This window comes from Jaculus jaculus, chromosome 1 (genome assembly GCF_020740685.1).
Source record: "Jaculus jaculus isolate mJacJac1 chromosome 1, mJacJac1.mat.Y.cur, whole genome shotgun sequence".
In the NCBI taxonomy this organism is placed as follows: domain Eukaryota; kingdom Metazoa; phylum Chordata; class Mammalia; order Rodentia; family Dipodidae; genus Jaculus; species Jaculus jaculus.
In genome coordinates, this window is record NC_059102.1 from 96,158,551 (window position 1) to 96,394,509 (window position 235,959).

General features: G+C 42.1%; 3 protein-coding genes across 3 annotated transcripts in view; 1 reads left to right on the forward strand and 2 right to left on the reverse strand.

Moving 5' to 3' along the window:
- The window catches only part of Eqtn (equatorin), a 13,202-nt gene extending 1,171 nt beyond the window's left edge, over positions 1 to 12,031 (reverse strand). Inside the window, 7 exon segments of the mRNA XM_004673167.2 lie at positions 1,539 to 1,692; positions 5,294 to 5,353; positions 6,743 to 6,787; positions 9,265 to 9,351; positions 11,230 to 11,337; positions 11,686 to 11,730; positions 11,956 to 12,031. Of these exon segments, the coding sequence (XP_004673224.2) occupies positions 1,539 to 1,692; positions 5,294 to 5,353; positions 6,743 to 6,787; positions 9,265 to 9,351; positions 11,230 to 11,337; positions 11,686 to 11,730; positions 11,956 to 12,031 (575 nt within the window).
- Positions 12,032 to 29,385: 17,354 nt separating this feature from the next.
- Positions 29,386 to 230,626, reverse strand: Mob3b (MOB kinase activator 3B). The gene is made up of 4 exons (XM_045141532.1): positions 230,510 to 230,626; positions 149,846 to 150,461; positions 61,306 to 61,508; positions 29,386 to 32,323 (listed from the first exon to the last, which is right to left on the reverse strand). The coding sequence occupies exons 2-4, from the start codon at positions 150,261 to 150,263 to the stop codon at positions 32,294 to 32,296; spliced, it is 651 nt and encodes a 216-aa protein (XP_044997467.1). The 5' UTR covers positions 150,264 to 150,461; positions 230,510 to 230,626; the 3' UTR covers positions 29,386 to 32,293.
- Positions 225,188 to 225,646, forward strand: Ifnk (interferon kappa). The gene has a single exon (XM_004658494.2). The coding sequence runs from the start codon at positions 225,188 to 225,190 to the stop codon at positions 225,644 to 225,646; it is 459 nt and encodes a 152-aa protein (XP_004658551.2).
- Positions 230,627 to 235,959: the final 5,333 nt, after the last annotated feature.

The following is a 235,959-nucleotide window of genomic DNA, read 5'->3' on the forward strand; positions in this document are numbered from 1 at the left end:
TCACTATCTAGTCTTAGGGTGGCCTAGAACTCATGGTGATCCTCCTACCTCTGCCTTCTGAGTGCTGGGATTAAAAGTGTGTGCCACCATGCCCAGTTCTGTTGGACTTTTTGAAAGTATTCTACTGTGAAAAAAAAAGAATTCTTTTTTTTTTTTTTTTTTAAGGTAAAGTCTCACTCTAGCTCAGGCTGACCTGGAATTTACTAGTCTCAGGGTGGCCTCGAACTCATGGTGATCCCCTTACCTCTGCCTCCTGAGTGCTGGGATTAAAGGCGTGTGCCACCACACCTGGCTCTTCTGTTGTGCAAATATTTTATAGAAACCAGCCCCTTGGGTTGAATTGAATTTAATATTTTAAGGAACAGCATCAATGTGGCATATTTGCTGGTTTTAAAAGTTTTTAGGAAGCCGGGCGTGGTGGCACATGCCTTTAATCCCAGCACTGGGAGGCAGAGGTAGGAGGATCGCCGTGAGTTTGAGGCCACCCTGAGACTCCATAGTGAATTCCAGGTCAGCCTGGGCTAGAGTGAGACCCTACCTAGAAAAAAAAACAACAACAAAAAAGTTTTTAGGGTGCTGGGTGTAGTGATGCACACCTTTAATCCTAGCATTCGGGAGGCAGAGGTAAGAGGATCGCCATGATTTCAAGTCCACCCTGAGACTACAGAGTGAATTTCAGGACAGCCTGGGCTAAAGTGAGGCCCTACCTCAAAAGAAAAAAAACAAGCCAGGCATGTTGGCACATGCCTTTAATCCTAACACTTGGGAAGCAGAGGTAGGAGGATCATCGTGATTTCGAGGCCACCCTGAGACTACATAGTGAATTCCAGGTCAGCCTGGGCCAGAGTGAGGACCTACCTTGAAAAACAAAACAAAAAAAACAAAAAAAACAACAAAAAAAAAAGCCTTTAGGTAAGATGCATGAATGAAAAGTGTTAGAGCCCAAGGAGATGTGTTAAAAGTAGAAAAAGAATTTATAGTCTTTTCATTTCAAGGCAATGTTTTATAAACATGTAAAGCCCCCATATACATCCTGATAATTTAAAATATTGGGGTAAAGGTCAAGTGAGATATTCTCTGAGAGATGGCCCAATGCTTCTAATGAATAGGGGAAATATAAAAGGGAATCATAAATTACTTAGGAGGGATTCCCATTTTCCTGACAATCTATTAAAGATAGGAGAGAGAGAGAAAGGGGGGGAGAGAAAGGGGGAGAGAGAGGGCGAGCTTGACATTACAAATTAGTTATAAAGACTGTGGAGGGGCTGGAAAGATGGCCTAGCTGTTCAGGTTGTTGCCTGCAAAGCCCAAGGACCCCTGTTCCACTCTCCAGATCCCACATAAATCAGATGCACAAAGGTAAGGCAAGGATGCACATGCCCACTAGGTGGCACAAGTGTCTGTACTTCAATTTCAGTGGCTGAGGCCTTGGCATGCCAATTCTCTATGTCTCTGTCTCTGTCTCTCTCTCTCTCTCTCTCTAAAGTAATAATAAGAATAATGATAATGATAAAGACTGTGGAGATCAGCAGGCTTACCTTAGGTGTCTCAGTTTGCACAGTGTGGCCAAACAGAATATCAGGAGGGGGATTAAAATGAGGAGGGTCATCAACGTGATGCCCAGCATTAGTTTGAGCTTGATTTCCTCTAGCTCTGACAGTTTGTCTCCACTTGTAGAATTCAAATCAGAGCCTGAGAGGAAAGAAAGAAAATGCAACCAAATAGGGTGCTCATGTTTCCTTAGAGGAGTCAGGATGCAGAAGAAACCCTTCTCCATCTTCAGTATCTGTGGCTCACTTGCCCACACTCATTGCACAGACAGTGCAAAAGAGAAGGCTCTCTCTACTCTTCTCAGCAGTCCTGGAGTAGCTGTCCTTCACTCCATTTTACATAGTCGCAGAAGTCTGTGAATATCCTGAAGCATATAGATACTAAAGGAAATCTGGTTTTAAGTCCATACTACCTGATGACAAAAATTTTGTGCAGGGCTGGAGAGATGACTTAGAGGTTAAGCGCTTGCCTGTGAAGCCTGAGGAACCTGGTTTGAGGCTCTGCTCCCCAGGACCACGTTAGCCAGATGCACAAGGGGGCGCATGCATCTGGAGTTCATTTGCAGTGGCTGGAAGCCCTGGCGTGCCCATTCTCTCTCTCTTTCCCTCTTTCTCTGTCTGTCACTCTCAAATAAATAAATAAAAATAAAATATTTAAAAAAATTTGTGCAGCAGTCTTTTTTTCCTGACTTCTCTAGAAACCAGCTCTACTGTCCTCTCAGAAGAAGTTTCTACTTAAAGTCATTAATTTGCAAGGAACTAATCCTTGCAAATTAAGAAGAGAAAGGTCTATGTTCTGTTGCTGTGGCATGCAACTGAGTTTTAAGAACATCTTATTGTAGTTTTTCCACCTGAGGCTTAACAGAAAGTTTGCCATTTTAATTTCCCCAGATACTAAGATTACAAAAAGAAATGGAAATGACATTTTTAACTTTCTAAAATGAGTTAATTCATAAACTATCTAGATCTAAAGACACTGCCAACTTTTACATTTTCCTGAAGGTGTGTCTGACTTTGATTTTATTTAACTATGAATTTGGATGAGTGTTGTCATTTCTTCTTTTCTCATACTTCCTTTACTATACTCAAAATGTTCCAAAGGTCTTCACTATTTTCCAGATAATACTTAGGGAATAAGCAATGTCAGATTCTCATGTTTTTGTTCTCTGGTTCTTTTTTTTTAATTTTTTTTAAATTTATGTATTTGAGAGCGACAGACACAGAGAGAAAGACAGAGGGAGAGAGAGAGAATGGGCATGCCAGGGCTTCCAGCCTCTGCAAACGAACTCCAGACGCGTGTGCCCCCTTGTGCATCTGGCTAACGTGGGACCTGGGGAACCGAGCCTCGAACAGGGGTCCTTAGGCTTCACAGGCCAAGCGCTTAACCGCTAAGCCATCTCTCCAGCCCTGTTCTCTGGTTCTTAACTATTATAATTGTTGTGCTGCACCTATAGCTAATTGGTAAAGCACTTGCCTTGCATGTGCAAAGACAGTTCCTAGTGTGAACACACACCCACACCCACACACATGTATTCTCAAAGGATGATCTTATCTTAGATCAAATGTTGTCAATGACTATTATCTATCTTTGAGATAATCATGCACATTATGTACAAATGGACTATCCTCCTAAATTGCTTTTGTACTTCTTTTTTTTTGTTTTTTTTGAAAGGTTTTTTTTTCTTAAAATGTAACTTTATTTTTTTAATTAATTATTTATTTATTTGAGAGCGACAGACACAGAGAGAAAGACAGATAGAGGGAGAGAGAGAGAATGGGCGCGCCAGGGCTTCCAGCCTCTGCAAACAAACTCCAGACGCGTGCGCCCCCTTGTGCATCTGGCTAACATGGGACCTGGGGAAACGAGCCTCGAACCGGAGTCCTTAGGCTTCACAGGCAAGCGCTTAACCGCTAAGCCATCTCTCCAGCCCACTTTTGTACTTCTAAATAGGATATTTTATAAATAGGTATGCTCCTATCATACTTAATAAAAGCCATGGCCAGAACCAGAGAAGGGTTTGGAATTCCTACTCACTAGATGTTATATGAAGACTAATTGCTGATTTGGGAAGTTTATTGCTTTATGCCTCAATTTCTTTATCTATAAAATGAAGTATTCCTGGCTTCATGGGCTTTCTGTGAAGGACTATCACACAAAGGCACTAGCATACCTGGAATGTAGTATTATGTAATAAATGATAGGAATCAGTCGCCCTAGATCTAATCCTTCACTACCAAATAGAGAGATGACAAAGGATTTCTAAAATGACTCGTCATTTGTCATTCCTGTGTATGCCTTTTCTAAACAAAAAGACTCATTTTCTTAAAGCATATCAAGGCAAATGGCTACATTTGTCAAATAATTCAGTACAGACTTGAGGTAACTGGTTTCAGTTATTTCACCAAATATACCTATTCCTTTTTCAATAGTTTACTTCTAGGAGGGGCTTTGGGAAAAAAATGAGCACATTGCCTTTTCTTGCTACTTTCTGGTTAAATGAGTTCTTTTACAAATGGAATTAATTTATTAATGAAACTATTCAGTGGTAGAAATTCACATTCATTATGGTGAAAATGGGGAGTAGCATAGTGACTTTGGAAAAGTTTGGCAGTTTCTTACAACACTCAACGTAGTATTATCATAATTCAGGAATAATTATGCTTCTTAATATTTATCCAAAGGATATGAAAACTTTTGCCCACATGAAAGCCTACACACAAATGTTTATTTCAGCTTTATTCATAATTGCCAAATATTGGAAGCAACCAAGATGTACTTTCATAGGTCACACATATATAGTGCAATATTAGTAATAGCACAGTAGCTATCAAGTTACAAAAAGATTTGCATGCATATTGATAAGGAAAAGAAAAGGCATTAAAAAGCCACATATTGTGATCACAGGTACATGACATTCTGAGAAGGACAAAGCTACAAACAAACAGTAAACTTATAAGTGGTTGCTATTGTTTCAGGGGGACAGAGGAGTGAAGGAATAAGTTGGTGGAAGCAGATGAGATGGATGTTAGAGCAGTGAAACTTTATATGACACTTTAATGAGCATTTACATTATGCATAGGTCAAAACCCAACGAACTTCACAGTGCCCAGAATGAGTCATAACATCAACTGTAGACTATACCCTATAATAATGTATCAATATTGGTTCATAAATTTTACTGTTACACCAGCAAAATTATTAATAATGGGAACCCATGGATGAGTGGAATGTATTTTCTACTAAGTTTTTCTCTATACCTAAAACTCTTCTAAAAATAAGTTTGATTTTTTATTTTTTTATCAAAAACAAAAAATTGTGGCCAGGCATGGTGGCACATGCCTTTAATCCCAGGACTCAGGAGGCTGAGTAGGAGGGATGCTGTGAGCTCAAAGCCAGCCTTGGCTAGTGAGTTCCAGGTCACCCTTTGCTTGAATGAAACCCTACCTGAAAGCAAACAAGCAAATAAAAAAGACTGCCTTATATATTACTTACTTACACATTTCTCTTAATATGTTTCAGGAAAGAATCTATCAGATAGGAAAATGGTCTCAGTCATTGGCAAAAGGGTAATAAGAATATTTAGCAAGTGTAACTCCCTAGTGCAATAAATGTCTTCTCTGATGTACTGGCCACCGTGATACTCTACTACATATACTTTACTGTGGGGAAACTACTGTGCTATGCAGACCCAAAAATGTATGTGATATTTATGTGTCTATTAATCGAAGGACTTTTGTCTTACTTGGAATTGGTTGAAATAATTGATCTTTATCATCCATGCTCACCGCTGTTCCATTTATAGCTGTTAAAACAATAAATTGGTGTTATGGTAAACAACAGTCACTTGGTAAAATCATTGCATGTGCATAAATGTGTGTGATATATGTACTCTGTTCACATTCATACTAGTTTTATATAGTAAACACCACTATAATTCATGTTTAAAGTTTACCTAAGGTTTCTCGCTGCTCTTTTGCACTCAGGATCATTAATGAGCCATTTAACACTATGCTTGGGGTCCGGCTCAAGAGATGATAGATTGTACATGTCAGACAATTCAAAATATTTGAAGTTCTGACAATGTTGGCAAATTATCTTGAAGGTACAGCACATATTCAGTGGGACAAAGAGATCTTAGTAAGTAGGTGATACTGAATACATGTATAGATTATGCAAATGAGGATGACTGAATATGATATGCTTCACATTTATAATACATGTACACATGTGATACATGTTACATATGTGTCTGTATTGAGCTGTGCATTGTACTGTGCATGTGTTCTCAGATATTCATGAGAATCACATTGCTCTTTGCATGCTTATATTTTGATACTTTGCATTTATATGTGCATCTCTGTGTTTGTGCACCTGCTGCTTGAAATGCATGATAAGAGCCTTGCTTGAAAAATGTAACCATAAACTAAATTGAATTTTTTTTAATTTATGTGTTTCTAGAATGGAAGCTATAAAGCAGGAAGATGGTGATAGTCATCTGTAAATAACAACTTCAGAACACTCAGGAACTGAGACCCCTGGAGCAACAAGTACCCACTCTGCTATTAACTTCCTCTCTAGACTTTAACATTTGTAGGAGAACAGAACCAACTGAGAGCTGGAAGAATCAGAAACTGTAATTTTGTCATTTCTCTGGATTTGTGTTGCATTTGCTATCATACTTGGCAGCAAAAATGGACCTATTAATTGTTTTAAATGTTGGTTTTAGCTGGGCTTGCTGGTGCACACCTTTAATCCCAGCACTTGGGAGGCAGAGGTAAGAGAACCACTGTGAGTTCGAGGCCACCCTGAGACTACATAGTCAATTCCAGGTCAGCCTGGGCTAGAGTGAGAACATACCTCAAAAACCCAAATATACATTATACTATACACACACACACACACACGTTTATAAGAGATAGATGGAGAAAAAATGGTCATGCCAAGGCCTCCTACTGCTGCAAATGAAGTCCAGACACATGGACCACTTTGTGCATCTGACTTTACATGTGTACGGGAGAGTCAGAGCCAGCTTCACAGGTTTTGCCAGCAAGTAGCTCTAAATGCTGGGACATCTTCCTAGCCCCAGGACCTGTTAATTCTTAATATTACAAGTATTTAGCAATCTTGGCTTTCTTACATACAATGTTAGAAAACCAAAACATTTCCCCAGGTACCTAACTGTATGATTTACCTTTAGCCAACATTGTCCAAAATGCAGGCACATTTGGGGTTGTTTCTGTTTAAAAAGATAACAGGAATAACAGGTAAGAATCCATTGACTTCAATCAGACCACTCATTAAAAACTTTAGAGTGGATGGTCTCACAAGTATTTCATAAGGCACAATAATCTTGACAGGGAGTAAAATGCTGACTTTTGAGTTTATAGCCCAAACCTCCTCCCTTGAATAATTTTAGGAAACATTAATTATGTCCAGATACATTTATTCCTCAAACAGGGAGAAAATTTTAAATTATCATCAAAATATATTAAAGTATGTCACAATATTTATATTTGTATAAATATATGATATTTATAAATGCATTTAATATAGCTATACATATATGTTCATTTATAAATAGATATTTTGTATATAAGATACATTTTATTAACATCTCTCAAAAGTCCATTTCCCATCCCTTGTCAGGTACATCTGAAAATTGACCTAGACATTTGCCACTTAAAAGATTTTAGAGTTAATTTAAAATGTAGCAGCAGAAATTCTTTAAGCATGCTAGTCTTGAATGTAATGCTCAGAGTAGTACAATTTAAATTTATAAGTCACAATGATGTACTCCAGATATCAATACAATGTAGTAATTTTAATACTTGGTGCACTTTTATGAGGGTGTTCATAAGATTTTTCTTCACTGGCAGGTTTTTCTGTTGTGTTGATGATTTTATCTAGGAAAAGGAATAAAGGATTATCAGCACATGAAAATATTGACTAAATATCTGTGGCTGGGTATATTTTTAGACAGCAGATGGAACATATGCAAGAGAACAAATAAATGAATGACAATAACATTTTCCAGAAATGAAGACCAGGAAACAAGCCATGAAGAATGAAGTTTTTGTGACTATGGGTTGCCTGTGTGGGGTTAATATATCTGTAATTTGTGAATGGGAGGAAAAGCAGGGACCTCAGGCCAGGTTGCAATATCTGGCTTCCTTTTTGAAATGAGCAGTCATCATCAGTCAGGAGGAGAGGTATGTCACTATCCTTGTAAATTGGGCACAGAATTTTGGATGCAGAGCTTTTGGAGTGTATACATCACAGATCTTTAGGCCTGACGTAGTACATTTATCAGTTTACAATGTGGCCATTAGGAGATATGTTACTGGGAGCAATTGTGTTGTACTCCTGAACTTTGCTGAGTAGGTAGTGTAAGTTCCATGTGGAGTACCATGTTCTGCAGAGGAAGTTCTACAGAGAGGCAAAATAAAGTCACATGGAGCCATAATAAGTGTGCTGCTGATGAGAAAGAAAAGGGAATCAATTGCTGATGTTGATACTGAGTCACTGGGGTAAAATAAAACAACAAAACAGTCCTTAAACTGTAATGCAACCATTTTGCTGTACTTAGGAGAAGAGCATCTGGCGGCCTCTTTGTCCCCACTGCTCTCATAGGGTTAGGGGTTAGCCTCCAGCGAACTATCTCTAGTGTGGTCATTCTGGTGTTCTCTTTTGTGTGCCCACTGCTCTCATAGGCTTAGGGGTTATCCTCAAGTGAACATCTCTAGTGGAGTCATCCTCTCTGTTTCTTTGAGAAGCTTGATCCTTTAGGATGCTCTGACAAGACCAACATGTCTCTTCTGTCAGAGCCCCATTAAAGGTGGCAGGAATGTTTTATTCCAGTCCCATTTGCTTTGACAATTTTCTGGGTCCTGAGTTATGGGGATAAAATGTAGAATATTAAAAATCTCTTCCTTATTGGGTGTGGTGGCGCACACCTTTAATCCCAGCACTTGGGAGGCAGAGGTAGGAGGATTGCTGAGAGTTCGAGGCCACCCTGAGACTACATAGTTAATTTCAGGTCAGCCTGGACCAGAGTGAGACCCTACCTTGAAAAACAAAACAAACAAACAAACAAAAATCTTCCTTAGGTACTGTAGCTCTCAGTCCAAATCCTAGTAGACTCTGAGGTACCTGTGTTTGGGAGCTGACTATCTGTACTTTGTCCTGTAAAGCTGAAAATGTTTGCTTTACACAGCCAAGATTTATGTGATGGATTATGCAATTAATATTTTTCCTGGAAATGTAACCCTGAAAGTTTGACAGTGCTTAAAACATTTTATTATTGTCAAATAATTTATCCATAGTTATTAATCACTATGGCTTGCTCCAACATTGAAATTGCTATAGCTAGAAAATCTCTTCTTGCTACTTAAAGCTATTTGAGGTAGAAATGTAGTGTTTAAGGAAGAAGATTAATTTCCTATAATCATAAATGCAGTTATTTAATTTTTATTTCCATGCAAAATGGAAACCAGGTGGTTGAGAAAGGTCAGAACCTTCTTGCTTTCTGAAGTGATCAGTGAAGTGGACATGGGGCTTCCTACTGCGTGGGGGAGCTGTAGGGAAAAACCTAGGAGGCAATCTGGGTCCTGGAATCATGGACTTTCCTTCAGAGTGAAGCTTAAGCATGTTTAGAGATGGAGACTCCTTTCCTACACAACACTCCAGTATACGTGCCTTTCAGTCAGTACTCACAGTTTTTTAGCGCAAACCTCAGATCTGTTGTGGCTCTCACAGATATTTCAGACTCAGTGCCATTTGAATTTGTTGTGGTGAACACATCTACAAACATAGATCAGAAGTCTTTAGCAAACCAGCAAATCACTTCTTGTCCATTACATTTTCTTTATAGGATTGGGAAAAAAGTGTCCACTCACTTAAAAGCCAATGAATTATTTAAAAGATTTTGAATTATTTTGTAATCTTCAAAATAAGTAGGAGCAAGGCTAGAGTTGAAAATTCATGAGGAAAAAATGTCAAACAAATTTTCTTATGGGGGCTGGAGAGATTTCTCATGGGTTAAAGACAGTTTTTAGCAGGGCTTGGTTCCTTAAGTACCAATATAAAGCCAGATGCACAAGTGGCACATGCATCTGGAGTTGGTTTGCAGTGGCAAGAGGCCCTGGTACATCTCTCTGTCTCTCTCCCTCCCTTCTCACCTCTCGCTCTCCTTGCAAATATATATTTAAATTTTTTGTTATGGTAAATGAGAAGCAGTTGTTTGAGGAAATTAATAGAAGGTGTATAGGTATGTAAGATGTCAAAGTGAATTTGTAGATGGGCAATGATGTCCCAGTTCTGAGTCCTAATCTCCAGTACCTCAGAATGTGAAAAAGGGTTGGAGATACTGTTGCTAAAGGTTCAACTAAAAGGAAACTATAATCCTGGTGTGGTGGCGCACACCTTTAACCCCAGCACTCAGGAGGCAGAGGTGGGAGGATCATCATGAGTTCAAGGCTACCCTAAGACTACATAGTGAATTCCATGTCAGCCTGGACTACAGTGAAATCCTACCTCAAAAAAACTAACAATAAATAAAAGGAAACTGTATCTGGAGGAAGGTATGCCCTTATCTAGGTAGACTGATACACAAGAGGGAAATATCTATGTACAGAAAAACAGGAAAGTATCATATGAAGAGGGTGGGGTAAAGAAATTCAAGCGATGCTACTGCAGCCAAGGACACCTGGGGTCAGAAGATGCTGGAAGAGGTAAGGAAAGGTTCTCCCCTGTGGCTTTGGAGAGAGTGTTTACTTGATCGGCTTGACTTTGATTTTAGACGTCCAGCCTCTAGAACTTTGGGAGAACACATTTCTATTGTCTTGAGCCATTTCAGCAGTCTTGCCAAACAGATTCATTTCTCTGAATTTTGACATCAAATGAAATCAATTTTTTCCAATGTGAATAACACAATGCCATGATGAACCATGACAGAAATATGGACCAAGAAAACCTTGTTATAAATGAGCATCATAGCATCTCGTTTATGAGATGGGCTGATAAAGAGTTTGCTACACAAACATGACGATCTGAGTTCAGGTCCCCAGCACTTATGTCAAATAATGTGGTGGTGGTGGTGGTGTGTGTAATCCCAGTGCTGGCGAGGTGGAGACAGGAGGCTGGGGCTTGCTGGCCAGCTAGCCTAGCCAAGTTGCCAAGCTCTGACTTCAGTTCCAGACTGTGCCTCAAAAACTAAGGTGGAGGCCTGGGAAATACTGCAGAAGACAGGGTAGAAAAATTTTTAAGTGCTACAAAGTGGAAGGGACTGTCCACTACCCCCCACTCTCCAAGTACTGATGATCTCACATCTGATAACCCACAACCCAGGGAGAATACCAGCAATCCCACTGAGGAGGCCCCCCAGCAGAATGAGAGCAGAAGGAAGGGAAATGATGGTACTAACACATGATGTGTCCATACAAAATTTCTACTTAATAAAAAATAGTAAATTAAGGTGGAGAGTACTGAGGAAGACTTCCAATATTAACCTCAGGCCTCCATGTGCTACACACACACGATTACATAAAGTTATACAAAATAAGGATTTTATACACTAAAATGACTAGGGAAATTAAAATTTCAAAAGTGGAAAACAAATGATTATAAAAGAGAATTTAGATAAACCATACTGACATTTTATGTATTAATTTTAAAACTTACATTGTTTTATATCTTTATAATAGTTTCCAGTTTTCTCATTAGCAGGGGTGTTGTCTTCATTTTCTTCTTTATGTACAGCAGAGTTACTGTGTGTATTCTCATCTTCATGTACGGCAGAGTTACTGTGTGTATTCTCATCTTCATGTACGGCAGAGTTACTGTGTGTATTCTCATCTCCTTCATGTACGGCAGAGTTACTGTGTGTATTCTCATCTCCTTCATGTACGGCAGAGTTACTGTGTGTATTCTCATCTCCTTCATGTACGGCAGAGTTACTGTGTGTATTCTCATCTTCATGTACGGCAGAGTTACTGTGTGTATTCCCATCTCCTTCATGTATGGCAGAGTTACTGTGTGTATTCCCATCTCCTTCATGTATGGCAGAGTTACTGTGTATATTCTCATCTTTATGTACAGCAGAGTTAATGTGTGTATTCTTATTATCAGCTGCGTCATCTCCATAGTACTGATCTTCATATGAAGACGCCTTACCAGGTAACTCTTAGAAAAAGCAAAATACACTGTGGATTAGAACGTGTTGATTTTCTTCACTCCCTTTTCTCACAACATTTCTTTCTCACAATTTGAGATAAAGGATTAAAGGCTAAATCATACCACAGTTCCAGCACTCAACTATCATCCAGTAGAGAAGTGCCACATTCCAGTTATCTATGATTGAGGGTAATCTTTCCTAACAACTAATTCATTGACATTTTAATTGCTTACCTTCCATGTTAGGCTTTAAATTCCTCATCCCTGGGATGAAACCCCCAGATATAAAAACAAACAATATAAAATTCATTGAGAAATTGATGTGATTTCTCCAGGAATCTACTGTATCTCCTCAGGGCTTCCTTTGGTGGCCCACAGGTCCTGAGATGAAGTAGGATATTGTGACATCACTGTACATGGGAAGAAGAATGCTAGGAGATCCCTCAGAGCTTTGTGACTCCATCTCAGGCTAGTTCATAGCTGATACTATGATAGCTTTTAGCTTTTTATTTAAAACATAAAATGTAAAAAGATTTTCTTTGAAATTTAAGAAATACGCTTTTGTGAAAGGATACTAAATGTTTGTTACTGGATTTTAAAGAATCAGTATTGTTGATAGCAAAATGAAACCAGACCTCTGGTATTCTTTAAATGGCAATAGTATACACTCATTTGGATAACTATAAAATATCTATTAAAGATTATTAGAAAATGCAAGATTCAATCAAAATGCCCTGTAGGTTCTGGCCCACAGACTACTTGTAATTCTTTAGGGATAGTTTTCTGAAATATCTATATTTTAAGACCTATAGTCATCATGAATTATAAAAATATTTATTTTGCTTAGTAAGTTTTTTTTTTTAATTTCTTTTTGTTCATTTTTTATTTATTTGAGAGCAACAGACATAGAGAGAAAGACAGGTAGAGGGAGAGAGAGAGAATGGGCGCGCCAGGGCTTCCAGCCTCTGCAAACGAACTCCAGACGCGTGCACCCCCTTGTGCATCTGGCTAACGTGGGACCTGGGGAACTGAGCCTCGAACCGGGATCCTTAGGCTTCACAGGCAAGCGCTTAACCACTAAGCCATCTCTCCAGCCCAAGCTTAGTAAGTTTTTATCAATTGAGCAAAATTTTTATTTCCTATGCAGAATAAGAAAATGACCTTATATGTATCTAGTTAGAAGACTTCAGTATTGATAACATCATTCCTGGATTATTTATACCACAAATCAAGTAATAGATAGTAAATACAAGGAACCAATGGACATTACTACTCTTCTTCATAATAAAGGATCAGCAACACCCTCTGTCAGCTTTAACTAACATTGATGCTGGCTTCTTGACATTAGAGGATATTCATAATAAAAAATGACCCACATATCAGAAAAAAAGCAACATGACATTCAAAGGACTTAAATTTCTTCCAGTGAAGGTCACAAATGAAGTCTAACCTTTGGTCGTTTGCTGAGAATGCCTTGTGACACAGAGTGTGGGGCCTCAGCAAAGTCTAACTAAGGAAACAGGCCTTGTTTGAAGAAGAGATGGCCAGGAAAGTAAGCTCAGTATCAAAGCCTTGGTCAACCAAAGGGAAGTAGTCCTGTGTCTAGCACAGTTTTTCTTTTTAAAGTGTTCAGTTCATTGTCATGTGTGACTGGAAGGTGGAAAGGAACATTGGGACTTCTCTCACAGGGTCAACATAGAAAATGAAAGAAGCCTGAAGCAATCATGCCCCATGTTACTAAAACCACAACAGCTTTGGGTTATATAGCTCAGCCATGGTGAAATTTCACAGGCATTCTTGGGCAGTGTGGTGCCTGATGGAATTGCCTATTGTAGCTGGTGGTTCATAGGAGAGTGTCAACTTGAGAAACATGCTTACTACCCAAGTTTGCATGATGCACGACACATAGTAAGCTATGAGTGAATGCAACATTTTATTTAGCTTACGAAGCACTGAAATAAATACAAAATGTTAGTGTTGCATTTTCTGATCCCCCCATATTTGTTTCATCATATATCCCTACCTCTGAGTCCTACTAGAGTCCTAGGACAGCCACTTTTATTTTCTGATGTTCTTCATAGCTTATTGAATTGGTATGTGCAACTATGACAGTTTTAAAACTAGAGCTGGGTGTGGTGGTATACACCTTTAATCCCAGCATTCTGGAGGTTGAGACAGGATCACTGTGATTCGAGGCTACCCTGAGACTACAAAGTGAATTCCAGGTCAGCCTGGGCTAGAGTGAGACCCTGCATTGAAAAAAAAAAAAAAAAAAAGGCAAACATAAGAATAGATTTAATACAACTTAAGTGTGTTAAAAAATTCATCCTATTTTTCTTTGTGTTATGATTAGTCATCAGAATGTATTAATACATGTTAAAGATTGGATTTCATACCCTAAATTCACATATTGACGTTTAACTTCCCTCCCATACTTTAGATATAGTTACTTAAGGTGAGGTCATATTGCAATAGGATGGACCCTTGATCTAGTGTTGTTATAAAAAGGGTGTTCTCTGAATACATGCAAATACAGACAATAAGAATTACACATGATCAGGGTACACATGAGATAATGTAGAAGAAGCCAGTGATTGTTCTAGAACAGATATTTTCTCAGCTTTGAGAAGGATAAGTCATGGAGACCATTGACCTAGAACTTGACTCCTCCAAAACTGTAATATAATAAATTTCTGCTATCTGGTCTACTAAATTGATGGTACATTGTTACTGAAGCCCTAGGGATAAACTCATTGGGTTTTCAGGAAATATTATGGAAACTTGAACTGGATTTGTTCTCCACAGGCTCAAATTTTGGTCTGTAATTATCCCTTTGATAAATTTATATATTTGCTACTCAAGATAGTAGAAATCTTTCTTCAAAGAAATAGTTGTGTTAAATATATATAAAACATACCTTAAATATTTGAAGAAAACTTTTAGAAGAATCTATCATTAATATAAAAAATGTCAGCTTATATTTTATAATCTATCTTGGTTTGCATTTGCATAATTTCATATTTTTTGACTGCATCTAGATTATAAACCCCATATCCAGTCATTTTTGTATCTTCCCATAAGATTATTGGCCCTATAAAAAGAGGATGTATAGTTAGGTCTTAGCTCCACTACTTCCTATCTATGTGATTGTGGGTTAGTCCTCTATTCTCACACTGAATTGCTCATCCAGAAAATGGGAAAATTAAGTTTCATAACAAGTAGATGTTTAAGAGTCACTTACTGGGTTGAATTTTCATAATCTTTTTTTAAATCTAGATTCCATATATGAGAGAAACATGATAGTTGTATTTTGGAATCTGGCTTATTTGGCTCAACATGATAATTTTGTTTCATCCATCTTCTTGCAAACAATATATTTTTTTCCATCATTGTGGCCAACTAAAATTTTATTCTACATACATGGCACATTTTCCTTATCCATTCATTTATTAATTGATTCCTAAGCTGATTCTATACTTTGAACATTATGAACAGTGCTATGATAAATATGGGTATGCAAATATTGTATGCTGACTGTCTTTCAGGTGTGTACCCAGGAGCGGTACATCTGAAGAATATGATAGTTCTGTTTTTAATTTTTATTTATTTATTACTATTAGATATGGACATATTTTGTATGTAAACAACACATGTTGGCACCATATTTTCCTTCCTCCATGCCCCTTTTCTGAAGGGACTTTCCTCACTGGGGATGCAGGTCAACCCTGTGGAGATTGTGGGTCATGCATTATGGGTTGGGGAAAGGCAATATCTCTGTGCAAATGTCTCAACTTGTGGCTGTACCAATCTTTCCAACCCCTCTCCATCAAAAATTCCCTGAGCCATGTTGGGAGCATTTTAATTCTACTTCAGTGATGGACACTTAGGAGCCTCTAGATCTCTGGCTTGGTAGGTGTTGAGTGTCCTCAGTATCTTTCTCCATCACCCATGTGCTGATATCAGATTCACTAAGAAAGCAGCATGCTTGCTCTTTTCTCCAATTCCTCTGTGGTTTCATCTGGGGCTGGGGTGGAGTGCACTGGGTCATTTATCTCCTCAGGTCCAGTTCCCATCTGAAAAAGAGAAGCATATTCTGGGATAACCATTATTAATTTCGAGAGAATTAAAAGGGTATATAGACCCTCTTATAGTCTAAGGTTAGTGGGACCTTGGAAATGGAAAGCAGAACCATTTTCTGGATATGATTATGACTTGTTTTCCCAGTTCCAGATATGGTTTCCTTTCCACTGAGGGATCTGTTAGCCAACCCAAGAGCATTTGGCTATCCACCATGGCTGTGTGCCACTACTGCACTTAGGTGAGCATCACACCAAGTTGTTTGCTTCTGAGTCACTTAGACTTTGAGTTGCTTGGACAGATATGGGCCACTTTCCCCTGGTAGCTCATTTAGTACCTTTCAGCACTAGATGAGCTAATTGTCTGGGGACTGGCTCTCCTCTAGATTCCAACCAGGTTTCTCTATGGTCTGTGCCATTTTTTTTAAAGGAACTATGTATGATCCTAGTTTCTCTAGTGGATGGACTAATTTAATTTATATTCCCACCAATAATGTATTAGGGTTTCATTCCCACCTACCCTCCTTCTTGCCAATGTTTGTTGTTGCTTGGATTTTTAATTTTATTTTAATTTTTTTTTTATTAGAGAGAGAGAGAATGGATGGACATGCTAGGTCCTCTAGCCAATGCAAATAAACTACAGATGAATGCACCACAATATGCATGCGGTTTACGTGAGTTCTGAGGAATCAAACCTGGATTTTTAGGCTCACAGGCAAGTACCTTCACCACTAAGCCATCTCTCCAGCCTTATTGCTTAACTTTTTCATGATATCCATTATGACGGGTTACATGGAATCATGGTGTGGTTTTGATTTGAATTTCCCTGGCAGCTAAAGATACTGAACATTTGTTCATGAATTTGTTGGATATTTTCATTTCTTTTGAGAGCTGTCTGTTTAGTTCATTTGCTCATTTGTTGACTGGGTGATTTTGTGCTTAATCCTGGATGTTGATCTTCTATCAGATATATAGCTGACAAGGATTTTCTCCCATTCTGAATACTGTCTCTTCACTGTGTTCATTGTCTTCTTTGCTATGCCAAAGCTTTTAACTTGATGTAATCCCACCTATCAGTTCTCATTATTATTTCTTGAGCTATTGGAGTCCTATGTAGAAAGTCACGTCTGTACTTATAAAGCTTCCCTATGTTTTATTCTAGTAGTTAGAAATTTTCAGGGTGTCTATTAAGGTTTTTGTACAGGATGAGAGATTGTGATTTAGGTTAAATCTTCTGCATGTGGATATTAAGTTTTCCTAGCACCATTTGTTGGAAAGGTTATCTTTTCTCAACGTATGCCTTTTTCTTTTAAAAAGAATATTTTGGGATGGAGAGATGGCTTAGACATGAAGGTACTTGCCTACAAAGCCAAGGACCCAGGTTTGCTTCCCCAGGACCCATGCAAGTGAGACAGACAAGGTGGCACATGCATCTGGAGCTCATTTGCAGTGGCTGGAGGCCTTGGTGCATCCATTCTCTCTCTTTGCCTCTTTCTCTCCCCTTCTCTCTCCCCCAAATAAAAAGAAAAAATTAAATTAAAAAAATTTCCACTTTTTTGACATGTTCATATATGTGTAAATAATGTATTTTGATCTTATTCTTCCCCAGTTACCCTCTTTATCCCCCCTCTTCTCCCTCCAACATTCTTCTTCTTCCCCATTAATCTCCATCTTGCTTTCATGCCTTGTTTTAGCCCACTAATGTAAATTAAGGTTACTTGTATGATCATGGGAGAAAGGCTATTTATTGTGTATTTTGGTGTGTTTTTCAATTTCTGCTTTCAGTTTTTTATAGCTTTCAATATAGAAGTCTCTCACATTCTGTGTTAGGTTGACTCTTAGAGGCTTTTTGTTCTTCAGACTACTGTTAACTGTGGTTGTCTTCCTGATTTCTTTCTCAGCATGTTTGTTATTGGTATATAGAAAGGCTGAGTAAGTTTGTATATTGGCTTCATATCCTGCTTCTTTGCTGAATTTGTTAATCAGATCTAAGAGTTTTCTGGTTGAATACTTGTGGTCTTTTAAGTATAGGATCATATTTGTTGGCCAGTTGGCTGGGATTGATTCCCCAGTGCCCATTTAAAGCAAGATACACAAAGTAATGCATGCGTTTGGATCTTGTTTGCAGGACAACAGGCCTTGGCACACCCATTCTCCACCCTCTCTTCCCTCCAAAATAAATAAAAACACTACGTTATTTATCATCCATCCATCCATCCATCCATCTATCTATCTATCTATCTATCTATCTGGTAGGCTTTTTTCCAGTGATGGTGAAATATTGAGAGGTTTAATATTCTGCAAGAAACCACAGAAGCTGTGAACAGACACACAAACACACACAGAATGAAGGTCCCTTATGTGCATGGATAAAGCTCCTATAAGAAGCCATAGATTAATTGAAAATCACAGTGCCAGGCATGGGACTCCTCCCAATGAGTTGCTCAAGAAGACCACAAAGGCCCCTAAAACAATGTAGGCTATTTCCATTGCTCTTGGCTGCCCTTCAAAACTAGATGGTAAGTTCCTATTGCTGAAGACACCACATGTTTTGGTTGCAGGACATAGAGATAACAAGGTGGAACAGAGCTGGAAACTTAGTCCCTGTTGCCTAGCTTTCATAATGCCAGAATAGGGAAAAAGTCATCCACATTTTTACCCAGTATACTTAAAAACTCACCTGTCAGGAAAGATGTGTCTATTGGTGCAGGGTAATTAACTACTTTCTATTTGGCTTTGGGAGGAGGGAATATGTGCCTCAAACTGTAAACCTTGTTAGAAGCCATGGCTCATAGGTCATAGGCCCTAGCAGGAGAATCATATATGTTGGTATGCTGAATGGATAAGTTGTCACACTGTTTTCTCAGTATTTATGTTTATACTTATAGGATAGTACTAGTCAATCACAGAAGTTTCTTTTTGCAGTGGGCAGAGGTTAATGAAGACATACATAATATGAAATTTCTGAGAATAAGTGACTATTGTGTGCTCATCACTAATCAGGACATCGTTACCACTTCCTCTAAAGCTCAGGGAACCTTGCTGAAGAGGGGCCAGAAAGAATGTTAAGAGCTGAAGGATGGGGAGGACTGCTCTGGAATGCAGTCTTCTGGATATGATGTGGCTGTTTCACTAATGAACTCACAACAGGTATGTTTTTCTGAACAAGAATGAGCCCATGAACATTCAGTCATGGATGAGGGAACAGCTCACAAGATCTACTCCTTACTTATAGACTATCTGTTGTAAGTCAATGGTTACTGGGGGAGGGAGACATGTTCTTCAGCGGTATGGCCACTGGTAAGTTATTCCAGTAAATAATGCCCTGGAACATGCAAGCAACCCTAATTTCACTCAGTGGCTCACCAAGAAAAAGACCTGAAAGTAGAAAGGGAATTATTTGGGAAAAAGAAAGGGTAAGTGGGAATGGAAAGGAGATAAAAGATGGTAATCAGTAGTCAATATGGTCACATTATATACATCATGAAATTCCTGGGGTGATGATATAGATCATAGCTGAAGCCAGTTGCACTCATCTCTGTAGAAGTAATTGGTGTTGTGTGAGGCCATGTGTATGTTGTCAGCATCAGGGCTACATTTGTGTTCAAGGTTATCTCTTTGTGTACCTGGAGCCTGCTGAGCCAGTGAGCTTTTGTACCCTGTTAACTGGGAAGGTTCCCACTCATTGCATATGTGCTCTAGTCTGTGCACCCAGGGATGTCCTTTTAAGTCAGAAATTTTAGGAACTGCATTGAGACCCAAGAGAAATCGGGAACTTTGCCTGCCAGAGTCAGTACTTTCAGACATCACCCAGAAGCCAACCACCCTGTGGGAGGAAGGAAGCTTGGAAAATCCAGGGATGTGCTGGTGCGTGCTTAAAGCTTTCAGTCTCACTTGACAGGGTACCATACACAGCAGGTAGCTGGCTTGAGACTGGAGATCACAGTCTCATTAGGGATCCTCACCACTGAGGGTGGGGTACCAACAACCAATCTCTCCCCAGCCTGAGCGTGCTGCTGTTTGATCTTCTCACCTCTCCACTACTTGGTTTTGTGGCCATCTCCTACCTGGACAGTGTCTCAGAGTGCACCCAGGGTCCTTAATTGCTGGTTGTGCCTCCAGTTTAGGTCCTAAGAGTAATTCTCTCTTGAGCAACAGAACCCTCTCTCAGCATGGTTCCTGGTTATAATTCTGTGAGAGATTGTGTGCTAGTCAGTCTACAAGGCCCAATCTGGTGCTGAAGGGTTGGAGGCTTTCTGCGGATCTGCTGGTCTTCTGTCCACATTGGAGGGCTGAAGAAGCTAGGCTGCACAGCAGCCAAGGATGGCAGCAACTGGGCACATGCAAAGAGAAAGGGCAATCTGACAAAAATCACTGCTTTTTCCTGGAACTTCTTCATATATAGTCTGCCACCAGAAAGGCTGGCCACTCTGGGGTGGGTCTTCCCTCACTTAACCCTTCCTGGAAATGTCTATTCCATGATTCCTGATCCAATCAAGTTGACAGTAGAGGTGAACTGTCACATATGGGGAGTGGTATATTTAGATTTCTTCTCCAGTGTTAGCCTGCTGCACAGGGTAAGTGTCTGTTGTACCAAATCCCTATGGTGGATTTACAGCTGTGGGAACTGTGGGTTGCACCTGATGGCTGGGGCTCCATTCTGTTGTCACAGGGCTGCTTGGCTTACCTCATGGCTCCAGCTCCAGCTTTCCCTATCCTGCCTGGGTTTGGAGCTTCAGATACTTTTCTGCTTTTCTCTGCATTGCTGTTCAGTTTCTCTTGGCCCTCAGCTGTCCTATCACCCCTGCCTTCATTCCTTCTTCTCTTCCTTTCCTCCGAGTATACTCTCCTCTGCAACCTTGACTCTGCTTATTCATGCAGCAATGTGGAGGAGCTCTAGCAAGAAACTTTGTTTAAATTTTTTGCATGTGTATTATGTGTGATGTGTGTTTGGTGTATATACATGTATGTGCAGATGTGTGTGCTTACATGTATAAGCATGCACATGGAGGCCAGAGAAAGCCAGGTGACCTTCCTCTGTCATTCATCTGTGTGTTTCCTTGAGACAGGGTACAATAGCTGCAATGTTCAGCTTTCACATGGGTGCAGAGGATCCAATTCAAATTCAGGTCTTCATGCTTGCATGGCAAGCACTGAACCATTTTCCCAGCCCTTTCTTAACAATCTTCAGTTGACCTCCTGCTCACATTCTCTGCACTGGAAAGGAAGAGCTGAGGTTTGTGTGGGCCAGTGATTCTCCTGTCTCCATGCTGGTGTGTTTGGCCATGCCCAGCTGTTTATGTGAGTCCTGAGAAACCAAGGGTCTCAGGCCCTCATGCTTGCAGCAAGTGCTCTTATCCACTGATCCATCTCCCGAGGCCGGCCTTAAACTATTTTGATTTTAAATGTTATGAACTTAGTTGATGATAAAGATAGTGAAATCTGTGCAATAATCATCCTTACATGTAGATTACACTGTGGACTGAGAGCCCACCAAGAGTGCTCAGCAACACTAGAGGTGGAAATGTTTACTACATCAGGTTGAATTTCCAGTGTTAATCCATTTTGCATATTTCTGTGACCAGTTTTGGGGACCAAATACTCACTTCCTCTTCTAAATATATCTTTCTTCCCTGGGAAACAATGGTCTGGTCAAGAACAGATTGTTTTGTGGGACCACAGGGTAACATGAACCCATCTGACTGGGACTAGGGCCAGAGCTTCTCTGGACTGTGGGTGCTGAAGCTTCAGAGGTTGTGTTCCCCTTAGTCTTAGTCCCCAGATGGAGGCTTGGTCAGCAACATCTGCAGCAGAAGCAAGGAGTACACATGATCCACACCCTGGAGATCTTTTGTGTGTGTATGCATACATGTGTGTGAATGTATGTTTGTATGGGTGTGGGCCCATGTGTGTTTGTGTGGGTGCATGCATGCATGTGTGCACACACTTGTGGAGGACAGAGGTTACCATTAAATATATGTCTCTTGCTCTCCATGTTTTATTGTAATTTTTGGAGACAGGATCTCTCATTGAAACTGCTTTGGCTAGACTTAGTCGGTGAGCCCTAGGAATCCACCAATTTCTGCCTTTTAAGAGCTGGGATTGCAGATACATGCCACAATGTCCAGCTTTCACATGGGTGCAGAGGATCCAATTCAAATTGAGGTCTTCATGCTTGCATGGCAAGCACTGAACCATTTTCCCAGCTCTCCCTTAACAATCTTAAGTTGACTTCCTCCTCACACTTCCTGCACTGGGAAGGGAGTGCTCATTTCCAGGGGTGTAACTCCCATGGCTCCTTTGGGTTGTTAAGGGATAACTAATTTTCTGATCTTCATAATGAAAACAAGTTTGTCACCAGGTTAACAAGTGAAAGTTTGATCATACAAATGCATATGTGTGGATATAACAGTGGTTGAAAACAGGGATTCTGGAGACATACAGGTTGGTCTGTTCCACAGCTCCACCAGGAACCAGCTGTCGAACCTTCAGTAAGAAACTCTTGCTTCCATACCTCAATGTCTTCCCCTGTGAAGTGGGAAGAGTAGCCATAGTAGCTGCCTTGTGGGATTGTGGTAATGTTCACTTCAGGCAATCCAAATAAAATGCCTCATACGATGCAGGGCTATATGCCAGGGAAGGATTTCTGTGGACACTCCCCCCTACTGCCAGCATGCAGTGTGCATGGGTGCTACGTATGCTGCAGACACTGGGCTGGTGTGATGAGGGCTGAGAGACCTATAGCCAGTATCAAGCGCAAGGTCTGGCATTTCACTGGCCCTCAGTAAATAATATCTGAGCTTTTCTGCTTATATACATAACTTTTTATTTTATTTTTTTAAATTATTTTTGTTTATTTATTTGAGAGCGACAGAGAGAAAGAAGCAGATAGAGAGAGAATGGGCACACCAGGGCCTCCAGCCACTGCAAAAGAACTCCAGATGCATGTGCCCCCTCGTGCATCTGGCTAATGAGGATCCTGGGGAACTGAGCCTTGAACTGGGGTCCTTGAGCTTCACAGGCAAGCACTTAACCGCTAAGCCATCTCTCCAGCCCTGAGTTATTCTTTTCTCTAATATGCCTTTCTAATGCCCTGTGAAGCACTTGTCACACCCATTTGCTCTGCTCTCAGTCCTTGCTAACAGGGTGACTTAGCAATCTGTAAGCAGCAGAGGATGTTCATTAAAAAACACCTCACTCGTCTTTTCTTCTATTCGGTAATAGGTGAGGGATATGAGTACTTTCCTGTCACATTTCTCTAGTCAAGTCACAAAGAAGTCTCTGCAGTCACTTAAGAGAGAATAAAAATTACAATAAGACATCCTGAGGCCCAGGGCAGCTCATGCTTCCCTTAGAATGTGAATGGATCATGGCAATAATCGGCTTAGGGTTTAAGAGACTTTCTGGACTAGGAATCTTTTGTTATTTCTCAAACTATAATAAGATCACAGGGTTTTGCTGAATTCATGGTCCAGATAATGCCCATGTTACAGCGAGTGCTATGCCTTATGTCATCTGCGGTCTCAGGAAGCTGGGGCTACAGTGGGAATGGCGTGACTGATTATTTCTGGAAGTGTGAGATGAACCTTGCTTTTTCAAATACATTTTCCTTCTCTGGCTACTGAATCTAATGCTTTAATATATATTATTTATATGACTTTTATATCTACCTAAACAGTTACCTTCTACAAGCTCATCTCAATAAATGATGCCTCTTTCTATGTTCTGAATTTGTTTGTGAACAATATCCATGGGGCATGGGGAATGGAAAGGTAGAAGTCAGTCATTGTATTACACGTTACCCCATCCAGCCTTAAAGAAGAGGCCTGTATTACATCCTGACATATTATAGGTCTCCCAGAGGATTAAGAAATCAGACCTTTCATGGTTGGCATAACTTCCAACAATCTCAAAGGAAACTCCCCAAGGCAGGTGAAATTTAAATATGTAACATGATTCTTACTTTTAAATTTAGCTAATGGAATATATGCACTAAAATCTTTTTAAATTATTTTTTTATTAACAACTTCCATGATTGTAAGCAATATCCCATGGTAATGCCCTCCCTCCCCCTACTTTCCCCTTTGAAACTCCACTCTCCATAATATCCCCTCCCCTTCTCAATCAGTCTCTCTTTTATTTTGATGTCAGGATCTTTTATCTCCTATTATGATGGTCTTGTGTAGGTAGAGTCAGGTACTGTGGGGTCATGGATATCCAGGCCTTGCCTGCAGCCTTAGTTGTGTATTTCTAATTGTTCATGCACCCACATATTTCATATTATGGCTAAACAATGAATGCCTGTTAATTTATTTAGTGGAGATGAAAAATTAATCATGATACTGATTTTCAGATATTTTCTCTTTGGAAATCTCTGTTAATTTTTTTTGTTATATTGTGTGTGGTCTTAATAGCTGCATGTGTGTGTAGGTGTGCAGGTATGTGCACATACAGAGGCCAGAAGGCAAACTCGTGTATTATCCTCAGGTATGGTAGGCACCTTTTTTAAAAAAGAGAACTGTTTATTTGAACATGTACATGTGTGTGTGTGTGGGGGGGGGGCTGCTGGCTTTACATGAGTAGCTGGGGAACTGAATCTGGGCTGGCAGGCTTTTGCAATCACCTTTGACTGCTGAGCCATCTCCCCAGTCTCTGTCCACCACTTTTTTGAGAGGTGTAGAACATGCTAATTTGGCTAGTGAGCTCCTGGGACCCATCTGTCTCTACCTCCCCAGCAGAGACATGTGCCCAACATTTACAAGGTACTAAGTTCAAACTTGGGTCCTCCTGTTTGTGATGCAAGTACTTTCCTGACTGGGCCGTCTCCCCAGCCACTCTGCTTATTAAGTTTTAAAACCCTGCTTGAATTCCTATGCTTCATTTTCATTTCACTGTAAGAAACAGACAGACATTTATGTACCCGTTCAAATTGTCATAGCTTCATTCTCACTCCAAAAATTCTTTCTGGGCTTTTAGGCTTCTGTCTCTTGGCCCCCTCAGGGAAATCCCTTGGCTGTCATCCTTAGTCTCAAGGCACTCCACATTGTGAGGTGGCCATTCTGACATGGTCTCCACTAGATTCACTATCCCACCCAAATCTCTGACTCCTGAGTTGAATTGACTTCCCTTTATATTCTGACGTGTTCATCAGCTAAAATCTAATAAAGAAAAAGGAGTAAAATTTGATAAAGTCACTTAATTGTCTTAAGTAACACTACCATGCTTTTCAATATCATTTATCATTCTAGGCAATGTAGTGCATAAGGTTACTCAAAAGTAAAGTTGATGTCTAAGAATTTAGGGTAACTAAAAGATTGGACAGACTTAATAATTCCAATTTCTAGAAAAGTTTCTTATCAGAGTATCAGTTTTCTGTTTCTTATATTTTGGGGAAGGGATAGGGTTTTCTTCTGTAGTCCAGGCTGTCATGGAGCTCACTATATAGTAGTAATTTCCTTGCCTCAGCCTCTCAAGGACTGGGATTGCAGGCATGAGCAACCATACCATCTGAGAGTAGCCATTTTTGTTATTAGCTATGGTGACTCAAGACATCTGGTTTGAACTTACTGTCTTCTAAGACTGTTTTTCATTTTTCATCATCAATAAAATTCTGGTTACTAGGTAATATTACGCATATAGCAGATATCTGGGAAGATAATTCCGAAAATCAGTATAGCATTTCTAGACATAGTAGAACAGGAGCTGTAACCTGAAGTGCCTTGGAGGGGGGGAGAAATGTGCAAGACACAGTTAACTGACAAACAGCTTCATAGCAGGGAAGCAACAGGGAGTAGTGGGGACAGTGACAAAGGAGAGGGGTTGAATACTCTCTGTGGCTTAGCCACTTAGCAACCGATTCTTGCTTGAGAAGAAAATCCTGGCGTTTGTTAGTGGTTGGTTCTGTAAGAGAAGATCAAATTCCTAATTTCTGCACATTAAATTTCCAAATTTTAGATGGCAACTAGTTAAAAAAAAACTATCTGGAAAAAAAATACTATGGAGGTCCAACAAAACATGCCTATAGGCCAAATTTAGGCTTCAGTAGGCCTATATACAAAGAGGAGTTCCTTCTTTTTTGATAGGGTTCTGGAAGTCTCTCCCTGCTGCCCTATATGTAATCACTTCATCATTTCATTTCATCTCATCAGATAAAGTATCTTTTATTAAAGTATTATATTATTGCTATTAATAATTATTAGATCATAAAATTAGTACAACACAATTATGAGTATACTATTAATATAACAGTATATGACATTTATATAAACTTGTTTTTTCAATATTTTATCTTATTATTTTAAAATAATAAGCTATATAGAATAAAACCATACTCTCAATTTGCAATTTAAACATCTTAAGTTAAACATCTTAAGTATGGAGCAAATAAGTACATGAGATAACTGGTAAACCTAGGGATGAAAACTCAGGTGCATTCACTTTGATCATTAGCTGTATCTGTGAACAAGCTTATTACTGAATACTAACGTGTTGGAAAATGAAAGTGTATGAGTGATGCCCTGCTGAGAAATTCTGTAATAGAATAATGGAATTTTGCTTAAATGCAAATAGGAACATATCCCTAAATAATTTTACTTATTTACTTGAGAGGGAGAGACAGAGAGAAATAAACAAACAGAATGAGAGTATGGCGTGCCAGGGCCTCCTGCCACTGCAGATGAACCACTTTGTGCACCTGGCTTTACATGGGCATTGGGGAATTTAACCTGGGTTATTAGGCTTTGCAAGCAAGTGCCTTTAATTGCTGAGCCATCTCTCTGGCCCCAAATGTGTTTGTTTTCCACCAAATTTTGAATTATCTTTTTTTTTTTTTTTTTTTTGAGGTAGGGTCTCACTCTGGCTCAGGCTGACCTGGAATTCACTATGTAGTCTCAGGATGGCCTTGAACTCTTGGCGATCCTCCTACCTCTGCCTCCCGAGTGCTGGGATTAAAGGCGTGCGCCACCACGCCCGGCTGAATTATCTTTTGTAATATTAACAATTTTCCTTTTATTAACCCTTTCTGGGACCTATAAGCTGATGAACCTATTAAAGAAACAAATCAATCATTAAAAACAGACCGACTAGAAAATGGTAACATGTTTATTTTTATTTGTGACATTTAATTTCCTGAACTCACATAGGAACAATTTCATAAATAACTTTAGATTTATCTTACTTTTCTAATTGATTTAATTATGTTAGTTTGCTTTTCTTATCCTCAAACCCTTAATTGAATCACAAATAGAACTAAAATATAGTCAACATTTTTCAGATATATATAAAAAAGATGCAGGAAGACTTTGAAATCAGAACTCCAGAAACTAGCAAAACAGCTTGATTACAAATGGACTTCTCTCTATGTAATACAAATCCTTACACATCACTGAAAAAATTTAATCCATATTTAGTACCTTCCCAGAGGGAAATAGTCTGTTATAAAAAATTTTTTGTTGTTGACAATGATTTTTAAGCAAGGAAAAGAATCATTATTTTCAAAACACATGTTGACTAATTTTAGAAACAAGTCACCAGTTTCTTCAAAGACCAAAATAACCACAGCAAGATTGAGAACATTATTATCCAAGTAATGCCTTTGTGCCTGTTCCTGAAGACATGGCTGCATTTCTTTGTTCACAGTGTGGTATTTATGGGCATGGAAAGAACACCTGGTTAGGGGCTATAGGAAAGGATGTGTTTCCATCAATGACCAAAATCAATGAAAGACTAGCATAAATCATCACAAAAGATGAGAGGGACTGTATTCAAGTTCCTGAATGTTCTCCCAGTTAAAGGAAGGTGACTTTCACATATTTATACACAAAACAACCAAATCCAACCAGCATGACCTAATGAGGAATGGCAAAGGTAGGAAGAAGAATCAAGAAGGTTTGTGAATGAAGGTAATCTAGTTAAGCATTTTGTAAGATCCAAAGATTTATTATTATTACTATATTTCTGCACGTAAGGACTATCAAAACCACCAGGGTTTGGAGAAGGCACGAGATAATGGCCATGATGAAAACATGACATGAAAATTAACAACCTAGGCTGCATAACAGGAAGCTACAGCAGTATTTATCAACCTGCCACTTAAAGTATTCTTCCAATGAAGTGCTTTAGACATTTTGTTCCTAATAACCTCCCCCACCCACTATTGTAATACCCCTTGGACATTTGAGGCTACATAAATACTTTCTATCTGATTGTGTGCTGCTGTCTTCTGGAGAGGCATAACCTATTGTAGTATCTAAGATTTCCCCTCCAAAAAGTAATCAGCAATCATTCTCAACAAGGTTGCATGAGCTTGATGGATAAAACCATGGGTCCAAAAGAGAAGTCACTAAGGATGGGAGGAAAAAGTGGTCATACAGACTTCACTTCTAGCTACAGATCATACAAATTCTCATGAACCAGTTACCCCTGTATTATCGACACATGAACCTTTTCTGCTATCCCCTTCCTTTTGCTAAATGGAAAGGTGTGAATCCTTTTCTCAACTTATCAATCCTTTTCATCCAACTGCAAAGGTGCTAACATTGGAGGGAGGGAGTTTGTAGACCCCTGATAATATTGTGAAGTGTGTACATGTATAGACTCCTATTCTATAAAATGTATGTGTGATGAATTTCAAAGTTTAATGATGAATTATGGACCTTGATAGTAACTGAATCAGTCAGATAACTACTGAACCTACTGGTCCATCTTAACATCATGGAAAGAGGCAATGAGACATGTTATCTGATTTGGTACAATAAGCAAACAACATTACTTGAGCAGTGTTCTTGCTTCCCTAAAAGTTTACCCCCCTCAAATCCCATATGAGGAAACAGACCCTATTGCTGAAGACACCACATGCTGACATAGAACATTGAGAGATACAGCTGGAATCTGGGGAAGAAGCCATTTCCCAGATGGTCTGCCCATATACTGCTGGAAAATGCTACATGAGCTGCTGGGGGAAAATGATCCACAATGTCATGAGCAAGCAGGAGACAGTGCTATACAAAAGCAACCAGCCTGACAAGATGTACACACCTGTGCAATGGTGGCACCCAGCCTAGGTGGGTAACCAGTGGCCCTCTGCTTGGCTAAGCAATCTGCTCAGTGGAAAGGAACCCATAGCTGGAACTGGGAATCGAGTCAGAATTCTATGAAGACCAAGATTATGAATTCAGATGAGAAGCTCCCACTAGTTTTTGGCTAAATGAGAGGCTACCCACCCCCATCAAAAATCTCTCTAACAATGCTTATCCTTTTTAATCTATGCTGATCTGACTCTCCAAAGGATAATTTATTTTTCTTCTTCAGAAGGCAGAAAGAACTGAGAACAACCAAATTCTACCAACAAGACAAGAAAAGATAGCTGACTCCCTGGCAGGAGATGAACCATCCCTTGCACATCAGCTAGGGCCCAGGTGAAACCACAGAGGAATTGGGAGAATGAGCAAGAGTGCTGCTTCCATGGTGAGCCTGACAGTCTGTGCCAGGGTGATGGACACAGACACTGAGGACACTCAACACATACCAAAGCTGAGATCCAGAAGCTGCTGAGAATACAACACTAAAGTACACTTAAAACACACTCACCCAGGCTCAGGGAATTTTGCAGAAGAGGAGGCAGAAAGACTGTAAGAGCCACAGGGTGGGAAGGAATATACAGAGGCATTGCCCCTCCCTGTCCCAATGACTGCTGCTCTCACAACTCATAAACCACAATCCCACCGGGAATATCAGCAATCTCACTGAGAAGGGCCCTCATTGAAATGCGGGCAGGGAGGAGGAAAATGATGGTACCAACACATGATGTGTCCATATAAAGACTCTACGTAATAAAAACAAAAAAGAAAAAAATAACCTTTCAAGTGGTGGGGATATTCCATAAACAAAAAAGTTTGAGTTCTTCAAAAATGTTGGTCATGAAAGACCCAACACACACACGCATGCACGCACGCACGCACAAATACTAATCCACTAATGGAAACTAAAGAGAATGATGGACAAGTAAACATAAACTGTGCTTCTTGATTCATTCCTTTTAAAGAAATCAAGTGTGAAGAATATTTTGAGACAGTTGGAGACTTCTGAACTGTGTACCAGATCTGCACTGTTAACCTTCCATTTCTTAGAGGTGCTGACATTAAAGATGGATAGGATAATGTTCTCACTAACAGGAGAATAATGAATGCTTAAAATTTTAAGCTGACTGCATTTTTATAATGATCCACAACAAGAATGTGAATTTATAATAATGAAGAAAACGGGAAGCATATTAACAGTCAATGTGCTTAAGGACATAGGGTGCTCACTATAATCATTCAACTTTGAAAGCCTTCCCCCACTAAAACAGTGGCAAAAGAGCAACAAGAACCAAGGCCAGATTAGGAGAAAGAAATGGGGTTGACAGCCTCTGGTCCAGAGAGCTGCAGATGTTTATGGGGCTGCGAGGAGCTTAGATTCTCCATTTGCTGAAGACAAGTTAGGCCAAAGATTTAAGAACTGCCTATAAGGATGTTCTTTAGAATTGGCCGAAGTTGTATGGAAAGAGAAACATTATGTAATCAAAAAAGTAAGAGTAGTTTGCCAGAGTTTGTTCAAAAGAGTTAATTAGTGCAATTAACTATACAACCAGGAGAAAAATCTGTTCCAAGTTAAATCCGTATTTCTAAACCAAGTGGCAACTTCATATACATGGGTAATAGAAAATGACAAATGTTAATGACACATGTCTGCCTTCCCCCTTTATGGAGCATAGCTGAAATGCAGGAGGACACTGAACATTTTAATGTGAAGATCCTGCGGTTGTCCATGAGAGCTACAGAGAGTCTTTGAGGGCACAGGTGTCAGACTTCATTTCCCAGTCCCACCATCCTGCACTCCCATGTGGTACTGCAATGGTCCAGGCCAGGGATAGAAGTTCTTCTGATTCCTTAGCACAGTCAGAAGTGAGGCTGGAAAAAATTCTGCCTGTCTTGGCCTTTCAAAGTTAACTTAGGGAAAATCTCACTGTGAACTAGAGTAAGCACAGAAGAGAAGTAGTACCGTTGGTCTGTAGGGTCAACATAAAATGCCACTGTGTCAGTGCTGACTTAGTCTGACAAAGATTTCATACTTTCTAGGATTCTGTGGCAGCCAAAAATGGTTTCCACACATGGATGTATACTAAGACAACTCCTTTATCTTTTGTTATGACATTAAATGTATGAATACATTCATATCTACTTCCTTTCACCAACTGACAGCTTATTAAAATCAAATATATTGGGAAATATTATTATGCCCTAGTCACAGGCTGTCAGGCTGTCACATTTTGTGAATAAATCAGTGAAGTCAACACACACCAGGGTTCAAAAGGCAGGAGGTAGTGCAGAATGGTTATTCTGATTGCTGGATGAGGAAAACTGGAATGAATGGGAGGAAGTCAACTACAGCTCCTCTGTGATTTTAGCAACTGTAGCACAATTACTGGGGCAGAAATTAATTTTGTGTCATAACACAGGAGGGGTGGGGAGAGTGGTAGAAGAGGAAACATTGCCTGGGTACAGAAACTCTGGGCAGCTACAAATTAATAGTCAGGATGTATAATCTACAGGCACCAAATGCCAACTATATTTTAAAACTGACTTCTCACTGAAGTTATATAGAGACATCCAGGACTCTATGCTTTAACAATGAACAAACACTGCACTAATCTGGCTCAGGGTTCCTACTGATCACTCCTAACTTTATTTCTTTCTTCTGGGAAATTGAAAAGAATGTCTTCAATGGAAAAGTCAAGGAATGACTGTGGCTATAAAGAATGCATTCTGACCAGGGCTGGTCACTAGTAACTTGTCAGCTCTATCAGTGACCAGCTCTTCCCAGTGGTTAGAATGTGAGAGCCTGCTTGGGACACAGACAAGCCAGCTCATGGAGTGGTCCCTGACAAATCTGCTTATGAGGGAAGTGGCATGGGCACTGCCCGATGGGCTTCAGGTCTCTCCCAGCTCCAAGCCCCACACAACAAAAAGCCACAGGAGCCTGCAGAGACTCAAAGGAAGACTGGGGACAGAAGAACTTGCTGCCTACCTGAAATCCCCATATTCACTCAGTACTTAGAAAACACATGACAGAAAAGTCAGCCTAGTTGTCTGACAAGACAAAATCAACATCTCGGTCTCAAAACCTGAATTCCAGTAAAGCTTATGCGGCAGGTCACAGGCAGAAGTGTAACGTGCACAGAAGCGCGAGGCCCTCCTGCAAGTGGCTGCAGCCATAGGGGTCAAGGCTGGGTTTTCTTCATACATCAGTCTGCCTGGCCCGCGGGTCTTGGCTAGCAGCACTCAGAGGGTTAAGAGCACATGGAGTGAGTAGGAAGCGTCTTTCAGGAGTCCCCGTGGTGTGGCATCAGCTTTCCTGCTCCTGGAAGTAGGGGTCACTTCATCCAGGGAGGGCCCTCATGCCCCATGGGGATGCCCCAAGGAAACAGCTTTCCTTTCTTCTGGAGGATGAGGTGGGCATTAGTGACACATCCTGGCTGTCATCTCTTTCTGAAAAGCAAAGAGAAGAACCATTAGGGGAGATAATCATTAGAGAGGGGGCCTTTGGGGACAGCTGGATGGGGCTGGGTAGAGAGGAAGGTGGTGCTGAATGTCCAGGGTGCTGAGGACTAAGGGAGCTGGAAAGGAAGCTGTTTTGTTTTTAACTGAGAACTTTAACAAATAATCATACTATCGTTTGATCATTAAAAAGAAAAAGAATGGTTGAAATTGCAGATCATAAACTTGAGGACATTTCACTTGGGTCTACCCTTCAAAAACTTACAAGTCTGTTAGTGGGAATATAAGATGGTACAATCACTATGGAAAGCAATATGGAGACTCCTATAAAGGTTGACTATAGAGTTACCAACAGACCCAGTTATTCCCTTACTGGGCATTCACCCTAAAAGCTCATGCCTCAGTTCAGAGACTTGCTCAACCATGTTTACAGCTGCTCAATTCATAATAGCTAAGAGCTGGAGTCAACCCAGATGTCTATCATTAGATGAATGGATAACAAAATTGTGGTATATGATGGAATTCTACACAGCAGCAAGGAAAAATGACACAATGAAATTTGAAAAAAAATGGTCGAACCTGGAACAGATCATTCTCAGGAAACTCACCCAGTGACAGAAAAGATAACTCACATGGTCTCATTCATTTGTGGCTCCTAACCTGAACATGCCTGAGATGCTGACACACCTAATAAGTATCTCAGGGACTGGACAATAGGGAGGGTGGAGAGGGCAAGGGTGGGGATGAGGGACACAAAACTGGACCCAAATGGCAATGTTACCACAAAATCCTATGTCCTGAAAGACAGACTAAAAGGCTGAACCTTTATCAGATCCTTAGAGGGAACACTTGAATCACAGGGTCCTAGAGAGGATATGATGAAGACTAACCTTAATCTTCTCCTGTTTCTCTCTCTTTCTCTCCCTTTTCTCTCTTCTCTCTTTCTCTTTTATGTTACCTATCTTTTTCTTCCTTCTTTACCCTTGGCTCTGGCCTGTAACTCCCAGTACCAGCATGGGTTAACATCCACAATGAGCTGTTGATCAGAGAGACCTACAAGGTTTCCCAAAAGAAGACAGATTTCTGTCAGAGTACTCGATGACCCAACAAAGGTGAATGGTAAGACCCTACTGCAGAAGACACCATATGCTGTTGGTATAGAACATGGAGTGACCTGGTTGGAATCTGGAAGCGAGTCAGTCCCCAGACGGGTAGCTTTTCTAGTGCCAGAAGGTGCAATATGAGCAACTGGGGGAAAATGACCAACATATGTCCAAGAAACCTGTGGTCTAAGTTACCCAGCAGCAAACAACCTGACATGAAGCTCATACAAGTGCAATAGTGGCACACAGCCATGGTGGAAAACCAACTGCTCTTGATTTGGCTAACAGATCTGCTCAGTGGAATGGAACCCATAGCTGGACCTGGGAAACAAGTCAGAACCATATGCAAAAAAAAAAAAAATGCACCTGCTCTCCAATATCAAGCTCCCACCAATTGTGGGCTACAAGAGGTTCTACACCTATAAATTCTTTCCAAAATAATAATGGTTATCCCATTTATCTGGTGCTTCCTTCACTTTCTGTTGGAGAATTTGCTTCTCTTTTTCAGATGGACGCAGGACCTGAGGGGAGAATCAGCTCATTGCACCTCACCAGGGCCCCAAGTGAAACCATAGAGTAATTGGGGAAATGAGCATGAGTGCTGCTTTCTTGGTGAACCTGGTACCAGCACAGGGGTGAAGGAGATAGACACAGAGAACACTCAACTCCTACCAAACCAGATATCCAGAGACACAGAGGTTCCCAAGACCTCATCACTGAAGTAGACCAAAAACGAACCCAACATGGCTCAGGGAAATTTGTGGAAGGGGGGCAGAAAGGTTGTTAGAGCCACATGCTGGGTCATTATGTACAAAGACATTGTCTCTTACCCGTAACTGATGGCTACCCCACAATGAATGACCCACATTTCCCAACGAAGAGGATTACTTCGCCGGAGGACAGGGAGGAGGCTAATGATGGCACCAACATGGCTGTATACTCTGCTAATTAAAAAAAGAAAAAAAGAAACGCCTGTATTCTACCATGTTTACACTGGGTGGCGCCAACGAGCTGCCAACGAGGTCCCAGAGAATAAACAAATGACTCTTCTTCAGAGTTCTCCAGGGACTAATCTAGCAGGGCTCAATGCATTCCTGCCTCAGGGGGGCAGCGGGCTCAACATCTTTTCCTCGGGGAACTCTAAAAGAACTTGCCATTGCTGAACTTACTAGATGCCATATTCATTAAGGCATGCCACTAAAGAAAGCAAAGGGTGCTTTTTGTAGGTGAGAATTCTGTAAGTGTTCATAGGACTGTATTTGGCTTGCACTAAACAACTGTTTCCTCTTTTTTTAAATGTACTTTTACATTAGGAATAAGTAAAAGTAGGAATAAAAGTAGGATTTGGCTGTGGCACCCTTCCCCCTACCCCCATCATTTAGGGTCCACTTTCCACAGCCAAACACCAATTCCACACTGCAGTTTAGCAAACAAAGCAGCTCAGTACCTCTGATAGCCTGCGGAATCCTACAATAAACCAGTCTGGCCCAGACCTTACTCTTCGAACTCCCCCAGGCTAGTGACTGGGAGCTTTTCTCACAGCATGTTTTTTCTACTCAGCAAACACTATCCTGGCAAATTCACATGACCTACAAGATGATCTGTCAGCTCCCAGAAAGCAGTATTCGCTTCCTTCTTGGGGTCCCCATTGCCTGGCACACATTTTTGTGTCCTCTTTTTTCATTTCATACTCTCCTTAATCTGAGAAGACCCTTGCAGTTTGGCTATATGGTGAGAGTCACATGCAGTATGTGATTTGAAGTAGTTATCTGGGGGAAAATATGAACAAAATGTGGGTCCAACATGAGTTTATAGCAGGGTAAAGGAACTTATGTCCATTGCCAGTTCTGACTTTCTTTGTCCTTGCCATAGTCACTAAACTTTTAGATATTTTTAATACGCAAGTATTTTTTTTGCAAAAGAAAAATAAGCTCTATGAATGAAAAAATGCAATAAAATGGAAGTAGAGATCTGGAGAGATGGCTTAGTGGTTAAGGCACTTGCCTGTAAAGCCAAAGGACTCAGGTTCAATTCCTCAGGACCCATGTAAGCCAGATGTACAAGGTGGTACATGCATCTGGAGTTTGTTTGCAGCGGCTGAATGCTCTGGCACACACATTCTCCCTCTGTCTCTCTTTCTCTTTATCTGCTTCTTTCTCTTTCTCTCTCTCGAAAATAAATAAAATTTTAAAAAAATCTTAAAAAGGGAAGTAGATCAAGGTTCCAAATAAAAGTACTACTTAATTTTAGAAATAAAGTTACAATGACTTTTGTTTAATTTTTATAGGGATGGTGGGGATAAATGAAATTAGCCTCTACTAATGAAGTATGCAAATCATGTCTGATCCCAATTTGCAAATTCTTAAATGAAAAATGTTCTGTTTGATAACTGTTATAAGGAACATTTTGATATTCATAGATCAAACTTCTGTGAATTCTATGATTCAACTTTTTATTTATTTATTTAAGATAGGGGTCTGCTTTGTAGCCCAGACTGCTATGGAATTTGCAATTCTTCTGCCTCAGCCCCTCCACTGCTAGAATTTATAGGAATTACACTACCACACCCAGCCAGATTTTACTCCAATCTCCCAGTTTAGCCACTTTATAACTCAGAGTTAATGGAAAACAGGGAATAGTTGAAGGATAGTAATTCATACCAGTAGTTTCTTTTTTTTTTTTTTTTTTTACAATGCTCTTTTTTTTAAAGGTGTGTGTCACCACACCCGGCTATTTTTATTTTTTATTTGAGAGAGAGAGAGATATACAGAAATGGGCAGGTAAAGAGAGAGAGAGAATGGGCATGTCAGGGCCTCCAGCCACTGCAAACAAACTCCAGATGCATGTGCCCCCTGGCGCATCTGGCTTACATGGGTCCTGGGGAGTAGAACCTAGGTCCTTTGGCTTTCCTGGCAAGCGCCTTAACCGCTAAGCCATCTCTCCAACCCTACACTGCTCTTTTTTAATATGCCCATTCTTGACTTCAGTATAATGGCATCTACAAACAAAGCATTTTTCTATTGTTTTAACAATTTCATACATGAATGTATTTTGATCATATTTGATACTGCCAGCTACCCTCTCTTATCTCCTTTGCACTCCCACTAAACCCCTTCTTCATATGACTCTTTTTTAATGACCCATTGATTTAGAGTAGAGTTGCTTGCATGAGCATTGGTGGTGGTGGTGGCTGTGGTGGGGGCGGGGCGGGATAGTTACTGCAGTATGGGCAACTTAGCAGTGGCCACACCACTGAAGAACATGACTTCTCCTCTAAAAACCATTACCTACCAACAGCTACTATGGAAAGAAAGAGGTCTCATCTACCCGGTTCGTGATGGAATGCTGACAGGCTCATTCTTGTGCAGGAAACCACAGTTGTGAGTTCGTGTCACATGAAGAAACCAACCTAGACTCTTAATTTACAGCACTATACCATCATGCTTTTTTAGTGATCAAATGTGTCCATGCAACATGTAGGGAAATAAGTTGATATTTACTAGGCATTAGCCATCATACTAGTGTAGCAATTTTAATAAAGAGGCTTTAAAATCTGACAGGGCCCCAGACTCCTAGGGGGCCATGGAAGCAGGGGAGAATGGAAAGGAAACACTATAGGAGCTGGCCAGTTTCCTTGGCTAGGCAGAAAGACAGGGACAAGGGAGCCCTTGGTAACCCAAGACAGCGGGGGCGGGGGGAGGGGTGACTCCACCTCCTCCTCCTTCCTGACCAGCAGCATTTTTCCCTCTGGCGGCTGGCTTGGCAAACTTCCTGGGACCTGCACAGCCCTGGATGCACCATGAACAAATGAACACCTTTCGCCTTCACTCAAGCCCACTAATCAAGCACTTGGAAGGGTAGGCTTTCCCATTCAATAAAAGTTCAGTTCCCACAAAAACTGGATTTTTGCACTCTCAAAGCCCCCTCCTCACAGAGGAGTCTGCTTTCTCTCTGTTTTCTTTCACCCTTATTCAGAAATAAGTTTTATTATTTTAAATACTTTCCTGCCTCTTAATTCCTTAAATCGGCAGCGAAAATGAGCCCAAGACCCCTAGATAGCACCAGAAGTTTAGAGGGTTGGAGAGTAGGTGTCTCCTCAGAAGTGGCCCAGCTCACTGTGACAGCAGGGGGATTGCCTGTGGACTCACACGCATGTGAGCATGGAAGACACAACTGCCCTCAAGGACCTCAGACTTGCCTTAGTGTCATGTGATGTGCTCCTTAGCCTAAAGACTCTCCATAGCTCAAGGTCAGTTGCAGCCTCAGCCTGCAATGCCCTCCTGGATCTGGACTCTCCAACTTCACACCTGTACATACTGTCAGTCCCCAGTGCTCCTTGACCATGCTTCCTTTTCAACTCGACCACCCTTCAGTGCCCTTGGTCATTTGTCATCTCCTCAAGGACATTTCCTGTTCTTCCCATCCTGTCTTCATGAGGACTCAGGTTCTCCTTTTTCTCCTTGAGCCTGCGGAACCTTCCAAGGTGTTCTAATATAGCTTATTACTTCCCTGCTTCTATTATAAGACTGCTTTGTTAAGGTGTTGGGAGATGGCTCAGCAGTTAAAGGCACTTGCCTGCAAAGCCTGTCAGGTTCAATGCCCTAGCACAGGAATCTAAACCCACATTTGGTTGACTCAAAAACAAGCAGGTAAGCTGGTGAGATGACTCAGTCATGAAATGGCTTGATCACCTGAGTTTGGATCCCAGGAACCCATGCAAATATTGGGCAGTATGTGCCTGTAATACCAACACTGGGGAGAGAGAGTGAGAAAACCCCCGGGATCACTGGCTAGCTCGTCTAGCCAAACAGATGAATTTGAGGTTGAATAAGAAACCCTGTGTCAAAGAATAGGGTTGAGAGATAGATATACAGGAAAAACTGGCGTGGACCTTTGGCCTTCCTATACATGCACACATATGCATATACACTTGCACACAAGCACACATGCAAAAGAACCCACAAGAAGACAGGCAAACAAATAAAACCTATGCTTTTCCCATTATACTACTTGTGGGGGGCAAAAGAATAAAAGGAGTGCAACTTTTGACTTCAGTAACTAGAAATACATTAGGGATAGAAGAGTAACAATGGCATCCTGAAACTAAGGTTTTTAAAATTCACTAGCTTTGGTAATTGTAAGGAACACGGATAACGGGGGGGGGGGGGGTATTATCATAAAGAAGGGACTAAGGAAGAAAGAGCATGTAGTGAGATGAAATGGTGGTGAGAACAGATGGCTCAGCAGTATGATAAGAATGAGAAGGTAATGAAAACTTTGTGAAAACAACCTTTTTATAAATGACTCCCCCAGCTTGTAGTCATTAAGAATGGCTTGAAACAAGGTGTGAGAATCTGAAATACAATATTAGGTGTGGGCCCAAGAAGTTGCCTGCCAGCAAACATGCACATGTGGACACTCTGTCTCCTTCACATGTTTTCATGAGGCCATGGGAATGACACAGAAGGCAGCAAGCACACCTTCTCCAATGACAGCATCAGCACACTATGAAGCTGGCAGATGAAGACGATGCTGGAGACACAGAGAGAACACAATGAGTCCACCACCAAAGGCAATGTGTGCTTGTGTTGTGTGTGCATGTGTAAATGTGTGTGTGTATGTGCACGTATGTGTGTGTGTTGCTTCTTTACTAAATGCTCCCATGCCCACTAGGACCAGTTCCTGGACTCCCTATAGAGCATGGCCCCCTCTCCTCTCCTCAGTCCCCATGCTGTGAAGTCAAGGCTGCAAATCATGACCCACTAGGGAAAAGTATCATGTCATTCCCTACCCTGGGGCCAGAGACTTTTTTTTCTTTTTTGGTTTTGCAAGGTAGGGTCTTGCTCTAGCCCAGGCTGACCTGGAATTCACTATGTAGTCTCAAGCTGGCCTCGAACTCATAGCGATCCTCTTACCTCAGCCTCCCAAATGTTAGGATTAAAGGTGTGTGTTATCATACCCAGCTGGGCAGCATTCTTGACTGGAAACTTCTGTTCAAAGATGGTTAAAATGACCATCAAGCAATGAGCAGATTATGACACCTAATATTTTTGTATACCAATTATTAACAAAATTGTTCCCATTTAACAAGAACTAAGAAAAAAAACTTTAACAGGAGACTAACTGCACTATTATCGGGACAAGTTCTTACACACACACACACACACACACACACACACACACACACGACTTGATGGCTGGAAGGCTGAATGACGATTAAAGTAGACCAGGTCACAAGAGCTAAAGTGAGCAGCATGGGACACTGATGCCAGAGCCACAGTCAGTGAACATGAGCCTTGTGTTCTTCATCGAGCTTATTGATCTTTCCCTGCACTAGTCCCAGCCATCCAGCAGTGCCCGTAGCAGTGCACGCTCAGAATTTCATTCAGCCCTTACAGCAGCCCTGTGTGGTGTGTGGTGTCCCATCCTCTCCGCAGAGACTGAAGGTCAGCATGTTGGCCGTCATCATGCGTGCAGTCATCAGGGCAGCACATCTGAAGCTTGCCAGTCCGTCCTCCTAGTCCGTGACGTCTCGCGGCGTCATGCTACCTGTCTCACCATTCACACCAGCATGTGCGTGCAGCGGGGTTTGAGTCAGCAGCCATGCCACACCTGCACTGACCATGGGAACAGTGTGGTGTGAACAGAGGCCGGGACTTGGCTGTTGGACCACTTCCAGGAGGCCCAAGGCCAGAACTGCTCTTTTCCTCTCTTGCATCCCAAAGTCTGAATCTGTTGGATAAAATAAGCAGGAGAGCCAGACTACAAAAATTAGAAAAATAAAAATTCTCTCCAGGATAGATAAGATCCGACCAGCACACAGGAATTAGACATGCTCTTTCTGCTGTCTTTTAGGAATGTGGCAAATGAGCCAAACAAAGTAAAAATAGAAATGTGGCAGGCCAGACTCCTAACCGGAAACAGCAATATTTATTTGATTAATTCTCTTCCTAAACAGAAGCCCACATTACTGACAGAGAGCGTTTCCATGCTGCAAGGGTGGGTGTGAACATGTCCACATCTATGCAGGCTCTCAAGTCCATGATCCAGATGTGTGGACAGATAAACACATACCCCTGCCACCCACCAAGAGTATTTATTCATACTGATACATGACTCAAACTGTTCTTCTTTTCCCAAGCTCTACAAACATTAGACATTACTCACTTTGTGTAAATGCATTCAGCCTCTTGATTTACAAAAAGGCAGAGCTACATAGTTTTGAAGTCCTCTCACTGAACCACAGGGGCATGGGTCACAGCCACATGGCTGGCTGCCTCACAATGAGTCAGGAAAGCAAGAGCATGGATCCTGTGGTCATCATCACTGTGTCCTCAAGATGTCCCACAAGATATAGAACCGTGTCTGTAACCTGATGCCTTTTAGCATCCAGACCTGCTCTGCAGGCCCACCCCTCCCCTCCCTCCCCATACCTCCGCAGCACTGCTGTTCTAGGACCAAGGAGGTACAACGGTCCCAACATGATCTCTGCTCTGAGTGGTGTGACCCGTGGCCTGGCGTGGCCTTGAGGCTGCCAGCCATGGCTTTCAGCTGCTGCTCTTTGCCTTCCCACGTCATTTGCCTAGTTGCTCCACTGAACCCTAGGGACCTAGGGGGTCTCATGTCTGTCAAAGATGTAACTCCCTCACTCCCACGCCCTGCACTCATCAGTAGGCAGGACTCATTCCTGCACATGTCCCCTTTTGCCCTTCGTGAGGGAGCAAAGGATAGGCAGATGCACCACTAGAGGGATGAAGCAGATTTCAGCATGGCTCAGTGTCTGCCTGTGGGGCTGCCTGGCTGTCTGAGATTGGATGTGGGAAGCATCTGCCATTGGCCTTTCCATCAGCAATGGAAAACGCACTGGCCGGAAGGGCAGAGTGCTAACTTTGTGGGGCTGGCACAGGCACCAAGGTTTTACTGACTCTCAGAGACATTGACTGGGTCCAACTTCGTGACATTCAAAAGACCCTGATTTGTCATTTAAGGAGTTTTCTGAACTTTTAGGACCTTGGTTCCTGAAAGAAGATTTTCCTCCCCGTTCAATACAAACTGGTAGACTCCATCACAGTGAGATCTCCATTGTGCGTCTACTGAAACACGCGAGTTTTCTTCCTCAGGGATCTTGTGATTTGAAAGTTTGTAGTTTCCTAGTAGGCTCATTCCTTTGCAAAGAACAGTGTGAGCCAGGTTTTCAAACTATATCGCTGAGGCCAGAATGGGAATAATGAAGTACAGAAACAGAAGGTCCCTTCTTGCTTCTGCTTGGACTAAGACATTGCTGGTGCCAACTCAGCACACTGGGTAGTCTTCCTCCTACGTGGAGGCAAGACACATAGAGACCATGATAGCATGCACCATCCTTTATTATTAACATGTTGAAGTTTTCTGGCTTCATAATATCAAAAGAATAAGAAAAGCAGGAATCCTCACAAATAAGTGTTTAAGACACATTTCCTTCATGTAAAATTCATATCATTTTCATGATTCATTAATTGTGAGCGTGAGAAGAATTGATAAAAGGACTTGCCTCTCTCACACTCGGAGAGTCATCGAGGTCTAGGTCTAAGACTGCCAACACACCTTTCTTGATTCAGATGTGTTTTCCTAGATAGGTGTAACATCACTGTTCTCCATGTAGGAGAACTATTTGACTACTGTCAGGTGAATTTTAGAAAGACAGAAGCTGGGAAGGTAGCTCAGTTGGTTAAGTGCTTGCCATGCAAGAATGAAGACCTAAGTTCAGTCCTCAGAACCCACATCAAAACATGTTGGCCGTGGTGGTGTGCTTGTAACCCCAGCACTGGGGAAGAGGAGACAGGTGGATTCCTGGGACTCACTGGTCGGTCAGTCTAGCCTATGAGAGAACCTACCTCAAAAAAAGAAGTGTGGGCTGGAAAGATGGCTTAGCGGTTAAGCACTTGCCTGTGAAACCTAAGGACCCCGGTTCGAGGCTCGGTTCCCCAGGTCCCACGTTAGCCAGATGCACAAGGGGGCGCACGCGTCTGGAGTTCGTTTGCAGAGGCTGGAAGCCCTGGCGCGCCCATTCTCTCTCTCTCCCTCTGTCTTTCTCTCTGTGTCTGTCCCTCTCAAATAAATAAATTAAAAAAAAAAAAGAAAAGAAAAGAAAAGAAAAAAAAGAAGTGTGCAGTGTTTGACGAATGATACTCAAGGTTGTCTTCTGCCCAACACACACACACACAAATAAACTTTTAATTTAATTTTATTTCTTTGTGAATTATTTATTAGGTTAAAATATGTATTCTTATGTTTTATTGTCCCATTTTCTTTTTAAAATTTATTTATTTAAGAGAGAGGGGGGGGGAGAGAGAGAGATAGAAAAAGAGAGAATGGGCATGCCAGGGCCTCCAGCTACTGCAAAAGAACTTCACATGCATGTATCACATTGTGCATCTGGCTTATATGAGTCCTGGGAAATTGAACCTGGGTCCTTATGCTTCGCAGGCAAGTGCCTTAACTGCTAAGCCATCTCTCCAGACCTCTTTCTTTTTATGTATTTATTTCAGAGAGACAGAGAGAAAGAGAGATATGATGAGTGCACCAGGGCCTCTTGCTGCTGCAAAACAAACTCAGATGCATGTGTCATACTGTGCATCTAGCTTTACATAGGTACTGGAGAATTGAATGAAGGCTGGCAGCTTTTACAAGCAAGCTCCTTTAACTGCTGAGCCAGTTCCCCAGCCAGACACAATGTCTTTCTATGTAGCCAGGCTAGCCTACAATTCTCAATCCTCCTGCCTTGATCTCCTGAGTGCTAAGATTCCAGGCATCGACCATCACACCCAGCAAAACCGTTGGTCCTGAAAAAAGAAGGGGTAGCGATGGGTATAGAGATGGTTGCATAGCCTTGTGGGTATAATTAATGCCACTGAATGGTATACTCTAAAATAGTTAAGATGCTAAATTTCATATAACCTATATTTTACTACAAAATAAATTTTAAGGAAAAAACTCATAGCTAATATTTTTTGGGGAAAAACCAAATCTAAAGCTTTCAAGAGATTTTTACATATAATTTCTTCAGCAAAATGAAAAAAAAAAATCCCAAGGAAGTTTTCAAAGATTTGGAGCTTTGTTGGTGAAAAGTGAGCATTACTATGTGTGTATGTGTGTGCACATCCACATGTGCTTATGTGAATGCCTGCTTTCTTTTTTTCCAAGAGAACATCCATGCTCAACTAATTCTGCTGTTATTGCTATCTATCTTGGAAATACAAATGTTCACAACTCTTCCATTTAAAATGCAAAATGTTAATCATTCTTTCAGTGCAACAAAAACCAAGATAGACTATGTCCAAGAACCTGACTTTTAAAAATCTTTTATTTATTTATTTGAGAGGGTGAGAAAAAGGGAGAGAGAAACAGAGAGAGAGAGAGGGAGGGAGGGAGGGAGGGAGGGAGGGAGGGAAGAAGGGAGGGAGAGGGAGAGAATGGGTGCACTAGGGCCTTCAGCCTCTGCAAATGAACACCAGATGCATTAATCACCTTGTGCATCTGGCTTATGTAGGTACTGGAGAATCGAACCTGGGTCCTTTGGCTTTGCAGGCAACTGCCTTAACCCCTGGCCAACTTTCCAGCCCCTAGTTTTTATTTTGTCTTATTTTTATTTATTTATTTATTTTTTTTGAGAGAGAGGCAGTGAGAGGAGAGAGAGAGGGAGAGAGAGAATGGGCGCACCAGGGCCTCTAGCCCCTGCAAACAAACTCCCGATGCGTGCGCCACCTTGTGCATCTGGCTTATGTGGGTCCTGGGAAATTGAACTTGGGTCCTTTGGCTCTGCAAGCAAGAGCTTTGACCACTGAGCAAACTCTTTAGCCCTTAGAACCTGTTTTAATCTAACATCTCACACCAATAGCACCAGATGACAATATCTGCAGCTCCTGGACACCTATCATATTACCCTGTAGTTCACAAAGGCTGTTGGAACCTGCAGGAAAAGAGTGAGCTCCAAAACAACTCAAAGCCATAACATAAACCTTATTTTGAAAAGGAACTTAGAGATTGAAAGTCTTCCTCTTCCATCACTGGACTGGAAAACTAAATCTGAATATGCATGTGGCCAAACATTTCACTCTATCTATTTGCCCATGTTTTCCAAAGATTAATGAGCTAAAATCCTTCCACATGTGTCTGGTACTTTTCTACAGCTCCTCAGGACAGAGGTGGTGCATGGAGCTCCTGTAGGCTCTACTGTGTGGAGTATATACAGTAACAGCAGCTGCTTAGTGCCTGGGCCTGGTAGTGACAGGTTAAAGGCTCTTCATGCCAACCAGTGACAATACTAGGCTTGTCAAAAGAAGCTGAAGACAAAGGAATAGCCTTGCTCTGTGTCCCTTGTTGGCTATACAGTCACTGCAGATCAACAATGGTGCAGCATGGTGTGAAATGGATGCCAACTCAATCACAATGCCATTGTCTTGGCTGCTTCTTCCAAACCTGTATACCTAGTCATCATTCATCTCCAACCATATATACACAAGCACTTCACTTCATCTGCATGGAAGTCCTGGATTTTCAAGATAAGAGGGAACTCTAAAAGTAACACTGTAAGTGTAGACATGGTGCATGTAAGAAGTTCTAGAACCTCTTTTGTACACACTATGGCTCTACGTAGACTATGAATGCATGGGAAGGCTCCTATGCAAATTTACACTCCTAGAAGGGGTTTGTTAGGTCTGATGTTAGAAAATAGGAAAACTACCTTAATTAGTTGCTACCTTTTAAGCTTCAGGAGAGTTCACCTAAAATGTTGTAGTTCCAGTTTCCTTTGATTTAGAAACACTGGGCCTTACTGCCCACAACGAAGTCAATAGTGGAAGTTACACAGTGGCTGTTCCCACAGGGTCCTATTGCTCACTACCTGCCTGCTAACTCTTGTTTGTTACCTGTATGGTTTCTGTGGACTTTGGGTTTGGGGCTTATGATCTACAGGCATGAGGCTTCTCATGGACAGGGATCACGTCTTGGGCTCTGCTTCAGCACTTGGCACCACTTTATGCCCTGCTATCTCATTTGGCTCACTCAATGATGCACATTGCATTGGCTCAGAAAGCTGTAGTGTCCTGCCCATGGTGTTGTAGTTACTCTGTGTTGCTACCACCTGACCAAAAGCAGCTTGTGGGAGGAAAGAGATTATTTTGGCTTATCTTAAAGGGAAGCTCCATCCATGATGGCAGGGGAAAACATGGCATTAGCAGAGGCTGGAAATCACCTCCTGGCTGACATCAAGTGGACAACAGCAGCAGAAGAATGTGCCAACTAAACACAAACTAGGGATTAATAAAACTCAAGGTCCACCCCCAGTAACACACCTTCTCCAGCAAGGCTCTACTTCCCAAATTGCAATCAGTTGGGGATCAAGCAGTCAGAACACATGAGTTTATGGGGGACATATGAATCAAACCACCACATTATTTCACATAGCCAGACAATGCTGAGAGTACAGAACTGGACTCCTGAAGCTGGAGGTTTTTGGAAGTTATCTAGCTGCTTCAGCTAGCTCATCAACACTCATTTGGGGAAGTATGTCCCTCAGCAAACATCCCCCTGGAAAGAATTTCAGCCATAGATGGTAAACTTCTCTGTCAGAAACCTTCAAAATTCATAGGTAGGACCCTAATACCTAAGGTTGTAGTGTTAAGAAGTTGGGCCTTGGGGCAAGAGATGAAGTTATGAGGGCTCTGCCCTCACAGATGGGATTTGTGCCCTTACAAAAGATGTTCTGGTGAGCTACTTGGACCCTCTATCATTTGGGGATGAATTGCATGTGTCTAAGAGGCAGAGATCAAGCCCTTATGAGACACTGATGGGCCCTGGATATCAGACTTGTGAGCTTCTACAACTGTAAACAATACATTTCTTTTATCCATAGTTGAGGGTATTTTGTTGTAGCAGCATGAATGCATTAAGACAGACTATCTGTCTAGGTTTTGGAGTTGATCTGTGCATGGCCACCTCCTGGTTGGATAAAGCTGTGTAACATTGGATAAACTACCTTATCATTTGGTTTTCTTTTTCTCTAAAATTGAAATCAAACAGTATTTATCTCATGTAATTATGCATATATTAATCATTAAATAAAAGTAAACAAATACTTTAGATGAGCTAATAAATAAATACATTTGTTGTAGTACTTGCCTGTTCTATTATATCATTAAGCTATGTAGTCAGTGGAAAAATAACTAATTTTCACAACATATTTACAGTTATTTCATGCTAAGATATCTTAATAAAACATATACATCTCTATCACAAATGTGTTTTAAAATAACTATATTAGTAGGACTAGCAAGAAAGAAAGGCAATAGTCATCTGTGTCATTATGGATTGACAATGTGCTAGAACCACAGGGAATCTAGCACTTCCTTAATCCATGGGATTTAAGATTTAGTTTTAGCATCAAGAACCATTTCTTCTAATGTAATTCTACACAGGAATCAATAAGAAAATGTGGCCCTTCTAAGGGAAGAGGAGGTGGGACCCCAGAGCTGGGTTTAGCCTTTACCCAGTACACACACAGCACTTGTAAAAAGAGGCTGTGCCCTCTCATCTTACTAGAAAGAAAGGTGAGGCTATTCTCATGTCCACAGGTAGGAAGGTTCATTCAGACCACAAATTTCCCTGAAAGTGTCCCAACCCCCAAATGTGGCTGGGTCACAGTGCCCTAGGAGTATTCAGGGTTGTGTGAGGGGGATCTAGCATAGGTGAAGTCCCAGGCTGAAGCTGTGAGGCCTGGGGGCATGGGTCTCTAGGGTATGATGACAACGGCTGCCAGTGAGGGCGACAGAAACACCATTATGGTAAAGACATGGTACTGTCTCTACCATATAGTAAGGTTGATTCTGAGAGAAGGAATAGGGTGAGGGGAAGTAAAGATGAAGTTGAAAACAAAAGAATCAGGGTAGATGTCATCTTTCTAAAAAAAGAGGCAGGGGTGGGGTGGGCAAGAGGCCATCCTCAAGTTAAGATATCCTGTCACCTCCAGTCCTGCTGAGGAAGTTGGGAATGTATTAGCTTCAAACTGTTAATTCTTTGGTCACCTACATCCCAAGAACCTAGGAGCTTGTTAAAATGAATAGTCATTGCACTCCAGGCCTATTCAACTTGAAGTTTCAATAGTACAGCCTGGTCTCCCTCATTCTTTACAAGTTCCCCAGATTCTCTTGTGCAGAAAATAGTTTGAGAAGTGCCATATTGAGTGTTACTGAGGCCCACCAGGGAGGCCCCACAGGACGGAGAATGTTCCTTAGCTTAGGCCCTGGGCTTGAGAATGGACATACTTTGAGAGTTCCCCCACCCCCAGGTCATTTACAGCAGAATGGGTGACGGCCACTCATAGCTATTGCTAGGAGATGGGGGAGCACGCCTGCATACACTTCCCTGCATACCTGGAGCAGCTATGGTGGATGAGGAATTTGGATGCTGGCCTGTGAAATATGATTGCATGTCTTTGGTCAGAGAGCTGAGATGATCTGTGTCTGCCAACCACTTTAAACGGTTCAGCACCCTTTGAAGACCCCCATGGTGACCCTTTCATCCAGCTGCCACAGGTCTACCCTCAGTGTCTGCTGTTAGCTCTAAAAAATATAGATGCATGAGATTGAAGCTAGCAACAGGCAACTTCCCTGCCTGAGGGTTCCTCATGTGACTGTGACAAGAACCATTTTTGCTATTATAACCAACTGAAAATGCATATACTCTAATTGGCCCTTAGAGATAAGCTGCTACTCTTCTGTTAGCCTTGTGAATTGCCAGGAGACATGAAAGTCAAAGTTTTAAGCAAAGACCTGTCAAAACATAGCTCTTGTGCAGACTTTAGTTGTTTTCTTTTTTTAATATGATAGATAAATTTACCAAGTACATTTTAAAAATAAAGTGTATCAAGGCATATTTTATCTACATAAATGCTTCTATTTAAATGTACAGTTTGATGAGTTTTGACAGATGTCTGCTCCCATGTAACCACCACCACAATTAAGATATGGACTATTTCTATCACTCTTAAAAACAATCTTACATCTCTGCAGTCAATCCTCTTTCCCCAGCTGTGGGCCCAGCCAACTGCTGATGTGCATTAGGTATTATACTGTGCTGAAATTTGATGTAAATAGAAGCAAACTGTTTGTACCTTTTGTGACTGTGTTCTTTTGTTGAGTATAGTGTTTTAAAATTCCACTTGTACTCATGCATAATACTCATTGCCTCTTCTTTATATGAGAATAAGTATATAAGGTTGTAGGCTCCTACTTCCATAGAAAGAGCAGGACAGTAGGGCAAGGCAGGTTACTGTGAAACGAAAGGTAAGTGAGAAAGTGGAGGCAATTGGCTAGGTCAATGTCTTTACAAAAGGGCAGAGCAGCAGAGCATAGTGAAGCAATGGGAGTTTTCACTGAGACGGGATTTTTGGAGCAGTGAGCACTCTGAGGAGGCAGCCCACCTGAGCTGTGGGAAGTAGGAGGAGAAAGGAAAATACAGGGGTCAAAGGCAGTTAAATTTTTTTTAGTATCTGTGGTAGTTTAAAAATATATCCAAAACTTCTTTGCCATGTCCGTCTTTCGTTGAGGAGCTTATGAGTGAGCTGGACTCAGCTCACTGCAGAGGAGTTGAAACAGGTGCAAAGGACGTGTCATCATCTCTAACACTGTTGTCCACGAAGACATGGTGACTACTGCCTGGGATGGTCACCAGCTTTGAGATTAGGGTACTAATGAGAACAACCAATAAGAACCTAATACATAGGGGAAGAGTAGTAGTTGTCTCTAGGAAAGTAACAATTAAGACTTACAGAATGGGCTGGACAGATGGCTTAGCGGTTAAGTGCTTGCCTGTGAGGCCTAAGGACCTTGGTTCGAGGCTCAACTCCCCAGGACCCGCGTTAGCCAGATGCACAAGGGGGCGCATGCATCTGGAGTTTGTTTGCAGTGGCTGGAGGTCCTGGCGCACCCATTCTCTCTATCTGCCTCTTTCTCTGTCACTCTCAAATAAATAAAATAAACCAAAAAATATTTTAAAATAAAGACTTACAGAATGATCAGGATTTAGTAAGATGTGGTAGTTTGAATGTCCTCCAATAAACTGAGGTGTTTTTATTGTAAAGCTTGTCTCCAGCTGCCTGGCTGGAGGAGGTGTCACTGGGGCAGATGTGATTTCTAGCCCAAACTTATGCAAAGCACTTGAGCTCTGCCTGGGTTCCCTGTTGTTTGGTTGCTGGTTCATGTTCTTGTACATGGTGCTGGCTGTGTGGTTGTGTCTCTCTGCTTGGATCAGTAAAAGGGGGCCCGCTTCTGCCATCAGTGGAACTTCCCCTGGATGTATAAGCTTCAAATAAGTTCCTCCCTCCCATAAACTGTGTCTGATTTGGAAGTTCATCCCAGCAGCGTGGAGCTGACTACAACAGAGCATATGGAGGCCAAGGGCCTTGAATATACAATGGTACTGTGGCAAAGGCACATGGCCAATTCAAAGGATTCTGGGAAGTTTCCTTTGGAGTAATCATTACATCTCTTTTCACCCAGATTCACCTGCATCCATTTATTTTTATTTATTTTTCCAGCTGCACTCAGAATCATAATGTAATAGGAACCTATGAGCACTAATGTGGTGGGGCTAATATTATTAGTTAGTACTATGTTTCAGTACTGAGTAATGGTTTAATTGTATATCTGACCTTTATGTGTACGATTACTTCATGGGAAGAAATTCTAAGATCACAAAAGTGGTCCGTGAGTCCCCAAGGTCCGGGACTATCTGTAATCTCATCCTTATGGTTTTATTATGGTGGGATGCAATGTTCTATTTCCAGAAGTAAAGCCCTTCACTAAAATCCCAGTTTGATACTCATTTGACACTTTATGGAGCCAAAGAATCTAGTCTTATCTGGTCAAGAAATTTAAACTAGCCTAGACCACACATATCAGCCAAGATTTGGCAGGCTTGTATATGGGCATCAAGCCACATTGGCCATTCCCATTTTCATATAAATACTCAAGAACAATAATTAATCCCTGCTTTAACTGACATCTGTAGCAATTTCCAACACTGTAAAACCAAGTTTAAAGAAAAAGTATAATAACTATTTGATGCTCTAGAGACCAACATCAGTCCTAATGTTTTGAGCACTTTGCTGACATGAAGGCTGATGGGAGACAGAGGGGTCGAATGGGAGAAATGCTGAGCACATGATTTGGAAATGTTATCTGTTCCTTATCTGTGAACTAGAACACAGTGGCTTAGTAAAAAGATGTGAACCACAATAGAGGATTATAGAATGAAATGGAAATGCCTCATCAAGGTAGCATGGGAACATTTTGAACATATCTGGCAGCCATTCTGGAGGGACAGAGTATTATTAACAGTGTGTTGGTAGGAAATTACTTTTGAGGACAGAACTTCTAATTCAGTGGTACCTGAAAGAATGTTCCACGGTAAGGGATAAGTCCAGCACATGGACAGACACTGCAATAGCCACTAAACACATGTGGCTTTTGAGCACTTGAAAATATAGATGGCAGGTTACAAAGTTATTAATTTTCACTTAATTTTAGTTAAATAACAAATGGCTAGTGGCTACTGAATTGGGTGTTGCTTTAAGCAATAGATTGCAGGTTATCATTATTTAAAACTGTGAACTTCTAGCCAGGTGTATAATCTGAATACTATGGAGGCAGAGGCAGAAAGATCATGAGTTCCAGTCCCGCCTGAGCTAGAGTGAGACTGTCTCAAACACACAAAGCAACCAAACTCTATGATCTTCTTAAAGAATGTAGATGTTCCTTACTTGAAACACAAACCAACCAACCTTAAAGCTTCTTAAATAATGGTGGTGGCATGCACCTTTAATCCCAGCACTTGGAAGGCAGAGGTAAGAGGCTTGCAGAGAGTTTGAGGCCACCCTGAGACTACAGAGTGAATTCCAGGTCAGCCTGAGCTACAATGAGACCCTACCTCGAAAAACAACAACAACAACAACAAAGAGAATGGTGTTTACTTGATTATTACTCTTTGTTCAGAATGATGTCTGACATATAGCTGGTTTTCAAGAAATACTTATTAACAGACACTCAGCAGCCTGAAGAGGACTAGCTCACAGTACAGAAGTTGATCGTATAGAACTGTGTATTTACCAAAGGGTATTTCAAAAAGTGTAACACCACAAATTGCTCTGTAAGAATTTCCTTCCTTCGTCAAAGAAATGCTATATATTCTGTCTTAGTTTGATAAATAAATGCATGTTAGTGCATGAAAGAAACCTGACTAGCTCTATGAACACTGTTTGCCACCATTATTTCACCATGGAAGCTTCTGTTGACCTAACACCTTTTGACATTCCTTAGATCTAGCAGCTTCTGGAAAAAATATTTTGGGATATTCTATAGAAATTCACAATGGAGCTAGGAAGACACCTTCCAGTTAATTCCTGGAAGCCAGGGACCTTGATATTCAGCACAGTGAGCTGGTAAACACACGTTTACTGAATGCTAAAGACATTCTCTTCCAGTCAAAATCATTTCTACCCAGCCTAGATCTAGACAGAAGCAAGAGTACATTATGTATCCCTGCAGGATGGAAGATCAGCCAACATCTGAGAAGATGAAGAAGTAGCATGCAATACAAAAATTATTTGCTGATCTTTTAAAAAGATATTTATGTGTGTGTGTGTGTGTGTGTGTGTGTGTGTGTGTGGTATGTACATGTATGTGCCCTTGTGGCACCACATAAGCTTACCTGTGATGGGGATCTCTTGCCTGCTGTGGCAGGAGAGGAATGTCAGGTGCCTTGCTCCACTACATAGTTCTTCCTTCTACTTGGTCTTGTTTTGAGCCAGAGTCTCCTTCTACAGATTCCTTTCACTGATTTCCAGAGCTTGCAGAGATCTGAAATTTCTTAGGTCTTTGTTCTCCTGCAAGACCCGGGTTACAGGCACATGTGGCCATGCACAGCTGTTTTATGTGGAATCTGGAGATTTGAACTCAGTTTCAGACCTCATCCATGTGCAGAAAGCGCACCTAACCACTGAGCAATCTCTAACTCATGTTTTATATTTTAAACCAGTGGTTAATCATTGAGAGTTAGCTGTGATTAGAATATTACCCTCCATGCAAAAGACAGACCAACAGAGGAATGGAGTGATGTGAAGCAGGCTGGGCATGGTCTCTGTGCACAGGAAGGGAAGAAGCCTGAAGTGTGATCCAACTGAGACCAGGGCAGAGGAAGCATTCTTGGTACCTTCTGTTTCCAAGTTTTATTAATATCTTAATAAGTAGGGAGTAGAGGTCACTGTAATAGAGTATGATTTCCCTAAATTACCTGCAGTTATTGTATATTTATACTTATATTTAATAAGCTATGTAGAGGCCATTCCATGATATAAACTCCTTTCAATCAATCCTTTTTGTTCTCTTTGTAAAGCTTGGAGTTGAAGGGACAAACAAAAAACAAAAAAAACAAAGGCATTCTAAAACCAAGTAGAGGCATCTGAACCTTTTACTTTCATTTAATTTTAATTGATTTTTTGTGGCCAGCTACTCAGTCCTTAGTCCTGGCACATAGGATGTTTGGCCTATGATACTTTGGCCTTTGCTAAAAAGGTCTTTAAGCATAAAGCTTGACTTTTTTTGATTTTATAAGTAACTCATGTTTGTGGTAGAAAACCAAAAAGTATCCAAAAAGATATGTAAAAAAAATTATTTTCTATAATTCCATTGAGAGAAAACCACGATTTCTGGGAAAGGTGACCGATGCCTATCACCACACCACACAGGAGGCTGAGGCAGGAAGATAGCCATGAGCTTGAAATCAGCCTAGGGTACAGAGTAGACTAGAGTAAGCCCTTACTTTAAAAACAAAAACAAAAAAATGGATAAGGAGGGCGTGGTGGTGCATGCCTTTAATCCCAGCACTCAGGAGACAGAGGTAGGAGGATAGCTGTGGGATTGAGGCCACCCTGAGACTTCATAGTGAATTCCAGGTCATCCTGAACTAGAGTGAGAACTTACCCCCAAAAAACAAAAACAAAACCCTCTCAATAATAATGATGATGATGGTAATAATAAAAGTAATAATAAATATGTCAAAAAACCAAAACCCCCCAAAAGTTACAACAATAATAACCACTGTTGACACTTTTTGCTAAAGTTTTACTGTCTTTCATTTCTCCTTCATGGACATATGATGAGTAACTCTCCAGCACAGTTCAGACCTAGCTTTTATTATTTAAATTAATTTTCCGATTTGTATCATTTTAAATTCTAACCAAACAGAATTTAGAGCCTGAAGCAATTCAGGCTATATCTTACCCCTGACCCAATTAAAAACCAAACAATGCAACATTCTTCCCTCTGAACAGAACACCCACCATCCCACAAACCAGAAGCAAAAATGCCCTGGACATCAATAGGAGTGAATAAATAGGTCTGGCAAAGATATAGCTGATTTTGCACAATGTAATTAATTGTAAATAGCCACTCAACTCTTTGCCATTCTTCAAAATGACACTTGAATAAGCCTGCCAAAGCTCCTAAAATGGTCTCTGGCAGGTATTCCCACTCATCTCTGGGCATTTGGGTTGCTGTGAACAACCCCCAACTGATGCATCCTGGACGGATGTACACACGCATTCACACAGCATCTAAATCAGCAATGTAAGCCCCATGAGCTGCAGGCTCCAGCTTCTCCTGCTGCTGCCCTGGTGAGCTTCAATCCATGAAGACCACCTCTCTAAGCAAAGAGAAAAGACCATTTTGGAGAGACAATGACAAGCGCAGTGACACACAGTGTCAGCCAATTAAGTCTGAAGGTCTCTAGGGTTGATGTCCTTTGAAGACGGGCAAACTGAGGCTCGGGCACATTACTAGTTCAGAGTCAATCAAGTAATGTGGTAATGTGATAGTGAAAATATTATTGTAAAAGCCAAATTGTGGGCTGAAGCTTTCTTCTCAGACGTCTGTGTCCAAGTACGAGTCATTTGGCTGCAAATCAAGGAACCCGCCTGACAAGCAGTTGTCTGAGGCCTTTGTACAAACAGTGCTTGAAAAGAGAAGGCTTAAAGGACACACAATGACTCTTCATTGCCTGCTCTCCAGGGAGCAGTTTGGCTCAGGCAAGAGGCTCTGCTTCTCCTCACAGTCCTGACCTGATCTTGCCATCTTAGGCCAACCTTGGCTACTGTACTCACCCAACCTTCTCTAAGGGAAGGGCAGGCCTGGCTGGCCACCTCTTAGAGGGAAGCAGGTAACATATGCTTGGACTCACTCAGACAGGTTGTGTCTAGGCCTTCAGGAGACAAAGTTTTCTGTGACTTTAGTCATCAAACTTTTTCAAAGTTCTCATGGTAGTTTTGGTACTGAAGTCTATGAGTGTCAGTCATTAGCGTCAGGCACATTCCTGTTGTGGGCATAACAAATATCAGGAATGAAGGACAGAAAGGAATGCGGCTCACATGTTCATCCATGTGGTCATGTTAATAAGTGTGAGCAGATGAAATAAAACATGCAAAGAGTTTAGTGGAATATCTGAGGTCAAGAGGTAGAACTATGCTTATTTCTTGAAAACGCTTTAGTGCCTTGCACGTGGTAAGAACTCAACTATGGGATATTATACAGCAATGAATGAGGAGTGAGGTAAAGACAAATGTGACTGGACTTCATTTTTTCTATAAAGGTCTCCCATATGGGGCTTCACTTCCCTCCTACCTTCCTTCTTTCACCATGCAGCAGCAGTGGCATGTGGTTAGCACCAGGGTGGAGGCAAGAAAAATGTAAAATCTTAAGATACACCACAAAGGTAGGTAATGTTGCCCGAGATATATTCTATGGACCAGGATCTCTCTAGAAGTTAATGAGTGGTAACAAAAGAAGAAAGGCTCAGTTATCAAACGCAGTTAAATTGGGGAGGCCACACAAATGCACCAGTTTCTTTACTAGATATTGTCTTGAGGACTCATCTGGCTAATGTATCACACTGCTGAGTCTTCAAAAGTGGTGAGTATGTAGTATTTTATAAATGCATTTTGCTGAGCACTGCTCAGGGCACTCTTTGTATGTGGACATGTATGGTGTTGTGTGTGTGATGTGTGGTATATGCACGAGTGAATGCAGATGTGATGTGCCCCATGCTTGTGAATGGAGAGCCCAGAGGAGAACGCTGGGTGACCTTCTGTACTATTCATCCATAGATTTCTTTTCCTTGAGAAAGGATCTCTCCTTCAATCTGGAGCTGCTGTCCATCAGTGAGCCCTAGCGATCCTCCAGTCTCTCCCCACCCCCCATTGTGGAATGGGGCTATAGGTGTGTGGCCAGGCCCAGTTTTTTACATGGGCTCTGGGGAGTCAAACTTCGCCATCCCTGACCTAAGAGGTCCTCATGCTTAAGTGGCAGTTGCTTTTAACCACAGAATAATCTCCCCAGCTTTAACTGGGATGTTCTTTTGAGTATTTTTCTCCTTTCTTACTTTCCCACTTTACTGAGCTAACTTTTAATCTAAAAGGAGAAAAGATATACCAAAAATAGTCATTTTAATTGTCTAGGGTCTTTCCGCTTGAAGTGTAGTAGTGAAGTCCAGTGGCATCAATGTCATCTGGAGACAAAAAGAACATTCTGGAGTCCTATCCCATCAGACATGCAGAATCAAAATTTGCATTTTAGTAAGATGCAGACTGACTGGTATTAAGCACTAAACTCAAGGATGTGAGTCATGGAGCCAGGATGAGGGTCTTGTACACGCATTTCAAAATAGCACTTCCATGAGATTCTGATGCAGGTGGGGTGTGGAGCCTACTGAGAAATGTCTTAACTGAAGATCTTATGACCCAGGTATCCTGCTATGAGGCGCACAACAGTCCAGAGGCAAGTCTTGGTTTCACAGCAAGACCTGCAGGAGGTGGAAGATGGTATCACCTTCACTGTTAGAGATAAGGAGCCCTGAAGAGACAACAGGAAGGCCCTGGGCCCAGGTCAGGTCACCTAGGGGTCGCAGGCATATTAGGATAAACTAGAACCCGCTTGTCTGTTGCCAGTCACTCTCTTGCCACCCTGATGAGCACTTCATTCACAGCTACTGCAGTGCTAACAGCCCTCTTTCAGTTTGCTTTTGTCTGTATTGAAAGGCCAACAAAGCACTGCTGGTTATTTGTGCTCGCTAATGATAATTCTGTCAGCTGACTCTGAGGCAGCCAAGGGCCCACAGCAGCCTGCTTATTCAATCAGGACCTGGCCCATTTTCCAATTACCAGCATCATTTGGGTTCCTTTCCTCCAACTGTGAATTTGCTTGAGTTTGGACCATCTTCAGCTGTTGCATTTACATGAGAAATGGATGATGTGCCACGTCTGTCTGTCATCATGCCAGCCTCCCCCCCCCCCCCCACTGTTGGAGAGGCAGTGACACAAGGCATGTTTCTCTGGCTTCCCAGGCTGCAGGCTGCCGAGGCTGAGCAGCAGGTCCTGAGGGCAGCCCTAAGGCATGCTCTGGAGGCCGACAGTTGTGCTGGCCTTCACTGGACTGGCTAGGGCGACCTCTTCCCAGCTTCTGAATTCCAAGTTGATTTTCAGCTCAGTGGCTTGACGGGATAACTAGTCATCCCAATTCACTCCAGATCAAGGGTTTCCCAGAACTGGACGTTTTAGTACTAAAATGTGAGGGTTGGTTACTTTATGTCTGGCACTCCAGGACACAGAGGCAGTATGAGAGCATTCAACATTTCCTGGATGACCTGTCTGGTACAAAGAATGACCCCATCTTTCACTGTCAGGTCTAAAGTTTGTGACATTTCCCTTCACTGCTGTGTGTCTTAATTTGCTTTTAATCTCTACTGTGAATCGTATGAAATCAACCATGATTCCCAATAAGAAAATGGCTAAATTATGGTCTGCAGGCATATCCTGAGATAAGGGTGGTTCTAAGGAGGACTTGCTGGTGTGGAATCCCTTTCAATAGATGTACATCATCTTTATAGTCTCTTCCAAGTCAAAAATAAGTAAAAAGTGTTTATTATGTACTAGGCACCATGGACACCACACACACGTATCCTGTTTATTCCCTGCCCTTAAAGAGCTCGCAGCCCATCGGAGAGACCTATACAAATGTTTGCAACCGGATGGAAGAAAAGCCATGAGAGCTAGAAGCAGGGTAGTTTCATTTACTATAGGAAAACTACTATGTGTATATATTGTCACCTAATAGCTACCATTTCTCAAGTACTTGGAATGTGGAAAATCCAATGTATATGAGTTCGTCATATTTATTCTATGAATGAGGAGGTTTGAAAAGCCAAATATCTTTCTCAAGGTTGCCAATAAGTAAGTGGGGCTTGAAATGAGAGTCTGAGTTTTATGCTTTACAGATCACGGAATCACCTACCCTTATGCTGTGTTGGGTCCTCAAAACAACCTGTGTGTCAGATGCTCAGGCAGCACTTCTCAAGAGCAACCTGGTGGGCTCTCAGACAGAGGAATGCTATACATGTAGAAGCATGGAGGGAAGCAGAACATGGATCTCTGAGTTCTGCACTGGGGAATCCCATGGCATGACTCCATGAGTGTCCCACAGATAGTGTGGGACCTCTGGGAATGCTGGATTAATGCTGCCCTTCTGGCCCCTAGCTGCACTAGTTTCTGAAGAATGTAAGGAAAATGGCTTCTTTTTCATCCTTTGGGGATGAAGAAGACTTTCATTATAGCCTCTTTTCTAGACTGCACTGGAGTTTTTCCCAGGCAGTATCTTTTAAACAGCATGCAGAATATCTGAACAACTTGCTTTGAACACATGGAGTACTTGGTGCACACAAGATAAGAATGTATTGATCTGGTATGCAATACCTGCTTGTAATATGTGCACTGGAACAGTAGACTGCACATAGACATCAGGTATTCTGGCAACATCCTCCAGTGAAAAGTCAGCACTAACAATTAACAATTATAACACTCTTAGTAGATACTGGATATGCTAGGTATCTGAGCTTGATATGTATGTATGTGTGTTTGATGCACATGTGTGCAGATGCGCATGCCCCTTGAGTGTGTACCCAGAGGTCAGAGGAGAACCTCAGGTACTCTCGTCAGTCACTCATGTGCATGTTTCCTTGAGACAGGAGTTTATCACTGAATCTGGAGCTACCGATTTTGGTCAGATTGGCTGACCAGCAAGCCCTGATCTACACTTCCCACAGGACTGAAGTTATGGGCTTGTATGACCACACCTAGCTGTCTAGGTAGGTGCTGGGAAATCCAACTCAGGTAGTCTCAGGACTTGTGCTTGCACACTAAGCACTCCAGCCTGCTAAGCCATTTCCTCAGCACCCACCCCTCATTTTTGAGATAAGGTCTTATGTGGCCCTGACTGGCCTATGCACAATACAACTGCAGCTGTACGACTGGCTTGGGCCGGCCTTGAACTTGCAATTCCTGAGTGCTAACATTACAGGTGTTCATCTCAGAAACATCCACAGTACCTATTCCCATAATTTATATGTTTATATTTGCATAAAGCAAATACATAATTTCATATAATTACTTTTTAAAACTACAATTAATTTCCTTGTCACTATAATTAACACAAATGCAGAAGAAATACTGTTTTAACCAAGATTTAAAGAAATATAAGCTTAGGAAGGAAAAAAGCTGATACTTATGTTGCTCACTTGTATTACTAATAATTTCTGGTTAGGCTAATCATGGGTTTTCTCCCAGGCCCCCTAAGGAGCTCTTTGGTAGAATACTGGCTTGTTCAGGGACTGGCTAGGACTCAGACTGCAAGGCAGCTCCTGGTACTGCCAGGTGCTAGAATCCCTGGAGCCTGTCTTCAGCTATAGAAAATGACAGAGGTTTTTTTTTTTTTTTTTTTTTTTAATGGCAAAGAAAGGCTTTATCTACTTGTTCATTTGCATTCAGCTTTACCCTACAATGGCCTTTATACTTTGGTGCATAGAGGAAAACTGATGTCCAGATCCCTCCATGTGATGTTTCTGTTCATTTAGCTCAGCAAAGCTGAAAGCCTAAGCGCCTAGCAGGGCCTCTTCTTGGGGTGAAAGGGTGGGAGGCGATGGGAGCTGTTTGCCTTCTGTCTTCTACTTGAGCATGGTTGGTGGGAACTGACCGTGTTTACCTCCACCTCTTCCTTACATGACTCCTCTCCACACTTCCCTCTCCACATTTTCTGAAATCAACTTTATCAAGTGCTTCCTGTATTTTAACTCCCTTGAGTTGTTTATACAACCTTTTCTTCTGATATTGACTATTTACCCTCAGTAGTCTTCATAAAGTAAATTCTCTCCACTGATGTATTTTGTTTTTTCTCTATATGTATGAATTATTCAACAATGTTCAGAGATAACTTAGTCCATGACCCCAAGTGCTTTCTAGAACCTCACTAAGAAAATAAAGAAAACTAGCCACTAAAATAGTCAGTGATATAAAATAATATAAAAGTTACCTCAAGTGCATGCAAATAGTTTTGCTCCATTCCAGACTGATGGAACGATGCAGAGAAAACTGTGTTTGGCTCTGTATTCACAGTGCAATCATAGGCTGTATCTGAGGGATTCTAATGTAGCTATGTGTCACCAACACTTCTGCTAGACAGACACTGTACTGTTTTGAACATGTCTTTTATGTTTTGCATTTTGGTTCTTTAATAGCCGAGACCTTGCTGGCTAGCAGGGACTGTCCCTCCCAGAGCTTGCTAATAAAGGAGATGTAAACAATTCGCCTGTGAGCTGTTCTCACACTAGTCAATACAAAGCAGCCAATCAGAGCTCACACCCAACCACCTCCTAAATAAGCCTCACACCAATCCCTACAGGACAAGGCAACAGACAACTAGGGACAGGCCCTGTAACCCAAAACCTACTCAGACATTTCATGTGACTCATACCTGTTTGTCTGCTCCCTCTGTCTTCTGACTGACCTTGTGCTGCCTCATGAGGATGCTTGGTCAAAGCATGGCATTTAGTTTGGGATGTGTGACTATAACAAAGTATCTTTTCAGTGGTAGGCATGGGAGTTCTTGGCCTTAAGTTCTTAAGTAATAATAACACCCGTAATTTCACATGCAGATGAAGAAAGAGACAGTTGGTAGCAACAGCACTCACCCTGGCCCAGAATTCTGGTGACTATTCAAAAAGACTTGGTTGAATCTTATTTTGTCAACTATATCTGGCAAAACTGCCACTTTGCCTGACTCAGAAAAAAAGCACAATTTTTAACATAAAGCAATGTATCCTACCGGGTAGAGAAGTACTAGAAATAGCCAAATAAATGCAAACATTCAGATGAAAGTCATAGCTGTCACAAAGGCAATGGAGGCCTGAGTTTCTGAAGCCCACAGCAAGAGTAGTGGTGAAAGTAGCTTACAAAGAAAACAAATGCACACCCCACTCACCTGCATAAACACTAGAGTTTTATCTCAAATGTTCTGGATTGCTTCACCCCAGGAGATTCAGCATGAACAGCAAAGACCCCATGACACCACGTTCTTGTATAGGGCTCTCTCCTCTGAAGTGTGCTTAGCAGCTGGCAAGCAGTAGGTGCTAAATCGCACTTTGCTGACTAAGGAAATGTTTCTGACTGGCACTGATTAATGGTGTAAGGGATGACGTATGGATCAAAGCAACCTTTAAGAGGTTATGTTTCTAAGTCAATAATTTCAGAGCTGGCAATTACAGCTACTTCTTTGGTCAATGTCACCACCATATTATGGCACCTCCTAGAAGTAACCTAAGACACTCAACTGGCTGCAATGGACACTTGACATCTCCTGACCCTTTGCTGTTCACTGGATTCTAGTTCTGTAATCCTCCAAGTGACAGCTACAGGTCCCTCAACTCTGCCTCCATGCCTTTATTGCAGATGATACTCACCAAGGGCTCCAGCTCCTTGCGGTCTATGAGGTTCATCTCTGTGACAAAGTAATAGAAGTGTTTGTAGCAGGTGTTGACATGAGCCTCTGCTCCCATCACGATGACCCGGTCAAAGTGGTGGATGTAGACGTGGACAAAGACCCGGAAGAGGCGGCACAGAATCTTCTTGCAGATCTGGAGGAAGTTCTTTGGGAAGGGAACACCTAGAGAAGCAAAGGCAGAGAGGCATGAATGAAGCCATAATGATGGGCAGGCTTTTTTCCTTTTGTCTGTGAGACAAAACTGGCGGAAAGAGAGAGAAGCTACAAGAGTGGGGTGCTGGCATTCCTTGCCACATGGGCAACAACAAGAAGGGAGACTGTAGAAGACTGGAAGGCACTGTCCCACCTCCACATCCTATCTGCTGCACTCTAGCCAACAGTGGCCAGAGGAGGACAGAGGTCCAGAGTTTTCAGTATGGGATTTCTCAAGATAATTGAGAAATTTTGAGTTTTATGTAAACCTGCTGCCCTTAAATATGTCAGCAATTAATCTGAAGTTTAAAAAAACATACTGCTGGGCTGGGTGTGGTGGTGCACGCCTTTAATCCCAGCACTTGGAGGCAGAGGTAGGAGGATCACCAGGAGTTCAAGGACACCCGGAGGCTACATAGTGAATTCCAGGTCAACTTGAGCTAGAATGTGACCCTACCTTGAAAAAACAAAAAAACAAAAACAAAAACAAAACAATCTGCTAGGCTGGAGATAGCATTTAAGGCGCTTGCCTGCAAAGCCTAAGGACCCATGTTAGACTTTCCAGATTCTACATAAGCCAGACGTACAAAGGTGAGGCAAGTGCAAGGTCACACATCAGACTAGGTGGCACAAGCATCTGGAGTTCAATTACCGTGGCTGAGGCCAATTGTCTCTTTAAAACAATAAATAAATAAAAAACATACTGCTGTATTAAGCAAAACATCTCTGTACATTAGACTCAGCCTGAAAGCTACCTGTTTACAAGTTAAAAGCTTTACCCAAGGTGCATTGTTTCCATGGTGGGCAAGTCCAACAAACTCCATGAATACTTTGCATTACTCATTCCCCTTCCTCTCTAAGAATGGTAACTGTTGAAGGGCTGCTTTCATGACGTGACAGGTTAGGGGCTGAGGAGTCACTCAGATTCCATGTCTGATGACCACGTCTTCCAGCTTGGTGAAAGCAAGAGAGCAGAATGGCAGGCCAGGTTTCCTCTCTCAAATGCAGCTTAAACTCTGGCCCTTTCCACTATCCTCTGTGGAAGCCCATTGTAATGGATTGTGAAGCTCAACAGACTTTGTCTGAAATCTTACTCTGCTCCTTTCCCAGCTGGGTGACTGCAGCAAGTTAAGTAACCTCAGGTTTCTTGCCTATTAAGAGGCATCAGTCACAAGGGGGTACACGCGTCTGGAGTGTGTTTGCAGTGGCTGGAGGCCCTGGCGCGTCCATTCTCTCTCTATCTATATCTGCCTGCCTCTTTCTCTCTCTGTCACTCTCAAATAAATAAATAAAAATGAACAAAAAAAATTTTAAGAGGCATCAGTGAGGCATTCCTTGCGTGATTAGGAGGGGGTGAAAATGAGTAAGATATTCCTATACTACTTAGAACTTAGAACCTCATAAATAGGTCCAATTCCCTTCTCATTGCAAGGCAAGGTCAGGTGCATCTACCTGCTATGAAGAAAATTCTCTTTTCAAGAAAAGATAGGTGAGAGAAGAACCGAGATTAATGGCAAAAGCTAGCATCTACTGTGCACGTACTATGTTGTAGAGGCATTGGGCGTATGTGTGTGTTGTACATGTGAGTGCATGTTTGTGTGCACATGTGTGTATGGAGGCCAAAGGTCGATGTCAAGTGTCTTTCTCAGTCGCTCTTGCCTTACTGTTTGAGACAGGGTCTTCCACTGAACCCCGAGCTTACTGATTCATCAACACTGGCCAGACACAGCCCTAGGGCTTCCCTGTCTCTGCCTCCCCAGCACTAGGATGACATGCACACACCACTATACTCAGGTTGTAGTGGGTCCTGGGAGTCTCAACTCAACTTTTCATGCCTTCATGGTAAACAATTTTCTCCCTAGCCCCCTTGTTAGTATTAACTGGGTAAGTTCTTAAATTATTCTTTCTATCTCAAATATAAATAAGCTCACTTTGAAAAATTAATTGGCTACCCAAGGTTACCTAGCTGGCAAATAGAGGAGTGATCTGGACCCAGGCAATCTGACTCTAAGGCCATGAGCACCTGGCACCCTGAACTCGGCCCCTGGTAAGCTGGGGTTGTGTACACTCCTTCCACATCAAGGCTCTTCCGTGCTGGGCCTCTTGTTCCCTTGGGTGTGATCCTTTCACTTCCTTCTCTAGTCCCGTGGATGCTCATGATCTGTTGGGACATGGGGGTTCCAGCTGTGCCAGGCCAGCTTTCTGGACCTTCAACCAGTCCCTACAACTCACATGCTGACTGTAACTGCTCTCAGCAACTGCTAGGACCCTCTAGATTATCCCCAGGCTGCTCTCCATAACCCATCCCTGCTTCTGCTCAGTTCTGAATCCTTGGTGCTGCCCTTATATCATTCCCTGGTGACTGGCCCTGTCTGTGGGCTGGAAGGTGGTTGCCTCTTGACTCTTCTTCCCTTTGGGTTATGGCTTTTAAGAATGATTGAGGGCTGGAGAGATGGCTTAGTGGTTAAGTGCTTGCCTGTGAAGACCCTGGTTCGAGGCTCAATTCCCCAGGACCCACGTTAGCCAGATGCACAAGGAGGCGCATGAGTCTGGAGTTCGTTTGCAGTGGCTGGAGGCCCTGGCACACCCATTCTCTCTCTTGCTCTCTGCCTTTCTCTTTCTGTCGCTCTCAACTAAATAAAAATAAACAAACAAAAAAATTAAAAAAAAAAAAGAATGATTGAGAGTAGCTGACTCTGGAAGCTGGAAGACTGAGCTTAAAATTCTAGTCCCTCTACTCACAGGCTGTATAGACAAGTTACATCATCACTGAGTCTTATTACAAAATTGATAAACATATTTACTTTCTAGTGTCCTTATAATTTTATCTGTATTGTTCGTGGCTTGTCATGGGAACACTGGGACTAAGTTCTGCTTTTGTTATTTGTTCCACGTGGGGCCCTAGGCTCAGGATCTCTTGGTTCTGGCTGTAAAGCCTGGCCTGCCTTCTGCCATTTCTTCCCTTAGACACACTTCATTCTTCAGAGCTGAAGCTGATAATGGTTCAAGTCAAGATGTGATCAGCGTACAACACTGTGGTTACCCCAGACCACTTCTGAGAGTGGAGAATGTGGGAGTTCTCAGGAGACTAGAGCTCCAAGGGGGTCATCAGCTAGGCCAAATATAATGTCCTGGTTCACAGTGTGGAACTGAGAGTACAAAGGTCATAAACATTTGAAAAATTTATTCAATTACAGTGGTTCAAGGACCAATTATGTAGCTTGTATACTATTTTAGCCCCCTTTTAAATTCTGCTTCCCAGATAATCAGATTTGGTTGTGTTTAAAATAAGACTTCTTCAGAAGGATGGAAATGAAATGGAAGAAATGACCCTTCTAGGTGTTAAGGACCTGTATGCCCACCCCTTTGATAGACTAAAATTATATATCCTATGTAACTTGGCCTTATAGCAGGCACTTTACTGACTGAACTATCATCCTAGCCTTTATTATTTCAGGTTTTTTTTTTTTTTTTTTTAAGTAGGGTCTTATTCTAGCCCAGGATGACCTGGAATTTACTATGTAGTCTCAGAGTGGCCTCAAACTTGCAGTTATCCCCCTACCTCTGACTCCCTAGTGCTGGAATTGAAGGCATGCATCACCACACCAAGCTGATGTTTTTTATTTTATTTTATTTTATTTTTTGTGAGGTTAAGTCTCACTCTAGCCAAGGCTGTCCTGGAATTCATTCTATAGCCCACGCTGGCCTCAAAATCATGATAATACTTCTATCTCAGCCTCCCACGTATTAGAATTAAAGGTGTGAACCACTATGCCTGGTTTATTATTAAAGTTTTTTAAAAACAAGTATTTGCTCTGAAGTCCAGGCTCATTTCACCCTGGTATTGCATGCTGCTTGGTGGCTGTGAACAGATGATAGTGACCATTTCCCAGACTTCTCTTGGCTCACTCACAGGAGGTCCAAGATGTTGAAATCCTCAGCCTAACAGTCGGAAGGATGAAAGCCTAAGGGATTATCTCAAATGAATTCCTAGCTAGCAACAATGGTGGCCTGTACATGGAAGAACTGCGTGTGGCTGGGTGTGGGCAAAGGGGAGTCCATATAGCCTGCAGGGTACCACTTATTCTGCACAGGACAAGAATCAGGCTGTGTCTTTCTTGTATATATAACAACCCTCCACTTCAGAATTTCCCAGTATGTATTTTAAAAATCACTAATCCTTTCTTGGTACAAAAGAGAGGGCTGTGAGGTCAGTTATTGTGGTGGCTTGCACATACATTTCCCCCATGAGCAGTATTTGTATTTAAGCTTCCTACTCAATCCCCAGCAGGTAGAGTCCTGCTGGAGCAGGTATGTTACTGGGGGCAAATCTTGAGTCTAACCTATAGTGTGTTCACAGCCAGCTCCTGCCTGCAGTTCTTTCTCTGGTGAGGATATGTGAAATGAGCCAGCTTCCTCCACCATGGTGAAGCTTCCCTTTGAAACTGTAAGCCTGAAATAAACCCTTTCCTCCCATAAGCTGCTTTTGATCAGATGTTTTTTCCTGGCACTGAGAAGGTAACTGCTACAATTATATTTGCAAAAACAAATATTTCATAAAGATTTACAATATGTCTAAGCACAGCAAAGATCTGAGGATTCCTGTGGCAAAAAGTCTGCTAAACTCTGGATTCTCTTTTCTTCATAATACTTATGGGCTTAAACATTGGAATGAGATTTCTCTTTCTCAAGTTTCATTTCTGGCTTTCCCACTAAATAACAAAGAATCAATACACAAATAAATGGCTCTAAACCTCAGTTTCCCCATCCTGAAACATACAGAGATGTATTAATAGCATCTTCAGCTCAAGAAATGTTTGGGAAGGATTTAGTATATATTCCCATAAAAGGTTTTGCTGAATGCCTTGCAGATAGTAAGCACTTAGCAGATAGTGAGCTGTTACATTACCTACTGACCAAATGCTCTTTATAATTAAAATGCTCAATCAGATTAAATTCGTCCTGCATGTTTACTTTCCAGATGGCAGTAATGATTTTAATATAGCAGTTGTGAACTTGCAAGAACTGAGGGTGACAGGTCCTCAATTAAGCACTGGGTTCTATTCTACCTTGCATTATTCTCTGTAAGGTTCTTAAACTTCTGCCTGTATTGCCATTAATTCTCTGAACAAAGGAGTTGCTTTATACTTTGGTTCTACCTTTTCAACTTCCTGGGACAAACAAGAGGGATAAGGTATCATTAATCAAAACTGAGTCAGAAAAGACAAGTTGTCTTAAAAGAAGGAACCATGGGAGGGATTATGGTCAGAATATATTATGTACATATATGGAAATTGTCAATGACAAAGAAAGTTTTAATAGAACAATAAGGCTCAGGAGATGGCTCAGCAATTAAAGGTGCTTGTTGCTTAAAATTCTCAGGCTAGATACTGCCAAGTTTGACTCCCAAGAACCCACATAAAAAGCTGGGCATGGCCAAGTGTGGTTATTACCCCAGTGTGGAGAGGGAGCAGAGAGAAGAGACACTCAGGCTTGTTGACAGACAGCAGAGGTGGGCTGAAGGAGAGATCCTGTCTTGAAATACACAGATGAGCGGTAAGAGGAAACCCTGGTGAGAATCTCCTTTGGCCTCTGCATGCTCTCACATAAAGCACACACGTGTACATACACTACTCACACATGTACCAGGGCACACAAAAAAGTAAAGAATGAAAAAGAACAGTGGTCTTATTTGGTTAAAATGTGAATACATCATCCCCTACATGGGAGGGGGGAAAGCCAACTGCAGAATGACAGCTTTTTGCCAGAATCTTGTTATAGTCCTGACAAACACTGATAAGGGAGAACTTTGCGCTGAAGAACATTTGATCTAGCCTGTGGAATAGGAAGAAAGATTTTGAAACTCTTTTTTTCTTAATCATTAACCATCCCTCCCCTTATTCTCCTTCAATCTAGTTTTCAAGGTGGTGATAGCTAAGTCTCAGTCATTGGACTCAATCAGAAAGTTAATGGCAGACAATATTAACCAACAGTCTAAACTGAAACAGACCATGTGTCTTAAGTGCCTGTGGAGTTCAACTCTGACTAGTTTTATAGTAATACAGACAAACCCATGGTTTTCATTCTGGATAGGAAGATAAGAATTGGTTTAGAGAATCACCTTTGACCAGCAGGTCTGTCATCATCAATAACTGAGTCTCAGAGTGTGATCTTTCCATGTCCTACCCTGAGGCACATGACATCCAATTAAAGTTGGGAAATTCAAGACTCCAAGAAGACATGTTCAGTGTGCTCCAGAAGTGACAGACAGAAGAGCCAAGGTCTGAATGTCCTTGGGCCATAAGGAGTGGTGTAGTCTTTGCCATAGGGTTAGTACTGAAAAAGAGTTAGTGAACCCAAAACAGGGCCAGGCTGGGCCCAGACACCAGAATGAGATGAGGGAATCAACATGCCTGGGCAGGGATCAGAATCCACACCAATCACTCATATGTGGTTTCAGCAGGAATTTACCCAACAATTAGACTCAAAGCAAGACTAGACTTTGCTGGGTAATCAGACTCAGAAGGGAAGCAGGCCAGGGAACTGGGGTAAAGGTGGAGAGTCAGGTGAGTCTGCAGGCTGGATGCCTCTCTGGGAGGCCTGAGGAGATAGCCCACAGATCTGGTTGCTGCTCTGGAGGGCTTGGTACTCAGTCAGGAGCCCGTATCTGACAGAGTCCTGCTGAGTTTATGAATTGTCTAACCACAACTTTCTGATCTCCAAGCCACATTCAGCAAGAATGCTAAATGGAGCATGGCCTGTAATAACTTCTCTGGGGCTCCATGTGGATTCGCCTTTCATCTCTGGCTTAGTAAATCTCCCTTCTCTCAAACAAAACTAAATAAAAATTCCAGTGATTTCTGAGCTTCAATCCATTTTCCTTTCTTCCTCTATCTCTCATTTCTTCTCCCTTCCCTTGAGCCCTCAAATGCCCCATGGACTGCTTCCAGTTCTATATCTCTGAAGGAAAACAGTTGTCTACATATCTTGTGTGATTCCTCTCATCTTGTAATATAGGCCAAAAGGGGAGTATCCCTCAAAGAAGGCAGATGGGTGACAATGGCACTAAAATTGGCAAAACCCAGAAAAGAGTTTCTCAGCTGAAGGCTGCTCATTTCTGTTTTCATCTTTCCTTCTGAACAGAAAGACTGACACCTGGCAATGAGACTCTGGCCTATGATCAGTGCTGGGCCGAACCTGGGCTTAGGAGGTCTGGGGCATGTACTTATCTCTATGGACTCTAGAGAACTGCCTCAAATATCCCAATTTCCACAAGCAGCTGACAGATCTTCCACCCACCAGTCACTATTCAGCACCTCTGTTTTGGGAAAGCTCAGCTCAAAGCCTTTCTTCATCCCCAGACTAGGTTTCTGGCTTCTTCTGCCTGAAGTCTTCCTCAGCACAGATCACAGGTGTCACCTGTGGGTGAGAAGTCTGCCTCAGGGCTGTGCCCTCCATCAGGACAGGCCAGTGTCAGTCTCTCTCACATAGGTCTCCTTGTTGCCCAGCCTGGAGTCTGGAGCAAGAAAGTTGTAAAATAAAATACCATTAAAACACTACTGGGATGAGAGTGGAGCTCCTCTGCCATGGCTTATTCTGACATCAAAGCTCAGAAAGGGGAAGCTACTGACTCAGGGCTTACAGTGCTATTGTGACGAAGGGGGGTCTGAATTCAAGTCTGTCTGGTTCTGGAGCTTGTGCTCTTTCCACTCTGCCAGAAAGCTCAGAGCTCATTTTATTTCATGCCAATCCAAGTGACAGAATTGGAGAAACAAGACTTGTTGAAAGATGAAGGTGGAAAAAAAAAGTAATCTGTTTTTTACATCTCCACACCTAAGTGCCAGGTCTAAGGACACTTGATTAAGCAGCTGGCTTTAGCATCAAAATTATATTTGGGTCAGATTCCAACTATGGAACCACCATCCTGTCGCCCTTGACCAGGCTCTTCTGCCTTCCAAGAGGCTCAGTTTCCTTCTTTGAGGGATGGCGACAGTAACACCGGCCTCTGAAGCTCAGAGCCTGCAGGCTCACTAAAGGCAGCAGGACAGGCTGTGGCTCTTACTACCATTATAGATTTTTTTCCTTATGTCCCCTGCAAGGGACATAAATGAAACAGGAGAGGTGAAGCTACATTTTCCCAAAGGACAAACGCTTCCCTGAAAAGTAGATGTAGAAGAGTGATATATGTGAGCTGTGCCCAAGGACCCTAACGCAACACATGAGCCCCAATGCCACTGTCTGTCACAACTGAAAATGACCCCGTTTCTCCTTTAAACTGGTATGCACAGCTAAGGGCATTTGTATTGCTTTTTTGTTTTTGAGTCCAGTAATGACTGTACGTGTGAAAATTCCTCTACAAGTAATAAAAATCACTCATTCTCAATAGCTCATGAATAAAAACAACATCCCACACACGTGGGAAAAGAAAACAGCCCTCCTCTGGCAGTGTGGCTGAGAACATAGCATTTCCAGAATCCTTGCAAACAAAATGCGATTGGATCACAAGGAGGAAAAAAAAAATGAACGCAGATGTTTCTTAAAAGTATACATCCCCCTCGTAGTGTACTTTCTTGCTCCTTCATACCCATCCACATTCTCCTCTTGCAAAATATAATCATATATATATATATATATATGTACACACACACACACACACACACACACACACACACACACATAATCTAAAGCCTCAGGCTCTTACGAATGCTGATGAAAATTCAGCTGCAGAAAGGAGACTGATTCCTTTCAGCAGATGTTTTGTGTTATCTTGATGTGTGTGCCTCAAGAAAGTGTCTGTTCACCATGCCAAAGAAAACAATCCTGTGTAGCAGGACTTTGTTCCTTTGCCTAAAAAAAAAAAAAAGAAAGAAAGAAAGAAAGAAAAAGAAAAAAGAAAGAAAGTCCTCAAACAAGCTAACAGCTGCAGGTGGTTAGAAATGAACGGGCTACCATTCTGCTCTCCACCTCCCTTCCCCAGCCCCTTTGTGTTGCCCTCCAGTTGCTCACAGTGGCTGGAGCAAAAGAAAGGAAAAGACGAACGTGTGATTATATGTTCAAAACAGATGGTTAGTTCTTTCAGACATGCCATTTTCCAGGCATAGGAAGTAACTGTAAATACACCATGCCTGCTCATCACACTTCTCTTTACTTTCCCAGTGCCACTGTTCAGCTACCAGTGACTGCTCCCATCCCCATCTCGGGGATGGTGGCCTTTGTTCTCTGAGATCATCGAACAGATGCAAAGGTAGCTGCAGACTAAAATGGACCCCAAACAACCAAAGTAAGCTTTTCACTATTGATGGCCAATAAAAGCAATTTTAAAATATCTCACTAGCTTGAGCCTAGCATGATGATGCAAAACTGTAATCTCAGTACTTGGGAGGTGGGAGCAAGAGGATTCTGAGTTTGAGGGTAGCCTGGATTACATAGTGAGATTCTGTCTCTATAGATACCAACTAAGGGGCTGGGAAAATGGCTCAGGGGCTGCAAGCCTGCCAACCTGAGTTTGATCTTCTCCAGCATGCACTTAAAGCCGGCTGCAAAGTGCCACATGTGTCTGTAATCCCATATGCCTATGTCAATGGGAAGAGGAAACAGGAGAATCTGGAAGCTCATGGGCCAGTAAGTCTTGCACATACAGTGGCAGAAACAATGAGATAAATCCTGTCTCAGAGAAGGTGAAATGAGAAGGCAGACATCTTGAGGTTGTCCTCTCATCTCACGTGTGGTATGGAGTACACACACACCCACCCACACACACACACACACACACTCAATAATAAATTTTTAAAAAACTAAGTAGGGCTAGGGAGATGGCTCAGCAGTTAAAGGCACTTGCTTGCAAAGCCCAGAAGCCAAGGTTCAATTTCCCAGTTACTCACATAAAGTCAGATGCACAAAGTGGCACATGTGCCTGGAGTTCATGTACAGTGGATGGCCCTGCCACACCCATGCCAAATCTCTCCCAAACATATAAATAATTTATGCAAAAAAACACCAACAACTGGGCTGGAGAGATGGCTTAATGGTTAAGGCACTTGCCTGCAAAGAGTAAAGACCACAACTGAAGACTAAAGACCACAGCTCCCCAGATCCCATGTAACAGACATCTACGGTGATGCGTGTGCAAGGTTGCACATGTGCACAAGGTGGCAAAGGCATCTGGAGTTAGATTACAGTGGGTGGAGGCCCTGGCATGCCAATTCTCTCTCTCTCTCACTCTTGCTCTTGCTCACTCTCATGAGAAATGCCAGTCTGTTGGGCTTGTCTTTAAAAAAAATCTAACAACTACGGAACAAATAAATGAGTCCTTACTTGGTCAAACATTCCCAGTTGGCTGAAAATCAAATGTTACGAACTGAGAGACTGAACATCCAGTAATCTATAATAAGGCCCAGTTCAAATTTGAAAATGACTGATTCTTTATCATATGTGTGTGTGTGTTTGAGAGACAGAGGGAGAGAGAGAGATTATATCTTCACAATAAAACTATTCTTTTTAAAAATAATTTGTGTGTGTGTGTGTGTGTGTGTGTGTTGGTGTACATGCATGTGTACTTGCTTGTGTATAGAAGCCATGGAACAACCTCAGGTGTTATCTTCAGGAATCTGCCCATGTCTCTGAGACAGGGTCTCTTAATGGCTGGGAGCTCACTGATGAGACTGGATGGCTGGTCAGCAAAGCCCAGAAATCCTACTGTCTCTGCATCCTCAGCCCTGGAATTTCAGGTGCACACCATCCAGCCCAGCATTTTCACATGGGGACTGGGGATCAAATTCAGATCCTCATGCTTATGAGGCAAACACTTTACCAACTGAGCTATCTCTCTAGGCCCACAAACAAAACCATTCTTTATTTACCAGCAGGATCTTTCTTCAATTTTATGGAGAACAACTAGTACCAAACCTTGTCTGAATAGCTTCTCATCTATAAACTCTTCAACCACAGGGCTTCTTGCCTAGCTCAAGACCTCAGCACCCCAGCCTGGTACAATCTCAACCATGGGAAACATTCCTAATATGCAGAACTAACCAGTGAACCAATCTTCATAAAACTCCAAGTAGGCTTTCTAGTGCCTCCAAGGTGAACTCAAAGTTGGTGCCTGTGATCTCCCACAAATGCATCTCTCCTCTGGATCTTTCCTCGACTGTCTGAAGCAAGGACCTGTTGGCAAACTTCTGGTCTTAGCTGGAGTCTTTGACTTCACATTGACTGACATAGTGGAGAGCTGACAGCTAGAAACATCATCTCCAACTTCTCTTTTTGTTTAGCTAATTCCTACTTGTTACTCAAATTTCAATTAAACTATCTCTTCCTCTAGAATATCCTCCTGTCCACCTCACCCTTATTAGGCCTAATTAGGAATAACACCCTATGCTTCCCCCATGATAATACTTAACATATTAACTTACATTGCCCTTTTCTGTTGTCATTTTTTCCAAGCAGACTAAAAATTTTGTAATGTCAGGAATGCTATCAGATGTCAGGGAGTGTATCTATTCACAACTGTATTCATGGCTTCTAATGCACACAAAATATGGTAGTTGTCAATAAGTATTTGTTGAATAAATACAATGGACGGGATGTTTAAAATCCTCCTCAAATTCATAACTGCCAAACTGATGGTATTAGGAGATGAAACCTCTGGGAGATGATTAAGTCATATGAGCAGAAATTTCATAAATGGTATTAATACATACCTGTATTAAAGAGGCTCCCTTTCCCTTCTGCTATGTCATTATAAACTGCTGTCTATGAACTAGGAAGCAGGCCCTCCACCAGATACTGCTTCTTGGTCTTCCCCACTTCCAGAACTATGAAAATGAACCACCTAGTTCGAGGAAGTTCTGTTACAGTAGCCTGAGTGGTCTAAGGCAGTAAATAATGGGCAAATAACCATATAAACCAGTGTAGTTACATGGAGGTGGTGAGGCACTTTGTCTTGCTTGGGTTCTGCTTACTACTTTTAACTTCAATGTCTGAGTCAGTCTGAGAATCATTGCTGTAAGGAAAGATCCCTAGGAAACTGCTAGAGACCCATGCTTAATCCTGTCACAAAGGCTGCAGTGACAACAGATGCACATTTATCTCTCACTGTCTCAGAGGGAAGTGCATCTTTCTATCAGGATTTTGCTGATAGTGAAAAAGAAGCATTTCCTTTTGCAAACTATACTGCACATTTATATTCAACTGCCTATTTTTAGCTAATGAGAAAAGAACCAAACTACAGACTTTAGCACTTCTAAAGTTTGCAATGAGACTGAATTGATTGACAGAAAATCCTAAAAATACATGTGAGGAGGGGAGGGAGAAGCTCAAGAAAAGATGCTCACACTAGCGATAGGGATTAAACCCAGGGCCCCACACATGCTAGGCAAGTGCTATGGCTGGAGTACACCTCTGCCCACTTTCTTCTTTGCAAAGTGTAACAATGATGGCTGGAACCCAACTTCTTTACAAAGCCAGCAGGGACCAGGAAGAAGTTAATGAAGCTGGAATGTAACCATTAGGTCTCTTCAGATGGAACAGGTTGAAGAAAGGAAAACCTGTCACAGAAGTTCAAGTCAGACTGTAAGCAAAGACCCACCAGTTGCACAGGGCTGAGGTGCCAACTCTAGGTGGCTGCCAGTGGATCTTCCCATCTGTAATAATGGTGTCAGGGCAGGTAATGGGCAAGCAATGGTGTCACTACTGATGCATGTGAGAGCCAACAAATCTACGTTGGTAGGATCCAGGTGAAACCAGAAATGCTGCTGTCAAATCTGATCACTGAGTCAAAATTGACCTCAATTCATGGACTCACTGTAATTTAAGTAAATGATTTACTTGAATATGTGTGAACTGGGACCTACCTATTCAAACACCTTCAGGGATGGCAAAGGAACATACATGAGTAAAGAAGGCTGGCTGTAATTTGACCAGAGTGTGTGGACTTTGACAAGCTGGAAGGTACATCATATAGGACTGGAAAGAGGCTTCTCAGCCTTAGCCAAGTGTTACACAGCAGGAAAAATGGGTCTAAATCTGCTTGGCCTGCTTGTCTTTCAAGAAGATCCAAGAAGTTTAGACTATTATATGAAGTCTTCTCATAGTTAAATATGGACCAATTCAAAAAAAAAAATAAAATTTCTTTTTTTATTTGACTTAGCCTAGAAGTTGAGTATACAATACCATCTTAATTTTCAAAAACTAAATTACCTAGGCCAGGCATAGTGGCACATGCTTTTAATCCCAGCTCCTGGGAGGCAGAGGTAGGAGGATCACCATGAGTTTGAGGCCATCCTGAGACTACATAGTGAATTCCAGGTCAGTCTGGGCTAGAGTGAGAACCTACCTTGAAAAAAAAAAAACACCTAAATTACCAAATTTAAAAGGTAAAGCTTGGTAGTACATACTTGTAATCTCAACACAAGATTTTATACACCCCCAAACACACCACAAAACAAAATGAACTGCACTCTATTAGCAACAAACACATGCAAAACCCCGATCTTTGTCTCCAATATTGCCCTTTAGTGAAAGGAATCAGTGGCTCGGTGAAGAAATAGAATAGAGTGAAAAATGGAAAGATGACCTGAACCTCTTTGTAGCACCAGAAAGAAAGGACATGCTCAACAAATACAGAAGGAAGTGGGCCTTTATCAAAGCTGCTTAGGAGCTGTGTTGGATAATTTCGGGTTGCTAATTTTACAGGACAATGAATCACCACAGAAACAAATCTCTTGGCCTATTTGTTAGGGATTTTCTAGATTAGGTAAATGAAGGTAGAAAGATCAGCCCTAGCTGTGGGTAGTACCATTCCATGGGCTTCACATCCTGGACTGTATTAAGAGGAGAAAGTCAAGCATTCATGGCTCTCTGCTTCCTCCCTGCTGATGTGATGATGTGCCATCAGCCACTGGCTCCTGCCATGCTTTCCCTGCCATGATGGAATCTACCCTTTGGAACTGTGTTGCAGTCGGGTTTACATTGCTGGTAGAAATCACCCAACCAAGAGAAGCTTCGGGGAAAAAGAGGTTTCTTTTGGCTTACAGCCTCAAGGGGAAGCTCCATGATGGCAAGGGAAAATGATGGCATGAGCAGAGGGTAGACATCACTTTCTGGCCCACAAAGGGTGGACAACAGGAACAGGAGAGTGTGCCAAACACTGTCATGGGGAATCTGGCTATAACTGGCCATAAGCCCACCCCCAATAATACACTGACTCCAGGAAGTGTTAATTCCCAAACCTCCACCAGCTGGGAACCTAGCACTCAGAACACCTGTTTATGGGGAACACCTGACTCAAACCACCACAAACTGTAAGCCAAAATAAACCCTTTCCATAAGCTGTTTGTGGTTGGGTGTTGTATTCCAGCAATGAGAAAGTAACTGGTATAAGGGCCAAGTTGAAAAGGCTCTAATATGGCCAAAGCTAGAACAATCCAAGTAACAAAATAAATGGAGTAGCACTGGATTTTAACCCATGGTATAAATGAATATCCATGAAACTATAATGATGTAAAAATGATTGAATATTAAATTGGGAGTTGAAAAATCACTGTACAGCAGGATTTCAAATATATTATGCAGATCCTGCCCCTTTAGGCCACAGAGTCTTAACTGTAAACTCAATGAACTTGTTTTTGAAGAGTGAAGTGTGGAAGAGGATGTCACTTCATACTAGATAGACCTGGCAAACACAACTACATCCCAGTGATTGAGGTCAACATTGCCAGGGATCCAGGTTCAAGCTCACAGCATATATCTTTGGGAGAATATGATGAAAAGTCATGTGACTTACATATGTGGTGGTAGGGGGCAGGGATGGGAAGAGACGTGAGAGTAGGCAGGTGATGAAAGCATCTGCCTCTTGGGACCTGAGATAACACCAAAGACTTATGGCCAAGGTCAGCCAGTAGAACTGTGTACTTTGGACCACATGCTTTTGAAATGCTGCCAACATTAAACTAAATGAAAACTATAACACAGAGGTCAAGAATTCTGGCTTCTGTTGAAAGACTGGGCACTACTGAGTGAAATAACTGCATGGCCATGGCTCAGCAACGCCTGCGCTCTGTGCGGGAGATGCTGCTCCCACCTGCACTTTCATCTCATCCACTTGTGCTGCCGGCCTGACCTTTCTTTCTGGTGGTACTACGGTTGAGCCCTGGCCTTGCACATGCTAGGCAAATATTCTGCCACTGAGCTATAACTATGGTCTAGCCTGAACTCTTAAAAGGAAACAATGCCTGTGGTTGCAAAACTGAAAATTGACTATAACAAATGGAAGGGTTTCTTGCCCTCTAGGGAGAAGGGACTCTGTACACCAAGGGGCCATCTCAGAACAGTGCCCAGTGGTCTGCATCTGCTCCTTTATGCTGGACCATCAGTCTCAGCTGTCATGGAAGTTCCAGCCTAAACCATTTTCATTTTGTTTTACAGAACTAAGTGGGATTTGGTTGTGTGGAAAGCATCATGTTGGAAAACCATTACTTAGTAACAGTGTCTTTAGTACCTAGTTCTTTCTGAATAAGTATTGAACACTGTAGGAGACAGTCCCTCTTCCTCATGATGCCTGTGACAGATGTGCAGAAGCCACTGTTGCTTGTTTTCTGAAGGCAATGCCGCGGAGAGTGGACAGAGGCTTCTACAGGCAATGAAGGCAAACAGGCTTGCTACCATCAACATCTATTTTCCCTTTAACATTTTCAGGTCATCCTCAAGTTGCACATGCTTTGTTCTCATACCACCTGCATGTTTGTACCGTGCACCTGGACAAGGCTGAATCTCCTTCGTTATCACACATTTGATCTATGATTCATTAACAACACTGATGTCTCACAGAAGCAGTGTTGTCAGCTGTTACTGGAGAGAGAACAAGTGCCCTACCCCGGCCCTCGTCACAAGAGACCCCAGGAAACCCTGCTGCCTTCCCCAACCAGCCAGAACGCCCCCGCTCCATGCCATTTCCTTAGTTCCTATGAAGGTTCTTTCTCACTTCCATGACCAAAGGCATAGCAGAATCCTTTGGAATTATAATTAGTAATTTTAAAATGTTTCTTAGTTCTCTGGTAAAATTTCCAACTTATAAATCCATAATTTGTTTTTCAGACAAGTTTTACAGAACATATATTTATGAAAGTAGGTGACTGTCAATTCTTTTTTTAAATTCTAAACATGTAAGTAATACTGTCAAAAAATGATGCCAGGTGTAAATTCTATTATTATCCATAACCATATAGGAAGATGGCTACTGGTAATATTTTTACCTTCTTGTCTTTCTGCAGTGTGAATGCATATGGGCGCACCAGGACTTCCAGCCACTGCAAACGAGCTCCAGATGTGTGGTCCCCCTTGTGCATCTGGGTAACATGGGTCCTGGGGAATCGAGCCTCGAACTGGGGTCCTTAGGCTTCACAGGCAAGCGCTTAACTGCTAAGCCATCTCTCCAGCCCTATTTATTTATTTTTGATTACAACTTCCCTAATTATAGGCAACAACCCATGGTAATTCCCTCCGTCCCCCCTCCCACTTTCCCCTTTGCAACTCTAGTCTCCATCATACCCCTTCCCCTCTCAATCAGTCACTCTTTTGTTTTGATGTCATCATCTTTTCCTCCTATTATGATGGTCTTGAGTAGGTAGTGTCAAGCAGTACAAGGTGTCACTGAGAAACATGTGTTTTAAGATGTTTTCTAGTAATACTGATCCAATGCTAAAATTTAAAACTCTCAAGTTTATAATATTCCTTAGAGGATATTTCAGACCCAAGGAGACAGCTTGCTCAATCAAGCTGGGAGACTGGCTGGAAATTCATAGAATCTGATGTCAAACAGACATGAGTTCAAGTCCCTCATCTACTTTAGTAGCTATAAAACCTTGGGCAAATGACCCAGTCTCCCTAAGGCTCAGTTTTCTCATGTAGGACATGGAGATATTAGTGGTATTTTCAGTGGTATTAATGGTAACTATAATGGGTTGTTGGGAGAAATGAATGGAAACAAATGGAATAAAATAGTGAAATGTATTTTCTAACACAGGTAGGGCTTGGTAGGAACATTCTATTATCATTGCCCATCGAAGACTTGGTCAGGGGACTAGGAAGAAGCTTCAGAGATGGAAGAATCATCTGAGCTGGCAGTGTGAACATTCAAAACAGAGGTTGGTTTCCTGATTCCTCTCTGGGCCCAAACTTAGATTTAGGTTATTCCCATAGGCATGCATGTCCAGGATCAGACAGCAAACTCATCTCTTAGGAGCATCTTCAAGCTGCGGAAGTGCCAACAACACACGGCCAGCGGGTTGAGTGTGGTTATCTAGATCTGAACACAGCCAGGGTTGGAAAAGGGGACATCATGCTTACTAGTATTCTCATATGGGAGTCATGAAGGCTTATAAAAACACAAGACTACTGTGGGGCTGGGGAGATGGCTCGGTGGCCAAAGGTGCTTGTCTGCGAAGCTGCCAGCCTGGGTTTGATTCCCTGTTACTCACACAAAGCTAGATGCACAAAGTGGTGCAGATGCATCTTGCAGCTTGTTTTCAGCAGCAAGAGGCCCTGGCATTCCCATATTCTCTCTTTGCAAATAAATAAAAATATTTTTTTCAAAAACACTAGATAATTAGACTGAGCCACCAGAGTTTAAGCAAGCTCAATTTCTAATAATTTGCACTTCTAGCAAGTTCCCAAGTGATGATCATACAGACTGACCACACTTTCAACTAATAATAATGGAAGTCTGTGAAATGGAAAGACAACTGGGTTGTGCCCTTTCTCCTTAAAATTCAAATCCTTTTTGCTATTCTATTCAGCTTTTTCCCAGAACAAGACTGGCCAACTTCACAAACATGTGAATGGCGGGGTTTTCATGAGAACTGTAGGTCCCCATGCAGAGATTGGTGAGGCAGAACAGATGTGAGCTGACTGCTCTGCTCTCACAGTTGGTGGGGTAAAAAAAAATTAATCATTCACAGGCAAGCCATCAGACCTACCCCAAGAAGCTGACACATGCCAATAACTTTCAATTAAGAGTCAATCCTATTAGTTGGTGATTATTTATGTCTCCACTTTACAGATGTAGGAACTGATGCTCAGAGAAGTGAAATGAATTCTCTAAAGATATGTGCCCAGTAATAAAGATCTTCAGGTCAGAAATCAGACTACACAATTTGCATTTCTCTTTCTGTCTCATACAATGGATTCACGAGCCCTTGTGTCTAGACTGAAAAACAATAGTACCTGAGAACGAGCCAGGCCCTGCTAGTACCAGGACACCCTGGATCTGGGCTGGGGTAGGGCAACAAGAATGAATTCTGCATCTAAACCTATGATGTGTAGCCTCATCCTCAGCCCTCATTCCTGATCACACAGCCCCCATCAAACTGTGGCCTCAGCATCTGCACAAAATCACCACGAGGAATATTTGGCTTGGGCAAAATCCAGTGCCCTCAAGGATGTGGCTAGAATGGCTACGTCCATTCTCAAAGTCCCAGCCCCAGAGAGACATAACCAAGAAAAGCACAGGTTGGCTTAGCTGAGCGATCATGTTAGAGGCTACTGTTGTGGTATGCCAAGTTAATTTTCCTCTACTACCCTGCTTATTCCTTCCTTGGCTTTCTGGTTTTGTCTTCCAGTTCTGGCCAGCCACAATGCACACTATACTACAGATCCAAACTTGGAAATTATGTGCCTTTCCGAATACCATGGAACTGGGTAGGAGCAGAGGCTGGGCATGAATAAATTGAGTTTTTTTCCACATATGGATGCAAGGAGAACCACTGGAAGGACTGTATTCAAATACCTGAGAGATGGTCATTTGTAAGATAAAAAGAGAAGAACATGCAAGCAATGTGTTCAGAATCACAAAACTAACAGGCACAGAGTGGGCTTCAAAGGTTGTTGTTCCCTCTCCAGTACCTTATCCTGCCTTCTTGTGTCCAAAGACAGTCCCTTCCTACTTTGGTCAATATGAAGACAATTCATATTGCTGGAGATGCATTACATCAGTGGACAGTGAGCTCCTCATGACAGAAGGTGCTCAAGAGGAGGCCTGAGGACAGGAAGGTGGAAGAGAAGAACTACACATCATGATAATCTGTGTTGCTTGTAACATGAAAGGTTGCCAGATCCATCCTGAGTCACTGGGTCTTGAGTATAGCTCAGGAATCAAAAATTAAGTGCACCTTTGGAGAGTCCAAGCACCCTTAGAAATTTTCAAGAGTCTCTTCCAACTCCACAGTATCCACTGTCATTGGTATCAATGACAACATTACTAATTGCCAAGCACTGACTATGAACCAGGACTGACAAATCACCTATTAAGTCTTCACAAGGATTCTGCTCTAGGGAGTGACTACTTGGTCCCATTTCACAGAGGAGGAAAATGACAATGATGGTTGTTTCCTGTCTAAGATCATGCCACAGGGTATTATAGAGGCTAGGCTGTGATCACAACAGCACGGCTGCTAACTACAGTAGGAGAGAGCTCCAAATACAAAGAGATCCAAAGCCATTAAGTCCTAGGCACATTCTGAACCAAAGCCATCAACAGTTAATCTTGAAATAACAGAATTGCCCAGTACAGGAAGCAGCAAGGAGTGAAGCCGACACAGACCTTGAAGGGACTATAAGAACGGAAAGAGCTGCAAGCTCTCAAGGCACAACGTCTAGACATGTTTTGGGTCAAGTGTGTGTACATGTGTGTGTCTAATTTAAACCTTTCAGTAGAATCCAAAGTACACCTGGACAATTCCTACTACCATTCCCTCATTGAGAAACAAAATTTGCTCATTAAGAATACTTTTATTCCATCATGGAATGTTCAAACAAGATGTCATTAAGTATATTGACACAAGAGTTAAAATATTAACCTCAGTGAAACTCACAATGTGTTAATTCAACAGAACCTACCCAGACCTTTCTGGGAAAAACAGGGCTAATTCCTGTACCTTACAAGTCATATCTAAGTCCTCACCTACCATGTGGTTTCAAGGCACCACCAGGAGTAACACTTTAACAAAGCCTAGCCTTCTGTAACCAAGGATGTCTTTGCTTCCTCTCCTGGGGCCATCCTCTGTGTTCTAGAGGGCCAAACACAGAAAAAAGAGAGGGGATTTCTATACTATCAACACTAGAGCCAATGGGGACTTTCAGGTCGGATGCTGTAACACTATCTTCTCAGTAGAGGTGATTCTGGGAGCAGGGCTGATATTCCACCTTCTGACCCCATCCTAGCATTTTTCTTCATCTCTCTCAGGAGGGAATGGCAAAGCCCAAATGGAACCAACCATTCACAGATTACTGTAGAGCTTTTCATGTAGCCCAAGAGAGTTCTATTTAACCTGAGAGTGTTGGAGCGGAGCCAACGTCACCCACCTATTGAGACTCAGAAGTCATGCAAGCCCCAGTTCTTTACCTCTCATGGGCTAATGGTCTGGTGAGCTTTGGAAAAAATCTGGTTTATCTCTCTATGTGTCAGCCTCTTCAGCTGATAAATCAGAACTGTGGCTGAGATCAGTGTGTCTCAAACCCTTCACTGCAGCATAAAGATGAGGTTGTACTGGTGGGAGGCTTGAGTCCTGTTTCCTTCTCCTGCTCAATACTCAATACTCAATGTTCAAGTTAACAAAGTTAAAGTTGGAACCTCTTGGCATAAAGTGTTTTTAAGGGTCATTTAACCTAACATTTTATGACTCTAGAAGTACATTTCCCAAGAAGTTGATGGCTATGGCCATGTGGTGGTGTCACCCAGGCCATGCCCATCTGCGGATTGTTGGCAGCTGAAGATATCCTCCCTGGAACTGGAGTTCTCTGTCAAATCTCTAGCTCTGCTGACAGACTGAGAACCTGCCTCTACTTCCCATTCATCCTGAGATCTAACAAGGCCTCACCAGGAACCTGGAATTCTACCAATTGCCTTTGTGAACCACAAGCAATATCAGATGTGGGATAGCAGAGGTCTAGGTGGAACAGTGACCAGACCTTGTTACCAAGTTCCTAATATGCAATGAGAATTAGATATTTGTCTTTAAACATTGCTCCCAAATTTCCAAGACTGTAAAGCTAATTTTAAATTGATTGGTGGTGCCATTACACAGGTGTGAGTGAGTGTCTCTCAGCGGAATTCTCAGGGTCAAAAGGTCCTGGGCTCATCATTATGACACCCTCATTCTATCTACATGTTTTGGGCACATGACCTCAGCTTTCTGAGTCCCAGCCTTTTCAGATGGGTGATAAAGTGACAGTGTGTGTTGACAGTTTGGCCAAGTGTCTGGCACGGTGATGTTAGTATTTGTTATTATTCTGCTGCCTAGGACCAGGTCAACTCCTGGACTACTTTACAAAGCAAAGAGTAAGAACAGAAGTCCAGGGGCTCATTCACACATGCAGCTGTATGGGCTTTCACAGACATCAGTTCCTACACTCCTCTGCCTGAAGCCCAGGCACCCATTAACACAGAGGCTCACGTCAGTTATTCCCAGTGCCCTGACTCACTGTTTCACCCAGAAGCTAGAAAGGAAGTGTAGTTTTAGGGAGATCTGGGCTAAACCCTCACTCATCTCCCCTCCACTCCCATAGCTTAAGGCAGAAAAAAAAGCACCTAATAAACCCAGGCACATTTTGAGTTCCTATATGCTGACTCAGTGACAGCACCTTGGCTCTATCTGAGCTGCCAAAAGCCAAGACCAGAATGCCTTGGATCTTGTCTTCCCAGAACATGAATAAAAACCTTGTTACTGAACCTGTAGTGAGAGATGATTCTCGTCAGTGTGCCATGAGAGATGGAGGGACACACTCAGGGCCATGAAGATATTACTCCTGAGCAGAGCTGACAGAAACAGGGTGCTTCCTGCAGCCACCACCTTGGGGGCTGAAATCAGCTCCCTCACCTGTCCTATTCCAAGCCCATCAGCAATATCTCAAACTTCCAAGACAGGTGTTATGTGCTCTTTATGTGTGAAACACACATACGATTAAGCAGATAGAGAGATCCGGAGGGTCCTAAGAGCTCATCACTGAAGTGGATTTAAAATACACCCATCACGGCTCAGGAAATTTTGCAGAAGAATGGGGTGGAAAGATTGTAAGAGCCCCAGATTGGGACATCATGCCTGGAGGCACGTTAACTGCTGCTCCCACAGCCCATAACCCACAACTCCATGGGAAATACCTGCAACTCCACTGAGGAGAGTCCCCAGTGGAATGGAGGCAGAAAGAGGGAAAAGATACCAACACAGGTGTATCCATACTAAGTGTGTCTGTAAAAACATTTTTTTAAAAAAACTTGATTAAAGCAGAAAGCATTGGGCTTGGGGAGAATAAAATACAAAGAGAAAACTAGAGTAAGGAGAACAATGTGCAAACAAGAAAATCTGCACCAACAAATGTCTGCTGTGTGCATACTCCAGGTTTAAAAAAATACTTATTTGAGACAGAGGGGCGGGGGTGGGAGGGAGGGAGAATGGACACACCGGGGCCTCTAGCCACTGCAAATGAACTCCAGATGGATGTGCCACTTTGTGCATCTGGCTTTATGTACGTACTGGGGAATAGAACCTGGGACCTTTGGCTTTGCAGACAAGTGCCTAAACTGCTAAGCCATCTCTCTAGTTCGACCCAGTTTTTGATATAAAAAGTGAAGCAATTAAAAACATCAATCTGGGCCCCCAGATTCTGACACAATGGGTGCATGAACAAGTCTATGTCACCTTGCCGGCCTTGGAGGACACAACCAAATTCACCCACAAGGACGGTCCTGTAGACGCAGTGAATTCATGGATGTTGGAGTCTTGTACATGGGGGAGTGCTACTGAAGAAGTAGCTAATGTACATAGGGATCCTCATTTCTCCCATCTCGTCTTGCTTTTATGTGGAAGGCAAAGTCTGGGCTCTCGAGTTGGAGAATCTGAGGCATAAATTATTTATTTATGGTCTAGTGGGTTTAAGTGGAGGACTGGGAATTCAAACTCAGGCTCAAATGATCAAGTTGACAAATAGATGACTCATGAGGCTGAAAGATAACACAAAGGAGTTGACAGAAAAGGGCTACTTCTTGTCAAGTTTAGAACGGTGGGTGGATTGTCCATACGTGGGTGTGGTTTAAAGGGACATCTTTCCTGGAACCCGATTATTATCTATTTAAATCAGTATAGCACTACTCTGGGAACCTAGTAAGTCAGTGTCTTTGAAGAATGTTGTATATGTAGACAGTTCTTGCAGTGCTTGTAGACTTCATTCTTTATTTATTTATACTGCATTCTACTAAAAAAATACTGGCCCTTGGTAATGGTAAGACTATTATCTAGCATCCTCAAAGGTTGTTCTGACACAGCAGGACATTCCTTAAATAAAGGAATTAAGGGCTGGAAGATGGCTCAGTGGGGAAGACCACCTGTTGTGTAAGCATGAGGACCTGGGCCTGATTCTTCAGCACTCATGTAGAAGGCTAGGCATGGCTGCACACACCAGTTAACACCAGAACTGAGGGATGAGCAGGAGAAGACAGGCTAGGGCTCACTGGTCAGCCAGTCTAGCAGAAAAACTATAAGCTCCAGGCTCAGTGAGAGACCTGGGAGCTTGGGACACCTGGGCGGCTGCACCCATCAACAATCCATCCTGCTGCTACCTGTCCTCCAGCACAAGGCATGTGTCATGCTGGGTGCCCAAGAAGGAGTGCAAGGTTTGGCCCACCTCGCTGTAGCAGTGGGCAGTGACTCCTCTCTGTGAGCCTGTACACTTTTACTTGTAAAACAGGAACTGCTGTTCTTATCCCCTAGAGAACAGGGTGAAAGCATCCACATAAAATGACAGGCACCTGGCAAGGGCCTGATACATGTCAGACATTTTTAGAAGCATTTTCATTGTTTTAGACACATTTGGAAGAATAATTCAACCAGGGCAAAATAAGGTAGAAGAGAAGTAGAGGAGGATATCCAAAGTCCTTTGACCTCTGCACATGCATGCACAGGGCACACACACTTGCATACATTACATGCACACACCACAATACTATACTACAAAGGTTGTACATGCACATCACATGTATGCGTGCACATGCACACAGCCAAGAATCAGAATGTTTTAAAATTATTTTTTTGACATTTTTATTACAGAGAGAAAGAGGCAGATAGAGCGAGTAAGAGAATGGGCACGCTAGAGCCTCCAGATGCTGCAAACCAACCCTAGATGCATGTACCACCTTGTGCATCTGGCTTACATGGGTCCTGGGGAATTGAACCTGGGTCCTTTGGCTTTGCAGGCAAGTGCATTAACTGCTAAGCCATTTCTCCAGCCCAATACTCAGAATTTTAAAAATGTATACTCAGGACTGGAGAGATGGATCAGCTGTTAATGCACTTTCCTGCAAAGCTTAAGAACCTGGGTTTGATTCCTGAGTACCCATGTAAAGCTAGATGCACAAAGTGGTGTATGCATCTGAGTTCATTTGCAGTGGTTGGAGGCACATTCATCCCCCAATAATTCCAGTTGCAGTGGCTGGAGGCACATTTATGCCCTCCCCCCATAATCCCAGTGCTCTGGAGACCGAGGCAGGTTCATCACCACGAATTCTGACCAGCCTGGTCTACATAGTGAGTTCAGGATAGCCTGGGCTACAGAGTAAGATGCTATCTCATAAAACCAAAAAATAAATAAAAAATAAATGAAACATATTAGACAGTTCAGAGGGTCAGGCCTAGTGCTTGGCATGCTTCACAAAGGTGCCTGAGGAGTTTTGATGGGGCTGAAAGCCCTTTCCCTGTCCACCTGTGCGCATGCTCTCTCTCCCCCTGTCCCCAGCTTAAGCAGCTATTTTTGTCTGTTCTCTGTGTTACTTTGCAGGGAGTGCTGCCCCAGGACACTTTAATTTGCTGCTGTGTGCAGAGCCTTTGGATATTTCTGAAGGTACTTTCTGCAGAACTGGCTCAGGAACAGGGCTCTCATTAAGCCTGCAAAGACAGATGCCAGTATTGATTGTCTTAATGGGTTTTGGCACAGGAAACACACTTAGAGTTAATTGCTGGCTGAGTCCTCTAGCATGAGCACAAGCACTGGCCAGGACGGGCACTTCCTCAAGTAGCTACTTGCTCCCTTTGACAGTTTGCTGTGGCAGCTGCTGGGATAAAACCCCAGCACCCCGAGGGGTGGATGTTTCTCAGACAGACATTTTGAAGCAGAGTGCACTGGAGCCTCTGCCTGGGGAATGAAGAAGGTTCTCAGACACTTTCCTCTCAGACATGTCTAGGAAGGTTTGCAACCTGGGAGCTTGGGACACCTGGGCGGCTGCACCCATCAACAATCCATCCTGCTGCTACCTGTCCTCCAGCACAGGGCATGTGTCATGCTGGGTGCCCAAGAAGGAGTGCAAGGTTTGGCCCACCTCGCTGTAGCAGTGGGCAGTGACTCCTCTCTGTGAGCCTGTACACTTTTACTTGTAAAACAGGAACTGCTGTTCTTATCCCCTAGAGAACAGGGTGAAAGCATCCACATAAAATGACAGGCACCTGGCAAGGGCCTGATACATGTCAGACATTTTTAGAAGCATTTTCATTGTTTTAGACACATTTGGAAGAATAATTCAACCAGGGCAAAGGAATTGTCCTGTAACAGCAGTAACCCGTTTGGTGGTGCTGGTCTGGAAGTAAGGCTTGTCAAACGGAAACTAAAACAGACTGAAGGAGCGGCTTTGGGTTCTTCCTTCTCGAGAGCAGCATGAATTTCTTTGTTTTCAGATGCTAGACTGCAAATCCCCAAAATTTCTGTCCTTAGAGACCAGATGGAAGCTCTTTTTAAAGGAATTTCAAATCTATACCTGTAGCACGAAAGGGTCATGTGCAACCCTACACTGGTTGTCATCACGTTCTTGATGGCCCTGAGACTTGGCTCACCTGAGTTCCACTGGCATTTATGAGTTATAGGGACTGCAGTTCAGAACACATTTTGAAGAAAGACATCACAAGCTTATCTTTTTCAGGGCAGCAAGAAAAATATTTAGCTCACAACTTGTGTTCTATCCCTCATCTATAATCTAACTGCTCGTAAGGACAGTCAAAAAAGCGTGAGTGCTTAGCCCCAGCAGGCCTGGTAAACTCAGCACACCTGTAATTTCAAAGCTGCCTGTAGCCACACAGTGACACAGATGTTTATGTTGGCTTCTGCATACAATCTGCAAATAGCAGCAAAATATGGCACAGTCGCTTCTGGGTCCCAAAAATAAAATTACAAGCCTTTCAAAAAGAATCACTATGATTTAATTGAAATCTCTGGATTAAATGTGACTTGGTAACACAAACTGAACTTGGATGATATCTTTAAGCAGAATGAAAGGGAGAGACAGATGAGTAAATGAATAACTTCTTTTAAAATATTCATGATTTCTAAAATTCTATGGGAATCTTATTTTCTTTCTAATTTTATCATTTGTGTACCGTTTGTTTTTGAGACAGCATCTTATGCGACCTAGGCTGATTTTGTACTATGGAGCTGAGGATGGCTTTGAGTTCTTGATCCTTCCGCCTTCACCTCCCAAGTACTGGGGTTACAGGTGTGTGCCACCACACCCAGCTCTCTATGGGGATTTTCTACTGAAAGCACTCTAAATTTTGAAGCATGATTAAGCATTTAAGATGATCTATCTTATCAGGTAGACCATGTTATGCCCACCTATTCCCCCACATTCTCTTGTCAAATGCCTGTCCCTTCTTTGGTGACTCAGTTGGGGGGCTTAGATCTAGACACAGCTACATTTTTTCTTTTCTTTTCTTTACTCTTCTCTTTTCTTTTCTGTGGATGCATAGGATCAAGAGTCATGAAAATTCTGGAGTCCATATACAGGCTTAAGGGAGAAAGCCTGTAGAGATCTAGTAACGTCTGCCTCGGTCACAGTTGGGCACCAGAGCACAGTGCCATATATTTTCTCATTCTGCTCTTAACGAGAGGGGTGCTAGGGAGGCCCCAAGCCTTCAGAGATGGTTCTTTAAATATGAACTGCCTATGTCTTATCTAGTTTCTTTCCTCTACCTCCTAAATTTTATGCTTCTGTCTCAATCCTCCTCATCTCAAGCTAGAAACCCAGGAAACATTCTCCAGTCCTTTTATTTGTGATGAGTTCTCACTTTGTGGCCTGGGCTTGAACTCACTATGTAGGCCAGGTTGACCTTGAACTCACAGTAATCCACCTGCCTCAGCCTCCTGAGTACATAAATCACAGTTGTGATCCACCACAGCTGATTCATTTCTTTTTTTAAAGAATATTTTACTTATTTATTTGCCAGCAGGGGAGAGAGAGAGAGGGTGGCCTCTAGCCACAGTAAACGGACTGTAGATGTTATGTACCACTTTGTGTATCTGGCTTTACACGGGTACGGGAGAATCTAAGTATAGTCATTAGGCTTTGCAGGCAAGCATCTTAACTGTTGAGACATCTCTGCAGCCCTTCATTTCATTTTTTACCCATCACATCCATTCACAGGCAGACCATCATAATGTGGAATACTTCCTCTTCTCTGTTCTGCCACTGCTCTCATAGACCACTGAGAATAGCTTCCTAAATCACCTTCTTGCTTTCATTCTTTACAATTTTTCTTTTTTGTTTTTTTGAGGAGCGTCTCCCTGTAGCCCAGGCTGACTTGGAATTCACTCCATAGCCTCAAGGGAGGCCTTGGACTCATGGTGATCCTATCTCAGTCTCTCAAGGGCTGAGATTAAAGGCACGTGATACCACACCAGTCTCATTCTTTACAATTTCTAATTAGTCTCTACACAATGATCTCAGTCAACATTTAAAAAATATTATTAAAATATTAATTAAAGTTTATCATCCTTAACAGCATCACACTAATGCTTCACAATGAACTTTAAGTCCCTTGTGCTTGCCTAAAAAGACTTGTATTACAGTTCTTTTTTTTTTTTAATATTTTTTGTTCATGCTTCATTTATTTATTTGAGAGCGACGGACACAGGAAGAAAGACAGATAGAGGGAGAGAGAGAGAATGGGCGCGCCAGGGCTTCCAGCCTCTGCAAACGAACTCCAGACACGTGCGCCCCCTTGTGCATCTGGCTAACGTGGGACCTGGGGAACTGAGCCTTGAACCGGGGTCCTTAGGCTTCACAGGCAAGCGCTTAACCGCTAAGCCATCTCTCCAGCCCCTGTATTACAGTTCTTAAAGATGGTCCTTAGACCAGCAGCATTAATTGGAACTGATTAGAAATGCAACCCACCCCCAACTCCCATTGCTTAGAGACTTTGGGGAGGAATGGGATCAGTTTTAAGAAGGCTGGAATTCAAAGTCCTCTGCTTGATGACTGTGGGTTCCTGCCTACCTGTCACTTCTCCTTTTCTTCCATGCTTTGTCTTACCCATTCACGCCACAGCCAAATGGTCTCCTTTGCAATTCTTTGACCATGCCAAGCAAGGTCTCTTCTACTTCAAGTCCTTTGGGGGCTGCTCATGATGGGAACACATTTCCTATCTCCTCATACTTTTGGTCCTGGCTTGAGACATCCCTTATGACCACTCTTACTAGTGTATTTTCCACCTTCACTTCTCTGTGAGTTTCTTCCCTCTTTGTCACTACTTATGTGATACCCTTATTTTCTAGCTTGTTATTCTCAGAATCCTTCACCCATAGGGGTGAGCCGAAACACAGAGCTCATTTGTTCATAAGTGTATATCCAATGGCCACTACTGTGCTTACAATATATTAATGGATCAATAAAACTAAAGGCAATAATAAATTAACAACCTTAAGGCACCTCTCGTTAAGAGCAGAATAGAAAATATATGGCACTGTGCTCTGGTGCCCAACTGTGACCGAGGCAGACGTTACCACTTGATCTCTACAGGTTTTCTCCCTTAAGCCTGCATATGGCCTCCAGAATTTTCATGACTCTTGACCCTATGTATCCACAGAAAAAAAGAAAGAAAAAGAAAAGAAAAGAAAAAAGTAAAAAAAAAATTATTTGGAATGGAAGTGGAAGAGACAAGTACATCAGTTTCCTAAATGTGTTTTCAAATTTCAATTGTTAATATTACTTATTTGACAGACACAGCTAACATGTCACAACCATTTCTTCCAACACCAGGTCACTCAGATCACCCCTGGACCCTGTCACTGCAGTGAGAACATAGGACAAAGGTCAGCAGAGACCTGCATTCAGCTAAGGTGTCAGAGGATGCTACAGTATGAATGTTTGCATCCCTCCAAATTCTTGTGATGAAATCTTTATCCCCAAATTTATGGGATGAAGGAGCCTCTGTGATTAGGTCACAGGAGTGGAGCCTTTATGTGAGAGACCCTAAAGAGGACAGCCTCACTGTGCTTCCGGCAAATGAAGGCACATGTAGAAGTGGGCAGTCTGCAACCCGGACGAGAGGTCTCAGCAGAACCCACTCCAAGGCTCTGCTCCTTGTTTCCTGAATAATTAGCACATGACATTGCTAATGTAACTGATTTGTCTTGGTTTCCTTCTCTATAAAATAAGAACAGTTGTCACCATCCTCACTATTCATGACTCTACAAAGACTGACCAATGGGTGTATAGAAGGGATTAACAATATGTCATCGATGGTGGTTTGTTTCAGGTGTCCCTGTAAACTTAGGTGTTCTGAATGCTAGGTTCCCAGCTGATGGAGATTTGGGAATTAACGCCTCCTGGAGGCAGTGTATTGTTGGGGGTGGGCTTATGGGCTTTATAGCCAGTTTCCCATAGCCAGTGTTTGACACACTCTCCTGTTGCTATGGTCCACCTTATGTTGGCCATGGGGTGATGTCCACCCTCTGCTCATGCCATCGTTTTCCCTGCCATCGTAGAGCTTCCCCTGGAGCCTGTAAGCCAAAATAAACCTCTTTTTCCCACAAGCTGCTCTTGGTCAGATGATTTCTACCAGCAACAAGAACCTGACTGCAACAGTAAAGTGGTACCAAGGAATGGGATTGCTGCTAGACACCTGACTGTGTGGCTTTGGCTTTTTGGAGCTGATTTTCAAGAGGAATGTGGAAGGATTTGAAACCTTGGCCTAAGAGACGCCTTGCAGTGCTGTAAGTACAGCTTGATGGACTATTCTGTTCAGAGTTGAAAGGCCTGAATGCAATAAGAACCATAGCCAGTGAGGTTTGGCTTAAGAGGGTGAGAAAGAGCTTTGCTTGGACAGGGCTAGCAGTTTGTGTGAGAAGCTTGCTGTTATGCCGTGTCTGTGCAGGGTTACTTTGCATAGAAATGAACTGGTGTGAGCAGAGGGATATGGTACAGAAAGAAATGTTTAGGCTGAAACTGCTGCCTGTTCAGGTGCAATTGAGAGACTACAATCTTTGAGATTGGTCCAGTTGACCTGTACTAGGGCAGCAAATGAATGTAGAGCCTTTTGAAGGGGCCTAAACGCTCAAGAAGTGTCCTGTTCTTCAAAGTCTGCTTTATTCCCCCCCCCCCCCTGGATTAACAAACTGGCACCCTACCTGGTTTTGTGGAGTATAAGAAATGTTGGAAAGAGGGTCATTGAGTTTGCAACATGGTCTTGTGTTTTGGAAATGGCCATGTGTGGTGTGAAGCAGGTTTGCTGGATTGCCTGCATGGAGACTCCATGGGACCATGAGGATGAACCGTGGGTTGCAGAGGAGACGCAGTGGAGATGCCAGGACCACGAGATGGCTGCTCAGGAAAGCTGCTGGCCCCGATGAAGTTTTCCGGGACTGTGAGTAGCCTAGCTGGAGGAGTGAAATTGGAATGCCAGAGACTTGTTGCTGGTTAGAATTATCAGACTTTGAGATTTGTCACTGGCTGGAGTTGTTGGACTTGAAGCTTCAGAGTTTGATGTTTGCCCTGGTTGTTTCAAATCTTGTATTGGCTGAATATTTCTTTGCTATGCCTAATGCCATCTTTTGCAGTGTGAATGTTTATTCTGTGCCATTATGGGTTTTGGGGGGGGGGGATTTTTGGTATTATGGCTCAGTTAAAAGATCTTAGACTAGGGGGATGTTTGAACATCGTTGGAATTGGTAAAAAGTATGGGGACTTTTAAAGTTGGACTGAATGCATTGTAATTTACATCATGTATTGATATCAGTTTATGGGGGCTGGGGCAGAATGTGGTGGTTTAATTCATGTGTCTCCCATAAACTTAGGTGTTGTGAATGCTAGGTTCCCAGCTGATGGAGATTTGGGGAATAACGCCTCCTGGAGGCAGTGTATTGTTGGGGGTGGGCTTATGGGTGTTATAGCCAGTTTCCCCTTGCTAGTGTTTGACACACTCTCCTGTTGCTATGGTCCACCTTATGTTGGCCATGGGGTGATGTCCACCCTCTGCTCATGCCATTGTTTTCCCCTGCCATCGTGGAGCTTCCCCTCAAGCCTGTAAGCCAAAATAAACCTCCTTTTCTCAGAAGCTTCTCTTGTTTGGGTGATTACTACCAGCAATGCAAACCCGACTGCAACATCCTCTTACCCTGGACTCCTTTGGTACAGATTTTTAGTCTACTAAGAAGTTTGTTGGACTGGGGACGAAAGTCTTCAGATAGAGTTGCTTAAGATAAAACGGAAAGCAAAAAGCTACCTAACTGATTGCCTCCAGCATTTTATTTTAGCTTCTCTCTCGTTTTAGATGCTCACTGGAGAGATATGAAGTATCTGTTAATCAATGTCTGAAATACCAATTCTCTGTTCAGCTTGTCACAAAACACATGTGGTTCAAGCAAATAATTGCTACATGTGCTGTCTAGGTTCCTTCTGCTTTTTTGGTTATGTCTTGTTACTTTACCAAGTTAATACAAGCTAGGTAATCATTTGTACAGAGTGAGGGCTTGTGGAGCATGAGGAACATGTGGACCACACCATTCAAACTCTATTCCACAGGAGCGATGCTGTAGTGCCAGTCATGCTCTGAACAGTTGTGCAAAATGGTAAAAACAATGGAAGCAGGCAGAGGGAGGCATACAGGTAAATATTATTCTACAACAGTGCTCAACATGATCCTCCAAGGAATGGGATGACATATTTGAGTGCTTCTTATCAAGCATTTTTCTAAGGACTCTACATACATCGTCACATTTCATATCTCACAACAGCCCAAGAATTATTATCCCCACTTTCCACATGAGGAAACCAAGGCCTAATGGTCATTTGCTCAAGATCACCCAGCCTGTAAATGCACAGGCAGCTTCTGGCCTGTGGAAATCCAGAGTCCAAACTCAACACTACCTTGCTATACACACACACACACACACACACACCCCTCACAGAGATCTTGACTGACACTCATAAGCTGTCAGGGAGGGGTGAGTTTAATACTATTTTTCCTCATTAAAAAAAAAACCACAAAATTTATCTTACTGACAACTTCTATAAATATGGACAATATAACAAGATCATAATCCCCTCTGACCATATTCTTTTCCCCCTCTCCCAAATCCCCCCTCTACTGAATCTATCCTTCCTCTTAAAGGGGGGAGGGTCAGAAAATTCAGGCTCATTGTTTTTCTCTCTGAGGGTAGGAAATAAAAGCTTTTGTGGAATAACCAGTTCATTGATCCCCCTAACAATGATGACTCTGCTTTGCTGTGTCAGGGAGCTCTCTCTCATTATTTGAGCTTCTCTCTGAACAAGTTGGCCATCTATTTCCTAAAGGGTTATCCTCCTTCTCCAGCCTTCCCTGCTGGACTGAGAGTACCAGCCAAGTGTCTTGTCATCAGCCTCCTCCATGATAACTCTGGTAAGTGTTTGTCCTGGACGTGGCTCTAGTCTGTCTTGGTAAGCAGCTCTGCTAAGACTCACTTTATTAGCTACCACCAAGAGCTAATAAAATATGTCAGGAAGTCTCTGTGAGCTGTAAAAACATTTCCAAAGGTCACTGCCAACACTCTGGACTTCAATGACTGGTTAAAGGAAAAGAAAACAAAAGCAGAGGCCTGGAGTTCTAAAACATGGAACTACAAAAAAAAAAAAAAAAAAAAAAAAAAGTGATCCTAAACAGGCTGAAGAGACTGACAAATCCACCATATACTGTCCATTGACAAAACCATGCCCAGAAAGAAACCATCCAAAAACCTCCAAGTAGCAGTGGGGATGGTGGCAAGGAAAGAGAGCGGCCTGATCTCACCTGAACCCTCAGTATCAAAGGGACTGGTTTCAGAAATCTTGCAGATAGGGCTGGAGAGATGGCTTAGCGGTTAAGAGCTTGCCTGTGAAGCCTAAGGACCCTGGTTCAAGGCTTAATTCCCCAGGACCCATGTTAGCCAGGTGCATAAAGGGGCATATGTGTCTGGAGTTCATTTGCAGTGGCTGGAAGCCCTGGTGCGCCCATTCTCTCTCTCTGCTTGCCCCTCCCCCCTCGAATAAATAAATAAAAAACTTTAAAGAAAAAAGAAATCTTGCAGATACCAAGACCTGCTGATGCTCAAGTGCAGTCTAGAGAGAGACACCACATTTACCCATCATCTGTGCACAACCTCTGGTAAACTTTAAGCCATCTCCATATTACTCAAAGTACCTAATATAATATAAATGCTGTGTAAATGGTTTTAATTGTTCAAAGAATAATACCAAGGAAAAATGTCTGGGCATGTTCAGTATAGATGTAGCCATCACAGGACTACATTTCCCATCCATAGCTGGATGGATCTACAGCATATAAGGCATCAAACAGCCAGACCTAGTTATACTTTCAGTACATACAACAGATTCCTTTGTAAGCAATGGTATATGTGGGACAGAAGTGATTGATTTTAGATTAACCACAGTATATCAGGCATTCTTCAAAATTACCTTTTATATTCTAAAATGCATAAAGGATAAAAAATGTCATCTTAAAAGCTGAGTATATAGTTTGATGACCACTGTGTATTTCAGGAGTCATACTTTGACACTGGGATGTCTCAAGACAAATGACTGTGAGCCAGTGGCTCTATTAGGCTGAAGATGTTAATAATGCTAAAAATGAGTTGTGATGGTTTGAATGAGGTGTCCCCATAAGCTCATGTGTTTTGAATACTTGGTTCTCAACTGATGGCAATCTGGGGGGTGAAACCTTACTGGAGTTGTACTGATGGGACAGGGAAGCAAGAGGGGGCTGATAGGTGTTATAACCAGCTTCCCCTTGCCAGGACTTAACCCACTTTCCTGCTGCTGTTTGCCATCTGCTGTGGCAAAGAAGTGATGTCCAGCCTCTGCTCATGCCATCCTTTCCCTTGCCATCATGGAGCTTTCCTTGGAGACTGTAAGTCAGAATAAAAAGCTTTCCTTCCATTAGCTGCTTTTGGTCAGGTTCTTTGTCCCAGCAATAAGAATGTAACTACGATGAGAGTCTAGGGTTTGCAAATGACCACACAATAGGAAATATCCTGGCAAGGCAATGTTTACTTCTGTAGAAGTATACATAGCTTTTTAAAGAGTTCTGGCAAGCAAGCACAAAAGCAGGGGGTCCACTGGCATTTTTATATTCCCTAACACAAGTAGGGTCCTGGGCATTACTCTGAGGCAGAGTTTGGCCAAATAACCTCACACACTTCGCTAAAATATAAAAACGAGGCAGAAATGAAAGATTTAGGGACCTTTTACAGATGCAGAAACACAAACTTTGCTTTCAACGACTGCTTTGGTCCCAAAGATGACTGACTCTGTTGGCCTCAAGGACTGTTAATTCTTTGGGTTTCATGACTCAGGAAGAGGGGCTTCCCACAGAATAGTGTCCTTCTAGAATGGAGTTTCACTATTAACCCCTTGATAGAAAAGATAACACATCTCTCTGTTTCTCACAATAATCAATGTGATTTCCATTCTCTGCTTCTCAGAGAACATGGAACAGAAGATATAATAACATGTTTATCCTTGGGTTAGGAGAAAATATTGAGACTTGAAATTTGTGCTTTGTTTGGGGGTAGTGGAAAGGTCACCTATGAAGCCTAATGTTGAGCTGTCATGCTGTCGTGTTGTAGAAGTGTCAAGAGTCTTGAATGGGAAGATGATGGCCAAGGGATGCACGGTTTCAGACAGACCTATTGTACAGCATGGTAGCTATAGTAACCAAAAATGTACTGTACACCTAAAAATTCTCAAGAGCACTTAAATGTTCTCACTACAAAAACAGTACACATGGACTTAACTGGCAATGCCACAGGGATGAGCTGCTCTTTCCTTTCTGAATTCCTTGTTTCTTTCTCTTCTCCTACCTATGAATGAGGTGACTGTAGAGTGGTAAAGGAGCCTGGCACTAGGGACAGAGCTTGGTGGGAGAGCTGGGCCCAGTATACCCAGGCCCTGGGTTCACTCACTAGCACTGGGAAGAAGAGGAGAAAAGCCCGCTCAGTGCTCCTGCTGCCCAACTGTGGCCCCTTCTGTTGTTTCTACAGCTGAGTCTCACAATGATGACAGGAATAGCAGCACTCTCAAAGAACACCTGGAGGGCTAAAAGGAGACACTTAAAGCAAGAAGCCTGGCAGCTAGTAAGCTTTCAAGAGGGAATTCACAGTCCTTGCATAGCTTTTGAGAGCTCTGAGGACAGGCATGGCGTTTCCTCTTTTGGATCCTGAGCACAGGGTGCTTGGGGCATCCATGAGACAAGGAGTACCTAACAGTATGAAATTGGTTGAATTTATTTCCCTTTCTTTGTATATGCTCCCCATATTTATTTCTTCCTTCTCCACATGGTGAGTTGTACTTCTTCCTGCGTCAGTTTTGTCATGGACAGTAAGCTGCAGAGAGCCAGTCTGTCCTAGGAATATTGAAGTTTCTTGTGTTATTTGCAGCCTAGCGCACTCAGTTTCCCTCTTCCTCTCTTCACAGCTTCCTCCCTGGGGGAAGGTGCTCTTCCCTGTGATTGTCACTTCAGCAAGTGTACCCTCTTGTTATCCCCTCTCCAGCCCTACCTACCCGACTTCCTATCCATCCACGATCATCCTTTGGCTCTGATAGACCCCTTCCCTGTTCAGGAGGTCAGTTGCTGTGGCTTGCTACAGCACAGCCCTACCTGACATGTATCTTCTTTCTCCTTCCTTTCCAGTCTCCTTTTCTTTCTGACTTCATGGATGTTTGCCATAGGACTCCTTGATCATCTCCCACCAGACTGAATCTCCCTCCCCACTGGGCCTGGCACACTTGACCCCATTGTGAATGAGAAGGGTATTACTTCTTTTATTAAGTTAAGCAGCCCTTCTAACTAATGCGGTGGCACCATAAAATTTCTTTACTTTCAAGGCAACCTGATATTTTTCTGAACAAAATTTAATGTGGTCACCATAAGGGCCTAAGGACTGGGCTATTAGGATTGTGGAGTCATAATGCCTGAACAACAGCTTCAACTCTCTTCATCTTACAGTGAGGAAAAAGGAGGAAAGACTTAATGGCCCGAGGTAAGGCCAAACTGCCAGATAAACAACAGATTAGCAGAGTCTCCTGATGCTTGATAAGGTGCTGCTCCCATCCTATTAAGCAACGCATAAGGAAGTAATATTTGAGATCTATCCAAGCAAATTTCTTTTGTGAAGCAGGAAAAGATTGTCACTATTCCTATAAAACAGTCTCTTAAAACCTGTATCTAAGGATTGTCAAAAATAACAAGAAGGCCAGGAAAAATATTTGGTACTATTTCTTCTGCGGTGAAGAGAGTTGTTAGAATGGAATCACTCCAAGTCACATGGCAGGTAACAATGAGACACTGTGACTATGGGTCTCACAGAAGTGCCCCCCCAAAAGAAAAAAGGGCAAGACTGCCATATTAACATCCTTCCTAATTTAAGGCTTTAAAAAATTAACCACAGTAAATGCAAATTAATAGCTCAATAGTATCTACACTGATCATTATGCAAATCAAACAATATAGTCATAAAACAATGATGCCTTGGCTTGGTTTTTTGAACTTTTCATTAGTTCTGAGTGGTTATCTCCTCCCTTTACTCCCATCAATGCAATCTGTGAGAACAGACAAATCCTCTTCCTCATTAACACATGCTTCTTTTGTATTTCATGTAGCCCTTACAAAGACCTCATGGTTATGACAGATGTGCCTTCTTGACTTCATGATTAGGTATTTAATATGTAATGATCACTTATGTGGAAATAAGTGTATACAATGCTTGTATGCTTCCAAATACTTTCAAGATATTTGAAAGCTTATGAAATCAGCTGTTCTCTGAGGCAAGGTGAACTGCTTTGCAGGCAAGTGCCCTACCAGGGCCTGTTTGCCCACTCAATCTACTTTTTGGGTAGGGATCACCATGTAAGAGGTTATCCCGACATTGCAAGGTCTACCCACTACATGCCAGAGTACCCTCTAAAAGCTGACAACAAAAAGTATCTCTAGACATCCCCAAGTTCCCCTAATGGGGAAAGTCACTCCCAACTAAAACCTGTGCTCTAGACCACTCATTAACCATTTATTCGTGTCTCCTTTCTTCTTGACAGGTAATCTGAAGATAAATTCTTTGGCATACCCCTCTCTATACAAAAGATTACCCTCTGGGGTAGCCAACAGAAATTATAATTATTTAGCTGGGTGTGATGGTACACACCTTTAATCCCAGCACTCGGGAGGCAGAGGTAGGATTGTTATGAGTTCAAGGCCATCCTGAGACTACATTGTGAATTCCAGGTCAACCTGAGCTAGAGTGAGATCCTACCTCACAAAAACAAAAAAACAAAACATAACAAAAGAAAAAGAAATAAATTACAATTATTTAACCTTTCACACTAAGGAATCCCTGGGAGGTGCTCAGCTGTTATCTTTGTTCCACTGTTGAGAAACAGAAACCAGTACCACCTAGCAAGACTGAGATAATGTGTCTCCTGACATGTGCTCTTACCGCCATCTGGGCAGGGGCTCACCACTTCACCTCCTGTCTTCTTTCTTTGCAGATGCCCAGTTAGCCCTGGAGGATTTCATTGCCCAAAGAACTCACCTACGGCCTCCTAGGTTAGGTGCAGAAAGTTATAACATCTCTTAGACCCTCAGGTATCCTGGTCATAAAAATGAAGACAGTAACTCTTATCTCTTAAGGTTAATGCTCATATTAGAAAGACACGGCAAACATAAAGCATTTAACAGTCTAGCACAGCATAGATGTGCACAGTCAGTGTGAGATCCTTTATTCCCTCTTCATAAGGAAGCCCAACCCCGGGCCACCATATGACCCTAGTAGAAAGTTATAATAAAGACGAAAAGTGAAAACTGAAAGAACAGCTCATCAGCAGAAGGAAGCATCTGAGGCGGGGATCCTTAATAATAAGCACGACTTTTCTACAAATAAAAAATGTCAACTAATTAAAAACTGTGGTGACTTCTTTTTCATTTATGTATCAATGACCTGAATTGAGAAATACACTTGGATTGTTGGGGTGAGTTACTCAAAGGGAGTGTAAAATTTCTCTCCCTTTCACCTATCACTTCCATCCGTGGCTGTTTGTAAGTTAAACATGTGAAGTTACTAAGGGTTCATTAGAAATTCTGGAGGGAAAACAGACTCAAATATTTACAGTTAGGCTTGGGAGATGGTTCACTGTTTAAGGGCACTTGCTTGCAAAACCTGCTAGTCTAGGATCAATTCTCCAGTACCCGAGAAAAGCCAGATGTGCAAAGTAGTACATGTGTCTGGAGTTCTTTGCAACAGCAGGAGGGCCTGGTACACCCATATTCACACTCTCACTCTCTCTCATATAAATAAAAAAAAACATTTAAAGACATAAATATATAAAATACCTCAATAGAGGTCAAGTAATTTAATCTTAATTATGAAAGGAAAAATATAAGGAAACCAAATTCACCATTATTACAATGTGTGCAAGTTTCATTTTCTCACCTATCTTTCATAAACCTAAGATGCAAACTTATAGAGCTTCCAAAACATGCTTCAGCCAAAAAGGCATATGTCTGATCTCAATTCCCAGCAGGATCCTGAGGGGGAGGTTTATTTAAGCTGCTAATAAGCTATTAAATAAAAGAAGGCATATGTATGTCACACCTGACTGGGCAAAACAAGGCAGAAGGCCATGCAGGACAAAACAGTAAGTGGAAAGGCAGGTCAAGCCCATACAGATCTGGGGCCTTGAACATCCCATCCCCCAACTTGCTCCTACTATCATCCTGTTGGGGAACAGAAATTATCATCCTGTTGGGGAACAGAAATTTGGTTGATAAACACTATGGGGACTTTTAAAGTTGGACTGACTGCATTGTATTTTACAACATAGATGGTTATCAGTTTATGGTGGCCAGGGGTGGAAAGTTGTGGTTTGATTCAGATGTTCCCCATAAACTTATGTGTTCTGAATGCTAGGTTCCCAGCTGATACAGATTTGGGAATTAACGACTCCTGAAGGCAGTGTATTTTGGGGGGCAGGTTTATGGGTGTTATAGCCAGCTCCCTCTTGGTAGTGTTGGGTACACTCTCCTCTTCCTGCTGTCCACCTTATGTGGGTCAGGGGGTGATGTACACCCTCTGCTCATGTCGTTGTTTTCCCTGCAATCGTGGAGCTTCCCCCTTGAGCCTTTAAGCCAAAATAAACCTCCTTTTTCCCACAAGCTGCTCTTGGTTGGGTGATTTCTACCAGCAATGCAAACCTGAATGGAACATGGCTTAACCCTCTAAGCCATTTCTCCAGCCCTTTCTTCTTTTTTTATTTTTAATACTATGTGGTTTTACTTCTCAGCCTTGCTCCCATCCCTGGGGTACTTCTTTTCATTCTCATTTCATGAGACTATACTCATATGATGTGAAGTCAAGCCCCAAATGGCATCCTTAGTCCAGTCCCCACTTTCCTTCTGGGCCTGAGCTTCCTGAGGGAAGACTCAACTTTCTTTTTGGATAGTACATAACACACAGCACAAGTCAACCTACTGGTAGACCTACTTAGGGCAAGTGTCCATCCTGGTTCAGTCACCCGTTGTAAGGAGGAATGAGATCATATGGACAAATCTCTGTCATCTAGGCTCTAAGAAAAGACAGATGACGTGACAGGGGTCACAGATTGCCTGTGTACACTTTAACTTTATCCTGGCAGCTCTCCCAGCCTCCTCTGCTAGCATCTAAGAGCCAAACACAGCAGATCCAGATGCCAAAAATTAAATCCTCTTAGAAAGTAATGAGGAATTAAAGCCATTAAAGGGACTTCAAAGCAAGAGAAGCAAGACAAATATACAGGTAAGCCACAAGTTAAAAACACATGGTAAATGTAGCAGTCTATCTCCTGCCTGATAAGAAGCTCTGAAACATGAACAGCCACAACACTCCTGGGAGTTGAACTCCATTTCACCAATGACTTCACATGATAGATGAGCATTATGCTCTGTCCAATGGCCTGACCCACACATGCAAGTATTTCTGTACTCTGAAATGGTCTGAGTTCTGCCACCTTGTACTCACAACCAAAGGAAATTCAACCAACCTCTCTGTGCTAGTTTCCTTATTACCAAATAGAAAAGATAAAATCAACATAAAGGGTTCTTTTGAATGTTATACATGAATTTATAAAGCATTTGTCCCTGTGAATGGCATACGGAAGCTGTCAATGGACAGAAAGTATTAGGTTAAACCATATGAGGTTACTTTTGGTAAGTAATACTAACATTACCTGTTTCCCCTATCAAAGGACTTAACAGCTTTATTATTATTGTGTATTTGTATGTTTCTACCAATAAACTATGAACTCCATGGTAACACAGGCTTGCTCTTTCTCACTTCCCACAAAGTGTCTGGTGTTGTCTTGGCAGACAGTAGGTGTTTTATCTGTATTTATTGAATGAATGTGCATTGATACTATGGATAGTAGTGAAGGTTGTCCTTTATCCCACTATCTGGTATATGTTAGGGCATAATAAATGTCTTATGGGGATGAATGAATAAATGAGCAAGTAAATCAATGAATACATTCATATCAACATACAGAACCTCCAAAGATACTATCAAGTCGATAAAAATTGCTCCATCTGGTTTTTGGTCTTTGCTACCAATGACCTGCCTTTATTTTCATGTTTCCAGCAGGCTCTTAGCCCCAGGGACCTCCTACCTACAAATGATTGGACTTCTATGAACTGGAATAAAACTCACTAGCAGAGTCCAGTAAGCTAGAAAGAGGATATAAAGGAAATAGAAAGAGAGGAAGGGGGAACTTAGGAGATGCTATTGTATATATGTAAGTAGAAGAACAGATTAATGGAGGTGGAAAGGCCTAAGTGAGGTCAGGGGAAGAGATTAGAGGAAAAATGGGGGGAGGGCTAATCAAAATCTGAGGGTATGAATAAGTCATATGGAAACCTACTGTTTTGAACAATGGCACACCCAGAAGCCATAGATTATTACTAGAAAATTCTTAGTGCCAGGGATAGGATACATTCCAGTGAGTTTTTGGCCAGGGAGGGCCCTGATGCCCCCAAAACATTGCAGGTCATTGTCGAGGCTCTTGATTTCCCACCAGGAATAGATGGTAAGACCCTACTGCTGAAGAATCCACATATGAGTGCTACAAAGTGCTACACTGAGAAATCCTTTCAAAGCTGAGCTGAAACGCTCCTCTGTGTAAACCAGCTGGCAGAAAGCTTGAAAATCCTATGCTGTGTGCAGTTCCGTGGGACAGAGAGAACTCACCAGTGGAGATAAACAACAGTGGACATTGCAAGCCTTAAATTTGGCCAGGCAGGCCAAATGAGGTGCAATAGTGGCATGTCAGCTATGGAGGAAAACCACCACTCCCTAATTGGATTGGAGGCCTGCTCCACAGGAAGGAATATATGCCTGATAATGAAAACCTATGATGAGGGAGGCCATGAGCCCAAGGGGTATAACGTCTGCTCATGTCTGGCTAAATGTATATACTATGTTCACCAAACTATCCGTTAAGCACTACTCTTAATGTTCGTACCCATATTATTGCTACTCTCACTTTTGGTTGGAGAAGCTTCTCTTTTCAGATGGCAGTGACCTTGGGATGACTCAGAAAGCACCATAATGCTGAGATCAAGTGACAGAGGAGTGCTCAGCACTGAAATATCTATAGCACACCTTCCAAAGCTCAGGGTCCATTGCAGAAGAGGTGGCAGAAAGAATGTAAGAGCCAAAGGAAGGGTATGACTGCTTACAATGCATTCTTCCAGAAACAAAATGGCATGGATATCCATGACCTCACAGTGTCTGACACTACCTACATAAGATCATCATTATAGGAGGAAAAGATGATGACATCAAAATAAAAGAGAGACTGATTGAGAGGGAGAGGAGATATGATGGAGAGTGGAGTTGCAAAGGGAAAGTGGGGGGAGAATTACCATGGTTTATTGTCTATAGTTATGGAAGCTGTCAATAAAATAATAATAATAAAATTTTTAAAAAGAAAGGAAAGGCAGAGTGACAATCAGGACAAAGCAGGGTTGTTGTGTGAAGGTCCAGAAGCCCATTGGCTTTAGTCTGTCTGGAACATCCAACAGCTGGTAGCTGTGCAAGAGCCTGTGGATGACAGACAACTCCCACAGTGCTATTTGTGGCTTACGCCACTCTTACAGCTTTGTCTTAAGGGCTGGCTAGAAGGAAACAGATTTGAAGGGAGAATAGTCCTAAAAATAAAAACAAATAACTAAGTAAATAAAGGATACTGTGTTTGACCCTGCTGACAACCAGGGAAACAGGAGAGGCCATGAGCCTAGATTAATCAAAAGGATATGAAAAGTAGTATGAATTATGCTACAAAAGGAAGAAATAACCCATCCATATAAGGTTTACCATTTTAAGTGACAGCTAGTTCACATCTCTGTATTTCAGAATCAAGTCAGATTTACAGCATGGGAATGTTCTCTCCAGTTTCAATGATATATAAAGAAGGAACAAAGTATGAAAGGTTGACCATGCATCAAAACTCATTTACTTTAGTTAAACTTCAGGAATGGTAAATATATACACACAGGGAGGTAGGAAGTGCTGAGGCCTGAAGTTAAATTCAAGTACCTCCAACAGTGTTTAATGCTTGGCTCCTGTGTTATCTTTCAGGTCACAGAATGAAATAACCTGTATTTTACTATCTTAGTTTAGAAAAAGCTCAGAGCAGAACATCAGAAAAGCATCTCCAGATGAGGCAAAGGTTGCTGTAATTTCTCAGCCCTGAAGCTTAGCTTTTCTACTTTTTACAGAAGCATTAAGCACAGGATTATAATTAGAGGTTTTGCTTAGTTATGAAGGGTCCGAGTCCTCCATCAAACAAAGAGGAAACAATTCACTTAGAGGTATAGAGTGAATCTTCCATTTACTCAATAGAATTCCAGTGGTCTCTAGTGGCCTGGATAACCAAAGCATGAGTTCTTGTGGCATGTAGAGCTTAAGAGACCAGAGGTATGGTCTTTGGAAGCCAAGGGGCTTAGGGAGACAAGAAAGTTCTGGAATCCCACTGGACTAGCTCTCCTGTGTCCTATCTATGCAGACTTCCCTATGCATGGCCACTGTCATCTCTCCTCAGATGAAGAAAACAGAAGTTCCTAGACACCTCCATGGGACGCCATCTGTGTGTTAGGAAGGCTATAGTTGGCAAGAGAGACAGGGACCCTCTGAATGTCTATGCTCAATATTGCTTCCTCTTAACCTTTTCCTTGTTTCTTTTCCCTCGTATCATTTTTGGGCCTGATCTTGAAACCTGTATACTACATTGGTGGCTATCCCATCATACCACTGGCACCTAGGAGCAATCCAGGTCCTGCCCTGTCTTCTTTGGTATCCTCATTGAATACTCACAGGCCTGCCATCTCTAGTGGTTGCTGCTGGTCACTGATCCAGGTGTCCAACCCCTGTAATGCCACATCTCATGGATACTCCAGGGCCTCCTGCTGATCTCTGGTTAAGGATTATGTAATGAGATCACAATGGACACCGTGCCTCAGAAATAATATGGTGAGCATGGAGGAGACTTTCAGCCTTCTACCCCAAGAAAGCTACACAGATTAATATAATACAGGTGAGCCAGCTGCTGAAATAATGCATGTCTAGGGCTGGAGAGATGGCTGAGCGGTTAAGTGCTTGCCTGTGAAGCCTAAGGACCCTGGTTCGAGGCTTGATTCCCCAGGACCCACGTCAGCCAGATGCACAAGGGGGTGCACGCATGAGGAGATTTTTTGCAGTGGCTAGAAGCCCTGGAGTGCCCATTCTCTCTCCCTCTCTCTCCTCCTCCTCTCTGTCTGTCACTCTCAAATAAATAAATAAGAAAATTTTAAAAAACTGCATGTCTCACTTCTGAAACAACACTGCATGTTATATCAAGTTGATGACAGGGAACCCAGAGGTGAAAGTAAGAGTTCTCCTCCTCGTCCTCCTCATAGATATCTGCTGGACACCACCTACAGCCATTCATACTAAGATCTAAGGCTAGAACTAAGGCTTAGTCTGAGACCTGAGTTCCCAAGAACCTTCTATACCTGGACATATGCATTTTGTGTCTGAGCACAAGAGAAACACAGAGCTAGGAATTTTTAAATTACTGCCTGAGACATCAGCATTCTACCAACATTTGGTTATAGGAGGCTAGATATCCCAGTGCATTGTTACACATCTTGAAAGAATGTGATAGCTGTACTCAATGGGCCCATCATCAATCAACAGTCACTAAACCTCACTGAATGCCCACCATGAAGCAACCTATTCTGGTAGAAGGTCCTGCTGGCTGAGTCACTGAGAGGCTGAACACATGCTTCTTGCAGCTCGACCCTCTGTACCACCTGTAGCACCACTGGCAGGGAGGGCAGTGGCTCCAGGGAGCTCTTGGCTTAATGGATTTTGCAGCATTTCCCCTTCCTTCCTGCTGCAAAGCCCTAGCTTAGCATGAAAGCCACCCAGACGCCTAAATTGGAGTGCTGCCTGTCTTGAGGAACTCACCACCATGCTGCAGACCAAGGCTCGGCATTGACTTGCTTAGTTATGATAAGTGTAGCAACCACCACATACGGCCTATGCAAGCAACTCTGGGTGGTATTGCAAATATAATCTGTACACAACCCTTGCAGAAGGTGCTACCTGAGACCTAGGTTAAGTCAGGTCACACAGGGAGTGAGTGATGGGCTAGAATTCATCCATTCAACCGATATTAAATTCTTACTATGGTCAGTCACTTTTCCAGGGACTAGAGATACACTGGTGAAAAAAACAGCCCCCAAATCCCTACCCACATGGAGCTAACTTACTACTAGTGATTAAACTCAAAGCTGCTTGATCTGAGCTGGAATTCACAGCCATCACACTCCACTCTTTTAGTCCAGTATGAGCATAATTACACAGGAAGACTTAATTTAAAATGTCTTGATCATAACTGCAATGACATACCAGGTCTCTTTTATTAGGATAGCAAGAAAGGACAGGAGAAAGGACAGGAGGGAGGAAGGATAGACAGGCCAATGGAGGGTGGAAGGAAACAAGTTTTGGCAAAAATATAGGAACCCAGAACCCTATGCATTGCCAATGAGAACTACACAGACAATTGGAGTGGACAATAGCTTGGCAGTGCTCAAACCCTTAAACACAAAATGGCCATATGCTCTTGCAATCCTGCTACTATGTATAAATATGAAAACTGCAAGCAGGAACTTGGGCACATTCTTGCTCTCCAATATTCACAGCAACATTATTGACAATTGCCTAAAGGTGGAGATCTCCCAAATGTCCATCAACAGGTGAGTGGATAAACACAGAGCTGTACATACCACCATGAAATATTATTTGATCTCTTCAACATTTGCTCTAATCTGGATGGCCCCTGAAAACATGAAAAGTGAAAGAAGCCAAACCCAAAGGGACAAAAACTCTATGATTCAATTTAGATAAGGTATCTGGAGCATGTAAGTCAATGGAAAGAAAGTAAAAGAGATTCTTGAGCACCGAGGGGAAGGGGAATAGGTAGTCATAGTTTAACAGATATTGATTTTCAGGGTGATAAAAAAATTGTGGAAATGGACAGTGATAGTGGTTGAACAGCATTGTAAATGTGCTACTGTGACTGAATTACATGTTCAAAATGGTGAAAGTAGTAAATTTCATGGTATATATGTTTTAAAATTAAGTAAATGAGAATTGCATCATATAGGAAATCATCCCAAGAATAAGAAGCCAGCACCTGAGAAGGCCTCTTCGTTGTCATTTGACTTCAAAATGAACCAACATTTCTTCCTTGAGTGCTTAGAGAAGGAAGCAAAGATGTTAGCTTTTCTCAAGGTCTCAACCCACTCTTTACCCAGTGTGCCCTTCACTCCTGATGCATTTGGTGTCATGAATACAGCCTGATGAAGATGTGTGGCAATATTGGAGCTGGAAAACTTGAGACACCCAATGGAAATAGCTTTAGAGTATTGGATGATTTTGCCTTGAGTGTCTGGAAAGTTGCTTTGGTAATGGATGGGTAATTTCCATCTGTCAGCAGTTAAGCATAGGTAAGCCAATGACTCCGTGGTCAACACTTTGACCAGGGCTTTACATCTCTCTGACTTGCACCTAGAATTGGTAGAGAAAAGAATGCTTGCTGGTCTTCAGACTGGAGACATCTCTAAGAAACAGTCACCACACAGAATGGTATTGCTTTCTTTTAAAAAAAGAAGGAAAATATATGTATATTTCTTTTTCTGATTATAAAAGTAATGTTCACAGAACAAGTTTGGAGAATGTGGAAACAGAAAGAAAATTTGCTCATAATGAGATTAAACATTATTCTGTGTCTGAAAACAGTCTTCAAAAATATGATTTTAGTGATGAAGATTGTATCAGCCAGATGTCTGATTCAGTATTACGAGTGAGAAAGGAGAGCTTGGCAGAAACATGGTACTGTTTTAAGTCTGAGATGAAATGATCCCCTTGTTCCTAGATCCATGGGATTCTTGTTATATCATTATTATGTTTATAACAAGGTTGGCTATTGGTGCCATCTAAGGCACGCATCCAGAATGGGGCCTTGAACTGGCAGAAGGGGTTTTCTTCAACTGGCTTCTTTCATCCCCTGGGAAAACACAATTGTTCTCTCAGTCTGAAATCTACAGCTCGGGAAGAAAACCCTGAGATAGGGTGGGAGGATGGGCACTATTGTGATGGACCCTCTAGCTCTTGGTCCCATACAAAGTTCAAAGTCCCTAAAAGGGAGCATTTCATGGTGAGTCAGTGTCCTCCAGGTCAGTATGAACAGGACAGTGCCATCAGTGCATGTGTGGTGCCTAGTTTGGGACTTTTAAATCATCCAAATTTTCTCGTTGATCTGTCTTAGGATTGACAGATCCTTCAGAAAAGATATGTGACAAAAACAAAACAACAAAACTGACAAAAGCAAAAGGCTGGTGGTTACAGGGATGACCTCAAGTCATGGGGCTAAAGTAGGCTACATGGCCAGGTTTCTTGCCTTGCTTGGAGAAAACCACAGCAGCATCTTACAAGTAAGTCCCTTAGGCCATTGACCATCGGTCCAGGCCAAAGAACAACAGTTTAAAGATGCCTACCTGACCTTGAGTAAAGGGCAAAGGGACTCCATGATTACAAAACAAAAACAACCCCCCCCCCAAAATGAACTTGCCTTTCCAGATTAAAACAATGATTGTCTTTTTATAAGCTTCACATCAGGAAATACTACATACCAAAAGTGTCATTTTTTTTGGCTTCTATAGTTATTAGACTTTGTCTTGATCCTTCCTTCCTTTCTTCTTTCCTCCCTTCCTCCCTCCCTTCCTTCCTCTTCTCTTCCCTTCCTTCCTTCTTTCCTTTTTCCTTCCCACCTTCCCCTTTGAAATTAAAGCTCTGAGTTCATTTTCTCCAAAGCAGGACTGATGGATTTACAGCCCCCATTCAAAAACAAAGCATACATCATTTTCATCTCAAGAAGGCAAAATGCTGAAGGGTGATACAGCATCATCTCTGATGAAGATGAAGGCCACCCATACTGCTTTAAACAGAAACTGTGGCTCTGCCAGCCACACCCAGTCAGTAACCATCTATAGCTAGTTCTCTATGTCTTAGGTAAATTTTGGTGACTTACACTCCATCATGAATATTCTCACACTGACTGCTACCTGTGATATACACCCCTCCAAGGAGACAGCTAACTGGAACATGACACAAGCCGATGAACCAAGGAAGACCACCCAGTCAAAGGAAATTTCCCATGAAAAAAAAAATCCCTTTCAAAAGGTAGCTTTTGGGATAAAGAGATTGTTTAGCAGTTGAGAAACTTGCTGCAAAGCCAAAGGACACAAGCTCAATTTCCCAGGTCCTACGTAAGCCAGATGCACAAGGTGGAGCATGAGTCTGAAGTTCATTTGCAGTGCCTAGAGGCTCTGGTTCACCCATTCTCTCCCTCCCTCCCTCTCTCTCTCTCTCTCAAATAAATTTTTTTTTTGTTTTGTTTTTTTAAGCTAGGGTCTCACTCTAGCTCAGGCTGACCTGGAATTCACTATGTAGTCTCAGTGTGGCCTCAAACTCACAACAATCCTCCTACCTCTGCCTCCCAAGTGCTGGGATTAAAGGTGTGTGCCACCACACCCGGCAACAAATAATTCTTTAAAGGTAGCTTTTAATTGTCTTAGGGCCAGGCACCACAAAGTCATCCAACCAAGTAATAACATTTCTAGCCCCTATCTCTGGCTCCATCCATGCTGTTGCAGTCAGGTTCACATTGCTGACAGAACTCACCCAACCAAGGGTAGCTTTTGCAGAAAAAGGATTTATTTTGGCTCACAGACTCAAGGGGAAGCTCAATGATGGCAGGGGGAAATGATGGCATATGAGCAAAGGGTGGTCATCACTTCCTGGCTGGTATAAGGTGGCTAATAGCAACAGGATTGTGTGCCAAACACTGGCAAGGGGAAACTGGCTATAACACCCATAAACCTGCCCCAATAATACACTCCCTCCAGGAGGCATTGATGCCCAAGGAACCTAGCATTCAGAACACATGTTTATGGGGACAACCTGAATCAAACCACCTCACAGGCTATGGCCTAAGCGGGGTCCAAAGCTGCAGTCAGAGGTAGAAAAATAAGGAAGTCATGGAAGAAGACTGAAATCTAGCCATATTTCCCTAGCTCTCTCAAAAAGAGAGGAAGGATTCTTATCTCTGGAGCTTTATCATTATTTTGGGTTGGACTCATTCTCTGCTCAATTGAGACCGCGTGTGTGGTCTCAATTGAGACAGGTAGTAGTAGTTTAGTAGTTATAAGTTATACCCACTAATGAGTTAGTTTACATGCATGGCTAGGTTTGTTTGTAAAACTTACGCTTTGTTGTTCTAAAGAAAATCTATTATAGAAGAACAAAAATGAACTCAGAAATCTTAAAATTGGAAACCGTTACAGTACTCCAATTGAGAGGGTTTGTAATGGCAATGAAGAGAGAATATTCCAACATATATTAAAAAATACAAACAGGGGGAGGGAGGGTATTACCATGGGATATTTTTTTATAATCATGGAAAATGTTTTAAAAAATTAAGTTAAATTAAATTAAAAAAGAAAGAAAGAAAGAAATCAAGGCTAAGCCAGGCAAAATTGTCATTTAAAAAAGAATACAAACAGGGCTGGAGAGATAGTTTAATGGTTAAGGCGCATGCCTGTGAAGCCTAAGGACCCAAGTTCAATTCTCCAGGTCCCATATAAGTCAGATGCACATAGTGGTGCATGCATATGGAATTTGTTTGCAGTGGCTAGAGGCCCTGGTGTGCCCATTCTCCCTCTATCTCTCACTCCCCTTCTCTCTATCTCTAATACATACATATATAAAAATAAATCTTTTTTTAAAAAGATACAAACAACAGGATTTGAAGATGGTGAGGGATGGAGAGAATAATCAAGAGCTTTTCTAGGTTTCTGGCTTGAGTAACCAAGCAGAAGATATGAGAAAGCCCTGTTGGAGAAGTCAGTATAGGGAGGAAATGGGACCCCTAATAAATCCAGGCTCTAGCAAGTACTAAGGCTATTTTAAAAGTCTTCCAAACAGCTTTGGTTTCTTTGAGGTGCCTCAACAAACTGAAGGCAAATGCTGGAATCTGAGTAAAGACTGACATGTGTGTTGGCTAGAGTTAAGCTTTCATTTAGCTTAGGATCTCCACACCATGCCTAGCTCTACAATCTGGGTTAGGTTCTATACACATGATCTTTTCCACGCTGTTTCCCAAGGGAGGGCTTTAGCTTTCAAAGCAAAGGTTTGTCTACCCTTGACAACAGATGCCAGCTTCCACAATATTACTAAATGGCTTCAGAAGACCTTGGAACATGACCGTGAATAACTCCTTTCCTTGGCAACAAGCAGAGAAACTATACCTTCATCCCCAGTGTTCATAGTAGAAACATCTGTTTAAAGCCACAAGGCCTTGGTGGATGCAGGCAGCTGAGAACCCTGGGGGCTCATTCATCTGAACACCAGATTGTTTCAGATGTCTGCAGCTGCAGAGAGCCCATTCTGAAACTTGTGGTCTCCATTCAACTAGGGCTGGCCAGTGGGATGACCTGAGGATTCCCTACGTGAGGCAAGACTCACTTCTCACTTCAGCAGAGCTAGTAAGAGGATTAGGTTAGAAATGTCAGTCTTGCACAAAAGCCTGTTTTTCTTGGCTCCCATGACTGAGGTTATACTCCCCATGGCCAGGGATTTGGTGATAAAGAACCGGTTCCTCATGGTGTGATTTTCAAAGCACCACCTCACTACTTAAGCTGGCAACATAAACATGAGGAGAGGTGGTTACAATTTTCTTTCTCCCCAATAAGTCAAATGCCTGTGGGCCTTCCAAGCAGCTGTTCATAGAAATTGCCACTAAGATCTCCAGAATTCTTATCCAAAATAAGGACCAAAAACAACAACAACAACAAAAACTGTGAAAGAGCTTGGCTGAGCTATTGTAACTATGGTTTTAAAGTACCCTGGAATAAAGAAAAGTTGAAAAGGTGGCTTTATGTGTTCACATTTGCTGAGACACATGACACTTTTCCTTCAAACATCAAACATAAGCTCACAATGAAATTTTAGTATTTTATCCTACAGAAATAATTTAAAATTATGATTTAATCAGTGTGACTTTCTTGGGTTTGAAAACAGTTCTAAGTATCACCAATACAGTGACACAGGAGAAGTGCAAGTAGCATATGAAACTCTTTGTGATGTTTCTATAACTTATCTGTAAGTCTGAACTTATTTCAAATTATAAAATATAATTTTAAAAATTAGGAATGGGTTCTGTAGTCTCTTATTTGCTTGCTTGCTCCTGTTATTCCTCTCTGAAATTGTTTCTTTTTATGGCAGGAAAAACTAATTTGGTTAATTCTGGGTGGATTCATTACAAAACAAATGAGGGAGCATGGACACTTTATTATCAGTCCAAACTTTACAGTAATTGTCTTCAACATGCCAGCAGAGCACCATGAGCTAACTGTGTGAGAAAAAGCCTCGTCTGACACTCCCAGATGGAAAAGGTCTTGGCTCAGTCAGAGGGAGTTGGCTTTAGATCTAAAAACAACTGCATGTTTTGGGAATAAGCAAACAGATGTGTGTCTACTTGACTGAAGAGCTGTCTTGCTGAGGAAAATACAAGTTGATCACATCTGGTTCCTAACTGCAATGAGTGGATTTAAATATATATGTGTATGTATGTGTCTACACACACATGCACTCATATACATATATACACACATATGGAATTTGGTAAACTTATTTAGCTAATTCATGAAGATAGGATCCTATTTGTTTTATTTCATGCTGCCACCCCTGGATTATCTGTAGATGATCCTAAAGGGAAAGTTGATATTTGACCCTGAGTATGTTTTTGTCCTGTCGTTATGCCCCAAAATGAATTCTGGGTTAACACAACATTCTGATTAATAAAACTGTATAGAGGAAGACTAGGAATGGTAGTACATGCATGTAATTGCATCACTTAAGGGGCAGAGGCAAGAGGATCAGGAGTTCAAGGCCAGCTTGGGCTATATAGGAAAACCTTAGCTCAAAAACAAACAAATAAGCAAAATACATATAGGTATGTATTATATATAAGAAATAATAAAAATTCAATAAACTGTACTTGTGGAGATCAATGAACTACTTTAATTAAGGTTGAGATTTTCCTTCAGTTTCTTTAAGATCATAAGACATTATAGGCATGCTTAGGGGTCAGTTAGCAATAGTAATATAATAAGTGGCATGTCAGAAGAAAAAGCTTTTTTAGATGTGAATATGGGCAAGTCTGGTAAAGTGACAACAGTAGGGTGACCTCACGGGACATCTTGTCTAGTCCCCATGTTTGAGACTTAGTAAGTTTAAAATGACAGGTGCTTAATTTCAGGGTGGGGTGGGATGGGATGCTAGACTCCTGACAACCTGATAAAACTACAGATATCCCACCTATAACATATATTATCAAGCATCCTGAATATAATTCGGAGGGGTGTGTGGACTCTTTGAAATTGTTTCTCTTTTTCTTTCTTTTCTTCTTTCTTTTGTTAAAAAATACAATCACCACCACAGGCCTTGTGTTTATGACTATTAGACTAAACAAGGAAAACCCACAGGAAAATGCACACTAAGTTGTTACCTTTAGTTACAGGTGCGGCTGATGGAAAGAGAGAATGTTATTGGTATTGCTTCAGTTATAACTGTGAGGATATAAGATAAATTACTTTTTAAATAAAAATGCCTGACATGAATATGAAAGGAAGGATGAAAGGAGAAGGAGGGAAAGAGAGAGAGAGAGAAGAAAGTACAAGAGACACAGTCTCTATTTCCTTGAAATAATAGTTTTTTTTAATAATCTGACTGAAAAATTTCTTGTACCCACATGCAGAAATCAATAATTCTCTCCCCCTGAATGCTACCAAACCCTCTCTATTCTCTTCTTCTAAGTCCCCGAGGAGGAAGGCCAGAGATGGCAAAGGAGCTGAGGTGAGTGCCTGCCTGACACTTCTACACAACCTCAGACTCCTTACACTAACCTTTGAGGTGAGAAAATGAGAAAGTTCACCAACATAATCACTGACCCAGAGATTGGTATAAGTATTGCTCTCTCTGCACCATGCAGCCTTGATCATAGGTGAGTAACTTGCACCCACCAACTCTCATAGGAAACAGAGGCACTTCAGCTTGTTTTCACTGAGGTACCAACACACTCCATGATAGGGCAACTTAAGTGACAGCAATGACATAGGTGTGATCTCTTTGTCCATCCCTGTCCACCTCTTGAGCCATGCTTCTTCTAAAGCTCATAGGAATGACTTCATCTTCCCACTCAAAATCTACCACTGGCTTCCTAACAACCTTCAGAATAAAACCCAAAATCATTACTATGGCCTTTTATGACTTCATTTCCTCTAGCTTTCCTACTCCTGCCCAGCAGCCATGGGGCCATCCTTGCTGTTCCTTGAACGTTCCATTCCAAACACTGCCCCACTTCAGGGTCATGGTATTCATGTTTGCCTCCACCTGTAGCTGACTTCCTCAGATGTCCCTGGACTCTTTCTCTTATGACAGTCAGATGCTGCTGGGACATCACTAACTTCTCTTTCTGTCACTTATTCCCACCTCACATCTACATGTGACTGTGGTTTGCCTCTATTCCAAGCCCCAGCCCAGATATGAATGCAATGACAGTGAGGCCTTAGTGAGGCTTTTATTATTTTCTGCTATGCTCCTAGAAAGTGTTGAAAGTGCCTGAAACCTGGTTAGGGGCCCCATTGATATTTGCTGAGAGAATTAATGAATAAATACATGAATGACAGAGAATGAATACTACCTGTTCTAAGGGCAATAACTTACAAATGAAAAACAGTGAAGGTCAGGTTAGCTTGCTTTCCCAGTATTTGTTGGGTTGATTTATTTAATCTTTAGCTTTCTTACCAGTATTTCTTGAGTTGATTCATTTAATCTTCCCTACATTCAAATAAACCAAATGACAACCATTTTCTACATACATGGCATCCAGTCCAACTTTATGTCTTACTTTCAGAGGAGACTTTTATAAAACAGGCAATTTGGGAAGATAAAAATATGCCTAATACCACCTTAGTGGCCATTCTCAAATTCTACTCATGTAGCCTGACCTAGGTTACAAGAGGCACACTGGAGGAGTTCAAGTTACTGATGAAACATAACCAAGGCGCAGTATAGAATTATGATAGCTGAAAGCAAATTTTATCTTTCTATTTTCAAACATATGCAGTATATACTTTTGTATCTTGCCAACAATTTCAGGGAACTTGTGTATTTCTTCAGCTTTTTATATGACCGACTTTGTGATAACAGTCTCTGATGAATATTAATGGCTTCTAAAAGATCACACATGGAAGATAACCCTAGAACTAGCTGAAACACGTATATCATGAATTCCCCTTTGCCTGTAAATTCCTGTTACAGAATTTTTTTTTTAGATGTGCAAGTGAAATCTTAAAACAATGAACCTTTAATATTAGTTTTATTTGTCCTGGATTTTAAAAAAAGTTGACAATTGTGGCACTTTGAATAGATGGCCCCCAATATATTCAATGTTTTATTAGTTTGTAGTTTAGATCTGCAGCCACCTCGCTGAAGAAGGTGTCACTGGGCAGATGTTAAGGTGTCGTGATGGGTTTGAAATTCCAATCTAAAGATATACAAAGTGCCTAGTTCCACCTGGAATTCTGAAGTGTGCCATGTGGTTTGTGGCTTTTGGGGTTTGTGGCTTCGCTTTCTCTTTGCTTGGACCTGTAAAAGCAGGCCAGCTTCTTTTGCCATTATGAAACGTCCTCTGGATCTGTAAGTTTCAATAAATATCCCTTCCTCCATAACTGTGCCTGGTGTGAAAGTTTATCTCAGAGAACCTAAAGCTGTCTGCCACACAATGTATATCTGTTATGCCTTGATGGGGTCAGGAAATAAGTGCTGCTCAACTGTTATCTGGAGAGACATTGAATGTTAGATGAATCATCCCCAGAACATACAGCATGAAATCTGAAAATACTACAGAGCCGAGGTTTGCCTTGTGTTTCACATGGTGACAGAAAAAATGCTCTGTAAGTCAGGATAGCCACATGCTGTGGAAGCCAACAAGAATTTCTGGTGTTGATGGTGTGTCTGGCACTCGTCCTGCTTGCGTCTCGGGGTCAGACTTTTACTACTTAGTAAACTTTGGTTTCCTCATCTATAAATTAAAGATAAAATCCTATCCTGTTGACTTTATATCATAGTTACAACAGTCAAGGGGAAAGAATAAAGCCACCAAGCATTACAAGACTCCTGGCTGTGATTAATATAATTATTGCAAGTAAGGATAACGATCTTACCTGTTCTGTAAACACCTTTGTCCCTCCACACACAAATACATCTTTTAAAGGGCATTAACTTTCTTTCCTTCTTTTTTTTTTTTTAATTTCCCAAGAAGGCAGGTATTAGTAGAACTGCTATTTTAAGTTATACTGACCTTTTCTTCTAACCTGATCCTTGGACAATGTGTGAGGAATTTAATGTGGAGTACTTAAAGAGAAAGGCCAATAAAACTGGATTTATGATTATCTAACTTCTGCCAATCTCTCTCTGGAAAGCATAAGGCTTGGGTCATAGCATTCATTGCATGTGTAATAACTTGTTTAATATTTGCCTTCACCACAAGATTAGAAGCTACATGACTTGTTCACCTTTTCAAACACAGTGCCTTCACACACAAAAAAAATGTTCAATGACTAGCTAAGACTGACATAGGCTCCATGTTCATCAGAATAAAGTATCAAATATTGAGCTGGAAGTCACTATAAGCCATGTGCTTCCATGGGCATTAACTCAGTCCTCAGAACAATTAATGCAGGAGATGGTAATATGCCCACTCTAAGGTGAACTGAGGACACAGGGAGGTTAACTTATTTCCTCAAGGAGACATAGATCAGACACAGATCTAGGCAAGGTGGCTGGAGTCTGTACCCTTAAGCACTATGCTAATATAGCACGAATGTCTGTGTACTTGTCTCAAATCTCCAACCTCCAGACAGTTAATCATTGGGTTAGTCTCCTGACATTCCCTGAGAATATAAATGAAGCCATTAGATAAGAGAGGAAAATGTGAATAGGACATTTAGAAATAATTCAGTAGCTTCTTAAACACACTAAGGCTGAAGACAACACATGTAGAAGACAAATGATTAGATTAATTTAGAGGCTCTCCCCAAACATCCCAGTAGCTAGGAATGTGTGAAGCCAGATCTTAAGGACTGCTGGCCAGGGACAGAGTACTGAGGTAGGTGGATCTCGCAAAGAAAGAGGAACAGAGCAGGTCGCAAGTAAGGGCCTCAGTTTAAATCAATTGTTCTTCCCATTTTTCATTTCTCACATTTTCTTATTAAACCCTCAAACTGTGAAGATTTACTTGTAGTGATTTCTGAAGTAGCCATGGGGGGCTAGATACAAGTCTCATGAGGACCTATGATACTCAATCTAATGGGAGCTCAGTGAGGCTCTGAAGGCCACCATAAAGAGACTCTGAAAAAGGCAAACTCTGATGGTGCAATTAATAGGAAAGTGCAATTTTTTATCGGCCACAGAGCAAAGAATATGCCAAATCAAAAAAGCCAACCTGGAAATCAACATGTTCCTCTTAAATTCCTACCATGAGAGTTATAACTGATGCATCATTGGGAGCCCTCCAGGTTCATGTTCATGATCTAAGACCTGAGCTAGTTTGGCTCTCCATGATTCCTCAAAAAGCCCATATGTTAAAAGTTTAATCTCTGGGTAGTGCTACTGGGAAATGGTAGACCCATTAGGAGGTGGAGCCTAGTGAAAGGTCACTTACGGGCATGCCCCTGAAAAGTACTGTGGGATCCAAGATCCTTCCCCGTCCTCTTTTTATGCTCTTTGGCACATGATGTAAACAGCTCCTATCATGATATTCTGCCAAGCATATGAGAACATGGTGGGAAATAACTTGGGACAGGTAAGACTGAAATTCCAAAGGCATTTATTTCCCAGTATTTTCCCAATATGGAAATTTAAGTGTTCTCAGCCCCACAGAGGCTACCTACCCACTCCCTTGCTCCCCTGGGCACCAGGTCATGTTCTCCAACATATTCTGCCAACTCGGTCTACCTAACCAAATGTTGCCTATATGGCTAAATGTTACATCCATAGGATGGCCCAAGCCTCACCCAACACATCTGGCTTTTCAAAATGGGTTCTCAGCCCATTCCCATCCCCAGGTTGGTTCAATTTCATACTATCTGGGTCACACTTTAGACATAATCTTTCCTCTATCAGCAGCCAAGGGCTATCCATGCATTCAGTAGCTACTTACTGAGGGGCTACCCAAGACAGGCACCATGTCAAAGGGGACGTGATGGTGAAAACTCAATGTCCTTATCCTCAAGGAGCTCATTATCTAATAGGTGTTTATCATACTTTAATGTACTTTAATATGGGTCACCCAAGGATAATATTAAAATTCTTTCCCAGTAATATGATCTGAGATGGGGCTTGAGATTCCTTTTCCTTTTTTCCCAGTTGATCACAATCGAAAACAAACCTGAAGTAGAAGGTAGTAGGAAATTAGGGGAGGGGAAGTGGACAGATAGAGCTGAGGGTGGCCACCCAGTCTCCTCTAACATGGGCTGGTAAACTGTCACTAAGGTCCAAAGGGCAAGCAGGAGTTGGTGAAAACTGGGTAGCTGGGTCTGTTTGGAAAAGTGTTGAATTCCCATTTACTGGAGTCCCAAAGTCCGAACAGAAGGAAGTGTTTCAAGGTAATTTGTTGGTGTGATTGATTGTCAGGGCAGGTGATGACTCATCAGAGTTGATGGCTGCAGGGTAGATCTGAAAGAATTAGATGTCAAGCACAAGGTCCCCCAGTCCTGCCAAAGGTTCCTGTGCCCCTGATTAGCTCACTCAAGGGGCTGGGACAATGGAATTGCTATAGATAAATGACTGAATGAGCTGCCTTGTACTCTGGCACTGAATCAAGCCCTGGGAGCTTTGCTAAACAGAGGAATAGTAAAAAGTCTAAGTGTTAGCCAGGCATGGTGGTGCACACCTTTAATTCCAGCACTTGGAAGGCAGAGGTAGGTGGATCACCATGAGTTAAAGGCCACCCTGAGACTACATAGTAAATTCCAGGTCAGCCTGAGCTAGAGTGAAACCCTAACTCGAAAAACCAAAAAAAAAAAAAAAAAAAAAAGTCTAAGTGTTATCTGAGGCTGGGTCCCTTACCTCTTGGTAAAATGGGGCAGTATAAATTAAACTCAGGTATAAGTTAAATGAAGAAAAAGAAACATGACACTGTTCACTCTCGAGTTTTTGTGCATGATTCATATTTACATCAGGAATTCAAATGGTTCAATCTGTATGTGATACTCATCATCTTCAGGAGACAATGTTTTTGAATCAGTACTATGGATGTCATAACATAGGGAGAGCCCAGAATAAAACTTCAGTGCTAGCCAAGCTTGGTGGTACTTGACAGCAATCCTGTGCTGGGGAAGCTAAAGTAGGAGGATTCCAAGTCCCTAGTCAGACCAAGAGACCCTGTCTCAAACAACAACTACTAAAGTAAACAAAATAGGAACCCCAACAACTTCAGTGTTTCTTCCCTACCCCAGAAATACCCTTTTCACACTCATTTCAACCAACACATTTTGATTGGGTTTATACCTTCAGAATAACAGTCTTAAAATGAATTGCTTGGAAGCTCGGTTAGATAGGACAGTCAACAACCTAGTCATTGAACGGCCCACACATCAAAGTGTAATTTTAGAAATAAGTACTTGGAGGAAGATGCAGACATCAGCTGTATCTGAAGCTAAAGGAAAGCTTCCAAATGAGGGCAAAAATGCTCTAAAATGTCTAATCACAGAGCAATTTAGACTGAGAAATAGGAAAAAAAAATACATCCTAGAACTATTTAAGTGAACAGAGTAAATATTATTGGAAATTAACAGATAATTCATTTTGGTTAGTAGCAAGAGGAGGAAGCTGGGCATTGCACTGGAGAGCCAAGGATCCCCAAAGTGGAGCATAGGACACTGTGGTTGATGCATGGATGGGACCAGCTAGTCCTCTAAAGGTGCTGGTGCAGTTTCTTAGTGTCAAGGTTATCATTCAAAGTCATAAACTTGAAGTTGCATAATACTCTTTAAAGGTGACCACTTGAGGAAGAAGTCCTCTTGCCACTAGAGATGGCGTCTAGAACGATTACTATGAAGCAGATGTCAAAGAGGAGTAAATATGTGTTAAGGCGTAGAAGATCTAAGACAGTGTTTATCTGATGCAGTAAGATGAGGGCTTGCTGTTCAGGAGTGATCCCAACAAAGTTCTCTGGCATTCTCATCCGTTTCTTGATGCACCCCTGAGGATAGCAGTTGCCTGGTCATAGCTTCCCAGAGCTGATGCTTAAACTTATCAGCCTGATCAGCCTTTCTGATTAAGGAGACAGCACTACTCCCTGAATTGGTGAGAATATTTGTACACCCATGTCCTGTTAAGCACACCTTCTCATGGTGGAATGGTGAACCCTGCAGGGGTTGGCACCTGAGCTCCCAGCCTTTTTCTGCCTGTGCTACATGACGGCCTCTCACCCTTGGTGACCCCACCCAGACTCACAAGGAAAGCAAGCCCCCAGGGAAGCCATATGTGTGATCCTTTGGAGGAAAATTTTCAAACCATCTTCCTTCAAGCTATATGTATGTACCTCCTGAGTGCAAGAGGCCACTTCACCCTGAGGACTTGTGGTGGGTGAATGGAGCACTGAGTCCCCCACGGTAGCTAATGCTAATCTAAGCTGACTTATTCTATTTGAGGTTCTATGTCATTCTGTTGCTGTCTGACAAATGTAAAAAACTTAAAACTATGGGAAAAAGAGGTCTGTATCAGTAATATCACACAATTGAGGAGCGGAAATGGAAAATTCTAAAAGAGGTCATTATTAAACACCAAAGCACATGGGGCCACTTGCTTTCTGAGATTGTTTGTGATTGTTGTTAAATATTTTCTGTGAATGTAGGCACAGTTCCTGGCTCTTGCCACTATGAAGTTAACCTTCTGAACTTTCCCCTCTAGACCATTAACCGCGTGGGGTGCTGTTGCTATTTGTGAAGCTTCTCTCCAGACTGCCTGTGGGAGGAGGGGGAGTTCCCAGTCAATGGTCAGATTTCACCTGACTTAAACCCCAACAATTTGGTTACGGTTAATTTAACTACTCATTATAAAGGTTCTCCCACTTGAGAACAACTTAGATTTTATAAATAGCTAGAAAAATGGGCTTCTGGGATTGGGAAAGATTCAACTTTTTTTAAGAGAGAAAATTTTAAATCTTTAAAATGCTTTTCTGTGCTATCCTTGAAAGGCCATTCCTTATATTCTCTAGGGAGGTGATACTAGCTCACCCTAAAATTTAAAAATATACAAACAAGGGCTGGAGAGATGGCTTAGCAGTTAAGCGCTTGCCTGTGAAGCCTAAGGACCCTGGTTCGAGGCTTGCTTCCCCAGGACCCACATTAGCCAGATGCACAAGGGGGCGCATGCAGCTGGAGTTCGTTTGCAGTGGCTGGAAGCCCTGGCGCACCCATTCTCTCTCTGTCTTTCTCTGCCTCTTTCTCTCTCTGTATGTTGCTCTCAAATAAATAAATAAATTTTAAAAAAGATAGTCACTTAAAAAATTATATATATATATATATATATATATATATATATATATATATAAACAAATCCTATGAATTACACCCAAAGAATCAAAAAATCAAATACCCAACATTGTTTCACCTGTAACATGCAATTTTATTTCAGTTGTTAAATTACACTCTCACCCTCTTCCCAAGCATCTTTCAGGCATAAACAGCATATTTGAAAGGACAGCTGAGAGAGAAAATGTGGGCAGGAACTTGGACAGATGAATCTCCTTGGATGTTCCTTCTTCAGCCTTCACAAGTACCAAAGAGTCCAGCCTCATCAAGAGAAGAGTCCTAGGGCTGGAGAGATGGCTCAGCAGTTAAAGGCACTTGTTTGCAAAACCAGCCCAAGGTCCAATTCCCTAGTACCCACATAAAGCCTGTTGTAAAGTGGCACATGCATCTATGATCCCAACATGCCTAGGACAACTGGAGGTGGAGGTGAAGCACAGATAAATCGAAGCCTCAGACTCCCACACATACTCGTGGCATTAACACCCATACAAAAATGTATGTACACATGCAAATTAAAAGAGAAGGGGGGAGCTGGAGAGATTGCTCAGTGGTTAAGACACTCGCCTGCAAAGCTTAATGACCTGGGTTCAGTTCCCAAATGCCCACATAAAGACATATGCACTGAATGGCACATGCATCTGGAGTTTGTTTGCAATGAATAGAGATCCTGGAGTGCCCATTCTGTCTGTCTGTCTCTCTCTCTCTCCCCCTCCTTGCAAATAAATAAAAATGAAAAAAAAAAAAAAAAAAGGAGAGCCTTAAGTACCTTCTAGAAAGACAAGGCCTCCTTGGTAAGGTCAGCATGACCTCAGTGGGAACAGGAGCTAACTACCACAAACAGAACACCAGTCATCAATAAACCTTCCTGGAAAAGCAAATCATTGTACAGGAGGTGACCACTCACAGATGCCTGCAGCTTCTCCCCACCTGCCCCCTCTTCTATCAGGTCCCTTCCTAGTCTACTTATAAAGTGGCTGGGTCTGGTGGCTGGGGAGCTGTGCTGCTGGGAAAGTAGGGATTCTGAAAAGCAAAACTCTAAGAGGTAGGCCCAGAAGAACATTCTTTTCCAAATGACAGCAAGCCAACTTAACTAAAATTATTTTTTCAAAAAAGGTCAGTAAAGTCGTGCTTTTCCCATTAAAGGCTGTATACAACCAATCAACATGAGGAGTAAACATAATTTCATGTAACACAAGATCCAAGGCATGCTAAAAATTCTCCCAGGCTTTTACTGGCACATCAGGCTGAAGCAGCAAACATGGGTGAGCTATGTGGGTGTCACAGTGCAATGTGGGTCAGACTCACACCAAATGCACTACTGAGGTTTGCAAAAAAAAAGGTAATAGTCAAATATCCATAGGCACTGTGCTTCAGAAAAGCAAAAGACATCAGACAATCAAACACTGCTTTCAGAAAATAAAGAATAGAGGCTGCAGATATTCTCAGTGGTTAAATGCCTTGCTTGCAAAGCCAGATAGCCTGGGTTCAAGTATTCAGTAAATAAAAATCTATTTTTAAAATTATTTATTTATTTGAGAGAGATGGAGAGAGAGCATGGGCATGCCAGGGCCTCTTGCCATCGCAAATGAATTTCAGACACATGTGCCACTTTGTGCATGTGGCTTTACATGGGTACTAGGGAACCCAATGTCTGCCATCAGGCTTTGTCTTTAACCACTTAGCCATCTTTCTAGCCCAAATAAAAATATTTTAAAAGAACATAAAAAAGAAATGCACAGCTAAGAGAAATTAATGAAAGGACAGAAGGAAGTCTATTATAAACATAGTCAAAGAAAAATGCAGGGGATCCAAGGTTTCACTTCCACTCAAGTCCATAATCTTTTTCTCTCAGACAAGGCCTCATGTAGCCCAGGCTGGCCTCAAACTCACTATGTAGCCAAGGATAACCTTGAAGTTCTTATTCTCCTGCCTACACCTCCCGAGTGCTGGGGTTATAGGCATGTGTGCCAGCCTGGTTTACCAGTGCTACGGATTGAATTGAGGGCTTTGCACATGTTAGGCAAGCACACTACCAACTGAGCTACATTCTCAGCTCCATAAAGTCCATTTTGCTCCCCCAGCCAGACAGCAGTGTTCCTCTTTGATAATTCTATAAGATCCTCCCCCCCACCCCCATTGAGTTTCTTACCTCTGTGGTAGAAGCAGTAGTAAATCCGTCCTGGGATTACTGTCACATACTGTCCCTCTCAGTGAGGAGGACTCTTGCTATTCTTTCTGCACCCAGCAGCATCTCACCTGTGTTTAGCTTATGGCAACTATCTATTAGCCAGGCCAGGTTGCACACCCTAATGCATATCTTACTATCCATACAGTCACTGCCACTAACAATCCTCTCCCATGATGGAATGGCAAAGGACTCTAGAAGTCTTCTAGTCTCATTGTCTCCTATCCTATGAAAATGTAGGATTCCCACCTTTTAAACAGAGATTCATGTCTATGCTCTGCACTAACTAGTGTGTCTAGAGAATACTCCTTTGCTCTCTTGATTCTACACACAGGGTGTAGAAAGGGGAAAAAAATTAAGATTGCAAGGATAGGTAAATAAGAGAAAAAAAATTAAGCCTTTCCCCTTCTTTGCTAAAACTAAAACTACTTCCTAATTACATTAAATTCTCAATTTGCCTTAAAGACAGAGAATGATGGTAGAGAACAGACTGAGAGAAATGCTTTATTTTTCTCCTCTCTAGAAGTATTATCTTTCCTTAAGAAAAATCAACATTTTCCTTTTAGCAACTTTTTCTTCCTAATCAGATTTGCTGATTTTCAACGAAGATTCCCAAAGTTTTCAATCAGAAAAGGGTTTCAGTCTCCCCTCATTTTCAACCTAGGTCTGCCCCACTCTACAGCAATTACCTTCACTTATCTTAAGAGGCAGCAAGATGGTTTGGAAACAAGATGCAGACATGAGTTAAGCGCACAGGTAATCACTGCCAGGCGTTCAGGGGAATGGGGTGGGGGAGATGCAAAAATATCCCATCAATCAGAGGTGTGGAAAGAAGGTTTCTGAGAAGAGACAATCTCACAGCTTCTTTTTATTTTTTTTTGTTTTATTTTATTTATTTGAGAATGACAGACAGAGAGAGAAAGAGGCAGATAGAGAGAGAGAGAATGGGCATGCCGGGGCCTCCAGCCACTGCAAATGAACTCCAGATGCATGTGCCCCCTTGTGCATCTGGCTTACGTGGGTCCTAGGGAAGCAAGCCTTGAACCGGAGTCCCTAGGCTTCACACGCATGCGCTTAATTGCTAAGCCATTTCTCCAGCCCCCTCACAGCTTCTTCCTCTACCTTTAAAGAGAATTATTTCTCTCCATACTTTTTAATTCTTTTAATATATTTTATTTATTTATTTGAGAGAGAATGAGGGGGAGAGAAAGAGAATGGGTGCACCAGGGTCTCCAGGCACTGCAAATGAACTCCAGACACATGTCCCCTTGTGCATCTGGCTTACGTGGGTACTGGGGAATCAAACTGGGGCCCTTTGGCTTTGCAGACAAATACCTTAACTGCTACGCCTTCTTCTTCAGCCCTATTTCTCTTCATTCTTCACAGAGCCAAGGATACTAAAAGACCTTACCAAAGTGTATCGCCACCCTTCCAGCTAATCAAGTCCCCCCCCCCAAAAAAAAAAATAAAGTTCCTGGAGCCCTAACTAAGGGAGGCCCCACTGTGAATTGTCAAGACCTTTAGGATTGCTGGGGCTGATTGAGGAAAATGAGGCCTTTCTGTGCATGCAGAGGATCACAGGAGTCATAATTTATGGTTTGGGAGTTGCACGCTTTCTCAGTAAGGCTGCCTAGCTACTGAGTTGCTGCCAAAGCTGACCTTTACACAGCCTGAAGAGGTCAAGTTAAAGAGTTCTTGGCTAACTCAAGGCTCTTTGGGTGGAAGAACAGAGAGTGTCACCTGAGCCAGCAGGAACTAATGCAGACAACTGGCTGGAAGGACACACAAGAGGAAACAGAGCCCAACACGAATGAATGGAAACAGTACTGAGAAGTCAAGGTGCAGGGTCGGGGTCACCTTCTCTGAAGATGCTTGACAGGGTCACATCCTTGTGCTCTGTCTACAGACTGACTTCTGTGCTTTGTTACTGGGAATGGAAGGTCTTGGATGGACACTCATTCTAGTAAGTGGACCAGAATATTCTTAATAGGACAAACGCTGCCTTGTAAAGTGTTTGGCACACTCCTCCCCCTAAATAGTTTCTTGCCCCTCAATGTATCGACCTTTGTGTGCTAGTCCTTTCTGTCTTTGTCTGACTGACCCTGTCACCACCTTCCTCTGCAGCATGGACTTGCTCATGTGACATGACTCTTGCCTGGTTTCTTGCTAAGTCTTCAACTTTGCCTCTAGCACACTTACCAATGACTCTCCCCACTTCTGTACCTGATCGTTAACCATGCTTTTCCTCAGAATTGCATCCTAGACCCTCTTTTTTTTAAATTTTGTTTATTTATTTATTTGAGAGCAACAGACAGAGGGAGAAAGAGGCAGAGAGAGACAGAGAAAGAATGGGCACGCCAGAGCCTCCAGCCACTGCAAACAAACTCCAGAAGCATGCACCCCTTGTACATCTGGCTAACGTGGGTCCTGGGGAATTGAGCCTTGAACCAGGGTCCTTAGGCTTCACAGGCAAGTGCTTAACTGCTAAGCCATCTCTCCAGCCCCTAGGCCCTCTTTTGATGCATTAATAATGATAGGGCACCCATGATTCTTAAGTCCTTTTTTAGTTTTAGTAAATGATAGCATTTAAACTGGGGTTAAACTCGTTCTTTAGGGGGAGTACATGGTAATAAACTTTTTGGTTTGCTCTTGTTAATCTAGTTTTTGTTACAGAAGTTCCTGCTAAGAACTATAAAAAGGCATTTTGTCTCCTTTCACTGGTCTCCACACCCCAATCTATGGCCAGAGCAATCTTTTCAACAGTCAAGTGTGACTATGACCTTCACCTGCCTTCAAAGGCTTTCTATGACTGCACAATAAGGTTCATATTTCTTCTCAGGAACCCCTCCCCTCCCACGCTTCTGCACCATCACCAGGGCCCTGCCGTGTCCGTGGATCCTCACGTGTCCCCCAGCCTCACTCAATGGGCACTGCTGACAGCTGCCTCGTTAGTTTGTTCAGGCAGGCCGCACCTTTCCCACCTGAGGCCTTTGCACATGTGGCTCTTTCCTTCTGTACAGACTCATCCCTCCCATCCTGCTGAATCCTACCTGCCCTTCCATTTTACCTTTAATATCATTTTGTGTGTGCTTATAAGTATTATAAGTATTTGTGGGTGTGTCTATGCTTACATTTGGCACATTGCATTTTCCTCTGCAAATGTTTCACACTTACAGTTATTTACTGCACTGTCTCTCATCACTTTTGCAAAGCACTGGCGTGTGTCCAATACTACCACTAAGAGAGATTTCCACTTTTTTGGAATGTCTATTCTTTGGGTTTCTCACTCCATGACTTGAGGAGACCATGCTAGCTCTGCTCACGGCTGCATCCCATGCTCAGCACACTCGCTCACTGTCTGGCATGTGTTGAAGCATCTGGTAAGTAAGCATCTGCTGGCACATTCATTGGCCCCTGAAGTTACTGCTGCACTGGACATAGCAAGTAAACACTCTGAAGCAGACAACTTCTTCCAGTCTACTGAATTCACAGAACAAGGCAACATTTTCTGATGATTTTCTTACTTGATTTTTTATAAGGGATTGTTAGTTATCTTATTTGTTGCAATTAATAAAAATGAATAAATATATAAGACAAATGAAAAATAATACTAAGAAAATTAGAGGCTGGGAGTCACCTCAGCAGTCCAGTGCTTGCCTGTATGTTCAAGGACGCGGGTTCATTGTCCATAACCAGAAAAGGAGACAGAAAAGAAGCTGGGCATGATGGCACATGTCATTCCAGGAAGAATTACTCAGGAGGGTGAAGTAGGAGGACTGCTATGAATTCAAGACCAGTTTGGATGATACAGTGAGTTGCAGGCTACAATGGACTACATAGCAAGATACTGTAGAAAGAAAGAAAGAAAAAGAAAAGAAAGAAAGAAAGAAAAAGGGGGAGGGAAGGAGGAAGGACAGAAGGAAGGAAGGAAGGAAGGAAGGAAGGAAGGAAGGAAGGAAGGAAGGAAGGAAAGAAGGGAGGGAGGAGAGAGGGAGGAAGGGAGGGAAGGAGAGGGAAGGAAGGAGGGAAGACAGGGAGGGAAGGAGGAAGGAGATGAAGGGAGAAGGAAGGAAAGAATAGAAAATGAAAGAAGAAGGGGGAAGAGGGAAGGAAGGGAGGCAGGGAGGGAAGGAGGGAGAAATTCGGCTTCCCAGAAGAGATAAGCAGAAAGGATCTATGTCACATTATACTGAATGGTTAAAGAAGTACTCTCCAAGGAAGAGCAAGTTAGCTGAGACCTAAATTAACAAGGAGCCAGCTATGCAAAGACACAGAGCCATGCATTCTAGGCATAAGGAATCCAATGTGAAAAAGCTCTGAAGTGGGAAGATGCAGGAAGAACTAATCGGATGTGTTTGAGAAGCAAGAGGAAGGCTGGGGGGTTAGACTCTGGTGGACAGAGGAGATGCTACAAAGAAGAAGTCAAGGGCTGGAGAGATGGCTTAGCGGCTAAGCGCTTGCCTGTGAAGCCTAAGGACCCCGGTTCAAGGCTCGGTTCCCCAGGTCCCACGTTAGCCAGATGCACAAGGGGGCGCACGCGTCTGGAGTTCGTTTGCAGAGGCTGGAAGCCCTGGCGCGCCCATTCTCTCTCTCTCCCTCTATCTGTCTTTCTCTCTGTGTCTGTCGCTTAAATTAAAAAAAAAAAAAAAAAGAAGAAGAAGAAGTCAAAGGCCTGCTCCAAAGGGTTTGGCAGGCTAATAAGAGAGGTTACAGGCCTTATGATTTTTATTGTGGTTTCAATGGGAACCTATTTAATTTTTTTTGTAAGCAGAAAATTAACAGGATCTGACTTGTGTTTTCAAATATAATACTTACTGGCTGTATGCCCCTCTTGACACTAAGACCTCTTAGAACAGTAAAGATATCTAAAAGAGAAGAGTAAAATAGATGTGACATTAAAACCTTTGCCTGTACTTGTGGTTATTATATAACCTTAAGGGGCTGGGGAAATGGCTCCGTGGTTAAAAGTGCTTGTGTGGAAAGCCTGATGACCCAGGTTCAATTCTCCAGCAGCCATATAAAGCCAGACAGGTATATAACTCGAAGGTATTCATTTACTTTAGTTTCTTTTGGTATTTTCAAGGGTCCCATGATAGCAATGGGACAATCTTTTACTGAATAAAAGACCACAATTGTTTAAAAATTTGCTTATTTATTTATATGTAATCTATTTATTAAGCTATGATAAATTTGATCCATATAAGTACTTTTTTAAAGAAAGAAATAAGGAAGCCGGACGTGGTGGCACATGCCTTTAATACCAGCATTTGGGAGGCAAAGGTAGGAGGATCGCCATGAGTTCAAGGCCACCCTGAGATTACCTAGTGAATTCCAGGTCAGTCTGGGCTAGAGTGAGACCCTACCTTGAAAAAAAAAAGAAGAAGAAGAAGAAGAAGAAGAAATAAGGTATTTTATTTTTATTTATTTGAGATAGAAAGGCAGATGTATAGAGAGAATGGGTGCTCCATGGCCTCCAGCCACTGCAAAGAAACTCCAGATGCCTGTGCCGCCTTGTTCATTTGACTTACTAGGGTCCTAGGGAATCAAACCTGGGTCTTTTGGCTTTGTAGGCAAGCACCTAAACCGTTAAGCCATCTTGCCAGCCCAAAACAAGGTAAATTTTGATAAACTCCTTTCAATTGCTGCAGAGTGCATACATGGTCATCAGAACTCTGCCCTTTGAACTCACTGATGCATCTTGCATGTGTTAGACTCATTATTCATGAGCAGTGAGCTACACTGTGAAGGGAGAGCTACCCTTAGGGACACATCTGCCTGTCTTACATTTGACATGCTTATCTCCAAGGAAAGAAGGGGACTTTTCTTTTTCTTTCCTTCTTTCTTTTTTTAATCATGTCATTAAAAAATGTACTGTGGGCCAGGCATGGTGGTGCATGCCTTTAATCCCAGCACTAGGGAGGCAGAGGTAGGAGGATCACCATGAGTTCGAGACCACCCTGAGACTATATAGTGAATTTCAGATCAGTCTGAGCTAGAGTGAGACCCTAACTAAAAAAAAAAAAAAAAAAAGTACTGTGGTGTTTTCAGTCTAGATTCATTTTAAGGCATACCATAATAACTTTGCTAACTCCTTTTGAAAATAAAAGCACACACAGAAGCTATGAAAATAGAGATGTCACATTTCTTCTCAAATTCAGGAAAAGGAGTGTGGGCCAGATGAAACCAAGTCTTCTTAATTTTTTTCTCTTATTTAGTTGGAAAACCATTAAGACATTGCGATTCAAGCCAGGAATCATAGTAATAGTTCAAATAGCCAAGAGCCCTGAGGATTCTTTTAAGGACAGTGCAATACCATGCTGTTAGTTGCTTATAGTCATGCACCAGTGAATCAGCTTAAGTCAGAGAGTTAACCTCAGGAAAGACAGAGCAGTAAATTCAGGGCACTAGCAACTAGAAGGAAACTTGGTGCAAAGCTATGCTCCCTTCCAAGTCTGGGCCCTGGACTGTTTGCTGTTCCTAGGTGACAGCATAGTGCCCAGCTGAGGCTGTGGCCTGGCTCCAGAACTGCTTCAGAGGAAGGGGCTCAGGACCCCTGACATCCAAGAGGATGATGCAGGGGTTTCCAGCCACCACAGCACAAAGTGACTGAGGGAGCCCTAGGAGGTACTGGGCAAAGAGGAGAGACACTGGCCAGGGGCCAGCATGGAGGGGATGGCAGTAAGAAGGAGGACCCTGACAATGATCTAGATACCAGCAGTAGGACCCAAAACTGGGAAAAATCTTCAGTAAACCCAATAGGTCCATTTACTGGGTGTTGTAGCTTGTAGCACTGTTGGGAAAGGCAGTGTAAGGTAGAGACCTGCTGTAGGAAGTAAGTCACTGGGGGCCGACCTGGAGCCTATTTCTTGTTCACTGTCTCTGATTCCTGACTATGGATGTAGGATGACCAGCAGCCTCCTGTTCCTGTACTCCTCGCCCCATGATGGACTTATCCCCTGGAGCAGTATGCCAAAATAAACCTTTTCTCCATTGGGCTGCTGCTCAAATATTTGGTCATAGCATCTAGGAAAGTAACAAATACAGTGGGCAATTTACAAAGTTCATTCTGATAGCATCTCCTTGTAATGTGGTTTGAAAAAGACTACAGTACTTTATCTGAAAGACATTAGTTCTAGTTTGGATCACATTTCTTATGAGCCAGCAGGGTGTCACAGGCCAGCTGAGGGATAGCACCTGGGAGAAGACAAGGAGCCACAGAAGATGAAACGTAACCCTATGCCCGGGGGCACCTGAAGCAACATCAAGCTCCATCCTCATGAGGCAATATGGGCTGATAAGGCACCAAGATTCCACAGCTACCTAAGTAGTCAATGTGGTATAGGGCTAACAATTACTTCATGGGCCTTGAAGTGACTGGGAAGCTACCTTATCAGGAAGGACAGAAACTCACCACTGACCCTGCCCATCATCAGGGGCTTAGGACCTCTAAGATCTTTATTTCTGGAAACCTCAAGAATTGATTGGTATATACAGCTTCTAATATAGGAGTATAACACAACAGTTGCTTTGCAGAGATACAGGACTATTGATGCTATTACTAATAATATTAGCTGATATGCATCAAGCATTTTCCACACTCAAAGCATTGTTATTAAAACCTTGCAGCTAGCCACCTTAAGCCCTAGGTCTTCTGATGTTACAGAGGAAATGAGATTGGAAAACTGAAGAGTAAAAGGAAAGGCATACACTGGAATGGGCAAAAGACACTGAATTACATGGGTTTGCTTTTATGATTTCTTCCTGGTCAGTGAGCTCTTTATCTTTTTTTAAAAAAATGTTTATTTATTTGCATGTGTGTGATGGGGTGGAGTGCCAGGGTCTCTTGCCACTGAAAATGCAATGCCAGATCTTTGTGACATTTTATGCTTCAGGCTTTATTTGAGTGCCTGGGGAATTGAATCCAGATGTGAGGATTTGCAAGCAAGCACCTTTAACTACTGAGCCATCTCCCAAGCCCCTTAAGATTGTTATTTTTAAAAGACACACCCACACAATTAATCAACCCTCAGCACATGTGAAACAACAAATGAGTAGTCTATCTTATCTGATTCATGGGTATATCTTCCTGACTATAACAGTCCGTGATAGAAAGTTCACATTTTCAATGAGAAAGCAGTAAAGCTATGACATAGAATCTCTTTTCACCCTTTAAGATGTCTTCTCTAAGAACGTCATGCTTTAGTGTTGAGAAACTAATAATTCTATTTCTAAAATTTTCCTTTCATTTTTTTTTTTTTACTCTGCAGCCCCCAAAATGTTCATACACACATGTTCCTGGGAGAGCTAAAAATATATGAAAAATTGTACTATGTGGGAGACTGGCATGATAATATCACAAGTTCAAGGCCATGGTGGACCACATAGCAACTTCAGAGCCAGCCTGTCAGTAAGTAAGGTAAAGCACATACTAACCTAGAGCACATACTCAGTGGATGGTGGACATCATTATTATAGCAACAGCACAAAATGAAAGTTAGACATGCCATCATATACTTAGCAAAACAAGTGTGAGAAAGGCCTCTGAAACTAGCAATAACAGCATATTTAATATAGCATATAGTGTTTTATAAAGCTCATTCAGAAAGGTCTGTGCACAGAGGAAACTCATATCCGCCCATCTGCAAGTTGAAGCAATGACACTCTGACTATCTAAAGCTGATCCAAGGTCATCTCCCTAACCCTGGGGGGAAGGGTAGTTAATGTTGAATTCTAGTGCTGATGAAAGGAGCAAGTCACAGATAGTCCAAAAGAGAGATGCTCTACTTTCTAAATAGTCCTTTCTATTGCTTTTTCCTAATAACTATCTTATAATACTACTTTGGTCTTGGCTGGTGTTTGGTGTTCAATAATAGTATGCATACTTTATGAGAAGGTATTCAGATCTCTAACTCAGACAGAAAGCTATCCTGGACATAAATGCTTGCTACATAAAATTTGCAAGGCAAATAACAGTGGTGGACTGTGATGTATTCCTGAATGGATAATACAAAAACTTCATCACAGTAATGCCACTTAAATTTAAATATACTTCCTATGTGGACATCAAGTACCCACAATTAAGGTAAGCATCAGGTCTGGACTTGGGTCATTGGATTAGTGTGAACATGGTGTGAAGGAAACAGGAGGGCTCATTTTCTCAGAGGCCAAGTAGCATCTTTCTTTTCAGAGTCCCAAAAACGTCTGTTAGGGAGGCCTCGCAGTTATGAACAGTGAAATGAAAAGCTGCCACAAGGTGCACATCCTTCTGATCAGCAGTGTCCTAAGTCTATGCTTTTTTTTTTGAAATGGATTTTTAAAATTTGTTTTGTTTACTTTTATTTATTTGAGAGCAACAGACAGAGAGAGAAAGAGGCAGAGAGAGAGAGAGAGAGAGAGAGAGAGAGAGAGAGAATGGGCACTCCAGGACCTCCAGCCACTGCAAACAAACTCCAGATGCGTGCGCCCCCTTGTGCATCTGGCTTTACGTGGGTCCTGGGGAATTGAGCCTCGAACCAGGGTCCTTAGGTTTCACAGGCAAGTGCTTAACCACTAAACCATCTCTCCAGCCCAAGTCTATGCTTTTTGTTGTTGTTGTTGTTTGTTTTTATTTGTTTATTTGAGAGTGACTGAGAGAGTGAGAGAGTGAGAGCGAGAGAGAGAGTGCACGAATGGGCGCGCCAGGGCCTCCAGCCACTGCAAACGAACTCCAGACGCATGCGCCCCCTTGTGCATCTGGCTAATGAAGTCTACACTTTTTAAGTGACTTATCATGACACACCAATGGCACTGTGGAGCCCAAGACATACTGTGAGATTCTTGATGCAATCTTAATTTATCTTCATTTAATAAACATCGTCAAGTGTATGGTAGTTGTAAAGGACTGCTCCCTTGTCTGATGTGCAATAGGACCTATCAAAGTAGTGACCCTTGGAGATCCTTTATGAATTTTATGCAATAAGTTTTTAACTTCAGATAGGTTTATTTCTTTTTGTTTCTGTATTCCTGATATGAAGCCTCATATAGCCCAAGCTGGCCTCCAATCACTATGTAGCCAAGGATGACCTTGAACTCTTGCCGCCACCTCCTAAATGCTGGGATAAAGGCATGGACCATATGCTCCATGAAGAATAGCTTTCTACTGGGCCATACTTTTTCCCGTCACCAATTGAGACATATTGTGTGGGTCATGGAGGCCCTTTCAGGTAAACAAAATTTTCCTCTTCCTAACTACATTTGTCTGTGTGAGCCCTGCCTGGAAGCAAAACAACACATCAAACAGACAGAAATGCAGAAGCAGAAATGAGGCTGATTGTCTGCTGGAAACAAGGCATTAAAGAAACCTACAAAAAGTACAATGCTGACTCTTCTTATTAGAGCTTTGGAGAGGCTGTGGAGATAGCTCTGGATAAAGAGCTTGTCAGGCAAGCATGGGTACTACAGTATGGACCCATAGCACCCACATAAATGCCAGATGGGTATGACAGCCCACCTGTAACCCCAGCACTCAGGAGGTAGAGGTGGGAGATCTCTGGGACAAGGTGACTTGCTAGACTAGTGGACTTAATGAGCTCCAAGTTCAGCAAGAGATCCTGCCCTAGTAAATAATCTGGAAAAAGATCAAGGAAGGCACTGACATCAAACTCTAGCCTCTATGGGCACATGCATATGCATGCATGCACACATACACACCTCATGGATACTCATGCACATGTAAAAACATATACATGCACACATGTCAACACAAAATCCAAAATGAAATAAAGCAAAAATATAAGTTTTGGGGAATAGGTTTTATAATTATTTTTCAGCAAAAACTGTTACTTGTTACAATGGATTTACTATTTTTAAATGATGTTATATTTCTACACTTTCCTACTTTCAGTTTCTAATATTATAATTATTTCTTTTTACTATTTTATTTTATTTTATTTACTAACTAGAGAGAGGGAGAGAGAAACAGGCAGATAGAGAGAGAGAGAGAGAGAGAGAGAATGGTGTACCAGGGCTTCCAGCCACTGCAAACAAACTCCAGATGTATCCACCCCCTTGTGCATCTGGCTTACATGGGTACTGGTGAATTGAACTTGGGTCCTTAGGCTTCACAGGCAAGTGCTTAACTGTTAAGCCATCTCTCCAGCCCTAATATGATAATTATTAGTAGATTAATCCAAATACAATGAAATTCTGAAATAGGAAAAAAACTTGAGAATTATTCTTCTATATCTATGTCATTTAATTTTTGTTTATTTTAGCACATGGTTTGTAGCTCAGGTTGACCTCAAACGTGCGAGCTTCTCCTCAGCTGCTGGAGTGCTGGGGTTTCAGACATGCATGACCATGCCCAGCTCTCACTTAACTTGTGTGAAGTTCCCTTTCTCTGCTTTGTCTTCAGAAGGTCCTGCTACGTAAGATAATAGCATAGATTTACTTTTTATTTATCTGTCTTCTCCATATACCAATCGTTTGTCTATTGGGCCCATATCCACATCGTTTCCCTGTAAAATGTTTCCCAGGCTCTTTTATCCAGGGCAATGGAAGATTCTGAGCAAAAGACAGGACAACACTCGGTATTCCCACCCTCCTCCCTTGGGCTCTGACAGTACTCCACATGTTCCTTGGCTCCACTTCCTACTAAATGGACTTCTGTGCTTCTGGCTCCTCTTGAGACAACCTGACTTCCAGTTTAGTAACACTCTCCCTGCCTATCCTGAGTACAACCTACCCTAAGTGACTAGTAGCTTAAAGCTCCTCTTTCCTGGATGCTTTCGCGCCCACCATAATTCTCCATGTTCCCCTTGTTAATTCTTTTATCACATTAGCTGGTATAGGGTCTATAAGCTCCATAGGGTTGGAGGCTTTGCCTATCTTACTTGTCATAATGTTCCCAGAGCTTCAAATTAATACATTAAAAAAAACCCTGTGGAATATTTGTGCCATAATTTTGTTTATCTGAAAAACAAGGCTCAAGGACAGTTAACTTGCCCCACAAAAGCCCCTCCAGCTCTTCCTTATCTCAGAATTACCTGAAGAATTTTAAAACACAAATTTCTGAGCCAGTCCCCAAAATTTCTGATTCAGAAAACCCAGGATAGGGCCTAAAAATTGCATTTTTAACATGCTTTCAGGGGCGGTTCATACTGCAGTCTAGAGATTACGCTGAGAACCACAGCCTAGACAATCCTGGAAAGCGGCAGGGTCTGCCCTATGTTTATTCCTTCCACTTCTCCTGGTGGTATAGGAATATTTGATACCAAGCTTAACAGTCAAATCCCATCACTAAAAACCGCCACTCTGAGACTAGAGTGCATATACACACCCATCATTCATTCAGTTCTCTTACAGTTTATGCATTCTTCAATCCAAATATGCACAAATCATTTTTCCTCTCTTTTATGGATCTGACACTGTTCCTGCTCAAGCTTTAAAGGTATATCACTAGGTGGTATAGCTGGATTTATTAGAGTGGGGTGGCGACTCCATCTGCCCCTTATTACAAGACAGATGTTCACCTCTTCTTTGTCTTACTATGGTTTAAATCAATCTCACCAGACACTCCCATCCTTCAGTGCTCTTATCACTATAGGAACCATGCTTGGCACCATCAACTCTGATATACTCCTCCTCAGTTGCCTCAAGGGCTAGGGATTCTGCTTTTAAGACTGACCATCAGAGTTTCTGCTAAGCAAGCACCGTTTTAGTTGAGTTTTAGCTCATGTCCTGATTACACCAAGAATTATGTTGGTTTTGTTCCGCCTGGTAGCATGTTGGACTTCATGTATGCATGGTCTTTTTCTTGACCTGTCAGTAAGTAAACTCAATATACCTGGAACATATTCCTTCTTCTTGTGCTTATACAGACATCACTAATCCATTACAGCATCTTCTCCCACTAAGTTCCATGGCAGAAGGGCATAGCCACAATATTCTAACAGAACAGAGCCCATGGAGAAGCCCCCCCAACCCTGTGACATTAGCTGTAATATTTAGGAAATGAGAACCCCTGATTTTGTTTTGTTTTTCTTTTACTGTTCCTATCTTCCAGGGGTGGGAAGGAGAAGAAAAAAAAAGCATAACCTACGCCCAATCAACTGAATTCCTTCTATGCTTTCAGATGTCTTTGGCAATGGGGCTTGGGTATTTGGAGGGAAGGTGTTGAAGTCATGCAGGTATTTTCACAGGCACACTGTACATTAAATAGGGATATATATATATATATATATATATATATATATATATATATATATATATACACACACACACACATACATACATACATACATATATATATACACATACATATATATGTGTGTGTGTGTATGTGTGTGCATATATATATATATATATATGTATATATATATGAAAAAGTGGGCCTAAATTTTTCAACTTGAAAAGCATGCTTTATTCCTACTTAATCTTTGTTGTGTTCAGAAAGCAGGAAGTTATAAACACTACATTCATCCTATTTATTTTTACATTATTATGTTTATAGAGAGAGGGAACATTATAATTTCACTCAGTGCTGCTTTACCAGAGCACTTTTCAGCTTTGTGGTTAGGCAAATCTGGATTCTAAGCCTGGATGAACCATTTACTACAAAGGCAATTTAGGAAGAAGAAATTTGCCTGTGTCTCTGCATCTAAAATAGTAACAATAAAAATGGCTCAGTAGGGCTTCCATGAGGATTAGAAAAATTAGATACAATAAAAGATTCAACACATGGGTGGTACAGACTAAGCAATGGATGCTATTCAATATAATCACTACTTTATTTTAAACTTTGAAATTATTGCTTCATATAAGCAATGTATTCTATTACTTTCTGCTGATATTTAAATTTTGATTAATTTCTTTCTTCATAGATGTAAAATATTTTTTTTCTGAGATTACTATAAACTATGAAACAATCAATAGCTTTTGACATTATTTTAGTTGAAAAATACATGTGGTCTTCCTTTTTTTTGTTAATTTTGTTTATTTATTTGAGAGAGACAAAGAGGAACAGAAAGAGGCAGATAGGGAGAGGGAGAGAGAATGGGCACGCCAGGGCCTCCAGCCACTGCAAACGAACTCCAGATGCATGCGTCCCCTTGTGCATCTGGCTAACGTGGGTCCTGGGGAGTTGAGCCTCGAACCGGGGTCCTTAGGCTTCACAGGCAAGCGCTTAACCACTAAGCCATCTCTCCAGCCCAGGTCTTCCTTTTTTATGTTAACTTTGAAAAAGAAATTAAGCAAAATTTAACCAGCACTTAACTCTCTTACCAGGAGTATGCTAAGTGCTACATGTGCACGATGTCACTTAATTCTCATAACAGTAAAAAGAATGTGTCATTCTTAGTGCCCTGCAGCCCAAACGAGGAAACAGGCTCAGGAGCTTCAGCGCAAGCCAAGGTCTCATAGCACATAAGGAAAGAAGATATGAATTCAAACTACAAACAAGTCCTTAACTTTTACACTACTTCTGGAAAACAGACACAAAGCCAACAGTCTTATTACATTTGACATTTACTGCCCACAGCTAGTTTCCTAGGGGTTGAGTGCCTGTTGGACATATTTGCTCACATTTCTCTCCAGTGACATGGAAGGGCAGATGCCCTAGGTGACAGGCCTTTTCTTTTCCACTTTGAGACAGCAGTTATGAATGGCTTCTGTGAGGCTCTAATAAGCAAACAACTAACAGTAAGCAATGTTCCTCCCTCTGCTCCTGGTGGCTAGGGCAGACTTGGCCATCGAGGTCATGTTGAAGGAAGTCATTTACTAGTAATTGTCGTCATCCCTAGATGCTTGGAGCTGTTGGTGCTGTTACATTAGGCATTAGTGTTCTATCCTTTCAGCTGAACCAGAAGCCAGGCAGCAACCTGCTGCTGCCAGAAAATCTGCAGAGGACATGGCACAGGAAGTAGGCAACAAAATGAAACTCTTGCCAGGCGTGGTGGCGCACACCTTTAATCCCAGCACTCGGGAGGCAGAGGTAGGAGGATCTCCATGAGTTTGAGGCCACCCTGAGACTACATAGTGAACTGCAGGTCAGCCTGAGCTAGAGTGAGATTCAACCTTGGGGAAAAAACAAACAAATAAAAAAAGCCTCTGACTATTGGCTAGAGCTTCTCTCATAAATCATCACTGCTCTCCACTATGGTCACCTGGGCTGGATGGTGAGAAACATCTGGAGCCTGTGCCTCTTCATAGAAAAATTGTGAAAGAACAAATAGCCAAGGCTTGTCTCTCCTTGAAGACACTCATTCCAGCTTTCCAAGGCATGAACTAAGGTTCAGTTAGATGTTATCATGAAAAGAGGTGTTTGCATTGAAAGGATTCTTTACCAACCTTCCTCTAAATATTAAACTTGGAAATGAAAATCCCAGGCCAGTAAATGCCACTGTCTCATGAGTTTTAGGAATGCACAGGTTCTTTAACGTGGTCTGTGTCAGTGAATCTGCACTTGCACAGGAGAAATTCACTCAGCAGATGACGACTGCGCAGTGCACTACGCTGGGAGCCGCCACTCGCAGCAGGAACAGGAATGCAGAATTGGCTTAGTGAAGGCCACACATGCCGTGCATGTGGAATGTCTCCTTAAGTTCCAGCATGGACCTTCTTGCTGTGAGGACCAAGCAAAGCCATCTCATCCAAACATTTACCTCTGCTGCACTGGTTTCACAAGGTGTAGCAAAAGGTGATGAGAACATGGGTGACCAACTGTGCAGCCAAATGCTTGATACAATTATAGACTTTCCTCTAAGACCTTTCACCTCAACTCACCTGATCAGGCTGTGTTAACATACTGAGACTGTGTGGTATTGAGGTTGGTTTTAAATATTTACTTTTATTTGCAAGTACATGTGCTCTGAGTCCTAACATTGTCAGCTCTTTAGCACATAGTAATCTTTAAAGCATCTGGTTTCATGTGTGCGCGTGTGCACGCACATACCTGTGGAAGCCATAGGACAATCTTGGGTATAATTCTTCAGTTACTGTTCATTTTTTTTTTTTTTTGAAACAAAGTTTCCCACTGGCCTGAAGCTTAGCTGAACAGGCTAGACTGGCTATCCAGTGAGCCATACCTCCCCAGCACTGGAACTATAATCATGTGTCACCATGCCTGGCTTTGTTTGTTTGGTTTTAACTATTTATTTTTATTTGTAAGGAGAGAGAGAGATACACATGGAAAGAGAAAGAGGCAGAGAGAATGAGTATGGGTGTGCCAGGGCCTCCTGATAACTGCAAATGATCTCCAGATGCATGCACAACTTTGTGCATCTTGCTTTATGTGAGTACTGGGGAATCGAACGTGGGCCACCAGGGCTTGTAAGCAAGTGCCCTTAGCTCCTGAGCCATTGCCCCAGTCCTGTTTGTTGGTTTTTAAGCAGGGTCTCACTCACTCTAGCCCAGGCTGACCTGGAACTCATGGAGATCCTTCTACCTCAGCCTCCAGAGTGCTTGAGCCACCATGCCCAGAGAGCTTTTTCTTTTCTTTTTGCTGTAGGGATTGAACTCAGGTCCTCATGCTTTCAAGGCAAGCACTTAACCAGCTGAGCTCTTTCTCCAGTTCTAATGCAGGTTATTTAATACTATTAACAATCACACAGAATAGGTACTTTTACACGCCGTTTGTAGATGAGGAAACCACTTATGAAGGAGATAACCAGGATTCCAACTCAGGTCCCACCGAGACTAATGTGTCTATTTCTTTTTACCACCCTGCCCCCTCTCCCAAGCAGGCTCATCTTTCCAGAGCATCCACTTTACTGGAAGACTTAAGAAGAAAACCTGATTGTGTAAAAGATGGATAGAATTATCAATTAGAATTTGAAATTAGCTTGAGTGCTTAAGCTGAAACACCAGAAAGGTCCTGCTTGTACAGGCCTTTACAGAGAACACATCTATACTGGTACTTTGTAGGAAAAGCTTTGGGAATCACTTGTCACACACAGAGGTCTAAGACAGGCTAATAATTTGGCCTTTTGTCAAAACAGGAGTATCATTTAAGCATCTATAGGTTAGAAGAGAGGCAAAGCATTAACAGTAAACAGTGAGGACTCTTGGGTCAGGGCGCTGCTGGTATGCCCCTTCAGACTTGACATTGAGCTGACCTGCCTTTCTATGCACCACTGACCCCACAATACAGCCTTTGTCCATGCTTTGGCTACAACTAACCAACGACCAATGGGGTAGAAGCAGCAGATGCCTCCACCCCATTCAGTTACGGCCTTTGTTTTAAGGCCCCTGGCCTCCTCTGAATATCACATATCTTATTTCCCTTCCCAGCTGGTGCTGATATAACAGCTTATCACCTGAGATATAGTCCATTAAAGTTACATAGCACAGGTAATGGAGAACTCAGAGCAGGTCAGGACAGCAGGTAATTAGCCCCAACTTCCAGAGGAGTCTTCAGGCTCTCTGGTCTCCTTGTCTCCACAGCCCTTCTCCTCTCCTCACAGCACACTGGAGGCCCTTTTCAGAACTATTGCTTGGGATTTGTTGAACAGGGTTGGTTATTTAACACTGCCCTCATTAACACGGCCACCAAGTCAAAGCAGTATCAGGTTCACCATGACAAGGAGGACACTGTGGCACTCCACAATAGATCATCAATTCTTAGTGGCCTCTGGCAGTTTTGGGAGAGTGGATTCAGCTGTCTTTGCATGTTTTAATGAACAGACAACTGAATAAACTTGGGTAGCATCAGAAGGCAAGGTTTTCAAAAGAAAAGAATCTTAAAAGTTCACAGTAGAAAGGACCTAGTACAAATGTACCAGATGCAGGGCCCAGGCTGCTTTCAAGTTCTTCTCATGACTGGTGGTTGTGTCTTAGGGAATCCCTTAGGGCAACTGATGCAACAGTCAGGAATAAACTAAGGATGTTGTTGATTCTTGGCTAAGGATTCACAGTCACAGAATGTTGGAACAACTGAAAGCATGAGCTTTGGAGTTGGGTACTTTAGGCCTGAACCCCAAGGTGACCCAGCTGTGTTCTGTCTCTGTCTGTGTGGTCCTGGGCAAATAATGCCTTTGAGTCAGTTTTCTCATTTGTAAGATGAAAGTCATACTTTCTGCCTTACATGATCATTTTACAGGTTACTGACGGTGCATATGAAGTGTGTTCAGAAAATGGAAGGTTAAAAAATGATGACATCAAAATAGAAGAGAGTAGTTAGGAAAAAGAAGGGATTCAGTAAAAGGGGGTAGGGGAAAGGAAGGATGGTGGGAGGGCATTATGATCATGGTATATTGTCTATATATATGGAGGTTGTCAATAAAAAGTAAAAAAGAAAAAGGAGGAAGGAAGGAAGGAACAAAGGAAGGAAGGAAAGAAAGAGAGTGAGGAAGAAAAAAGAAGTTTTACTGTCAGGCCCTCCCAAATAGTAAACTCTAGGGAACCAAATAGTTTATAAAATCCCAAAGGTAAATCCTCTTTCCAGAGCCCAGTTCACAAGGCTGCTTGGGGGAGGAGGCTAAGGGGGACCCTACTGTTGGCAGCAATTAGTCTGAGAGCATATATCCCATCTTTCAGAGATACAACCCAAGTGACCTTGTACAATGTTGGTTTTAATGAATGTGTTGTGCTTGGTGTGACTACTGGGTTCTCTCCCCACTTCTCCAGTTGACCTGTACCCATTTTCTGTTGAGCTTAAGTGATTTTACACCAAACACGGGGAAATTTAATACTTGGTTTTCTGAAAACAAGTGGAAGCATCCTGACTAGTGGCTGTCTCTCTAGAGATTTAGATACTTGTCCCTAAAGCCTGGAGTTGGTATATCTCCTAAAGAAACAAAGGAATTTTCCAAAGCCTTGAGATATGACAATGGGAAGTATTTATGTTCCTTATCACAGAGCCATTCAGCAATGAAGACCAATAATGGCAGTAAATCTTGTGGTATTTATGAAGTACATTTTATTATCATGCAGATATTCAAAAATTGTCTAGTAGTTTCCATAAATTTTGGTTGATAGTTATATAGACAGAGAGAGAGAGAGAGAGAGAGAGAGAAAGAAATTAATGCACATATCTTCAATATCTCTTATGTCCCAAGTTCTAGACTGGATATTCCCCTCTCATATTGTATCAATGAACTTTTACAACAGCCCCATGAGTTCAAAATTACAATCCTTGGTTTACAAACAGAGAAATGGAAACTTAGAAGTAACACTACACAGCTGTCTCCAAGTGACAGAGCTATTTGATTAAACCCATTTTTATGCAGTGACAGGTTGATCACATTGTAAATATATTGTCTAATAAAGATTCCATCTTGTCAGTATTATGCAGATTTATATACAAATTGAAAAATATACGGGACACATAAAATAGAAAATAAAAGGTCAAATGTAAATGTTAATTATGGATTCAGTCCTTTAATATTCTGAGTCCAAAAAGCTCTTCCTAGTGAGTATTTTTATGCTCTCACATTCCTGGCCATAGGAACTGGCCAGGTGGGACATGCCTGTAACCCTAGCATTCAGAGGCTGAGGCAGAAGGACTGTGAGTTCCAGGTCAGCCAGACTACACAGTAAGTTGGATGTTAGCCTGGCCCACATAGAGAGATCTTATTTGAAAAAAACTAAGGGCTGGGGATGGAGTTCAGTGGTGGAGTGCTTGCCTAGCACGTGTAGGAGCCTAAACTTGATCGCTAGCACTAAAAAAGAGGAGAGGGGAAAGAGGAGAAGGGATAAGAGGGGAGAGGAGATAAAAAGGATGCAGCCTCATAAGAAAGGTTGTCAAAGGGATGCAACTATTTTATTCATTTTAGAAAAATGTGCAGAATGATTTAGAGCAACTAGACATCTGGACATTATGTAAACTGTTCAAGGACAGTGACTGCTTTGATCTCTGAGTAACTAAAATAAGACTTGGTCTTAGCAAGGAACACCAGATATGCACTGAATGTATGAGTGAATGAATGGGGAAAAGGGCAGTCATAGGTCACTGTGGGCCAGTAAAGCGTTTTCATGAGGCTATGTTATCTTCTGCCCAATTTTAGAATACAGCATGAGACAGCTACAAACCTGAGCACAATCCCCAGGCATTTCAGTGATGATTTATTTTTTCAAAAGGAGCATAAATCAAAAACAACCATTTATTTAAAAATTTTAGAAAAAAAGACAGTGAAAATTTTCCCCATCCTAACATCCTTCTAAAACTATTTATTAAAAGCCTTCCATCTAGGCTAGAGAGATGTCTCAGCAGTTAAAGGCACCTTCAAGGCCTAAAGGCCTGAGTTTGATTCCCCAGTACCCACATAAAGCCAGATGTGCAAAGTGGTGCATGCATCTCTTTCTCATTCATATTTTCTCTCTCCTCTTGTAAATAAATAAATAAATAAAGATGTTTTAGAGCCAGAGAGATGGTTTAGAGGTTAAGGAGTTTTTCTGCGAAGACTAGGGACCCAGGTTCAACTCAAAGAACGCAGGTAAGCCAGATGCTTATGGTGGCACATGTGTCTGGAGTTCCTTTGCAGTGGGTAGGCCTTGCTACACCCATTCTCTCTCTCCCTCCCATTCTCTCCCAAGTAAATAAATAAAAATAAAAATATACTGTGTATTCTCCATCCATGCAAAGAAGAATCTGAGAAATGAATACCTGCTCTGAATGACAATGAGCGGTAGTGATGTCAATTGTTGGCCACTAAAGCTCAAACACTGACTCCTAAATTATGTGCCAACTGTGCAATTTTAATGAACGCCCTTGGATTTTTTTTCCTAGTGAAATGGAATATTAACTTCACTTTTACTTCATTGAGCTGCTGCAAGAATTAAGAGATTAAGTACCCGGCATTTAGCAGGCACACCAGACATGAATCTGCTTCTTCTCTTCCTTTCTCTCATCTTTTCTGCCCAACTCCCACTTATTCTCAAACCACAGACGTAGGTGAGATGATGTCATTGTGTCTTACATGTTTTTATTCCCCCCTTTCAAAGGCTTTTTCAAAACATATGAGTCAGAAAGGTTCTAAGTTTTCTCTTCATTTTTTTTTCCTGAGTATCAGATCTAAAATATTAAATCCTGTTACATAACAGAAAAATAGTAAAGTTGGAACTAGAACTTTTGCTTATCTAATTCCAATAAATAGAAATTATTGGAATTATATAAGCAATAGAATTCTTTAAAAGTCTGTGGCTTTCTGCTTTCTTGTCTTGGTTGTTATCTCTAAGAGAAGTACAATCAAAGAGGAGGTGGCCTTTGCTTCTTGAGTTAACTGCAGGCCTAAGGGCTTCAACAGAGGCATCTGTCAGATCTCTAACAAAGGAAGCAAGGAGGGCTCCAGGGAGAGTCAAAGACTATGGTTTACAAGGGAGCCACATATGTTTGGTATTCTCCCATCTGAGAAAGCTTGACTTCTGGACTAGCATGGGTCCCTATTTAAACTTGAATGTAGCAACAGATGAAAGGCTGTCTTTGCTCAGTGTTTGAATGTTAGCAATCAACAGCTGTTTATATCCTTTAATATCTAACTAAGGGTGAAGACTGCACATCTGTCAGTATTTCCGGTTCTCTTTCCTTGCATCACAGTGGGGAGGAGGTAAAGTTTGAACTCTTCTCATTTCCCAGGCAGGAACACAGAAATATGCCCAGGATTCCAAATGTAATTCTAAGCAGATCTCTTATTTCTCATCCACCCAGGATTTGCTGCTGGCCAAGAGCTCTTTTATTTTGACAGACATCTTGATCATTTCCACGATAATGACTCCTGACAGCACAAAGGCACAAAGGGAGAAAGTAGGCTGGAGTCAGGGGCAGGAAGAGGAGGAGGAAATGAAGCACAGTGGAGAAAGTGGCTCCTAAAAATAGGTTCTTCTAAAAGAAAGACCATAACATCTGGGAGCAAATCACTGGGTTGGGAGTGAGCAGGGTGCAGCTGACTTTCCTGGGGATGGTAAATGGCCTGGTGTTTTTGCAACTCCTAACATGGCACCTCCACCTCACAAAAGTGAGAGAAGATAAAGCTCTGTAGAAACAAGGTGCTGGAACTGTCCTGAAATGGTGGCAACTGTGCTTAGATCTCCAGCACCATGAAATGTTGTGGTCAAAGACAGGTTATTTTTCTACTAATCATCCCATCCAGCATTGTATGAGGCATCAAAATGGACTCTTTCCTGAGAGATTCAAACGAATGTGATCTCTTCCAGAGCTTTATGGAAGCTGAAGTCTTATTGGAAGTCTTCATAGAAGACATGGTATATGAGTTCCCCTCAAAGGATATATGGGAATCATTGTTAGCAAAGTGGGTGATGACAGGAAAGAATGTGTATAAACACAGGGTTGAGAAGGAGACTGTTTCTGGGGGAAAGAAAAGTATTCTGGGTGGTTACAAAAAAATGGAAGTGTTGTTGGTGCTTATTAACTAAGGTTCATAAGGAGCATAAACAATTCAATAGTAAGAAAATAACTGAGGGCTGGAGAGATGGCTTAGCAGTTAAGGTGCTTGCCTGCAAAGCCCAAGACTCAGGTTTGATTCCTCAGTACCCACGTAAGCCAGATGCACAAGGTGGCACATGCATCTGGAATTCGTTTATAGGGGCTAGAGGCCTGGCCATGCCAATTCTCCATCTTTCTATCAACCTCTTTCTTTCTTTCAAATAAATAAATAAAAATAAAATATTTTTAAAGAACATTTTTATAAAAACAAACACTTGCAACATGTATTAACCATGTATGGATTGAGCTTGGCAAATAAACTCAAATACCATATGACCTCACATAATGTAAAAGCTAAAACAGCTGAATTCATATGAATAGAGTAGAACAGGAGTCACCAGGGTCTGGGGAGAGGTTGCTTAAAGGGTACAAAATTCCAGCTAAAAAGGAGGACTAAGTTCTAGAGAAGAATTATGCAGCACAGGAACAACAGTTTGTTCTCAGTAGGCTCTCATCTAAGAGACTGACTGAGTTGGTAAGGGAAAGGATCCAAGGAATGTGCACTTTGAACCAAAGGCCCAAGTAATTCTGACACTGAAGTCTGGCAACTATAATTTATATAGGTTAACATTTGCTCAAGACACTAATGGTGTTCCATTCATAAAGAAAAGAAAATGCCAGGTCAAACTAGGAAATACCACATACTAAATCACTCTCTTCTTGGAAATTCATAAAATTAAAAGTACTGTGGTAAAAAAAAAAAAAAAAAATCAACTTTACTCAGCACTTCCCAAACTTATTTTTCCAGATTTTTCCCATTAAGGTTCCTCAGAACACCAGTGTGCTATGGAGCACAGACTGGGTAGAGCTAAAACAGAAGATTCAGCGGTCCCCAGAGCATGTGGAATGACTAAGGAAACATCTAGAAAAAGATAGCAAAGCAAAGTCATGTTCTCTGGAGAAAATGGGAGTAGCCACTATTTCCTCCCAGAAACCATCAAGCAGATGGCCAGAAGCTGCATTGCTCTGCTGTATGGCTCTCGGGTAGCATGCGGCTCTGTGCTAAGATGTCTGGTCAGCAACTCTATATGGCAACCACAGCTGCTAGAGAGCAGCAGTGCTGGAGTTCAAAGCCTCCAGGATCTGAATGTGAGGAGGCATCCTTGCCCACTTACATACCTTTATTGTGGTCGTGTGTTCAGCACAAGGCACTGAATGTTGCTTTTGAGTCTTTTGGAAGATTCTCCCTAGCCCTCCAAGCAGTCTCTGTTAGTAAAAGTGCAAAGACAAGATCTGGAGGAATCCCTATGCCTTGGAGGTACTGAACATATGCCCAGGGGAGTTTCTGAGCAACTTCTTCTGATTAGGCAACTACAACATACTCCACCTCCTTCTTGTTAATAAGACAGGATACAGGAGCGGGGTGGGGAGCGGGCGGTACTGGACAAGCTAAAGCAACACCAGGATTCTGACAAATTGGTTTTGCATGTGTTGAATATTTCAAAATGTACCATGCTACACTAATCAATTTATATACCTTTTTTTTCCTGTTATAAACTTAATTACTTCCATACATTCCTTCTCAACTCTCCAACCACCTAGAGGTGATTGCAACTGTGGGCTTCACATACTTGTTTTGTGCCATGGCTACTCCAGAGCTTTTAAGACTATTTTCCATAGCACAGCATTTATTCAGTCATTCCAGAAGTGGTTCTGAATGCTCACACAGGTTCCAGGGCACTGTGCTAGGTACTCGGGAGATAGCAGTAGAAATGGGATATGACTTATTCCTATGGAGAATTGGACAGAAGGCACTGAACTCCAAATTTAGGCCATCAGTGTGTGAGAAATCCAATGGCCAACAATGTAAAGAACTAGTAAGAGGTAGAAAAAAATCTGGTCTGTCCCCTTGAGCTTTATGGCCCATAGCACAAAGCAAAACAAAGCATTCACATTTCAAGTATATCCAGCAGCCATGCAAGTCAAAGTTGACAGTACAGCCTGTGACTAGCAACTTATGATTAGGAAAGGAACAATGCTGAGATCTTTACTCCCCCAGAATGTGAATTCCTGTTTGCTTGCTTCCTATAAAAAAATCTATAAATACCATCACTGCAACTTCTTAATCTTGAAAAACAAATACTATCAGTAGTTACTTAAGAGTAATTAGTAAAAGAAATATTGAAATGTTACCAAGATACAGAATTTGGAGTCTACTTCTAAGGCAGCCAACAAAATCAGCCTTAAAAAGCAAAACAAAACAAAAAATCAAATCTGGTATTTCTCCAGTGTGCCCCAGCATGGGGTACATGTATCACTGGTGGCCACAAAGTAATTGCAAGTGGACCGTAAATGACTTCTTCCCCCATCTCAGTGACATTCTCAGATAGAAAGAAATTACAGAATTGGACTGGAGGCCCACTCCATGGGAAGAAATACATGCCTGATACTGAAAAGCCTACGACAGGGGAAGTCACGAGCCCTAGGGGTGTAACACCTTCTGGTGTCTGTCTAAATGCTTAGATTATGCTCACCAAACCGCCCGATAAGCACTTCCCTTAATGTTTGTACCCATATATTAATGCTACTGTCACTTTTGATTAGAGAAGCTTCTCTTTTTAGATGGCAGTGACCTCTGGGATGACTCAAAAGGCACCATTGTGCTGAGATGAAGTGACAGAGGAATGATCAGCACTGAAACATCTCTATCACACCTTCTAAGACTCAGGGTCCATTGCAGAAGAGGTGGAAGAAAGAATCTAAGAGTCAAAGGAAGGGTAGGACTGCTTACTATGCACTCTTCCACACTCAAAACAGCCTTGATATCCATGACCTCGCAGTGCCTGGCACTACCTACACAAGGCTATCATAATAGGAGGAAAATACACAAGACCATCATAATAGGAAGAAAAGATGATGACATCAAAATAAAGACAGACTGATGGAGAGGGGGAAGGGATAAGATGGACGGTAGGGTTGTGAAGGGGAAAGTGAAGGAGGAGGGAATTATGGTTTATGGTCTATAATTATGGAAGTTGTCAATAATTAAAAAAAGAAATTATAGGTATATGATAGAACTTAGGGAAACATGACCTGAGTGCTATCAAGTACTCAAAGGTAATCTAAGACTCACTGTCTAAGCTTGGGGGGGCCTCTCACCCCTCAAAAAAATACACCAAACAAATTGAGAAGCTGGTCAAGGACTTACCCACACATGTCGGAAATATGTCCTCATTATTGATCTGCACCTCGATCCAATCCATAAGCAGGTTCATGTACTGGGGAGCTGGCAGTGCAGTGGGTTTCTTATATTTGAGGTCATCCTGCCAGCGATACTCATACTTGGGGCCCCCTGACATTACAGGGCAGGTCCGCTCGGTGCAGAACTCACAGATGGTGCCATAGATGAGGTTGATGCGATTGAAGAAGTCCACTACGTGCACTGCCACCCAGTCGTTCTGGTCCTCCCCACTGGGCAGCTGCACGGCTGCCTTCAGGTCCACGCCTGAGTTAAGGGACGCCTGGGCCCGTTTGTGTAGCTCAAACCTCTGTGTGCCAGGTTCAAATTTCCTCTTGGGACGAAAAGTCTTGTCCTTGTTGAACACCTGCTTCAGGGCTATAGACATGGTCTTCTCCTTGTCTTCCTTTCTCTTACAGGAAGCAAAAAGGCACTTGGAACTTTTCAGTGAGAGATCACAGCCCAACAGGGTTTTCCACTGCCAACCCTCGGACCCCAGCCTTGCAGCCTGCACTTTGTACTATATTTTAAATGGCTCCTTCCACCGTCCTCTTGAATGATCTCCAAAGGATCCTCATGTTCCTTCCTAAAGGGAGGAAAAAAGAGAGAGAGAGAGAGAGAGAGAGAGAGAGAGAGAGAGAGAGAGAGAGACTTGTGAGGGCTCAGTTTGTATTTAAGGAATGACAAAAACTTAGACTTGATTTCCACCTTTTATGGCCATGTCACTTCCCTACTGGGATAAGTACATAATGTGAAGGTTAAGCCACTACCTTGGGGTCTGCACCTGTACTGGGATGATGAAAGAAAATGAGGTACCACACTCTCCTGTTGTGGCCCCTGTCAAATCTTTACTGGTGTGATCCTAAGCTCAACAGACCTCTCCAAGGGCTAAGGAGTGTAGGTCAATTACCTCCTCCTATCTCCATGTTTTTTGTGTTTTGTTTTGTTTTTTTAAAGAGAGGAGATCTCCCAACTGTCCCTGATGAGTCAACACAGGACATGGCCTCTGTTTTCCCAAATAGTGATGACAGGAGCTGGTGAAAAAGAACCAGAAGCCTGCTTTTAGCTGGACATATTTGCAAAAAGGTGCTGAAAACCATTTTGTTGAGTTCTGTAGGGACCATGGATATGGCCCCTTAGAAAGCTGGTCTGCAGAGCTGAGAGGCTAGAGAAGGAAGACAGAAAGAAATGAATTAAGGAAAAGAGGAAGGAGAGAAATGGGAGATAGTAAGGGTAGCCATGGCTACTGACACAGAGAAACACAGACAAAATCCCAGTGGCCATAGGGAGAGGAGCACAAGTAAGAAGGGGCGGGAGGAAGAGATAGTGAAAGGGAGAAATGGTTTCTTTTTTAAAAAATGTATTTATCTATTTTTGAGGAAGAGGAGAGGGACAACCAGGACCTCTTGCCACTGAAAAGGAACTCCAGATGTATGTGTTCACCACTTTGTGCATCTGGCTTTATTTGGGTACTGGGGAATCAAACTTGGGCCAATCAAATTTTCCAAGCAAGTACCTTTAACTGCTGAACCATCTCCTCAACCAAAGAAATGGATTCTTTAGTTCCAGATAATCTAAGAAATGTTTCCAATTCTTCTTGAAGGTTCACTGTACTTCTTGTCTTTGGAAATCCCTTCAAGTTTTCCTAGATTAGTCAAGCAAATCCTACATTTTAATTCATCTGATTTCAGTTGATTCTGCTCCTTGGCAAGGATCCCTAACTATGATAGCATCTGTCACCCCTATAATGCTCCATTCTTTATACCATCAATATCACATACTCCATTGTCCTCTGCAGGCTTGCCCAGTACAATTTGCTCTGAAGATAATGCACTCACTGTGTGTTTGCATGCACTGAGCACTTGACCTTGACTAGGGAACTGAATTTTACATTTCACTTAATTTTATTTACTTTGAACTGAAATTGCTATATATGGTTAGTGACTACACTGAACAACAGTGCAGCTATGAAGTCTTTAATGTTCTTTTCTCCATTATTTCATCTGATCACAAAAATCAGTGGAATTTATAGATTTATAGTAAGTATAGTAGACTTACAAGGATTATTCTTCCTGGACCTTCTAATAGAGAAAATTACTTGCCTAGGGGCTGGGAATATGACTCATTGGTTACAGATGCTTGCTCCCAAAACCTATCATCCAGAGTTCAATTCTCCAACATCCAAGCAAAGGCAGAAACATGCATTTGTGATCTCACAGAGTCCAGGACAATGGGGGAGGGGGGTGGATCCAGGAGAGTCCTAAGCTTGGGTCCGGCAGTCTGACAGCTGACAGTTTGGCAGTCATTTGTTGAGGAAAGAAACACTATCTCAAAGAAGGTAGAGAATAAACACTTCAAAAGTTCTCTTCTAACCTGCACACACATGCCATGGCACATGCATCCGTTCATACACACACACAGAAATAAATATAAAATGAATAAATAACCTGCCAAATATTGCATCCTGTAGCTCACAGGAGGCACAGTTGGCCCTGGCATCCAGTTTGTTGACCCATATCAAGTGTTCCTTCCATATGAGTTTATATTCTAAAAGCATGGTGCCTCTCAATTTTTTTTTTTCAAGGTAGGGTCTTACTCTGGCTCAGGCTGACCTGGAATTCACTATGTAGTCTCAGGTGGCCTTGAACTCTTGGCGATCTTTTTTTTTTTTTTTTTTTGCGCTGGTTCATGAAGCTCCTTTTACCTGGAGCTTTATCCCATTCATATTTTATACACATACTCCCTAAAGACTGCTAATATAAAATGGCTAGAGGTGAGGGCCATGTCCTTTGGCTTTGACACAGAGAGGAAATGACTGCCCATTCAGGCCAAATCCTAACAAAATGGGTCTACACCTGAGGCTAGATTCAGAACAAGTAATATAGGATCAGTTAGAAAGGAATTGGAGTGTTAAGCCTCTGAACTACCCTATTCCTACCAGGAAGGACTTCTATGACTCTACACAAGAATATGGCGGCACATTTGCTCTTAAGTTTTATTAACACCATAGGATATTCCTCAGTTATCCTTATTCCCTCCCACAGTACTGCCTGCCTTTTCCCTGTAGCTCTGCTGTTGCCCTCCGATCTCTTTTCTACCCCCTCCCTTCCTAGTAGCTTTTCACTGAAATTCTGCATCCTGAAAATGGTTCTCTTTCCTCATTCTCACATGGTATTGAGAATACACTTCCTACTCCCACAAAGAGATCCGTGTGAAAAACGTCATATGATAGTTGGCCCAAGACTGTCTGTGAGGACACATTTAATTTGGTGGACACCTGCCCAGACATCAACACACAAACTCTGACAACTTCAGGGCAAAAAAAAATGAAAGCAATCACTTAAGAAAAGAAGAGAGAAAGGAGAGGAGGAGAGGAGAGGAAGAAAGGAAAGAAAAAAAAATCCCTTCTAAGACTTGGCTGCCTACCAGAAACAAGATGTAGGAAAATCAAAGCCTTAATGGGGCAATTCCAAAATAAAAGTGTGAGCTAGAGGGCGGGGAGATACAGAATGGTGAGAACAATACTCCCTCTATGCCCCCAATGCTTAATTGATGACTGTAAAACAGTAACAGCCCAGCAGCTGCCTCCTATGTCTAGTGTAAGGAAGACTTGCTGTTCAGTTCTGCTAATGAGGGAACCATCAGTTCCAACAGTCCTTAGTGCAAGCTTTTTTCATCACTTACATGACCCTTGGTACTTCTGATTCTGCTGCTCCCCTATGGCCTGGTATGTGCTCTCACATGGACACCAAGCCTATGCAAGGCTTTTATGGACACCAATGACAGATCTGCTGGGTACTACTGATGGCAGCATATGACAGACATAGTAATCAGAGAAAATCCTTAGTCCTCAGTGACTGGCACTCACACATATGTCAGGCAATAGAAAAACCTTACTGGAAGTTCAGGGTTCTTTCAGAGAAACTTAAATAAAAGATTTCAAGATACTAACATCGTGAGCTAATGGTCATTCACCCCAAACTTTACCCAGTTTTAATGCCACCCTCTCAATTTGCTTTCATTTAATAGGCCTTATGAGAAGGCCTCTTTGGAAGCTTATTTCTCAACCAAGTCCCTGAATCTGCTGCCCTTGGCAATCATTGATCTAGGACTTATCTAGACCACACTGGACGAAGAACAATTATCTGGAATAAACACTAAATATGCCATGGTGTACAAACCTTGTGCTAGATCCATTACATACATTGCAAACATTTCTAGTCCTCACTGCATCTGCTCTAACAGAAGTTATGACCATTTTCTTATTTATTTGAGAGAGAGAGAGAGAGAGAGAAAGGATGGAAGGAAGGAAGGAAGGAAGGAAGGAAGGAAGGAAGGAAGGAAGGAAGGAAGGAAGGAAGGAAGGGCGTGCGTGCCAGGGCCTCCAACCACTGCAAACAAACTACAGACATGTGTGCCCCCTTGTGCATCTGGCTAACATGGGTCCTAGAGAATCGAGCCTGGGTCTTTGGGCTTGCAGGCAAACACCTTAATCGCTAAGCCATTCCTTTAGCCCTATGACCATTTTCTATACTCAGAAACTGATGTTCAGCTAGATAAAATAATTTTCCAGAAGTCCCAAGTTAGAAGATCTGCTCTGACATAGGATGTTTTCTCACTGAAGTGTTTAAAATCCCATGAACATCTTCAGGTTTTCAAAGCTACTACACATGCATATTTCAAGTGCCTCACAACAAGGATCTATGGGAAGCCACAGCATGTAGGAGTAGTAACTCTATTTTATGGATGAGCAAAGAGAAGCTCTGATCTCCTGGTGTCTGAGCCAAAATGTTAAATATACTGACATAGTTGGACATAAGAATGTCTCTTCAATGATTGTGATGGGGAGGTAATATGATGGAGAATGGAATTTCAAAGGGGAAAGTGTGGAGGGTGGGGAGGGAGGGAATTACCATGGGATTTTTTTTATAATCATGGAAAATGCAAATAAAAATTAAAAATTTTTTTAAAAAAGAATGTCTCTTCTGGGAATGGAGAGATGGCTTAGCAGTTAAGGTATTTGCTTGCAAAGCCAAAGGACCTCAGTTCAATTCCCCAGGGCCCATGTAAGCCAGATGCACAAGGGGGCACATGTGTCTGGAGTTTGCAGTGGCTGCAGGCCCTGGCGTGCCCATTCTCTCTCCCTCTCTCTGCCTCTTTCTCTCTCTCAAGTAAATAAATAAAAAATAAAGTTTTTTTCCAAAAAGAATCTCTCCTGATAAAACTTTTAAAATGTGTGTATGTGTGACACACACACAGGAGAGATGGCTTGGCAATAAAGGTATTTGCTTGCAAAGTCTGACAGCCTGGGTTTGATTCTCCAATACCCACATAAAGCCCAATGTACAAAGTGGCATAGGCATCTAGAGTTCATTTGCAGTAGCAGGAGGCCCTGGCATGCCCATACTGTGTCTGTCTGTCTGTCTGTCTGTCTGTCTCTCTTTCTCTCTCTCTCTCTCTCTCTCTCTCAAATCACACATACACACATATGTATGGGTTGGAGCTTCCAGGATCTGTTGTCACTGCAGAAGAATGCAGTGATGAATGCAGATGAATGCACTGCAGGTGTTTTCACCACTTTTGGCATTGGGCTTTATGTGAGAGCAAGGGAATTGAACTCAGGTAGGCAGACTTTTCAAGCAAGCACCTGTACCCACTAAGCCATCTCCTCAGCCCCATGGTAAAACTTTCTATCTACACTTAAGGTCTCTTGAGAAGAGGGTTGGTTGACCCCCATGTTTAAAAACAATGGCAATCATAAAAGATAGTAATATATTAATCATGTCATGGAATGAACAAAGGGGCATCTGTTTCTTTGGCCAAGTGTCAGAAGCTGTACTGACATAGAAACCTAGAGTTTTACACTGGAAAAGGACATTGTAAGTCCATCTGGCCTTACTTTCTACCTGGTCTTACTTTTCAACACCCTGTCCATAGTGTATTCTCTCACCTAATTAGATTGCTTCTAATCGTGGTTAATTGGGCAGCTGAGGTAGGACAAATGAAAGTGCAAGACTTGCCTGGGCTACAAAAATGAGTTCAAGTACAGCCAAGGCAATTTAGCAAGACTGTCTGAAAGTAAAAAGAAAGAATAAAGACTAAAGAGCTAGAGATATAGCTGTATACGGCTCAGTGACAGTGATTGCCTAGCATGTGCAAGGCTCCAAGTTTTTAGTGGAGGGAAAGATTAGAGTAGCCTGCTACTTATTGCATGCTAATATGGTTCCTTGTTTAAACACACATTGTGGTGTGCCAGCTTAAAAGTCTACATTTCTAAGGAGCTCCATGTAATGCCAAGTCCATGGGTCCATGGGTCACACTGAGTATCAAGCCCTGATCTATGTTAGGAGCATGTTAAAAATGCTGCACAGTATCAGACTGCACCCCAGAGCTAGCCGATCTAAACCCACACTTTACAAAACCTCAGAAGTCAATGCTATGAGAAGCCCTGGTTGGAGGGGTGCCTGGCTGGCTGAATAAAGGAATGAATAAATAAGCTTCCACTTGTTATTTTGTTGACAGTTTGTTTCATAAACAGTCTTCAGCTGAATGTGCGTGTGGAAAAGAATGAGAATAGTCTCACAGTTTTCAACACACATGCTTTGAGAAATGGTGATAATGACTTGAGTTTTTTAATCTGTATCAATTGGGATATCCCAGCACCCAGCACCTATGAGGCCTCCAGTGAACACCTTTCCATAACGCCTGATGGAGAGCAGCTGCTGCCATTGTAGCCACATGTTGAAACTTTCTTGGACTGAATAAAATGTGGCACTAATTATGAGACCATGGTTATTCTCCATTTTGACTGGTATCCGAAAAGAAATGACAAGTCATAAGCTTTGGGCCCTGGATAGAAATGGTAATAAAATTCTGTTATGTATAGCACCCAGGAAAATGCTAGTTTTCAATAAATACTTGAAGCTGATTGCATTGCTTATCAATAAAAAAAAAAAATACACTTACTAAAGGCCCTTTATTTAGCAGACATGGGGTTAAGCACTTAAGACACTGAGTTAATTAAAATTTGGCTTTCATCTGTGAGGTTACCTTTAGTTTGAAGTTCTGCTTATTATGCTACAAAGCTCAATGTACCAACTGATGAGGTTCCTCCAGTGTCACTTGGATTAGAAATGAAAATGACAATAAGGAATAAGGTCTTAAGAAAGAGAAAACGGAAATCCAAATAAACAGTAGAAAATTGACAGGAGCACCATGTGTTCTCCATCTTTTCTGCTTAACAGATCAGTTTTAGCAATAAAACAAATGTGCTATGAAAATATGCAGAGAGAATTCTGCAGGGCTACAAGGCAATGTTGAGGAGGTAACTAAGAAACGCTGGCAAGGAAAGTTCTTATTTTTCTTTTCCTATTGATGTCTTCTGCCTCATTAGTTGAAAAATCAGAATACTTGCCAGGGATAAGTAAGAAATGAATAGCTCTCCCCCTGATGCCTGAAAAGTACATCTTCTCTAGCTGAGACCACCACTAAGAAGCCACGGTGGGGCAGAGGAACAGGAAGGAAAGGAACCAAAGTTGGTACCGCTGTGTATGGGGGGGGGGTGAGCTAAGAAGTTCAAACTCTCAGCTATGGGCTGGAGGATGTCTCTGGGCAAGGCCAGCTGGCAAAACAATTCATACAGGAAAGCCAAAAGAGAAATGGTCCAAACACACCACAGAAAGAGGTACAGTGCCATCACTGTCATAGCTGAGGCCCTAAGAATCTGGAACAGTGGCACACACAGAGCAGACTGCTTGCTAGATATGTGCATAAATGACTGAATGAATTTTTTGCACCACACTGGAACCACAAATGTGAAAGCAAATTGAGTCTCCTAATTTTAGTTATTTGGGGATTGAGTGTACCTCAGCCTGTGAGCCCTCAGCTCACTCACCCTGGGTATACCAGCAACTGAGATGCTCTGCAGCTACAAGTCCACCTCACAAGAGGACAATACCCATACCCATGTCTGCTTCCGTTTCAAATGGCTCCTCCCTTTCTCTGTGCTATCTAAAACTCCAGTCTCAGAACTAAAGAATGACAAGTTGGATTTTTTGTCCTACCACTGTATTTTCCTCTCTATGTGTGGAATAGTCCATGCAACTTTCCTCTTATTCCCTAAAAACTGAGTGAAAATAAATTAGGTGTTTAAAGGCATGTGAGTATGTATTTATGAGTAAAATGAGCATCGCCTGACCTTCCTATGGCCTCTAAAGGATGGACTGAAAGACATCCCACCAACTATCTGTGTTCACTACTTGTTAGGTGTTACCCTTGCTTACAAGACCACTCCAAGCTGAAGGTCCCAGCCTGAGAAGCAGCACTGCATCAGGTGAGGTGAGAAGCACTGCTGCTTCACTTGAACCTTCAAAGCCATGCACGAGTTTAGCATTTCAAAATGCCCATATTAGTTCATACAAATGAAGTCACCAGGAGCAGGTGCAGTGCTATACAGGTGTGTCTCCCGAGCCTCCCTGCCCACCATCAGCTAGCTCATCAATGGCCACTTGCATTACATTCTCACTATTTCATCTCCTGATTTATTTAACCATTGGTACAGATATTCTAGCATATAAGTATGAGTTAAATACTCCAAAAATGTAAACTTCACATTCCCCTTCTAAGGGGCATCATGTTTTGGCAAAGATACAAAAGGATTCACCGTTTCCCAGACTCTGAACAGCACCATTCTGAAAAGGATGCTCAGTGGTGAGAGAGGAGAAAGGGTGCAGTGTAAGACCGGAATGGGATGTGTCTGGCATGGCCTAGTACACCATCATGTGCTTCCATTCCATAGAAGGAGAACAGAACTTTTAGAAAGAGCATGTCTTGGGTTGGAGAGAGAGCTTAGTGGTTAAAAGTGCTTGCCTGTAAAGCCTAATGGCCAGGGATCAATTCTCCAATACCCAAGTAAAGCTAGATGCACAGAGTGGAACATGTGTCTGGAGTTCATTTGTAGCAGCAGGAGGCCCTGATACAACCATATTCTCCCTGCCCACCTCATAAATAAATAAAGAAGCTAATTAATTAAAGTTAAAAGAACAAAAAATTCTTAAATAAAGAGCTTGTTGGTCCCAATGTGGACTGGCTTGGATTCTTAGCAACAAGGAAGACAGGGTTGATCCAATCTTAAGCAACTTTTAGCCAAGCATGGTGGGCTAGCAAGCCTCTAACCCCAGCACTGGAGAGACTAAGATTGAAAGATCATTGTGAGTTCAAAAAAAGCCTTGACTACAAAGTAAGTTCCAGGTCACCATGGACTACTGTGAGATCCTGCTTCAAAAAAGCCCAAAATTAAATAAATAAATAATTTTTTCAGTCTTCATCAACTCTAAAACAATGAATAGTAGCCTCAGATGAATGAGACCCTGCAACAATTTATCTTTCTGTGATTGGGTAAGTTCACTGAGAAAGATCTGTTCCAGGTTTGAACATTTTTCTTCAAATTTCATTGTATCATTTTTCCTTACTTCCGTGTAGAATTCCATTGTGTAGATATACCACATCTTAGTTATCCATTCGTCTAATTATGGACATCTGGGTTGATTCCAGATCTTACCTTTTATGAATTGAGCAGCTATAGACATGGTTGAACAAATCTCTGAACTGAGTTGTACAGCTTTTAAGATAAATGCCCAGAAAGGGAATAACTGGGTCTGTTGGTAAATAGTCAACCTTTGCAGGAGTCTCCATATTAGTTTCCATAGTGGTTGTACCATCTTACATTCCCATCAACAGTGAATGAGAGTTCTTATTTCTCTACATCCTTGCCAGCATTGGTTTTCATTTGATTTTTTCAACGTTTGCTATCCTTACTGGGCAAGATGGGGTCTCATAGTTGTTTTAATTTGCATTTGATTAGGGATGCTGAACATTTTCTCAAGTGTGTGTTTGTCATTTGTATTTCTTCCTCTGAGAACTTCCTGCCCAGTTCTTTGCCCCATTACATGAGTGGGTTGTTTGACTTTTTATTGTTTAGGTTTTTGAGTTCTTGAGAAATTAGGCCTCTGTCAGTTGTATAGCCAACGAAAATTTCCTCCCATTCTGTGGGTAATCTATTGGGGCTGCTTAATGTATGTTTGCTAGTGAAGAACTTTTCAGCTTCATGAGATTCCCAATGGTTGAGTTATTGTTTAAGTTCCTGAGATACTGGAGTTTTGCTCAGGAAGTCTTTTCCCATTCCTATATCATGGAAAGTCCCTCCTGTTTTTTCTTCCAGTAGCAGCAGAGTTTCTGGTGTTATATTGAGGTCTTTGATCCCTTTGGATTTGATTTTTGTGCATGATGAGATGCACGGATCAAGTTTCATTTTCCTGCATATGGTTACCCAGTTTGTCCAACACCATTTTTTGAACATGCTATCTTTTTTCCAGCCTACATTGTTAGGGCTTTTGTCAAATATCAAGTAGTTATAGTTACTTGACCTAAAGTCTGGGTCCTCAATACTGTTCCATTGGTCTATAATCCTGTTTTTATGCTATTACCATGCTGTTTTTATTACTATGACTTTGTAATGTAGCTTTAGATCAGATATGGGTATGTCTCCAGAGCTGTTTTCTTTCAGAAAGATAATCGTTGCATGTTCTCACTCATCTGTGTCTCTTAACCTGAATCTGCCTGAGATGCTGACATTCCTAATAAGCATCTCGAGGACCAGACAATAGTGAGGGTAGGGTGGGAGGGGAGGGCAAGGGTGGAGGTGGGGACACAAAACTGGACCCAAATTGCAATGGTACCATAAAATTCTATATACTAAAAGACAGACTAAATGGTTGAACCTTCATCAGGTCCTTAGAGGGAACACCTGAATCATAGGGCCCTGGAGAAGGTATGATGAAGACTAACCTTAATCTTCTCCTTTCTCTCTGTCTCTCCCTCCCTCCCTCTTCTCTCTCTATCTTTTTTATATTACCTATTTTTCCTTCCTTCTTTTCCTTTGTGCTGGCCTGGAAGTATGTGGTTAACATCCACAATAAGCTGTTGCTTAGAGAGACCTACAAGGTTTTCCAAAAGAAGATAGATTTCTGTCAGAGTACTTGATGACTCACTAAACATTAGTGATAAGACCCTACTGCTGCAGACACCATATGCTATTGATACGGAACATGGAGTGACCTGGCTGGAATCTGGAAGAGAGTCAGTCCCCAGACAGTTAGTTCATGTAGTGCCAGAAGGTGCTACATGAGAGACTGGAAGAAAATGACCAACATCTGTCCAAGCAACTCATGGTCTAAGTTACTCAAAAACAACCTGTTGTGATGCTCACACAAGTGCAATAGTGCACACAGCCATGGTTGGTAGCCAACTGCTCTTGATTTGGCTAACTGATCCACTCAGTAGAACAGAACCCATAGGTAGATCTGGGAAACAAGTCAAAACCACATCCAAAAATAAGCCCGCTCTCCATCATCAAGCTCCCACCAATAGTGGGCTACAAGAGGGGCTACACCTATTAAATTCTCTCTAAAATAATAGTGGTTATCCAATTTATCTGGTGCTCACTTCACTCTCTGTTGGAGAATTTACTTCTCTTTTACAGATGGACACAGATCCTGAGGAGAGAATTAGCCCATCACACCTCAACAGGGCCCCAGCTGAAACCAAGAGTATTTGGGGAAATGAGCAAGAGTGCTACTCATACAGCACAAAGGTGAAGGAGATAGACACAGAGAACACTTAAATGCTACTAAACCATATATCCAGCAGTTCAGAGGCACCCAAGACCTCATCATTGAAGTAGACCCAAAACAAACCCAACATGGTCAGGGAACTTTGCAGAAGAGGGGGCAGAAATATTGTTAGAGCCACATGTTGGGACATTATGCACAGAGACACTGCCTCTTACCCATAACTGATGGTTAATCCCACAATGCATGACCCACATTCCCCAATGAAGAGGGTCCCTTCAGAGGGGGGAGGACAGGGAGGAGGCTAACGATGGTACCAACATGGTTTTATACACACTGTGTACATAAATAATTTTTTAAAAAAGGAAAAAAATGAATAGTGAAAGGAAATTATTTTTTTAAAAAACTCAGCTGAGTTATTCAATCTTTATAAAAATATGCTAATGAATTTTATTGACATTTCAAAAGGAAAAAAGACAAAAAGTTTTCCAGTAGATAAAAGTTTGCTAGATTATTTCCAGATCTTTTAACCACCTGGAAAATACTCACTTTTGTGGTTTAAAACAAAAAAGAAAAGTGATTTGAAAATACAATGCCTATCTATCAGGTGAGGTAGGAGAAAGGCAGATGGGCATAAAATGATAAATAAGCTAATATAGCAGCTGAAATTTAAAAAACAATAGAGTAGGTCAAAAATATAAGTACTTTTAAAATTTAAATTACAGGTATAAATCTGACAATAGGACATGACTCAGCACCTCCTACAATAATGGGACAAAACGCACTGTCAATTACCATTTCTTTCTTTTTCTTGGAAATGGGGTATGACAGCCATGTCTTGGAAAAGTCTTACTTTAAAGAAAAAAATGTTCAAATTTAAGGAAGTTGGTTCCTATAACTGTCAACAGACTTATTTACCCTTAGCCATTCTAAGTGGATTTGAATCTCAAAGCCTGGAAAGTTTTTATTCCTGGCTCGAGGGGAACTGATGCATGACATCTGGAACCACTGCAGATCTTTTGAAGGGGACAGAGAAGCCAGAATGGGCTGGAAGACTGGAAATCAGAAAATGCAGGTCTAATTTTCAAGAGTACAATTTTCAGTGTGGAAGGAAAGAGGCTGGTTAAAATTCACACCATGGGCTGGGGAGATGGCTTAGCAGTTAAGGTGCTTGCCTGCTAAGTCTGAATGACCCAGGTTCTATTCCCCAGAACCCACATTAAGCCAGACATACAAGGTGGCATGTGTGACTGGAGTTTGAGTGCAGTGGCTAGAGGCCATGGTGTGCCAATCTTCCCTCTACCTCATTCTCTCTCACTGAAAAAATAAATAAATAAATAAAAATTTAAAGACTCACACCACTCAAAAGCAAAATTTGGAAGCAATTAAGCTCAGTAACCAACAGCACAACTTTGAAGACTTCTGTGAGAATTCACAGGGTATATGAAGAGTTTTGAGCATGTAGTAGGTACTGAATGAGGCTATAATACTCATCATTTGAACCAAATTAATGTCTGGCTCATAGTAGGTACAAAAAATGACTGCTGCTATCTTGTCTTCACCATTTGAATTACACCACGATGCAAGTTTTTTTTAAATATTTTATTTATTTTATTTGAAAGCAGAGAGAGACAGAGAATGGGCATGGGGCCATTAGCCACTATAAACGAATAGCAGAGTCATGTGCCACTTTGTGTGTTTGGCTTTACATGTGTACTGGGGAAGTGAACCTAGGTTGTTAGGCTTTGCAGGCAAGTGTCTTAAGTACTAAGCCATCTCTCCAGCCTGCAAGTTTTTATGTGTGTGTGTGAACGAGGAAGAAAGAAAGAGAGAGAGAGAGAGAGAGAGAGAGAGAGAACATGCATGCTAACTGGAGTCTCTTGCTGCTGCAAATGAACTCTAGATGCATTGTTTTGTCTGGCTTTATGTGGGGCCTATGGAATCAAAATGAGGCCTACAGGCTTTGCAAGCAAGCACTTTTAGCCACTGAGTCATATCCCCAGTCTCATATGCAAGTTGTACTAGAAGTCAGACTCTGGAATAATCAAGTCCCAGAATCTATCAGGACACTGAAGTCTATTCAACCTACTTATGTAACAGTGACAGTAATAATCAACATTTACTGAGGACTTACCACTTATTTTAATTGTCACAGTGCTTTGCATAAGTATTATTATCATCTCTATTTTATACTTAAGGTAACTGAGAGATAGTAAAATTAAAACATTCCAGGACACAAAACCAGAAAGTAGCCAGGCTGATTTCAAATCTCTTAACACTTCCTTTTTGACGAGTTGCATGATTCAAAGATAAATGAGCCCAAAGGAAATTCATAGGGAATGGGAGGCTCAGGGAAGGAGATAGGAGGAACACAGACAGAGCCCTATGCATACTGTCACATATTGTTTGTTAGAAATGTATTCAGAGGGCTGGAGAGATGGCTTAGTGGTTAACAGCTTTCCTGTGAAGCCTAATGACCCCAGTTCAGGGCTTGATTCCCCAGGACCCACATTACTCAGATGCACAAGGGGGTGCACACGTCTGGAGTTCGTTTACAATGGCTGGAGACCCTGTTGCACCCATTCTCTCTGTCTCTGTCTCTGTCTCTCTCTGTCACTCTTAAATTAATAAATAAATAAAAATAAAAATTTAACAAAAAAAAGTTTTCCAAAGAAAATAAAAACAAAATTTTCAAAACAAAGAAATGTATTCAGAATGTGGGCCTGAGCCAAAGACATGGATATGAGTCCTGATAATGACTTTAGCTGACTATCTTTGGACAAGACCATTTTTCTGGCATCTTTAGTCTTTTATAAAGATAGAGGTGTTTATCTTTCAAGATTACTGTAAAAAATTAGGAGATTCTGTCCACAAAAGATCATAAATAAGTGAAAAACAGTGGCAGGCGATCACAGTGATGGGTAATGAAGGGACATACAACTTAATACCCAGAAATGGTATGAGAAGATGATTCAGTATGATGTATATGTACTATATATTCATGATAGAGAAGGTAGAGAGGAGCTAGCAATAGGACCCTAGAAAGCAGCAAAAAAAAAAAAAAAAAAGAGAGAGAGAGAGAGAGAGAGAAAGAAAGAAAGAAAGAAAGAAAGAAAGAAAGAAAGAAAGAAAGAAAGAAATCAAAAGCTTTGTTCTTGCTTAATTTGGGTGGACTTTCAATTCTGAGGCCAAAAGGAATAATATCTACCTTACTATTTAATAAGGAGTCAGTATTGCCCAACAGTTATAAAGCATTTAAGCCACCACTGCAAGGGAGTTTCAGCACTTTTTCATGTAATAAAATCTGGTACACATGGCTTCTTTCACTAATGTGGACATACGAGCACAAATTACATCTTCTCACTAATTCTTCAAACACTTATCCGAACAGACCATCAAATCTTTCCACACAAAACTTTAAAGTGATCTACACTCCACACAACACATTAGGTTACAACCCAGCTATAATCTCTTTCTGATAGCAACTTACTACACACTGTTTACAATGTTTCCCTGTTATCAGAACAGAGACCCTGCTGGAGGATTAAGGCTTCATTCAGAGACAGTAGACAGGGACAAGCAGTGCAATCCCTCTAGATGCAAAGAGGTAGGGAGCATGTAAGTCTGAACTAAAATGGAGAAAATTAATTAATGATGTTACCCACTGTACTCTGTAGAATATGCCCATATCTAGTAAAACCAGAAATCATAAATTAAATCCAGCATGCAACTGTAAACCCCATGTCCATCACAAAGAAAAAAGCCCTACCTTCAGAGTCACAAAGATAAGGGTTTAAGTCTACACTTTGCCCCATTTGATTAGTTCCCTTCATGGGCTAAGTAGTTAAACGAGGTATTAATGCTAATATGACAGTGTGTTTGGGGGATACGTGAGGTAAAGTAAGTAAAGACAGGCAAACAATTGTTAAATGTATCAGCCCAGGTTTCTTTCATTACTACGGTTTAGGTTTCAGGGCCACTGGGAGACAGAAGCTAGCCCTATTCTTTGACTTGCTCCCTGCAGGACTGACACACTTGAGGCTCAAATGTACAAAACCTTGGAATGTTTGGTGTTTGGAAGGGAAGCAATATTTATCCACTTCTGGATCTTATGAAGAAAAATTTTGCCTAAGCCCATCACTGGCTTTTCTCTGTCCTTTTACTAGCATTGCTTTATGAAAATAAAAATTAATTTAATTGCTAAATATGACAGAAGACTTGGCATGCTCAGCTTCCTCCTGAGAAGTGTGTGCATTCAAGGAGAATGCTATTTGCTGCTTTCTCGACTTCCTACTCCTATCCTTGAATAGAGGAGGCCTGTTTTGTCTAGTACTGTGTAGGAAAATGTGGGTAAAATTGAAGCTTGAGTTCACAGGTCTGTTGCATACACACCTGCAGCTAAGCCTCCAGTTTGACTTCTATAAGCAGCAAAGTTGAAGCCAAGCATGATGCTGCGTGTCTATGATCCTAGCACTTGGGAGTCTGAGGCAGGAGCATTGAGAGTTCAATGTCAACTTGGGTTACACAGTGAACCTATCTCAAAACAAGAAGAGAAGCTGGGTGCCGTGGTGCATGCCTTTAATCCCAGCACTCGAGAGGCTGAGATAGGTGGATCACTGTGGGTTCAAAGCCAGCCTGAGACTACATAGTGAATTCCCCAAGTCAGCCTGGGCTAGAGTAAGACTGTACCTCAAAAAACAACAACAACAAAAAAAAGTGAGGGAGAGAAGATTAAAAAAGAAATCATTGATATCTGTTGTTGCTTTTGTTTTGTTTGTTTTGCTTTCATCAAACAAGGAGGGTTTAGCTGTGAGGCCCATGCTGGGCTCAAACTCAAGTTGGTGTCTCCTCCTCCTGAGTGCTGGGATTCTAGGCATGTGCCACCAGTGATACTTGCTTTTATTGTTTTGTAATTTAATCAACTTTCTCAAAGCCATGTAGAGAAATGTGGCATTATTTGTTTATTAAGGGCTCTCTTGGAGACCAAGTATACAGTCAGGCCAACTGGCTTGCCCATGCAAAGATAGCAATCATTTAGCGGAGACCAACTCAGAAAAACAGTGTATACGACATACCTTGCTCATCTGCAGGACTGTGCCTATGCAATTTTCTTAGATGACAGATGGCCACAGGGCACATTTATCCCAGATATTATGCAGCAGCCAACAGCAAGGGCAAGAATGCTTAAGAACAGATTACTCCTTTGTAAGCCAACTCCAGGCCTAACAGATCCATGCTCCCCTAAGTAGCTACTACCTAGGAACATGGTATCTGAAGTGCTCTTACAGGGACTCTAAAATGTGCCAATAACCTGCTAAGGCTTGCCCTTTTAGCCCTGCCTCAATTTCCCTAAACTTCTCTCTGGCTCAACTCCAACAGCTGGTAAAGTAGGACAGAAGAGAAAAACTGGGAGTCAGGCATGGCCTACCATGTAGTCCTGGGCCTTCTGCATGCTGCATGCTTCTCTGGCACATACACCATGACCTTACACTGTCATCAGTCTGTGGGACAATCGCTCCCTGACCTCACTGTCACAAGCACCCAGCACAAACAGAGCCCAACCATCTTTCCTCGTTGGACGTTTATCTACAGGATCATCAATCAAACACTAGGCAGATAAGCCGCCTCTCTTTCTCCCACAAACAGGATCATGCTCCTGTGGTTATGCGGAGGCATAATCTACAAAAGGAACCTTTTCAGAAAACAGATACGTCACACACACACACACACATCAACCGGGATGCTGAACATGCTGTTTCCTGGGCTGATGTAAACAGCTGACACACTTTCATGTTGCAAAGGTCACTAGACAGCTCTCTGGAAGCATGCATAGCATTAAAAGAATTGAAGGGGCTAAGCAATGGTTAAAGAGGCTTGCTTGAAAAACTGCAGGGCTGGATTCTACTCCAAGACACCCATGGAAGTCAGACAAAAAAAAAAGTAGCACAGGAGTCTGGTGTTCGTTTGCAGCTGCAAGAGACCCTGGAATGCACACACCCCCATCCCCACCCCTCGCTCTCCCACACCCCCACGTGCAAATAAATGAAGAGTTTCAAAACAGAGTAGATCTTTGCATAGATCTGAGACTTCTGCTCTGCTTAAATCAAGACAAGGGAAAAAATAGTGGGGAAGTGGGGAATTTAAACAGCTTGGAGAGTATAAGAAAAAAAAGTAGCATAATCACTTCTTAAAACTCTACCTCTGTGATTTGCTGTCCTTTTCCTAGTTCAATGTCTGCTGCATCCACCCTTCCTCCTCCTGTACCCTCCCCCTCATCGGCACCTCTATACAGTATCATGACACCACACTAGTCTCCCCCAGCTCTGCGCAGGACCCCACCCTACCTCCAATCCCATCATCTTCTGCGAGGGAAACTTGATAGCAAGATCAGTGCTGACAAGATTTACAACAGGAATAGCATTTGAAAAAAAATCACTTATTTCAATTAAACCTCTAAACTTGTTTCAAATGAAAAAAGCCACACCTAATGCCCAGAAAAGTTGAACTGCTAAAGGCCCACAGCTAGGACAGGCTTGGAGCTGACAGTAAAATGGAAACTTCTACTTCAGTGTTTTCACTAAGCAGATGGGTCATTTAAATAGTTATGCAAAGTGATGCATGACTGGCCTAACTTAAGTCTCTTTAGGTAAGAAGATAGGTAGGTAGGTAGGTAGATGATAGATACATAGCTAGATTTATAGATTCTTATTTTAATTAATTGGTTTATTTATTTGCAAGCACAAAGGGGGGAAAACAGAGGGGTGGGAGGAATGGGCACACCAAAGCGTCTTGTCACTGTAAACGAACTCTAGACTTTATGCATCTGGCTTTATGTGGGTACTAGGGAATTCCACCTGAACCTCCAACCCAATTTATAGATTATTTAAAGCTTCTGGCAGGTTTTTAAGGCTTTAAAAGAGTAACTCCATTTTCCCCAAAATGAAATCTTATGCAGGGCACTGGTGATATAAAAACAGAGAACCTGGGCTGGAGAGATGGCTTTGCGGTTAAGGCGCTTGCCTGCAAAGGCTAAGGACCTAGGTTCAACTCCCTAGAATCCATGTAAGACAGATGCACATGGTGGCTCATGTGTCTGGAGTTTGTTTGCAGTGGTTTGAGGCCCAGGCGCACCCTCCTCCCCCCTCAAATAAATAAATAAGACTACTTAAAAGAATAGAGAACCTCTCTCTTCTGTAGTGGATGCAGGGAGAGTCTAGCCCCTCCCAATAGCATTCATATTTCCAAGAACTTGAAGATCTGGTTTTGTCATTCAGACAACCCACCAGACCCCTGGAGCCCACCGCACTCACCAGTGAGTAAATCTTTGCTTCTGCCCTTTCTTCTATCCATCGCTCACCATGTTCCCCAACTTTTAGGGCCTGGACAGTAGCCACCTCCTACACCTACACACTGTGAAGGAAGCAGCTCTTGGTTCACCTTTTGCCCAGAGCTCTGAATCTGTTTTCCTTCCTTTGCACCAAACAGTTCAACCCATTCTCCTTTCTTATGCCTTACCCCCGAAAACCTGGCCCAAATACAAGCAGAGCCCAATCATCCATCAGCCCCTGCAAGTCCATCAAAGTACATTCAAACATAAGCTGCCCCTTGGTGGAAGTTACGCCTACTCTTGCCTCTTTCCTTTTCTCATAAAACATGTTGTATTGATCAAACAAGACTCTTTCCAGTCTCATGTTATCACTCCCTAATCTAGCTTTATTTCTGCTCATTTTTTTTCTTTTCCTGCACTAATTTTGAACCCTTGCTCCTCAGCAAAGTATGTATGTGTTGACTCTATTCTTGAATTGTACTGTTCACACAGCACCACCCCCCAGTGGTTCTTTTCCTCTTTCACTTTGCTCCTCTCAATCTCTTAGGGCTGTGATAGAAGTCTTACCCTCAACCATCTGTCTATTCACTAATAGTTATGTTCTCCTGGATCTCCCCCGGATCCTCAACAAGTCAGGAGCACCAAGATTACCTGAGGTGCATGTTGAAAATGTAGGCTTCTTGGGTCCTTCCCTCTCATCTCCGAAGGTATTGACTGGGGTACATTCTAATGTTTAAGAACTCTTTAAGGCAAGGAGTCTGACATTTTTGGCCTGGGCCAATGCTCACTCATGAAGGAGAATAGGCAGGACAGAAATGTTATCATATGAGGACCTGAATTTCCAGCAGTAAGAACTGATAGCAAAAGTCCTTTGGGAGAAGGAGGGCTAATGTGAACCACAGTAGGGACAAGAGTATGGCCCTTCCTCTCCTTGGTATAGCAGCTACACCACCTATGCAGAGACCACCTCAATCCTCCCCGGGGCTCTATCTCTGCTGATCCCTGAACCACAGAGACTGGATGTTAAGTATAAGTGAATCTGGCGACCATTTTCCTGGCTGCTGGCTCTTAAACTTAACACATCACATCACTATACCTTCCTCTTCTGCAAAATGGAGATAGTATTATCTATCTTGGTGTATTGTTATGCGAGCTAAATAAAGCCTTTGACACAGCACCAGGCACAAGGTTAAGTACATAATAATAAGCATTAAGTTTAATGCCTATCATTAACATAATGTTTACTTGGATTTCCTCAAATATATATCTATCCCTCCTTCTAGATGAAGGATCCCTTAGAAGCCAATGCCAGAGTTGTCTTCTTTCCTTTTCTCATAAAACATCATCTTGCATGCAGTATTGATCAAACAAGATGGTAGGTAAATAAGGTTCCAAGCTTGTCTGGCACACTTCAGATACTCAACAACCTTCAGTGATTATAGAAGAGGGTGAGCCACCTTGACCCACAGCTGGGAGGAGAAATAGCAGCTTTCCAGTTAGGCCTATCATGTGGAAACCTCCCTTTACCACACAGCCGACCAGCTGTCCCTCCAGGGCAAGAGCAAAGGTTCAGAGGCTGCTGTGTAGACCACAGGGAAATTGCCAAAAAACCTGTGTTGACTGGCTATTTAAGTTTACTGTTTACTGTCGGGAATTCAATCTCTCATGATAGTGCCAGAAAAACTCATCCTAAGTCAAGGCGTGCTTTTTAAATACCAAACAGTTTTATTCTGATTTTCTTATGTAACCACAATGTGTAGACTTGCCAAAGAATGTTAAAAATAGAAGGAACCAAAAAACAAGAGGAAAGTTCCTCATACTTTCTACACTGATTTGCATGGAAACAGTTGTCTCACAGAAGCGTGATGGGGCTGAGTGTTTTCATTCAACTAGGGGAGTTGTTTATGCTTGTCTGCTTTATTCTTTGGGTAGTTTTATTTGTTTTTCCCACACTTTAATTTTTTTATTAGTTATGAACATAATCAGTATGTAAATAGCACTTGTTGGTAACATCCTTTCCCTCATCCCTGTCACCCCTCCAAAAAGACCCTCCTCTTTGGGGATGCTTATCATCCCCATAGGGATTGTCCCGAACTTTTTTTAAATGACTAGTCAGGGTACCACCACTCTTTTTAAAAACAATAAAAGCTTTAGGAAGGGGAAGAACAGTCTCAGAGGCTTTGAGAGCATTGCCAGGGGGAGTGTCTATGCCAAAGCAAAGGCCTGAAGAGCAAAGCAGCTGCAGGCAGGTGGCAGAGTCCAGAAAGCCACACGCAAAGGTTTCTTTTCCAGTTAATAGTCTGCCTTCACCAGTATGTTGTGATGAATATGCCTTCATCACAGTGTTCCTCTATTTGTTCTACAAAAGATGAGGAAATATCAGAAACCCACAGTCACAATTTCCTAAACACTGCATCTGCTCAGTAAGGGACCAAAACAGATGTTACATCATAGCTCTAATTACTCTCTTTAAACTGCACTTTGGGGCTGCAGAGGTAGCTCAGCGGTTAAGGCACTTGCCTGCAAAGCCTAAGGACCCAGGTTCCACTCCCCATAACTCAGGTAAGCCACATGCACAAGGTGGCGCATGTGCACAAGGTGGTGTATACCTCTGAGTTTGACTGCAATGGTTCGAGGCCCTGGCATGCCAGTTCTCTCTCTCATTCTCTCATAAATAAAATAAAAAGTAAGCTGCACTTTTGGGGTTTTTTTTTTTGTTTGTTTTTAATTCTCTGAATCTAAAAAGCATTTGATGTAACCAACAGATGACTAAAATTTCTTTTTTAAGAAGGTCGTGTCATGGGCTGGAGAGATGGCTTAGCAGTTAAGCGCTTGCCTGTGAAGCCTAAGGACCCTGGTTTGAGCCTTGATTCTCCAGGTCCCACGTTAGCCAGATGCATAAGGGGCGCATGCATCTGGATTTCGTTTACAGTGGCTGGAGGCCCTGGCGCGCCCATTCTCTCTCTCCCTCTCTCTATCTGCCTCTTTCTCTATCACTCTCAAATAAATAAATAAAAATGAACAAAAAATTTTTTTAAAAAGGTCGCGTCAGTTTCTAAAAAAACTTTTGTAACCAGAAATAATTTAAACCTTTAGTCAATAAAACTATTCTAAGACCTAATTTAGGTGAAAACTGAAGAAGACAGAGTCTCACACAAAGACAAAGGACTGTTAAACTCCTATTAGAAAAAGAAGGTCTGGCCGGGCATGGTGGAGCGCGCCTTTAATCCCACCACTGGGGAGGCAGAGGTAGGAGAATCGCCGTGAGTTCGAGGCTACCCTGAGACTACCTAGGTCATCCTGAGCTAGAGTGAAACCCTACCTCGAAAAACCCTTCAGGAGATGGACCTGAGCTGTCTGGACAGCTAAGGACCTCTGGGCTACAGGAGGCCACTCCCTCTCCAAGCCCTGCACACCTGAACTTGGGCTTTGCCCAAAGCCCTGTGACCTTTGGCCTGTTGCCTAGGAAACTCCTTATCAGCCAGCAGCCTGCACACAGCCCATCCCCCTGCGACCCTCTTCCTGCCACCATGTAGATCACCTGACTCTCTACCTATGTGCTGGAATGAACGTCCCTAGGCATAGGCTAGCAACCTTTGCACCCACCAACCCCCTTAGGACCCTCTTTCCAGTCTCAACTGCTTATAAACCCATTTCCCTGTAAGCTGTTCTCACAGACTGTCTCGCATAACTGGTTTTTAGTTATCACGCTCACCACGGTTGCCTGGACACCTTCGGGGAACCGTGGCCCTGAGGATCCAGGAACCAACACACCTGGAATTCATTTGCAGAAAGAGGCCTTAGCACACTAATACTTAATGTCTCTATCACTCTCGCAAATAAATAAAAATATTTTTAAAAAATTAAAAGAAGCACCTAAAAGCTCCACTAGCACACCTCTAGTGCAGACCTCTATGTAACCAAGCAAGATACAAACCGTGGACATTGATATTTTAAATCAGTCAGCCATTCCAGTTACTAGAGACATAAGTGATAACACAAAGAATTTCTCTTCATTTGGTCTCTCTCTTTTAATTCACCATTTTCTGTGCAGCTTTTAAAAATAGAAAAAGAAAAAAAAAGCTAACAGACTAGGCAGCCTGGCCAAAAGATCTCTGATTTATTGCAGTTTTAAAAAACTCTTACAGTGGGTTCTCATTTCTGCAGAAGTGCAATCCACACAACTGAGCTTGCAGTCCCCCCCAAAAAAAAAGTACCCGTTTTTCTCATCTAGCAGAGTAATCTAGTGAAATGTGAGGGCAGCCTGCCCAGGAGTCAGAGTGAGTCAAAAGTGGGAGAAGGCAGGGTCATGCTGGGACATGGAGTTTGGACAGCTTTGCTTCCTGGGCACCTGGATTGCAGCAGGGCATGGATGTGAAAGAGACGGGTGCCTGGCTATCAAAGTATCCAAAACGGAGTGGCTTTCTAAGAAGAATAACAAGCAGAGAGGGAGCTGCTATCTTAAGGACTACATCCCTAAACTCAACCACCTCAAAAAGAGCCACATAGTATTTGGTGGTTGCATTACAGGGTCCTAGAAGTGGAAAGTAGAGGCAGAATGTGGAGCAAATTCCCATTCTTTCTCTAGTCACACACAGACAGTTGAAGAGGGTCTGTGTCAAGATAGCTCCCCCAACTTGATCAGAGATCATGCACTCTCCCCAATTACACACTTGACTCACAATAGGATGGGAGAAGACAGCTTAGAAGTCATTGAAGCTGCCATGGTAGGGCCACCCTACTACCAACCTCAGCACTATAAACTGAGTAACATTTCCCCTTGAAATTTGTATAGAAATCCTAACCCTCAGTGTGGTACTATGTGGAGATAGGATTAGTTCCATTATTTTAAAAGAGGACCCCAGAGAGCTCTCTTGCCCTGAAGAATGCTCACATCAAAGTCAACCATGGTGGCACTCAAATCTTGGATTTCCAGCCTCCAGAACTGTGAGATTTAAATTTCTGTCTTATAAATCAGTCATTTTATGGTATTTGGTTATAGCAGACTGAACTGATCCATAGATATTGGGACACCAATTGTTTTCATTTTTATAATAATCTAAATTGAGGATGTATTTAATTTTATAAAGCTACCCAAAATTATGTAGGGAGGGGTAAAAAAATTTATACTTCCTCCAACCATATCCTAGTAAACTAAGAGGTTCTTTTTATATAAAGGACTTTAGTGACTCATGAGGAAATAAATGTGTACTTACCTCACTACTCCATGTACTCAAGAAGTTCCTGAGCTCTGAGAGTTCAGGAGAGATGATTCAGTAGTGTTTCCTCAGGCATCATGGGCCCAGGCTGACTACTTGTGCTGGTAGGATTTTCTCAACCCTCTCATCAAGGCTAGCTGAAAAAACCTTACCCGAAGCTAGCAAACAAGTGAAGGCAAGACACTGTTTAGTTGTACAACCAGGTCATCATACCCTAGACCAGTTATCAGGATTCTGGAGATGCCATGTACCTGCCAGTTAGAACCTTTGTATCATATGACACACTGCAATTTCCTGTTCTGGAAGTTTTGGAGAGGTGAAAAAAGATTTTAAAAAGGAAATCAGGAAGGAGATACTGAAGGTAAAACAAGTAAAGACTTCTTGAATATCTCTTCCTCATAAAAAAGCAAATAGAAATAAGCAGTAATCCTACCAAAATCTTTGAACTTTGGAGTGGAGCTTTGGGAAAGAAATTGTATTACATATAAAATCTTTTGTTTTCTGAGACAAGATCTCATATAGCCCAGGCTGGGACTAGAACTCATTATGTAGCTGAGGAATGACCTTTAACTTTTGATCCTCCTGCATCTACCTCCCAATTTCTGGGATTAGAGCCAAGTGAAATGTTAAAATGCATCTTATATCTGCAAGCTACCTTTAACCATCTATCCAAAGACAACGTCATTGTATTATTGTGGCAGCAGATTGCTAGGATGGTCTCCAATCACTTCTACCAGCTGGTATCCATACTCCTGTTTAGTGAGGGCGAGGGACTTACCTCGAGTAAATGACAAAGGTTCCAATAACATAGTATGGTGAAAAAACAGCATCTTCAACAAATGGTGTTGAACAAATTCCATGACCATAAGTAGAAAAATGAAACTAGACCTACTCATTTCACCATACACAAAAATCAAGTCCAAATGGAATAAAGACCTTATTATAAGACGTGAAACTCTTCTTCTACTGCAAGAAAAATAGGAGGCACTCTCCATGATATTGGAGTACAGAAAGGCTTCCTGAACAAAAAGACAGTAGCCCAGGAAATTCAACAAACACTCAACCAATGGGATCTCATAAAACTAAAAAGCTCTTGCACAAACTTACCACAAACAGAACCAATAGGTTACCCAATGAATGGGAAAAAAATCTTTACCAGCTGTAACACTGACAAAAGCCTAATATCTAGAATCTACAAAGAACTCAAAAAACTAAACAATAAAAATGTCACTCCAAAAACGGGGCAGAGAACTAAACAGGGAGTTCTCAGAGGAAGAATTACAAATGGCTAATACACATTTAAGAAAATGTTCAACATCCCTAACCATTAGGGAAATGCTAATCAAAACAACCAGGAGATTCCACCTTACTCCAGTAAGGATAGCAATCATTAAAAAAAAATCTAATGACAAATATTGGTGAGGATGCGGGGAAAGAGGAACCCTCATCCACTATTGGTGGGAATGTGAGCTTGTACAGCCACTATGGAACTCAACGTGGAGATAACTGAAAAGAATGAACATAAGCTACCAACAGACCCAGTTATTCCCTTACTGGGCATTTATCCTAAATGCTCCATGCATCAATACAGAGACATTTGCTCAACCATGCTTATAGCTTCTCAATTTATTATAGCTGAGAACAGGAATCAAACCAGATGCCCATCAATGGATGAATGGATAACAAGATCGTGGTACATTTACACAGTGGAATTCTACTCTGCAGTAAGAAAAAATGATATAATGAAATTTGTTAAAAAAAAAATGGGCGGGGGGACAGACTTGGTACAAATCATATACACAGCGAACTCACACAATCACAGAAAGACAAATGCAGCATGGTGTCATTTATGGGCAGTTCTTAACCTGGACCTGCTCAAGTTGCTGACCTACCTGATAGGCAACTCAAGGCTCAGTCAATACAGATGGAAGAGCTTGGGGGGAAAGGAAGGAAAAGTGGAGCTAAACAAACACAAAATTAAATCCAAAATGAGTTGATACCATAGATACCTTTATCCTTGGAGATAGCCTAAAAGATACAATCCTCAACTCTCCTCTTTCTTTACTGTTACCATGGGCATGAGAAGCTTCTGTGCTTCTACTTTTCCTGTACAATCTCTTTTGAGACAGTGGCACTTTAAAAATATAAGTAAGGGGGCTGGAGAGATGGCTTCGCGGTTAAGTTATATGCCTGCGAAGCCTAAGGACCCAGGTGGGATTCTCCACGTCCCATGTAAGCCAAATGGAGAGGTGGCACATGCATCTGGAGTTTGTTTGCAGTGGCTGGAGATCCTGGTATGCCCATTCTCTCTCTATCTCTCTCTCTCTCTCTCTCTCTCTCTCTCTCTCTCTCTCTCTCTCTGCCTCAAATAAATAAATAAATATCTGGTTAAAAATATACATAAGGGCTGTAGGGATGGTTTAGAAGTTAAGGCATTTATTTGCCTGCAAAGCCAAAGGACCCTGCTTTAATTCCCCAGGACCCACGTAAGCAAGATGCATTGGGGGGGGGGGTGCATGCACCTGGAGTTTGTTTGCAGTGGCTGGAGACCCTGGCATGCCCATTCTCTCTCTCTCCTCTTTCTCTGTCAAGTAAATAAATAATTAATTAAAATTATATAAGTAAAAATATGCCACACCCTCTTTAAACCCTATAAAAGTTTCCTATTATATTCAGATTAAAAACCAAAGTAATGGGCTGGGGAGATGACTCAGAAGCTAGACTGAAAGATGGAACCCTCAAGAGGACCTTAGAAGCAGCACCTGAATCAAAGGGTCCTGGAGAGGGTGAGACAAAACCTAACCTTAAATTTCTCCTATTTCTCTTTTTTCTGTCTTTTTCTTTTTTTCTTTCCTCTTGGCGCTGGCCTGTAATTCCCTGTACCAGGATGTGGTTTCCATCCACAATGAACTGTTGATCAGAGAAACCTACTAGATCTCCCAAAATAAACAAGATAGACTTCTGTCAGAGCACTTGGTTAAGAAGTTAATGGTAAGACCCTACTGCTGAAGACACCGTAGGGATGTCAGCACCGACCATGGAGAGACCTGGCTGGAATCCAGAGGAGAGCCAGTCCCCAGACAATTAGTGCTAGAAGGTGCTATATGAGCTGCCAGGGGAAGTGGCCAACATCTGTCCAAGCAACTCAAAGTCTAAGCGACTCAGAAGCAAATAACTTGACATGATGCTCACATTATTTAAAAAATAGTGACACACAGTCATGGTGGGAAACCAAGTGCTCTTGGATTGGCTAACAGATCCACTCACTGGAAAGGAAACCATATCTGGAACTGAGAAAAAAAGTCAGAATTATATCCAGATAATGATTTTGCTTTCCATTGTCAAGCTCCCACTAATCTTGGGCTATAATGCTCTCTAAATTAATAATAATAATTAATAATAAATTAATAATGGTTATCCCATTTAACCAGTGCTGATCTCACTGTCTGTTAGAGAATCTGCTTCTTTTTTTCAGATAAGAGCTGGACCTGAGGAGATAAACTACCGAGTGTACTCCACCCTGACTGTAGCTGACACCACAGAGGAATTGGAGAAATAAGCAAGAGTGCTGCTTTCTTAGTAAATCTGATATTAGCACAAGGGTTAAGGAGATAGACACTGAGGACACTCAACACCTACCAAACCAGAGATCCAGAGGCTCTAAAATGCCCATCAGTGAAGTGGACTTGAAATGCTCTCAGCATGGCTCAGGGAATTTTGAGGAAGAGGGAACAGAAAGATTGTTAGAGCCACAAATTGGGACATTCTGCACAGAGACATTCCCTCTCCTCCCCCTCCACACACTTAATTCATGAGCCACAATCCCCATGGGGTTGACCTGCATCCTCAATGATGAAGGCCTCTTCAGAAAAGGGGCAAGGAGGAGGGAAAGGATGGTAACAACATGTGTTGTTTACATACTAAATATATCCATAGCTAATAAAAAAAAGATCATGGTCTCAACTAATGAAGATGTTTGGACTCATAACAGGATTTTAATTTGTCATAAGTGATGTCAGAATCTATATAAAGTTAGCGAATTAATCAACTATTTTTTTGTTCCATGCATATTATATTTCACAATAAGATATGTAGGATTTTCATGTTCAATGTTTTTTTGTTCCTAGGTTATTCCATGGTGAAATCTCTTGTATTGTTTTAAAGAAAAAATGGAGTGAGATAAAGCCAAGCAATTCAAACAAAGCAATGGGAGCCAGCAGATGTGAATTAACATATATCAGTACTATAACAAATATAAACTAAAACTAATTCAACGTTCCAACTAAATGAAAGGTCTCCTGGGGCAGAAAAAGTAACACACATGAGTTATCAGCCAGGAAGAAGGAGACAACAGCTCCGGGAAATGAACTTGCTGTCTTCACAGGGAATGAGTCTGAAAGGTGGCGAGGCAGGGTGAGCCATGAGTATGCGCATCCACAGAGACCGGCCTCACAGCCTGCTGCCACACTGAACACCAGACAATGTTTCACCTGCCAACTTTCAGATAAATGGGAATTTCAGTTTTATGGGAAATCTGATTTTTTATATTGATGACTATGTTTTTTTTAAAAAAGTACATATACATTCACAAAAGGAGAAGAAAAAAGTTTTGTGCTATCAATCTAGTGAATAGGAGATAGAATGGAACAAACAATAAAAATGTGGTAAATGAAATGTAAAGATGAAAACAGAAGATATAAAATAAAAAGAGCAGCCTTGCAAACCTCGGCAACATGAATGGAAGTGGCGACTTACACTAAAGCACCCTGTAATCCCCACCCTGTAATCCACCATGCTCAGCCTTATCATTGGGCTGAGGAGACCTAACATTAGAGGACTGGGTAATCAAACGTAAAGCACAGAGAGCCCCAGTGGTCACTGCAAACTTAAAAGAACATCTGGAAGTTTGCTCTACCAGTGCCGCTTGTACAAAATCTCCTCAGGGGCTTACTAAATACCTGGATTTGGGGCTGGAGAGATGGCTCAGCAGTTAATGTACTTGCCTAAACACCCGGATTTGCCGCTACTAAGAAAAATCCCAATGTTAAAGAAACTTTCCAAGCCTGGAAGGATGGGGAAGAGGAAGAAGACAAAGGAAAATCGAATGGCATTCTCCCTAGATTAGTTTTTGAGTCTGTTATCTGAGGCAGTCTCTGGGAGGTCAGTTCTTGTCTGTGGTCGAAGCAGGAAGGTCTGATGTGTCCATAGTGGCTTTGGAAAGCTTTTGGATCTGGGCTGGCCATATCTTAGCCCCTGCCTCCACACAGTTGTCCATGCTGGGTCCCTGCCAAGACCTTGTCTCCTCCCCTTTATTTCAAATCCCTTCCTAAGCAGTCTCTCAAGGTTGCTTGAGGTTCCTGAAGAAATGCTTCTATGTGAAAATGCATGTGACTGTTTTGAAACTTGGGTATGCTCTGAAAAAGAAATATATGCAGGACTGGAGAGATTGCTCAGTGGTTAAAGATGATTGCTTGCAAAGCCTAATGGCCTGGACTTAATTCCCCAATGCCCACGTAAAGCCAGATGCACAAAGTGGTACATGTGCTTGGAGTTTGTTTATAGTGGCAGAAGGCCCTGGCACATTCGTACTCTCTCTCTCGCTCTCTCTCTCTCTCTCTCTCTCTCTGTGCCTGCCTCTTTCTGTCTGTCTCTCTCAAATCAATACAATTTTTTAAAGGTGTAATGAGACAAAGTTGTATTCTTTTAAAAATATGTTTATATATTTGTAAGCAGAGAGAAAAAGACAGAGTATGAATGGGTACACCAGCACCTCTAGCCACTGCAAACAAACTCCAGACACATGTGCCACCTTGTGCATCTGGCTTTACGTGGGTACTAGAGAATCAAACCCCAGTCATTAGGCTTTGCAGGCAAGTGCCTGAACCACTGAGCCATCTCTCCAGCCCAAAAGTTGCATTCTTTTAATACCAGAAGGTGTAAGGAAAAGATGGGTTGGCTTGATCCTGGCTGATCCTGGCAAGTAATACATTCAAGGTGAGTACTAGACTCTTTTCTGGGATGGGGTGACAGTCTTGCCTGTAGACCTTCATAAAACATTGAACAGGATAGCTGCAGCACCTCTGGTGAACCACTTCTCAGTGTACATGAAGACTTGATGGCTTAGAAGAGATTACGGTCTCCAGAGTGCAAAGAAAAAGAAAGCAGAACATTTTTGAGACTGAAGTAAATGTCGACAATTATACAATGCTTCCCTTCAATTGTTAAATATGTTATTCAAAAATATTTTATTAGGGCTAGAGAGATGGCTCAACAGTGAAGGTACTTGCCTGCAATGGCTCACGACCTGGGTTTGATTCCCCAGTACCCACGTTAAAATGTGATGTACAGAGTGGTGCATGTGTGTAGAGTTGGTTTACAATGGCTGGAGGCCCTGGCATGCTCATCCTCTTTCCTTCCTTCCTTCCTTCCTTTCTTCCTTCCTTCCTTCCTTCCTTCTTTCTTTTTTTCTTTCTTTCTTTCTTTCTTTCTTTCTTTCTTTCTTTCTTTCTTTCTTTCTCCATCGTTGTTCATCTAAATGGTTCTGCCATTTTATCTTTTTTATATCAAATATCAAGCATTTGTGTGACTACGGGATTTAATACATACAAAAAAAGCAAAAAATACTATATAGAAACAACTGGTAAGACAAAGTTCTTATAGTTTAAAAACAATCCACTGTAAAGCTCCTGAAAAACCTGAGCCAAGTCAGATGTAGTGGCACATGCCTTGAATCCTAGCACTTGAGAGGCTGAAATAGGAGGATTATAATGAGTTCGAGGCCAGAGTGGAGCTACAAAGTGAGTTCCAGGTCAGGCTGGGTTACCATGAGACCCTCTCTAAAAAAAAAAAAAAAAAATTGAAGGAGTAACTCTCAGTCAAATGATTTCAAAAAGCAAATTATAAGCATGTTTTTATTTCCTGCAGCAAAAAAAAAATACACTTAATGTGGAGTGGAGGGTAGGTACACGTTGGTGTTTGGAATGTGTGGGCAGAAGAGGACCTGTGGCCTGAGAAAGTCTCAAAGTCCAGGTCCCCGTGTGGCTTGAAGGTGTACTGCAGATAGGGTAGGGCCGCGGGGGGGGGGGGGGGGGGGGGTGGCCAAGGTCTGATCCTGGGGTGCTCCCCAAAAGATGGTGACTTCATCACATTTCTCCTCGAACTGGAAAAAGGTTCTGAGTCCAAGTGAGGTTCTGAGTAGGAGGGAGGGAGTTGCATGATTCAGGAGCAAAGACAGACAACAAAGACGGCCAGGGCAGGCTGAGGTGCCATGCTCATCTCAGGACTGAGCACCAAGATGCCAGCCACATTCGACCTGAGCTACTTATGGAAAGGACGAGATGCTCAGGTAAGAAATGCTATGTGCACTTTCAAAAAGAATGTTCTGAAAATTCAGGTCCCATCAAGATTGCCAAGAGGATGGATTCAAAGTAGAGATTATCAGGATTCTTGCATGCTCATAATCAGAGGCTCACATAATTTGGGAAGGGCTAAGAAAGGTTGTCGTAGAACACTGATCCAACAAGGTCTCTCAGAGTTCTCATAGCAGACTCCTATCCACCACTTCCTTCCAGTTATGGCAGACTCATGGCAAAAACCAAAATCCCACGTGGGAGAGGAAGCCATGGGAAGTGAACATTTCTGCTTGCATGAACTGATGGGGGAGGTCGTAAGCAGGGAGCACATTAAATTCTCTTAAGCAGGGTTGGGGAGATGGATCAGCAGTTGAACACACTTGCTTGTAAAGCCTGTTAGTTCAGATTTGATTCCCCAGTACCCATATAAAGCCAGATGCCCAAATGGCATATATATTTGGAGTTCATTTGCAATGGCAAGAGGCCCTGGCACACCCATTCTCATTCTCATTCGTTCATTCTTTCTTTCCCTGTCTCTCTGCTTGCAAATAATCTTCAAAAAATTTTTTAAAAATAAACCCCATTAAGTCTTCTTTCACTTGTAACAAAAAGCATAAAAAACCTGACAAGTAATTGGCTATCAGCCTCCAACCTTGGGGGTCACCCTCACCTTTGCACATGAGGAAAGCCACTACGAAGCCTCCATGGGCAGTAATCCCAGTAACATTCCCTGGTGGTTGCTCCAGACCTTACTCTGGCTGCATTTCAGGACAGCTCAGCTCCCAACCTGCCTTGGGGTCCTCATGCCTGCACAGATTAACAACTCTGCCCTCCCACTTGGCTGCTTAACCATCTCTCTCCCTCTCTCTCTCTCTCCTCTCCCTCCCTTCCCCCCCCCTCTCTCTCTCTCCCCGCTCCCTCTTCCCCGGGTTCCTCAGGCAAAATTTTTCCATAGACAGGGACCCATTTCCAAGCATGGGCTCACTAATGAATTACATCCACACTGCCAAGTTGAGATACCAGTTTTGGAAAGTGACTCTGGGACATACAAGTGACAGGGATCTTCAAATCTTAAAACAATGGAAATGTGATTCTTAGCCTGTAACTTGACAACACACACACCACCCTGGAAAATTAGCCTTGTCAGTATTTTTAGAGTCTCAACCTTTCCGACAGTATTTTCTATGTCAGATGGACAGTTTCAGTTGGATGTCTCATATACAGCCAGTCAACATACTAATAAATATAAACAACAATAAGGATCATAGCAAGTTACTTGTGCATATCACTTACTGCACAATGGTAACTCACTTAATCTTCAAAATAACTTATGAAGTAAATATTGTTACTATTCACATGTTAAGGATAAAGAAACTGAAAGAGATTAGCTAACTTAGCTAATATTGTATAGTTAGGAAGTTATACAGCTAGGATTCAAACCCAATCCATCTGGTTCCATAGTACCTTCTTCACTTCTGTCCTGTGCTGGACAAAACCAAGGACTACCTCTTACGACAAAATCTGTCATCATGGTAGTTATCCTCCTTCTCCTTGAATAGTAACAATTTCTATTTCTGAAAATCTGCTGTGCTTAAACTGGTTAGCACTCATCTTCTGCACACCTCACAACAACTTGGCAGGTAGGGATCATCCAGCTCGTCTTACAGAGGAAGGAAATGGCTCACTGAGGCTAGGCAATTCCCTTACAGAACTAGAAGTGAGACCTCTTTGCTGCCTGCAAAGCCCATTTCCTTCCTAGGTATCAAGGTCCTCCAACACCACTACTCCAACTCCCAGTCAGACATCCCCAAACCTCAGCATTGCCTTGGGCAATTCCTTGTTCTTACTTCCTATCTGGGGCCATGTCTCATTGACTGAGTGTATATCTGAGATCCCTCCAATGTAGTCCTTTTCTCTGCACTCACCTCAGTGTCAGCCTGGCCTTTCATATCTACTCTTGTGAGGACCTTCTCGAACCTTCTTTTCTCTCTCGAACCTTCTTTCCTCTCTATCTTATGACAAATGACATATAATTTTACAAAATGTTAGTAACAGAGCTGCTATAATAGTGTCTTCTTCCCCTTTCTTCTCAGTGTTTACTGAGTTGGAAGCATTGAGAATATATTGCTTTTCTATTAGGAAAAACTGGCAAAAAGGAGACATACATAGTCTGATGATGTAACCCCTCTAGGGGTAAAGGAAGAAACACCACTGGAAACCACGAAGTGCAAATTCACACTGGGCTAACAGTCTAGACTCTTATAATAAGTCAAAATTCTACATGTAATTAATTCATCTGATCAATATTTCTTGAGTTCCTGTTGTATCAGAGTGGGTTTGCAGTGATGAACACAACAGGTAGAACTTTTTTCAAACATATTTATTTATTTATGAAAGAGCGAGAAAGAGAGAGACACAGAGAGAGAGATAGAGAGAAAATGGAGATACCAGGGCCTTTAGCCACTGTAAATGAACTCCAGACACGTGTGCCACCTTGTGCATCTGGCTTTTATGTAGGTACTGGGGAAATTAACATGGGTTCTTAGGTTTTATAGGCAAGCACCTTAACTGCTGAGCCATCTCTCCAGCCCAGAACTATTTATTTATTTATTTATTTTGGGGTTTTCGAGGTAGGGCCTTGCTCTAGCCCAGGCTACCCTGGAATTCACTAGGTAGTCTCAGGGTGGCCCTGAACTCATAGCAATCCTCCTACTTCTGCCTCCCAAGTGCTGAAATTAAAGATGTGCACCACCATGCCTGGCCAGAACTCTTTTTCTTAATGGAGTTTATAGTCAAGTAGGGAAGACTCCATTAAACACACACACACACACACATATACATGTTACACACACAATATACAGATACAAATTGTGCTGTGTGCCAAGAATGAAGACAGCAAGTGCTACAAGAAAGGCCAAAAGCTGGACTAGATGGAGGGCTTGGAAATGGACTTTGAGGAAGACAGCTGTGCACAGAGCCTAAAGGGATTCAGGGAAGCATTATTAGAAGTAAGGCAGAGTGGGAACAACATCCCATGAAAGCCAGGAAAGTGACATGTCTGGAGACAGGCACATCATCTTAAAATTCTGTGAAAGTCTATAATTTCTATATCTTTTCTTCACCATTATTCTAGCTCTTTCAATATCTTTTTTTTTTTTTACATGTTCTTGATATTACATCCTAAAAAGTATACCATATGGTTTTACTACAAAAGATACCCTCAAAAGTCTCACTGGTAGATCTAATTATTGAGAGGTGATTGGATCTTGAGGGGCTTGTTGTAACGGAGTCAACTGATAGACTAATAATGATGGCATTTGGGGAAGTGGCAAACTGCAGAAGGTGAGGCCTGATTAGCAGAAAAGGGTTGCGAGGGTGTGTCTCTAACGGGCATTATCTTGTGCCTGGTCTCTGCTTGCTTTGTTCCTGACTTCATAGGGTAAATAACAGAGCGCCTGTGCCCCCTACGGCCATGACGCTTTGCCCCATCCCAGCTCAGAAACAATGGAAACAGTGACTTTGGACTGAAACCCTGAAATCATGAGCCAACTTTAAATTGCTTCTCCCTGGGCTGGAGAGATGGCTTAGTGGCTAAGCGCTTGCCTATGAAGCCTAAGGACCCCGGTTCAAGGCTCTATTCCCCAGGACCCACGTTAGCCAGATGTACAAGGGGGCACACGCATCTGGAGTTCATATGCAGTGGCTGGAGGCCCTGGCACAACCATTCCCTCTCTCTATCTGCCTCTTTCTGTCTGTCACTCTCAAATAACTAAATAAAAATAAACAAAAAAAATTTTAAGTTGCTTCTCCCTAGCATTTTGTCACAGTGAAGGAAAGCTATCCAACACATAGTTATCCAGAGAAGTACTAAATTCCACTATTATAAATAAATAATTCAAGGTGGGTGTGGTGGTGCATATCATTAATCCCAGCACTTGAGAGACAGAGGTAGGAGGATCACTATGAGTTCACAATAACCTTGAGACTACTTGGTGAATTCCAGATCAGCCTGAGCTACAGCAAAACCCTTCCTCAAAAAACCAAAATAAGAAGAAGAAGAAGAAGAAGGAGGAGGAGGAGGAGGAGGAGGAGGAGGAGGAGGAGGAGGAGGAGGAGGAGGAGGAGAAGAAGAAGAAGAAGAAGAAGAAGAATTATTCAAGCCAGGCAGAATGTCTTACACCTATAATCTCAGCACTCAGGAGCTTAGATAAGAAAATTACAATGAGTTCAAGACCAGCCAGGGCTACAGAGTAAGTTTCAGGTCAGCCTGGGCTAGAGTGAGACCCTGCCTCAAAAAAAAAAGGGGGGGCTGGAGAGATGGCTTAGCGGTTAAGCGCTTGCCTGTGAAGCCTAAGGACCCCGGTTTGAGGCTCAGTTCCCCAGGTCCCACGTTAGCCAGATGCACAAGGGGGCGCACGCATCTGGAGTTCGTTTGCAGAGGCTGGAGGCCCTGGCGCGCCCATTCTCTCTCTCTCCCTCTATCTGTCTTTCTCTCTGTGTCTGTTGCTCTCAAATAAATAAATTAAAAAAAAAATTAAGAAAAAAAACACCAAAATTATAATAAAAATAAAAATAATCATAATTCAGTTAGTTAAACACCTTTTTGACAAATAACTATGAACAATGTTTTAAGTTAATAATCCTTTAAACACAACTTAATACTGAGCAATTTGTTCTCTTTCATTCTTCCTCCCTTCCTTCCTTCTTTTGTCTATGAATGTATGTGTCTATCTATTATCTATGGATCTATCTATCTATGCACAATCATTTTTTGTAATTCTGCCAATATGGAACCCAGGCATTTTTCAGATTTGGCAAGTGTCCTACCACTGAATGGTATCTCCAGAAACCTGCCCCCTCCCCACAGTTTACAAAAAGCACATATACAACATACATATTAAGAGAAAGTGCATGATTGAGAGCAGATGTTAGCAGATTCCAATTGTGTTTGCATATATTGCTTGTATGTAAGTCAGTGAGCCCAGCTTTATCTTTTCTAAGCATATAAGTTGCATTTAATTAAATGGGTCAAAAAGGCAATCTGGAAGAAAAAGAGACTGACCATTGTAACTACAGGAAATAAAATGAATTCCTTTTCTCTCTGGTTCAAATCTGATGCTACCAGTACAGGGAAGTAATGGATAGAAATAATGCCACGCCTCTTAGTTAATCACATACCACATGTACAGAAGCACAGTGGAATCGGGCATAACAGAAGCTAGTTCTGTAGCATCCAAGTTCTGGAGTCTCATGTTTGGTTAAAACTTTTAGCATTCAGCATGCTGACTGCCACCATCCCTGCTACATGTTGGTTCTGGTCAGCCAGATGTGAGGAGCAGAAAAGTACAAGCCAGTGTTGAGCAACAGGAGTCATGCTTTCAAGAGTATGATGAGGGTGGCTTAGCAGTTAAGGCATTTGCCTGCAAAGCCAAAGGACCCAGGTTCAATTTCCCAGGACCCATGTTAGCCTGATGCGCAAAGGAGCGCATATTTCTGGAATTCATTTGCAGTGGTTGGAGGCCCTGGAGCACCCATTCTCTCTCTCTCCCTCTTTGTCTGTCAAATAAATAAATAAATAAAAATCAATATTTTAAGAAGAGAGAAGAAAAATTTCCTTTAAAAAAAAGGAGTGTGATGAAGAAAGAATGTGAGCTTCACATTAATTGAAACAAGAGATAAAATAGAACATGGCTTTGGATAAAAGTGGAAGGAGACCCAAGAGAAATCAAGAGTTTTTCGTGCTAGAACACAGTTCTCCATGATGTTTCTACAAGTCTTATGCCAGGCTATCTTTTCTGAGCTCTTTGCACAGCAAGTAGCCTGAAGAGCTAGAGGCTGTGTTCCTTTATAGGTCAAAGGGCAGGAGAAGGATGGCCATATGTTGGAATGAGCTCTAGCTTGGCCTAGGCTACAGTGAGATCCTGCCTCAAAGCAAAAACAAACCAACCAACCAACCAAAAAAAACCACAGGGAACATCTTATGCCTGGAGATGATGTGTTCACATTCCTGGGAAATAAAGATAGTGTCACTGTCTCTGGAGGGGAGGATGTCCCATTGCAAAACTGGGATTTTTTAAAGGTTAGCGGCATTCGGTGATGAACCAGACGCCTGTGTATGAGGACTCACCTAGAGCCACATCACCCCCGACAGGACCTGGGGAAGAAGGGAGGACTGACGCAAGCATGATGAGGGTGCTGCCGGCTGCTCCCTGAGTCACACACTGAATACACACGTGTGGCTGCACGGTCAGTTGCTCTGTGGCCTGCTTGACCACAGACCCTCAGAAGCAGTCTGCACCTTCAGTGCGGCGCCTGCCATTCAAATGACTCAATGATGTCCACAGATTCACCAAGTACGCTCTTTCACCTAGTGCTATGTTTCTTTTCGCTTCCTAGTGATTCTTCTAAAATATCACAGCTTCTGCCTTCCTATAATTTGCATGTGCTCATGACTTCTTATGTGAATCCTTATAGCTTTCACGGCTGACTTCACTTCTAAATCAGACTTCCAGTCTACTGCCCCAACTTGTCTGAATGGACAGAGGTTTTCAAGTCAGACTGGGCTAATGCACAGGCCTGCCAACATGCAGCCTGGCTTCTCATGAGGAGGGTGACCATCCACAAGAATCGCTTGACAGTTGTCTCTGCCTCACACTTGGCCTTCTATACTATATAACCTTGAGGTCGCAGATGATTGTTTTCCCAGCCTCCTGTACCCTGAGGTGACTGTTTTATGTGTCATCCACAGCAGGCAGTGGAGGGTGATCATCTGGCCAAAGACAGACTCTTCCTGCAGTTAGCTCTGACAGCTGCTCTAGCAGGGTGAATGAGAGCACACCTCCTACCTTAGGCAGCTAACATCATGGTCCAGGCTGGGGTGAACGAGAGCACACCTCCTACCTTAGACGGCTAACGTCATGGTCCAGTACTTCCAACACAATTACACATTACAACAGAGAGACCCAGACTGTTATTACACCTCTGTGGTATCTGCAACACACCCATCAAGTAGCACAGAACCTACTCAACCTAGGCAACAAAGGGAGGTGTGGCTTGCATGAGGAAGCAATTCCAACTCTGAGGCTGTATGTTCCCTGTTAGAAGACAGGCAGCCTACGGCAAGTGCTCGGAACGGTTTCTACTTATTCTGGAAGGATTGGAAATTTACACTGACCGAAAAAGGCTGTTTGGCTGTCTCGAATAATGATATCTAGGGGGATTTTAGATGATTATTGCAGTCTCTTTGACATGGGAAACTGGATGTTTCTTCCAAGTTTCAGGGTGGCTTATTCTCCAGCATCTCTGCTGTTTCATGCTTACACCTCTATTTTTTCCCCCCCTGGGCACAGCCTTTTGTGTACCATATTCCCTTTTAATTCTTGTCCACCCCCCTCTCTCACTTGTGGATTTCTTCCCTTGTTACTAGAGCTTTCTCTGTTATGTACAGAACCCAAGAGAAGCCTTTTGTGTGGCATCCCCTCACTCCCAGACAGTTCTGAAAGCAGCAGGTGCCCACCAGCTGTTAACCCTGGGATGTCAGTGTCAATAGAAGTAAAATAGGCTTAGCGCCAAAACACACCTGGTAGCGGCTAACTCCCTCTTCTTGAACTAAAGCCACACTTGCCTTGAATATAATATAAAGTATATAAATATAAAATGCAGCTCCAGACAGGTGGTAAGGATGGATTTTCTAAATTAATATAAAAGGCAGACTGCATATACAAGTGGGGTGAGCTTGGGGTGCTTGCAGGGTTCTGGAGCTGTAAGTAGAAGCCCAGATTTCCCTAGCTGGGAGTAGGCCCCTGGGTAAGGAAACATCATACCACAAAGGGAAAGAACCTATTTCTTTTTGCTTAGCAAGACACTATGGCTCAATATCATCATGTAAATAATGCCCACCTACACAAGAAAATACAAACTACATCAACATAAGTAAGAATATACAAAGTACATTCTCTCCACTCAACACAGATCTGTCTCCAAAGTGATACAGGGCTGGGCACATGGCTCAGTGGTTAAAGGTGCTTGCCTGCAAAGCCTGACAGCCTGGGATCTGATTCCCCAGTTCCAACATCAAGCCAGATGTACAAAGCGCTGCGTGCTTCTGGAATTTGTTAGCAGTAGCAAGAGGCCCTGCAGTGCCCATACTCTCTGTGTGTGTCTTGCTGTCTCAAAGAAATAACTTTTTAAGAATATTTTATTTATTGACTTATTTACTTTAGAGAGAGAGAGAGAGAACCAGATAGAGAATAGGCATGCCAGGGCCTGTGGCCACTGCACATGAACTTCAGACACATGCACCACCTTGCATCTAGCTTAAGTGCGTCCTGGGGAATGGAACTTGAGTCGTTAGGCTTTGCAGACAAATACCTTAGTTGCTAAGCCATCTCTCCAGGCCAAAAAACAAATTTTTTTAAGTGATGCAAGCTAAAAAGGAAAACAACTATAGAACTTAACATTATGCTCCTTATGGATTCATTCATATATGCATAGTAATAGTAAACAAAATATAGGGAAGCCACATTTAGTGAGACACACACACACCCCTATAATTCTAGACATTTCAGAGGTTGAGGCAGAACTGTGAGTTCAAGGTCAACCCAGGCTACATAAGGCCAGTCTCATCTGTCAATCATCTACCTACCTACCTATCATCTACCAACAGGATTAATGCTTACTAACTGCAAGGCAGTTCTTAACACTAGAGAGGAAAACAGTGAAAAAGAATAGTTATCTGCAATGTTTTATTCCTTTAAGTGAAAAAAAAATAGGTTTAAAGCGTTTGTAGCATGTATTTATATCTGTTAGATCTGGATAGTATGTATATTATTTTGCATTTTTGTTTGTTTGAAATTCTTCATGATGTAAACAATTATAGCATGAGAAATGGAATGGTATATGGGATTCTCCAAGTCACACTCCTTCCTTTCAGCCTTGACAGATGAAACTGACAGGAGAAAGTTATGAAGTCACATTCACTGAAATGTATTAGTGGAAAAAAAGAAACAAGTACACATCTGCTTCAACAGTTATTTCAGATCCCATTCATCCTGCACCCTGAGTGTCTAGGGGTCCTTCCAAAGCACAAATGTGATTAAAGCCTCATGCTCAGAGCCCTGCAGGAGTCTGCACTGCCATCATAGCACACTTCAAACACTAGGCCACAGCCTTAGCCCTCTCCTATTCTTGACCCACTTATTTCTTCTTTGAATTCAGTGCTTCTCCTGGGTGCCCTCAGGTCCTTGTTCTCTGACTCCTTGGCCTTATGCAGGCCGGGTCTGTCTTGTGTTCTGTCCTCCCTCCTTCTCTCCCAACCTTGCCTTTGCCCTCCTCTTACTCATTCTACAGATCTGAGATTAGATCCGCTTCGAGAAAGCAATCCTTGCCTCCCCAAATATGGGTCAGCCATGTTTTCCTTGTACATTCCCCTGTCTTTTGTCACAATGGAAGCCAGTTGCCTGGTCATCTCTTCCCCTAAAGGGAGTGAGCCCCATGTTAACAGGGACTGTATTTTGTCATCCTTTTCCAGCCTAGTATACAATGCCTGGCACTCAGGGACCTTCCATATACACCTATTCATGTGTGGGAAGTGTGAGTGGATGAATGAGTGGATCTAGAGATGGGACAAATCAGTTTTCCTAGTCATTTCTAGCCCAGTCTCAAGAGGTCCAATAAGCTATTACCTGATGAACATAAAAACCTAGTGAAATACCTTTCAACCAGGCTATGATTTCATAAAATGATCACTTTTCATTCAATTAATTCAATTCAGCAGTCAACTTACAATAATGATACAGAAGGAAGGACAATTCAAGGCTAGAGGAATGAATAGCAAAACATTATAACAAACTCCCAGGGATTAGTCAATGGATTCTTTAAAGTGGTGTAGTAAGACATCAAGATCAATAGTGCAGTCATTATAGAGTGCAATAGCAGTGCATGCAGACTTTTCATTTCACTAGCACATTTCTCTCTGTGTTGTACACACAGGTGAGAGTCTTTACATACCTGGGTCCTCTTGTTCAAGGTCTCTGTATGAATTCCATAAATTGTTTTAATATCACTTGGCTTAATGTCCCTACTGTATGTTAATCAAATTCCTACATGTGAAGAAACTGAGGTTGGTGCCATCAATAAGCAAACATGGACAGAACATTTACATCGTACCAGGACTATTGGAGGACAAAGATGAATAAGACACACTCTTTGTATTAAAGGCACTTATGTTCTAGGGGAGGAGGTTTAGATATCACAAAGAAAGAAATATTAAAAGTACTATCCTGGGCTACAGAAATGGCTTAGTGGTTAAGGCACTAGACTGAGAAACCTAAGGACCCAGGTTTGATTCCCCAGTGCCCACCTAAGCCAGATGCACAAGGTGGCACATGCATCTGGAGTTCATTTGCAGTGCCTAGAGGCCCTGATGTGTCTATTCTCTATCTGTCTCTTTCTCTCTCAAATAAATAAATATTTTTTAAATTATGAAAAAAAGAAAGTACTACCCTAAGTGTTTGCCAAATTATGAGACTGCCCAAAAAGAAAGAAACTTGAACATCCTAGGGGATATGAGATCTGCAGTTGGTCATTAAAGATAATCAGGTGTTTGGTGGAAGATGAGAAAGAACACTGGAAGGCTGCAGTGTGAAAGCCCTGGGGAAGAAACCAGTGAAGCAGGGCCTGAGGTAAGCGGCAGACAAGAGGCCTTGACAGCTTTTATGACTTGCCCTAAGGTTCCAAAGGCCAAGGTCCCCCAGCCAGCTTTCTTGACAAGCAGTCCAGGCTTCTTTTCACTAGGCCTTGATACCCTTGTTACCAATCACATGGAGTCCTGAGAAACAAGAACCATGGCCACCAAATGCCACCAAATGCTCCAGAGCTGGGGGAAGGTCAAGGGGAGCCAAGAAGTCTGAAAAAGCAAACCAGAGGAAGGACTTTAGCAACATGACAACAGGGACCAAAAGAATAGTTTATTAAAGCACTGAAGAACATACCATGCAGCCATTTTTCTGAAACTTAGAGAATGTCATATACAGGGAGAGCAGGGAGAGAAAGATAATACTATAGGGTTAATAATTATAACAAATGGCCTAGTACAGGATTAACTTAAAAATCAACTCATATAGCCAGGCATGGTGGCACATGCCTTTAATCCCAGTACTTGGGAGGCAGAGATAGGAGGATCGTCACGAGTTTGAGGCTACCCTGAGAATACATAGTGAATTCCAAGTCAGCCTGAGCTAGAGCGAGACCCTGCCTCAAAAAAAAAAAAAAAAAAAAATCAACTCATATAGTATTTCTTCCCAAGAGCAGGTTAATAATACAATGTGAACAAAATGAAAAGTACAAAACCAAAGTAAATTATTTATAACCTCTGAGGCTATCATTGCTGTCCAAACATGAACACCTTTATGATGAAGGATATGGTATCAGTCCCATGGAAACCAGAGTTAAACAGAAACTGAGGTTAACTGTGCTGTTTATTCAGGAATAAAATGTTTTTCTGACACATGATAGGCTCTGCAGTTGTGCAAGAAGTACAGCATGGAAAGGAGTGAAGTAGACTTTCATAGCATTTGGACCCACAATAATTTTACCAGAAGGGGTAATATTTTCCCTCCAAAACTGGTCAAACTGTTTCATTATGGAAAGGCGGGCGGGGGGGGGAGGCATATATCATCATGAACCATTCTTTTTCCTTATTCTATTAGAAAGATCATTCATTTGTTATTATTATAGATATTTTCATATGATCCAAGAAGCTTTTATTTGATACCTAGGAGACATACTGTCTTAAACTCCAGTCTGTGATATCCAGTCTGTGATATCTGATTTCCCAATCAGAGAATCCTCATAATGAAGGAAAAATAATTTTGAAAATGAGATTGAGAGCAGATGGGGGGCCATGTCTGACATCTTAAGAGTTAATTACAGAGTACTTAAGTTAATATTAAAAGCCCTGTATATGTGCATATCTGTCTATGAACATTTGCATGAGGAGACAGGTAAGGAACAATGCTGGCCACTCTGCTGACTACTGTAGAGTCAATAATTATAAATTGTTACATTTTCCTTTAATCAAAGAAAAATATAAAAAAGAAACTACAAAGAATAATTAATTCTAAAAAACAGCATGATCAATTCTATGAAAAAAGCAATAAAAGAAATTTTTCTGAGACAGGGTCTCAGTTATGCTAGCCTGGCCTGAAACTCAAGGATGACCTTGAACTTCTCTGATCCTCCTGCCTCCATCTCTCAAGTGCTAGGATTATAGGAATGTACCACCACACTCAGTTCATGCAGTGCTAGAGATATGAACCAAGACTTCCTGCATGCCAGGCAAGAACTCTACCAACTGAGGTACCATCCCAACCTGTAGACAAAGGGTTTATTTTTAAGCTTTAAAAACTGATGCAGGGCTGGAGAGATGGCTTAGCGGTTAAGCGCTTGCCTGTGAAGCCTAAGGACCCTGGTTCGAGGCTCGGTTCCCCAGGTCCCACGTTAGCCAGATGCACAAGGGGGCGCACGTGTCTGGAATTCGTTTGCAGAGGCTGGAAGCCCTGGCGCGCCCATTCTCTCTCTCTCTCCCTCTGTCTTTCTCTCTGTGTCTGTCGCTCTCAAATAAATAAATAAAATTAAAAAAAAAAAAACTTTTAAAAAAAAAAAACTGATGCAACAACCATTTCTTGAGTAAAATTTATTTGACAGTCCAAACCAGGTGCCTAATAGGAAGTCTGTACAAATGACCCCCAAAGTGAAATATATCTGAAGATTCCCTGGAAAGCAACTCTGCTAGTACCTAGTATTACAAATCAGCAGATCAACGGACTCACTCGTTTACCAAAGCCACATCTGGGAGGCAGCAGCTGCCAGGCTTCATGAGAGCCAATTGAGAACAGTTATTAATTGTAGCAGAGCAGAGGATAATTAACTCCAGTTTTAGAGCTGTTTGGGTTTAATGTACTAAATTTCCATTGTGAAACTGACAGATGAAAGGAAACTAACTATAAAGCAAGCTTGCAGAGACAACACCAATAATCTCTGTGAGTTGTTGTGGAAACTACAGGGCGAAGAGCACAGCTCTGAAACCAAGCAGCCTTGGGTTAAAATTCTGGCTTGTCCCTACCCTGCTGTGGGGTCTGGACACATCTCTTCACCTCTGTGAGCTTCTCTTTTCTAATCTAAAATGGGAGCTGAGTCACTTACGACAGTGCAGGTTGTACGGGGATATGAGTAAGATTGTACGTTTAAGTCACTCAGCTGCCACTGTGGCAAGCAATAGGCACACATAAAAGAAGTGATTATCGCTAATTATCCCATCTCCCAGGTCAAGACTGGACTCTCTTCTAAGGACAAATGCTCAGGAATGTTCTCCAGACCATCCAGGATAGAAGTTTGATCAGGTGATAGGATATGCATCTTGCAGATCTTGTCAGTGGGCCAATTGTGATTCAGGGGTCTGAGAGGGCCTGAGATGACATATTTCTAACAAACTGCTGGTGACTGAGGTGCCACAATCTGAGTGGCAATGTTCTGAGGTAAAAGCTATAAATTCTTCAAAAATGAGTTTGTTGAGACAGACTTTGAGGCAGGCTAGCTACTTCCCTCCATGGACACCACGTTCATCCACCCATGACACTACGAATCCCCTGTCTGCTCTATAAGGACTTAACGCAGAAACTCAATTTAGGCTCCAAGTCAGTAAAAGAACGGTAGAATGGATTCATGAAATTCTGGAAATTTCTCGTCAGTTCATGCAAGAAAGTGTAAAAGAGGTCAAAATTCCTATTTCGTTTTTTTTTTTTTTTTTAATTTATCAGTTGTCTTTACAGCAAATACAGGCAGTTTGGTACCATAATTAGGTTCATCCATGACCTACCCCGTCCCCATTGGCCCCTCCTTGTTGATGTATATGGGTCGTGCATTGTGGAGTTAGCCCAGTTATTGGTATGATAAATGACTCTGTATATCATGACCCAACATGTGGCTCTGACATTCTTTCCGCCCCCTCTTCCACAAAATTTCCCTGAGCCATGTTGGATTCATTTTTGATCTGCTTCAGTGATGAGGTGTTGGGGTGGGGGCCTCTGAGGCTCTAGCTCTCTGATTTGATAGGAGTTGATTTTTCTCTGTGTTGGTCTCCTTCCCCTTTGTGCTGGTATCCGGTTCATCAGGAAAACATCACCCTTGCTTGTTTCACCAATTGTCCTTAGTTTCAGTTGGGCCCCTTTTGAGGTATGTTGAGGCAACTCTCTCCTTAGGATCTGCATCTATCTGAAAAAGAGAAGGAGATTCTCCAATGGAAAGTAAGTTAGCACCCAGAAAATTGAGATAACAATTACGTTTTTGATAGAGAGTTTGATAGGTGTAGGCCCTCTTGTACCCCATGATTGATGGTAGCTTGATATTGGAGAGTGGGCTTATGTTTCGGTATGGTTCTGACTTGTTTCCCGGCTCCAGCTATGGATCTTGTACCACTGAGGGGATCAGCTAGCCAAATCAAGAGCAGTTGGCTCCCCACCATGGCTGTGTGCCACTACTGCACTTGTTTGGACATCACGCCAGGTTATTGGTTGCTAATTAGGTTAGACAATGAGTTGCTTGGACAGATATTGGTCATTTTCCCAAGTCACCCATGTAGCACCTTCTGGCACTAGACACGCTGGGGACTGACTCTCTCCTGGCTTCCAGCCATGCCATTCCATTTTACATGTCAGCTGCGTATGGAGTCTTCAGCAATAGGGTCTTACCACTAGCCTTTGGTGGGTCATCAAGTACTCTGACAGAAGTCTGTCATTGTTTTGGGAAACCTTGTAGGTTTCTCTGATCAAAAGCTCATTGTGGATGGTTGCCCCAAGCAGGAAGTCGGGGTTACAGGTCAGTGCCCACTAAGAAATTGAGGAAAACATAACTAATATACAAGAGTTAGAAAGGAGAGAGATAGAGGGGAGAGGGAGAGAGGGAGGGAGGGAAGATATAGAAGGTTTAGGTTAGTCTTGATCCTACCCTCTCCAGTGTCTTGTGGTTCAGGTGTTTCCTGTAAAGGTCTAGTGAAGGTTCAGCCATTTGGTCTGTCTTTTAGGAAGTAGAATTTTATGGTACCATTGCCATTTGGGTCCAGATTACTGTTTTCCACCTTTCGATGCCCTTCCCGCCCTCCCCATCCATCCTATTGTCTAGTCCATGAGGTGCTTGCTGGGTATGTAAGGTATCTTGGGTAGATTCAGGTTAGGTGTTGTAGATGAGTGAGACTATGTGTTGATTTGTTTTCTGTGACTGGGTAAGTGCACTGAGAATGATCTGTTCCAGGTTCAACCATTTTTCCTCAAATTTCTTTGTGTCGTTTTTTCTTACAGCTGTATAGAATTCCATTGTGTAGATACACCACATCTTTGTTATCCATTCTTCTAATGATGGACATCTGGGTTGATTCCAGCTTTTAGCTATTACGAATTGAGCCGCTACAAACATGCTTGAGCAAATCTCTCTGGCCTGTGATTTGAAGGTTTTAGGGTAGATGCCCAGTAAGGGTATAACTGGGTCTGTTGGTATTTCTATAGTCAGCTTTTTCAGGAGTCTCCATATTGCTTTCCAAGGTGGTTGTACCATTCTGCATTCCCACCAACAGTGAATGAGTGTCCCTGCTTCTCCACATCCTCATCAGCATTTATTTTCATTTGATTTTTTGATGTTGGCTATCCTTATTGGGGTAAGGTGGAATCTCATAGTTGTTTTAATTTGCATTTCTCTGATGATTAGGGATGATGAACATTTTCTTAAGTGTGTGTTTGCCATTTGTATATCTTCCTCTGTGAATTGCCTATTCAACTCTGTGCCCCATTTTGTGAGTGGGGTATATGTCTTCTTATTGTTTAGACTTTTGAGTTCTTTGTAGATTCTAGAGATTAGGCCTCTATCAGTTGGATAACCTGCCAATATTTTCTCCCATTCTGTGGGTATTCTATTGGCTTTATTTATTATATGCTTGTCTGTAAAGAAACTCTTTAGCTTCATATGATCCCATTGGTTAAGTGACTGTTTAAGAACGTGAGCCACTGGAGTTTTGTTCAGGAAGTCTTTTTCCATTCCTATATCATGGAAAGTACTTCCTAAATTTTCTTCCAGTACATTTCGAGTTTCTGGTCTTATGTTGAGGTCTTTGATCCATTTGGATTTGAGTGTAGTGCATGCTGAAATGTGTGGATCAAGTTTTAGTTTCCTGCATGTGGTTACCCAGTTTGTACAGCACCATTTGTTGAAGATGCTATCTTTTTTCCAGCCTATATTGTTCAGGGCTTTGTCAAATATAAAGTAGCTATAGTTGCTTGACCCAAAATCTGGGTTCTCAAGTCTATTCCATTGGTCTATACTCCCGTTTTTATGCCAGTACCATGCTGTTTTTATTACTATGGCTTTGTAGTATAGCTTTAGATCAGGTATGGTGATGCCTCCAGAGGTATTTCTTTTGCTGAGGATATGTTTGGATATGCGAGGCCTTCTGCCTTTCCATATGAAAATTGAGATCATTTTTTCTATCTCTGTGAAGAACACTGTAGGGATTTTAATTGGAATTGCATTAAATCTATATATTGCCTTTGGTAGGATTGTCATCTTCACAATGTTAATTCTGCCTATCCAGGAGCATGGGAGGTCTTTCCATCTTCTCAAGTCCTCCTCAATTTCTTTTTTGAGAGTTTTTATATTTTCGTTGTATAGATCTTTTACTTCCTTGGTTAACGTTATTCCAAGGTATTTTTGTTGTTGTTGTTGCTATTGACAATGGGACTATGTCCTTTATTTCTTTTTCTGTATCTTTGTCATTTGCATAGAGAAATGCTACTGATTTTTGTGCATTGATTTTGTATCCTGAAACTTTGCTATAGGAGTTAATCACCTTCAGGAGTTTTGGTATGGAGTCTCTCGGGTCTCTTACATATACAATCATGTCATCAGAAATAGAGCTAATTTAACTTCTTCCTTTCCAAATTGTATCCCTTTTATTTCTTCTCCTGTCTTATTGCTTGAGCTAGGACTTCCAGAACTATATTGAAAAGCAGAGGTGAGAGAGGACATCCCTGTCTTGTTCCTGATCTCAATGGGAATTCCTCCAGTCTCTCTCCATTAAGTATTATTTGGGCCTTTGGAGCTGTGTATATTGCCTTTATTATGTTAAGATGTGAACTGGCCATGCCAATTCACTCCAATGTTTTGATCATGAAGTAACGTTGTATCTTGTCAAAGGCCTTTTCTGCATCTATTGAAATGATCATGTGGTTTTTATGTTTAAGCTTGTTTATATGGTGCATTACATTGACAGATTTTCGTATGTTGAACCACCCTTGTGTTCCTGGGATAAATCCCACTTGGTCAAGGTGGATAGTACTTTTGATGTGTTGTTGGATTCGGTTTGCGAGTATTTTGTTCAGGATCTTTGCAACTATATTCATTAGGGAAATGGGCTGGTAGTTTTCTTTTCTTGTGGCATCTCTGCCTGGTTTTGGGATTAGGGTGATAGAAGGAGTTGGGTAGCTTTCCCTCTTCTTCAATTGTGTGGCACAGTTTTAGAAAGATTGGTTTGAGTTCTTCCATGAAGGTTTGATAAAATTCGGCTGGGAATCCATCTGGTCCTGGACTCTTCTTTTCTGGGAGGATTTTTATTACTTTTTCAATCTCCATGAGTGTGATGAGTTCATTGAGATGATTAATCTGCTCTGAGTTTAGCTTTGGTAGATGATATGCATCCAGGAATTTATCCATTTCCTCCACATTTTCCAGTTTTGTGGAGTAGAGGTTTTTGAAATAAGCCCTGATGATTCTGCCAATTTCACTTATGTCTGTTGTGATCTCTCCTTTTTCATTTTGAATTTTGTTAATTTGGAGGCTTTCCTTTTTTTTTTTTTTTTTTTTTGCTTGATCAAATTGGCCAGAGGTTTGTCAGTCTTGTTTATGTTTATTTTTTCAAAGAACCAGTTCTTTGTTTTGTCAGTTGCCTTGTTTCCTTGGTTTCCAATTCATTAATTTCTGCTCTGATTTTAATTATTTCTTTCCTTCTGGAGCTCTTTGGGTTGATTTTTCTTGTTTTTCCAATGCTTTACGTGGATGGTTAGGCTATTGATTTGGGATCTTTCTGTCTTTTTTATGAAGGCATTGAGTGCTATGAATTTTCCCCTGAGGACTGCCTTCATTGTGTCCCATACGTTTTGGTATGATGTGCTCTCATTGTCATTCAATTCCAGGTATTTTGCAATTTCATTTATTTCATCCACTATCCATTTATTGTTTAAGAGTATGCTACTCAGTTTTCAGTTGCCGTTGGGATTCTTGGTGGTTTTTTTGTTGTTGATTTCTAGGAATATAGCATTATGATCTGATATCATGCAGGGAATTATGTCAATTTTCCTAAATATGTGGAGGCAGTCTTTGTGACCCAGTATATGGTCTATTTTAGAGAATGTTGCATGGGCTGCTGAGAAGAATGTGTAGTCTATGGATTTGGGATGGAAAGTTCTATAGATGTCTGTTAGGTCTAAGTGTTCTATGGTTTTGTTGAGCTCTCTTACTTCCCTGTTGAGTTTCTGTTTGGATGATCTGTCTATTACTGATAATGGTGTGTTGAAGTCCCCAGCTATGGTGGTGTTTGTGGTTATTTCTGTTTTATTGTCAAGTAGGTTTTGTTTTATGAACTGTGGTGCCCCTGTGTTTGGTGCATACAGATTTATGACTGTAATATCCTCTTGATGGATTGTTCCCTTTATAAGTAGGAAGTAACCTTCTTTGTCTTTTTTGATTGTTTTTGGTTTGAAGTCAATTTTATCCGATGTTAATATAGCTACACCTGCTTGTTTCTTATTCCCATTTGCTTGGAATATTGTTTTCCACCCTTTCACCCTGAGAAGGTTTCTGTCTTTAGTGGTAAGGTGGGTTTCTTGAAGGCAGCAGATTGAGGGGTCTAATTTTTTGATCCACCCTGTTAGCTTGTGTCTCTTGATGGGTGAATTAAGGCCATTAATATTTAGGGTGATGACTGTGAGATTTGATTTGATCCCTGCCATGTTGTGGTGGTGGAGGTGTGTTGGTGTTTTCATGAAATTTGAAATTCTTGTGTCTACTCTGGGTTTGGTTGTTGTGATCTGCTCTTTGTAGGCATTTGTGTTTGGTTATTTGTTTCTTCTCTGTGGAGCATTTCCTGGAATACTTTCTGTAGGTTTGGTTTTGTGTTCATATAATTGTAAAGCTGAGTTTTGTCATGGAAAGTTTTCCTTTCACCATCTATTATAAGGGAGACTTTTGCCGGGTAGAGTAGTTTGGGTTGAAACCCATAGTTTCTTAGAGTTTGGACAGTTTCATTCCAGGCCCTTCTAGTTTTCAGGGTTTCCATTGAAAAGTCTGAAGTAATTCTGATGGGGTTTCCTTTGAAAGTGGTGTGCTGTTTTTCCCTAGCTGCTCTTGGGATTTTCTCTTTGGTGTCAATGTTTAGAGTCTTAATGATAATATGTCTTGGGGAGTTTCTCCTTTGGTCTAGTCGGTTAGGAGTTCTGTTCGCTTCTTGTATCTTGATGGGCCTTTCTTTTAAGAGATGGGGGAAGTTTTCTTCAATTATTGTGTTAAATAAGTTCTCCATGCCTTTGGTCTGAAATTCTTCTCCTTCTGGTATTCCAATGATTCTGATATTGGGACATTTAAATGTATCCCATAATTCCCTCATGTTCTGTTCACAGGAACTTTTGAACTTACTGAAATTTTTGGACTCTCGAACTATTTGTTCCATCCTGTGTTCCAGATCAGAGTTTCTATCCTCCACTTCACTGACTCTATTCTTGAGAGCCTCTAGCGAGTTTTGGACTTGTTCAATTAAGTTTGCATTTTCTACTACTTTCCTATGTATCACTTCCATCGCTCTGTCCAGCAACCTTTTCACCTCATTTTCTGATTTTCTTGATGATTCTTGGAAATCATCCTTGCATTTCTTTATGTTTTCATTTAGTGTGGCCAGCTGATTTTTAAGGTCCTCTTTTTTTTCACTCTCCCTCAACTCTCTTAGCTCTCTTTGAATTCCTTCCAGTGTCTTATCATATTGCTCTAGCTTAGTGATGGTAGCATCCACACGATTATCTGTCCTTTGTAGCTTTCCTGCAAGTTCTAGCAGTACGTTGGTCAGGGTTGCATTGCTCATAGCTTCCACTTGATGTTCTGATCCTAAACACTCTTCTATGTTTTGGTTAGATGTAATCCTTGTTGGACTGGGTGATCTGTCTGGATTTACTTGCATTTTATTTTTCATGTTATTTCTTTTGCGCTGTGGTCTACCCATGTCAGTGTATGGGCAGGTAGGTGGGTGGAGCAGCCTGGGCTCTACCTCAATGAGAATCCAAGGCCGCCTGGGACAGTTGCAAGCAGCCTGGGTTTTTGCTCTCTCTTGCCAACGCCGCCTATCTACTGCCTGACAGGGGCGCCAAAGTTGCCTGAATTCTCATCCAGTAATGCACCAAAGCTACCTGCCTTCTAGTTTGGAAGCAGACTGAGGCAGCAAGCCCTGAAGCTGCCCAAACTCTGGCTGGGAACACTGGGACCTGCAAACAGTCTGTGCTCTCCCACCTCAGGGGAGTGGGGGATGGGTGGCGACAGACAGGTAGGGGATGGCACCTGAGCTGGCGCTAGTGACTCAGTGTGGACTTGTGTGGCCCTTGCTGTGGGACTGGGCCCGCTGCACGTGCAATTGTAGTGCAGAGGCAGCTGATGTGAGCACGGGATCGGGACACAGCAGAGGCTGGCGGGCGGGCAATTGATCGGAGCACAGCAGCGGGGGGTCTGGCAGCTGCCTAATCACGGCAGAAGTGGCCCCCGCGGGTGTGCGAACTGAGCACAGCGTGGCGGGCCGACGCGCACGATCAGAGCACAACGGCAGAGGTCCCCGCATCAGCGCAGCGGGCTGGCGGGCGCGGGATGGGTTGGCCGATGCACGATCGGAGCACAGCCGCTTGGGGTGCCAGTGCAGTGGCTGTATGGGGGGGGGGTAGACTACCCACCCGAGTGGGTATCCGTTTTTCCCTGTTTTTCCCCACTCTGTGCCCTCCAACAGGCAAGAAGACCCTGATAACCCTTAATTTCTTGCCTTTCTTTCCCCGGTATCTGCAGTGCAGATAGGCGGTCACCATCTTGGCCGGAAGTCTCTCCAAACTTCCTATTTCTTAATTACTGAGCCAGCTTCACAAACTACTGCAGCCCACTAGCTGCTTAATGAGCTCCTGACACTAGCTTGACTGTTTGGCCTCCCTCCCCTCTGCCAACCTCCCTATGTAACTAACGGATAAAGCAGCTTGGCCTGAAATGCATAGGGAGAAATCTCAAAAGCAGTATCAGTCCCACAACCTCCTAATCAGTAATCTTCCTTTAGGTTTTTGTCTGCAGTGCCTCATGACCTGCGGGCATCACTGAAGCCATATCAAGAAAACTCATGACTGTTGGAATTAATGACTGTTCTGGAGTCCACTGACTATGGACAAAATTAGATTCCCCAAACCCCACTTAAGCTTTTGTATCTGGGACCCCTGCCAAGACAGAATTTGGGGTGAAGACCTTTCATCTTCCTGCCTGCAGGTTTGCTGTGAATACAGTTCTTTCTTTTCCCATCACTCACTGCCTTCATTAGGCAGCAGTGGAAGCAGACTTTCTAGTCACAGTGCTATTGGTACTAAGTGCTTTGTTCTTCCAATACTAGTGCTATTGGTGCTAAGTACTGTGCTCTCTTAGTACTAGTGCTGTTGGCACTAAGTGCTTTTTTAAGCTAGACAAAGAGCCATCCCATCCATAAAGGATAATCTAGAACTTTCACTTTAAAAAACAACGTTTCAAGAATTCTCTTTACTGTAGCATAAAAAGAAAGACCCAGGATTCCCTCCTCCTCTCTAAGGAACAATAACTACATCAAGGTGATAATGATGACAATGTCTTTTACCGAACAATCATATTGGTACCATATTATAATTGGTATAGACACATACAGTATTTGACAGGTTCATCATTCCATGGTATCACAACTTAAAAGTTTTTCTTCTTTTCTTGAAATATTTATTTATTTAAGGGATGGAGAGATGGCTTAGTGGTTAAGGCACTTGCTTTCAAAGGCTAAGGACACAAGTTCAATTCCCCAGACCCATGTAAGCCACGTGCACATGTCAGCCCACGGGTCTGGAGTTTGTTTGCAATGGCTAGTGACCCTGGTATGCCCATTTTCTCTCTCTCTGTTGGCCTGTTTCTCTGTAGTAAATAAATAAATATAGAGTGAGACCTTACCTCACAAAAGCAAAACAACAACAACAAAATAATAACAATAATAAATAATTTTTTAAAAAATATTTATTTAAGAGAGAGAGGTACCAGAAATGCTTTACATGAATACTTACGAATTGAACCCAGGCTGTCAGGCTTTGTAAGAAAGCATATTTAACCACTGAGCAATCTCTCCAGCCCCACACTGTATAGCTTTCCTAAGTAATTAAGGATCATGGAAAGCTAGCAATATAGCTCGTCCAAATGTAGCAAGAACTATGTATGGCTCATCCAAATATAGCAAGCTTTCCATGTCGGTTGTCACATGACCTTCCTTGGTACAATTAAATCACTTCATTTTTATGTGCTTAATCCTACTATAGGAACAATCAAAGAACAAATCTGCCAAGAAGCATGTTATAGCAAAATCTGAATTTATTCCTAAGAGTGAGAGCCTGCTAAACTCAGAAGCACCAATAGACATCTAAGCTTTGAGCCTGGCATGGTGGTGCATGCCTTTAATCCCAGCACTTGAGAGGCAGAGATGGGAGGATTGACGTGAATTTGAGGCCACGCTGAGACTACATAGTGAATTCCAGATCAGCCTGAGCTACAGTGAGATCCTACCTCAAAAAAAAAAAGTAAGCTTCCTCAGACAAACACTAGGAACACTTGTCCAGACTTCATCTATTTGCGTAGCAAGATTCTTCTGATGAGAGCATGAGGTGTCTTCCCATGGCCCTTTTGTAGCACCTTGGGACACTGTGTTATTGGACAGTGCAATATCAACTTCTCAACCTCTCCAGGTATACTTAATTTTTTTTTAAATTTATTTATTTGAGAGTGACAGACACAGAGAGAAAGACAGATAGAGGGAGAGAGAGAGAATGGGCGCGCCAGGGCTTCCAGCCTCTCCAAACGAACTCCAGATGCATGCGCCCTTGTGCATCTGGCTAACGTGGGACCTGGGGAACCGAGCCTCGAACCATGTCCTTAGGCTTCACAGGCAAGCACTTAACCGCTAAGCCATCTCTCCAGCCCATCTCCAGGTATACTTAAAAGCTTAGATTTACAGCTTAAATGTTTGAAATATGGGTGGGTATGGTTCTTTCTCAATAGAATAATAAGATTTTAATAAATATGATGCATTCCATTTGCAATAGAGAAGTGGAAGTAGATGTGTTTAAATTTTTAAACTGATTTAAACATGCACCCCAGGCAGGCAGCCATGTTGGTCTTTGTGAGTAAAGGAATCCATCCACTCTGAATGCTCCCTCGGCTTCTGTAAAACTTTAAAATGATTCGTTAATTAACATTTTCAGCACTCCTGTGGCCTCATTATGTTGTTGTGCTAAAGCATTTTCCTTACTGGATCCTAAGGGCTCTCGCAGCAAGCACATATTCCCTACAGACCTTTCTTTCAAAGGAGTGGGTTTTCCATACATGATCTAAAACAAATGTTAACTAAAATCAGAGTGGAAATGAAACATTTCCATAGCTAGTAGCATTCTACTTTCTTCTTTCCATACTCAGAGGCTCCAACAAGTGATTAGCTTCCTTCTTGGAATGAAAATACCTGGATGTGAACAGTCAAAAAGTATTCTGAGCAGTTTCCTGAGGACCTGCTTAGAGAAGTTCCCTGTACAAGGGTTTTGAGATGCCACTAACCTTTGTCATTTTAAAACCCACCTGTCTTTCAGCTCACAAATCATTCTGAGAAGTTTTCCTAATAACAAATCCTGGGTTTCTGCAAAACTTGGATACAGAAGTTTATGCCTGTCTTTGAAACAATTTATTGGATGAATTTGAGAAAGCCAACTCTCCAAAACTCATGGACTACACAAATCATGAAATTTTATACAGACATTTTCAAGTTTGGTATGAGGCTGGAGAGATGGCTTAGCAATTAAGCGCTTGCCTGTGAAGCCTAAGGACCCGGTTCAAGGCTCGATTCCCCAGGACCCACATTAGCCAGATGCACAAGGGGGCGCACACATCTGGAGTTCGTTTGCAGTGGCTGGAGGCCCTGAGGCACCCATTTTCTCTCTATATCTGCCTCTTTCTCTCAACTAACTAAATAAATACATGAACAAAAAAAATTTAAATAGATTGATACAGAAATATTCATGCTTTATCAGTATAAGCAAAGAGATAGTAAAGCAGCCTAGAGTTCCTTAGGTCCCCTAAAAAATATACTTACTTATTTCCCTGAAAAACAATAAGAATTTCCTCAAGTTAGTGTGATTTTAAATTTATTCCTTCTATTTTATTTCATTTTATCTCATTTTAAGTTTTTTTAAATAAACGTGATAAATATGTGTAGTGCGCATGTGCCCTGCAGAGTCTCGTGCTGACATGGGAGGTGAGTACTTGACTGTGATGGCTAGAGCAAAACATGAGGTGTCTGGCTCCATCAGCCTTCACTAGAGCCTCTCTCTCTTACAAATACTTATTTATTTATTTGCAAGAGAGAAAGAGAGAGACTAACAGACAGACAGAGAGAGAGGGTGGGCGCATCAGGGCCTCTTGCCACTGCAAACACTTTAGACACATGTCCCACTTTCTGCATCTGGCTTTTCATGGGTATTGGGGAATTGAACCTAGGTCATCAGGCATTGCAAGCAAGTGCCTTCAATCACTAAGCGATCTCTGTAGCCCCTATTTTTAATTTTTAATCAGCATATAAAATATTAGTTTTCATATGACATTTCCAAACATAACTTGGTTTTCTGGATCATCCTCCCCACTTCTCCCACATCCTCAGTTATTCCTTCTGGCCTTTCAGCCACCATAAACTCATTCCTTCTTTCATGTCACATGTTCTATTACCCAACTCCATGTTCCCTACTTCTTCCCCTCTTGTGGTCACCTTCTAGTTACATGACCTATACTCCCCATGCCCACATTTACACACATACATGTATATGTACACATACACTAAGATGTACATACTCGAGAGAACATGCCATATTTTTTACTTTCTTTAGATTCTTTAGTTTTATATTTTCTATACTAAATATGTATTACTTGTAATTATAATATAAATGATTTTTTTTCTTTTTTCTTTTACCAGCATGAAGTTTTCACCCATGTGAAACTAATTACTGTATTAACAGGTTATTAATGGAACTAAGTAACAATGAATGAACATACAGTTAACTTATCATATAGATTTGGTTGTAACTTCTTGCACTTAAATAAATTTCTCCCCAGGTAGCCTGGCTGCCAAGTAGCTCCAACTTTTACCAGCTGACCTATTTCCTGAATCAGTCCACTGATTCCTAGTATGTCAACATGAAGCTCCAAGACAGACAAGGAATGAAATGTGCACAGGGAGTTGGAATGAAGCTATGCAGAGTGATGGAAACTGAAGCCTTTGGACAGCAGGACAATGGCACAGGGAAAGGCTATTCAGATGACAGCTGCCAGCACTCTCTCCCTGAACCATCATTCTCCAGCTGCCCAGCCCCTTCTCTGGCCCTTGATTCCCAGCCCACGGGTATGTTGTGGTACAGGTAGCCTTCATGGTGTTCTCACTCCAAAAACACACAGGATAAAAGGACTGCTGCGTTGAAAGCTGTGCCTCATAAAGTAACTACAGTGCTAAATGTGCTTAACAACACTTCGCTACTTTTCATATCAATCATAACATTTGCCGAGTGGCTCCCCATTCTACTGGGCAGTCTGAGGGTGAGCATTGTTTAGTTGGCTCTGGGAATCATGTGAGCTGTGCCATACCTTTAACTTAATTAGAGGAGTTGGTAGAGTATAACAGTGTATGTTGGAGGTGGGGGGTGAGGGCGTTGGCTCTGCCTGGCCTTTGTAATTTACAAATATATCTTTGGACAAACTTAAAGGTTAAAATAACTTACTTCTACTAAATGAAATTGAAGATAATATCTGCCCAAATTTGTGTTCATAGCCCTAATGTATGCTCCAATATGATTTGCTAATGCTTAAGTTGTTTATTTTCAATTTTAGAATTTTCTTATCTAAGCCAACACAGGAAACACTGAGTTGCATAATCAAGATCTGATATTCAAGCGCACTTAGCTGTCAGATGAGTAAAGAGACAAGTGGGGCTGGGCGGGCAGGAGCAGTTTCCCAGCACTGGCCACAGGGGCTCCGTCCGGAGATGGTGGGATCACCTGGCTTGTTTGTTGTTCTTTGTAGGTAGGAACTCACTCTAGCTTAGGCTACTCTGAGCCCAGTTGGCCTGGAACTCAGTGATCCTCCTATCTCAGTCTCCCAAATTCTAGGATTACAAGTGTAAGTCACCACACCAGGCTAATCTCCTGATCTATCTGTCCCAGAGTAACCGGGAATCCACATTTTAATGTGAAATATGTTACAGGTTGATAATGTAAAGCAAAAAAAAAAAAAAAATCACTGATTTCTATGCATCAACAAAAATCTCTGAGGGTTAAAATAGGTCTATGAGATACCAGTTTGCAACCTTTAAATCAGAAAGAACAAGATCTTAACATGAGATTTTTAAGGCATTGTAAAATCATCTGCTTAAACATAAATTGCCATACAATGACAAGCTATGAACTAGAAACTAATCATGAATTTGAATTCTAAACTGCCTAACCAATTCACTCTCATCATGTTTCTAAACTCATCCTGGGTCTTTTTTCCTCTTTTTATTGAAACAACAATGGTGTACTAGTGTTTTACATTGTAAATATTATACCCAAGGCCATAAAAGGCAAATGCATTTGTTTTGAGGCTTCTGAGCTACTACTGACTTCTCTTTCATGTGTGAAAAAGACTGAGGAAGAAAGATGATTAAGCCAGAGGAAAAGGTTAGAACTCAAAAGTCCAGTCTCCTTATGATGCAACAATCAAATAAAAACCTTCTCTAAGGTAAAACCAAGAAGGCAAGCCTATCAAGCCCTGACTCAGGTTCATACACTAAGTCATCAGGTAAGATGCCTACTTTCATTAACAGTCCCAGCAAGGTGAACTCACATTCTCACGTAAAACTCCAGAGGGAAGGAAATGTGTCAAACTAAGACATCTGTGTCTATCTTTGATACCAGGAGCATTAATCATATCTAATCCAATGTACATTTGAAGATGAGTAACTCAAAACATTCACAGGACTGTCTAAGCTAATGAGCGTTCCTAATTTTCTGGGACTGAAACTTAGTCATTTACTAATTTGTTTCCTAAACTTATTTCTTGGTAGAATGAATGGCAACCTCTGATTTGTGAGACCAATGAGTCATCTAGAAGACCATCCCACCCACCAGAGGAGAAGTCAAAGGAAAATTTGCTGTGTGTGTCAGTATAGAAAAATATATACATATATTTTGTTTGTTTGTCTTGAGGTAGGGTCTCTCTCTAGCCCAGACTGATCTGGAATTCACTTTGTAGTCTCAGACTGGCCTAAACTCACAGCAATCTTTCTACTTCTGTCTCCCAAGTGCTACGATTAAAACCATGTGCCACCACGCCCAGTAGAAAAGTATGTATTTTAATAGTGAAAGATCTCAACTTTGGTGCATCAGTTTTCTAGATATTGCATGCAACTTTCAGAACCTTTTGGTCTGTTAAAGTAGAAATGCAATTTTGCCATTAACTTCCATGGTAAAATGACACAACATACAGCCAACAATAGAGAAATTGAGGTGTACACTTCACTTTAATCAAGTCTGGTTCAGTTTTCTTTAGTTTCTTTCTTTATGGGTCTCAAATTTCTTACCTGGGGTAAAAATGGGGGGAAATTATAAGTCATAGGTATACAAGGTGTATCTGTGAGAAATGCAAAACTCCTTTGCATAGCTGACTGATGGTGCTGTCTGGATCACAGAGTATAGTTGTCCTTGCTTCACAGATGTCTTCCTAAAAACCCCAATGGCAGCATCAGGACCCTGATAAAAGTGTGAGTTAGGTAGCTTTGTTAGGAAGTCAGAGTGGAAACATCCCACAGGATGCTACACTGCTGGCTTGGAACTTGAATTCAGTGTCTGCTCCAGGGTCTCATCTAATCAGCTCACTCACCCTCTCGTGACAGGGACACCCAGTCCTCAGGACCCTGCCTGCTGACTCACATAGGCAAAGTAGGTGAAGTGACACACTCTTCAGGTCTCTGAGTACTACCTGGATGCTCATTTCCTGGACAGCCAAATTTTTTCTCCCCTCTCTTCCTTCTCTTTGACTCAGACCCTCAAAACTGATTTTTAAAAAAAATCAGAAAGCAATGTGTCACCAAAATGCTCACTAGCTTTTACATACTCTATCTGTCATAACAAATCTTTGTGTAGACTGCCATCTGAAATTACAGAAAACACTTTCTTCATTCAGAAAATGGATTGCTAGTATCAAAACAGTCAAGAAGGCATTTCCAGGCTGGAGAGATGGCTTAGTAGTTAAGGCACTTGCCCTGAGGAGCCTAAGGACCCAAGTTTGATTTCCCAGTACCCATGTATGCCAGATGCACAAGATGGCACATGCATCTGGAGCTCTTTTGCAGTGGCTAGAGGTCCTGGTGCACCCATATTCTCTGTCTCTCTCCCCCTTTCTCTCAAATAAATATATTTAATTTAATTTATATTTTTCTTTTAAAAAAAAGAAAGCATTTCTTTATGTTGGTGTGGTCCACACTGTAGCCTGGGTTTCTCTTGTACTGGGATGCTGGGCTCATGTGTTCTTTCTTGGGAATTACATAAAGTTCTGGAAGAACCACAAAATCTTAATCAAAAGAAACTCAGAATCCACTCACATTTAATTCTCCTTTACAATCCTGAGGTTTTTCTTAATATCTTTAATTAAGAGATTCTTTATTCATGTTCAGTACATTTTACAACCATCATTTACCATTCAGCTATTACCCACTTGGACCAGGGAACTTACAAAGACCAGTGTGGGGATATGTCTGTCTCACCCAGTGTTTGAAATGCCTTCAGTCATCTATTCACACTTTTCATCATGAGAGTAGGGAATATTTACTGCATGCAGCCATAGTCCATATGCAAGACACTATGCCATCTTATTTAAGCTTACATACAGACCTGTAGTATTGCTGTTGTGTAGATAAAGAGAACTACCTTTTGTTTTTATTTTTGGTGTTTATTTTCATGTATTTATTTGAGAGTGACAGACAGAGAGAGAAAGAGGCAAAGAGAGAGAGAATGGGTGCACCAGGGCATCCAGCCACTGCAAAGAAACTCTAGATGCATGCGCCTTTTTGTGCATCTGGCTTAGGTGGGTCCTGGGGAATCGAGCCTCGAACTGGGGTCCTTAGGCTTCACAGACAAGCGCTTAACTGCTAAGCCATCTCTCTAGCCCAAGAACTACTTTTTGAATTATACCATACTTTCTGATTCAGACACTGTGCTGAGCACTTTAAGTTTTTATCATCACTTCTAAAACTAGATGATGATATTGTTCTTTTAAGACAAAGAAGCAGAAACTCCACGTGGTAAGAAATTCTACAATACTCACATAGCTACTGTTCACATCCCCTCTCCACTCTCTTTCTTGCCAGCAGGAATAGGATCCCCGAGTATCACCACTTGTCTTCCCACCCTTGTTCCCTGTCATATTCTGCAGAGGTTATCTTCTCACTGGGTATCTCTTATTCTAGGCATCCTTTAGCATGTTGCTCATACCAAAACATAAATCTATAAATGTAAATCAGTCTAGAACAAACCTTTCATCAACTAAGACTGGCATGAAAATAAGATTTGATAACAGGTTCCCAAGTCTCGGTTGATTTCTTAGGTGTTTCTCAAAGCAGCTATACACTATCATTCAGTATGGGGAATTAAGCTGGTAGGTTGTTTCTTAAAATTTGATTTGGGGGCTGGAGAGATGGCTTAGCGGTTAAGTGCTTGCCTGTGAAGCCGAAGGACCCTGGTTCGAGGCTCGGTTCCCCAGGTCCCACATTAGCCAGATGCACAAGGGGGCGCACGCGTCTGGAGTTCGTTTGCAGAGGCTGGAAGCCCTGGCGCGCCCATTCTCTCTCTCTCCCTCTATCTGTCTTTCTCTCTGTGTCTGTCGCTCTCAAATAAATAAATTAAAAAAAAAATTTGATTTGGCAGCTACCATAGAAATTGTGACTACTAGGTTGAGTTCCCTCAGATCTATTGGTGAGGCTAAGCTATAGTGCTAAATCAGCTGATAGACCACCATTCCACACCTACCTTGATCTAACCAGACCAGGCCAGCCAACCACAGGTATACAAAAGCAGTTAATAGCTTGCGTTCTCAGTGAGACAACAGGCTGATCTTAAAATGGGCAAACGCCAACACAAAACAAATAGTGCACAGCACCAAGCAAAGGGATCCCCACAAGGATTGCCTATACTACAATGGAAGCCTCCAAAGAAAGCTTAGAGGAAGCCTAAGACATAGAACCCCAAAAATGACAACATGATAGTCATTTAAAACACACTTATGAGGCCATGAACAAATGACCAGGCGAAACTGAAGAAAATGGACAAATACTAATCAAGCAAAAACTCTAAGAATAGCTAAAGGAAATGGAAGAAAATCAGCAAAAAGAGGTAAAAACAATAAAGAAAGGAAGAAATCACCCCACTAGAGAGCTGCGTGTGGTTGACAACTCCACTTCTCATCTAGTGGGTGTTTCCACATTTATTCTGGCCATTCACGGGGTGTGACCCTCATGCCACCCCAACTCTGAGCCAACTTAAACCCCTGCCAATATTTGGTTGCTAGACATTTCCAAAGTGGATCAAAAAAGCATAGCAGAGCTGGGCATGGTGTTGCATGCCTTTAGTCCCAGCACTTGGGAGGCAGAGGTAGGAGGCTCGCCATGAGTTTAAGGCCACCCTGAGACTACAGAGTTAATTCTAGGTCGGTCAGCCTGGGCTAGAGTGAAACCATACCTTAAAAAACAAAACAAAACAAAACAAAAAAGCACCACTCCCTCTCTCTTTTCTGGGCAGGTGACTAAATGTCCTAGCATTTCCTTGCACTTAGCCATGGAGATGTGACATGTGCCCTCCAAGTCTACTTTGTGTCGCCCTCTCATGCACACTCAACCACACTCTGTCCCTCTGCCCCAACCTGATTTTTAAAAAAGGCCATGAAACCTTGGAAGCCATGTGGACAATGGCAGAGTCACAAGACAGAAATGCTCTGTGTGTCTGTGTGTCTGACCACTGTGTAGAAGAAGGCCAATGACAACTCAAACCCTACCCCAAATTCAGACAAGTTGAAATGCTACCAGCTATCTGTGCTATTCTAAATTTCTGGATGTGTGCTTTATAGTAGCTAGTCTAGCAGTCCTGAGACTTTTGTAGAACATCACACTACTATTATGAGATAAAAATAATGAATCTAATCACAAAATCAGATACTTAATCACAAAATTAAGATAATATTGTAGACTAGGTTTTCCTCTATGGTTTACCACCTATAAACTACAGGTGGTACCAAAAAAACAAAAACATTCACTTGAAATACAGAAACTTCACTTCATCTGTGACTCAAGGAAGTCTGCCACAGCTCCATTTCAGGACAGGAACATCATGATCACCTACTAAACACTCCTGTTTCATGGAGGTACAGTTTGACTCAGAGTGTTACTACAAAGACATTTCTGAGAATTGGGCAATTCTGATGTTTTCTTCTAAAATCCAAATGGAGATTATTGGTGTTGTTAGGGGTAAACAGTTTACACTTATATAACAGACATGATCATTTTCTTAAGAAATTTCTTAATTGTTTGATTATGCTGTTTATATTTAATTATGATTTGACTCTAGTTGTTTATGATTCAAATAGATCTGAAACATTTCATGCATTGGCTCTTTGTATATATAAGAACTACATCAGGGGGTGCTCTTAGAAGCTTAAGCCTGAAGGCAAACCATGGATATTCAAATCCCAACCCAAATTTAAAGCCAATTAAATCAATTATTTTAAAAATATTTTTATTTGTGAGCTGAAGAGATGGCTCAGTGGTTAAGGCACTTGCCCTCAAAGCCAAACGACCCAGGTTCGATTTCCTAGTACCCATGTAAAGCAAGATGCACAAAGTAGCACAAGCATTTGGAATTTGTCTGCAGCGGCTAGAAGCCCTAGCATGCTCATTCACTTCCCCCCTGTAGCAGACAGCCTCGGTTCACTGAGATGAACTTCCAGACCGCACAGTTATGGAGGAAGGGATATTTATTGAAGCTTACAGATCCAGGGGAAGTTCCATAATGGCAGAAGAAGCTGGCCTGCCTTCACAGGACCAAGCAGAGAGAGAAGTACAAGCTTAAAGGTCACACAGCACAGCACACTTCAGGAACTTCAGCTAGGCACATTTTGTATATCTTTAGATTGAAATCTGAAACCTACCAACACACCTTAAGATCCACACAGTGATACTGCCTCCAGTAATGTGGCTAAAGATGCAAACTACAAACAATAAAGAACTGAATATATTGGGGGCCATCTATTCAAACCACCACACCCCACCTCCTCGAAAATAAAAACATATTATTGAAAAAATATTTTTATTGAGATGGAGAAAGTTTAGTGGTTAAAGAAGTTGCCTGCACAGCTGAAGAACCCAGGTTCAATTCTCCAGGACCCACATAAGCCAGACACACAAGGTGGTGCAGATGTCTGCAGTTCATTTGCAGTGGCTGGAAGCTATGGTGCACTCATTCTCCCTCTTTCTTCTCTACCTCTCTTCTCTCTCAAATAAATAAAAATAAAATATAAAAAAATTATTTATGGACACACCAGGCCTCTTGACACTGCAAACAAACTCAATTCCACATGTATGTGCCACTTTGTGCAACTAGCTTTACGTGGGTACTGAGGAACTGAACCAGAGCCACCAGGCTTTGTAACCAAGTACCTTTAACCTATGATCCCATCTCTCCTGTCCCCAATTAAATCAATGATTTATATCATTGTCTACAGTGTAGGGCACCTAACCTCTTTTAAGACCACCTAGTAAGAGATCTAAGGCCACATGAGACTACTTCCTGGCTATCAAAAATGATCGGGCTGGAGAGATGGCTTAGCGGTTAAGCGCTTGCCTGTGAAGCCTATGGACCCTGGTTCGAGGCTCGGTTCCCCAGGTCCCACGTTAGCCAGATGCACAAGGGGGCGCACGCGTCTGGAGTTCGTTTGCAGAGGCTGGAAGCCCTGGCGCGCCCATTCTCTCTCTCCCCCTCTATCTGTCTTTCTCTCTGTGTCTGTCTCTCTCAAATAAATAAATAAATATTAAAAAAAATAATAATAATTTAAAAAAAAATGATCATGTTATCTCAGTAAAGGCCTTACATTCGCAGGAACAATGGCTTGCACTTCTGGCAATCAGTGATGTAAGCTTGGACCAGATACTAGGTGTATGCCTCAAGGCAATCTTTAGCTCCTCTCTTTGGGCCACCACAGCTCTCACCTGGTCTGAAACATCTGCCCAGTTTGCCACCTTAATTTCATTTTTGTTCCCTCTCCATAATGTCCTTCCATGCAACCCTCCCCCCAAATTGTCTCTCTGAAGCACATGTTACATCACATCACTTCATTTAACTTTCAGGTGTTTTCATTGGTCTCAGAATAAAATGGTAACTTCATTTGGCTTACCATGTCCTAACCAATGCTAACCAATTTATTATCTGCTCCATGTCCTTCCTTCTAACCCATCTAATCTTTTTGTTTAAGTATCCCAAGTTCTTTTCCCCAAGGGCCTTTGAACTAACTTGCTGTCCTCTTTCCCCAAATGACCCCTTTCTAGCTATTTACATGCCTCAGGTCTCTCAGTTCACTTGTCATCTTACCCAAATTACCTTCTTGCCCTATTTATTTCCTTCATAAAGCTTATAAAACCTATAATTTTATTTTTATTGTCTGAAATCCTCGACATTCTATGATGACATAAACCTTCTTTAAAACGAAAAGAAAGAGCTGGAGAGATGGCTGAGTGTTAAGGCGATTGCCTGCAAAGCCTAAGGATCCGTGTTTGATACTCCAGGTCCCACGTAAGCAATATACACAAGGTGGGGCATGGCTAAGGACCCTGGTGCACCCGTTCTCTCTCTCTCTCTCTCTCTCTCTCTCTCTCTCTCTGTCTCAAATAAATAAAAAATAAATATTTTTTAAAAGAAAACGAAAAAAAATGCCTTTTATCAAGCATCATGTTTTCTGAGATGGACAGACAGACGGAGAGATGCTCTTGGAGTACTTTCAGCATTGCTGGCTTATAGTAGAATCCATGAGACACCGCATTAGCATTTCTGGCTAACAGTGTTACTGCCATGAGCTGGTGAGATGTGCATAGGGTGATTCCAGTTTGTGCTCTCTGAATTGTGTTTCCCCTGGAAATATGAAGAGCCTTTGGGTCTTGGGCTTTTCGCATGGCTCCCTTTACACTGTTTTACTCTAAGCAGACCAATATGAAGGCATACAAAATTGGCAATCCTAAGAGGTGTGTCAAGACTTAATTAGCTACAGTATTTGCAGACACAAAGCTATCCTGGCTTTGAACTTTAAGAACAGTATACACCACATCAAACTCATGATGACACGGACATCCAGCATGACTTCAACTGTTTATGCAGTGGGACAATCCCACAGGAAAGCTCGTTTTGCCAGTTCTGACTAAATGAAAGAGGTTGGTGCCTGAAAATTATTTCCCCAAAAGTTCCTCTGTATGTCTAATAGGAAACACAGGCTTGGAGCTGGGCAAAGTCTCTGGAAATGGGACGGCAGTCTCTCCACACTGAGTGCTCCTGAGAATGCCAACATGTGTGAGCACACTTTTCCCCACCTGGATGATGGGGAAGAAAAGCTTCCCAGTCCAGCTGAACTTCTCCAGCTCAACATAAGAAAAACCATTGAGCCCACCATGACTGTATGGAGCGATGTAGCTGGCCAGTGGACATCAGCCTGCACGGAGGAGGCTCCCAAGCTCATGTAGAGGGATAGACTATGGAAGTCCTCTGAGGTCTTTGCCCAGGCCTTAAGGGGACATGCCTCCCAGAATAAAGTGCCAGAAAAAGTTTTGCTTCTACTGAGTACTTGGCCTTGTTGCTGCTTTATTTTTTGAATTCTGTAAACATTTTAAAAGGTCATATTTTGTCTTTGCTTATATGAAGTCCAGAGACAAATTTGAAACTCACTGAACTAATAAACAATAAACATTACTGCTGTACGTTCTTATGTTCTAATTGTGCCTCTGATTTCATCTTATTTTCCCTTAAATCTGACTTAATTACTTTTTCTTTCCTTGTAGTATATGTACTTCTTGAAGCAGCTTCAAATCCTTTAGGAATGAGGTAGTCTATTAACATATAGAAACAGTGGATTTTATACAAAACCCTTTATGAACTAAGTCTCTAAGAATATTGGATGACTCATACAGACTCTTGTTTTGAATCCTGTTAACTTGGATAGGTTGCTTGAATATTTCTAGTCCTGAATTCCTTATCTTTAAATTGAGAATAAAGACACCTACAACATTTTACAATGGCCAGGAGAATTCAGCAAAGTGATGACACACAGTAATTTCTATGGTACCCTTTATGATCATTAACACTCATACAGATTATATGGAAAGACAGTATCTAGCTGCATGTTGTTAGCTTTAGCTAATACTATCATTAATTAGCTCCTCCCATCCAAGTACTAACCAGACCGGACCCTGCTAAGCTTCTAAGATCAGACAAGATCAGATACATTGTGTTCAGGGTGGTATGGCCATAGATGATTAGCTCCTTCTATAACAAGGAATATTTCTCTCTAACAAAGAACTATGGTTAAGTACTCCCTATATATGAAACACAAACAGTTTTAGTGACTTACTCAAATAACACACTTCTAACAAAAGACAAAGTTGTTGTATTAATCAGAAATTTAAATTAAAATATACTCAAGGTAAAAATACTGCAATGGACTGGAGAAATGGCTCAACAGTTGAGGCATTTGCCTGTAATGGCTAAGGACCAGGATTTGACTCCCCAGAACCTATACAAAGCCAGATGCACAAAGTGGGGCATGTGTCTGGAGTTTGTTTGCAGCAGCTGGAAGCCCTGGCATGCCCACTCTCTCTGTATTAGTGTGTCTGTCTGTCTGTCTGTCTCTCTCTCTCTCTGCTTGAAAATAAACAAGAATATTTTAGGGCTGGAGGCATAGCTTAGTGATTAAGGCACTTGCCTGCAAAGCCCAAGGACCCAGGTTTGATTCCCCAGTACCCACGTAAGCCAAATGCACAAGGTGGCACATGAGACTGGAGTTTGCAATGGCTGGAGGTCCTGGAACACCACCCGCCCATTCTCTCCCTCCCTCCCTCTCTCTCTGCTTCTTTCTCAAATAAATTAATAAATAATAAAAAGTATCAATAATGTTTTCAAAAATACTTCAATGTATCTTTACATTCACTAAATAATGATACAATTGTATGCAAAATTTGATGCATTTGATGTAGCAAATGATATAACTTGATATAATGGAAACAAGGTATCTGGGTCTACCAAAGACCAGTTCTAGTGAACCATTTGTTCTGAGTCTCATATTCATGAAGAACTTATGACGTAAATTTTTTAAATATGTCCAAATAATATCATGTATACAATCACAGAGGTACAAGATTAAGTTTCAAAGCTATCAAGATTTTGATGAGCCCATGTTGGCAACTTAAGAACAACATACTATTCTCCTATCCATACCCGTGGAAGAGACTCAGGTCCCAATCTCTGTGGGTCCTTCTGGACATTTAGAAGGGATTGCTCTATCATGGATCTGTATTTAGTGGCACAAAAGACATCACAAGGCCACATAGCAAACTGATATATCCCAGAGCTGCAGGGGAAGACAGCAGTATGACATGAAGCCGAGCTGCCAAGTGGTCTTCACAATGTAGACACATCTACACTTGATTAGTCATTGCAAGCCTCATACCAGGTGCAACGCTGAGAGAATTACAAGCAAGTAAGGGATCTCTAAAAGGCTGAGAGGTTAATGAGCTACAAGGTTGGTCTGGGCTAAACTGCATACCATTTGTGATGACCATTGACTACATGCTCTGTGGGAAGTATCACCAGGCCTACATGTAAATAGGCTTCCTATCCCTGGGCTCAATCAGTTCTGTCCCCACAACTGAAATAATTCACATTCACTCCTGAGTAACAAGGATGATCAACAAGTGACTCACTCAGGTTTGAAACTAAACTTGCCTTTTCATGGGAAGCAATAAACCTTTGCAGCAAATGCCACAAGCTCCTGAGCTGAACCCAAACTGTCTTGCCTCTCTGTAATGTCTTATTTCCCCATTTATTTTTATTTTTTTAATCTTAATTTTTATTGCTTTTTTTCCCGAAGTTGGGTCTCACTCAAGCCCAGGCTGACCTGAATCTCACTCAGTAATCTCTGGCTGGGCTCAAACTTACAGCGATCCTCCTACTCTCCCTCCTAAGTGCTAGTATCAAAAGCGTGCACCACCATACTTGGCTCATTTATTCATTTTTGTCAAATAAATTCTATCTTGCCCATTATTACTAGTCTTGTAATCCACAGGGACTTCATAAATTTCTGCAGCCATCAGGGCAGTCCCTACTAATCAGCTCTCTCTGAGAAAAACAAGACTACATATAAATTACCTCAGAGCATGCTAAGATACAAGGCCAAGTATCATGGACAGAAGACTGGGCAGTTGTGACAGACATGTTTAGGAGAAAGAATGCTTCCTTAAACTGTATTTTTTTCATTTTACTGATTCTAAGATATATTCAGGTGGCACAAGCCAGTGACTGATGATTCAATGAGGCTTCAAATTAGAACAATCTAGCAATGCTATGTGAGTTCACATGTAAGTTTCCTCTTTGGAACACATACTGTTGTCTGGGAAGTATGTAAAGTAATGCCAGCACAGAGAAAGGACACCAAATGCAGCTCTGCAGGTGACCAATTATAGCACAGGAAAGGCTTCCCTGGGAGAGGGGATCAGTTCTTGAACTCTACCAGAGAGTTCAGTGGGAGCTTAAATGGTAAACAGACTTGCCGGATAAAACTAAGATACCCAGTTAAGTATGGACTTCAGATCAATGTCAAATTACTCTTTAGTGCAGGTATGCCTTGAATATTGCATGGGTACTCTGACTGCTTATGTGTGCAATCAGGCAATTGTAATGGTGGGAGAAGGGCAAGCAGTCATGCCAACCACCTTCCCTTTTTCGTCATGAATGTTTCAATATCATTCTTAATTAACATTCATAGCACATGGGGAATGAGGTTCACACTATAAGAAAGCCCTAGGGTTACTCCTCTTTTATAATTATTATTATTATTATTATTTTTGGTTTTTCGAGGTAGGGTCTCATTCTAGCCCAGGCTGACCTGGAATTCACTATGGAGTTTCAGGGTGGCCTTGAACTCACGGCAGTCCTCCTGCCTCTGCCTCCCGGGTGCTGGGATTAAAGGCGTGTGCCACCATACCCGGTGGGTTACTCCTCTTACTTTTTTTTTTTTAATTTATTTATTTGAGAGCGACAGACACAGAGAGAAAGACAGATAGAGGGAGAGAGAGAGAGAATGGGCGCGCCAGGGCTTCCAGCCTCTGCAAACGAACTCCAGACGCGTGCGCCCCCTTGTGCATCTGGCTAATGTGGGACCTGGGGAACCGAGCCTCGAACCGGGGTCCTTAGGCTTCACAGGCAAGCGCTTAACCGCTAAGCCATCTCTCCAGCCCCTCCTCTTACTTTTATAAAGCACTCCAGACATGCCTGCTTTTTAACTGTAAGTTCCTTGACATCATGTAGTACACTTTATTCCTCATTCTGCAGGACCTGGGTCATGAGTCACATCTGATGAACACTTAAAATGAATTTTTTAATAAGTAAGGATGTGAAATGAATAGCAGCAAAGAGAGGAAACTTGGAATGACAGAGCTAAAATAATAAAACTGTGCATGGTAGGGCATTTTGTGATGACTGAAAATAGCAAAATCTCTTGCCACCTCCATCACTTACAAATAGGAACTTCTTACTATAACAAAGCAATGGAACAACCTCTTAGCTTGGTTAGTATTACTGAATAGTCTTAAGTTCAAAATATCCTAAATACTATAGTGAGCTAGGGTGTAGGTTGGGGAGGGGAGAAATCAAGGCTTACACTATAATTAAGGAAGACAGGGTACTGCAAAAGCCCAAAAGAGGAACAGGCAGTGCTAAGTGGAACTGTTTTAACTAGCAGTTTTAAGTACAGGTTACATAAACTTGTAAGAAAACAAGCCCTCAGTGGTTCTTTGCATTTTATTAACACTGTGTGTACATATATGCATGTGAATGTGTGATTGTAAGTGTTTAACTGTGTATAAACATGTTTTTAAATGAAAAACTATAAGACCAGTACATTAAACTATGGTATTCTATGATGTTCATATCAACTGAAATTAACATTTCCTTTTGAAATACTCTGGGGTGAATATGTTTACGTTAAAAAGGAAGAGTGATTCCATTTCAGATATACAGTATTTTTCTTTTTTTAATATATCTCTGTGGTGGTTTGATTCAGGTGTCCCACATAAACTTAGATGTTCTGAAGGCTAGGTTCCCAGCTGATGGAGATTTGGGAATTAACGCCTCCTGGCGGGAGTGTATTGTTGGGAGAGGGCTTATGGGTGTTATAGCCAGTTTCCCCTTGCCAATATTTGGCACACTCTCCTGTTGTCCAGGGGGTGATATCCACCCTCTGCTCATGCCATCATTTTCCTTTGCCATTGTGGAGCTTCCCCTTGAGCCTGTAAAGCCAAAATAAACCTCTTTTTCCACAAACTGCTCTTGGTTGGGTGATTTCTACCAGCAATGCAAATCTGACTGCAACAGTAAAGTGGTACCAGAAATGAGGTTGCTGCTAGACACGTGACTGCTTTGGCCTTTTAGAGCTGATTTTCAAGAGGAATGTGGAAGGCTTTGAAACCTTGGCCTAAGAGACACCTTGCAGTGCTGTAAGTTCAGCTTGATGGACTATTCTGGTCAGAGTTGAAGAACCTGAATGCATTAAGAACTATGGACTGTGAAATTTGGCTTATAACGGTAAGAAAGAGCTTTGTCTGGACTGGGTTAGCAGTTTGTGTGAGAAGCTTGCTGTTATGCCTGGATCCTGAGAAGTTGTGCAGGGTTGCTTTGCATAGAAATGAACTGGTGTAAGCAGAGGGATATGGCACAGAAAAAAAAATCTTTGGGTGAACTGCTGCCCATCCAGCTGCAATTGAAAGATTACAACCTTTGAGACTGGGTCAGCTGACCTGCACTGGGGCAACAGGAAAAAAAAAAAAAAGTAGACTCTTTTAAAGGGGCTTGAGTGCTCAAGGAGAGTCCTGTTCTTCAAAGTGTGCTTTATCCCCCCCCCTTAACAAATTGACACCCTACCTGGTTTGTGGAGCATAAAAAATGGAGGAAAACAAAGGGTCATTGAGTTTGCAACACGGTCTTATGTTTTGGAAATGACCATGGGTAGTGTGAAGCAGGTTTGCTGGATGCCTGCATGGAGACCCCATGGGGCCATGAAAATGAACTGTTGATTACAGTGGAGACCCAGTGGAGATGCCTGGACTACAAGATGGCTACTAAGGGAAGCTGCTGGCCCTGATGAAGTTTTCCAGGACGAGTAGCCTAGCTGGAGGGGTGCAACAATTGAAACTCCAGCGACTTGTTGCTGGTTAAAATTAATGGGCTTTAAGATGTGTCACTGGCTAGAATTGTTGGACTTAAAGCTACAGAGTTTGATGTTTGCCCTGGTTGTTTTAAATCTTATATTGGCTGAATATTTCTTTACTATGCCCAATGCCATCTTTTGCGGTAAGAATGTTTATTCGGTGCCATTATGGATTTGGGGGGATGTTTTGGTATTATGGCTCAGCTCAAAGATCTTGGACTATGGGGATGTTTGAACATCATTGGGATTGATTAAAAACTATGGGGACTTTTAAAGTTGAATAAATACAATGCATTTTATATCATGTATGGTTATCAGTTTATGCGGGCCACGAATGGAATGTGGTGGTTTGATTCAGGTGTCCCCTATAAACTTAGGTTCTGAAGGCTAGGTTCCCAGCTGATGGAGATTTGGGAAATAACGCCTCCTGGAGGGAGTGTATTGTTGGGGGAGGGCTTATGGGTGTTATAGCCAGTTTCCCCTTGCCAGTATTTGGCACACTCTCCTGTTGTCCACCTTATTTAGGTCAACGATTATGCACTTTTTTAAAGGTTAAAAGAATTTTGGGAATTTGCTCAGTGGTTAAAGGTGCTTGCTTGCAAACCTGACAGCCTGGATTCAATTCCTCAATACTCATGTAAAGCCAGATGCATAAAGTGGCATATGAGTCTGGTGTTTGTTTGCAACGATAAGTGGCCCTGATGTGCCCATGCTCCCTCCCTCCCTCTCTTTCCCTCTCTCCTTCTCTCTCTCTCTCTTTCTCTCCCCCCCGCCTCTCTAATGGCAAATAACCAAAATTTTTTCAAAACAATTTTCATCCATATTACTGTTTTGCTCTCTGTGGTGGTTGCTCAATGCATAATATGATATAAAAAGGCCCCTTTTCCTAACTCTTTCTGAAAATTAGTCATGTCGTAAAGTCATAATTTATATAGACCCTGCAGTGTTTTGTTTGTAAGAAATCAGTCCAAAATAACAAGATTTAAAAAAGATAAAACAGGGCTGAAGAGATGTCTTAGCATTTAAGGCACTTGCCTGCAAAGCCTAAGGATTCAGGTTCAATTCCCCAGTAAGCCAGATGCACAAGGTGCTGCATGTGTTTGATGCTCACTTACATTGGCAGGAAGCCCTGGAATGCCCATTCTCTTTCTCTCTCTAATTAATTACTTAATTTTTAAAAATATATCCACAGTTCACTTTTGACACATTCAACTGATATAGAAAAGAGTTTTTAAGCCAAAATTTTCCTCACAGTCTGCCATGTTTTAGAACTATGGCTGCTTACCATTTTAAAAGGACTTTTTTAAGATTCATTAATTCAAGGCTTGAGAGACAGCTAAGCAGTTAAAGGTGCTAGTTTGCAAAACATGAATGATATGGGTTCGATTATACGGCACCCACATAAAACCAGATTCACAAAGTAGTGCATGTGTCTGGAGTTCATTTATAGTGGCAAGAGGCCCCAGTACACCCATTCTATCTCTCCCCCTATCTTCCTCCCTGTCTTTCTGTCTCTCTCTGCTTGTAAATAAATAAATATAATATTTTTAATTCATTAATTCCTTTTTAAATTAAGAAATGAGGAGGGCTAGCCTAGTTGAATGCAATCTCATTTTACTTTACAAGAGAAAGGAATCCATTTGCCTTGAACATAGCCAAAGGAAGTTATTTGGTCAAGCAAAGTAAAAACTATCAATGATGGACAGCCATCACTACTGCCATCATACCAGGCCAGGTATATATATAGTTTGCCTGAAATGGGTGATCTATCCATATGTCTCCTTGGTGAAAAACAGGAACAAACAAAATACTTCAGAGAACAAAACCACCAAGTAAGAGGTTTCAAAATACTGGATCTAACCTAAATCTGCATCAACACTGTACTGAAAAGGACATGTATGAGAGTACCAATGGGAAACAAAAAAGCAGAAAAAAATATTATCAAGTATACAACCCACTGGTGAACTTCTAAGATATCCGGGACATTTGAAATACAAGTTAAGTCAAAGGGAAGGATAGTTGTGGAATACTGACTTCTTCACATGGCAACAGAAAACTAAGCCAACTTTATCACATATTTCCTAAGTGATACACTAAGTTGACCACCTCAGCTCTTCTTTATTGACACGCATAAAAGCCAAGTAAAAACAGTAAATATCCAAATACAGAAGTTTAATTTAAGACTGAAAAAAGCTACAGTATGCGATCACTGGAAATTAATAATTAGTCATTTGCTTGATGTGTAGTATTAACTCAGTGGAAGGACATGTTTGGTTATAGGGTAAGGTACAAAATATATTTTCCTAGGTCAGTATGCCTTCTATAATAGAGTTGAGTGATCTTTTTCAGTGCTGGGGATTAGACTCGAGGTCTTGTACATTACTAGGCAAATATTGTGTCAGTTTTGTTTTGATGAATCGTTAATGCTGGGGTGGGTCATCTAGGCATCTAAAGTAATGCAATGGCAATGCTTTGCTCACTTGTCTTTTAAAAAGAAAGAGAGAAAAAGAGAAAGAGAAATAAAGAGAGAGTGTGTGTGTGTGTTTGTGTGCGTGTTTTCCCAAAATCAGTGTAGTCACTGAAAGTCAAAAAAGCCTGGGAGGCAAAGAAAGAGGGAGGCAACCCTAAGGGTTGTCCAATGACAAATGAGAAAACTCCTCCCACTGAACATATGCAAGTATATAACACCATGAACCAGTACCTAAAATATCACTGTTACCCTTGAGTGTTGGGGATTTTCAGCTTGGAACAAAATGAGCACAAAGGCTGAAGTGACTCCAGTGTTCGTAAGGCTTGTGTTCCTCACAGGTCTAGTCATCACACCCTCCCTATCTCAGCACTGTTACAGACTGAGTGACATCACCCTGGAAAACATGAGACTTATGAGCAGCATGATTGGTTCTGTCATACAATGTATAAGAGATATCAATGCTTTTGAGTTTCCCAAAGAGATCCTGTCCTTGATCCAGCCTGTGAAAAGGCTTATCAAGGAGGCCTTCTATGAAGTGTCAACTCAATCTTTGAGCATCTTTAATCAGTTCACCTTCAACTCCACTCAAGGAAAGAAGTATCTGGAAGAACTTGAAATAGGACTGTCTGAGCAAATCGAGAAGGTCCAAGAATGTTTGGAGGAAGAAAAGGAAGTGAAAGAGGATGACGACGAGATGGAGTGCTCAGAAGACAGCGTTCTCCAGAGGGTCCACCTTGAACTGCGCAATTATTTCATCAGAATAAAACTATACCTCAGAAAAAAGAAATTCAGTAACTGTGCCTGGAAGATTGTTGGAGTGGAAATAAGAAGATGTTTCTTCTTCTTTTATGACTTAACAAAACTACTCAAAAGGGGATAAGGTATATTCTTAAAATGAAAATTGCATTTTCCTCATAGGTCTCCTTCTCCTCCTTTACCTTCTTCCTAAGGGGACTGTGGTTGTTATTCACTAATCCCTGCTCCTAGTTGGACTGCTTATAGTTTATATAATATTTGCTGTCTCTAATGCCTGCTCTTGGTACATCAGCCATCTCTCTAAGGAGATGTAATGCTAACCATCCTATGGATGGTCTCATGAATTTTGTTAGCATGTATTGAGGACAGGTTAAAAGGATTAGAATTTCTTCTACTCTCATCCACTTTTCTGTGACTGTTTTGTATAGGCTTTGTTCTGCTACCTTTGATGGCTAGTGGGTATGGAGAAGACAAGGCTTAAAAGGTTACATTTCAGGGAACTATTCTCTAACTGCCAAGGTTGTTTATTATATGAAGGGTCATCACATTAAGCGTTTATAAACTCAGGGCTGGAGAGGTGGTTCAGCAGTTACAGCGCTTGCCTGCTAAGCCTGATGGTCTGAGTTTGAATCCCCAGTAGCCACGTAATGCCAGATACACAAAGTGGTGCTTGCATCTGGAATTACTTGCAATGGCAAGAGGCCCTGGTGTGCCCTTTCATATATATTCTCCCTCTCTCCAAATAAATAAATAAAATCATTTAAAAAGAGAGTTTATAAACTCTGCACTGTCTAAGCTCTTTTCTGCTCTCCTTCCTGAAGGAAAAAAAAATATTGAAATTCCTATTAAAATGACACAGTTTGAAGAATGCTAAATCCATATTTAAGAGTGTGGATCCATAAAGAAATCCTTGGGAGCCTGTGATTCTAATACTGAATGCTCATCATGTCTGATGCACATTGTTTAAGTTCTGTTTCTAAAGGTATAGAAAGGACTGTGAATGTAGCTCAGTGATATGGTGCTTGCCTGGTATGTATGAGGCATTGGGTTCAATGCCCAGAACTGCAATGGGGGTGGAGGGAGCAGCAGTATGGAAAATGCTAGAGAAATTATAGTACCAGTCTTTTAGTGTATGTGCCACAAATGAATGTCTAGAGTCATATTATGGAAGAATGAATTTTTCTTTTTTGAATACTACTATCAGTTAATTAGGCATTCTAATAATATCTAACACTTTAATAGCTTTCATCTTTTTTAGGAGGAGGGGGGTTAGGGCAGGGTCTCATTCTAGCCCAAACTGACCTGGAACTCACTCTGTAGCCCCTGGCTTTCGCCACTACCACACCAGGGGCGTTTAGCTTTTTAGTTATTTTGTATCCAGTTCACCTACATATTTTATTTTTATTTATTTATTTGACAGAGAAAGAGGGAGGGGGGATGGGCACCCTAGGGCCTCTAACCACTGAAAAGGAACTCGAGGGATGCACCCCCTTGTGCATCTGGCTAACATGGGTCCTGGGGAATCGAATTTGGTCCTCTGGCTTTGCAGGCAAACACCTTAACAGCTAAGCCATCCCTCCAGCCCCGTTATTTACTTTTCTTATATGACCTTAATCTATTTAACTTACCTCTTAACTAAGTGAATTTTTTTCCTCTTCTTTCTCTTTTATTTAATTTCAGAATCATTTATCATCAAGCAAGAATTCACAGAGAACCTGTGGCACACAAATCACAAGGGGTGACATGTGCCAACCCTCAGAAGACCTCTCCTGCTAAGACTATCACCAGCACACTGCTCTCCTCTTTCCTCTTCAGATTCAAGGCTGGTCCAAGTGCAGAGCTCCAAAAAATTAAAAAAAATAAAAATAAAAAAAAGGAGCCAAACATAGTTTTATGGAAAGGGTAATAATTTTCAGTTAAAATGTGGGATGGGAATGGAGCTCAGTGATAGACAGCACAAGCTAGTGCATTAATTAGTGTGTATGAGGCCCTAGGTTTGATCCTCTCTCTACACTGCGAGGAAAGAAAAGACAAGGAGACTGAACTGACCAAGAAAGCTAAGTACATTCCAGTCAATACACATGGTCTGACTGTGTGCACAGGAGCAAAAGTCAGAACAGTACTCTACTTAAACTAAGTGTAGCCTAAATAAAAAGGAGTGAATAACCCACTAAAAATCAAGAGCACAAACTGACAATAGCAATGGAGAAATGTTAACAGACAATACGAAGTGTTTACTCTCACTTTTGATTTGAGATATGCAAAACAAGGCGATAAGCACTATTAGCATGGCAGAAATGGGAACAATGATAATATGGAGTATTCATAGAGTGCAGAGTACAGAAAACAGATTCTCTTGAGTTGTCGGGGTCAAAACAGACTGGTACACGTTCACTATAGACAATATGGCAGTCTTCAATAGCCTATAATATTTACCAATCTACTGTGTCTCCAGAAATGTATTCCAAGGAAATAAATGGGTAAGATTATAATGTGTAGCCGTGCTTACATTATCTCCCCCTTTTTAATATTTGCATCCATATTTTCTACTTCTACAATTTTTTTGGGGGGGGGCAGAGGAGATCTTTTAATTCTAAAATTAAAGAAACCGAACAAGTTTATCCTCCTCTATAATGACCATATTTTCCTCAGGAGTCTTAGCTGAGGCCAAGCACTACCTTTTTACTTTAGGAAATGCATTTTCAGTACTTCCTGAGCAAACAGAACCTAAGCAGGTGGTCTTCAGCAGGTCTTGTTTTGCTTTGCTGCCGCTATTTAAATGTCAAAGGAATCCTTCCTGGGGGAGGGGGAAGAGCATTTCATATAGAACCGTCTAGAAAGTTCTGGGACTTCAGAGATCTTTGCTTCTTTACTTTTGGTGGGCCCACTGGTACTATCTAGAAATCTCTGGAGAAAGTTCTCTGTGTGTCCATTCCCCCCACTTAAATGCCTCACTTTGTAAAGTGAAGTCATTAAAGAGCAAGTTCAACTTGTACAGAGCCCACAACAGTTTCCACTAAAAATGTTTGGATGAGGCCGGGCGTGGTGGTGCATGTCTTTAATCCCAGCACTCGGGAGGCAGAGATTAGGAGGATCACCGTGAGTTCGAGGCTACCCTGAGACTACAAAGTGAATCCAAGTCAGCCTGGGCTAGAGTGAGACCCTACCTCGAAAAACCAGAAAAAAAGTTTGAATGAGCACTGGAGTGTAGCAGAACACTTATTTGCTCATCATGCGTGGCCGTTGTGGGGTGATGGTGCTGAACAGGTGCATAGGTGACAAATGACCCCAAATAGGCCTACATCCTTCTGTAAATTGGGGAAGGTTCAAAAATTGAAGGACCAAAAAGAATGTATTATCTTCTGGGAAGAGGCGCCAGTTGAGTATGCTGGCTCGACTGTGACAAGTACAGGGCTAGGCAGAGGTGCGCACACTGGCCTACCCTCACAGGCTGCCAGAGGGTCACCGTCTGCGATCCGTAGTCTCATTACTTTGGGTGGCAATATTGCTTCTGCCCTGATAGTTTAGTGAGTAATTCGCTGAGTCAGTACAAAGTGTAAGCTAACTTGTTCACGGGAAACAGGATAGCTATAATCTAACAGGCGCCCCCACGAGGAAACTCCGGGCCGTCCCAAGCCACCTGTTCTCAGACTCCTGGAAGTGAAGACACTGCTCTGACCACATTTGCACAGCGAGCTCCTGACCTGCTTTTTCTGCACTGCAGGATGGGGCTTGGGACTGAAACTTGGAGCCCTAGGCTAAGTCAGAAGTTCTTGCACATTCAACAGTGAGCTACTATTCCACTATTTCCAGGCAGTGTGAGGTTCCTCGGGTTATCTGTCCATCCATTCTTCCTATGGTCAATCCCCTGCCCTCCAGCCTTGGGGAGAATTTGCAAACCCCAGAGCCTCAAACAGGGATCGCCGCTCGCCAGCTGGGAACCCTGTTTTGCGAGAACGGAGAAGCGGAATCTTGCTTCCACGTTCTCCAAAGTGGCCCTCGTCTGGGACTTACGCCCTTTCCATCTAGCTTGGGATAAGCTCTGAGAAATGCGCCCCTGGCCACAGGCAGCCGAGGAGGCGGGGAAGGACGGCTCTCCCTCCGCCCGCCAACCGCAAGGCCGGCGAGGGGCGGCCTCGCCGGGCTCCCCGCCGGGATCCCGGTCCCGAGCCGGCGCGGAGGCGGGCGAGTTAAGCCGGGAGGGGGCGGAAGGGGCTCCCCTCTCCACTAGAGGCTGGAGGAGCAGCAAGAGGGGAACCGCGGAGAAACAAAAGGCCGTTCGCCCAGATTCCTGGGCGCTGGTCCCTGCGGGGAGGACTTAGGGGAAGAAGCGGGCCGGCAGGGCGCTCGGGAGGGACTGCGTTAAGCGACTCGGCCACGGCAGGAGCGGATGCTCTACCCTCGGCCGCCCGGCCCCCACGGGGGGTCCGCGAGTGGGGAGGGGGAGTCAGACGAAAGTTTTAGGATTTCCACCTTGTCCGTGGCAGGGGAGGGGAGGGGCTGGAGCTCCCGGTACTTGACAGTTGTTAGCCCAAAAGTTCACCAACACTGTTCGTTCTCCGCGCCCGCCCGCCCTCCATCAGCGGCACCCACGCCAAGGCCACCCGGGAGCCCCGCGCCCCGCGCCCCGCGCCGCAGACGCACCCGGGAAAACGAAGTTCGTCTCCCCGCCGCCGCGGCCCACGCGCGCCTCGGGAGTTGTGCGGGGTCAGGCGGCACCCCGAAAGAGAGGCGAAGGGTCAGGGACGCGGACGCGAGGTGGGGTGGGGACTGGCCCCCGGTTCCCGCCCGGGAAGTGCGCACCAGGAGCGGGCGCGGGGCCGGGGCACCGGCCCGGGTCTAACGCAGACTCCAGCCCCGGAGGCCCGCGGGCAGGCTGGGGAGGGGTCCGCCGCCGCGCCCCAGGGCGCCCCGCACCGCCGCCCGGGCGCGATCCCCAGCGCGGGGCCGGGGGCGCGCCGCCTCCACGCTCCCGCTGCGTTCTTACCGCGCGCGGGGCTTCCCCTTCAGCCCGGGACCCGGCGGGCTCCCTTCGCCGAGACGGAGAACCAGGGTGAGCGCGGGCCGGCCGGCCGGCGGCCGCGGGTCCACGCGCGGAGTTCCCGACGAGCGCGCCGCTCCACGCGCAGCCGCCGCTCCGCAGCAGCCCCCACATGCACCCAGCCGCCGCCAGCCCGCCGCGCCTCCGCGGCGCCCGGAGCGACCCCTGGCGGCCGCCGGTGGAAACACAGCTGTGACCTCCGGGGAAGCCTGGGGTCTCCCAGCCTGGCCTGATCAAGCCCACCAGGGCATCAAGAAATAGTGAGCAACAGAAAGGACGCGTTCGGGCTCCACCAAGCCTACTTCCAAGGCACCCAAAGAGAGGCAAATGTGCCTGACACAGAATGGACCAATAAATCATCCAAGGACACAGACTGCAGGGGACTTGGTAGAATGAGCATAAACTTTGAAGCTCACCCCACCGCTGGCCACTTTGTACTTGTATAGCTTACCTACGACCTTTAGACTTCAGCGTTCTCCAGTGTAAATTGGGAGAGCCGTATTGACCCAGCAGGGTGCTTTTTAAGAGTAAAACAATGACAGAACCTATTCTAGGTTCATTGTGGGAGTCAAACACAAGCTTCCTGCTTTTCTGAGGAAAAGAACTGGATTGTCCACATCTTTTTATTGCCCTGTGATAACATCTTAATGCATACTGATTGAGGAGTGTCAAATTACTAGGTATTGTATTCCACAATCCCACTATAAAGCCCTGTGGAAATCATTAGAAATATATATGTATAATGTGAATGTCTCATTTCCTACTATTCTTTCATCACAAATGCCTATTCATGATGACCTTCTTAGTTCACAAAAATGCTAAGGAAGCTCCTGCTATAGGGCCTAGTCCTTGTTGTGCCTTCTGCCAGTCATGGTTTTCCCAAGTGCAGAGGCACATTATGGCTCAGGTACTACTGTACTTCCTCCAGCTTCTCGCTGTCTCCCTGTCAACTCCTAAAAGCATAATTGTCCCCTCCTGGCACTGCCTACCAGCATTCCTTGCTCCAATTTTCTGCATAGAATGAATTCTCACCTGACACAATAAATACTTATTTTTCCACTCCCCAAATTAATTTTCTGTGGCTTAAAAAATACCATAATCATAGTGACTTAAAAAGCAACAATATAAGCTTATTGTCTCATAGCTCTGGAAGAGCAACACAGCTGTCACAGGGCTAACGTCAGTACATCATCTATGCTGCATTCCCTAAAGTCTAGAGAGAATCCCCTTTCTTGTTTTTACCAGCTTCTTCTAGATTTTCCTGCCTGTGGTCCTCTTTCTCTTGTTCAAAGCCAGTCAAGTTTTGTTGTTAAAACACTCTTACCATTCTGTCTTCCCTTTCTACATCTGTGGGCCCTGGCGACCATACTGTGATCATCCAGGTATAGCTCATCATGCGAAAGTCAGCTGACTAGAAAGCTTAGTTCCATATGCAAGAAAATTCCCCTTCACCAATTAGTGTGACATTCATACAAGTTATGGAGAATGTAGCATTTGGCAGCATTATTGTGGCTAGAAACATCAATTTTTTTTTTTTTTTACTAGAATAAATGTAAACACAGGGTTCTTTTTGGTCTGTCTTGTTCATTACTATACCTCTAGATTCAGTAATGGACTGAATCATGTCCCTTCAAAATTCATATGTTGAAGCTCCAACTCGCAGTGTGTTGGTACTTGGAGATGGGGCTGTGAGGTGATAATTCATGACTAGTGAGGTCAGGAAGGTTGGTAAAGCCCTTATTGTGGAATGAAGACTGAGATGAAAAGGAAGTTATAGAGAAACAAGAGGAGAGACGTAGGGTTGAAGGGAGCAGAAGAGAAATAAAAGAAGAAAGTGGAGGAAAGAGAGGGAACTCGTTCTGGGGAGCACTTCTGCCATGTAAAGGCAGAGCAAGAAGGCAGCCATCTGCAAGGCAAGAGGAGGGTCTCACTAGGCACCAAACTGGATGGTGCTCTGACCCTGGATCCTAACCCCTCAAACTGTGTGTTTCACTCACCTGATTTAAGATTTTCGGGTCCAGAGAGGGATTCCATAAAGATGCAGGAGATCCCAGCCCTGTGAACCCCAACTTTTGGGTTCTTATCTGATTAGCAAAGAACTGAAATAAAAACAGTCTTCGAGAATGGTAAATTATGAATTACGAGGTTTATTTTAGAGAGAATTATGATCCAGAAAAAAGGCTAGTAGAAAGACTCTAGTCAGAAGGGAATTCCTCCTCTTACCTAAGTAGAATGGGGGAGGGGAGATAGGCAGAATCTCCTTCCCAGAGAAATTTCCAGGGAAAAGCCTCTAGAAAAGATACACACTCACACACACACACACACACACACACACACACACACACACACAGAGTGTCATCAGGCTCAGGTGCATAAGAAAGAGAACTGATGGGTTGGTTGGTGGTCTCAGCAGGCTGACTCAGGAGGGGCCAGCCCACCCAGGTGTGATAGGCTGAGGAAGAAGCAGAAAGTGCTGTTGCTGAGGAACTGCTTGGAGCCATTTTGGATGAGACTATATCAGATAAGGGATCCAGTCTGGACATTCCAGGCAATAAGGCATCCACGTTCTCTTTGACCTTTGTCCCTGGCTGACTGTCTATAAAAAAAAGCCATCTTGGAGCTGGAGAGATGGTTCAGTGGTTAAGGTGCATCCCTGCAAAGCCTAAGGACCCAGGTTCGACTCCCCAGTAACCACATAAGTCAGATGCACAAGGCAGCACACGCATCTGGAGTTTGTTTGCAATGGTTGGAGGCCCTGATGCACCCATTCTCTCTCTATCTGCCTCTTCCTCTCTCTTTTTCTCTTCCTCCCCCTCTCTCTCAAATAAATAAATAAAATATTTTAAAGCTATCTTTATTCTGTTTCTCCTTCACACCCAGTCTATGATACTTTGGTATGGTATCCCAAGCTTCCTAACATAATAATAAATACATATTAATTTAACGAACTATGAGACCTTATTATAGGATTGCAATGTTTAAAATCTACTAAGCATCAAAAATGTGTCAAATCCTTGCTAAGCACTTTGCATGGAATATCTTATTTAATTTTCACAAGATCCGTATGTAGTAATTATGAGTAAGTTAAATATAGGTTAGAACGGTGAAATAGCTTGCCCAAGGTCAAATAGCTACTATACCCTATACTCAAACTTTTGAACTTGGTAGTGTGATTTAAGCCAATGGCTGCAGCCCTTCCACTCCCCAGCCATTATCACATGGCAATGGGCAGCTCTGGATTATGCCCTTGGGTGCTTACCATCTAAAGAGAATGACAAGAGAACCCCAAATAGCAAAACCACAAAGAAAACTGTGAGGATTTAAAAATTACAAGAAATTTCTATTGAGCACAGAGAAAGATTGAATCTGAATTTAAAAGATTATACAGATATTTATGGAAGATAAGGACCACTGAACTGACCTTGAAAATAGTGGATACTCTTGGAGTTAAGTAGAGAGGTCTGACAGAAAGAACTGTAGGCGTAAAGATACAGAAGCTTAGAAACAAACAAACATTGAACTGTGCTCTGAAAACACAGATGAATCTAGACCTGCATCCCATGACTCAGAAGGTATCATAGTGCTAGAAAGAAGTGACTGGAGTACTGAGTAACAAACATCTCGATCACATCTTCCAAGGCTCAGGGTCTAATGAGGAGGAGGTGGCGGAAAGAATGTAAGAGCCAAAGGAAGGGTAGGACTCCTTACAACGTGCTCCCTCCAGACATAAAATGGCCTAGATATCCATGACCTCATAGTGCCTGACACTACCTACACAAGACCATCATAAGAGGAGGAAAAGATCATGACATCAAAAATAAAAGAGAGACTGATTGAGATGGGAAGGGAATATGATGGAGAATGGAATTTCAAAGGGGAAAGTTGGGGGGGGAGGGTATTACCATGGGATACTTTTTATAATCATGGCAAATGTTAATAAAAATTGAGAAAACAAAAGATCTGCATCCCAAATGCTAGACTGCAGATCAAATGTAGCTCATGATTCTTGTTAGCAGTCATTAATGGGCAAACATTACCTGATGTATTTCCCAAAGCAATGTATGAAAAGGCAATAAGTAAAAGAAAAAAAATAACTTCTTTTTGGGTAAAATATTTTTGAAGGATGTTAACTGTCATTACAAAAGGGCAATTACAGATCCATAATATTGGGTTCAGAACACAACCTCATATATTTAGATTTATAAGGTTCCTTTTAACTAATTTATTTATTTGGAGGGGGAGAATGGGCACACCAGAGTCTCTTGCTGCTGCAAATGAACTCCAGATGCATTCACCACTTAGAAACACTATAGGAGATGGGCAGTTTCCTTGGCCAGGCAGACAGGTAGGAAAAAGGAGCCCTTAAAAAGATGCCTTTAATCTCAGCACTTGGGAGGCACATGTAGGAGGACTGTTGTGAGTTCAAGGCCAGTCTGGTACTACAGAGTATGTTCCAGGTCAGCCTGGGCTAGAGTGAGAGCCTACATTAAGAAAAAGAAAGAAAGGAAGGAAGGAAGGAAGGAAGGAAGGAAGGAAGGAAGGAAGGAAGAAAGAAAGAAAGAAAGAAAGAAAGAGGAAGGGAAAGGAAGGGAAGGGAAGGGTAGGAGGGAAGGAGGGAGGGAGGGAGGGAGGGAGGGAGGGAAGGAGGGAGGGAGGGAGGGAAGGAAGGAAGGAAGGAAGGAAGGAAGGAAGGAAGGAAGGAAGGAAGGAAGGAAGGGGAAAAAAAGAGCCCTTAGTAAATGACTATATCCTAACCCCACTTTCTCCTTCCTGTCCTTGGTGAATTTTCTCACCTGCAGGCCGGCTTGGTGGGCTTTATGAGACCTGTGCAGTATCGGATGCATCATGTGAACCAGCACTTCACCTTCATTTAAGCTGACAAATTATGGCTGGACAGGCTTCTCTCATTTCATAAAACTCCAGCTCCTAGTGGGGCTGGTAGATTTTCCAGCTCTGGAATTCCCTTCTCCCAGATGAGTCTATTCTCTCTTCTTTCTTTACCTCTTACTTTGAAATAAGCTTTTTCTTTAAAAATAAATAAATAAATAAATGGCTGGAGAGGAGAGATTGCTTAGTGGTTATGGCACATGCTTGCAAAGCCTAAGGACCCAGATTTGATTCTCCAGGTCCCATGTAGGCCAGATGAACATGGTAGTGTATGCGTCTGGAGTTCGTTTGTAGTGACTGGAGGCCCTGGCATGCCCATTCTCTCTCTCTGTCTCAAATAACTAACTAACTAACAAAATAAATAAATAAATCTTTTTTTTATAAAGAAAGAAGACAAAAGAGAAAGAAAGTTTTATTTTTAACTTTTAATTTTTCAATTGGCAGAGAAAATAAACCCAACACCCTTAGATGGTAGCAGCTTTGTGCATCTGGCTTAATGTAGGTACCTG

Coding starts and splice junctions, on each gene's coding strand:
- Mob3b (XM_045141532.1), bottom strand. CDS start 150,263: ATGTCTATAGCCCTGAAGCAGGTGTTCAACAAGGACAAGACTTTTCGT. Junction 61,509..149,845: donor CATATTTCCGACATGTGTGG/GTAAGTCCTTGA, acceptor TTGCTTCTCTAG/GTGTTCCCTTCCCAAAGAAC. Junction 32,324..61,305: donor GCAAGGAGCTGGAGCCCTTG/GTGAGTATCATC, acceptor TTTGCTTTTCAG/AAAGAGATGACAGCCAGGAT.
- Ifnk (XM_004658494.2), top strand. CDS start 225,188: ATGATTGGTTCTGTCATACAATGTATAAGAGATATCAATGCTTTTGAG.